The 277,913-nt window shown below is 36.9% G+C and overlaps 1 protein-coding gene and 1 long non-coding RNA gene across 7 annotated transcripts; both read right to left on the minus strand.

Moving 5' to 3' along the window:
• Positions 1-101,128: 101,128 nt before the first annotated feature.
• Positions 101,129-225,690, minus strand: CSNK2A2IP (casein kinase 2 subunit alpha' interacting protein). 6 transcript variants are annotated; one of them, XM_081550797.1, is made up of 5 exons: positions 225,455-225,690; positions 154,302-154,386; positions 145,669-145,836; positions 138,544-138,705; positions 101,129-103,682 (listed from the first exon to the last, which is right to left on the minus strand). In XM_081550797.1, exon 5 carries the CDS (start codon positions 103,396-103,398, stop codon positions 101,224-101,226), a length of 2,175 nt encoding a protein of 724 aa, XP_081406923.1. In that variant the 5' UTR covers positions 103,399-103,682; positions 138,544-138,705; positions 145,669-145,836; positions 154,302-154,386; positions 225,455-225,690; the 3' UTR covers positions 101,129-101,223. The 6 variants fall into 6 exon arrangements, with proteins under 6 accessions (XP_081406923.1, XP_081406933.1, XP_081406915.1 ...); XM_081550807.1 differs by lacking the exons at positions 145,669-145,836; positions 225,455-225,690 and adding exons at positions 158,630-158,948; positions 161,028-161,155; XM_081550789.1 differs by lacking the exon at positions 145,669-145,836.
• Positions 225,691-226,120: 430 nt separating this feature from the next.
• LOC145530030 (uncharacterized) lies at positions 226,121-229,998 on the minus strand. Its single transcript, XR_014071426.1, has 2 exons — positions 229,588-229,998; positions 226,121-227,004 (listed from the first exon to the last, which is right to left on the minus strand). It is a non-coding gene; the product is annotated as an uncharacterized LOC145530030 (long non-coding RNA).
• Between the last annotated feature and the right edge of the window lie 47,915 nt (positions 229,999-277,913).

Genomic DNA, 277,913 nt, shown 5'->3' on the forward strand with positions numbered 1-277,913 from the left:
CATGATTCTCTCTCCTCTTCAGAGTTTCCCTTACCAGGGTCTTTCATATCACAGCCAATTCTGTCTGCACTGCCCTTTAGTCATAACTCCCGCAGGTCTGTAGTTCCCTTTGATTTTTTAGGATTCTTTATCCTTTTTTTCCTAAAAATTGTGTTTTTCTTAGCCTACTTAGCACTAACTTACTCAAGCAACTGTTTTGGTACTGCTTTTTCCTGAATTCTTTTCTAAATAGAAGTGTCTAGGAAGTGAATGCTCAGTTATATTTAACTCTTTGTGACCCTTTGGACTGTAGCCCACCAGGCCCCTTTGTCCATGGAATTTTCCAGGCAAGAAATACTGGGGTGGGTTGCTATTTCCTTTTCCAGGGGATCTTTCTAACCCAGGAGTTGAATCCGAGTCTCTTGAGTCTCCAGCATCGGCAGGTGGATTCTTTACCACTTGAACTGCTTGGGAAGCCCTCGAAGTAGAAGACAAAAAGTTATTTCATTTTGATCTGATCACTTTTACAGTTGGATTTACTCTGTCCTTCAAATTTTATTGTTTTTTATTTTTAATTTTATTTATACACACACATCATTTCACACACATTTTTATAGATAACTGTAATCTTATTGAAAATAAGATAAGATTGTATCTGTATAAATCTTCATAGGAAAAGTGAAACCTCATGTCCAGACAGAAATTTTGGTCTTGATTTAATAACTGTAAAGATGTTTATAATAAACACTAGAACTAAAATGTATGGGAAATTTGATAGTCAGGCTGACACTTCCTAAATTACATAATAATAAACTATATTTTTAAAAACCTGAATAATTACAACTCACATAACACTATTTAAGTAACTCTAATAAACTACTGAGAATTAGCATTATAAAAGCATGTTCAATATTAACTGCCATCAAAATATTAACATAAAGAAAAATAGGATGGCTAAAAATGTATAAGTAAAATAAAGGGAAATATCAAGCCAAGTGTTTGTCAAATATAAATGTGTGAGCAAAATTTGATTTATTCTGTTTCTTAATATTAATAGCTCTCCAAAATTAATGACCTGGGTCATACACAAAATTGATAGTTTGGAATTTTATCAATAAAAATTAAGTTCATTATTAAGTGGTAGAAAATCTAAAATAATAGTAACTTAAACAAGATAGAAGTTCATATCTCTTTATACAATCCAAATCAGTCTCACAGGAAACTCTCATAGTTATCAGGTTTTCTGATTTCTTTGATAACATTGTCCTGTGCTCCTCCACACATGGCTAAACTTCATAGTCAAATGAGGCTGCTTAAATTCAGCCATCACATGTGTTTTTCAGCCTAAAGGAAGGAAATGAAGACACTCATTCCTGTTAGGAATATTTTCTAGAAGTCACAGCGTCCCATTGCTAGAATTAAGCACCTGTACTCACCTAGCTGCAAGGGTCTCTGGGAAATATGGTGTTTATTGTGTCTAATAAAAATCAAACTCTCATTATTAAGAAGATGAAAGTTGATATCCGAGGACAATAGCAGTCTCTCCCACAAGGTCATAACAATAAATTTTATACTTGAACACAAAATCAGTCTTCTACTTTCCTCCACAAAGAATGTAAATGACCCAATTCAAGCCAATGTCAGAGCTTATGAGGGACCTAGCAGATGAGAACTCACATCTATTACACTAGCAGCCATGCTCTGAGTCTGAAGTCAATGGGGCCACTGATTAGAACCTAAGAACAGGGCCAACCAAAAGCCAAGCTATAGACCTGGTGTATTATTTGAACTTTCAACCAAACTGTGCCTAGAACTAGTCTTACCTACATGTGTCAGTAAATTTGTTTACATAATGATAAGTCAATTTTTGTCAAGATTTTCAAGCTTCTAGATCCAGTATACAGAAGATAGTAGTCTGTATTCACAAAGGCAGTATACATCGCTTTTTTTTTTTAATTCTTATCAGGGTTTATATATTAAGGTGATGTGTACATTTATGAAATCATAATCAACATTAATATAAAGAAAAATGTCCTTTGTATCTCACTAAAGTTAAATTTTTTCCTTTTTGTATACTCTAGGCAAACACTGTCCAGTATAAACTTAATGAAAACCACAAGTGTGAACCACATTAAATTTTCTTAGTAGTCATACTTAAAAGGTAAAAAGAAATAAGTAAAATTAATTCAATATATTTTGTTCAATCCAACATGTCAAATACTAACATTTCAACATGCATTCAATATACAAATTATTAAAAATATACTACATTCCTTTTTGTCATACTATGTCTGCAAAATTCAGCAGGTATTTTATACTTAGAGTCAATCTCAATTCAGACTAGACATATTTCAAGAGTTCAACAGCCACATGTGGCCAGGAGTTGCCATATTCAATGGCATTGCTGAAGTCCAAATTAATTTATAGGAATGATCCATTCCTTAAAGAATGGAAAGAAAAAAACTATAAACCAGTTGTGTCTGATAAGTTTGATGGAAAAAGTTGAACATGTGGAAAATTTGATTATCTTTTAAAACTTCTTGTTTCCTTAAATCTATTTTGATCATTTATGTTTTCAACTCTATAAAAATAGAGTTGGCATGAGCTTGCTTATAAGCGAAAAGATCATCAAAGCTGCTTTGTTACTTTGAAAGGAACCGGAAACACAGTTTCAGTTGTCTTAAGGCTAAAAGAAGGAATGCGTCGTGTTTGTAAAGTCCATGAGTAGGGTTAGATGCCTAAAACTTCAGAACCAGGGGCTCAGCTCTATTATGTATGTTGGTTTCACTTTCAGTACAGTAGAAAATTCTAAATTTATGTCCACTTGGTTCAAATTCAGCAGAAAAGAGCACTATTTTCTATGTCCATAAAAACCTCAGACCATTGGCCTAAACTGATTCACGTGTCTAATTCTTAGAGCAATTTTGGAGGCTTGGGGGGCAGTGGACTAGATTAAAGTGTTTTATTGCCTTAGATCACATGTCAAGAGCTGGAACTGGTGATGGAAACTGTCCTTTCCTAAATGCAATATGGACAATGAATATTTTGTCAAAGAAAAACTGGAAAAATAGAGGTGACACTGAAGAAAAGCAGCAGATGCCTACTCCGCCTCATTTAACCATTTGTAATGTCCTCTATGGTTATACTTGTGTTATCAATCACAGTATTATGCAGTTGAAATTTTCTCCTTTACTTCCTGCCGAAGTTGTTACATTCTAAGTAATTTATCTCACTTTTGAAAGAAATAAGACTATTGGCTTTATTTCTGCTTTCCTCTGTATTTAGAATATTCAGCTTCTATTTATGATGTTAATCATTTCCTTGGTTTTCTTCAGCTACTTGTGTAGTTGTCTGAAATTGTACTAGGAATCAGGTAACAATTTGTCAGCATTCACCCCTGTGCTGAGTCATGTAATTATTTTCTACATGGTTACCATGTCATCCTAAAGTTGTGTGTAGCCTTCTGCCTTACTGCCTTACACTTCTGAACAATTCACAATATTAATTTCAGGAGACTTTCACTGCAAATCCTGGTTTTAGTTGTAAATTATTCCAATCCTAAAGAAAGGCAATGCCAAAGAATGTTAAAACTACCATACAATTACACTCATCTCACATGCTACCAAAATAATGCTCAAGATTCTCCAGGTGAGGCTTCAATAGAATGTGAAACAAAAACTTCCAGATGTTCAACTTGATTTAGAAAAGGCAGAGGAACCAGAGATCAAATTGTCAACATCCACTGAATCATTGAAAAAGCATAGAAAAGGCAGAGGAACCAGAGATGAAATTGCCAACATCCACTGGATCATCCAGAAAAACATCTACTTCTGCTTTATTGATTATGCCAAAGCCTTTGACTGTGTGGATCACAACAAACTGTGGAAAATTCTTAAAGAGATGGGAATACCAGACCACCTGACCTGCCTCCTGAGAAATCTTATGCAGATCAAGATGCAACAGTTAGAACTGGACATGGAACAACAGACTGGTTCCAAATTGGGAAAGGAGTATGTCAAGGCTGTATATCGTCACCTCACTTATTTAACTTATATGAAGAGTACATCATGTGAAAAGCCAGGCTGATGAAGGACAAGCTGGAAACAAGATTACCAGGAGAAATATCAATAACCTCAGATATGCAGATGAAATCACCCTTATGGCAGAAAGTAAAGAGGAACTGAAAAGTCTTTTGATGAAAGTGAAAAAGGAGAGTGAAAAAGCTGGCTTAAAACTCAACATTCAGAAAACTAAGATCATGGTATCTGGTCCCATCACTTCATGGCGAATAGATGGAGAAACAATGGAAACAATGACAGACTTTATTTTCTTAGGCTCTAAAATCACTGCAGATGGTAAATGCAGCCATGAATTAAAAGATGCTTGCTCCTTGGAAGAAAAGCTATGACCAACCTAGATAGCATATTAAAAAGCAGAGACATTACTTTGCCGACAAAGGTCCATCTAGTCAAAGCTATGGTTTTTTCAATAGTCACGTATGGATGTGAGAGTTGGAGTATAAAGAAAATTGAGCACCGGAGAATTGATGCTTTTTAACTGTGGTGTTGGAGAAGACTCTTGAGAGTCCCTTCAACTGCAAGGAGATCCAACAGTCCATCCTAAAGGAAATCAGTCCTGAATATTCATTGGAAGGACTGATGCTGAAGCTGAAGCTCCAATACTTTGGCCACCTGATGCAAAGAACTGACTCATTAGAAACGACCCTGATGCAGGAAAGATCGAAGGCAGGGGGAGAAAGGGATGATAGAAGATGAGATGGTTGGATGGCATCGCCAACTCACTGGACATGAGTTTGAGCAAGTTCCGGGAGTTTGTGATGGACAAAGAAGCCTGGCATATTTCAGTCCATGGGGTCACAAACAGTCAGACATGACTGAGCTACTGGACTAAACTGAAAGTGGAGTTAAATTATGACTGTGGTTTTTATTTCCTTCTTAGTTCACTTGACTTTATAGCTTTTATAGTAACTGTATATGAGGCTGTAACCAGAAAATAATAAATTTTATTTTAGAAAAAGTATTTAAGTTTTTCCTAAAATATTTTTAATCATTCAATAATATAGTCTTCTTACTTTGGATATAGCCTCTTCCACTAAGTCTAGGATAAGTGGTTATAAAATTGACCTGTTTTCTGAGACTTCCTTCTTAAAAAAATAAATAAAAACAAAATCCCCAACTTTTTCCTACCCTTTTGTATCTGCTTACGTACAGAGGAAGGGGAATTTTCTGAGAATTCTTCTCATTTTTATCTGTAGTTCTTTACCCAATGTTGGGAATCGATGGATTCAGCCACTTAAAGTCCCAGCCAGATTTTAGTTTCCTGAATTCTTATGTTTCCTTATTTTTGCTGTGAAACTGTAGCTTTTACATGTTGTGTGTATTTCTGATATTGGGGGAAAAAATCTCCTCTCTGTTGAAACTAATTTTCTAGAATACAAGCTTCCTGTAGTGTTTACTCCTTTAGTAAGGCAAACAAGCCCTTTCCAAATTTATTTTCATTTTTTCTAGTGCTTTTTAGTTGAAAGAAATACAACCATACACTCTGTCAGTTAATGGGCTTTATTAAAATAACTCTGATATATACAAGCATAACATTTTACAGACTTTTTTCTTTATGTGACTTTCTTCTCATATTTAGATACCTTACAAGAACTGCTTCCCTTGTTGAATTTATCAAGGAGAAGCTATTTATGACACGTATTTAACTTCATTTTAAACAATAGTTTTCTCTCTTCTGTTGAGAACTAGAGGTCTTTGTAATGGACTATAAAATGCTCTTCAACCCACTACATCTTGGAAAGGACCACTGTTTCAACAGAGTTTGAGAAAACTCTGTTGCTGTGAGGTTGTGCTGACGCATATTCCTTCCATTATATGATATGCAAGCACAAACCGTAGTTTCACAGAGAAGTTTAATACATTATTCCATACAGTGAAAATGGGAATTCTAGTGTCCTATCAAATAGTAAATTAGCTTAATTGGAGGGGGGGAACACTGTTTAATCTGAAATAATTTTTCATTTTTCAATCTTTTCTTATTTAATAAAATTTTTGTATAGTAATAGGCAATTCAAAATGGATTTATATGAGGTTTTCATGGTGGTAAGTTTTCATAATTACATATTGTAAGACACTTGGCATTTTTGTGCTGATCCAGTAAATCAGCCATTCAAAGCACCTGATTTGTGCAAGGGACTCTCCCAAGTTCTAGAACTTTGGTAGTGGAAAAAAAAAAATCCTTCCTGTTTCCTGCTGTTTTAGAGCTTAGAGAAAAATAAATGAAAAGGATGTTGAGTGTATGACTAAGGCAAATAATGACTGAGTGTTCTGTAGAGAAAAAGTAAACACACAGTACTCTGAGAGAAAGTAAAATGAAAGTGAAGTCGCTTAGTCGTGTCCGACTCTTTGTAACCCCGTGGACTGTAGCCCACTAGGCTCCTCCATCCACTGAATTTTCTAGGCAAGAGTACTGAAGGGGTTTGCCATCTCCTTCTCCAGGGGATCTTTCTGGCCCAGGGATCGAACCCTGCGGGCAGACGCTTTACCGTCTGAGCCACGAGGGAGAGTAAGAGGGAAACTAACTTGAAAGTGCCATTTTAGCTGAGATAATGCTGTTGTCCAAAATAATGAGAAGCAAAAGTGTTTTTGCCTAAGGGAATAGTGTGTGCAAAGGACCTGGGGCAAGAAGAAATGGCTTGAGTGACAAACTGAAAGAAAGACCATGTTACTGATATGTATGAGCTATAGTAAGATTATACCTTCTAAATTTAAATGCTTTTTCTCCCAAGATCATTTTCCATAGTTGTATTTTTAGTGTCTCCTGATGTCCCAGCCTCTAAGAAATCATCAGCCAGTACACATGCGCACATACATACACACACATATATACTGAAGCTCATCTTACCAGCACAGCTACTATTATTTACTCGTTATTATTGCCATGGCCTCACCTCTGACCCTGAGTGCTGCCCATCTCCTAAAGAGCAAAATCCTCCACAAAATTCAGGCCAGACTCAGAGAAGAGCACAGAAGTCCTCTGAGGTTTTACCCCTCTCCTTAGTCCTTCTGTTACTTTACTGCTCTCTCAATATTTCATCCTACATAAGTTTTTTTTTTTTTTTTTAATTCAAGATGGCTCACTCCTTATCTACAGAAAAATGCAGTTCATAACAGGAAAGATAATTAAAACATTTATCAGAAATAATTGATTGTCAGAGGACACGAATCAATCCAGAAAATTTCTCACATCCAGGCATCAGGATGTCACTGAAAAGCATAAGCAGCTATGTGCTATGTAATGTAAGTTCATGCCTCAAAACTCTCCTCTTTCCCAAATCCCTGACTTCCACCAGACTAGTTCTTTGGCAGGCGTTACAGATTACTTAACCCTCCAGGCCTCCTATCTCTAGACCCTGTATTCACTCTTCACTGAAGTCCTCCCCAGTCATCTGTTCTCAGCTCGTCCTCACCTTCTGCTCTTTCCTTTGAACTGAACACACCATCTGATCTCACTCCACCTCTTCTAAATCTTTCCATTCTCTGGTTAACACACGACCCATTTCCTCACACTCTTCTCAGAACATTCCATCTACCAACTGGCCCCAAACAAAACATGGCTCTTCACTGAGGATACAACTTCACGTTCTCAAATACAGACCGCTTGTTCTCTAGATGCCTCATCCCTTGGGGTGAAAATGACATCAGCACATGCCTCTGTTTGTACTAAGTTGGAGAGCTCCATATCCCTCTACCTTTTGTATATAGGCCCTTTACTTCCTTTTAGCAGACTCTCGTCAGGCCCCCTTAGGCATCAACTTCTCTGCACTTTGCTCCCAGATATCTTCACCCCAAATCCTGCAGTCATCATGAATTATTTACAGTCCAGGAAGGTGATCCATTTGACATCCCAGCCTCTAACTTGCTCTCCTGGCTTTTACCACCTCCGTCCATGTATTCATCCCTTTTGTGAGCCCCTTCTTTCTTCATTTAGCTTGAATCCCCATGATTCACAACTTCAGCTATTCTTTCTTCAATGTCCATGACTTCCTTCATCCATTGTCTTTCTGTCAACCTGTCTACAAAATCTCAACCCTTGATGAATTCAACCTCACGAAGCTTGCTGGATAGAGATGAGGAGGAACTTTTTATAGTTGTTCTGAATTAAGGTCATGATAAGCTTCATGGTATCCAAACTCAACAGTGCCTAGCTATTCTATGATCTTTCTCTGATGAGTATACGATCTTATTTTCCAGTGTGAATAACCCAACTTCCCCTGTTGTCTTGAAACTCCAACTTCATCAGCATCTCTCTTTCCACATATAACTTTTTTTTTCTGCTTCAAAACAAAGATAAAGACATCAGAAAAGAACTCTCAAATCTAAAACCTTACTTACATCTGTGCCTGTGATTTTGTGTTTTGTTCCAGTTGTAATGAAGCCTCTACAGCTCATTCTCCCTTCTTTTAGGTGCTCCATGATCTTGTCCCCTCAACTATCCTTTCTCCTGCATCTTCAAACCTCACTGCTAAAACATGAAAACGCTTGCTTTTCCTCAGGTTTCCACTAGAGCCCCTGTCACTCTCCCTTCCCCTTTTCAGCAAAAAGTATTGAATACTCTATCTTACTGTTTTTAATTCTTGACATATTATTTATTCTCAAGTTACAGCATCCTTATTCTTACCTGCAACACTCCAAATTCCCTAAGGAAGTTCATTGGTGGTCCAGGGGTTAGGACTGCTTCCATTGCAGGGGGCATGGGTTTGATCCCTGGTGGTGTTATTAAACTTCCTCATGCCATGTGATGCTGTCAAAAAAAAAGAAAGGAAATTTCCTAAAATTGTTGTCTTAAAATCCACCTGATTTTCTTGTCTCACAATCAAGCAGAAACTCCTTAAGCTTTAATTTACTTCTATCTGGGAAGCACTCAACTATTTTTTCTTAAAGAAAGTGAAAGTCACTCAGTTGTGTCCGACACTTTGCAACCCCATGGACTATACAGTCCTTGGAATTCTCCAGGCCAGAATACTGGAAGTGGGTAGCCTTTCCCTTCTCCAGGGGATCTTCCCAACCCAAGGATCGAACCCAGGTCTCCCACAATACAGGTGGATTCTTTACCAGCTGAGTCACAAGGGAAGCCCAAGAATACTGAGTGGGTAGTCTATCCCTTCTACAATGGATCTTCCTGACCCAGGAATCTAACCGGGGTCTCCTGCATTGCAGGCGGATTATTTACCAACTGACACAGTCACTTTCCTTGACTTCTAGGATATGATATTGTCCTGGGTACTTTTATTTTATTTATTTATTTTTTAACTGAAGGATAATTGCTTTACAGAAATTTGTTGTTTTTGTCAGACCTCAACATGAATCAGCCATAGGAGGGAGGTTCAAAAAGGAGGGGATATTTGTATACCTGGGTACTTTTATTTTCTTCTTTTTAAGTAAATGATTAACCTGGCAGTTTTTTCTTCATATATTATGTCTTGTAAATCAAATTAATATCTACATGTGTGTACATGCTCAGTCACTTCACTCTGTACATGCTCAGTCACTTCAGGATAGTTGCCTGCCAGGCTCCTCTTTCCGTGGGATTCTCTAGGCAAGAATACCAGAGTGGGTTACCATGCCCTCTTCCAGGGGATTTTCTCCACCCATGGATTGCATCCACGTCTCTTAAGTCTCCTGCATTGGCATGTGGGTTCTTTACCACTAGCGCCACCTGGGAAGCCCTAATATCTACATATCATTACTTAATATATTAATATTTAGTGGGAATACCTATAAATAAGTTCCTTTTAATATCTATTTCATCCTTAACTTTACTTCTTTTTCCTTTAAGTTTAATTTGTTATACTTATTTCTAGGCTCTTGCATTTAACCCTTAGAATATGTATTTTCAGTCATCTTTTTGCACTTTAAAGCTGTATGTTATCCCACAGGCTGTGACAACTGGTATATTCACTGACATTTTGTAGGAAATGTACATTATCTTCCATCTTATTTTTTCTTTACCTCAAAGTTTAGCTAAGAGGATACATTTTAAGTTTCCCAAACATATGGGAAGGGTAACTATTTTTGTTTTTTTGGCTGAAATATAATTTAATTTCCAAAGGTTTGTTCCTTTGTTTTTGTTCTATTTCTCTATTTGCTTCTTTTCAAATTCATCTGTAGCCACTTCTTCATCTCTCTACTTTCATCTATCTATAGACTTTCCCTGAGCAATATACTCATTTCTATAGCTCCAATAAATATTTTCAAATGAATAGGCTTTTAAAATATACAACTTTGAGAAGACAAAAAACTTCAGTTATAGACAGGTTGATCAAATAATGTTTTAGTTGAGCTATTATTTATTCCAGTTCAAATATTGAAATATAACATTAACTTTAATCCTTTCTTTGATGTCACACTTTTTAAAAAACAGCTTAATAGTTTTCTTTAATATTCAAAATAAAATGGCTAAGTTAATGTCTATATTTAGCAACCAGCTATTTCTAAACATTGAAAACTATTTGGCTATAACTTTTTGAAATAGTATTTTATAATTACTCCTAGTCACATAAGTGGTGACTTTGATATTTTTATGAACAGGCAAGTGAAAACTTTCAAGACCCAGTGGTATTTTTCCTAACTATTTTCCCACCATTTTTTTTGCCTGAAATACAAAATGCAAAATTGTGGTACCTTTGGACTATGCCACATAGCTCTGGAATGAAAAGAACACAGTGGGATATAAGTTAGGCCCTAGATCATTATTCTCAAAATGTTCTCAGAAAATCCCACATCACCTGGGATAATTTAAAAAATACAGATTCCTTGATGTCAATCTGGACTAATATAACAGAAATATCTGAGCATGGGGATCAAGACTATATATTTTATACTCCACAGTTTTTCTTTTATATCTTCAATTTGAGAGCCACTACAGTAAATAATGGAATTCCAGAAGCACTATTCAAAATCCTGAAGGACGATGCTATCAGGGTGTTACATTCAATATGTCTGCAAATCTGGAAGACCCAGCAGTGGTCACAAGACTGGAAAAGATCAATCTCATCTTAATTCCCAAGAAGGGTAGTACCAAAGAATGTGCTAACCATTGGACAATTGCACTCAATGGATATGAGTTTGAGCAAGTTCCAGGAGATGGCGAAGGACAGGGAAGCCTGGTATACTGCAGTCCATGGGGTCACAAAGAGTTGGACAAGATTGAGCAACTGAACAACAATAACAACCCATGCTAGTCAGGTCAAGCTTAAAATCTTGCATGCTAGGCTTCAGCATTATGTGAACCAAGAACTTCCAGATGTCCAAGCTGAGTTTAGAAAAGGAAGAAGAACCAGAGATCAAAATGCCAACATTCAGTGGATCAAAGAGAAAGCTAGAGAATTCCAGAAAAACATCTACCTCTGTTTTATCAACTATGCTAAAACCTCTGAATGTGTGGAGCATAACAAACTGTGGAAAGCTCTGAAAGAGATGGGAATACCAGACTATCTTAACTGTCTCCTGAGAAACCTGTATGTGGGTCAAGAAGCAACAGTTAGAACACTGTATGGAACAACTGATTGGTTCAAGATTGAGAAAGGAGCATGACAGGGCTGTCTGCCATCACCCTGTTTGTTTAACCTATCCGCTGAGCACATCATAAGGACTGCCAGGCTGGATGAGTTACAAGATGGATAGGTGGGAGAAATATCAACAAACTTAGATATGTGGATGATACCACTCTAAAGATAGAGAACAAAGAGGAACTAAAGAGCCTCTTGATGAGGGTGAAGGAGGAATGTGAAAGAGCTAGCTTAAAATTAAATATTAAAAAAACTAAGATCATAGCATCCAGCTCCATTCAGTTCAGTTCAGTTGCTCAGTCGTGTCTGACTCTTTGCAACCCCATGAATCGCAGCACGCCAGGCCTCCCTGTCCATCACCAACTCCCGGAGTCCACCCAAACCCATGTCCATCGAGTCAGTGATGCCATCCAACCATATCATCCTCTGTCGTCCCCTTCTCCTCCTGCCCTCAATCCTTCCCAGCATTAGGGTCTTTTCCAATGAGTCAAACTCCTCGCATGAGGTGGCCAAAATATTGGAGGTTCAGCTTCAACATCAGTCCTTCCAATGAACACCCAGGACTGATCTCCTTTAGGATGGACAGGTTGATTCTCCTTGCAGTCCAAGGGACTCTCAAGAGTCCAACTCCATTACTTCATGGCAAATAGAAGGGGAAAATGTGGAAGTAGTGACAGATTTCCTCTTCTTGGGCTCTAAAATCACTGTGGATGGTGACTGCAGCCATGCGATCAGAAGAAGATTGGCAGGCAAACTATGACAAATCTAGACAGTGTGTTGAAAACTAGAGACATTACTCTGCCAACAAAGGTCCGTATAGTCAAGGCTGTGGTCTTCCCAGTGGTCACATATGGTTGTGAGAGCTGGACCATGAAGAAGGCAGAATGCCAGAGGATGAGATGGCTGGATGGCATCACCAATGCAATGGACATGAACTTGGGCAAACTCTGGGAGATAGTGAAGGACAGGCAGTCCTGGCGTGCCGTAGTCCATAGGGTCACAAAGAGTCAGACATGACTGGGCGACTGAACAGCAACAAGAACAACAATAGTAAATAAATTATTGCCTAGTGGGACAACTGTGCCTGTTTACAATGTTTTCCAAATATGCTCTGTTTAAAGCCTCAAATGCTTCATAGAAGGCCTTTCTATGTAGTAAGGAGAAAATGCATACACTTATCGGCAAAAGTAGATTTCTGTGTCTTAAGAAATCATGACAAATTTCCATATAAAATGGAATATATAGGAAAATCCTGGCATCAAAAGTGGCTTAATTCTGACTACTTACAGTTAGTTTCAATCTTATAGAGAAATGTTTATCAGACTCTGGGCTTCCCAGGTGATTCAGTGGTAAAAGAATCCACCTGCTAATGCAGGAGATGTGGGAGACATGATTCAATCCCTGGTTGGGAAGATCCACTGGAGGAAGGCAAGCCCACTCCAGTATTCTCGCCTGTAGAATCCCACGGACAGAGGAGCCTGGCAGGCTACAGTCCGTAGGGTGGCAAAGAATCAGACACGACTGAACACACACGCACACTATCAAACTCTATGTGCATAAAAATCAGCTATGGAATTTGTTAATCTGGTTGTTTAAAAGGAGACAGACAGGAATGAGATTCTGCACTTCTCACAACTTCCAGGAGAGGCCACTCTGAGTAACAAAGTTACAGAGAAGAGCTGGCTCATGGGAATAAAAATAACATGTGCGTGCTTAGTCACTCAGTCCTGTCCAACTCTTTGAGACCCCATGGACTATAGCCCACCAGGCTCCTCTGTCCACGGGGATTCTCCAGGAAAGAATACTGGAGTGGATTGCCATGCTTCCTCCAGGGGATCGTCCCAACCCAGGGACCGAACCCATGTCTCATACATTGCAGGTGGGTTCTTGATCATCTGAGCTACCAGAAAAGCCCAATAAAAATAACCTTTTCTAATGTTATTGGCCTTTCTTTTAAAGCACATTTTTAAATAAATACAGATTAAAAAAATAGATCTTTAATTAAATCAAAAAATGTAGGTGCTTTTGAAGTTATTGTTGATTTTGAAAATCTTGTATACAACATTACCTTACTTCTACAAAAATATGTCTTTTCTCTATTTGTTAGATAAAGCCCTACAGTAATATAATTGAGGACTCAACAATGAATATCATATAATAACACCAGAAGCAAATACTTCAGGGATGAGAACACAGAGTTGTTTTTGATAATTTTGCCTGGCTGGAATAATACTTCTATTAGAATAATGCAATTAGAGAAAACACATTGAAAAGTTAATATGTTTTAAGATTCAAATGAAGATTAATATTTTTAAATGAATTCCTAAAAGTTAGTTCAATGTCTAATGAGTACTACACTTTCAATATAAAAATATAAGGTAGAAACATAAATATTAAACAGCTTGGAAATTTTAATTTTGGCCCAGTGTACAAAAGAGAGTAACATATGGGAGCATTCAGATCTGAGGATAGTTCAGGCTATTTTAAGAGCTGAAATCCAAAAGTTTCCAACTCCAGTAGCTGGGGCTTGGTTTGGAGTCAGCTAAGGGATTGGCTATTATTCAGACTAATGACACTTTTAAAGGGTAAAGACCCAGAAAACCTAGTAATGCTGACTCATAAGCACACATTTGTTCTGGGCTTCTAAGGGAATTAGGCATGCAACTCCCATTAACATTAACAGGAGACAGAAGTTCTATATCTAATTTCCTTCTCAGCAGGCTGGAAACCAACCCCATAATTTGGAGGATTTGCAGCTTTAAAGCAAACTACCTTGTGATGAAGAATTTCATATGATGACATGGAAATGATGGAAAAAATGCCTTTTCCTTAATTTTAAATGACCTTGTGTTTTACAAAGCATTTCAGGCAAGAATTAGGGAACAATTGTACTGCAGAGTAGCCTTTATCCTTAAACATAAGAGTTATGGCCCCCAGTGCCCTGATCTATTAAACGCGGTGAGTTCAGCTTTCTTGAAATGCCACTTTGAAAATCTGTTTTGCCTGATTTGTACAATTTTGTCAGTGAAACAGCTCAACCTGGGTTTAATGTATAGAGCGGAACATAATGTTTAAGAGAATTGCAATGCCTCTCCTTGAAAGGGAAAAGCCACATGTGTATAAACATACTACAGACTCACTTCTAGTGTCATTATTTTAGCTGACATCTGTGGGCCTATTTTTGTAGAGTTGCATCGTGATAGAGAAGAGCTTTTTCCTTCCTCTTTGGCACAGATGACAATCATTAGAGATGCTGCAAAAGAGTCAATGAAAAGTAATGCTAAGGTAAAAGGTTAGTACTCCACACAATTATCCAAGAGACAAACAAAAATGGTTACTGCAAAAAAATTTAAGATATCGGTTCCCTTCACTCTCTTGTTTGATAACAAACAGAAGATAACTCAGTAGTTTGAAGAATGATGTGTCTGAAAATTGAAGTTCAGTGCCAAGTATTTAAGGTTGAGGGGCGAAGTGGCATAACTTACATGTGTAACTTCACTAAAGTAATCCCAACATAAAATATGAAAAGGGGGTATTTCAGGAAGGGAGTCTTATCATATGTTGACCGCTGAGATTTTGCTAAATTCAGGAGCTTTTTCTCACTCAACATTTTCACTAATTTCTCATCTCCCTTTTACACTCATCCATCACTCACCCAACAGGTAGACATTCTTTTTGTCTCTGCATGGAACTCCTCATCCCATTTTTCTCGTGTTGCTTTTTCTCCTTGAAGAAGTGATGCAAGTGCTGTGCTTTGTTGCTCAGTTGTTCAACTCTTTGCAACTCCGTGGATTGTATGTAGCCTGCCAGGTCACTCTGTCCATAAGATTCTCCAGGCAGGGATACTGAGCGGGTTGCTATGCCCTCCTCCAGGAGATCTTCCCAACCCCAGAGTCAAACCCAAGTTTCCTTCATTGCAGGCAGATTCTTTACTATCTGAGCCACCTAGGAAGCCCAAGGATACTGGAGTGGGTAGCTTATCCCTTCTCCAGGGGATGTTCCCAGCCCAGAAATCAAACTGGGGTCTTCTGCATTGCAGGTGGATTCTTTCCCAGCTGAGCTTCCAGGTAAGCCGGAAGAGATGAATGTAGCCTTCCAAACAGAGTCATACAGGATGTGGCTACTTATTATCAGGAGCAGATGAGGGGTACTGCCCAAGAGGACTTCACTCCTCCCACAATCCAATTGCATTTCTCTGGAAGCTTCTGTTACTGGCCATTTGCTAACAACATACCATCTACTAATTAACCTGGCTCTTCTGTCATCTCTTCATGGGACCCTCTCTACATATCCTGTGCTTCAGACAAAGTAGATTACTCCTGTAAAAAGTAATTTTCCTCATGGTTTGCCTCATTCCAAGCCTTTATCAGGTTCTTCCTTCTGTCTTCATTGTCCGAAGCCTTCCATGTTATGAATTTGAGGCTCACATGACCTCTCAAAAATCTCCTAGCACCAATTGTTATTTTCATTGCAAAACATATTTTCCCTTGTATTATGAGTATCGGTTAACTGTTTTATTCTTCCTGTTGGATTCTCTGATTCTAGTATATACTAAGTATCATCACTTTCTGAAATTTCTAGTCCAAAGCCTAGGATATAGTAGCCACTCAATAAAGATATATGGCAAGGTTGTGTTAAAAAAAAACTTGCTTGTGGGAGTAAACATAGATGAATGTAAACATAAATGAAATTCTCACATTGTACACTTTACACATACTATAATTTTATCTGTCAATCATACCTTCATAAAGCTGAAAAGGTATGTAATGTCTTTCAAATGTACTTTAAAATTTTTGAATAAGTTTAAGTATTTAAAAGTCATTTATTAGAAAGTTTTAGGTAAAAATCTAAATGATTCATTTAGAAAATCATCACTGCACTCTCAGAGCCTAGAAGAGTGCCTAACTATAGTAGACACACAATTACAATGGATTAAATGAATGAATATATGATTAAATCCACTTAGCTCCCAGTATCCCTTTTCTATCTTACAGTTTGTACCTCTGATTTCTAAATATAAAATTTTGGCCAGTCTGACTGGAAATCAAAGCATATTTTTCCAGATAAGTAAAATGTAAATAGTATAAAAAAAGCAAGGGATGAGAAAGTTTAGTTGAAAACATGTTTTCATTATTATAGGGACCATTTGTTAGTAATAATATTGATGATGATTTTGATAGTTATGTGATTGCATGCATGCTAAGTCGCTTCAGTTGTGTCCAACTTTTTGTGACCCTATGGATTATAGCCCATGAGGCTCTGCTGTCCATGGGATTCTCCAGGCAAGAAAACCAGAGTTTATTGCCATGCCCTCCTCCAAGGGATCTTCCTGACCCAGGGATCGAACCTGCCTCTCTTAAGTCTCCTGCATTGGCAGGCAGATTCTTCACCATTGAGCCACAGTTATGTGATTACCATTTCTAGATTTTTAAACTATTTTGCCAGCGTTCAGTAAAGAATGTTAATTTTAAGGAGCACGTGAAGAAGGGTGATTTTCTTTACATCTTCTTCGGTGCTATAAGACTCCCAAATTATAAGATATACAATTTTATATGGAAATGCACCTATTGTGTAAAATGTTTTATATACTACCTCTGGAGGTAGATATCAACTAGATGAGGTGAAATTCCCTATAGCTTCCAGCAGTGAACACAAGCCGACACCTTGCCATGTCTGGTAGCCTGCAGACATTCTTAAGAAGACCCCATTGCTAGAAGCAGTCAGGACAGAAACGTTTTGTTATCACCCCTTTCATGCTTTGAAATGCGGTAGATTTCTCAAAACCCTTAGATAGAGCTATAAAAGAACTTCGTGTTATTTTACTAGAGTCACAGAAAAGAAACCTAAAAATAAAATGTCCTCGCTGATCCGAGGGTGTGAGCACTTCATGTGGCTTTGTGATGTGACATCACAAGAAATTCCAGGGGAGGCCGCGGACGCAGGGAGGAAGCCGAGGTCAAGGAGCCGCGGGTCTGGACCTGTGCTTGACTTTCTTTGATGAGCTTATTTGTTATATCAAATGGAGCAGAAAAAAGGCTCTCCAATGAGCATAAGAGGCTACTCTTGGTTTTAATTCACTCTCTTTCATTTCCCTCGGCAGCACAGATTAAAGATGGGTTTTTCTTTTCCCCTGGTGTGTCTCACTATGATTACTCAGTAGGAGAAAGAAAGAGCCAGCTTTAAAGGATTCTTTGTCCAACACGGTCTCTTGAACTACCAAAACATCTTCCAGGATGAAGTGCTGAGGTGTTTGATGGAAGCTGAACTAGAAATCACTTTCTGTCAATCAAATGCAAACCCAGTACCTGGCAGCCGCCTTATGAAAACTGGACCAAATGATACAGAAGGGGAAAAAAAAAGTTCCACTTTAAAAAATCAATTTTGAATTACCTTACTTCATTCATTTACATAAATATGAAGTGCCAAATGGAAGAAACCATGAAAACAGATCAACTGAAATGAACAGGATCAGGACTGCTATAAGAGGATGGTACCCAACTCCCTGGGCACACATCTCAGATAAGGGCTCCCGGGGGTGAAGTCACAGCCCTTCCCCCTATCAGTTGATAATGGCAAGGCTGATGTTTCAGAATCAGTAGCCATTGCCAGCTCACAAGAGCAGACATGTTTTAAACATGTGTTTTACACGGTACAATCAATCCATGTACTAGTGATGCACCTAACACTATGTATATGGCACTAAAGGACCCCAAGAGCTGTGCTACGGAGAGATAACACATTTCCCAGATCATTGGAGGCTCGAATTCGCCCCTTATGCCTCACAGCACTTTCCAAGAAGTGTGTTATCTTGAAGTAACACACCCTTGGCTTGTGCCTTATTGCTTAATTATAATCGCAAAAATGTCAGATGAGAATAATTGCCATCCCAATTTGCCATTACCCATTGTAGGCTTTCTGACTTAACCTAAGTGAGCCTTTAAAAAATATGTTCTAGTTTTATTGACCTTGGAGGTAGAGATTCCTTTACTCCTTCCTATAATTATATTGTGAGCAGAGAATGCCTGGGGAGAAAAGCAGAGAATCAAGGAGATGACTATTTCTGCACTTTTTGTGTTTAACACAGTCCAGTTTCATCACTTTACCTGCCCTTAAGAGAGCACACTTTCCACTACGTTACCATGAAGTCATGAATGCATACCGTTGGCACTGTATTTGGAAAAAGCAGAATTTATTTGCCTTTCACTGGCAGATTATAAGACTCTCTAGTCAACTCTATACCTTGAATCTCTGAGATGTACTTTATCCTCCTCAGTCCTCTATGCATACTATTTGTACTAAATGAGTTCAATCCACCTTACAGTAAATTTGAGTTTTCCCTGCCAGCACCTCAAATGATTAAAACATCTCTTAATGCTTTGTGTGTCTGTATGTGCGCCCAGTTGTGTCTGACTCTTTGAGACCCGACAGACTGTAGCTCACCAGGTTCCCCTGACCATGGAATTCTCAAGGCAAGAATACTGGAGTGGGTTGCCATTTCCTTCTCCAGGGGGATTTCCTGACCCAGGAATCAAACCTGCGTCTCCTGCACTATCAGTCAGATTCTTTACCACTGAGCCACCTGGGAAGGTCGCTTCAACAGTATTAATACTTCATTTTCCCAACCAGATTCCCTAGTACAGGGAGTCATCTCTGCAGTCCATCCTAGCCATCACCACCAGAGGAATTTTAGAAGCCCAGCTCTGTGTCATTAATGTTCTAAAAAAAACCTTAGGCTGCCTATTTGTTTGAAAATAAATATCTAGGTTCCCAATCAAGAGCTAAAAGTTCCAAACAATAGGATCTCAATATGTTTCTTCAAATGGCTTTCAGTTCATCACTCTCACTCACCTTATGATTAAACTAAACTCAAAAATCCTGCTTCACTGAGCTTGTGCTTTTCCACGTCCATGGTTTCCTTACACTGTTTCCACTTGGAGAATCCCTTCTCCCCATTGCTCTCAACCCGCATTCTTTTTCTTTTTCCTTCTTAAATTCAGCTTCACCTATTCCTAAGTCTCCTATCTGAGTCAATCTCTACCTCCACTCTGTCAGACACTGTAGCAGATGTTCCTGTGAGAAAATGAGCTCAAATCATCTAACCTGAAGGAGGTGGTCTTTGAGTAACAATTGTAGGAAGAGTATGAGCTTGGTCAGTGGGGGAAAGGGGAAGGGCTTTCCAGATGGAGGGAATGGTGAGCATTGTGGACCCAAATCCTCTCCGTATGTAGTGCCTTTGGTCCTGCTCAGGACCTGTCTCTTACCTGACCTCCTTCAAGAGTCTCCTGCTTCCACTGCAGTCACCACATTACTACCAGAAAGACTTTCATCAAAAGCCCAGTTACTTCCTGCTCATGGATCATGAGATCATGTTTCATGGATCTTTTCGGTTTTCCCTTGCCCCATTGGACACCTTCACACCTCAATGACATACATGTTATGCCATCTGAATGGCATGCCTTTGCCATCATTTTTCATCAGGTTAATTCAGTGCAGTTCCTTCCTTCCTTGTACTTTTACAAAGCACATTTCATCACTTCCTCCTCTGTGATCTTACGTGAATTATATGTCCTTTTATCATAACTGTTGCTATTTTTGGAGCCCATGGGATTATATTCTTTACGTATCTCCAGTGTATATCAGTTTGTCCTTTTATTTGCTGCCTGGCTCAGAAAACTCTAACAGCCACATCTTCATTCTCTCAGAAGAAAAATTAAGTCAATGATTTGTATTTTTTCATTTATTTTATTTGTATTGTGGCATAATATCTGAATATATATTTAGGCACCATTTAAACTCTTTATGAGGTTAAGGGGGAAACTACCTGACCTGTATTGAAGGCAACTACATTCCTGGCACTGTGTAAATACATGACCATGATATCTCCCAATCCTCCATCTCCTGGTCTCTCTCTCTCTCTCACACACACACACCACCAGCCACCACCACCACCACCAAAAATAACAAAAACAAAGGAAAAGAGTGCATTACTCCACAGAGAAGGTGCAGCGATTAAGAACCTCATCCAAGAATGCATGGCTTGTGAGAGCTAAAACCAATTTACAAGTTCGTGTCCATTGGTTCCAAGGACTTTTCCCTTTCCTTGTAGCATACAACATACTGAAAGATTTTTTTTTCTTTCTTTTTTATTTTTCAGTGCTGTATTTGACCATGTCTTTGCGGTTCTTATGTGTATCTTATTTCTTACTGTGTCTTATTTTATATTAAAAATATCCAATCTCCTTGCTATAGGCAATAATTCTTCTGTGTTGTCCATATTATGAAGAGAAAGAAGACGATCCTTCTGGGTTTTGCAGCTGTATCATAAAACTGATCATCTTACAATGAAGAAACAACTTTATTTCTTATGAAATTTCTGAATACTTGAGTTTCAAGTACAATATAGGATAAGCCTAGCTTATAAAATTTAATACACCGTAATTTTGGGTGGCAATTTTGGCCCCAACTAAAGCAGTCATGGCCTTTTTTAGTTCATTATACACTAGCTACTATAAGAAATAAACTCTCTATTTCAAAGACTTAAAAGTACAGGAGTTCACTTCTTGCTCAAGGAGTAGTTCAACATGGGTGTTCCTGCCGTCAGGGGAAGTGGTGAATCTCTACACCATAGAATCACTCAGGGTGATGGATGCCCTGGGCATCAGTATCCATCAGGCAGAAGGGAGAAACACAGCAGGGAGAAACACAACTCCCTTCTTCAAATCCCAGCTCAAAATTGCAAAACCGCCTTCATACTTCATCTTCTGATGAGAATTAATCATGTGCCATGTATCACGCTGCCAAATCCAGATATGAGAGGAGGCTGCAATCTCCAAATACTGTGGATACTGAACCTTATACAATGCTGTTGTTGTTCAGTCACTCAGTTGTGTCTGACTCTTTGCGACCCCATGGACTGCAGCACACCAGTCTTCCCTGTCCATCACCAACTCCCTGAGTTGCTCAGATTCATGTCCACTGAGACAGTGATGCCATCCAATCATCTCATCCTCTGCCGCCCCCTTCTCCTCTTGCCCTAAATTTATCCCAGCATCAGGGTTTTTTCCAAAACAATGCTAGAGTTCCTTTTTAACAATGAAGAAATTACTGATACAAAATATGATATGAAGCTTTGAAGAGACCTTTGAAAGTGAGGAATATTAAAGCATAAGCTTCTTTAGTGTCACAGCAAGTCAGCCTCAGAGGCCAACAACCTAGTACCTGAACTGGCAGCTACCCAATGGTGCCCACTCTCCTCTAAGATAGGACAGGCACATGCTAGGTGGACAGCTATCTCTTTCTGCCATATAAACCATATAAAAGTGCTCTGGAAAGGTAAAAAATACAGTCAAACAATATCTATTATGATCTCTTATTTATTAAGTGCTCTGATAAAGTAAGCATTTCCAAACAACTGTACAAAAAAGATCTTAATGACCCAGATGATTATGATGATGTGATCACTCATCTAGAGCCAGACATCCTGGAAGGTGAAGTCAAGTGAGCCTTAGGAAACATCACAACAAACAAAGCTAGTGGAGGTGATGGAATTCCAGTTATTTCAAATCCTAAAACATGATGCTGTGAAAGTACTGCACCCAATATGCCAGCAAAGTTGGAAAACTCAGCAGTGGTCACAGGCCTGGAAAAAGTTTTTATTCCAATCCCAAAGAAAGCAATGCCAAAGAATGCTCAAACTACTGCACAATTGCACTCATCTCACACAAGAGCAAAGTAATGCTCAAAATTCTCCAAGCCAGGCTTCAACAATACGTGAACCATGAAGTTCCAGATGTTCAAGCTGGTTTTAGAAAAGGCAGAGGAACCAGAAATCAAATTGCCAACATCCACTAGATCATTGAAAAAGCAAAAGAGTTCCAGAAAAGCATCTATTTCTGCTTTGTTGACTAGGACAATACCTTTGACTGTGTGGATCACAATAAACTGTGGAAAATTCTGAAAGAGATGGGAATACCAGACCACCTGACCTGCCTCTTGAGAAACCTGTATGCAGGTCAGGATGCAACAGTTAGAACTGGACATGGAACAACAGACTGGTTCCAAATAGGAAAAGGAGTACGTCAAGGCTATATATTCTCACCATGCTTACTTAACTTATATGCAGAGTACATCATGAGACACGCTGGGCTGGAAGAAGCGCAAGCTGGAATGAAGATTGGCGGGAGAAATATCAATAACCTCAGATATGCAGATGACACCACCCTTATGGCAGAAAGCAAAGAGGAACTGAAGAGCCTTTTGATGAAATTGAAAGAGGAGAGTGAAAAAGCTGGCTTAAAACCCCAAATTCAAAAAACAAAGATCGTGGCATCTGGTCCCAGCATTTCATGGCAAATACTGGGGAAACAATGGAAACAGTGAGAGACTTTATTTTCTTGGGCTCCAAAATCATTATGTATAGTGAGTGCAAACGTGAAATTAAAAGATGCTTGCTCCTTGGAAGAAAAGCTATGACCAACCTAGACAGCGTATTAAAAAGCAGCGACATCACTTTGTCAACAAAGGTTGGTATAATCAAAGTTACGGTTTTTCTAGTAGTCATGCACAGATGTGAGAGTTGGAACCCAGAGAAGGCTGAGCACTGAAGAACTGATGATTTTGTACTGTGATGTTGGAGAAGACTCTTGAGAGTCCCTTGAATTGCAAGGAGATCAAACCTCAATCCTAAAGGGAGTCAACCCTGAATATTCACTGGAAGAACTGATGCTGAAGCTGAAGCTGCAATACCTCGATCACCCAATGTGAAGAGCCAACTAATTGGAAAAGACCCCGATGCAGGGAAGATTGATGGCAGGAGAAGGGGATGACAGAGGATGAGATGGTTGGATGACATCACTGACTCAATGGACATGAGTCTGAGCAAACTCTGGGAGATTGTGGGGGACTGGAAGCCTAGAGTGCTGTGGTCTATGGGGTCACAAAGAGTCAGACAAGACTGAGAGACTAAGCACTGCACAGCACATGATAGTAATGACAATAAGGTAGAGTAATAACCTTATTAGGCAATTGCTTATAGAGTGCACTGTGTAATATTCATGTCACAGGGCCCCACTCATGAGTTTTAGGATTTTGAACAAGATACATAATTATCTGTATCTCATATTATTCCTGTTTAACATGAGGGTCATTATATACTACCTACCTGCAGAGTTGCCATGAGGATTAAAGGAACATATATAAAGGACTGAAAATAACACCTGGCTCATAACACACACACATTCATCAGATCAAACAATTGCTTTAAATGCAATCTCGTTTCTCTTCGAAATGATCTCAGTTTTTTAAAACAGCTCAGATATAGATTCTATGTTCTTAATTATAACTACATATCTACTTTAAAACATTTCTTCAATATACATTTTTTGTTGTTCAGTAGTTTCTAGACTCACCTGTAGCTATACTTCCTGTAAGGATGAATACAATTTGGAATCCATTCAGTTCTGAAGAGTGTAGATTCTGTGGTCAAAGTCTCTTTATCATTAGTTCCATGTAAATATATTTATATCTATATTCCATTTCTTCTGATTTCTGAACCACTGATTTCCTAAAACAATGCTTTTCCTATCAGACCTCACCAAGTGTTTTTAGACAGTATTATAAATTTCATAATTTTTCTGGAGTGATGTTGATAATAACCAAGGCAATTGTTCTATCTTTGTTCAAAGTCTCTTACTGGAAAATGATTTCCTCTTTGTTGATTTATGCCTGCCCTTCATAATTTCATGTTTTAGAATTTCTGATATCCTCATTATTCTCTGAATCCTTTCAGCAGATTTCTATTAGTGAGACAGTAGAACTTGCCTATTATTATTTTGATTTATTAATTCATAGTCTTCATAGTACACTTGTGACAGAGCAGGGGAACTATACTATCATTCTGTTCCCATATTTATAACATTAACTAGTAACAGCTGATAAAAAAAGCAGTACTTAAATTTAGCTTATGCTTCCAGGAAAAGTTGTACCCCATTTTGTTTTTATTTTTATATTTGATACTGACCTTTTTTATTAAATATTTAAAAATAAGTTGTAGTTCTGAAATGCATTGCAAATGTAGAGTTCAAACCACTGAGTATTTCATCTTCTTGTCTTTAAAATTACTTTCTAAAAGATAAGTTATATTGTTAGTCATGGGGTAGGAGAGTGGGAAATGGCAACCCACTCCAGTACTTTTGCCTGGAGAATCCCTTGGACAGAGGAGCCTGGTGGGCTACAGTCCATGGGGTCGCAGAGTCGGACACGACTGAAGCGACTTAGCAGCAGCAGCAGCAGAGCGACTGACACACATCAGTAGAGTGGGTAATGAGAGGAACAATGTTAAGCCGTTTTCCCATATGTTTGATCTATAAAAATTTTACACCCCACAAATAGAAATAATAAAAAGGGTAACTTTATTATATGAAATCATTTATTTATAATGACCTAAATAGCTGCTCATAAGATATTCATTTGACAGAAAATCTTATTGTATATATACAAATGTATATAGTCATGCATTTGTGTGTGTATAATTTAGTTTCTAATGTTTCACATTTTATTTTTATTACAACCAATTTCTTATTAACAAAAATATGTGTTATAACCAAATTAAGAAGGTCACATTTACATATTGTTTATTTACAATGCTAAATAGTATATTATATGCAAGTATTTCTTTTATTTTTATGTTTCCTGACGGTGTTATTTATTAGATTTGAAATTTGGGACAAGTGCATGGGTCTATCTGAACATCTGTTTCATTGTCTGTAAAACTCCAAAGACAGTGTCTTCTTTTCAGTGTTGTGATGCACAAACACAGGCACAGACTGTGTTACTTGACACAGCACAGTGTAGGGGCTGGAAAAGTCAATGTTCTGTCAATACAACTGCTATTTTTATTTTCATAATTATCAATAGCGTTTTAATTTTAAACCTCATGTTTAGGCAAGTATTATAGGAATATTTTTCATCAGAGTCTAAGAACCAATGAAAAGGTGTAGTTGCAACAAACCTAAATCATTGAGACTTTTTTCTATGTTCTTTCTATTAATATAAGTACTAAACCTTGATATTTAGGTATTTCAAGGTGGTGCAGTGGTAAAGAATCTGCCTGCCTGTGTAGGGGATGCAAGAGACATGAGTTTGATACCTGGGTTGGAAAGATCCCCTGGAGTAGAAAATGGCTACCCAATCCAGTATTCTAGCCTGGAGAATTCCATGGAGAGAGGCATCTGGTGGACTACAGTCCATGGGGTTGCAATCAGACATGACTGAACACACAGGCACACACATAATCCTTGATAATTACCAGGAGTTCTGGTCAACATATTCCTCCCTTAGTTCATTTAACCCTTTGTGAGTATTATGAGGAGGTATTAGGCTCACTGTATAGATCTAAGTACCGAGCTGCAGACTAATTTGGAATAATTAGCAATAATTCTTAGTAGAAATAACCAAATTATGAGAACTAGATAGATGCTTATCAAATGGTAAATCATAAATTTACAATCATGAATTCCTGATTTTAATGTTCATACTTCCTCCTATTTGACCATACTGTAATTATATGTATTTCTCTTCTTTTTTTTTTTTCTGTTTGGCAAATTGTGCAGCATATATCTTAGTTCCCCAGCCAGGGATCTAACCCACACCCCCTGTAGTAGAAGTGCAGAATCCTAACCACTGAACTACCAGGGAATTCCCTATACCTATTCCTTATTTTATCTTTATGTATAGTTTTATATTTAGAAATATCAGCTAACAAAAATTTCTTCATAAGAATTTTTTATATTTATGATATTCATAAATTATAACATCCTGGCACATTCTGTTTCATACATTTCCATATGTTGTGAAGAATTTAATAAAGTGACTCATATATTTACAGAATTAATACATAAATGAACATTGAATGAATGAAAATATTCTATAAATTAGTTATGAGGTAAGAGGTAGAAATAAAACTTAACAGTTTTGTTCCTCAGGCTTATTTATTGTCCAAATAATTATGGCTGATAGGGAAAAGTTCTTTATAGCCTGATTTAAATAGAAACTACACACATGATTAAACCTTTGCTGAGATACAAATATTTAAACAGTAATCTATGTTTACATTAACCTTCTTTAGGACCCAGAGAAATGATTGTGGATCCACGTAGCCTAAATTTCTATGTATGACAACATCTGAAGGAGGATTTTTACTTAGGATGCTATCAAATTTCCTGAGTAAGGAACATATATACCCCTACTTAAATGAGAAAATACACAACTGCAAATACTAGATGTCTGACATCAACTTCTGGTTCCTCCTAAAGATATTGTAACAACACTTGTTATTTTAAGGTTCACTTTGGCTTTTTCTCTCCAGTTTGGGCAGATTTTCCATTCCATCCCATGTTGTTCCTCTTTACATCTGCTAAAGTCAATCAATTAATCAATTTTTAAAATCAGAGGTCTTCTTAGTCCTTGGAGATTTGGTTTTGTCTCAGATTTGGCTAATCTAGTTGGCCAAGTTTTGCTTCAAGCATCAAGCTTTTAGCAATGTTTTTGGGGGAGTTTGCTTCTGTTGATAAATTGCAAAATGCCTGTTGCTAACAACCCCGGGATGCACTCGTCTCTCTAATCTGGATACTCCTTGTAAAATCTGTGTGCTTTCCTGCCCTGCTGTGTTTGCATCCTGTCCTGTTATGCTGTTGTTCAGTCATTTAGTCATGTCTGACTCTTTGAGATCCCTTGGACGGCAGCATGCCAGGCTTCCCTGTCCTTCATCATCTCCTGGAGCTTGCTCAAAGGCATGTCCATTGCATCAGTGATGCCATCCAACCATTTCATCCTCTGTCATCCTCTTCTCCTCCTGCCTTCAATCTTTCCCAGCATCAGGGTTTTTTCTAATGAGTTGGCCCTTTGCATCAGGTGCCCAAAGTATTGGAGCTTTAACTTCAGCATCAGTCCCTCCAACGTATTTCTTTGGAAGAAATGTCACTCTCTAATTCAATTAAAACAGCAAATGAACTTCCACTCATTGGGTAGTAATATGGGTCTTCATCAACACACTTCTTCCCTTCTAATGGAGAGGTACGGAGTGCATATAATGTAATACTTAGTCTTATGTCGGCTAGCCCTTGAACACTTTATTTAACAGTGTTTAACAGATGTATTTTTTTTACTTCACATAAAACATCCTTGACTGGATCTTTTCAGACCTCATGAGGGTTAAGGATTTGCTCTGCTATTCAGCTTGGTCAGTTGTTAATAATCTACGAAGAGTATTAGCCTACTACTAAGAAGTTTACAGAGTTTTCCCCGGTGGCTCAGTGGTAAAGAATCTGGCTGCCAATGCATGTTCAATCCCTGGGTCAGGAAGATGCCCTGGAAAAGGCAATGGCAACCCACTCCAGTATTCTCGACTGGGAAATCCCATGGACAGACGAGCCTGGCAGGATACAGTCCATGAGGTCGCAAAGAGTCAAACATGATTTAGTGACTAAACAACAACAAAGAAGAAGCATACAGGAACAATTCATCAATAAATAGTAGTGACCTTCATTGAAAGGTACTGGACTTTACCCAAACTGAAAATGCTTCCTTAAAAATTAAATATTTTTGGTAACACATAAATATGAGCCATTAGATTTTGGGAAAACAGAAGTTCAAAGACAAATCAAACTCTAACATTTTAAAATTTTGCTACTAATCTGGGGAATATGTAACAAATACCACCAGTAAATGTCTATTAATTCGACTCAGTTTGTGGATATGTTGAAATTCCTCCTTGCTAAAGCATGCATTCTCTTAAATCTAGCTGTGTTCAGAATCTTAACTGCACAGTGACCTCTTGCTTTCTCATTTTTTTGTACATAGAAAAGCTAGTGAACTTTCCAGGTGCATTGTTTCACAGTACCCATGCTTTAGAGTGGGCATGGGCTGACGAAGATTCAAAATAATGACAGGTTTATACATTTTTCTTATTCTTTAAAAGGAAGTAAAAATTAAACAAAGGTATAATATTTTGCCCTTATTCAAATTTATTCATTATATTTTCCTACTTGAAAGCATTTCTACCATTATATTTCTTTCCTTATAAACTTTTTAAATAAGACCATCATGCACAGGCTTAATTGAAATAGAACTGAAGTGCTGAGAGTATGAAATTATATGACTATGGGTTACATAACACTAAATAATTTATATTCAAGTATAGCAAAAATTAAATTAAAAATGTATCCCCATGCTGTAACACAAAGTTCTACCTCATTTTTAGAACTGTTAAAAAACTATTATTTTATGGGAAAACAGAAGCTTCCTTTTTCTTAAAAGCCACATATTTCAATTGTTCTTACTGCATCATGCTGCTTCTTGCAGAAACCTATGCAAACTAACCATTACACCACAGATTCTAGACATTATATAACAGTATATTTTCATTTGACAAGAAAACTGACAAAAGTGGTTGGTTACTCCTGTCCCAGGGCCTTGGCACTTACTGTTCTCTCTGCCTGGAATGTGCTTCCCTTATTTCCAAATAAACTTTACCATGTTTAGATCATGATTCAGGTGTCATCATTAACAATGTCTGCCCTGACCACAGTACTTAACATTACCATTCCTTATCCATCCTCTCAGTCTCTATTTTGTTACCTTACTTTTCAATTTTGTTTGCAGGTAATCTCATTTGATATGTATATACATTTTTATTCATTTATCTTCTGTCTCCATCTACTAACACGTTGTCAAAATACAACATATTTTTCACTGCTGCATCAACAGTGCCTAAAACACAACCTACCCAAGGGTAAGACCTCAATGGATATTTGTTAAAAAAAAAACTGAATGAATAAATGAACATATTTGAAACTTATAATTATGTATACCATGTTTAATAAAGGCTCTCAGAGAATATGTTATTGTTTCTATTTTATTTACTAACTCTACTGCATGGTCACTTCCCTCCTTACTTCACACACACACACACACACACACAGAGCCATGAATTACCTCTAATTAGTTCAGCTGGTAAAGAATCCACCTGCAACGCAGGAGACCCCAGTTCAATTCCTGGATTGGGAAGTTCCCCTGGAGAAGGGACAGGCTACCTGTTCCAGTATTCTTGGGCTTTCCTGGTGGCTCAGACAGTAAAGAATCTCCCTGCAACACAAGAGACCTGGGTACAATCCCTGGGTCAGGAAGATCCCCTGGAGGAGGTCATGGCAATCCACTCCACTGTTCTAGTCTGAAGAATCTCCATGGACAAAGGAGCTTGATGGGCTACAGTCCATGGGGTCCCAAAGAGTTAGATATGACTGAGCAACTAAGCACACACACATATAGTTTTTATAGTTTTCTAACTTACCAGGTATGTTTAACTTCATACCAGTTTCTCAATATGAAATACTTTTCTTACCAACCCCCCACCCCAATTCCAGTTACAGTCATTCTGACCATCTTTTGAAGCTCAAATTAAAAGAAATTTCCTTCACAAAGCTCTCTATTTTTCCAAGCGTAATTAATCAATTGTTTGCTCACCACTGGGTTTCCCTGATGGCCCAGAGAGTAAAGAATCTGCCTGCAAAGCAGGAGACCTGAGTTTGATCCCTGGGTGGAGAATATCCCCTGGGGAAGAGAACAGCAACCCACTCCAGTATTCTTGTCTGGAGAATTCCATGGACAGAGGAGCCTGGAAGGCCACAGTCCATGGGTCACAAAGAGTTGGACACGACTGAGCGACTGACAGTTTCACTTTTTCACTTGCTTTCCACTGCTACCGTTAAGTGTTACTCAATCGGTCCTTTTTTAATTTCTACTTTAGTTTTTGTGTTCCTCTGTCCCCAGCTAGATACTAGAATTTTAACTCAGTTAGTTTAACTTATCTCTCAATACTGTGAGGTACCCAGTGTTTTTAAGATATTTAAAATATTTTGTGATAGAAAAGAAAGAATAAATGAATATAAGTTCATGCTTTCAGTAAACATTCATAATAACACTGAGGCACAGACAGATTGATGCTAAAATCATCTCAACTTGTATTTCATCAATTTGACCTACCTTTTAAAAGCATGAGACCAACTAAGTTGACACCTTGTGTAGAATATGAAGCAAACCTTAAAAATTGTCTATTTTGTCCAAAAACTTCTATCCATACATGAATTGGAGGGAAACACATCCACAGACTGACTAGTGCCTCCTTTACAAAGGATAATCCATATAGTTTGCAGAAACTGAAAGCCTGATGTTTCTGTCTCTGTAATAATTCATAGGCTATAAAATGTGGAAACTATCATATGCAGCCCTTAGACTGTCATTGCAGTCACTCAATAGTATAGACACTCAAGATCTAGGCCAACGAACACATTTTGAATGTATGTCTAATCTCTCTCTCTCTCTTTCTCTCTCATGTATGTGTGTGTGTGTGTGTGTGTGTGTGTGTGTGTGTGTGTGTGTGTATAAAACCTGGTGATAATGAGAAAACTTCAAGAAAGAAGATGAAATGGTGTTCTTTTCATCCCAGGCTTCTCACTTTCTAAAGACATTTCCTGTTGGGTGGGAAGCCAATAAGAATCTGCTCTGCCAACATCCTGACACGGAATCAGATCCTTCTCTTTGTGGCCATTTCTTAACATTAGTGGGAAGCAGCACATATTGACACTGAAATCTATTTAAAAGCAAGGTTCCTGACAACTAAACTTCAAGAAGGCAGCGCCTTAAAAAATGCACATAGGCACATTGTGTTGACAGCGTGTTCTATTGACTTTTCCCGCTGAACAATCCCATGCCACAGGCTCTGTAAAGGCATGAGGAGCCTCAGAAAGAAAAGCAGCTGGTTTTTCCTTAGAAACTACCTGCTGTCAGTCAGTTTGGCATCATTTGGGGCAGCAGGTGCTCCACAGATAAAAAGAAAGATCGTTAGAGAATCTCTTTCTTTCTCTTGCAGTTTTTTGACAAATCACTGATGGTGGGACCTAGTTGTGATGAAAGTTCAGTTTATTTTGACAAGATAGCCTTTTCTTTTCAGGCTATTAACCCGATCATTGGCCTGTGACAGATTAGGGAAAGGGAAAACATAAAAATTTGTCTTTCCTTGTCTTGACTCCTCTTTTTTTTTTTTTCCTACACACACAAGCTATAGCTGGATAGAGAAGGACTTTGCTTGCATTTCAATCACAACTTCCCCAAACCAATTGCTATGTAAGTTTTTCACTTTTGTGTGTCTGTAATTTTTTTAAAAATTTGTTCCTTTTGACAGCTGTGATCTATGGGAAGATTATACTATGCCTGATGTTATTGTGTTGTATTGCCTGAGGTGGATGAACTGATTGTAAGGTCAGTAGATTAAATGTATGTAACTCTGTGTTATGGTATTAGTCATAGCTTACCATTAGAAACAAGTGACAGTGTACAATGTCACGCTTTCACAATTTGATTTCCTATTCTGTAGTGATGGTACAAGGATATTTTGTGTCTGAATTAGGAGCCAAAGTTGTGTCTAGATTAGTAGCTAAAATGTTTACCTGTCTGCAGAAAGGTCACAGAAAAATTCACAGAAGATGCCAAAGGTTATAAAACATCAAAAGTTACTATTAGTAGGAAACAGTGAAAAGTGAAGTGAAAGTGAAAGTCACTCAGTCATGTCCAACTCTTTATGTGTGACCCCATGGACTGTAGCCTGCCAGGCTTCTTTGTCCATGGAATTCTCCAGGCCAGAATAACAGAGTGGGTTCAGTTCAGTTCAGTCTCTAAGTCATGTCTGACTCTTTGCGACCCCATGAATTGCAGCATGCCAGGCCTCCCTGTCCATCATCAACTTCCGGAGTATACCCAAACTCATGTCCATCGAGCCAGTGAAGCCATCCAGCCATCTCATCCTCTGTCGTCCCCTTCTTCTCCTGCCCCCAATCCTTCCCAGCATTAGGGTCTTTTCCAATGAGTCAACTCTTCACATGAGGTGGCCAAAGTATTGGGAGTTTCAGCCTCAACATCAGTCCTTCCAATGAACACCCAGGACTGATCTCCTTTAGGATGGACCGGTTGGCTCTCCCTGCAGTCCAAGGGACTCTCAAGAGTCTTCTCCAACACCACAGTTCAAAGGCATCAACTCTTCGGCACTCAGATTTCTTCACAGTCCAACTCTCGCATCCATACATGACTACTGGAAAAACTATAGCCTTGACTATATGGACATTTGTTGGCAAAGTAATGTCTCTGCTTTTTAATATGCTATCTAGTTTGGTCATAACGTTCCTTCCAAGGAGTAAGTATCCTTTAATTTCATGGCTGCAATCACCATCTGCAGTGATTTTGGAGCCCCAAAAAAATAAAGTCTTACATGGTTTCCACTGTTTCCCCATCCATTTCCCATGAAGTTATGAGACCAGATGCCATGATCTTAGTTTTCTGAATGCTGAGCTTTAAGCCAACTTTTTTACTGTCCTCTCTCACTTTCATCAAGAGGCTTTTTAGTTCTTCTTCACTTTCTGCCATAAGGGTGGTGTCATCTGCATATCTGAGGTTATTGAATTTCTCCCGACAATCTTGATTTCAGCTTGTGCTTCTTCCAGTCCAGCGTTTCTCATGATGTACTCTGCATATAAGTTAAATAAGCAGGGTGACAATATACAGCCTTGATGTACTCCTTTTCCTATTTGGAAACAGTCTGTTGTTCCATGTCCAGTTCTAACTGTTGCTTCCTGACCTGCATACAGGTTTCTCAAGAGGCAGGTCAGATGGTCTGGTATTCCCATCTCTTTCAGAATTTTCCACAGTTTATTGTGATCCACACAGTCAAAGGCTTTGGCATAGTCAATAAAGCAGAAATAGATGTTTTTCTGGAACTCTCTTGCTTTTTTGATGATCCAGCAGATATTGGCAATTTGATCTCTGGTTCCTCTGCCTTTTCTAAAACCACATTGAACATCGGGAAGTTCACGGTTCACATATTGCTGAAGCCTGGCTTGGAGAATTTTGAGCATTACTTTACTAGCATGTGAGATGAGTGCAATTGTGCGGTAGTTTAAGCATTCTTTGGCATTGCCTTTCTTTGGGATTGGAACGAAACCTGACCTTTTCCAGTCTTGTGGCCACTGCTGAGTTTTCCAAATTTCCTGGCATATCGAGTGCAGCACTTTCACAGCATCATCTTTCAGGATTTGAAATAGCTCAACTGGAATTCCATCACCTCCACTAGCTTTGTTCATAGTGATGCTTTCTAAGGCCTACCTGACTTCACATTCCAGGATATCTGGCTCTAGGTGAGTGATCCCACCATCGTGATTATCTGGGTCATGAAGATCTTTTTTGTACAGTTCTTCTATGTATTCTTGCCACCTCTTCTATCCTTTCTCCAGGGGATCTTCTCAATCCAGGAATCAAATCAGGGTCTCCTACATTGCAGGCAGATTCTTTACCAGCCGAGCTCCAGGGAAGCTCAGGAAACAATAACAAATCAAGGGTGCAATTGGAAAATGCATGTGAATATTACATGTAACAGGGCTTCCCTGATAGCTTAGTTGGTAAAGAACCTGCTTGCAGAGTCATGCTGGTGTATGGTAGAGGATAACACAATATTGTAAAGCATTTATCCTCCAATTACAAAATAAGTTAAAAAAATAACAGCTGATGGAGACATTTGGTTTAAACAATGAATTCATTTTAAGTCAAAGCTGTGACTATTACGGGAGAAGGCAATGGCACCCCACTCCAGTACTCTTGCCTGGAAAATCCCATGGACAGGAGAGCCTGGTAGGCTGCAGTCCGTGGAGTCGCGAAGAGTCGGACACGACTGAGCAACTTCACTTTCACTTTTCACTTTCATGCATTGGAGAAGGAAATGGCAACCCACTCCAGTGTTCTTGCCTGGAGAATCCCAGGGACAGCAGAGCCTGGTGGGCTTCCTTCTATGGGGTCGCACATAATCGGACACGACTGAAGCGACGCAGCAGCAGCAGCAGTCACTATTACAACTGAAGGAAAGAGAGAAAGATTTTTAAATGTTCTTGTTAAAAGTGAAGTAACATGGAGAAAAGAAGGCAAGGAGACATACATAACAAGCAAAATCAAAAAAGATTAGATTTGAGACCAAATCTATATTCCTCTAACTATAATATAAAGTATATAATTGTGAACGTTTACCTACAATAAAATTTCACCACAAACTGCTAAATTTAAAATGATTATAAACACTACTAAGAACATAAAATCAAACATACCAAACCGTTATGAACAATTCATTTCCTAATAATTTTTTCTACATTATTAGGCTCCATAATCTTTGGTTACCTCTTCATATTTTTGTAATGTCTATTTCTATAGATGGTAGAAAAAATAGATGAGTCTTTTCCCCTAACAGAGCTGATCAAAATTTGTTCTTTAGAATCAACTTTCGAACAGATTGATCCTCTCCGGTTTCACTACCCAAACTTGATCTGGCCTGGCAAGGTACTTAAAACATGGAGCTTCGCACACAGGCATCCTCAGCTGGTCAAACCGCTCAAGGGTTATTCCCTAAACACAGGGGCCTTGAATAATTCCTATCCGAAAGGAAGGCAAATGTCTGGTGTATTGCTAATTATTTATACTGCATTATCAAAAGTATTCCTTACAGGAAGTTAACCTCTGTCCAGCAGCCACAAGTACCAAATTCTTCCCGAAATTGTCTAATGATTGGAAGAATTTTTAACAGATCACTTTCAGCTTCTGCATCTGAGCTGGGAATGCTGATGAAGTGTCAGACTGTTTGGTTGCCTGGGGCTCTGGACTAGGAAACCAAAAGGTCAGGCTAAGGAGTTGGGTTTATTATGGTGGCAGAAGACTTGCCAAAAGTTGTTTTGTATTTTAGAAACAGCTTTATTGAAATACAATTCTCATACCATACAGCATGCCTGTTTAAAGTGTACATTTCATGTCTTTGTATATTCAGCATAGTGAGTTATCTTCCATCACCCCCCCAAAAAACCCCATACCATTTAGCACTCACTCCCATCCTCTCTACTTCCAGCCTATGGCTGTCACTAATCTACTTTCTGTCTCTATAGATTTACTTATGCTGAACACTTCAAATATACGGAATTACTGATTTGTTCTTTTGAATCTTTTTTCAATTAGCATAATGTTGTCAAGGAGTATCCATGTTGTAGTATGTATTAATAGTTTGTTCCTTTTTATTTCTGAATAATATTTCATTATATAGATAATACTACATTTGATGAAGCCCACAAAGAAGTGGTCATGTGAGCACACAGCAAGATGATGGCAATCAGCAAGCCAGGAAGAGTTCTCACCAGAACTCTACCATGGCACCCTGGTGATGGCCTTTTATCCCCCAGAACTGTGAGAAAACAAATTTCTGTTGTTTAAACCACCAAATCTATGGTGTGTTGTTATGGAAGCCCAAGCTGACTAAAACAAATGGATATGGACTTCTCAGGCCTAAGTTACATGGGTATCATCCTTAGAGACGTTCATCATTTGATCAGTGGCAGTGTTGTGAGATTTGTGGTCCATGCTCCATAGCTTTGATCTGAATTACATAATATGAAACCTCTGATCATTTTCAACCATGGTAAGCACCTAAGATGTTTAAACCAAATCTGCTGAACCCTAAGATCTAGATGAAATTAAATCAAATTCCTATCTTATACCCCCATGTGTATATATTTATTCCAAATTTCTAGAAATGTCTTTGAGGCTATATTTTCTAACCACTTTTACTTCTACTGTTTTCACTAGGCTTATAGATTATCTTTCATTTTCCCTGTTTTGTGACACAAGGAGTCAATTGCAATCCTCAGTCCATTCATCTTACTCACATAAGCATACAAATGCATATACACACTTTTAAATGTGTCAGTGATATGTGTTTAACTTTATTAAGAATATAAGGAGAAGTGGAATCTTTACTTTGTGGTAATCCTGGCCCTTGGGCTTCCCTTGTAGCTCAGTTGGTAAAGAACCTGCCTGCAAAGCAGGAGACCCAGGTTCGATTTCCTGGGTCGGGAAGATTCCCCTGGAGCAGGAAATAGCAACCAATTCCAGTATTCTTGCCTGGAGAATCCCCTCGACAGAGGAGTCTGGCAGGCTACAGTCCATGGGTTCACAAGAGTTGGACACAACTTAGAGACTAAACTACCACCACCAATTCTGGCCCTTACTAGTTAAATATTAGATATTCGGAAGTGAGAGTTTAACACTAACATTCATCATTGTAATTAAGAACCACTAGTTCTGGCAATAAAAACCCATTTTAGCTATTTGGTAAGATATTAATGAAACATCAGCCCTAGTTGTGAATTTCCTGATGGATGCTAGCTGACTCAGAGCTTTCTTGTTTATAACCTGAATGTTGTATTACAAGCAATGCATAATCTTACTCTATATAAGTGTGGTGGAAGAACAATGCCTCCCCAAAGATGTTCAAGTCTTAACCCAGAAACTATGGATGAATATATTACCATTCATGGCCAAAGCGATTTTGTGGAGATGATGCAGTTTAGGAAATTTCAGATGTGAAAGAGTAGCCTGGATTATCCAGGTGGACGCAGTTTAATTCCATGGGTCCTTAAAATTGGAAAACCTGTGTTTAATGTGGTCAGAGAGAGGGAAATATGACTATAGAAGAATGGTCAGAGAGAGGCAGAGAGATGCAATGCTGCTGACTTTAAAGAGTAAGGAAGGATGCCACAAGCCAGGGAATGTTGGTGGCCTCTAGAAGCCATAAAAATCAAGAAAATATTTTTTCCCCTAGAGCCACCAAAAGGGAGGTACATCCCTGCCCATTGAGTCTCTTGTTGAAGCTATAACCTACAAAACTGTAAGCTAATAAATTTGTTTTAAGTCATTGAAGTGATAATTTTTTACATCAGCAAGAGGAAATAAACACAATAAGAAAGTATTTTAAAGTAAATTATAGGTACTGTAAAAACAAGGTTTATGTATAGCAGAATTGCTTCTCTAGCTGAAAAATCAGACATCAAAATGGTCAACAACGGGGCATTGTTTAATATAACATCCAACTAATTGAATAATCAAACATTATGTTGGTCTTTTTTTCCTCCCAATACCCTTTGTATGATTTTATGACTATTGTTTCCCTGATAATTACAGAGATAATACTGAAATTAAAGTGAAAGATGAGGAAGTGGTATAGTCAATAATTATTAAAGAAAAATTAATAAATAGAACCCAGATTTTTCTACCACATTCTAATCTAATTATCACATATTAATCAATTAAATTGTTCTAATAGTTTTATGCTCATGGATAGATGGATTAGATTATTCCTTAATTCAATTATGTTCTAATGCAATCCATGAAGTCTGGGATAGTTAATAGATACTTGCTTGAAGTGGATGCTAGTTTGAAGGATGACGGGATTTAGATATATAGGATGATCACTGTCAGGATTTTCTTTCATTTTATTTCTGCTATCAGAGCCTTTTGCTATATTCCTAAATAAATTTGGTATACACGTTGGAGACCAATGCATAACTTGCAATATGTTTATCTGACAGTGTGTGAAAGGATCAAACTTAAACTACATGCTTGGAAAGTGTCAAATATCAGAATGTCTACAGCTTTCTTTACGATAATGGATTGGTTGTTAGAAGGACAAAAGTAAGCCAAATAATGAGAAAAATGACTCAGAGTTTTTCTAGCACATAACTTAAAATGCATATTAAACAAACAAACAAACAAACAAAAGGTTCTTGAGAGTGGGAATTATGAAGTTTTATGGCACTTTCCACACTAACTCAATTTGGCTTCAAAACAGACTGAAATAGATTTGTGGCCAAGGGAAATGTTTCATGTTTCCTTTTACTACTGATATTACACAATTGCATAATAAGCAAAAGAATTAAGTACATGCTTAACCAGCATTTCTTTAATGTTTGACTTAGCTCTTTCACGTTCAGTTCAGTTCAATTCAGTTCAGTCGCTCAGTCACGTCTGACTCTTTGCGACCCCATGAATCGCAGCACGCCAGTCCTCCCTGTCCATCACCAAATCTCGGAGTTTACCCAAACTCATGTCCATTGAGCCAGTGATGCCATCCAGCCATTTCATCCTCTGTCGTTCCTTTCTCCTCCTGCCCCAATCCTTCCCAGCATCAGAGTCTATTCCAATGAGTCAGCTCTTCACATCAGGTGGCCAAAGTATTGGAGTTTCAGCTTCAACATCAGTCCTTCCAGTGAACACCCAGGACTGATCTCCTTTAGGATGGACTGGTTGGATCACCTTGTAGTCCAAGGGACTCTAAAGAATCTTCTCCAACACCACAGTTCAAAAGCATCACTTCTTCAGCGCTCAGCTTTCTTCACAGTCCAACTCTCACATCCATACATGACTACTGGAAAAACCATAGCCTTGACTAGACAGACCTTTGTTGGCAAAGTAATGTCTCTGCTTTTTAATATGCTATCTAGGTTGGTCATAACTTTCCTTCCAAGGAGTAAGTGTCTTTTAATTTCATGGCTGCAATCACCATCTGCAGTGATTTTGGAGCCCAAAAAAATAAAGTCTGACACGGTTTCCACTGTTTCCCCATCCATTTCCCATGAAGAGATGGGACCAGATGCCATGATTTTAGTGTTCTGAATGTTGAGCTTTAAGCCAACTTTTTCACTCTCCTCTCTCACTTTCATCAGGAGGCTTTTTAGTTCTTCTTCACTTTCTGCCATAAGGGTGGTGTCATCTGCATATCTGAGGTTATTGATATTTTCCCGGCAATCTTGATTCCAGCTTGTGCTTCTTTCAGCCCAGCATTTCTCATGATGTACTCTGTATACAACCACGTTATTCTCCAATAAACCAGCACAAAAGAGCTATCTTACATAGACACAATTCTGATCATTTTATTGTTATATTGTGGATTTTAGCACATACTATACCTATTCTCAGATACTATTTGGAATCTAAGTCTTTTTAAAGTGTGAAAGTGTTAGTCGCTCAGTCGTGACTGACTGTGACTCCATGGACTGTAGCCCATCAGGTTTTCATCCATGGAATTTTCCAGGCAAGAATACCGGAGTGGGCTGCCCTTCCCTTTTCCAGGGAATCTTTCTGACCCAGGGATGGAACCTGGGAGATTCTTTACCATCTGATTTTTATTGTCATTGTTATTAGAACTGACAATAGTCTAAGTCATGTGTCAGCAAACCATGATCTGCATGTCAAGTCCAGGCATAAATAAACCTTTATTGAAATTCAGCCATCCTTATCCATTTACATGTTGTCTAAGGCTGTCGGCTTAAAAGTCAACAATCAGAAAACTAAGATCATGGCATTCAGTCCCATCACTTCATGGCAATTAGATGGGGAAACAATGGAAACAGTGAGAGACTTTATTTAGGGGGACTCCAAAATCACTGAGGATGGTGACTGCAGCCATGAAATTAAAAGACGCTTACTCCGTGGAAGAAAAGTTATGACTAACCTAGACAGCATGTTAAAAAGCAGGGACATTACTTTGCCAATAAATATCCATCTAGTCACAGCTATATAGTCAAAGTTTTTCCAGCAGTCATGTATGGATGTGAGAGTTGGACCATAAAGAAAGCTGAGCGCCAAAAAATTGATGCTTTGAACTATGGTGCTGGAGAAAACTCTTTAGGGTGCCTTGGACTGCAAGGAGATCTAGCCAGTCAATCCAAAAAGAAATGAGTCCTGAATATTCATTGGAAGAACTGATGTTGAAGCTGAAACTCCAATACTTTGGCCACCTGATGTGAAGAACTGACTCATTTGAAAAGACCCTGATACTGGGAAGGATTGAAGGCGGGAGGAGAAGGGGACAACAGAGGATGAGATGGTTGGATGGCATCACCAACTCGATGGACATGAGTTTGAGTAAGCTCCGGGAGTTGGTGATGGACAGGGAAGCCTGGTGTGCTGCATTCCATGGGATCGCAAAGAATCAGACAGGACTGAGTGACTGAACTGAACTGAACTAAAGCTGTTTTTGCCCTAGGCTGATAAAGTTGAGTAGCTGGGACAGAGACAATAGGACTTGGGGCTAATTCTTCAAAATATCTACCATCTGGCTTTATAGAAAATGTTTGCTGATGCCTGGCTTAGATGCAAAATAAACATAAATATAAAAGAAACTTTACAGTAGACTTAGATCAGATTTAACAAATGAAGAGAGCTAAGTGAATAATGAGTGGAAAGTTTTCATTAGGAAAAGTCATTAAGTAGTTCGATAGTAGATTGTACTGTAATTTAAGAAATCATTGGATTATTGACTATTAATAGATTTTGCTGGAATAACATTTTCAAAATACTGAAATAATATATCTAAGAAGTAAGAATTAAACAGTGTAACATCAATCAAAATCAAGTCTCAATGAGAATTAAAATCCATCACTCAGGTTATTATTTAGTATTAATATCATGATTATCATTCTCTGTTGATACAGTTATTTTCAAAAGCAAGTGCTTCTATTTTCTGCGAAGTAAACTCTAACTAAATAAGTGTGTGGTTAGCTTAATGCATATTGACTTTAAGAAGTAAACAAATGGCCAAAGCCACTTCAATACGTAAATGGATTGTTTTAGTTATCTCTTTTTTGGACTATATCTTTTTTGTTCCTCAGTATAACAAAATATGTTTTCAGGTTTAGTCTCACAATAATAAAAACACAATAAATCCACCACAATTAATAGGTGTCTATTTACACACATTAAGCATGCAGATGTACTGAAAATAGTCTTATTTGTAGTAAACTTGTTATACCAAATCTGGTTTGTTTCTACCATACTTTACAAACATATATTTATGTTGCTTTACATTTGAAAACTTCTATAGACTATTCCACTAAATATTTGTTTGGCCTTTATTTCATTTTATTTTTCAAATATACTAATGTATATTCAGTTATAGGTAGAATTTCATTTTACTGTTTCCTTAAATTCCTATCTATCTATATTTCTTTAGGACTTGAGTAGATTTAGCACCATCTTCAGTTGAGAAATACTGATTATGTTAGTTTTCTTAATTATGAAGGTATTAAGAAAGGTTAGACTAAACTTTAATCCCAATGAAAATCTGCCAGATAATTAATAATATACATCCACCTGTTATTACAATTCAGCTAATTCTTCATCCATTTAGCAGCTTCTGTGCAATTAATTTGAAACACCAGTGAAACAGTGTAATACACTGTTAAATCGTATTTTATACTTGACAGGTTTTTAGAAACAAAATTTGACCACATTAAAATAAAAATCAGATGAATTTATATATTTTAATTCTAGATTTAATGCTTTTTACCTTTGCTTATTTTAAAAGTACAAGGATTCACATATTTTCAGCTGTGTTATTAATATATTTAATAAACTATTTTTCTTTACTTTTAAATATCTTTTTCTATTTTCTTATATATGATTCTGAGTCTCTTGTATAAAATTTAGAAAGTTATACTTAACTCAATGTTGTTTAAAATATTGAACTATAATGTATATAAAAGCATTTTATCACCTACAAGAGAAAAAAATTATTTGACATCCTTATGATTATCACACTGTTCCTTTCTTTGCATCTAGTACCTTTGCTGTTTAGTCACTCTGTTGTGTGTGGCTCTTTGAAACCCCATGGACTGCAGCATGGTAGGCTCCTCTGTCCTCCACATCTCCTGGAGTTTGCTCAAACTCATGTCCATTGAGTCAGTGATGCTATCTAACCATCTCATGACTCTTACCACTGAGCTACACGGGAAGTCTGATATTTACAACACAGCAGTTATTAAATTCTAATACTATAAATTACCATTATTAAACATTATTTAGTATAATTATTTTTAATTGAAGGTTTTTACTCTTAATTATATTAGAAGGATAAACTATCAACATTAAGAATAAACAAGTTTAATAAATACTTCTATGCTAGGCATTATGGGTGGTACATTATACAAGAAATACAAATAACTTCATTTCTTTCTAACTTTTGACCTACAATTAATGCCATGGTAAGTATTAAATCTAATCCCACAAGTTTCTGGTCACACAGAACTAAAGCCCCATGAAAAGTAGCACTTTAAGCTTCCAACAGATATTTTGGCAATATCCAAGTGGTGCTGTGTTTATAAATTAGCCCCAATTCTAACATGGGAAAGTCATCACCATCTCTATAGAGCTAAAATTTTGCTGAGCAGAAGTTCTGCACACCTGGAAATCCACAACCATGACTGTAATTCAAGCCAGGTTTGCCTGTGCCAATGGGCTGGAAGTCCTGTCCTTAGCCCTCCTTGACCATTAATATCCTTGATCCTTGTTGCAAGAAGTCTTGGGCCTGGGAAATTTCTGGTTTACACAGTCCCTGTCAAATCAGATGACATATAGTGACACCAGGATGGGTCAGAGCAGATCCAAATGTGAGCCTTTTAAACTGCAACTGGAACCTTTACATTCTTCTGACCTTCTGGCCTTCTGGCTGAGTCTAGCTCATTATGAGAGAATTATTTCTTGTGATTGGAAGGTTGGGAGTGTTTTGTATCATATGAAAACTTACTTCTTTGACAACTTCTTAGTCCTGCAACAGTTCACCAAACGTGTATGCATATCTTAATCAATGCTAGATGAGAACACCGTTTTTGTTCCCTGACAAGCGTGAAGGTATTCTGAGCCACCATAAAATCATGAGAAAAAAGAGTCTTGGTCTGTGCTAAAGAGGTTTGGGCTTTAGAAAAAAAGAGGATCACTGAAGCAAATGCATTTGTGTCTCATATCTCATTTAACAGTGCGTTATCCAATTTTATCATTATTTAGACTCATGAAATGTTTAGTAGATCTAGTAGAATTTCTATTTTAGAGATAATAAAATTGAAGCTTAGAAAACTGTAAATCATGTATTCATAGTTATATCCTGTAAGGGTTAAAATTCAAACTCAGGCTTATGCGAGTTCAATGCCTTTTCTTATTTTTTTTACATTAGAAAATTATAACGTTATACAGTACACATACACGTAACATACACACATACATATAACATTAGACATATCTCATTATTATTATTACAAGATAATTTAGGGGCACAGAGACTGTCTGCTCCCTCTCCCCTGATTTTCCTGAGTGTGTTGTGTGTGTGTGTGAGTCAGTGTATCTTCTTGGCTGCTTGTGCTCGTTTGCAGCAAGAAGAGATGGGAAAGGGTGACTAGGAATAGACATGAACTCTTCGGGGAGGTAGAGTGAGTACAGAGTGACACGGAGTAGCTCCTGGCTAGTCTTTTCCTCAGAACCTCTGAGCCTTCGCCCACAACCTCTCTATGTTACGCAAGTGTTCACGTTGATACCTGAAAGCTTCTTTTCTGAAAGCTTTAACCCAAAAGCACATTACCATGCTGCAACCATCTACCAGTAACAATTGATTATTTTGTAGGTGCCTGGCCTGTTTTTAAATGTACAAAGTGTACTAGAACAAAATTTCTCCTGAAGTATGAATTTCCCCTAAAATCAAATTCTTAAAAGAACAAGTGAAAACACAAAGTATCAGAGATCTCTTCAAATTGCTGGCAGGTTATCAGCAAGACTTGTGACAAATGTCTTCATCGAACCCTCCGCAGCAGCACAACACAGAATTGCAAAGGACTTGCATTACAATGCCTGCTAGGCAGTATAGGTTACATGTGTGCACGTGGGTGGTATTTGTCATAATATTAGGCCACAGGTTTTTGAATCATCAAGTGCTAGACTGACTCCTCAAATCTAGTCTTTGACAGGCTCAGAATCCAAGAATTTCGGTGGATAATGTGATTCCTATGGACGAATAACATAAACTCTTCTTCGTTTCAAATCTCAAACAAGAGACTCCATCATTCTGAGGACTAGCGACCTCTGGGTTAATGTTGTCAAGGGTGCTGTCAACCCTATTAACATATCGCCGTCATTTTTTCGTTTCCAGAAGCTCTGTTGTAAAGAATACTCACTCACCTTTGGACAGCTCTTTTTCCCAGTGATCTTCAATCTTACAGTTCCTACAATTATACATGACCTCATAAACATGAAAGTAAGTTTATGCATTGCAAAGATGTTTTCCCTAAGCTTCTTATTTAAAGGGAAATAGAACACAAAACAATCCCAAGAAAAACAACTTTAAAATGGTTACTAGTCATAATAAAGATACTGATTTTTGTTACACTAACAAGAGGAAAAAACAAAAAAAACTGAAAAAAATAATGTTTTTGTCAAAAGAAATTACTTATATTATAAGATTTTTATTCATGTATGCTTTATCTGTTTAAACAGAAATGTTCTTCCAAATGAAAATATATGCCACTCTCAAATGAGTTCTAATCTTGTATTCTTTCATTTTTTTTTTACAGGTGTGGACTATTGGTGATGTGGTATAATTTAAAGCAATATATTCAAAACACCTGACAACCTGTTGAAATGTAAATTCCTATTCAGTTTTGCTGAGGTGGTGGCCTGATCATTTGCATAATATCAGTTCTGTTGATCCAAGGATCATACTTTAAATAATGAGGTTCTAGTGAGAGTTGGACTATAAAGAAAGCTGAGCGCCGAAGAATTGATGCTTTTGAACTGTGGTGTTGGAGAAGACTCTTGAGAGTCTTCTCTCAAGGAAATCCAACCAGTCCATCCTAAAGGAGATCACTCCTGGGTGTTCATTGGAAGGACTGATGTTGAAGCTGAAACTCCAATACTTTGGCCACCTCATGCGAAGAGCATACTCATTGGAAAAGACCCTGATGCTGGGAAAGATTGAGGGCAGGAGGAGAAGGGGACGACAGAGGATGAGATGGCTGGATGGCATCATCAACTCGATGGACATGGGTTTGGGTAGACTCCGGGAGTTGGTGATGGACAGGGAGGCCTGGCGTGCTGCAGTTCATGGGGCCGCAGAGTCGGAGATGACTGAGCGACTGAACTGGATATAGAAATAGCACCTGCTCCAGATAAACAGTACCCATCCGATCATAAATGTATGTATTGAGATGTGTGTTTCACGGAGTAGTTTTTAATGGAGAAACACAAAACCTTTCATTGATGAACAGTTTCATTATAATTATAGATTTATTTCAGTTTCATTATAAATTTATTAAGAGTGCCATAACCTCTACCCTATTTAATTCATTCATTTATTAAACAAATCCTTTTTGTTATGTATGTATAGTTACATAACCCTGTGTAACTATACAATGCTTATATATATTATAATACCTCTATAAACCTTATAACTATACAATGCATATGTTAGGCCCTGTTCCATATATTTTATGGTTAGAAACCTCCTGTCTTCCTTATAACCTACGAGGTAGGCACTGGCTTTTTTCCCCTCACTGTATATTATAGTGAGAATACTAAGATATAGAGTGGTTATATGACTTATTTAATGTCATGTTCTATTAACTCTAGCATCTCAGTGGCTAAAAGGTTTCTAGATTTTCTTATAGGAGTGAAAATTCCACTTAGCTAAAATTTTCTCACTTCCTCTGCTAAATAATAATTTAAAAAGTCATATTCAACTTCTTAAAAAATTTAGTATCTAATATTGCCTAGAGCTATGCTAGAGAGTTCTCCCCTCTTACTTCATTTTCTTAATAACACCTTGAGACATATACCTTTATCAACAGTTTACAGGTAAAGCTGCAAAGACCAAAATGAGTAAAGTGACTTGACTTCAGTTGGAAATCATTGGCAGCACCACATTCATAGCTACAGAATTCAAGGATTCTTTTTTAATGTGTTATGTGGACTCCCAAGTAAAAATCACCCCCAAATTATGCAAATTATGTAAAAAGTAATAGAGTTCACCTATGAAAACTAGATATTTCTTTAAATATGCGTAATATCTGAGTTAGCATTTTATATCTCAACACAATTTAAATAAGTTTTTATACTAAATAGTACATAGCTCAATAATTAATTTATTCCTTTTTTCAAGGTCAAAAAAGATTTGCTGTTACTTGTAAAAGTTTTAAAAAATAATTTGAAGATAAAGACATTATTTCAAGTTACTGATAGAGTGATTTGTAAATACCTAAATTAGTTACAAATTTAGTGAAAACTGGGCCATGAAGAGTTAAATGAATGTTTTCTCTTTTAGGTCACTATCTGAATGCTCTTGATATTTAATTAATCAAATCTAGTAATTATACAGCTGTATTCCTTACTATGAATTTAATTAGCAAAGCTTTCTGTGAATTTTCAGGAGGAAGAGACACTAGGAAAAAGCAACTAAAGGAACATGACCAGTTGGTTTTAAAACTGTAGTAGAAGAAATAAAATTGTATCCATAAATATACAAGGTAAGAGGTTATAAAACCCTGGGGAGGCCAATGACACTAATGGAACAGCCAGAGTGGGGGAGGGACAGCTGCTAGCTGTCTTTTACTCAGAGATGGTATTACTGTAGACAAACCAATCTGCAGCTGTCACTCAAAGACATAACCTTCACACTCACCTTTTGCAAATTATCAGGACCATATCCTTCCAATAACAGGCATGCATGCCCATGGATATGTATTGAGAGTGACACCTGACTTAAAAGGTTAATCCACATTTTAAAATAAATGTCTCCTACTGACATAAACAATGAATTTCTTTGGCTCTTACTTTTCCCTTTTTTATACATTTTCTCAACACATATGTTGGACTTTTGATCTCATTCATACATTTTCTTTCTTTCCTTCCTCTCCCTGTCCTTGCTTCTTTCTCTTTTTCTTTTCTTCTCTTACCTTCCCCCAGGGCCCCAGGACCAGTAGCAAGAGTAGAGGTAGCAAGAGCAGACCAAGCCAAAGGAACACCCAAGCAAACTTAAAATTTTAGAACATCTGCAAACAGAGGAACTGTATATATTTTCCCAACATTTCTGGGTGGGACTTGGGAGCAATTAGTTTTCTGTTTATTAAAATTAAAAGTCTTTTATTTGGTGTAACCTATACATAGGCTGTGTCCTTATGTTCTGGCTCCTCTCAAACAAAGCTTTACTTTGTAAGAACCATCACAATTGATAGTTACCTCACAGTCTATAAGGGAGCTGGAAAAGGGAATTTACTAACAAAATATACAATTTTTCTTTTTTTAAAAAAACCATTCGTCTCTGTTTTCAGCCTCCAGACAACAGGCCTCTGCTTCTTTTTGTCCTTCATCACACAGCCTTCTGGGCTCCCCATTCCCACCTTTTAGATCTCACCTGCTCTGGGGCTTCTCAAGCCTTTTGTTTTTTTACATCACCTTAATATCTGACGGAGAAGGCAATGGCACCCCACTCCAGTACTCTTGCCTGGAGAATCCCATGGACGGAGGAGCCTGGTAGGCTACAGTCCATGGGGTCGCTAAGAGTCGGACACGACTGAGCGACTTCACTTTCACTTTTCCCTTTCATGCACTGGAGAAGGAAATGGCAACCCACTCCAGTATTCTTGCCTGGAGAATCCCAGGGACGGCGGAGCCTGGTGGGCTGCCGTCTATGGGGTCGCACAGAGTCGGACACGACTGAAGCGACTTAGCAGCAGCAGCAGCAATATCTGAACCCACTATTTAATATTGTTTTTAAGAATGTGAAAGATAGTAGAGGAGAGTGAAACTATTTGACAATAAATGCTGACATATAAATTCTATCAAATTCTTGTAAATGGCATCTACCACAGAGGAGGTTTTGGGTAGTCATATAGAAAAATGACAAGCTTTTTGTATCATCATGAATGACTGCAAGCCTCTGTCCCCAGCCATCCCAGCATTTGCTCAGTTAACACATGAAGAAAAGTGGCTATGGGGCCATGGGCTCAAAACAGGGACTACCCTTCCAAAAATTAACCTGGCTGGCACTAAGATCAGTGCCTAATCTCTATCAGCAGTAACCAACTAAGCCTAATATGGTACCAGTTAGGTAATGAGATATTTCTTTTCAGTTACCAAATTATTAGATATTTAAAGCTGTGAGTATAAGCAGATTGGCAAATCTAAGGTTTCTGATACCCTCGGCCAGTGGGTGGGTACTCTCATCTTTGGGTGCCCAGTTAGAAAAAGGGTTTCCTTTACTAATGATCTGAGAATCTCTAACAACACACAGGCACAAGTTTGCTGAGAAGCTAAAGACTCTGAAGGCTTCCCTGTTGGCTCAGTGGTAATGAATCTGCCTGCCAAGCAGGGGACACAGGTTCAATCTCTGGGTCAAGAAGACCCACTAGAGAAGGCAATGGCAACCTACTTCAAGTATTCTTGCCTGGGAAATCCCATGGACAGAGATGCCTGGTGGGCTACAGTCCACAGGGTCGCCCATGGGGTTGCAAGAGTTGGATACGACTTACTGACTAAATAACAACAAAGATGGTGAAACTTCACAGCCTCACATGTCCTAGCAAGGTATTCACACACCTGGGTCTGGAAATCTGCAAAAGATATATTTCATATTACTACCCTGTAATAATGCCCACCCCACAAAACTGTGTCAGCTTAGGCCTCACAAAACTGAATCTGACCTGAAAGTACATTCTTATTTAAAACAAAAAGAAAGAAGATAGGACAAAAGAAAGAAAAAATGAGATTCAGTCAGAAATTCCTCAATGCAGTTATATTTAGTAGATAATTTTAAAGTACATTTGGGAAGCTTGTAGTATCCCTTTGGAGATAGTAAAATGTAGTTTTGCTTTTACTTAGCTTAGTTTTTTTTATATTACTTTTACTATATGTGCATTCATATTTTGATTCACATGACCCCTTTCTTACAATGCACTAAGACTGTTCCTAAGTTAAAGTTAAAAAAATCAATGTGTAAGGAATAACCAGATATCTTGAATTTATACAAAGATTCTTCCTTTTCTGTGAAGAAATAGAGGGTTTCCCCAAAGATCCAGAATGCTAACAACATCAGTATTCACGGAAGTACATTTGATTAAAGCAAGAGGATGTTTTGACTTCTGTTGAAGAATGACATTAGCTACATCCATAAAAGCAGAATTAATTTACCACAAATGACTTTATGGAAAATCAATCTTGCTATTTTAAATTCCTATAGAATCTGAAAGTCTTACAGAATCTCAGGCACTTCAATAATTTCGCAAAATGATTTTTAAACTTGACATATAATTTTATAGAATGTTCGATCCTATTGTCTAATAAAATTCTCTCATAGGCTTACCAAAATATCAGTGGCTTCTTATAATTTACAGCAGATAACAGGAAGGTAAGCTGGAAGTGCCAAGACAATTGGAACTACTCTTAGGGGATAGCAAGTAAAAAGAGTCACCTTTGGAGGAGGATTCCTCCGCATTGCAGGGCTCAGAAAACAGAGGAGTCCTGATTCCCACCATCTTTCTTGCTGTCCCTTCAGATGGCAACCTGGCTTGATGAAAACTTTTTCCTTGAAGACTGCTTTGCATTTTAAAAAGGTATTTTATCAGTATTATAATAATAATAAGGATCAAGGGAAAGAGTGTAACTTATTCTAGAACCTATACATTTTCAGAAATGGCTTTAATTATAGTTACAATATCATACAAATAGAAGGCAATCCTCCCATTCTTTTAAAAGTGTGGATTGTATCCCTTTCTCCCAAATACAGGCAGATAGAAAAATCTTAAAAGGCTGAGAGGAAATTTCATGAAATTTAGTATTTTTAAACAAACTCTTATTTTTATGTATTTTATGTATTAAATGTATTTTTATCTGTGTATTCCAGTTACATAGAGATTCCAGAAATCCAGTAGACTTTGATTTCTATTATTTGAAGTAGTCAGGTAGATTTTTTCAACTACTTCAAAAGTATTATTTATATATTTTAAATCTATAAATTAATGATATGAAGAGATTGTCCATAGAACAAAAAATTAATATATTTTCTTTTATATAACCTATGTGGTGGTAATTTAATTGCTGAGTCATGTCTGACTCTTGCAATCCCATGGACTGTAGCCAGCCAGGCTCCTCTGTCCATGGGATTTTCCAGGCAAGAATACTGGAGTGGGTTGCCATTGCCTTCTCCAGGGGATCTTCCTGACCCAGGGATTGAACTCAGGTCTCCTGCACTGCAGGCAGATTCTTTACTGAATTCCCAGTACTGATTCTTTCCAGAGAATTCCCATGTAACCTATACACACAACAAATTATCATGAAAGGACATATTTTTCAAAATAAAAAGCTCTATAAATATTTCTAAAACTGTAAGTGTTCAGTTCTTACAAATCCTATTTGGTCAATAAAGTTTCTTTTGAGTAGAAAAACTTAAGAGCATAAAGAATGAGTGAGTTACATATTAAGTCTGTGCCTTTGCTAGGTAGGAAACCTGAAGTTTTGGGAATCTTCTCAGACTACAGCCTAGTAACAACTTGTATTAAATTACCACAAAGTAAATAATAGACAAGCATAGCATATTATAGGGTAAGGACAGTTATATTGAAAAGGATCAGATGAAAATATAATTATCTTCTCAGTGAACACACACATACTCAAAAAAAAATGTAAATCCACATCACCTGCCAGGTCATTTTTCCTTTTTATAAAACAGGAAATTTAAAACACACAATTTATTCTACCTGTTGAAGTAATGTAAATGAAGGTTGGTTTAGCCCAATAACTGCATTTCTCTTTAGATTTACCAAATGAAAACTAGGCAATTGTTGGGCATATATACTATCAAATAAGGCTGACATTCAATCAGTCTTGTAAAATATCATATGTTACAGGAAGAAAAACTGCAACAGTTTAGCTTTATGTAATAGCTATATAATGAATTATGAGAATTTGTTTTAGTTTTTCTGAAATAGGAAGGAAATAGAAATGTAGTTTTGCTATTCACAAAAGGTAAGTGGCTTAATTACTCAGTTTCTACATCTCCAAAATGAATTTAATAATATCACCTACCTCATATTGTTATTGTAAAAGATACAGATAAAAATTGTAAAGAGCTTAGTTACTGGAACTCAACACACATTTACAAATATTGTTATTGTTTGGTAACTTAACTTGATCAGAAACAAAGCCAGGTCTTCCTGTCCCCACATCCATAATCTCTCCATTGCTGCTATTGGTCAGAATAAAATGGAATAAAGTCATCCTTGATTTTGCTTTCTTTAAATTCAGATAATAAAAAGTAAGCCTGGGTCTATTCAGTGTATTTCCATTATCAGGATTGAAATAAACTGTCTTCCCCATTAATTCATATTTTGTTGTTATCTTTACTCCCTGTGTACTCTTCACTTTTTGAAATATATAGAAGATACTTAAAGTTAATCATCCAATAGGAGATTGTCGTGTCTAAAGCAAATCTTAACAGGTTTATCTGTCAATTTAGTCCAAAAAATGCTACTAAGCAGCTACAATCAATGAAATGTTCTGCCTTTCCCTAAGGATTGGGACATCCAAAAAAGATTGTATATATGATATACATACAGATATTATATCTAATGTATTATATATAATATATATTCTGCACTGGAAATGATAAAATTAAGGAAAACTAGAAGAAAAGAGTAGGAAATCTTTATGTAGTTTCATTCTGAAAATACATTCTCCATGACAGAATACAAATCTGGATTTGAGATTTTCAGCAACCAGTACAGGGAAAAAATACATTATTGGCAGTGCTCAGAGAATAAAAACAAATGAACTGCTATAGAAAAAATATTAAGAAGGAAGGAAAGAAAAAAGGAAAGGAGGAAAAGCAAAACAAAATTTTTTTCCCAAACTGAGTTATTTAGATAATTCTCCATTGAGCCTTCATATTAATAAATATCACCAATATCATCCCCACCACTGATGCAATAAAATATTTGGATGAGTTTGGTTCTTAAAATATCTCTCAATGTAGATAGACTAAAATACAATTTTTTAAATTGAATTATGTAAAGAGGCAAAATGATATATCAAATATGTCAAAATAAGATGGCATATTTATTTTTTTTTCTTAAATAAGACCATGGACTGGAAATATTTTAGACATTCAACAGAAAATATTTGTTGGAATCACACTTTTATAAACTTTTGGCATATCAAATCTTTTGAAAGTGCCTGAAATTATTTATCTGCAGATTAAGGACAGATTTGTCATTTTTTTTTAATAAATTTATTTATTTTAGTTGGGGGCTAATTACTTTACAATATTGTAATAGTTTTTGCCATACATTGGCATGAATCAGCCATGGGTTTACATGTGTTCCCCTTCCTGGACCCCCCACCCACCTCCCTCCCCATCCCATCCCTCTGGGTCATCCCATTGCCCCGGCCCTGAGCCCTTGTCTCATGCATCGAACATGGAATGGTGTTCTGTTTCACATATGATAATATACATGTTTCAATGCTATTCTCCCAGAACGTCCCACCCTCACCTTCTCCCTTAGAGTCCATAAAATTGTTCTATGCATCTGTGTCTCTTATTCTGTCTCGCATATAGGGTTATCATTACCATCTTTCAAATTCCATATATATATGCATTAGTATACTGTATTGTTGTTTTTCTTTCTGGCTTACTTCACTCTGCATAATGGGCTCCAGTTTCATCCATCTCAGCAGAACCGATTCAAATGTATTTTTTTAACGGCTGAGTAATATTCCATTGTGTATATGTACCACAGCTTCCTTATCCATTCGCCTGCTGATGGACATCTAGGTTGCTTCCATGTCCTGGCTATTGTAAACAGTGCTGCGATGAACATTGGGGTACACGCGTCTCTTTCAATTCTGGTTTCCTCGGTGTATATGCCCAGCAGTGGGATTGCTGGGTCATATGGCAGTTCTATTCCCAGTTTTTTAAGGAATCTCCACACTGTTCTCCATAGTGGCTGTACTAGTTTGCATTCCCACCAACAGTGTAAGAGGGTTCCCTTTTCTCCACACCCTCTCCAGCATTTATTGCTTGTAGACTTTTGGATAGCAGCCATTCTGACTGGTGTGAAATGATACCTCATTGTGGTTTTGATTTGCATTTCTCTAATAATGAGTGATGTTGAGCATCTTTTCATGTGTTTGTTAGCCATCTGTATGTCTTCTTTGGAGAAATGTCTGTTTAGTTCTTTGGCCCATTTTTTGATTGGGTCGTTTATTTTTCTGGAATTCAGCTGCAGAAGTTGCTTATATATTTTTGAGATTAATTGTTTGTCTGTTGCTTCATTTGCTATTATTTTCTCCCATTCTGAAGGCTGTCTTTTCACCTTGCTTATAGTTTCCTTTGTTGTGCAAAAGCTTTTAATTTTAATTAGGTCCCATTTGTTTATTTTTGCTTTTATTTCCAATATTCTGGGAGGTGGGTCATGGAGGATCCTGCTGTGATTTATGTCGGAGAGTGTTTTGCCTATGTTTTCCTCTAGGAGTTTTATAGTTTCTGGTCTTACGTTTAGATCTTTAATCCATTTTGAGTTTATTTTTGTGTACGGTGTTAGGAAGTGTTCTAGTTTCATTCTTTTACAAGTGGTTGACCAGTTTTCCCAGCACCACTTGTTAAAGAGATTGTCTTTTCTCCATTGTATATTCTTGCCTCCTTTGTCGAAGATAAGGTGTCCATATGTGCGTGGGTTTATCTCTGGGCTTTCTATTTTGTCATTTTTAAAAGGCACCAGTGCTAGGTGAAAATTAAGTGCTAGAGATAGGCAAGAAATCATAAAAGTATCAAAGTCCATGCCACTCCTTCAGGAAGATGACTGGGTAAAACAATCTGGGTGTGCTTCAATTTGCTGAAAACTGGTACGTAACTGAGGTTCCCAATTTCCACCTGATAACAGCAGCATTACTCAAAGTGTTGTGACAATACAATGCATTACTGTTACTTTCAAGGTATGATGTAAGTAATTTGTTAAAATACTAAGTGTAAAAGCTTGTGAATGGTTGATGAAAGAATAATATTTTACATAACTTACTTTTCTATAAATTTAAGTTAACACTTAAAAATAGGCTCAAGCTTTCGAATCAATGATATTTCCAGTTCCCCATACTGTACTATCCACCAGCCCTATTGTCTCACTTGGAGGTCAAGGTCAGTTGACCTTGACCTTTTATCCTAATGCTTACATTATTGTTTCTCCTAAAAGAAAGAAATCTTATCTATACCTAGGTCTCTAACAAAGACAGAAAACAAAATGGAAGTAGAGGGACACATATTTATAGAAAAATGGAATAAGCATATTTTTCAGTTTAATATGCATGTACTGAGCAGCTTCACTCATTGACATTGACTACCTGATTCGCACAGGTATTTGAATTTGTCCACAAAGTTTATCAGGCAAGTGAGAGGATAAGGTAAGAGAATACTATGTGGCTGGATATCAGTGGAGAGAGGCGTCAAGAAGGCAAGAAGGAAATGCATATCTCTAGCTTTTAAACCATCATCTTAGCCAAAATAAGCACAACAAATCACCTGTGACCTAAGATTACACAGAGCTTTCAAGGATGGCTCCACAAGAAGGATGCCCTGAAAGCGCCCTCTTAGAATATCTAATGCATTTGGAACATCCTCAAAATGACCTCCTGGGGATGAAGACTTCAAGTGGCCAGTTTGCAGCTTATATTTGTCACGGTTCTTCAGAGAAACAGACCCTGTAGGATGCATATTTTTGATAGAGATTTATTTTAAGGAATTCGCTCAGAGGATTATGGAACCTAGCAAATCTCCAAGGAGGACCAGCAAGGTAGGAGACCCTGGATGAGCTGATGTTGCAGGTCAAATCTGAAGGCTGTCTACTAGAAGAATTCCCTCTTGCTCAGGGTAAGTCAATCTTAGTTATATTTAAGCCTTCACTTGTTTGGACACGATCTATTCAAATTATGGAGAAGAATCTGTTTTACTCAAAGTCTACCAACTTGAATGCTGATCTAACCTGAAAACATTCTCACAGAAACATCCAGAATGCTTGACTACATACCTGGCCTCTGTGACCCAGCCAAGCAGACACATAAATTTAATCATCACGCAGCTCATCTCAGCCAGTAGTTCTCTATCAGCCAACAGTTAAACTCCAATAAAATTTCACACATTCTCCTTCATGTAGAATTTCTTTCTTTCATTTTCTCTTGTTACAGGACAATATGAAGAAAAACATTTATCATAGAAAACTGCCAAGCATCTAGAAAGAGTTAATCTGGACCTTCTCTAGAAAGCTTGAATAAATATAGGCATTTATTCATTTATTTAGCTGATTTCAATTTACAGCTTTAAGTGAGCTATAATTCAAAATGACATCGATTTTTGAATTTATTATTGCCATCAATATTTACCTTTGTGAGAATGTCAAAGTGATTAATTCTGAATTGTACCTAAATGTCTAATTATATCAATAGTTACAACATGTTTTCCTAACATGAAAGAGTTTTCAGGTGGTATATAATGAACATTTGTACAAACCAAATGAATTTTAACATGTGTGTTAGAGATGTTAGCACTTCTAAAACTATTAAGCATTGTTGTGCCTTAAAGCTAATCATACCTCTTATAAAGTTATGCCATGTGATAAACATTAGTTGTGTTAATTTTAGACAATGTCACTTGAGTAGAACTGCTACTTTTTTATTCAGAAACCTGGGAACTAGTGGACCATGTATGCTGTTTCTTCAGTCATGTCTGACTCTTTGCAACCCTATGGAATGTAGCCGGCCAGGCTCCTCTGTCCATGGGATTCTCCAGGCAAAGATACTGGAGTGGGTCGCCATTCCCTTCTCCAGGGGATCTTCCCTGTATCTCCTGCATTGCAGACAGACTCTTTACCCACTTAGCCACCTGGAAAGCCCATCTAGTGGACCACTTGCTTCTAATTTTCAAAGACTAGAGATGTACTAGTAAGAGTGATTTTGTATCCAATTATTTTTGGATAGAGTATGAAATGTGTCAAAACACCAATATTATTCAGAACAGCAATATTATTGAGGAGTGATGCAGTCATTCTTTTTATTTTTAGAGATGGTCAGGACTTCTTAAAGGTTATCATGCATGAGATCTTATGGCAGATATAGTTAGCTTTGTGGATAAAAAAAAACCATATGTGTTTTTATTTTTAAACCATTAGTAATGAAAGGATATTGCATAAGTAAATTTTATAGCAGGCTAATACAAAGGGGATCTCCAAAAGTACTTTAAATGGTTTACTTAACTTGCCCATCAGATGTAACGTACAACTATTAGCAGTAGACCACAAATTTTTTAAAACTGAAACTGCTATTGCCAGTTGCTACTTTTGTATGGCTGTATTCACCTAAGAGGATTTTAAGAAAGTAAATCACTCAACTACTTTCCTATATATTTTCCCATATGTTTACCTTCTAAGGTTTCCTTGTTGTGAGCATTTTTACAGAATATTACAGATTAATAAGTAGCACATAAAATCCTTGCGAGCATGCTGATGTAAGATTGGAGTCTCCAAAGTACAATCTTTTAAAGAAGAATTGGTCTCTTTAATTTTAATTTTATTTTTTAAAATTTTTATTGGAGTATAGGTGATTTACAATGTTGTGTTAGGTTCAGGTATACAGCAAGGAGAATCTATTATATCATATGATATCACTTGTACATGGAATCTAAAAAAATAGAGTAAAAATGAAATTCTTTACAAAACACAGTAGAGCCACAAATGTAGAAAACAAACAAGGTTTGAGGAGATAAAGTGGGGAGATGGATAAATTAGAAGATTGGAATTGACATATATAATACTATATATAAAATAAATAACTAAGAAGAACTGCTGCATATAACAGGGAACTCTATTCAATAATCTGTAATAGCATATTGGGAAAAGAATCTAAAGGAAAAAAAGAGTTCACTTTTTTAATATAATAAACTTTCCCTTGAGTTTTTTACTTTAAAAATTAAATTTCAATTATAACCGAATCTCCTGATGGGTCTATTTAGTCTCCTATGTTAGAATATTTATGGAAATCTATGAGCCAAATTATCAGCTCAGATCTTTGCCATTATATCAAAATTTTGTGGTCTGAGGAGATAAGTTAAACACCTACTTATCCAACTTAGCTGGCTCAACTGTATCCAAAAGAAATAAAAATTATACTTCACTTGAGAAACCTTATTTCTTCTCCTGGTATCTGACTAATGTTTCTTTTTTAAATTTATTTACTTTTGGTCAAACAATAATCATAATTCACTCAATCAGTTTTCAAAAGCTGAATATGCAAAAATAAGAGAAGAGCCTAGATAGGTGAAAACATCTTAACTCTTTTCAAAGCCAAAGAAAACTCACTGCTATCTGTGAAGCAATATTAAAATGGTTTCTTGCAAAAATAACAATAGTACTAATCAAAATGATCTTTCAATGAAGGAGAAGCCAATTTCATATTTATTGGTCAATCCAGTGAGTATTTTAAACTGATTTTCAAATATAAGTATTTGCATACTTGTTTCCTGCTATTATATATTCCTTTTTAGGTAAGTATTCAAGTGGGCCCTAGGAAGCATCACTACAAACAAAGCTAGTGGAGGTGAAGTGATGGAATTCCAGTTGAGCTATTTTCAAATCCTAAAAGATGATGCTGTGAAAGTACTGCACGCAATATGCCAGCAAATTTGAAAAACTCAACAGTGGCCACAGGAGTGGAAAAGGTTAGTTTTTCATTCCAATGCCAGAGAAAGGCAAGGCCAAAGAATGGTCAAACTGCTGCACAATTGCACTCATCTCACAGGCTAGCAAAGTAATGCTCAAAATTCTCCAAGCCAGGCTCCAATGGTACATGAACTGTGAAATTCCAGATACTCAAACTAGATTTAGAAAAGGCAGAGGAACAAGAGATCGAACTTCCAACATCCATTGGATCAAAGAAAAGCAAGAGAATTCCAGAGAAACATCTACTTCTGTTTTATTGATTATGCCAAAGCCTTTGACTGTGTAGAACACAGTAAACTGTGGAAAATTCTTCAAGAGATGGGAATACCAGACCACCTTACCTGCCTCCTGAGAAATCTGTGTGCAGATCAAGAAGCAACAGCTAGAAATGGACATGGAACAACAGACTGTTTCCAAATAAGGAAAGGAGTACTTATGAACTGTAGTGTTGGAGAAGACTCTTGAGAGTACCTTGGACTGCAAGGACATCAAACCAGTCAGTCCTAAAGGAAATCAGTCTTGAATATTCTTTGGAAGGACTGATGCTGACACTGAAACTCTAAATCTTTGGCCACATGATGTGAAGAACTGACTCCTTGGAAAAGACCCTGATGCTGGGAAAGATTGAAAGCCGGAGGAAAAACAGATGACAGAGGGTAAGATGGTTGGAGGGCATCACCAACTCAATGGAGATGAGTTTGAGTAAGCTCCCAGAGTTGGTGACAGACAGGGAAATGTGGCATGCTGCAGTCCATGGGGATGAAAAGAGTCAGAGATAACTGAGAGACTGAACTGAACTGAACTGAAAGAAACATTTAAAGGTACTGAAGTGCTAAATAATATATGCCTAGATCATACTCACTCCTTGACAAAAAAAATAAGAACAAGACAATTTTAGAAGAAAGCTTTATCAATAAACTTTCAGAAAAAAAAAATACTTTATATATATATATATGCAAAATAATTTTTTGCATAAAACAGAGCTTAGTCATGAGAAACTAGTATAGTTTTGATACCAAAGTTTCATAAAAATATTTAAATAAATGAAAAGTATTTTTTCATATAAATAAACTTGCAAAAATTACAAAAAAACAGCCTCACAGATATCAGGAACGAACTAGTGGTTTCAGGTGGAAAGAGGAAAACAGGAAAGGGCAAGGTAGGATTAAGATATTAAGAAATACAAACTATTTTGTATGAAATAAAGAAGTTACAAGGGTATATTGTACAATATAGAAAATATAACCAATATTTATAATAACAAAAATGGAATATAACCTCTAAAAATTGTGATTCAGTGTATTGCATACCTGATTAATATAATTAACTAACTAAATCTTTCAATTTAATATTAAAATTAATCTCATCAAATATAGCTTATTAAATATTTTCTCACAGTCTGCCTTTTATCCACAAATTATTTATACTTCCTGCACACATAAACTATACTTCTCCCTTTTAAGGACTCCAAGTTCTAAGCTCAAGAAATCATCATTTGAATCAGGTTCAGCCTCCTTAGGCATACTTATCTTCAAACTACAAGTCTTAGAATTAAGGGACAAGTTTTTATCCCTACATTCCCTGGGTTTGATCTCAGGGTGGGCATGGCAACCCACTCCAGTATTCTTGCTTGGAGAATCCCAATGGACAGAGGAGCCTGGTGGGCTATAGTGCATGAAGTCGAAAAGAGTTGGGCATGATTGAGGGACTAATCATGCACATCCCACATACCCACTACATAATGATGAGATAAGACAACCTAAACATAAACTTCCATTCAAAAACGTGGGACAGAAAAGGCACATACCAGTCACTTGTTGTTCAGTCACTCAGTCGTGTCCAACTCTTTGTGAGCCCATGGACTGCAGCACACCAGGCTTCCCTGTCCTTCACAGTCTCTCTGAGGTTGCTCAAACTCATCACCGTCGAGTCAGTGATGCCATTCAACCCCATCTTGTAGTCTGTCACTACCTTCTCCTCCTGCCCTCAATCTTTCCCATCATCAAGGTCTTTTCCAAAGAGTTGGCTCTCTGCATCAGGTGGTCAAAGTATTGGAGCTTCAGCAATAGTTTTTCCAATGAATTATCAGAATTGATTTCCTTTTGGATTGACTGGTTTGATCTCCTTGCTGTCCAAGGGATTCTCAAGAGTCTTCTCCAACACCACAGTTCAAAAGCATCAATTCTTCCACAGTCTTCTTTATGGTCCAACTCCCACATCCATACATGACTACTAGAAAAACCATAGCTTTGATTATATGGACCTTTGTCAGCAAAGTGATATCTCTGCTTTGTAATATGCTGTCTAGGTTTGTCATATTTTTACTTCCAAGAGGCCAGTGTCTTTTAATTTCATGGTTGCAGTCACTGTCCACAGTGATTTTGGAGCCCAAGAAAATAAAGTCTGCCACTGTTTCCATTGTTTCCCCATCTATTTGCCATGAAGTGATGAGACCAGATGCCATGACCGTAGTTTTGGGAATGTTGAGTTTTAAGCCAGTTTTTTCACTGTCCTCTTTCACTTTCATCGAGAGGTTTTTAGTTTCTCTTCACTTTCTGCAATTAGGGTATCATCTGCATATCTGATAGATGGGGAAACAGTGGACACAGTGGCTGACTTTAATTTTTTGGGCTCCAAAATCACTTCAGATGGTGATTGCAGCCATGAAATTCAAAGATGTTTACTCCTTGGAAGGAAAGTTATGACCAACCTAGATAGCATATTAAAAAGCAGAGACATTACTTTGTCAACAAAGGTCCATCTAGCCAAGGCTATGGTTTTTCCAGTAGTCATGTATGGATGTGAGAGGTGGACTATAAAGAAACCTGAGCACAGAAGAATTGATGCTTTTGAACTGTGGTGTTGGAGAAGACTCTTGAGAGTCCCTTGGACTGCAAGGAGATCCAACCAGTCAATCCTAGAGGAGATCAGTCCTGGGTGTTCACTGGAAGGACTGATGTTGAAGCTGAAACTCCAATACTTTGGTCACCTGATATGAAGAGCTGACTCATTTGAAAAGACCCTGATGTTGGGAAAGATTGAAGGCAGGAGGAGGAGGGGATGACAGAGAATGAGATGGTTAGATGGCATCACCGATTCAATGGACATGAGTTTGGGTAAACTTCAGGAGTTGATGATATAAGGGAGGCCTGCCGTGCTGCAGCTCATGGGGTCGCAAAGAGTCAGACACGACTGAGCTACTGAACTGAACTGCCTATCTGAGGTTATTGATATTTCTCCCTGCAATCTTGATTCCATCTTGAGCTTCAGCCAGTCCAGTATTTCACATGATATACTCTGCATATAAGTTAAATAAGCAGGATGACACAATACATACACTTGACATACCCCTTTCCCAATTTTGAACCAGTCTGTTTTTTCATGTCCGGTTTAACTGTCACTTCTTGAACCTGCATACAGATTTCTCAGGAGGCAGGTAAGCTAATCTAGCATTCCCATCTCTAAGAATTTTCCACAGTTTGTTGTAATCCTCACAGTCAAAGTCTTTAGCATAGTCAGTGAAGCAGAAGTAGATATTTTTCTAGAATTCCCTTGCTTTTTATATGATCCAACAGATATTGGCAATATGATCTCTGGTTCCTCTACCTTTTCTAAATCCAGCTTGTACATATGGAAGTTCTTGGTTCACAAGTGCTGAAGCTTATATTGAAGGATTTTGAACATTACCTTGCTAGCATGTGAAATGAAAACAATTGTACAATAGTTTGAACATTCTTTGGCATTGCCTTTCTTTGGGATTGGAATAAAAACCTTTTCCCGCCTTGTGGCCACTGATGAGTTTTCCAAATTTGCTGGCATATTGAGTGCAGCTCTTTAACAGCATCATCTTTTACGATTTTAAATAGCTTAGCTGAAATTCTATCACCTCTACTAGCTTTGTTCACAATAAAGCTTCCTAAGGCTCACCTGACTTCAGAGTACTTCAGAGTATGTTATTATAACTCCCTTAAAAGGTTTCCCTGTTAAGATCATCCCCTCTCTGTCTTGGACTGAGAATCTAAGGACTATGGAACAACACCCCTAAGAGTCTTAGAACCTTACAGTCTAGTGAAAGAGTCAAAAAGGCAACATCTTATACTACTCTGATGTTTTAAGAGAGTCTTGTAGCTATAAGCTACAAGTAAGACACTGAAGAGATAATCGATAGATTCAGGTGATAGATTTTTTTTTCAGTGCCATGGATTTGATCTTTATCTTGAGATTATTTCTAACTTTGAAAGTCTTTTTTGCCTAGGAAATTAGAGAATCTGGGGATAAGAAATAGCTTTATTTTCCAAACAGTAAACATTATATTCTGGGTATTTCTCCTGGGTTCTGTTTTTACTTTATCATACCCAGATAAACAAAATAAATTGTCATTATTGATATTATGTATGGAAATTTCCTTATCCATGTACACAAATATTTATGTTATATAACTCAATTCTCATTACTTGTGATAGCTACATTCAATAAAATACACATAAACATGAATAAGCAAATATTGAATCATTGCTCACAGGGGAAATCAGGGTCAGGTTCCTCTGATTCTCTGGTGACAATATGTTCATTAGCCACTCAGTATGTAACTTTGTCTTATGTATGTTTCTGTTTAAAAACACTTTAATATATATTGTTGCTGCATTAACATTGAATTCACAGGGAATACAGTCCTATAACTTATGCCCGAACTATACATATTGCAGACTTGCTGACACTAGACAGTATATCAGTACTTTACTTGGGACAATTTTAAACAGTGAAATTACTAACATTGTGGTACTAAATAGAATGAAAAAGACATTTGTTTATGGTAGGAGAGCTGAATCAAGAAGGTAAAATGTTGCCTTGTTTAATCTCAATGGGAACCATACTTACTGGGTGACTGAAATTTCTCATTGCTCTGGGCAGGTTTACGTGACTACAAAAATGCCATGCAGCTTATATGTTATATAAAAATGTATGTCTACTTATTCACATTATCTTGAGTGATCCCAGTGCCAAACTTATCAGGAGTCAGCACAGAGTCCCTTTTTCCAATCTCAAATGACAACAGTTTCTCTGTCTCTCCAGCCTTTAATGACCATCTTGAGACTCTTTTGACTTCTGGCCGCAACCAAGTCCCAAAATCAATAAGACATGTATTTGTTAAAATCCACTGGTGCTATTTTAGTGAAAAATGACTGAAAAGAATGGCTACTTAGATGTTACTCCCGTGATAAAAACTAATACATGTTTTATTTACATAAATCTATTTTAAATCTTAGAGGCTTCAAACAAGGATCATTTTCTGTATCTTACAGGTCTGTGGATTGCCTTGGATCAAACTGGGCAGTTCATTTGCTGGTCTTGCTTATTGTCTCTCCTGCAATGATAGTTGGATGGCAAGAGTGGGCCTGGAATCACGTGGAGGCTGGATCGGACTGGGATGTTGGGACGTTTGTTTCACACAGTCTCAAAAGCCTCTCCTCCAAGTTTCTCCCCTTGATTTCCTCATGTGGTTTCTTCAGCAAGGCGGTCTTATTTTTCATGTGACTGCACTCTGCATCCCAGGAAGTACAGAGCAGAAGGTGTCAGGTCTTTTTAAGACTTATACTGGAACTAACACAGTGTCACTCTACTGTCTTCTATTGACTAGTCACAGGCCAGCCCAGGAAAAAGAAATAATGTTTACCTCTTAAAGATGGAATGAAACAATCTGTGGTTATCTTTAACCCAATAAAGAGCATATCCTTGCTTTATGTCTCAGCAATTTTCACTTCAGTAAAAATTTGCATATTTTAGCATTAAGCAGTTTGGATTTTTTGTTTGTTCAGGGTTAAAGAAATGTTTTCCCTTAATCATTCTATGGAAAACTCTTATTATTCTCACTATGTTAAGAGTTATTAGAAAACAGTATCACAGTATTCAAGTGATCTTCAGTTTCTATTAAGATTATATGTATTCTCCTTAGACGTATTAATATGGTAAATTTATAAATGGATATTGTTTTACTGAACCATCCTTGCATTTCTGGAGTAAAATTCTTATGATTCAGGAATGATATTTTTGGTGTATTATGGGTCTTTTTGATTGTTCATTTAAGATTTCCACATCAGTAATTAAACATGAGATCACTTTAGTTGTGTGGTAGATGTGTGTGATCTTTCTCAAGTTTTGGTAGCACTTTTATTCTAGCTGTGTGCAAAGTATTTTGGAAGAGCTCCCTTCTTTCCCTCTGATCTGAAAGGATTTAAATTTTATTCTGATTATTCTTTGGAATTGTGAAAGAGATCATCTGTGAACCCATCTGGGCCTGCCTAGTATTTTTTCACATATTTAACTATCTGAAAAATTTATCTTGATTTTCTAATTATTTCTCTGTTAATTTTTTTAATATGTGTGCTGGATTAATTTGCTTATTTTTTTAATGTATAAATATTAAAAAGCTTATTCAACATGTTTACCAGATTGAGTAAAATTCTTCAAATCCCACTGTCTTGATCAATTTACCCATTCCAAACTATAATTTGGTACATTTTGGCTTTCTCCCATTTTTGATTAGATTAGGAAGCAGTTTATCTATAAGAGAATCTCATGATTTGTGACCTATGAGTTAAAAATACAGAGTAGGAAAATTTATCCTGGAAAAATCCTTTGGGAATAATTCATTTGAAGCCCAATACACAATTTCTCAGTTAATCCAAGACAGTCAATTTTTCCTCAAGCATTGGAAGAGATTTCTGTGCCTTTGGATACCAGATGAAGTACTGGCTTACATTTAGAGACCAAGTTGTATGAAAAAGAAGTACATTTGCATACTAGAATCATAATTGCATGAAGCGGACCAAGATGCTCATACTATGGAAGGCAGAAGGGTAGTAAGATTGAGTTAACAGAGAATTCTTCTAACTCATCACAGGCTCTTTCAGGGCATATTCATGAAGAAGAGTGGAAAAATAGAATGTGGAATTACTTCAGGACTATCATACTTACAGAAAAAGATTCAGCCAAAGATCCAAAGAGAAATCTGTTCATTTGGGGTATGTTTTCTCTTTGGCCCCATTTTTATGTGTTTGGCACATATTCTTCATAATTTAGAATCTGCAGTTATGTGTATTTCTTTGTTTCATTGGAGACCATATTTTTCCCTCTGTTACTTTTGTTTGTTTTCTGTTGGTTCTTATGAGCTTTCAAAGACAAAAATTGAATTAAAATGGTTACTCCTACACATTTAAAATCAAGCCTATTGTTTCATTTTATTATTTTTACTTTAGGAGTATCTAACATCTTGCTTTATCAGAAATCATTACATATTAATAAACCTTGCATTTTGAATTATAATAGTCTTATCATCTTGATTATTAATTTCCTATTTGCTTTTAACATTTGACTTTTAAAGTTCAAGTTATATCAACTTTAGAATATCTATAATTTAATAAAATGTTGGCTTTTATAAATGTTGGGATATCAAAGTAATGAACAAGGTAACTTTCAGCCTCACTATTTTATTTCAAAATGTTAACAATACTTAAAGTATTTAATTGAATATTCACTAAAACAAGCATGATGATTTAACTACAGTAATTAAATAAGAAAAATATGAGAAACCCAGAGTTCAAATACGTACATCTGTTCTCAAGATTATAATCATGCCAAAATCTATTGCTGGTTTTATTTAAATTACTATGTTACAAACTCTTCCTTCTGTCATTTGCATTCACCCTAACTTAGTTTCCCAATTAATTTCTATATTTACTCATGTTTATATTAAGGACAAGGATTTGAGTATAAAAGTGAATTTTTAAAAAATATTCCCTAAAAAGTACATTTATTTTTTATTTAACATTTTCTATTATTCTCTTAGGATATTTCTCTATTTATTTCTTTATTCATTCAGCTATTTATGTGTAAATGAAAATCTAGTATGTGCCAAAACCTGTGCTCATTTGCTGTGATATGCTGTAAATATAATGTTGAGCAAAATGAATACAGTCTGTCCCTGCATGGGAAATTGAAATATAATTTAAAAAATTAAAATAAATTAACATTGTAATACAGTTTGATAACTGCTACAGTAGAGAAAGCACAATTTCTAGGAGAGAATACAGAAAGAGCTTCTCACTGAGAGTTAGGGGGTCAAAGAAAATGAAGAATAAGGAATAGTTTATCAATAATGTGTCATCCTTGCAAAGGAGTTGTTAATTTTTTCAATATGTCTAACTTTAGTGAAATTTCTGGCCTGCCAGGAGAGTTCATGCTTTAATTCTGAAGTCTGATGAGCTATGAATTTAATATGTAAAAAACTGTTTCTATTTTTTCCATTATTTTTGTACATTAAATGAGATTAATGTAAAGAGAAAGTATTGGAATTAGCCAATGTTAAATCAAAAAACCAAAACATTATCTAAATGATAAAATAACTGTTTCTCCAAACGGGATGCCGGTTTTAAGGTCCATGCCTTTACTCATTGAAGTCTACCATCTTTTTTCAATCATATATTTTACAAAACCAGTTCTATTTTCCAATAATATTGCTTTACAGACTAACTTCAACATCAAATTCCTGGCTGAACAGAAAATCTGAACATTTCTGAACATTTTAAAAACCTGGTTTTCATGTTTTAATTGATATAGGAGAAAGTCAACTAATTCAAAAAAAAGTTTTAATGTAAGGAGAGTTAATTTAAAAATATAAGTCCAGTGGTAAACTAATAAAATGGAGTCATATATAATTTTTGAAAGTTCTTAATCTATATTAGAATTCAGTTTAACTATCAAATTAACATTCTTAGAATTGTTTTGATTAAAAAATGACTAACAATTTTTCTACACATTGATATTAAAAATATAATATCTTATATAAGGAGGTGACTAAGGTTAAATGAAGTCATGAGTAGAGCCCTAATCTGACAGAATCAGTGGCATTACAAAAAGAGGAAGACAACTAAATCAATCTCTCTCTACACACACGCACATATATATATATATATGCTCATCATAAGCATACACTGTGGAAAGGACATGTGAGTACACAGAAAGATAGTAGCTGCGTACAAGCCAAAATAAACCAGCCTCAGAATGAAACCTACCATGCTGACATCTTGATCTTGGACTTCCCAGCCTCCAGAAATGTGAGGAATTAATTTCGGCTGTTTAAGCTAGCTAGTCTATGGTATTATAGCAGCCTGAGCTTACTAACACAGGAAGTGATCATGAGTTTGATTTAACATATTTAAGTTTCAGATGGCTTTAAACTATTTAAGAGAAGTCTGCTGGGAAGTTGGAGGCAAAACTCTAAAACTCAAAAGACATCAATGTCTAGAAATCTATTTAAAACTACATATATTTGTGAGTTTGCTTTGACAATGTGGTAATTGAAGAGATAGATTTAAAGATTACTAGGGAAAGAGTATAAATTAAGAAATGTCTTAAGAAACAAGCCTCAAAAAATATTAACATTTAAAATTGGATAGAGGTGAAGACTAGAAAAGAATAAGAAACTACCAGAAAGTTACATAGACTACAAAGTGTTTTGGGGATTAAAAAAGAGAAGACATGTGTGATCTGCATGTGCATTCTCAGTCCTTTCCAACTCTTTGCAATCCCATAGACTGCAGTCCACCAGGCTCCTCTGTCCGTGGAATTCTCCAGGCAAGACTACTGGAGTGGGTTGCCATTTCCTTCTCCAGGAGATGTTCCTGACCCAGAGATCAAACAAGTGTCTCCTTCATCGTGGGTGGATTCTTTATAGCTGAGCCACCAGGAAGACCCACATGTGATCTAATCATGAATAAGGCACCAGGTTAGAGTAGATCAAGGAATGGTTTGGAAGTGAAGGAATGGATCCAGAGACAAATCTTTTTAGAAGTTTAAATATTTAGGAAGTTAGTGAGAAAAGGCAGAAGTGAAAAGTTCAATGAGAATATTTGTTAACTTGTTGGTGTGTTTGCTTGCTTTTTTGGGGTGGGGGGTGGGTAGAGTCCTAAATGAAAACCAGGGAAACATTCATTAGAATGAAAGTTTAATATATAAAGGAAAGAAAGTGTAATTTTTTCTGTGAATTTCCTTCCATGAAGTTGAGATGCTAAACACCAGTGGTAGCGTCACTTTTAGATAAAAAGAGGATATTATCTCTTCAGTTGAAGGAAGACGCTTAAGTTGTTGACAGATTTAAGTCAGTTTTATATTATGAGGCTGAGGGAGGTCCCCTATGGTGGATTTTCTTTTTCAGCACATCATAAAGGGAATCGTTACTAAAACTATGAAGGGAAGATGGCAAGATGGGAAATTTTGACAGAGTGGAAAAGGTTTGAAAAGGGTATTGTTTAAATAGAAGTATGGATAGTCTTTCAAAATCATAAGCAAGACTTCTAAGCAAGGAGCCCATTTAAGGTCAGTGGCCAGTAATCTATAGTAAAAAATAGGAAACCCAACTGGGTAATTTCTTGCTGTATTGCTTGACTACTTGGGTTCAGGTGCAGGGAAAGTGAGTGACTGCTTTCTTCCAGGGACTGAGATTTTGCCAAATGAATGTGACTAAAAGAGAGAAAGTCAAGGATGCACATAGTGTTGGGAAGAGAATAGTAATTAATTAATCTAAGCTGAATAACAAGGAAATGAAAAAAAGGAGAAGGTTCTGGTGTTAAGATGAAAGGTCAATGGACTAAAGTTTGATTGCAATACAAAATTATCATAGTAGGAGTATTCAAATAAAATATGAGAGAAGTTAGTGGCCAATTGAGATGTTGAAGGTACTAGAAAGAATAAATTGAAAGGGAATAAATATGGATGACTCTAGAGATAAGAAGGTCATGAATTACATGTGCTTAGTCACCCAGTCATGTCTGACTCTTTGAGACCCCATAGACTGTAGCTCTCCAGGCTCCTCTGTCCATGGGGATTCTCCAGGCAAGAATACCAGAGTGAATTGCCATGTCCTCCTCCAAAGAACTACATATGAAGATAGAAAAACCATTTAAGTGTTGAAGTGACCCAGAGAGATGGCAGCACTTCTGTACTTAAGAACGTCTGTGAGATATATGTCAAAATCTTTGTAAGATTAGAGAAAACTTTCTGGAAGATATCACAAGACAGCAGCAAAAAAGGATTAAGTAATATATATGATGAAAGTCACTCAGTCATGTCTGACTCTTTGTGACCCCATGGACTGTAGCCTGGTAGGTTCCTGTCCATGTAATTCTTCAGGCAGAAACAGTGGAGTGGGTAGACATTTCCTTCTCCAAGGGATCTTCCCACTCCAGGGATCAAACACAGGTCTCCAGCATTGCAGGTAGATTCTTTACCATCTGAGCCACCAGGGAAGCTCTAGGTTTTTGTTTTTAGTTTTACACAAGACTGAATGATAATGCTCTGGATGGATGGAGCAATAAGAAGCAGGAATAACACCAATATCACCTCATGTCCTTGAGGCTTGATAAAAGTGACTTCTTGAAAATACTCTGTAAAATAAATTTTTTCAATGAGAGAGTTTCACTTAATGTTAAGGACAATAGGAAAACACTCATAGCAGGGTGTGAAAATTAACAGGACTTTGCTAGTTATGAAGCTGTGATTTCTAATGGGAATGGTAAAAGGATTCATTAGTGTGGCATTAGGTCTGGGTGGGAGCTGGGTTGGGTACAATAAAGGCGATGTTGTTTTAGAATATCCATGATGAGAAGCTAACACATTTTTGCTAACTGGTGAAAACAAAAATGGGGAAAATATATGTTTCATCTAAAAAGTTGCTTAAAGGAGACTGGACACTAAGCCTACAAATTGGTCAATATGTCTGTTCCAGCTGAAGTGATGTTGAACACGGGTGCCATATTTTCCTCCTGCTAATATGTTCACTATCAGACCTAGAATTCAGAGTCATGTTCTGAGGATTCACATTCTGACTTGCATTGTTTTGGGGGCGTCTACAGTGGTTCAGATTGTAAAGAATCTCCCTGCAATGTGGGAGACCCGGGTGTGATCCTTGGGTCAGGAAGATCCCTTGGAAAAGGGAATGGCAACCCACTCTAGTATTCTTGCCTGGAGAATTCTATGGACAGAGGAGCCTTGCGTGCTACAGTTCATAGGGTCGCAAAGAGTTGGACTGACTGAGCAACTAATACTTTCACTTTCAAACACTATCAGCAGCATCAGTATCAATAATAGAGCATGTACTATGTGCCATGGCAATGTTCTAAATGTGTCATAAATAGTAACTTATTTAAACCCTCTCAAAACCCCCAGTGGACTCCTGAAACCATGGATAGCACTGAACCCTAACTATACTATATTTTTTCCTATATGTACAGATCTATGATAAAATCTAACTTATAAATACAGATTAACAATAGTAGGAAATCAACTGCAACTGATAATAAAAAAGAACAATTATAACAATATATTGTAACAAAAGTTATGTGAATGTGGAATTTCTTTTTCCTTCCTCACAGTTTCACAGATTTATTTTTACCATAGATCTCAGCAACCTCAGCAAATTTTGTTTTTCTTTTCTAAGGGTTAACTAAAGACAAGCACTGCAATATCACAACAGTTGATCTGATAACCTAGAGGCTGCTAAGTGGTGAAGGGACTGGATATGTTGGGGAAAGGATGATCCAAGTTCTAGGTGGGATGGAGCAAGAGAAGGGAGATTTCATCACGGTACTCAGAAAAGCACATAATTGAAACAGTATGAATCGTTTATTTCTGGAATTTTTCATTCAATATGTACAGACCAAAGTTGACTGTAGCTAACTGAAACTGAGGAAAGGGAACCTGTGGATGGGGGTGGCAGGAGGGGAGACTACCATATAATGTATTAGAAGCTTCTCTCTAAAAGGAAATATAAAGATAAGGTGGCAGTTGGAGAGAGCAGAGGGTCTGAAAAGGTCAGTGTTCTTTGGTTTTGCTTTGTATTAGTGGGGAAGTAAGTTGGAACATGTCTGAACCTGTTCCACAGTCAAATCCTGTGTATTTTCTTTTTGGCAAGGGGAAAATGGAAAGAGTGAGAGGAGAAGAGGCATTTATTAAATGGCGTGAATTTTTTATTTATGTGTGGTGCTATAAGTGAAATTTCTAAATAAAATCAATTTAGCATAACATAATAAAGAAAGACAAGTGCCACACCTTAAAAAACAGAATACAAAATGTTTGTATCTGAATAACTTTAATTTATAAGCTCTTTCTGGTGGTGGCTTAGTGGCTAAGTCGTGTCTGACTCTTGCGAGTCCATAGACAGTAGCCTGACAGGCTCCTCTGTCCTTGGGATTCTCCAGGCAAGAATACTTGAGTGGGTTGCCATTTCCTTCTTCAGGGGATCTTCCCAACCCAGGGATCGAACCCAGGTCTCCTGCATTGCAGGCAGACTCTTTACCAACTGAGCTACAAGGGAAGTCTGATTGCTAATTAAATCAGAATATTTTTTTTACTTATAAAGTAAGTTTTGTCTTATTACCAGATTCATTTTAAAGTTTCACTTGCACTTTCAACTTCTAAATAAGTTATCCTAAGAGAATATTTTCATAGTGAAATATCTGAAACTGAAATTGGGAACTTTATGGTGAATTTGAGAAGGAAGATCTCAGGAAGATTTCTATGGCGAATTGTTTATGTGCCAATAAATTCTCTAGTAGACATTTTCACCAGTCTGCTAAAGTTTCATCCAAGAAAAATAATAAAAGGAATGAATTTAGCTCATTTTCTGTTCCTCTCAAAACTGTAATTATATTTTTAAAAACCTAAATTTATACCATGTGCTTTTCTGTATATCTCAGACCCTAGAAAAGTTTAAAATTTTACTGAGAAGAAATAAAAAATCTACACATTAAGCAATTTGCAGAACTAAGCTTATACATTTGTATTTTCAAATTATGTGGAAAATAAAGTAAGCATTATATCAGTTCAGTTCACTTCAGTTCAGTCGCTCAGTTGTGTCCAACTCTTTGCGACCCCATGAACCGCAGCATGCCAGGCCTCCCTGTCCATCAACAACTCCCTGAGTCCACCCAAACCCATGTCCATCGAGTCAGTGATGTCATCCAGCCATCTCATCCTCTGTCATCCCCTTCTCCTCCTGCCCTCAATCTTTCCCAGCATTAGAGTCTTTTCAAATGAGTCAGCTCTTCCCCTCAGGTGGCCAAAGTATTGGAGGTTCAGCTTCAACATCAGTCCTTCCAATGAACACCCAGGACTGATCTCTTCTAGGAGGAACTGGTTGGATCTCCTTGCAGTCCAAGGGACTCTCAAGAGTCTTCTCCAACACCACAGTTCAAAAGCATCAATTCTTCGGCACTCAGCTTTCTTTATAGTCCACCTCTCACATCCATACATGACCACTGGAAAAACCATAGCCTTGACTAGATGGACTTTCGTTGGCAAAGTAATGTCTCTGCTTTTTAACATGCTGTCTAGGTTGGTCATAACTTTCCTCCCAAGGAGTAAGCATCTTTAACTTTCATGGCTGCAATCACCATCTGCAGTGATCTTGGAGCCCAGAAAAATTAAGGCAACCACTGTTTCCACTGTTTTTCCATCTATCTGCCATGAAGTGACGGGACCGGATGCCATGATCTTAGTTTTCTGAATGTTGAGCTTTAAGCCAACTTTGTCACTCTCCTCTTTCACTTTCATCAAGAGGCTCTTTAGTTCTTCACTTTCTGCCATAAGGGTGGTGTCATCTGCATATCTGAGGTTATTGATATTTCTCCCAGCAATCTCAATTCCAGCTTGTGCTTCCATCAGCCCAGCGTTTCTTATGATGTACTCTGCATAGAAGTTAAATAAGCAGGGTGTCAATATACAGCCTTGACGTACTCCTTTTCCTATTTGGAACCAGTCTGTTGTTCCATGTCCAGGTATAACTGTTGCTTCCTGACCTGCATACTGGTTTCTCAAGAGGCAGGTCAGGTGGTCTGGTATTCCCATCTCTTGAAGAATACTGCAGGCCTAATTGGTGCATTCTAAGTGTGATAAGCAACATGATTTTCTATGCATAAAGATTATGACTGAAATGCTTTAAAGTATGACACAGTTTTGGAGGAAAGAAAAATCACTGTTATTTATCACTGGTTCTATTAACTTTCCATCAACAGCTGCTTCAACAGAGCTCCTAGAGGCTTCTGTAACAATGTGGTATCACTAGTACACATAAAGGGGTATATGTGAAGCATCAGGCCCACTCTCTGTTATGGCCTTGTTAGTGCTCCTTTATCTACCTCATTAATATCACTAAATAGGACTTCCCTGGTGGAACAGTGGATAAGATTTCGCCTGCCCATGCAGGGGACACAGGTTTGATCCTGGTCTGGGAAGATTCCACATGCCACAACTAAGCCAATGTGCCATGACAACTGAGCCTCTAGAGCCTGCAAGTCACAACTACCAAACCAATGTGCTGCAACTACTCAACCCCATGTGCCTAGAGCCTATGGTCTGCAACAACAGAAGCCAGAAGTCAGAATCCCCTGCACCACAACAAAGAGTAGCCCCTGCTCTCCGCAACTAGAGAAAGCCCACAGACCTAGGACAACAATTAAACAAACAAACAATAAAAAACAAACCTCACTAAATAAATCAAAAAGGAACAAAAGAATATGTATCCAGTGATTTCCAAATTTAGCTATAAATTCAATTTTTTTGCTGTCCACATACATTCCATGTCCAAATAAGACTGTGTTATGTGCTCAGTTGTATCCGACTCTCCAACTCCATGGACTGTAGACCGCCAGGGTCCTCTGTCCATGGGATTTTCCTGGTAAGAACACTGGAGTGGGTTGCCATTTCCTTCTCTAGGGGATCTTCCCCAACCAGGGACCAAATCAGCTCCTCTAGCATCTCCAGTATTGGCAGATGGATTCTTTACCGTTGTGTCACCTGGGAAGCTCCCCAAAAGATTGCTCTCAAAATAAGGGTTTAGTTAAATATTTTTTGTGAACTACTGCATCTATCGAATTTTTAGAAAGGCATTTTCACCTATACACGAAAAATATTACATGAAAGTAGAGATATTTCTGTCTTTCACCATGTTAAAACTAACAATATCTTAAAATTTTATTCGACTATCACCAAAATGTAAGACCTGAGGTCACATAGGATTTTAGATAAATATATATTTATATATTTATTTCAATAGATACTATTTTCCATGTGATTTCCAAAAAAATACAAGTGGGACTATGAGGAAAAATTTGTCACATAGCAGTTATTTTCCCCCAAACAACCACTGTTACCAGTTGATTATCCTTCCATAGATAAGTTGTGAAAACATATGAATCAATATGAATATAGAATCTAATTTTTAATAAATGCAAGCAGCAGCATATTTCTATGCAAATTTGTATAAAAATATGTCTAATAGGCATTGTGTTGTCCTTAAGGTGACCAAACGTTACTCCAAAATCTTAGATAAAATATCTCTCCTTGACACCCCATCCCACCCCTGTCAAAACAGCATACACAGCATACACAGCTATACACACTGTTTCTGGTCACTTCTTATCTCATTACTCTGTTTCATCTTTTCTACAGAAATTCTCAGGTTTGAGATGACCTTCTTTTAAGAGTAATTGATTCATGTATATTCTTATTGCCTGTCTTCCACTATTAGAATAAAAGCTACTTGACCGCAGAAGACTCTATTCTTATCATCATTTAAATCCCAGTACCTAGAGCAGTGCCAACTAGAAAATAACTCAAGTATCATTCAGTCTAATAAAAAATATTTTTACCTGACTACATGTCATTCATTGTATGAATGTAGCATAGTTTATTTTCCTAGCTACCTAATAATGGACACTTAGGCTGTTTATATTATTTTGATGAGACAAACAATGCTGCAGAATATACTGACATATATATATATATATATATATACACACACACATATATATACATACATATATGTATATACTGACATATATATACACATATATACACATGCATATATGTATATGCATACATATATGTATATACATACATATATATACATATATATACATATATGTATATACATACATACATACATATATGTATATACATACATATGTGTATATACATACATATATATTCTTTTTAGAATATAACTGTTGGATAAATTCCTAGAGTAAAATTGCTGAATCAAAGGTATATATATATATATATATATATATATATATATATAGTTATGTTAATATACTCTGCCAAATTATTATCTCAAGAGATTTATCCAATTTAAACTATCTACAGCATTGTACGAGAATGAGTGTTTTCAAAAACTCTCATCAATACAGTATAGGTAAAATAGTGTTTTAATTTTTACTTTTCTTATCAAGACTGTGAACATATTTTTAAACGTTTAAAAGTCAGTGTATTTTCTGCTGAATTATCCTTGACACATAATTTTTCTGGGACCTTGTTGATTTATGGACACTCATTATTATGAAAGTGAATAAAATAGACCATGTGTTTTCTTTTGACTAGATTCTAGTCTTTTTCTATACAATTTTAATTTTTGCACACTCAGAATGATCACTTTTTTCATTTATGACTCTTCAATTTGCTTTTGTGTCTAGAGAGGCTATTCCATTTCAAGACCATAAAAAAAGTATAGTATGCTTTTTACAGTTTCATTGATATAATAATTGTGAGCCATCTGAAACTTATCTCCCTTAGGAAATAACGTTAGAATACAAGGATTTCCCCCTCCCCCCATATGGCTAGCCAGTAATCCCTGCTATACTTACTAAATAATACTTCTAACCAATGTGCAGTTATGAAATAAACAATTAGTTTCAATATCTGGACTCTCTATTTGATTTTATATATACCATGATTACCATGCTGCTGCTGCTAAGTCGCTTCAGTCGTGTCCGACTCTGTGCGACCCTATAGACGGCAGCCCACCAGGCTCCGCCATCCCTAGGATTCTCCAGGCAAGAATACTGGAGTGGGTTGCCATTTCCTTCTCCAGTGCATGAAAGGGAAAAGTGAAAGTGAAGTCACTCAGTCGTGTCCGACTCTTAGCGACGCCATGGACTATAGCCTACCAGGCTCCTCCATCCATGGGATTTTCCAGGCAAGAGTACTGGAGTGGGGTGCCATTGCCTTCTCCGTTGATTACCATAGTTATATAGAATTTTTTAAATTTTTCATGGAGTTGGTTCACTCCCATTATACTTATTTTTACAGCTTTTCCAACTATATTTGCAATTTTGAATTTAAATAACTTGTCTATGTCCAAAAATATCTTGTTATTTAATTTGGATATATTAAATGTGTTAATTAAAATTGCATGCTCAATCAGTTCAATCGTGTCCAACTCTTTGTGATGCCATGAACTGTTGCTTGCCAGGCTTCTCTGTCCATGGGATTTTCCCAGCAAGAATACTGGAGTGGGTTGCCATTCCCTCCTGTAGGGGATCTTCCCAACCCACGGTTCAAACCTGCATCTCCTGTGTCTCCTCCATAGAAGGTGGATTCTTTACCCCTGAGCCACCAGAGAAGCCCTGATTAAAATTAAGTATAATTAATATCATTATAACTTTAAAACATATTATACAAGAATAAAAATATCCATAAAATTTCCACCTGTCTATATTAACCTTTTTTGTTTTCACTTTTCTTGAGTTTATTTTTACTTTTTATTACTTTTTTTTGCCGTTGTGAGACCATTTATTCTATTATATTTTAAATGCTTCTCATTTGTATATAAGATTATTGATTTGTATAAATTAATTTTGTATTCAAATACATGATAGTCTCTTATCAGTTTTTCAGTTGATTCATTTAGTTTCCTTTTACCTTCTTTTCAAATACTTTAAAGAGAGACTTTTAAAATACATTTTAGAAGATGAGTTGAATTTCATTACCAAAATCACACGGACGGTGACTGGAGGCATGAAATTAAGACACTTGCTCCTTGGAAGAAAAGCTATGACAAACCTACCTAGACAGCCAATTAAGAAGCAGAGACATCACTTTGCCAACAAAGATCTGTATAGTCAAAGCTGTGGTTTTTCCAGTAGTCATGTACAGATGTGATAGTTGGACCAAAAAAGAAGACTGAGTGTTGAAGAAGTGATGCCTTCAAATTGTGGTGCTGGAGAAAACTCTTGAGAGTCCCTTGGACTGAAATGAGAGCAAAGCAGTCAATCCTAAAGGAAATAAACCTTGAATATCCATTGGAAGGACTGATGCTGAAGCTGAAGCTCCAATACTTCAGCCACCTGATGAAAAGAGCCAACTAATTGGAAACGACCATGATTCTGGGCAAGAATGAAGACAGAAGTGGGTGACAGAGGATTAGATTGTTGGATGGTATTACTACCTAGATGAACATGCTGCCAAGTAGCGTCAGTCGTGTCCGACTCTGTGTGACACCACAGACGGCAGCCCACCAGGCTCCTCCGTCCCTGGGATTCTCCAGGCAAGAATACTGGAGTGGGTTGCCATTTCCTTCTCCAGATGAACATGAGTTTGAGCAAACTCCAGAAGACAATGGAGGACAGGGAAGCCTCGGGTACTGCAGTCCATGGGGTCACAAAGAGTCAGACATGACACAGCGACTGAAGAAAAATAACAACCTTTATGGTATACATACAGACATTTTAATTGTAGTATAGTCAACTATATAAACTGAGAAGGCAATGGCAACCGACTCCAGTACTCTTGCCTGGACAATCCCATGGACGGAGGAGCCTCCTAGGCTGCAGTCCGTGGGGTCGCGAAGAGTCGGACACGACTGAGCGACTTCACTTTCACTTTTCACTTTCATGCGCTGGAGAAGGAAATGGCAACCCACTCCAGTGTTCTTGCCTGGAGAATCCCAGGGACAGCGGTGCCTGGTGGGCGGCCGTCTATGGGGTCGCACAGAGTCGGACACGACTGAAGCGACTTAGCAGCAGCAGCAGCAGCAACTATATAAATCTCTTTTTGACAATTCTTTCCATGTCCATTTGCTATTGATGCATATTAATTTTCAAAAAACACTTCTCAAAATATTACACAAGATGACTCAATAGATCACAAATTAATAAATTAAGGTAATTATTTAACTCCAAACATTTGAACATTGCTTACACTCCTTATAAGCCTAATATGGGCTTCCCTGGTGGCTCAGTGGTAAAGAATCTGGTTGCCAATGCAGGAGACGCAGATTCAATCCATAGCTCGGGAAGATCCCAAGGAGACTGAAAGGGCAACTCACTACAGTATTCTTGCCTGGAAAATTCCATGGACAGAGGAACTTGGTGGCATGCGTCCATGGGATTGCAAAGAGTCAGACACAACTTAAGAGACTAAACAACAATAAGTAAGTCTAATGTATATATACATATATACTTTACTTAAATGCTTTTAAAAGCAGATAAAATCATCATATGTTATAACAATGATTATAAACAAATAGTTATAAAATTGCTAATACCATGAATTAAGTTAATTTCATTTTCTCTGTTTTTATTCTTCTTCTTATTTTTCTTACAGTTCTACTTACCCAACCTAAAGAACTGATGTTACCTTTGCATAGTAGCTGAGTTAGCACATAAAAAGTGGTGGATGGTACATGATGAGGTACACAGACTTACCTGTGCCTTCCATGGTGATACCCTAGTCTGGTATCTAGTTCAACAGTCCTTTCTGATAACCTAAGTAAGAACTGTCTAACTATTTGAATTTATTAACCGAACATATACTCATTTTTGTGACCATAATCTTATTATTTCTGCTTGGATTTGATTTGTAGCAATTAAATGTAGACTTCTGTCATTTATTTTTACCAAAGTTAGACATTTTTCTTCTGATCAATCAGTAAGACCCATGATATTGACACATTTATGGTTTGATAATTGACACATCTACAATGAAATACTTCTAATATTGTATCACTTAATGTGATGTTTCTGTAGGCTTTTCTTAGATACCTTTTATGAAATTAAGAAAATATCCTCTATTCTTACTTTGCTAAGGATTTATATTAATATAATCAAGCTTCTCCATGATATCAAATTTTTTTTAATCTACTGTTTTTTGTTTTAGTTATGTGTTTTTATTTCATGGATTTTTGTTCTATTATTTTATAGATGTTATTTCTTCAGTTACCACTTTGAATTCTAAACATATTTATACTGAGGATATTTTCAGATGCTCAATTTTTTCACCCCTTCTAGAATGAATGCATGGTTTTATTACTGGTTTTTATTTGTTCTTCCACAAGATTTACTCATGTTTTAGAATTATGTTGGCATATCATCTCATGAAGCATAATGTTAGTTTTTCTCTGACCTAATTAAAATCGCATTTTGCTGAGTAAAAAAGAAAACAGTCATTCAAATGAAGAGTTGTCTTTCTCACATAACAAGATGTACAGAATCAAGAAGTCAAGGCTGTTACAAAGCCCAAGATGACATCAAGGAAGCTGATTCTATCTGTCTTCATGCTCTGTGATCCATAATGTGTGGTTTCATTCTTACGGTTTCAATACAACAGCTGCAACTCCAGATACCACGTTACTTTTTCAGGCAGAAATAAATAGGAATAACTCAAGGATTTCCTTCTAATAAGATTATATTTGGGCCAAGAAGCCCTCAAAACTAACATTTTCATTTCAATGACTAGAAGGTGTCCTAATCTAAAGAAGTTTGAGAATTCAAATATGTTTGTATACGTAACTTGTAGTAAAGAAAACTAAGGAGCAAAGTATAAGAGAGCTGTTTAAGAATCCAGTTTGTATTCTCTTCTCGTTATCTCTCTTCTTTCTGATTCCTCATTTCACTAAGTCTGGATTCATCACCTTACTGCACCTGAAGCATTGTTCTTTCCCACTGCTCTATTTTAGCCATCTATAACCTGTTTATAGACCCAGAACTCAGTAGGCCTGTGACTTCAGCTCTCTTCACCACTGATCTCTTCACCACTGCTTTTGATTTGTGCTACTGCTGCTGCTGCTAAGTCGCTTCAGTCGTGTCCGACTCTGTGCGACCCCATAGACGACAGCTCACCAGGCTCCACCGTCCCTAGGATTCTCCAGGCAAGAATACTGATTTGTGAGGAGACTTTTATACTGGGGGGCTTCCCTGGTAGCTCAGACTGTAAAGAATCTTCCTGCAATGAAGGAGCCCTGGGTTCAATACCTGGGCATGGAACATTCCCTGGAGAGGGGCATGACTACCTACTCCAGTATTCCTGCCTGGAGAATTCCATGGACTGAGGAGCCTGGTGGGCTACAGTCCATGGGGTCGCAAAGAGTCGGACACAACTGAGTGACTAACACTTTCACTTTCATTTTTTATATTGGGAGGACTTGGCACTAGCATTTATAATTTACATTTTACCTATTATTTTAATGGATTTGGAGTGATGAGAAGGATTGTTGAAACATGTCCTATAGTACTATCCTGATTAGAAGCACATGTCACTTTTACTTTGAGATAATTTCATCCTACATGACACTTTTAAAAACAGTATACTCTTTATCCAGCTTTCTCTTATGCTACTATCATACATAACCATAGAACAATTATCATAAATAAGAAATTAGACTTGAAGTAATGATTAGACTACAGTTTGCTTGGAGTTCATCCTCTTCCCATGAATGTCTTTTTCTCTGTTCCGGAACACACTTCAGGATCCCACATCGCATTGTCACGTCTCCTTAGTCTCCTCCATACTTTAACAATGCTTCTGTCTTTCCTTGCCTTTGACAAGGATACTTGTCAGTTGTTTTGTAAAGTGGCTCTCAAATTGGGCTTGTCTGGTGTTCTCTCACTTCTTTATTGAATCCATATGCTATTGGGAAGACAACTGCAGAAGCAATGTTCTCTCCTTTGTGCATCATTTCAAGACACACAGTGTCCATGAGTATTACTACTGGTCATGCTAATCTGAATCCCATGGTTAAAGCGGTGTCGGCCAGGATTCTACACTGTAAAGTAACTACCTTCCTCTTAGCAATTACTGATTATTTGGGGAGGGATACTTTGAAATTATGCAAATATCCTGTTTCTCTTTAACTCTTGTTCCCTTATTTTAACATCTATCAGTAGATCTTGCCTGCAGCAATGATTACTATGGTCGCGGTGATTTCCTATTTTCCTTAACTACCTGAAGACTCTTGAGAGTTCCTTGGACTGCAAGGAGATCCAACCAGTCCATCCTAGAGGAGATCAGTCCTGGGTGTTCATCGGAAGGACTGATGTTGAAGCTGAAACTCCAATACTTTGGCCACCTGATGCGAAGAGCTGACTCATTTGAAAAGACCCTGATGCTGGGAAAGATTGAGGGCAGGAGGAGAAGGGGATGACAGAGGATGAGATGGTTGGATGGCATCACCAACTCGATGGACATGGGTTTGGGTAAACTCCGGGAGTTGGTGATGGACAGGGATGCCTGGCATGCTGCAGTCCATGGGGTCGCAGAGTCCTACACAACTGAGCAACTGAATTGAACTGAACTGACCTGTATTTATTAACAAGATGTCTTCTGTCACGAAGAGCTGTCCCTACTCCCTAGTTGTTTATTTAGTTACTTACACCTGTATTGACTCTTTTTAATTTGAAGTATAACCTAAGACCATATTATTTCTTCTGTCGCGCAAGTTGTTTCAAACGTAGCTACATATGAGATCCTGTGGCCCTATCTTCTTTTTCTTTTCTTTTTTTTTTTTTTTAGCACTTTCTTACTTTCTGGAATTACAAAATGCTCCAGTTTTGTTTTGTACTTACCCTGCCTCAGTTAGGGAGTCCTTTAAGTTTCCAAAAAACCTTGTGTACTTTCATTGAAGAAAGATTAAAAACCAGGTTCTGAGTGTTCAGTATTTGATTGTCACTTATGTAGGTATTACTGCTTTTATTATCTCTTAGTGATTAAAGCTAGGAAAATACATGTCTGTACTCAGGTACACACACACACACACACACACACACACACACAGACACACACACATTGATAGCTATGTCCAAATCTATCTGGATATATAACTTTTCAAAAGAGTCAGTTTTAATAGGTCTTATACCCACCCAGCACTATGAAATTTATTCTAGCCTTCTTCCTTTCCTGTTTGTAACTTCCATCTCAGACCTTGAAAAACCTGGCTATCATTACTTACTTGTTGGTTTAATCTTAGTCATTTCAGAATTGCCCACACATATCACTGTAAGAAGTAAATTTATCAGAATACATTTTCATGCAGGGTCCAGTATGCTTGGCATATTCATTCAAAATCCACAGGTACTTACAACACAGCAAAACTAAAGCCTGCAATATTAATTACAGTTTAGGAAGTGAAGCACCCAAACCTTCCATACAATACTAGAGGGAAAGCTAATAGTATAGCTATTTTGCAAAAACACCTTGGCAGTTCCTTATGTCTTAAACATATCTTTATCACACAAAAAATTACATAATTTACTTGTCAGTTCCCTATTCCCCACGCCCTTCAGTGTGATTACATGATTCACTTGTTATATAGTTAGATTCATTTGTCACAATCAGTATTTCACCAACAAACCCATATCACTGTGGTTTGTTTGTTTCTTCTGAAATTTATTCAGTACAATTCATTCTTTATGATGTGAAGTGCTATAGAGTCTTGACAAAGGCATAGAATTAAATGTCCAAAGCAACAGTTTCATACAGAACAGTTCCAATGCCTCTACAATTCTTTCCCTTTGTAGGAAACCACTGCTCCAGTTCCTATCCCCTGGCAACCTGTGGTTTACTTTCCATTTCTATAGTTTTGCCTTTTCCAGAGTATCAGCTAATGAAATCATAAATAGTAGCCCTTTGGGTTGGAAAAACACATTTAAAATTTATCCATATCGTTGCATGAATCAAAGGTTTATTCCTCTATATTCTGAATAATATTTCAGTATGGTGTCTGAGCTGTTCCCAGTTGGAGGATGTAAGTAAAGATACTATAAATATTCATCTGTGGACTTCTATGTAAACCTTACTTTTCATCTCTCTTATGCAGATGCCAAAGAGTAGGATTACTAGATGTGTGATAAAGGTAGGTTTAAAGATGTAAGAAACTGAAACTGCCAAAGATGTTTTTTCAAAATAACTATACCATTAGCTTACCTTCTAGTATTGTGTGGAAGGCTCAGGTGCTTCACTTCCTAACCCGAAATTAGTATTGCCAGCTTCTGTTTTGCCATTGTTTTTAGTTTTAGCAATAACAATACATGTGTAGTGATGTATCATTAAGCTTGGATTTTGGTCTGCTATTCACTGGCTTTATGCCTTTGAGCAAGTTATATAACCTCTTTGCTTCAGTCTCCTGAACTGTCAAGAAGGGTAAATGACAGTACCTACCTCATAGACTTTTGAGAGTTAAATGAGATAATGAACCAAACGCCCTTAATACATAATAAAAACTTTGTCTGATACATAATCCTTAAGAAAAAAATTAAATATTCATGCTCTTTTCTCCATCTAATGTCTTTAAATTTACTCCCTAACTCATCAAGTTTACTAAATACTTAGGATGAAAATATATTTCCAGGTAAATCAGATGATTTGTGCCTAAAGGGTGCATTGCCTAGCCGTGCAGTTGTTGAAAGTGAGAATATTCAAGGTGGTCTTGAAATTGTGAGGAGAGAAAATGATGTGAAGTAGTTAACTAGGAGAGTGGACAAGATGATGCTCAGATTTAGGACAGCATTAAAGGCTCATTTGAGGTTTGAGGTGAGACTGTCAGCAGGGAGTTTTTCTCTAGCCATATCTGCCTACAGGGATGAAGATTGAAGTGGAAGATAATAGAATTTAACTAGGTTTAGGGTGCTTGCCAGAAAATTGCAAAATGGGATACGAAAGGACAGTTGAGGGTGTATCTAACAGTTTTTAACCTAATGAACTTGAATTTTAAGCTAGCTTAAGACCTGGTAGGGTCAAAATACTGTGGGAGTGAGAGCACTAGAAGAATGAATGGAATACTTGAAATTTTAGAATATTTGATAATGGAAAGATCAAGGTCTTAACCATGGATATGAGAGGGAGAGGGTCAGTAGGATGAACAAATTCAGGAACTGATTACTCAGAGTAGGTAGTTTATATAAGTTTTAACAGGAGTAATATTGAAGAGAAGGAAAGTAAGCCAGGATCTGAATAAGACTGACTGACACATTACTTATAAGACAGACACATTACTTTCAGACACTAGTTCAGAGAGTAATGACCAGAGGATAAAAAAGTGAAATAGTCGAGGAAATATCTAATGACATGACATTGAAACCTCAGGTAAGGAGTTAGGAATTAGAGAGAGAAATGGTTTGGAAACACTGATGAGAATTAATGAGTGAACCCCTCCCCCCACCATTTCAAAAAGAGTGGTATAAGTCATTTAGAAAAAACCTAAGAGATGCAGCATCCTCAGAAGACTCAGATGTCAGTCAACTAGCTCACTATGAGGGAATGATCAGGAAAGAGCTGAGCCTGTGACACAGGAAATTCTGCTGAAGACTTGTTATACCACAAGGTGCAGTGGAAGGGATTTTGGTATTTGGGCAGGGGAAAGGAGGGCAAAAAGCAGCTACGCCATAATGGGATGAGAGTGCTGGCCAAAAGCGCTGATGACTAGAGCAACGGATTGTCCTCAGTGACTGACTGAAAGGACAAATGAGATTAATCCTTCCAGTATCAAGGCAGGTAACAGCAAAGAGATACACCCATTATATGTGTGTAGTATGATTCCACTTGTTTTTAAAAACAAATACAACACATTTGTATTTGCATAAACAAAGTATGGGACAATGTATTAAATCTAAAAATTACTTTTTAAGAGGGAAATACAGTGTTGGATTTCTATAGAATATACTTGGTTATTGTCTGAATTTTTACAAGAATGCATTACTTATACAATCAAATTTGTAAAGCTGTAATGGTGGTGGTTTAGTTGCTAAGTCATGTCCAACTCTTGCAACCCCATAATATGAACAGCTAAATCAAAGTGTGTATATAATGATGCCAGTTATACTTTTTAAATGTAGGGGAACAGAATGATAGCTGCAACCCATTCAAAATGACATACCAAATAATTTCTCCAGAGTTTCATCCCAAGACAGATATTAAATCTTCCACCTTTTGAAGTTTTCACAAAACCACATTTAGTGAGAAAAAAGTAGAGACCGAGTCAGGGAGAAAGAGGAAAAAGATAGTTGTGCTTACTCATCCTGTAAAATTTCTATCAGAGATAAACACACTGTAGACTTTTTTTCCCACCCAAACTTATTTGTTAACTACCAACCATATGCCAAGGATATTTCTTTTAGGCTCGGGAAAATGGCATTTTTCAAGATATTCAACAACCTAACCTTATTTATGTTCCAGACCAGCACTGTTCAGTAGAGATATAAGCGAGCCACACATGTAATTTTAAATTTTCTAGTAGCCATAGCAAAATGAAACTGGTAAAATTAACATTAGCAATATGTTTTACTTAAACTCATATTTCAAAAATATTATTGTGCTAACATGCAATCAACTTAAATATTATGAATGAGATAATTTACACTTAAATATTATGAATGAGATAATTGCCATCTTGTTTAACATCTAGTGTGCATGTTAGGCTTATAACACATTTCAGTTTGGACACTAAATTTTCATCAGATATATTCAATTTGCATTTAGAGTTGATGAATGTACAGTTTTTAAAAGTGCACTTGGAGGATATTTCCTCTAAATATTGTGCTGGTTTCTGCCATATGTCAACATGAATCAGCCACAGGTACACATATGTCCCAGAAATAGGCACGCAAATACTTCAAGAGTATCATTACTTTTTTTAATATTAAATAAATATAGCAAAATGTTAAGATTTAGAAAATCTAGATTCTGGGTGAGTGAGTATTCATCAGATGTTGTCTATGTTCAACTGGATGATTAAACTGTTGATAATAAAACTTTGAAGAGAAAAAAAGTACACTTACACACACTAGTTGGCCTAAACATAGTTCAAGGTTTCAAATAACTAAATCCATTACCAAAATAATTTTGATTTAATATTTGTATTCAAATTAAGAAAACTACTTTTATAGAAGAATACTTTTTTTTTTTCATTTTGTAACAAAAGCATTTTGGTTTCAAAACTTGTCTGTCCAATTTAAGTACATTATTGTGGCAACTCAGTACTAGCGTTCTTCAAACTTTTTTTTTTACATTTGGAGGATGATTTACATAATCCTGTCAATTACAATTAGATTCTGCATATTGATTCATTTGAAAACTGTGTAGATATTATCATTGATTTCTACTATGAAGAATTGCCACTTGAACATAAATTCTTGTACCTGTCTTGCTAGATCACAAATAAGCTTTTTCTTTCTTTGGTGCTACAAATTCCACTTCTTCAAATGCAGTGTCATATTGATAAATTATGTAAATTACACGGCCATTTTTTCTTAGATTATTGAACATTTGGTAAGCATGCTTTTTGTTCAAGAAAATTTTCAATTATCAGTACAGTAAATCTTTAGAGCATTTGTCCATAACACAACCAACAAAAATTGGCAAAGAACACAAGATAATTAAATTCATTTTCTATTTCAGCAGTTTCTATAAACTGGTGTGATTCATAGCTCTTGCATACACATACTGAAAAATTTTGACAACTGTATACATTTTACTTTTTATATAATTGCTTCAGAAAACTGAACACAGATATTCTTAGTATATATTATACAGTGGAATGAAACAATAAAGGAAACAACAGTTTTAATTCCAATGAATCTAGAATTTTGACCTAGCATAATAACTAGCTGAAGGATCATACATAAGGATAGAAATTAATTTTTCCATAATCCAAATCAAATTCATCTTTAGCAGATGGAAAAAATTCAGAAATATCTAAGAAACAAGCTTTATTTTTATGCTTCTAAATGACATGTCTTTGTTAACTTAAATGCCCTCTGAGGAAAAATGCTCCCAGAATACTGATTGGACTGTGTCTTATATGATACATGACTTCTCTACAACTAAAGAAAAAGGTTTGCAAACTTTCCAATTTTAAATTAAATTTGACTTTTTTATTTATAGAAAGGGATTGTCTTCAGAAAGTCATTGAGTGTTGGCCTAATTGAAAATACTTTAGTAATATATCATTTTAGTCTTTCCTTATAATTTTGTAACAAAGTTTCCATAACTGAAATAATTTTTCCATTCTTTCATATAAAAATTGTTTTATTTATTGTGCAAAAATCAAAGTTATTTTAGAGTCGGCCAAAATTACAAATTTAAATCATATTTAAAAACTAAATTAATAAATACAAATTCTAAAATACTGATTCTGTCACATTAGTTTTGTTGCCTTTACTTTTTCAGCAGATTACTGGAAAACAGCAGTTAGATAGATAGTTAAATTCTAATCTGAATATATATGGAACTGGAAAACTTATTTATTCAATGTACCTTGTTTTTCAATGACTGATTTGTTTAGTTTAGATCCACCATCCTATTTTATATTTTCTCACTAATCTATTTTTTGAAAACTACTTTAAATAATCCTACTCATACTACTTTTAATTGGACAAATTTTTGTCATTCTAATTTTTCCTTTTCAATTATTTGGAAAGAAATAACCTCAATTCTATCCTTAAAATAGTTTTCCATAAAACTTTAATGTCATACATAATATACTAGAGGATATAGCACAATATCTTTGCTTTGCTTTTTTTTAAATTACGAGAATATTACAATGCTTTAAAATTTATTAATTCCAATTTCTTATTTAGATATTTTTAACGGCCAATAGCTTAAAACCACATTATATTTATACCTCCCAAAGTAATCACTAGACTGTCTTTTTTTATTAATGTCAATACTTTTTAGAAAAAATTCTGTTAAAATTAATTGTAAAATATTTTGTTAGACATATAATTCTGATTTCAGTCAACTAACACTGTTGGCACCCTAACTGTTGATAGAAAACTCATTTGCTAGACTTGTTTTCTAATATTGTCCACTATATTATCTTAATTTTTAACATAGTGAATAATGTACTTTTATATTGCTCTGATGCAGCATATTGAAATTGGCATTCATAATAAATTTTTGATAAACTTTCTCCCACTCTTTTTTCTATTCCTTTAGTCATAGTACCAGTTCTTCTATCTCCATATAATTCTGCACAGTTGTATATTTTCATTCTAAATTTATGGTGTGTCCATACTTATTTGTAAACTAAAATTTTAAATTGTATTATAAGTAAAATTCTCATATTATTTTCATTTCATTACCAATTACAAGTTACATAAATGTTACTGTAACGTGTGCCATTCACATATAATACTCAAATAAACACATTGTAATATTATACACTGTGTAAAAATAAAGTCATTTGAGTTGAACCAATACACTATCATCTAGATTTGTGATGCACACGATTATGTCCAATATTAGAAATGAGGCATGTGTCCAACAAGTACACTAAAATAAAACAATAATATCTTAAAATGATGCAATAGGGAAAGAAAGTATAATCTTACCAAAACTCTAATATTGTATTTACTGGAAAAACACTTTACATTCCTTTAGTTTTTAAATTTTAAACTGTGTCACTAACCACATTCTAAGTGCTCCATAGCCACATGTAGCTAATGGCCACTGCATTGGAACATGCAGTTCTAGACATTTAAAAAATAGTTCCTTGAGGGCTTCCCTGGTGGTCCAGGGGTTAAGAATCTACCCTGCAATGCAAGAAACACTGGTTCTATCGCTGGTCTGGGAAGAACCGCATGTTGCAGAGCAACTAAACCCATGCATCACAACTACTGAAGCCCACATGCCTAGAGCTGGTGCCCGGCAACAAGAGAGGCCACTGCAATGAGAAGCCAATGCACTGTAATGAAGAGTAACCCCTGCTCAATGCAACTAGAGAAAAACCTGCACAGCAATAAAGATCCAGCACAGCCAAGGAATAAATAAATAAATCTTAAAAAAACAAAACAAAACCCAAAATAGTTCCTTGACCATGTAAACCATGGTATTAGACTACTAAGCCTGCTCTGGGTCTCCATTTCTTCAGTGTATTTGTAAGATTACTATGCAGCTCTAGAGGAGATGGAACATTGGAGGTGTTACTCAGTAATAATGTTGTTTATCTTTTAAAATCTCTAAAAAATATATTTTAGAAACTCTGGATAATTTTCTATACTCAAGATAGTGCTATAAGTCACTCAGAATTACAGATTTATAGTAAATGTATTCAAGTATTTGAAATGGGATCAATTTTGAATGCACAAAATGTAATTCCCAGTGAAGATTTTTTTTTCCTAAAAGAAAAAAAAAATTTGTACTTAGTATTATTGAAAATGAAGGATAAATAAATTTGTTTTCCTGTAATGGATGAACAAGATAATTATAGCATGTTCACAGAGATGAAGGATAATTTAGAGTTTTGTCATGGATAAGATCAAATACAATATACCTCCTGAATCTCAGTAACTAATATGAATAATATGGTGTGGTCTCAACCTTTAAAATAATCATTTCCAATTTAGTATATATATATTACATCTTATACTTTTTGGTTGACTGAGCAGTATGTGGTTATATTTCAGCTCATTTTCATAGTCTAAAGCACTGCAATTAACACTTCTTTAGTAAAAGGGTCCTAACATTTCAGTATTTCCTTTTAGAACACTTCTCACTTTATAGTGTAGGCCTGGCACGAAACCCAGAATGTGATTCTGACACATCATTCTCCTCACTGTAAGAATTAATACATGCTTTAGAAGTCATTTTCTATAAGCAACAAAAATCACTCTCAGCACATCCCCCAGGCTTTCTATCTAGAACCATATATTCAAATAAACATTTATTAGTAAGTCATTTTCTGATGGCTAGACACTAAACGGTACAGTGTTAAGAGTAAAATATGCTGAAAAGGTTTGGACTTAAGGGCATTTACAGTCTCATCGGTGAATAAATAAATTGAAGGAATTTATTATGTAAATATAATTTATGTATATTTTATGATATTTATGATTATGTAAATATAATCAAAGAAACCCAAGTCAGATGCAAGGTCTGGTCTTAAACCCAGGTCTAAGGTGCAAGCAGGGGTGTGGATAGATTATTAACAGAGCTGAACTCAGTAATGGATAAGATACTGATGCTATTGGGTGTAGATGCTGTGTGTTCTAAATGGTGCCAAGTAGCATGAACAAGGTCTGAGAAGCAGAAAAATACTGGGCACACTTTATAAATTGCTAGAGATGAAGATTACATGGAGTCAAAGTACATTATAGACATACAATGTTGTGAAAATTATAGACAGTGAAAGAGTTTTGATATGGACAAAATTATGAAGGACCTTATACGGCTGGCTGAAGAGTCACTTTGTTCAATGAGCAATAAGGAGCCTTGACCCGTTGGTCATGGTCAAAATATAATTCAGATTCAACACACAGAAGAGAGACTGCTATCGAGTATTGTCACTGAAGCTTGAATGTGGATCTCAGGTCATTATTATCCTAAAAAACCATCAAAAAATGTTTAAGTTATGTTGCTAAACTGTAACTGTTAAAGCATAAAATGGATCTGTAATGTAAAAGAAAAAAAGAATTTCAACAAAGTAATCATAAGTGTGCTGCTAAGTCGCTTCAGTCGTGTCCGACTCTGTGTGACCCCACAGACGGCAACCCACCAGGCTCCGCCGTCCCTGGGATTCTCCAGGCAAGAATACTGGAGTGGGTTGTCATTTCCTTCTCCAGTGCATGAAAGGGAAAAGTGAAAGTGAAGTCGCTCAGTCGTGTCCGACTCTTAGCGGCCCCATGGACTGTAGCCTACCAGGCTCCTCTGTCCATGGGATTTTCCAGGCAAAAGTACTGGAGTGGGGTGCCATTGCCTTCTCCGATCATAAGTGTAGCTATGGTGCTATTTTTCAGGGTTTTTGTGTGCTGGATGCTCACTTATATTGTATCATCCTTCTTAGTCAAGTGAACAGATTTTCACATTGATTAAATGATTTGCAAAACTGCAGTTAGTGACAGAGCCTAAGTCAGAGTTTCTGAGCCCAAGCGTGCAGAACACTTGATCACTATCCCTAAACATTAGTGACTTTTTATTTGTCCACCTGGAAGAAAAACAAATATTTAGTCCTAAGAGATATATAATCCACTTCCTTTTTTCCTGGAGAGAGTTTTAAGAACGGGAAGTTTAGATGATGTTCCAGAAATTGACGTTTTCTTGGGAAGTGACTTGGATAAAGTGTACACATGATGTATTAAATGAATGAATCAAGAAGTGACTCTGTGGGGGCAATGGGAGGAAGGTTCAAGAAGGAGGAGATATATGTATGCATTCAGATGACTCCTTTTGTTATTCAGCAGGAACTAAGACAACGTTGTAAAGCAATTATACTCCAATTTAAAAAAAAAAAAGAAATGACTCTGGTTCCATCTTCATTTTTTTTTTTTTGGAGCACTTCACATTTTTAATGACTTTATGTGATACAAAAAATAAATGGTTTACGTGGCCCTCTTTAAATGTACACAGATCAATTAATATGATGTTAGTAACTGCATAATTATTACAAATATTTAGAATATATTGGAACAAAAGCATGAAGAAAAGAAGTCACAGCTCATGTGATGAAGCAGATAGCCAGATTTAGCTCCAATTTATGATTTAACGACATTATCTCCAAAAATATACAAGAAATCTAGGAAATGTACGCTTTAACTCTTTTGCTGTAGAGATGTATGGTTGGTTGTTGTTTAGTCGATAAGTTGTGTCCAACTCTTCTTCAACCCCGTGGACTGTAGCCCACGAGGCTCCTTCTGTCCATGGGATTTACCAGGCAAAAATACTGGAGTGGGTTGCTATTTTTTTCCCTGGGGGGATCTTACTGACCCAGGGATCCAACCCATGACTCCTGCATCTCCTGCATTGGCAGGTGGGTTGTTTACCTTTGAGATATTGGAGAGACCCTTAAAGATACGTAAACTGAGATTATATGATGTGTGCTCAGTCATGTCTGATTCTTTGCGACCCCAGGGACTATAGCCCACCAGGCTCTTCTGTCCATGGGATTCTCCAGACAAGAATACTGGAATGACTTGCCATTTCCTTCTCCATGGCATTGTCCTGACCCAGGGATCAAACCCAGGTCCCCTGCATTGGCAGTCTGATTCTTTAGCACTAGCACCAACTTCTTGTCAAGTTTGTTAGTGTAAAGCCATATCTAGTGTCTTTTTTAGGAAGTTGACCAATTCACTGATATTGTGTGTATTGGGGAGAGGGAAGGGGAAGAGGCCATGGTTGTGGTGCAAGAACTGAAAGAGTAAACGCGACTTTACACTTAATGAGAAGTCAAGTGGATGAGTTTTCCAAGAAAAAGGAAGAAGCCAATGAATGAGTTTTGAAGCTGAGGGTTTGTTTTGTTTTGTTTTTCTTAAGTTTCTATTCCTCAGTGATCAATGCAAAGAAATAGAGGAACACAATAGAATGGGAAAGACTAGAGATCTCTTCAAGAAAAATAGAGATACCAAGGGGATATTTTGTGCAAAGATGGGCACAATAAAGGACAGAAATTGTATGGACCTAACAGAAGCAGAAAATATTAAGAAGAGGTGGCAAGAATACACCTCAGAAGAACTGTACAAAAAAGATCTTCACGACCCAATTAATCATGATGATGTGATCACTCAAACTCACCTAGAGCCAGACATCCTGGAATGTGAAGTCAAGTGGGCCTTAGGAAGCATCACTATGAACAAAGCTAGTGGAGGTGATGGAATTCCAGTTGAGCTATTTCAAATCCTAAAAGATGATGCTGTGAAAGTTCTACACTGTATATGTCAGCAAATTTGGAAAACTCAGCAGTGGCCACGGGACTGGAAAAGGTCCGTTTTCATTCCATCTCAAAAAAAGGCAATGCCAAACAATGGTCAAATTACTGCACAACTGCACTCATCTCACACGCTAGTAAAGTAATGCTTAAAATTGTCCAAGCCAGGCTTCAGCAATATGTGAACCGTGAACTTCCAGATGTTCAAGCTGGTTTTAGAAAAGGCAGAGGAACCAGAGATCAAATTGCCAACATTCACTGGATCTTTGAAAAAGCAAGAGTTACAGAAAAACATCTACCTCTGCTTTATTGACTATGTCAAAGCCTTTGACTGTGTGGATCACCATAAACTGTGGAAAATTCTGAAAGAGATGGGACTATCAGACCACCTGACCTGCCTCTTGAGAAACCTGTATGCAGGTCAGGAAGCAACAGTTATACCTACATGGAAAAACAGACTGGTTCCAAATAGGAAAAGGAGTACGTCAAGGCTGTATATTGTCACCCTGCTTATTTAACTTATATGCAGAGTACATCATGAGAAACACTGGGCTGGAGGAAGCAAAAGCTGGAATCAAGATTGCCGGGAGAAATACCAATAACCTCAGATATGCAGATGACACCACCCTTATGGCAGAAAGTGAAGAAGAACTAAAGAGTCTCTTAATGAAAGTGAAAGAGGAGAGGGAAAAAGTTGGCTTAAAGCTCAACATTCAGGAAACTAAGATCATGGCATTTGGTCCCATCACTTCATGGGAAATAGATGGAGAAACAGCAGAAACAGTGGCTGACTTTATTTTTCTGGGCTCCAAAATCACTGCAGATGGTGATTGCAGCCATGAATTAAAAGACACTTACTCCTTGGAAAGAAAATATGACCAACCTAGAGAGCATATTAAAAAGCAGAGAAATCACTTTGCCAGCAAGGTCCATCTAGTCAAGGCTATGGTTTTTCCAGCAGTTATCTATGGATGTGAGAGTTGGACTATGAAGAAAGCTGAGCACTGAAGAATTGATCCTTTTGAACTGTGGTGCTGGAGAAGACTCTTGAGAGTCTCTTGGACTACAAGGAGATCCAACCAGTCCATCCTAAACGAGATTAGTCACGGGTCTTCATTGGAAGGACTGATGTTGAAGCTGAAACTCCAATACTTTGGCCACCTGATGGGAAGAGCTGACTCATTTGAAAAGACCCTGATATTGGGAAAGATTGAGGGCAGGATCAGAAGGGGACGACAGAGGATGAGATGGTTGGGTGGCATCACCGACTCAATCAATATGAGTTTGGGTAGACTCCTGCAGTTGGTAATGGACAGGGAGGCCTGGCGTGCTGTGGTTCATGGGATTGCAGAGTCGAACACGACTGAGTGACTGAACTGACTGAAAGTTTCTATTTGACAATTTATATAAATTGTTTCAGATAAGGAGAAAAAGAGAAAGAGGAGGAAGAAAATACAAGAGGTGAAGGAAAAAAGAAGAAAAGGGGGGAAAATATCACTTTATTGCAATAAAATTCAGTAACCTGAAAATTGGTTTTGAAGTAAAATAGCCAATCTCACTGGTACAGAAGCAAAATTTAATCGAGAGTGCTAAAGAAGGAGAAACAGAGAATCTCGTCTACTAGCCCATCTCAATTTCCACTCTCATGAAATGCTCCCCCAGGTTTCTTTCCTGAACCTCCAGGCACCCAACTTCCATCTTTTCCCTTATTGATTCATTTTCTTCATCTGCGTGTGTTAGTTGCTTAGTTGTGTCTGACTCTTTTTGACCTCATGGACTGTAGCCTGTCAGGCTCCTCTTGTCCATGGAATTCTCCAGGCAAGAATACTGGAGTAGGTTGCCATTCCCCTCTCCAGGGGATCTTGCTGCCCCAGGGTTTGAGCCCCGGTCTCCTGCATTGCAGGTAGATTCTTTACTGTCAGAGCCACCAGGGAAGCTCATTTATCAGTAAGCTTAAAATCTACACTTCATCTATAGTGAGCTTAAAATAGGCAAAATATTATATTAAAAGTTAATGAAATGCATTTTAAAACCATTTATAAGCTTAATAAAAAGCACAATTAAGAAAGCAAAATACATATCTGTTTAATCTCCATTAATTCATCCTTCAAATTTACTTTAAAGCTACTAGGCAACACACACAACTAAGGTTAAACAACTATTACTACTGCTCCTGTTGTAAATGGAGGGGGAAATCTATCAATGATTTTATGATACATTCTGTCTTTACTTCAGAGACAAATGGAGTCTTAATAATGTCATTAGTGTTGGTGTGTTCAACCAAACCAGAGAATTCAGGGTGGTATGCACAGGGAAAATGCTATAAAATCAGTCAACGGCACAACGTTGTTAAAGTATCTGACAAATAAAATAGGTTCCTTGATGATTATGAAGTTTGAGGAGAGTTCCTCAAGCAGAGATAATCTTTTCCAAAAGGACTTTAACCACAGGAGAGGGAGTAGACTGGCTGCAAGGGAAGGCTTCAGTCCAATGTTGAAAACATGCATACCACGACTGAAATATATTTATATCCTCCATGAGACGGAGGAAGTTGTATGAAATCTATTTGCCAGAACTTGAATGGTCCATTAGGCAGTTTAAAATGTCTGGAAGCAATACAAACAGACTTTCCTGGGTTGTATTTCAGACAAGTGGGACAGTGAGGTAGGCACTTTTTGTGGCCTTATTAATGTTCCCTGCCAATATTGATTTATGAAGGCTATCATTTTGTCAGTAAACCAATGGTTTAATGTGTGTACAGTGAAGAGAAGTGGGAATTTTAAAGTCTCCAGTAGAATTGGGTTGTTATTTGGTCCAAACCAGAGCTTTTTCTTTTTATCAAACCAATAATTGTTGAATTTCCAATCTTGTTTTTCCTTTTCTGAGGCTAATCGTTGGGCTTCTCTAACCAGGTTTTGTAAGATATCATTTTGGGAAATATCCCTTTAGACTATGAAGGAGTTTTGGCTGTTGTTGGTTCCCCTAGGAACAACATGCCTTGTGGAAATGTCAGAAAGTGAGTCCCCTTAGCTTCCAGAGAGCCGAGTTGGAATGCCCCAGAATCTTAATAATAGCTAACACAGCAAGTATTGCAACTAGTAACTCCTGAACATAGGAACATTTTTAATTCTATTTTCACTGGAAGTAAGGAAGTTACATTGCTGCCACAATATTCGGAAGTCATTAGCTAATCTGAAAGCATGTCTACTATCAGCATAAATACTGGCAGTTTGCACTTGGCTAAAGCACAAGCCTGTATAAGAGTATGTAATTCAGTGTGTTGGGCAGAAGTAGCCACAAGTAAAGATGCTGCCTTTTGATGCTGACATCAAAAGGAGTTGCAATAGCAGATACAGCACAGTATTTGCCATTATTACTTTGTAAATAAAAGCCATCAGTGAACCACGAGAAGTCAGAGTATGAAATTTCCTGCAGGTCATTATGAGGAGTCATGAAGTTATCCATCGGAGTTAAGCAGTTGTGAAGGACTTCATTGGTGAACGAGGGGAGAAGAGTAACAGAGTCAAGCTTAGTGTAAAAGAGTTATGTGAGGAGCAGTTAACAAAAGAACTTTACAGGAGAAGGGGGCTGACTAAGAAATGTTGAGTGTGATGAGCATTCAGGAGAGTTTCAACTGCACGAGTTACCAAAATGGCTAAAGAGGATCCCAAAACAATTTAGGCAGTGACCATAATGGCTTAAGGCAAGGTGAATACTCTCATGTCACTGGGTCCAGTTAACATCTCTAATACCCCCAGGGTTAGTGGTGGTCCTATGTTTTTGGGTGAGTCTCCAAAGGGCATTCCTTTCCTTTTCATATACAGAATGGAAAATGGGAATCTAATAATTGAAAGGACCAAGGGCAGGTAGGTTCATCAAACACTCCTTGAAAGAGAGTTGAAAGGCTTTGAATGCTATGTCATCCAGATCTTCCTATAAAAAACGGATCAGGGGTGTTATTGGTTAGTAAAATATACCAAAGTTTGCCATAAAAAGAGAAATTTGGAATCCAATTTCAATGATAACCAGCTAGTGAGAAAACCTTGCAGGTGACGCTTAATTTGGGGTTTTGGAAAATTTATGATGCTATGAATTTTATCTGGACCTAGGTGTAGTCCTCGTTCTAATAGCAGATGATCTAAATATCAAAACTGGGTTTGGACAAATTGTAATTTTTCCTTGGGGACCTTTTGTCCCTTTAAGGCTAACAGTTTTAGCAAGTGGATGCTGTCTTCCTGTGAGGAGGCTTGAGAAGGTGAGTGAAGAAGCAAATCACCCATATGGTGTAACCAAGTAGAACCCCTAGGGAGCTTTGTATCATTCAAATAAGCATTCAGGATTTGTGAAAAATAAGAAGACTCTCAGTAAAGCACTGATATATTACTGTCCAGGTGAATTATTCTTCCTAAGTGAAGGCAAAAGATATTGGCTAGCTTCACCCACCTACTGGAATACTAAACAATGCACTGCATAAATAACTATAGTAAAGCATTTACTTCCAGTTAGAATGGATGTTAGTGACATATGAGGCTTAGCAGAAAGAGGGTGTCAAGGGATAACCATGTTTATGGCTTGAAGGTCCTGGACAAACCTTCATCCTCAGCCGTTGGGTTTTTCCCCACTAGCAAAATAGGTGTATTACAGAGACCAGTATAAAGGATAATGAGTCCTTGAACTTATAATCTTCTATTATGGGTTTTGGAAAACTTATGACACCATGACTATCATCTGTTATACCTTGTGTTTTTTATGTACAGGGTGTTAATTTGGGGGAGAGATTTTGAGGGATCTATTTGAATCTTGACAGGACGTGCACGGTGCATTTTGTTAACATCAGTTGGAGATTTTGCCTATAAGAAAAGTAGTAGCTGATTCAATAGGAACAAAGCAAATATGCTTTGAATATAAAAATTTGCTTTTTGAATAGAAAAAGAGACAACAGCCAGACTACATATAAACTCTGGCTTATTACCTGAAACAACCAGCCCAGGAAAGCAAACCTTTATCTCTAGTAACTGGCCCAGGAAGCAAGCCTACTATTACTACTCTCTTTGGTAATAATCTAGGACACCAAATAATAACCCAAAATAGCTAGGACATGATTAATAACTGATAGCTTCCCTAATTTTTGTCTCCATTTCCAACTTAGGACCAATCAGAAAGACACAAATATGTGCTCCTAACCAATCACAGTGGATGCCCTTCTTCTAGTTAGCTTGCCTACAGCTTCCCCATGCCAACAGCTTCCAATTAGGGCATACTTGTCCTCCAATTAAAAAAAAACAAAAAGAGTGTTAAATTATCATCCAGATATGTGACAACTCAGAGAACTCACCTTCTATTTCCCAACAGCTATGTAGCCTGTTCGCATGTCCAGGCCTTTCCGTTTAAAGAAAAAGACACTAATGAGATGCAATTAATATCTTTTAAAAATTATTTTCAGATGATCTCTTTATTTAAATCTAGTAAATTTTGAGTCCCTCTTTCCATTCTAAAATCTGAACTCATCTGTACAAGACCTGACAAAAATTTCTTGACCTTTCTGACACAACATATGTTGTTCTGTATTTTGAAATCTCTTGGTATGTCAATAGAAGCCGGGAGAGACGGGTGGATACTTGCTATTGTCATGCATTTTCCTATTCAGTTGCATGTGATTTTATTTCCAAATTTAAAAACTAGGAAATATATGGTTAAAGAATTCTCTTAAAAATATTCAAAGTAGACACTGTTCTGATTAAGAACGAAATAAATAACTGCCAATACAGTAAGTGAAGTGAACTGAAAGTCGCTCAGTCGTGTTCGACTCTTTGCGATCTCATGGACTTCTCTAGGAAGTCCATGGAATTCTCTAGGCCAAAATACTGGAGTGGGTAGCCATTCCCTTCTCCAGGGGATCGTCCCAACCCAGGAATCAAACCCAGGTCTCCCACATTGCAGGCAGATTCTTTACTAGCTGAGCCACAAGGGAAGCTCACCAATACAGTAAAGAAGTTAAAAACAAATAAATAAATCATAGTTCAAAAATAAAGAAAAATAAAAAATTACAATGAGGCATAAAGCTTAGAGAATAAGCTAAACAATGGAAACAAACATGTAAATTACATCATCAAATAAAAATCAGTTGAACTCCTTGATTTAATTCCAGAAATATTTATTGAAATCTTAGTATATACCAGGTTTTGTTAGATCCAAAGAGGTTAGTAGTAAACATGATAGACACAGGACCTCCACACATGAAATTCAGTTTAGTACGGAGAAGGCCATGGCACCCCACTCCAGTACTCTTGCCTGGGAAACCCCATGGACGGAGGAGCCTGGTAGGCTGTAGCCCATGGGGTCACACAGAGTCAGACACGACTGACGCGACTTAGCAGCAGCAGCAGAGAACATATTAAACAAGTAATTATACAAGTGATGTATGTCATCAAAAGAGATGCTCAGGGTGAATTAAGTACATGCCAAGGATTTTCTAAAGAGGTTGGAGAAATCCTTGAACACATTATCACACACCTAAGTGTTTCCTCATCATCACTGGTCAGCTATGCAACATCATATTTAATACTGAAATACTAGAAAGGACCACTTTTAATATAAGAAATAAGACAAGGATAACTACTGTAATGTTTTTATATATGTTCTCACCAAGACAAAAGTAACAAAAAGCAATTCAATACTAGTATGGGAAAAAGCAAACAGATGCAGAATTACTTATTTCAAAGAATTTTAAAAAGATGAAGAGCTTCACTAGCATTAACTCAATCTTAATACATTATTTTAGGAAATATACTGTATTTCAAGGACTACATAAAAAATAGACATAAAATGGTGAACAATAAGTTTTCATTCTCGTGAGTGAAGACAGACAAGAAACAATTGGTTTATATTATGGTGAAGACCAGGATAAAGAGTAAAAATAAAGTTTCATGGTAGTAAGAAAGCCAACTAAACCCTTCAGTTGTAAGTGGATCAGGAAAAGGCTTCCCAGAAGATGTTAGAGCCCTATAGGGCAAAAATGTATAAATGGAAAGATCATTCTGGACACCACAATTGTTGATTTAGAAACGTAGGAGGCTTGTTTCCCACTGTAAAGAAATTAATGTGGCTGAGACTAGAAAAGAGAAAGAAACCAGTCTTGAAAATTATCACAACTCAATCATAGAAGGAATTTAGACATTCCTAAGGGAACAATGGGCAATGATTAAAGAGTTATAAATGGTGAAATGGCATCATCAACTTCGATCTCAGAAATACGCTCAAAAGTTAAAATGCATGTTCAGGAGTTATTTCAGGAATCCAGTTGACAAATCTGTGACCACAACTAGAATAGTGGCAATAGGGTTGGAGAAAAAAGCTAGATTCTATAGATAATAAGGTCATAGAACTCATGGACTTGGAGGGGGACAGGCAATGAGAAAACAGACTCCATGACAGATGGTAGTACATCCACTGAAACAGGGAACACAGAGGACAAAGGATTGTAATGTGAAGATGCAAATTGTAAAGGTAAAGATGGTAAATTCTGGCATGGCTATGTTGAGTTTAAGATGCCTGTACAATGTTTCAACTAGAATGTATGATATGCAATCTAGTGATTAGAAAGAAGTAGAGTGGAGAGGCAGAATTGTGAGTCATAGGTGTATGCAAGAGAAACTAACTCTAGCTCTTTCAGATAGATATGATTATTTAAGGTAGTAGGTAAGACAATTCTCTTCTCTTCCCACTACTAGTAGACCCAGTGGAACAGAAACATTTTTTAAACATTTTTATTAACTCATTTATGCTGTATAAGTAGAAGTGATGAACAGGTGACTTTACAGCTTATAGTTTAAATATTGGCACAGTTAGCATGAGGTAGGGTTATCTGTACCAGTTGGTTATTCTCCTCTGAGATTTGCTGCGGTTGAATAAATTGTTGCATTTAAGAGTGTGGGATCTTACCATAGAAGAATTTTCTCTAGGAACACATGACTGAAAAGATTCCTTCCTATATCTATTAACTGTTAGACATGATCTGAATTTTCTTTAGAGATAGGGAACCAGATTAGCATAAATTGTTACAAGGATATCGTCACTATTATGTCTTATGAGGAAGGAGGATAACAGTGAGTTGGATACTGTTTAAGGCAAGACAAATGAGATATTTATGGTATGTGGCCAATTGTTATCAATTCATTTAACAATTATTTTCTAGTGGCTACTGTAAGCCAGGCACATGGTTAAAAACATAAGATTCCATTTTGGGCTTCTAGAAGCTCATAGTCTATTATTTAAGTAGAAAATGGACTTAAGAGTAATAGTTCCCCTTAACTAGTTGCTTCATCAGCTGAAATATAGAGGCACACTTAGTTAATACTAAGAATTTTAATAAGCATGATAAGAAATCAAACTCTAATGTCAAAGAACTAAGAGGTCAACTGCCTTCAAAGAAACAAAAAGTTAATTTAATTAAGATTTCTCTCGTTTTGAACCTTTGTCTGGAAAAATTTGAACACTGTCGTGGGCCCATTTCTCCTTTTAACTGTGGTGCTATTCCTCATAGGCCTTGCTTTGGGAGATGGTGATTGACTTGGACATGGTTTTCCAGGAAGTGGCTGGTGATTTTTACTACATATAAACTCAAGCCAGGAGACCCCTGGAGGCAACCGGTGGTAATTAACTAACTTAGTGAACACACAGTCTGAGATGGTAGACTCTTTTGGAGGAGGAGGAGAGGGTAAGGGGGCTGTAGTGGAAGAGGAAGAGGAGGAGGAAGATGAAGAGGATGAGGAGGACAAAGACATGGAGGAGGAAGAGGATGGGAGTACGAACTGCAACTGAGGGTTACTGTTTTTCTTCACATAGAGCAGCCAGTCTATAGTCTGGGGCTGTTGGCTTACAGCTTGGTTTTCGGGGGCTACTGTCAGCCAGGTCTTCTTCACTTCAGCTCCCTGAGTGATATCAGACTCCGATGTAGGGAAAAATTGTGATATCTTCTCCATTCCTCCAAGATTGTCTTCAGGGGCTTCATCAAGCTGATTTTCTTTCACAGGGAGTAAAAAAGTAGTCTCTGGTAGGGAAAGGATAAAAACTAGTTTCACCATTATCTCTTTCTCAGGAGCGAGTTCAGGTGTCGGGATGACAAACAGTGTGGCAGCATGGGGGTCTTTCCTTCCTGTAAGATGGCTACAGTGAGATTTTATGCAGGAAGCACAGGCTAAACAAACCATGTAACTTGATGAAAGGCGGGGTCCAGGACGAGGATTTGGTCTTCCCCTCATCCTTCGAAAGAGAATCTGCCTACAGAGATCCCTCTGGATTCTGGTCTTGGAGAGAGAATTGACAATTTTATTTACAACATCAGTGGGGACAGTTCCACCTTTAACAATGCAGGGTTGAGTGTAATCTAAAGTCCATAGAATTTCTTTACTGGGTCCTGTCTCTTCATAATGACCAAAACTGCTTTTACGCTGGAGTCTGGAGCCCAGTGTTAAAGCAGCTTTGTTCCTCATGGAGTGCCTGGAGCTTAATAATGATTGACCTGAGACATTTGGTTTGGGAAGAGGTGAGGAAAGATCTGTGGCTTTGGGTTTGTCACTTGGTGAAATGGTGTTCTGCAATCTGGAGTGACACATTTCTGAGCTCGGGGTCCTGAAGTCATGATCAAGTGTTTTGGGCTGGAACAATGGCAAACTCTTTGACTGGTGGACAGAGTGTGGTACAGGTGACTTTCTTGGTTTTGAATTGGACAATGGTAATCTCAGAACACTGGAATCGGACCTCAATACAGGTGGTGTCTGAAGTCTGGAGTCAGGTAACGATGAGCCCAGAGTCATTTGACTGGGCTCCAAATGATGGGCTTCAGGTGATGTCTGAAACAAGTCATTTATTTGAGATGTAGAGTTGAGTGATGGTGAGCTCAAACATCTTTGATTGCACTCTAACAAAGATGACCATAGGCTGTCCAATGAAAAGGCTTTCTGAGGCTTGGACTGGGGTAATTCTGAGCTAAAAGCTCTTTGATTAGGTCCCAAAGATGAGGATGTCAATAGGTAGTCTGGGGAAGGAGTTTCTTGATGTTTGACAGTATATAGTGATGAACTTGACACTCTTCGAACAGACTTCAGTGAAGGTGATGTCCAGAAAAGATCTAGGGAAGATGTATTCTGAAGTTTAGGAAAGGATAACTGTGAGCTCCAGTCTGTTTGACTGGGCTCTGGTGACAATGTCTTAATGGGGTCAAATGAAGGTGTGTTCTGAGGTTTAGGGTGGGACAAAGACGAGCTCAGGTCTTTCTTATTAGGCCACAAAGGAGTTCTTCGCTGGAGGTGTAGTGAAGGTGTGGCCTGATGTTTGGAGTGAGATAATGGTGATTTTAGAACCCTGTTATAGCAGTCCCCTGAAATTGTGTCCTGAGACTTGACAGAGGGCAATTCTGAGCATCTCTGTACCTTCTGGCTAGAGTTCAGTGGAGGCACTACAAGGTTATTACTATGGGATTGCACTCTGACCACAGCTTGGTTATTGGGTTGATTTAACTTTTCATCTGTGTATTGATGTGTTAATGAGCTGGTTGCAGCCAGTTGAGAAGAGTGTTCTAATGGCACGAAGTGTTGATCATAATATGCTCGTGGCACCATCTTGTACTAGTCATAGAGGTCTTTCTGAAAGCAGTTGGCTTGCAGGGATGTTTCGGTAACTGATACAGTCTTCTAGCTGGATTCCATGGACAACAAATACTTCTAAACAAATAACTTAAGAAGTGTCAAACATCTGTCTTGTAACCTTTCTGTTAATTCCTAAATATTATAGGTGTCTCAAAATTGAGGTGTAAATGAGGTTGAAAAAAAAGTGTCACCAATTGAGATTCTTCTCTGCCTTCTCTTTAGCTTCCTAGAGTTTTTTCCTCTTGAGGAAATGACACCTGTTAACAAAACAGTGAAGAGGTTTCAGAAGAGGGCCTGATGGGGATGTTAACTTTCTCAAACAATGTGTAGTGACAAGAGAACTACTCTGTGTGTAACTTTTGAGCAAGGTTTTCTAAATATTCACCTGCTCATATGTAAAATAGGTAAATATAATGTTTAATTTATTACACTAAAGACTAAATAATATACCTAAAATGTATAGCAGTGCCAAAGGTACAGGGGATGCTCAGTAATAGGTAATAGCTATTTTGGGTATTCTTTCAATGATTGCTTTAGTTAAAAAAATTTTTGAGATAAATTTATTGCATGAAATAATAGACTCTTAAAGTGAAATGGAAGTTCTTTTTATATATGAGCATGAATGCTTAGTCACTCAGTCATGTCCCACTCTACCCCAGAATCTCCAAAACAATTCAACCACAAAACATATAAGAATCAATAAAGTTATTTCTCCTCATAAAGAAATCATCTTTTCTGCATCTTCTATCTTAGTCCCTAAAATCTAGTCGTCTAATTCAAAATCTTTGAAATCATCCTGGACAGATTCACCTTCCAAAACCATCTAGATACCAGTACCTGTTGATTTTATCTCTTTCATTTATTAATTCGCCTTTTTTTTCTATTCAATTCCACTATTTCTTATACTCTTTTTTTTATTCAATTCCACTTATACTCTAGGCATATCTTATCTAAACTAATATATTTATGTTTATATAGCTTTCCCCCATAACATTTGTCACTCTCTTCCCTCTCCTCTGCCACAAATCCAAAAGCAAACTCTTGCTGGTGAGAGACAGTTACTCCTCACCCAAAGAACTTCTTCATTTTGCTTCTGCCTGCAGGAATAATAGGGCTTCCTGGTGGCTCAGCAGTCAAGAATCCACCTGCCAACGCAGGAGATATGAGTTTGATGCCTGGGTGTAGAAGATCCCCTGAAGAAGGACATGGCAACCCAATCCAATATTTTTGCCTGGAAAACCCTACTGACAGAGGAGCCTGGTGGGCTATAGTCCATGGGGTCCCAAAAAAGTTGAACACCACTGAGCATGCAACATGCGTGAACAGTAACAACTAAAGTTATTTGTGATTGCTTGATTTTGTGTGTTGTGCCTTAACATCAATAGTTTAAAGAGGGGAGAGAACAGCACACCCTACTGTATATATATCACATTCTAACAAACTTCTGTATAGTAATATAGAGTAACACCATGATCTTGATGTATTGAAAGATTTCTTAAAACATAGAAAGCTATAACCATTAAAAATTGATAAACTAAAATAAAAAACTTCTTAGTCATCAAGAAATTCCACAAAAGAATGGGAAAAATAAATATTTGTAGTGCATATATCTGAAAAAGAGACTCATATTCATTATAACTTCTGAAAGTTACTAAGATAAGCAGTGCAGTTAGAATGACAGGCAAAACACGGAATGAGCACTTCACAAAAGTGGATATTCAAATACTAATGCAATATGAAAAGATGTTCAGGATTGTTAGAAACCAGTCAAATGCATATTTAAACTACAGAGAAATACTACCACACATTATCAGAATGTGACTAAAATAATATGAAAACTTATAAAACTTATAACTGGTGATTATGTAGCTTAACTAGTATATTATATACATATGCATACATACATATGTATATATTATATACCATTCTTAGGTACATCTCAAGAGGCATGCAATGCATAAATATTGGCACCAAAATACTAGGATATTTATTGGAGCATTATTCCTGATATCTTCAAACTAGAATTAACTGTTAATCAATAATAGAATATATAAGTAAATTGTGATATATTCATTCAATAAAATACCAAACAACAATGAAAATTAACAGAAAATCTAGCATCATAGAACTACATGAATGAATATCACCTAAAAAATACTGATTGAAAAGTATATGCACAAAAACTCATTTGTAATTTTATGTATAAAAGTACAAAATCAGTTCATACTATGGTGTTAATAGTCAAGATAATAATACATCTGAGTGAAGTGGAGATTACGAGGGAACACAAAGCTTCTGGGGTGGCGATAATGTTCTGTTTCTTGGCCTGGATGTTGACAGCGTAGGTGAATTCACTTTGTGATAATTGGGCTCTAACATTTACACTATGTGTATTTTTCCATGTTTCCTAACTTCAATACAAGGTTTAAGAATACATATTGCTATTGCTATTGCTAAGTCGCTTCAGTCGTGTCCGACTCTGTGCGACCCCATAGACGGCAGCCCACCGGGCTCCCCCGTCCCTGGGATTCTCCAGGCAAGAATACTGGAGTGGGTTGCCATTTCCTTCTCCAATGCATGAAAGTGAAAAGTGAAAGTGAAGTCGCTCAGTTGCGTCGGACTCCTAGCGACCCCATAGACTGCAGCCTACTAGGCTCCTCCGTCCATGGGATTTTCCAGGCAAGAGTACTGGAGTGGGTTGCCATTGCCTTCTCCGAAGAATACATAACATGATGCTAATTTGAAAAGACACATCTGACACAAAATTTCACTGAAAAGTGAAACATTAAAGGATGAACCAAGTTCTGGCACCCAGATGCAATGAAAACTTTTTTGAAAAGTGGGGAGAAGAATGCAGTGTGGAAATCCTGCTATCATATGGAAAAGAATAAAGAAATTCAAAACAAATGGAACTAACAGGAATTTAAGACAAAGAAAAAATTAAGACAGAGAAAAATGACATTTCTGAATTTTTTCCACTTTCAAACCTACTAAGCAAATAAAATTCCTGTTTCAAAGAACATGCTTTACTAAAGCATATAAACACTAAATACAATGCAAGACATTGTGGAGATCTGAATGAAGCTATAAAGATGGGAAAAAATGATTATGACTTATGAAAGAATTAATTCTCAAATAATTCTTGCTCAAATTCTTCTTGCAGTTGAGTCCTTTACAACTTTCAATGAAGATATGTTTATAATATTATAAAAACTTTGTCAGAGTATAATGAACATAGAAATATTATAAATTTGTTCTGTGAAACTGCTGTATGTAAATATGATATTAAAACATAACAAAAATAGTTCAAAACTAAAATAAAATAATAACACATACCACATGCAAAATTCTGAAATAAAATAAAACATTTAACATTTCAATAACATAGTAATCTGCTAGCACCAACTTGATCTCATTCAAACAATGTAATGATTTATTATTAGGAAACATTTAATTTGTCATGTTCATAATTCACTAAAAAACTCAATATGTGTTCAAAAGTAATTTTATATAATTCAATGTCCATTTCTCATAAAATTTAGTAAACTACTAAGAAAAAACTAATTAATGAAAAAAACATCAAACTGAAATCAAAATCAAATCATTTGGTTGGCACTGAAATATGAGCTATTCCCATTATAGATTGATAACAGACAAGCATATCCACTATCACTAAAAGTGAATATCCGCTGTCACTGAAAGTTAAAGTGTTAGCTGCTCAGTTGTGTCTGACTCTTTGTGACTCCATGGATTGTAGCCCTCCAGCCTCCTCTCTACATGGAATTCTCCAGGCAAAAATACTGGAGTGGGTAGCCATTTCCTTTTTCAGGGAATCTTCTTATTTAACTAAGTAGAAGAAAGAAAATTATAGAGATTGGAAACTAAATAAGATAGAAACAAGAAAAGCAATAATATAAAAAGCTGATTCTGTGAGATCAATGAAATAGAAAATATCTCACCAGATATATCAGGGGAAGAAAATGACATAAATCACAAATATCAGGAATGAGAGAGCTGGCATTACTATGGACTCTGTGCTGTGCTATGCTTAATCGAGTCTGACTCTTTGTGACCCCATGGACTGTAGGCCACCAGGTTCCTCTGTTCACGCGGATTCTCCAGGCAAGAATACTGGAATGGGTTGCTGTGCTCTCCTTCAGGGGATCTTCCCAACCAAGGGATCAAACCCAGGTCTCCTGCATTGCAGGTGGATTCTTTACCCTATGAGCCACCAGGAAAGCCCATTATGGACTCTGCAGATATCTAAGAAGATAAGAAGATATTTCTGTGAATAATATTATGCCAATATACTAGATAACTCAGAGGAAAGGGGCATATTTCTTGAAAGATGAAAACTGCCAAAGCTCATTCAAGAATAAATGGAAAACCTGAAGATCCCTGTATCTACTAAATAAATTGAATTGGGTCTTAAAACTGTCCCATGAACAAAACACAAGACCCTAGTGGCTTCACTGGTGCATTCCACAAAACATTTAAGAAAAAGAATACCAATTCTGCAAACACTCTTCCAGAAAATTGAAAGCAAACAATTTTTTCCCAACTCATTTTGCACGATAACTATTACCTGATACCAAATTCAAACAAAAACATTATTAGATTTTTAAAAACTACAGACCACTATTCATATAGATGCAAGACTTCCAAACAAAATTTTATCAGGTCAAATCTAAAAATATGTCAAAAAGATAATACACTTTTCAAAATCCATGAACTCAATCTTATCATGAAAAGACATTTGATAAGCCCAAATTGAGGAAAATTCTACAAAATATTTCACCAACAGTCTTCAAATGTGCCAAAGTCAAGAAAAACAAGGAAAGACAGAGGAATTATCACACACTGGAGAAATCTGAATATAATGATTAAAGGAAACTTGGTATCCTGGCCTGGATCCTGGGTCAGCAAGAAGATATTAAAGAAAAAACGGGTGCAATTCTGTTATATTAAAACCTGTAGTTCAGTTAATAGTATTGTACCAATGTTAATTTCTTTGTTTTGATAAATATACCATGGTTATGTAAGATGTTAACACTACCAAAACCTAGGTAAAGAGTTGAAATGCAAAGAAGCTAGAATACACAAAATAACTTTGAAAAAGAAGAAAGTTGGAAGGACAACATTAACCGATTTCAAGACATTAAAAAAGCAACAATAGTCAAAACTATCCGGTATTGGCATAAAGGTAGACAAATGGATCAAGGGAAGAGAATAGAAAGTTCAGAAATAGACCCACACATGTATAGATAGCTGATTTTTGAAAAAAGTGTAAAGGTAATTCAGTGGAGAATAACACTTTCAAGTGACATTGTAATAATTAGGTATATACAACTGCAAACAATAAACTTTGGTTCATACCTCACACTACACACAAAAATCAATTCATAATGGGATCATAGATCTAACATAAAACCTAAAACTACAAAAGCGCTGGAAAAAAAAGTCACAGGAGAAAGTCTTTGTGATTTTGGCATAGATTTTTTAATGTGTCATCAAAAGTAAAATTAATAAAAGAACAAGTGAATAAATAAAATTTCACCAAATTAAAAATTTCTGCTATGTATAAGACACTGTTAAGAAAATAAAAAGACAAATCATAAACCCGGGGAAAACATTTGCATTTATTGTTATTAAGAGTTTATAGAGAGAGCTTAAGAAAGCAAACAATCCAATAAAAACTGAGCAAACTATTTGGACAGCTTTCCAAAGATGATATGTGAATGGGAAATAAGCACACGAAAAGATATTCAACATTATTATTCATTAGGAAATGCAAACTGAAACTACAGGAGAGACAATTAAATACCTATTAGAACAGCTAATATTTTAAAAGATGGCCATACTAGGCCAACTCTACTAAGGAGATAGAGAAAATGGAACTCTCATACTGCTGGCTAAAATATATAATAAATCAAGAAGTTTGGGAAAAGACTGACATTTTTTTAAAAAAAAGCAAAATATCCATGTATCATATAATCCAGCCAGTCTACCTCTAGGATTTACCCAAAAAGCAAGCATACTCCATGAAAAGGCTTACAGAAATATGCTCACTGAAGCTTTAGTTTAATAGTCCAAACTGGAAATAACCTAACAATCATTAGCAGGTGAATGGATTAACAAATTGTGGTAAATCCTTTTATCAATACACTACTACCACCAATCTCAGCAAGTTTATCTGCAGATAAGTGTTTAGGAACAAGATGTTCACAAACTGATAGACAAAAAAATTGATATAAAACAAAGATAGATCCATGAGCCATTCTCTCAAATGTAAGCCTGTCCAAAACGAAAAGAGTACAATGAGGCAAATGCTTTGTGTTCTCAGTAAACCATCAAAGAGAAATAAATTCTCTCTCCAGGAAACTCATATAATAAAAACATATTGCATAGATGCCTTAAAAATTGGTGAAGATGTGTTTAACATTAAAAATATTTAGTATTCTTGCTGTGTGTATAGATTAATTTTCTAAAAATTTCTACTTGAGTTAATACTTAGAATATGTAATATCTAATCTTTATTTTTGTTTTTGGCCTGAAGTAACCTAGCATTGTTTTTTAATCTATTCAATTGTTTGGTCTGTTTAAACCAAATTGACTCCTGCCTGCCAAACTCTCAAGGCCTGAGTTAAAATTTTTACAATCCAAGAGATTTGAATTTAGAGAATTTTGTGGAAGTCAGGTATTAATGCACCAAATTCTGAGTGAGGATTGATCAGTCAAAAAGGATAATCCTCTTCTGGGAACCAACTGCATGTAGGGAAGGCTCAGATGTACAGAAGACTTCAAAAGAAACCTCTGTAATCCGAGGCTTATCACTAGCCTGCCTTGAGTACATGGCATTTCCACCTTGTTGAGCTCAGACATTCAGCTTTCATCTTCTCCCATACATAAACCCACGAGAAAATCTCTCAGATTTATACCTCAAGGCTACCTTCTCTGAACTCTTTTATCATTCATGGTCAGCAATCTACATGTTTTTGGTTTTGAAAGTGCCTCTTACCAAGAAAGTTTCATGAACACTAAAAATCTGGCTATTTCAATGATTCTTAGAGCAACTCTCTCGCCAGGCAATTTTGTAGGATATATGCCTCCTTCATTCCCTATGAATAAAAGTAATCCAGAGGAGACTATGTTCTAGTACACAGAACATAGTGCACTAGAATAAATAAATAAGTATATTTATTTATTAAAAATAAATATAATTAAGTATAGTTGCTACTATTTCTGTAGTTCTCTATTCCATAAAAACTGTGACCAAATTCTGCCATTTTTCATCTTCAATCAAGTTGTCACTCAAACTTAGGGACCTGTTAGTGGAGTCTACCCATGAGCTCTACAGGAATTCATCCAGAAGCCAAATATCACTGCCACACAGCTGCATGCAACACTATCTATCCTCTGTCTTCATCTCTCAGACAAGTTCAAGAACCATCGGTCTGGTGTGCCAGTGTGTAACTAAGTCAGCCTAGATAGGCCACATGAGATACATTAGATATGTTCAAGAGGCTACAGAATACTAAGCTCCGTAAAAATCCATTAATTTTCATGCTTCTATATGTTTTGTTGTTGTTGTTATAATTTCAGAAAAATTTCCTCAGGAACAATATTAAAACATCAACCTTCCATATTTTAACAGAATAGAGGTGTCCTACCTACCCTCTCCCCCCATGACAAGAGCATAGGGTGCAGCAAATCTAAACCTGGTATGAAAACGGGAGAGACTGAAGAGTAGAGGCAGAGAGTGGATTACTGCGTACTGTGTGAATCAAGACAATTTGCTAGGATTCATCCATTCCCACCCACAGTATTCAAACTGTCATCACATTCTAGAATATATCTCTGTGCAGTCCATTCAGAAAAGCACCATGGGGACACACACACAAATAGCTTTCCTGAAATGTTAATGGTATAGAAGAAAGAAGAGGCAATTTAATTCAATGAACTACTTTAAAGCCAGTATGATAGGTATAAAAATATAAAGATTACTAAGGCTTTAGTAAAGGGGCTTCCAAGGTCGCGCTAGTGGTAAAGAACACACCTTCTTCAGGAAACTCAAACAGAGGCTCTGTCTCAACCTAGAGGGGTGTGATGGGGAGGGAGATGGGAGGGAGTTTCAAAAGGGAGAGGATATATGTTTACCTATGGCTGATTCACTTTGAGGTTTGACAGAAAACAGCAAAATTCTATAAAGCAATTATCCTTCAATAAAAAATAAATAAATTTTAAAAAAAAGAACCCTCCTTCTAGTGCAGGAGACATAAGAGACTTGAGTTTGGTCACTGGGTTGGGAAGATCCCTTGGAGGAGGGCATGGCAACCCACTCCAGTATTCTTGCCTAGGGAATCCCATGGACAGAGGAGCCTGGCAGGCTATAGTCCATGGGATCATACAGAGTCGGACACAACTAAAGCTTCTTAGCATGCATGCATACGTGGAGCCTAAGAGAAGAGGGAGTAAGTCAGGTGCAGATATAAGACAAAACTGACAACACATGGCAAAATGAAGAAAGTATTCTGGAAAATGAAGAATAAAGATAATGTTAGGAATTAAAGTGGTAAAGAAGGAAAGATTGCAGAGCTTAATATATAAGAACATCTGAATGACTTACATTTGGCAGGACGAGGGAGAAGGTTGAGGAAGAGAAGAGGAGGAGATGAAAACAGGAGTGAAAAGAAAAGCAAATGTGAAAGGAAATTTATTTATATGTCCAAAAAAAAATATTGAGTGACATTGAATAGAATTAAATTATAAAAGGATTTCAAGAGTTTTGACTGAGAACAAATTCTTGAGTTCACTGAAGACTTGTTTGAGAACTCAGCTCTAAAAGAGTAATACGTGTGAAAAGGAACCATTACCATTAGCCTGACTTTAAGGAACTTGACTGTGAAGAGTTAAGTACAGTTGAAAAAGGTCATCTTTACGGGAAGTCTGGTTGATGTTAAAATAGAGAAAAACTCAACTCTGTTAGTATATAGAAGAAAAAGAATCACAGAGGTAAAGTCATGGCATGTCACATAGACTGGAGACAGGAGGATTAGTTGGACAATGGAAAACTTTCAAGGACTGATGCTGAAGCTGAAGCTGCAATACTTTGGCCACATGATGCAAAAAGCTGACTCATTGGAAGAGACTCTGAGGCTGGAAGAGAATGAAGGCAGGAGGAGAAAGGGGTGACAGAGGATGAGATGGTTGGATGGCAACACCAACTCAATGGACATGAGTTGGAGCAAACTCTGGGACATAGTGAAGGACAAGGAAGCCTGGTATGCTGCAGTCCATGGGATTGCAGAGTTAGACACCAGTGACTAAATAGCAACGAACAAATTCAGGAGTTTAAAAAAAAAATAAAGATGCTCTCTAAATAAAATTGAAAATGCTTCCTTTTTTTCTGATCTATCACATATACTAAAAAGGATGAAGGAAGGAAGGCAGAGGCTAAGTCCAAAAGAAAATTCCCTTTGTAGGGTACTTTTAGGAAATATATAGTTTGTCAATGTCTGAACACCACCCACCAGTCAAAGGAGCAGAGAGGGCACTGTACTAGAAACATGCATAAGCAAAATTACATACACCTTTGTCAAAATCATAAACAAAATCATTTATAGTCATACATCCAGCTTGATCCCCCCTGACTTACAAAGTGTTGTTGTTGTTTTTCAGTTGCTCAGTCATGTTCTACTCTTTGAGACCCCATGGACTGCAACACTCCAGGCCTCCCTGTCCCTCACCATCTCCCAGAGTTTGACCAAGTTCATGTTCATTACATCCATGATGCTGTCCAGCCATCTAATGCCATGATGCTCTCTTCTCCTTCGGCCCTCAATCTTTCCCAGTATCAAGGACTTTTCCAATGAGTTGTCTGTGCTCATCAGATGACCAAAATACTGAAGCTTTGGTTTCAGCATCAATCCTTCCAGAGAATATTCAGGGTTGATCTCCCTTAAAATTGACTGGTTTGATCTCCTTGATGTCCAAGGCACTTTCAGGAGTCTTCTCCAGCATCACAGTTCGAAGGCATCAATTCTTTGGCGTTCTGCCTTCTTTATGGTACAGCTCTCACAACCATACGTGACCACTGGGAAGACCAGAGCCTTGACTATACAGACCTTTGTCAGCAGAGTAAAGTCTCTGCTTTTCAACATACTGTCTAGGTTTGTCATTGCTTTCCTGCCAAGAGGCAATCGTCTTCTGATTTCATGGCTGCAGTCAACATCTGCAGTGATTTTAGAGTCCAAGAAGAGGAAATCTGTCACTACTTTTGTTTTTTCCTCTTTTCTTTGCCATGAAGTAATGGGGGCAGATGCCATGACCTTAGATTTTTTAAAATTTAGTCCTAAACTGGCTCTTTCACTCCCCCTCTTCACCCTCATCATGAGGCTCTTTAGTTCCTCTTGGTTTTCTGCCCTTAGAGTGGTATCATCTGCATATCTGAGGTTGTTGATGTTTCTCCCACCTATTTTGATTCCAGCGTGGCATTTCTCATGATGTGCTCAGCGTATAGGTTAAACAAACAAGGTGACAGCAGACAGCCCTGTAGTATTCCTTTCCCAATCTTGAACCAATCAGTTGTTCTATACAGGGTTCTATCTGTTGCCCCTTGACCTGCATACAGATTTCTCAGAAGACAGGTAAGATGGTCTGGTATTCCCATTTTTCTAGGAGCTTTCCACAGTTTGTCATTATCCACACAAAGGCTTTAGTGTAGTCGATGAAACAGAGGTAGATGTTTTTCTGAATTTCCCTTGCTTTCTCTATAATCCAGCAAATATTGACAATTTGATCTCTAGCTCCTCTTCCTTTTCTAAATCCAGCTTGGATATCTGGAAGTTCTTAGTTTGCATAATGCTGAAGCCTAGAATGCAAGATTTTAAGCATGACCTTACTAGCATGAGCAATGAGTGCGATTGTCTCATGGTTAGCACATTCTTTGGTACTACCCTTCTTGGGAATTGGGATGAGGACTGACCTTTTTCAGTTCTGTGGCCACTTCTGGGTCTTCCAGATTTGCTGACATAATGAATGAAAAACCTTGATGGCATCCTCCTTTAGGGATCTGAATAGTTCTGCTGGAATTTCATCGCATCCACTAGCTTTATTAACATCAGTACTTCTTAAGGCCCACTTCGAACTCCAGAATGTCTGGCTCTGGATGACTAACCACACCATCAAAGTAATCTGGTTCATTAAGATCTATTTTTTATACAGTTCTTCTGTGTATTCTTTCCATTTCTTCTGATCTCTTCAGCGTCTATTGGGTCTCTACCATTTATATCCTTTATTGTGGCCATCTTTGGATGGAATGCTCCCTTGATGTTTCCAGTTTGCCTGAAGAGATCTCTAGTCTTTCCCCTTTTGTTCTTTTCTTCTACTATTAAGCGCTGTTCATTAAGAAGCACTGTTCTTCTTGTCTCTCCTAGGTATTCTTTGAAACTCTGTGTTTAGTTGGATGTATCTTTCCCTCTCCCTTGCTTTTTGCTTCTCTTCATTCTTCTGCTGTTTGTAAAGCTTCCTCAAATAATCACTTTGTCTTCTTGCTTTTCTTTTTCTTTGGGATGGTTTTGTTGGCCACCTCCTGTACAATAGTACAGTAGACCTACAAAGTCGTGAGTGTCCGTTTATACAGCAGAAACTATTTCACATCATTTGGTTTGCCAAGCAAGTCCCAAGCCTGCTGAAAGCTTCCAAGTTTATGTATAAGACTGCAGGTTCCCTGTGCATAGAAGAGCACTTCATGTTCACAAAAGCTGGAGTTCAATGTGTCTTTGTATGAAGGGAGTCTGGAGATGAGAGAACCTTAGTATTGTTATACAAAAACAGTAAATCCAAAGGGCATCACTTTTCAGTTCCATCCCGCAATTCTGTACATATCAAAACCTAATGTCATAAACAGAAGGGATCCTCCATATACTTTGAGAGAAACTAGGAGATTTAAATCTTTCAGTTTTGTTTCTTAATTGAGCAGCACAAGGTCAACTAGAATCTAGGGACTGTCTGCAATAAGCAATAATTGGCTTAGATATAAATAATGATGTAAAGATATAGATATAGACAACCCCAGGTGGCTCAGTGGTAAAGAAACCGCCTGCCCAGCTGGAGATGCGGGTTTGATCCCTGGGTCAGGAAGATTCTCTAGAGAAATAGAAATCCACTCCAGTATTCTTGCCTGGGAAATCCCATGGTCAGAGGAGCCTGGCAGGGGTTGCAAAAGAGTTGGACACGAATGAGTGGCTAAAAAATCTGTTGCAAGGGGCTTCCTGGTGGCCCTAGTGGTAAAGAACCTGCCTGCCAATGCAGGAGACGTAAGAGATGTGGGTTTGGTTCCTGGGCTGGGAAGATCCCCTGGAGGAGGACATGGCAACCCATTCTAGTATTCTTGCCTGGAGAATCCCGTGGGCAGAGGAACCTGGTGGTCTACAGTCCATAGGGTCACAAAGAGTCATACATGCTCACACAATCTGTTGTGAGAGTATCTTCAAACAAAACCTCTTTGTTCTGTTTTGTGTAGGAATCCAGGGTTTCTTGAGGTATATGTATTACCCAGGATCTCAAGATCACAAACATGAAAGAATGTTCAAATTCTGGGATACTTAAGAGGACAGTTCTATCCTATCAAACTAATATCCTTCCTAATAAATCCCAACAATCTCCCAATCCCCTTCACCATACATTTTCCAGCAGTGGTGGTTTAGTTGCTAAGTAGTGTCCAACTCTTGAGACCCCCATAGACTGTTTCCTGCCAGGCTCCTCTGTCCATGGGACTTCTCCAGGCAAGAATACTGGAATGGGTTGCCATTTCCTTCTCCAGGGGATTTTCCTAACCCAGGAATCAAACCCGAGTCTCCTGCATTGCACGCAGATTCTTTACCGACTGAGCAGAGAGGGAAGCACAGAGAATACATTTTCCAGAGACACTAGCAAATACTGAAAATGCAGAAAATGTGTAAATTGACCAGATGATATTTCAGTTTCAGAGATTACTTCAAACATCATTCTTCTGTACATTAGAAATTAAATTTAATTTTTAGAAAGCAACTGGATTATGCACTATTTGGGATCATCTACTTAGTCAAGAAAATAACTTCTGGGCAGTTAATCTATGACAAAAGCAGCAAAAAATATACAATGGAGAAAAGACAATCTCTTCAGTAAATGGTGCTAGGAAAATGGACAGCTACATATTAAAAAATGAAATTAGAATATTCTGTAACACCATATAAAAATTCAATATGAATTAAAAACCTAAATGTAAGATTGAATACTATAAAACTTTTAGAGGAAAATACAGGTGAAACACTCTTTGACATAACTCATGACAATATTTTTTTAATCCATCTCCTAGAGTAACGGAAATAAAAATTTTAAATGAACAAATGGGACCTTATTAAATTTATTTAGATTTTGCACAGCAAAGTAAACTGTAAACAAAATGAAAAGACAACCCTCAGAATGGGAGAAAATATTTGTAAATGATGCTACTGACAAGGGCTTAATTTCCAAAACACATGAACAAGTCATACAGTTTAACATAAAAAAAAAAAAAAAAAAACACCAAACAACCCAATCAAAAAATGGGCAGAAGACCTAAGTAGACATTTCAAAGAAGACATAAAAATGGCCAACTAGCGCATGAAAAGATGCTCAATACTTCTAATTATTAAATAAATGCCAATCAAAACTACCATGAGGTATCACCTCATACCAGTCAGAATGGCCATCGTTAAAAGCCTACAATTAACAGATGTTGGAGATGGCATGGAGAAAACAGAACCCTCCTACACTGTTGGTGGGAATGTAAGTTGGTGCAGCCACTATGGAAAACAGTACAGAGGTTCCTTAAAAAACTAAAAATAGAGGAACCATATGATCCTGCAATCACATTCCTGGGCACATATCTGGAGAAAACTGTACTTTGAAAAGATAGGTGCACCTCAATGTCCATAGCAGCACTATTTACAATAATCAAGACATGTCAGCACCTAAGTGCCCACTGACAGATGAATGGATAAAGAAGATGCAGTATATACACACAGTTCAATTCAGTTCAGTCGCTCAGTCGTGTCCGACTCTTTGTGAGCCCATGAACTGCAGCACACCAGGCCTCCCTGTCCATCACCAACTCCCGGAGTTTACCCAAACTCATGTCCATTGAGTTAGTGATGCCATCGAACCATCTCATCCTCTGTCGCCCCTTTCTCCTCCTGCCCTCAATCTTTCCCAACAGCAGGGTCTTTTCAAATGAGTCAGCTCTTTGCATCAGGCGGCCAAAATATTGGAGTTTCAGCTTCAACATCAGTCCTTCCAATGAACACTCAGGACTGATTTCCTCCAGGATGTACTGATTGAATCTCCTTGCAGTGCAAGGGACTCTCAAGAGTCTTCTCCAACACCACAGTTCAAAAGCATCAATTCTTCTGCACTCAGTCCTCCTTATAATCCAACTCTCACAACCATACATGACTACTGGAAAAACCATAGCCTTGACTAGATGGACCTTTGTTGACAAAGTAATGTCTCTGCTTTTCAATATGCTATCTAGGTTGGTCATAACTTTCCTTCCAAGGAGTAAGTGTCTTAATCTCATGGCTGCAATCACCATCTGAAGTGATTTTGGAGCCCCCAAAAATAAAGTCAGCCACTGTTTCCACTGTTTCCCCATCTATTTCCCATGAAGTGATGGAACTGGATGCCATGATCTTAGTTTTCTGAATGTTGAGCTTCAAGCTAACTTTTTCACTCTCCTCTTTCACTTTCATCAAGAGGCTCTTTAGTTCTTCTCCACTTTCTGCCATTAAGGGTGGTGTCATCTGCATATCTGAGGTTATTGATATATACACAATGGATTATTTATTACTCATCTATAAAATGAATAAAATAATGTCATTTTCAGCAACATGGATGGACCTAGTGATTACCATATTAAGTGAAATAAGTCAGACAAAAATAAATATCATATGATATCACTTACATGTGAAATCCAAAAAAATGATGTAAATGAATTATTTACAAAACAGAAACAGACTCACAGACATAGAAAACAAATTTATGGTTACCAAAGTGAATTGTGGGGCATGAGGATAGAGAGGAGATTTATTAGGAGTTTGGGGTTAACATACACTACTGCTATGTATAAAATAGACAAACAATAAGGACCTGCTCTATGGCAAAGAGAACTATATTCAATATATCACAGTAATCTTTAATGGAAAAGAATCTGAAAAATATACATATATAACTGAATCATTTTGCTGTACACCTGAAACTAATTCAACATTCTAAATTAACTATACTTCAATTAAAAAAAAAAGTGGGTGTGATATACTTGGAATTTGGGATTGACATGAACATGCTGCTATATTTAAAATAGATAACCAAGAAGAACCTACTGTATAAATAAATCAATAAAATCTTCTCTCCACCAAAAAAGTAGTCTGTGTACTCAAAAATCAATCATGTAATTCAAATTAAGATCACATCACTATTGGCCTATCAGTTTTATTTTGGAGCCAAATATTAGTTTGAGTTGAGATATGAGCTATTTCTTCAAAGTCAGTAAATCTATTTATGTATCAATTGCCCAATAACAATATTTCTAGTGACTGAATGAAACACAGTTGCATTATGTTTTATATTTATATATATATATATATATACACACATATACTATTTTGTATGGCTAAAATTTGCATAAACATTTCTCCCTTTTTAATGAAGTCACAGTTTAAAAGTATATGGAACAACCTAAACATCTTGACTTTACAAAAATTGAAGCTATCAATGATAATGAAACAGTGGATCAAGTTTTCATAAGATCAAACATTTGTGCAAGCAACTTTCTTCCTGGAAATGGTCACTAGGTTTAAAACAGCAATGACAATAATGTAAGGGAAATGTGATATACAGGTCTCTAGAAAGCAGCTGTGCAAACAAAGGGAAGAACCTTATGGAAAACCGTGACACATTAAGAGACCTGTTGATTACATTTCATGTCTAATTCAAGAAATTTTGCTTATACAAAATCAAGAACATAACCTCAAATGGATAATTTAGTAGGTTACACTCTGCCTTCATATTGCTTGATTCATGTTTTTCACTTGACAAAACACCCTTTGCAGTCTGTATCTAAAATGATTAGATTTCAGTAATGCAGATTTTGTACCAAATGCATTAAACTAGCTGACACATACACATAACATTCCTGTATATTTGTGTATTTGAAAATAGGATAATGTTTACCATTTTAAGAATGAAATAGGATATTTTAAAATATCATATTTGGCAAGTGGCTAGCAATATTAATCTTCTTTTCCAAATCCAAGAGAATAGTTTTCTCATCATGGCAACATACTGAAATATTGCCATGATGACAGGTAATATTTTAGTATTCTGTAACTTACCACATTTGAGTAATGCTTAACCTTTTGCTTATTGGAAAATGAGCTTATAGAACTTCTTCAAATAAACTACTATTAATGCCTTCAGCTAAATTTTTCTCACTAGTTTAGATCATTTCTTAAAAGGTCTTCTATAAAAGATAATTTTAAATCTCCTATGCCCTTGATTTTATAATTAAAAGATATTTATCTGAGTTCTAGTATTTTTTCTGATATCCCTTCGAATAATCTTCAGAAAAACTATTATAAACAAAGATAAATCAATTTTTGGTTATCTTATTTATTTAATTAATGCTATCATTTTAAATGTATAAATTTAAAAATCTTTCTATAAGAGACAATTTTCAATATTTCCCTTGAAGACATTGTCTGATACTACAAAAGGAATTTTGCTATCCGTTTTTACTAAAACACTACACTGAAAGTATAAACAAAAGTGAAAAATCTATTTAAACTTTTGTATCACAAATAGATCAGGATGATTCCATTAACCCTTAACTATTTCCTAATCCTCTACTTTTCAAATATTTCTAGTCATACAAAAAGGGGGAATGGCAAATGAAGTAATATTGAAATATGAATAATAAATAATAATAATAATAACTGAGAGCATTTACATTCTTTGTCTTTCCTTTTTACAGTAACTTTTTAGTGCTCTACAATCTTTTCAGTAGATATTAATAATAACTGCATTTTTTCAAGAACAATGATCCTGCCCTCTGGGACACACACTGGGTTTGCCTTCATGATTTTTCTCTTCAAAGGTGGATAAGAAATATCCTTTTCAGTCTTTCCCTTGGATATAGAAGGCCATTCTGTTTCTCTTTCTTTAAAGGATAAATAATCTTCTGAATCATCATCTCCTCTAGGCTGACTGCTGCCAGCATCTGTTTTCAGTCATCCACTACATACCTTCCAAGACTTTTCTCTTCATCTTTCTGACCTTCTCTCTCTGACCCAAATCTCTGCACCTCTTTTCTCAATTTGCACTCATTTTTCCTAACTCCTACACCCTTCTTATAGTTTACATCAAGCTCGTTGTTTTTATATGTTCCTCACTTATAATACTATCAAAAATTGCTATGTCAACAATTTTAAGTATTTGAGGTAAAATCCAGATGTTTGTATTGAACAGCAGTGCCAAATACCAGACACTAAAGTATAGAAAGAGGGGGAAAAAAAAAGACACTTAATATAAACAATATGTTTACAAATCTTTACATACTGGGTGAAATATTTTTTAACTCATATAACTAGACAGAATACTGAATGTGTGTAAGAAATAAAAAGCATTAAAATTATTAAGTTTGAAAAATCATGTTTCTATATTGTTTCCACAACTTCAGCTGGATTTACCTGAGTGTAGAATTGTATTTTAGTTTTATTATTAAAAAGCAGACATAATATTACTTCTATTTTTTAAACCAACAAGGATTGGTTATGAAAGCAATTAAACTAGAACATAGCTTATTTATATTGTGAAAAAAATCTCAGTTTTCTAATTAATTAATCATAATATATGATCATTGATTGCACACAGGTTTCTTTATACTAAGAAACATAACAGGACTTTAAAAGAACTCATTATGATCAGGAAGAAAATTAAGCATCAGGAATAAAATTTTTTATACTTTTCATGTAGTAAGTTAAAAAAAATCTAGGTTAGATAAACCAATATTACAGCCTCAACTTTTATGTTTTCTAGCTCTATGATCTTAGGCTAATTATTTAAATTCTCTACAATTTCTTCATATGTAAAATGAAGACAACAGTAGTGTGTATCTCATATCTTTTCTATGAAGAATAAATGTAAAATGCAGTTAAAAGTACTTTGTATAATGTCTAATTAAAGCATATATAGTCAATAAAATGTCATTTTATTATTGTAAAATAATTACCACTGCCCCATTATATAGTTGAAACTCAAATTATGTAAATATCTCTCTCAGAACACTTTACAGTTGGTTTGTATTTGGATGTGTTTGTCTATGGGAACCTCTGATGGCTTCCTTTAATTATTTAAGTGTATAAGGAATGGTATATTGAGATATATGTGTGAATACTCAGTAAGTATTTCAGAGACCAAACAGAAATTAACAGGACCTAATTAATGGATATGTGTATGCATGTATGTATCCTATATGTAAGAATGTGTGTGTGTGTGTGTGTGCATGCTCAGTCATGTCTGACCGTTTGCAAACCCATGCACTGTACCCCACCAGGCTCCTCTGTCCGTATGATTTTCCAGACAATAATACTGGAGTGGGTTGCCATATCCTTCTCTAGAGGATCTTCCCAACCCAGTAATCAAACCTGCCTCTCCTGCATCTCTGCATTGGCAGGTGGACTTATTTTTTTTTACCACTGAGCCACTAGGGAACCCCAAACATCAATAACGTATCTTAATCCAGCATGGTACGTGTACAAAAGATATGTGGATCTTTGCCTTCCAAATGTGTTGTTGACTTTACTGCATAGCTATTGAATTTTTAGATTTTCCCAAGAACTGATAATTATTTAAAATCTCACAAATTACTATACATTTTTTTAACTTGCCTTAGCCTTGTTTCTGTTTTAAGCAAGACGGTCTTTTTTTTTTTTTTAACTAAGATTTCTACTACATTTTATTAAGATGATAACAAAGTGCTAAACTTTGGATGCAGAAAACTCCTGTAAAAACAGAGCCACGCACTGATATTTCATTCTAATTGTACTTGAAGCATGGATTGGGATAGAAAAAAGCCCAGGTACAGAGAATTGGTTCACAATGAATGAAAAAGGAAGACCTTACATTCAAATCAGAACTATTGTATCTAGATGTAGCAAGATAATTTCACAATAAGTTTAAGGCAGTTCTTTTTAACTAAAGAGAAAAATGGTGTTCTCCATCTAAAAGATTATATTCCAATACACTCAGATTTTTAAAATGTAGAGGAATGTTCAGCAAAATATCAGGATTTTGAAACTGAAGAATCTGACCAAAAAAGAAAAACCTCTACCCTTTATATCCCAGCATATATAATCAATTATGACAATGCACTTTTATATTGCTTTTTTTCTTCATACAACAGCTGAAGGAAGAAATAGCCTCAAAATCAGTTAATGTAGGAAACCAAGAAACATTCCATTTAATCCTTGTGTTTCTTCATTTTTCTTCCCACAGTAATAAAATATCCCTCTCTGCAGAAGCTAAATTATTTGAATAAAAATGTGAAGTAGGCAAGTTTCAGACACCCTTATATCTTCCAAACCCAGAACATGAATAACAACAAACTTTAATCATTTTCTTGGCAAGAGATATAAAACTAAGCCAGGGTATATATCTTAAAAAACAAAACAAAACAGGTTTACTCTTTTCTGATGTCGTGTGATTAGCTAATAGAAGTTCCTTTTGCTATATAATGCACTGTTCTTTCCCTGAAGGACTCATAAACTTCTCTAGGCAACACCTAGTTAAATCGGGCATTTATTAAATTTCACTATCCTTTTAATTCACCTTTGAACTCTCGGAACAGATTATTAAATGAGGCACCCAGAGTTCCCTTTTGCACCTGCAAACAACAATTGACTCTACAATTAAGGAACGTTTCATCTCTTTTGAAATTCAAATAATGGCATTAAAACAGAGTGTAATATTTTTATCTGCATCTGGTCAGGCTATTTCCTGGCATTTGGGATGAGGTAACAGAATGACTGCATAAAAATGCTACATAAAGATGCCGAGATAATCTCTAGGTGACTTCAGAAATGCAGACAACTCCTGGACATTAAGAGTATACAGTATCAAAACAGACCACACATCTCTAAAGCCACCTTAAGGGGCAGGGCATGGAGGGAGGAAGAAGAGAAAACGATATACTTTTTTATTTCTACATGGAAACAAAAAAAAATTAAAACTAAATCAATATTAATATTTAATTTGGATGAAAAATATTAAGGAAAATAGATTTCTAGCAGCCTTAGAGATCATTATTCAAAAAGACTTAAAACATTTAATACAATTTACCCTTCCCCAAACAGTCATATACCCTTTTCTCATATCCACTTTCACAAGCATATTCTCTGGAGCAGTTTTCATTTCTTAGCTACCAGAGCTCATGTAGACATTTCCAAAGCCTCTCCCACACAACTCCTCTTTGAAACCTGAAGACTATATTCAATATCTGTATTACATTCACTATCTGTATTCATCTCTAACAGGGTATTGTGTGTTACTAACTACTCAATTTTTACTACTATTGAGCTCTTTCCCAGTTAATCTAAAAAGGATATTAAAATCCTTAACTCCAACTAAGAGTTTTCTAAATTTCATCATTTTTTGAAAGAGTTCTTTGCCACTATCATTTCCTGCATTCACATATTCCTGAATTCAAAGTCCAAAATATGAAATAGACAATAAAGTATTAACAAAGAACCAAAATGAATTTACAATACCCTTGTAATTTTATAAATTTTAGAGTTGCAAGAAATATCAAATATTTAGCTCAATCTTACCATCTGTGGATGAGGAAACTGAGTCCCACAGAGATTAAAAAACTTGATGATCATCCATCTCATGACTAGCAGCAAGCCTCTGCCAAAATGTGTGCTTGACTGCACGTATGCCCCTTCACCAAAATCACATGTATCCTGACTCACCTCACTCTAGGCTCTTCAGAGCAGTTCCTCAGAGCTATCTGAGTTGCTTAATGGAATCAGCATTTCCCAAGACTGTCCTGGTGGAAATACTCCCTGTTATCTCTCAAAACTGTCCCAGTTTAAAAAGTAAATCATAAGGTCTAAAGAAACTGTAGTATATGTATATATACAATGGAATGTTATTTAGCCATGAAAAGGAATGTATTTGAGTCAGTTCTAGTGAGGAGGATGAACCTAGAACCTATTATACAGAATAAAATAAGTCAGAAAGAGAAAAACAAATATCATATATTAACACATATATATGGAATCTAGAAAGATGCTACAGATGAACCTATTTGCAGGGCAGCAACAGAGATACAGACATAGAGAACAGACTTATGGACAAGAGGAGTGGAGGAGGAGAGGTTGGGATGAAGGGAGAAAGTAACATGGAAACACATACACTACCATATGTAAAATAGATAGCCAATGGGGAATTGGCTGTATGACTCAGGGAACTCAAACCAGGGCTCTGTGACAACCTAGAGAGGGGGGATGGTGTGGGACGTGGGAGGGAGGTTCAAGAGGAAGAGCACATATGTATACCAATGTCTAATTCATGTTAATGTATGGCAGAAACCAACACAATATTGTAAATCAATTAAAAATACATTTAAAACAAAAACAAACGAACAAAAAATAAATCATAATGTCGCCCTGGTTAATAAACTACTCAAGTCTAAACTGGAGGCTGGGTATCTCTCTCAAAACAAATTTTTTAAAGCACTGAATCCTAGTCTCTACGTATATTGATAGTGCCAACCTTTCCCTGATTTTTAAAAGCAACTAAACTAAAATCAAAGCAACCTACAAAAAAATGTAGTAACTATTATATAGGACTGTCTCTTATCAGTTATTTGTTTCCTTCTGTTAGACTCAGCATTACTTTATACAGACCTCAAAATAAGTTCTATAAAAAAAAAAGAAAGCAGCATAGAAACTGCCAAAGAAAATTTGTCACTTGCCATCTACTTCTACAAAGATTAAATCATGTGCTGCTGTTGGTGCTGACCTACAACACAGCCTGAAAGGAGTTCACAGTGGAGATCAGGAATGAGGCGCTGTGTGCTCTGGGAAAACCTGGAAGAACATGTCTTCACAGACACATTTTCAGAAGATTTTATGAGCCCAAATTCTTGCATCTTCTCATATCTAGAAAAACACTAAAATCATTAGTGGACACAACTGCTCCTCATGACTAGCAGCAACCTTCTCAGGACTAGCAGCAAGTCTCTGCCAAAATGTGTCTTTGACTGTGTGTATCCCCCTTCACCAAAATCACAGGTATCCTGACCATGCCCTCCGCCCCTAGCTCTTCAGAACATTTCCTCAGACCTATCTGAGATGCTATTTCGCAGACTATAGTCTTCATTTTGCCCCAAATAAAACTTAACTCATAGCTCTTACGCTGTGCAATTTTTTTTCAGTCAACAAAACATGCAGCACATTGTGTATTCAACATATCAATAAGACATCACATTATTCAAACAACTCATGTGCAGTAATGCTGGTATCAACAAGGCAGTAAATGGCAAAGAGGTGCGGGACATGTGAGTTATAGAAGTTGGAGAAGGTCAAAAGGTAGAAGGTAGAAAAACGTTAGAAGAGATTTAATGAGAAAGATGCCATCTTGGGGAAAGATCTTTAACAAGACCCAATTTCAAAAGCCAGAATGCTGGAGAGTGAAGCAGAAAAGAGAGAAAATTATGACCATATTCAGGGAATTTGAAGTAATTGAAGCAGGTTGAAGAAGAGATGATACTGTGGGAGTGGTGAGACAGGAATTTGGAGCAACAGTATGTGTGTGTGTGTGTGTGTGTGTGTGTGTGTGTGTGTGTGTGCGTGTGCGCGCGCGCGCGCGCGCGCACGCTTAGCCGCTGAGTCGTGTCCAACTCTTTGTGATCCCATGAACTATAGCCCGCCAGGCTCCTCTGTCTATGGGATTTTCCCAGCAAAATACTGAGGTGGCTTGCCATTTCCTTCTCCAGGGGATCTTCCTTACCTAAGGATCTATCCCTAGTCTCCAATGTCTCCTGCACTGACAGCCAGATTCTTTACCCCTGAGCCACCTAGGGAGCCCAGCACAATAGAGAGAGGAATGTGAATGTACAGATGATCAGTTTATGTTACCCATTAGCCAGTGGGAAGCTAGCAAAAGTTTCAAAGAAGTTGACAACAAACACACTTTTGGGATAATCTGATAGCAGTTTGTAGATTTTCAGTAGAATTCATTTAAAAAGTTGTTGCAAACATCTAGCTATGAAGTAGAGAAAAATACTAGGTCAGAATTAATAAGAACATGGATTAGGAAATTAGTCGCATCTGGTTTCTACAATTTACTGTGTGTTTTGAACAATTTTCTTAGCGTTTGTAATTTTTTTTTCCAGATTCCACCTTTGTAATCTAAGAAGGATTAATAGGAAACTCGGTGTTGCTTGCAGGAGAAGTGAAATGGAACAACATATTTATCTTAGGACATAGAAAATAGAAAGGATTCAGTAAGTGTTAAACATTACTGAGATTGACATTATTAAAGAAGTAATAGTGATAGCCCATTTTTAATACTAATCTGAGATAGATGAATAATAAAGCAGTCCTTGATAACAGTGATTGGACTTGATTTTGTTTTTATGCCAAAATTCTTGCAATATTTTCATATTTCTGATATTAGGAAATTATTTTGAGTTATAAAAATTGCTAATTCACACATTTTATGTAATATAATATATAGCATGTATATATTATGAGATCAGATTGAAAGTGTTTAAGAATAGCTTTGTAATAATATTATGATTTTATGATTAAAGTGTCCCTTTATGGCCCATAATCATGAAGGCCTTGCACAATTTTCTAGTTCCTGCTAAACTCCGGTCGAACTTGAAATATAGTTTCTTCCATTTAACTGAGAGCAGTATGCCATGAATTCTGAAACATATGCCACTAATTGAGCAAGACCATTAATGGGATTTGAATTTGTTCTCTGTTAATGGCCCTCCAATAAGATAAATTCCTAAGTTTCCTCAAAGCAGGCCATGATCTTGGAAGAGATAGATAGAAAGCAGGGGGAGACTCCAGTACTATTAGCATTAAATTACTTAGATACCAAATGGAAAGATGGAAAATGAAATGTGTATGAAAATAACTAAACATGGCATTTACTTGAAATTTTGAAAAAGGATATTTAGGGCCTGAGAATGAAAAGGCACTGATCATTTTTTTGCTCTAATGAATAGTACATTTACTGAATTAAGCAGTAGATTTCAAGTAAATAAAGACTAGCTCAAATTTTACTTTCAAGTATATGGGACTTCATTCCAACCCAGAGTAAATTTTTCCTGATCATGAACACTAAGAATTTTGACTGGAAGACAGTGTTACTCACACTTTTCTGTTAAAAATGCTGTAAACACACACACACACACACACACATTCACACAATTACAAACAGATTTGTCCCCAAATTTGAAGTACTGACCATTCTATGAAGTTAATCTTTCCAGTATAACAATAGTATACCATGAAGTCTAGTGGTTTTTCTTTTTTGTTGTTGTTGCAATGCAACAGGTACCTATCCAGAAAACTAACTGACTCACCAAAATTCCACGTGCTATCAGTACATGTGAGGATTTTCCTTCCTCCTGAATAATCAGATAGCATTCTCAGGATAGCTCATCAGCTTCAAACACCCAATGTTGTTTTAATTATTTTAATTATGAACTTATGTAGAATTTCTTTTCTTTTAAAAGTTTGTACACTTTTGTATTTTATAATTAAATTTAGAGTTGGTTTAAATTTCATGAAAGGATTGTGTTTAATGAGAAAGCCATCCTGTTAGCATGATATAATTCAACCATCAGTTTGACAATGAACTGTGGCCTGAAGTGCTTTTTAGGATCAAAGATGTTTTTTAAGAAAAAAAAAAGCTCATTTATATCTTTTTTCAATTTGTGTCAGCTTCTCTGAATCCTAAAGTTATTTTGGTAGTATGTCACTAGATCTATTTTGGAATCTCCCTTAATGGGCTTGATTTTTAAAATTTTATTTAATCCAGTGTTTCAGTGCAGAAAACCTGATTAACCTTTCATCTTTTCAAATGTTACCACTTAAAAATTCACAAAATATCTGGCATCTGGTAATGAATATTACATCAAGTGTTTATAAGTTTTAAATATAATACGTTCCACCTTGCTAATTTGGATGAAGTAATCCAGATTTTAAGGAATATTTTGCAGTAAATATGACTGCCTTATTTTGCATTTCCTTCCTTTCTCTTCTGTTTTTCCATTTTTTTCCTCTTTCACATTTTCCCTGATATATACATAATTGCACATTAAAACTTGACTCAAGACATTCATTAATTATAAGTTTCAAGATGTCCTGTGGATTTGGACCTACAATTTATATGAACCGGATTTTTTAGTGCAGCCATTTGGTGAAGAGAATATCCACATTAAGTTACTACAAATCCTAACATGTGATAATACAGTTTAGGCTATCTATACAGTACCATATGTGCCTTGAGAATGTTCAATTAGAATGGTTTTAAGGGTTGTAAGTAAGTGAAAACCCAACTTGCCTGGTTAGCAATGAGAAAATATTTCATATGGGTAGTGGATAGGGTAGTGGATTCCAAGTGAAGGTAACCACTGAACCCTCTCTGAAATTCTCTGATATGACTTTGCCTTCCTCCCAGTATTAGTTTACCCTCAGTCTAGTAGTCGGATGATTTCATACTATAATTATTAGCATCTCACCCAAATACACTTGGAAACATTCAGAGACAGTTAAAAGACTATTTTCCTTTTATTTCTCTTTCCATAAAAATCATTAAATTCTTCCCAGAAGCTCATCAATGAACTTCATCTCACATCCTACTGGCCAGAATCAGATTACTTGCCCACTCTTACATATAAATTTTTGTCCAGAGAGCTAGGATTACCAAACGAGGGTTATCTATTCAACTTCTAGGCCCTGATGTAGAGGATAAAATCAGTTGTGTTACTTGGTTGGACACACAAGGGATGGATACTTCAATGATATTGGGAATATTCAACAATATTCAACAATAGTCATTTAGGAAGGGTGAAATAGGATGGAATGAATATTTTAGGCAAAAAGTAGAACCCACTTGCAATTCTGATTTTTGAGGTGAAAATTCTTACTCATTAACCTCCAGGATCTGATCTGTAAGATCACATCTGAGATAGAACACAAGAATCCTAAGAGCACTTTTCCTTGTAGGTGGAGTTGATGACATAGAATTTACCTTAAGCATTGAACTTCTGAGGCTATTATCAGTCAGATTTGAGATTTCTTTGGAAACACAGAAAACTTTAGCAGGTTTTTAGTCTTCCAATAACTCTTGGAACTGCCATTATAATTTTTAGGAGCATTGTCTTGACAAAAGAGACATATATGTATATATATATATATACATACACACACATACACACACATACATATGGCAGTTTTTCTTGTTCTGTAGAAACAATATCCTCTCAAATTTCTCATGAGAATAGCTAATACTAGTTAGAAGTGCAGTGCTGAGCAGTTGAATCCCTCTGTCTTTCATTGAAAAGTGAAGCATAAGAATGACTTCATGATCACATTCCAACACTGATTCTGATTCAGTAAGTCTGAAGCTGGACCAGAGCATCTGTCTTTTTATCTAGCTCTTAGCTTTTCTTGATGCTGTTGGTCCCTGGATCACATGTTAAGTAGAAAAGCTATAAAGTAGTCAATCTTCCTAGTACTTACACGGACACTTAACATAGACACTTAAAAAGTTCTTTTAACTCTGGCTACTAGGGTAACTTTTACGACTTTTCTGGTTGTTGTTCAGTCACCCAGTCATGTCCAACTCTGCAATCCCATGTACTGCAGCACGCCAGGCCTCCCTGTCCCTCGGAATCTCCTAAAGTTTGCCCAAGTTCATGTCCATTGCATCAGTGATGCCATCCAGCCATCTCATCCTCTGATGCCCTCTTCTCCTTCTGCCCTCAACCTTTCCCAGCATTAGGGTCTTTTCCCAATGAGTCAACTGTTCACATCAGGTGGCCAAAGCATTGGAGCTTCAGCTTCAGCAGCAGTCCTTCCAAAGAGTATTCAGGGTTGATTTCCTTTACGATTAACTGGTTGGATCTCCTTACTTTCCAAGGGACTCTCAAGAGTCTTCCCCAGCACCACAATTAGAAACTATCAATTCTGTATTCTGCCTTCTTTATTGTCCAATTCTCACATCCAAACATGAATACCAGAAAGACCACAGCCTTGACTACACAGACCTTTGTTGGCAAAGTGATGGCTTTGCTTTCTAACACACTGTCTAGATTTGTCATAGCCTTCCTGTCAAGAAGCAACTGTCTTCTAATTTCATGGTTGCGATCACCATCTGCAGTGATTTTAGAGCCCAAGAAGAGGAAATCTGTCACTGCTTCCACCCTGTCTCCTATTTGCCATGAAGTGATGGGGCTGGATGCCATGATCTTAGTTTTTTTAATTTAGTTTTAAGCCAGCTTTTTCATTCTCCTCCTTCACCCTCATCAAGAGGCTCTTTAGTTCCTCTTCGCTTTCTGCCATTAGAGTGGTATCATTCACATATCCTGCATTGTAGGTGGATTTTTTACTATCTGAACTACCAGAGAAGCCCCTAACAAATATACAGTGATCTTAATTCAAAAAAGCATAAGCAAGATTTTAAATATTCATAGTTTTCAGAATTTTCATAAATATTAAGAAACAACACCTCAGAAATTCTTTTGCAGTTTTTTTTTTTTTTGAGACAAAGACTATTTTCACTTAAAAGAAGGTGTCTGTTATGTGAAAATATTTGGAGTGTTTATTACAAAACTTTAGTACATGTATTCTTTGTTCTTTTGCAACAGCTAGCAAATTTCCCGCAAGCATGTATGTAGAATAAATGAATGATAATTGCTTAACTTCTCAAAATTGCAGCTTCTTCAATGAGTAAAATCAAGATAGTTAAATCTTGCCTATCATCTTATACCAACATGTAACATAACAAAAAGAATCCAAGTCTGGAGGTCAGAAGCTTGGAGTTCTACCAAGTAATCTTGGTGGAAAAGCAAACTCTCTCCAGACATCTGTGAAATACAGATAATAATGTTCTTAATATTCAATTAGATGAGGAATATGTCAATATGTTGAAAAACTGAAAGTATTATACAAATGCTTGTTACATTACTACTACTACTCCCACTAGTAGTACCACTACTGTACTTGTATTAGTGACATTTTGGAGCAATTAAACAATTTTAGGGGCTTCCCTGGTGGCTCAGACGGTAAAGAATCTGCCTGCAATGTGGAAGAGCCAGGTTTGATCCCTGGGTCAGGAAGATCCCCTGGAGAAGAAAATGGCAACCGACTCCAGTATTCTTGCCTGGAGAATTCCATAGACAGAGGAGCCCTGCGGGCTACAGTCCATGGGGTCACAAAGGGTTGGATATGACTGAGGAACTAACACACATACAAACATACAAACAAGTTTAGTTATGTTTGGTCACCTAGACCACTCAACATAGGTACAACACTGTAGAGAAAAGATATTTTCTACTGTCAAGTTTGCATATTATTATAGGATGATCAGAAAAATAGTTCACTGAATAAAATTAATCTCAATTTATATAATTGGATATAATACTGCTGCTACTGCTAAGTCGCTTCAGTCGTGTCCAACTCTTCAGTCGCGACCCCATAGATGGCAGCCCACCATGCTCTGCTGTCCCTGGGATTCTCCAGGCAAGAACACTGGAGCGGGTTGCCATTTCCTTCTCCAATGCGTGAAAGTGAAAGTGAAGTCGGATATAATATGGGCGACATAAATATCTAAGAGTAGAATTTAAAGAACCAAATTATAACATTTTAATTAACTACAACTATTTTCGTTACTTATTTCAGTTTGGCAGACTTAACATTTAGAAAGAAAAGATCATATCTTACTTTTCTTTTAAGCCATCTTGATGCAAAAAAGAGAAAAAAGATGATTACTGAGAATATTAAATGTCATGGACACCCACTTACATCTGATTTAAACAGCATTTATAAGTATTCTCAAGTATAAATCACTCTATCATGTATGTTTTAATCTCCAGAAAATGAGAATTTTCTTAATTAATTATACAATATGTAAAATTATTTAGGAGAATAATTTTGGAACTAACTAGTGTAGCCTCTCTGAAATGAATAGTGATGAGCCTCTGTGTATACAAATTTTCATAAGAAGATTTTATCTTTAGATTAATTATAAGAGAAAATTAAAAACATAACATGCATTTGACTTTCCCAAATCTTCACTGTTTACCTCTTTGAGCTCATTTCTCAAGTTGAAAACATTTTTCAGTTTTTTATGTAATCTTCTCTTTAAAATGTTATATCACTATCCTTCCTTAAGTTTATGTGACAGGATTTTCACATGCAGCAAAAGTTTTGTTAAAGGTTGTGGTTGGAAGTAAATAATTCATAAAGGCATAACCAATAAACACTAAATATTACTTTTTCATACATTAAGTCAGGGAAGCCATGTTTTAATAAACACATGTTCCTGAATTCACCTTCTTTCATTGATAAGACTTAAAATAAAAATATTAAAACTTAATCAACACTTATTTTGTATGTAGTGATCTGTCCATGAACAAACCAATGATAGAATTTTGCATATTTTCAGAAAATGACATTAAGGGAGTGATGGAAGTTCTCCTAGTGATGTTGTGACATATTATATTTTTATTCTCTAAAACATGTATCACTAACTAATATTGAAGTTTTAGTAAATTTTAAAAACTGTCTCCCTCAAGTATAACTTCCTTTTGAGTTGCCCTCAGATACTTTGAGGAGAAGTAAAATATTAAGTTAGTACAAGGTCTTATTAAACTCAACAGTGAAGTCACCTCCATCTTACAACTGATCTGACTCAAGCTCATCAACACTGTACACAAAGCTCGTCAGAGTTATTTCTATGGAATTCCGTCATGTGAACATGTCCGCCATGTGAACATGTAGTCCAACTAATGCTATGACAATTTAACAAAGAGACAAATATTTCAGAGCACAGTCTTTTTCAAGGATTATAAACTCAGCAAACAGACATTTACTCAATTAAACAATGTGAAGTTCACTTAACAGGAAAATTTAGGTCTGGAACTAAGTTTGGAAGAAGGGACAGGTAAGGCTGAAATTATCTGCATAATGGATGAGTATGAATTTAAAGGATGAGTTAGATGAATATACTAGAGTTGAAATGGGGAGAAAAGGACCATCAAGATGATAACAGTAGCCAGGCTGCCTATATTATTAAAGTCAATGAGAAGTCCCTTATAATAAGGAGCAAAAAGATGTTAACAATGAAGATTCTAGCATGTGATTTTAAGTTTTTTGCTTGTTTCTTGCTAGAAATTATGTGTATAATCCTTTTCCCTAAGAAGAAATACAAGTTCTATATAATAGATGTGAAGATTCATTTTTACCCACTCCAGTATTCTTGCCTGGAAAATCCCAAGAACAGAGGAGCCTGGGAGGCTACAGTGCATGGGGACAGAAATTCTCCCAGCATTATTGCTGCCTAGCCAGTTACCTCGGTTCTCTGTGCCTTGGTTTCCTCATATGTACAAGTGATAATAAGAGCAATTGTTTCAGAGTTGTGAGGTGCAATGAGTTACATTAATATTCCCTGGAGAAGGGAATGGCTACCCACTCCAGTATTCTTGTCTAGAGAATTCCATGGACAGAGGAGCCTGGTGGGCCCCCATCCATGGGATTGTAAAGAGTCGGACATGACTGAGTGACAAGATTCATTTTTATAGTGATTAGATCAAAGGAAGAGAAGATAGGTAGAATATAAGCCACAAAGTAAAATTTACAAGATACTAGCAAAAAACAAGAATTTGGAGGAGGTGGGAAATAAAAATTAGAAGTGACTATGACAAAAACCCCTTTAAAAGTTCCTGGGATGTTTCACAGGGAAATGAGAGTTTATGGGAAGTTTATATGGAACATAAGTAGTGTGATTACTCAACTGAATTTTCAGTCCAAATCCAACATCATATTTTGAGAATATGAAATACCTTCCAGAATTAATTCAATTCTTTATTGTGACAGAGAAACAAGAATCAACAAAAATAAATCTTTAACATTGTCTGGAGGCTCAAGACAGTGCTATAAATAAACAAAGAATTCAGAAATCCAAGAGAAGGAAAACTGTCTCTATTTGCCAAACACATAATTCTTTATACAGAAAATCTCAAGCAATCCACAAAAAACTACTAGAAACTAATAAACAAGTATAAAAAGGACAAAGGATGGAGAATCAATAAAAAATCAATTTTACTTTTATATTCCAGTGATGAATAATCAGGAAATGAAATTAAGAAACAATTTCATCAGCAATAGCATCAAAAGGAATAAAATATGTAGGAATCAATCAGACAGGAAATGGGTAAGAACTGTACACTGAGAAGTACAAAACATTAATAGGAAAGTTAAAGATCAAAATGAATAGAGACATATTTCATGTTCATGGATTTAAAGGCTCCATATTCATTTTCAAGATGGCTGTTCCCTCCAATTGATCTACAAGACCAATGCAATTCCTATTACCTCTTCCTTATTTCCTACTGAAACATTGAGTTCAAAATTTGTTAAAAGAGTTTTCTCCCCTGTGTGTGTTATTCTCAGTTCTGCTGAGAGGGCCTCTCTCATTGCCTGGTGAAGTCTTGGCTCTTCTTTTAGCAGCTACAGCTGATATACTGCATCATCATCTCAAAGATGCATTATTCTAAGGAAAATTCTTCTCATTTGACATGTCCAGAGTATAAGGGGTCAGATGGACAGGTAAAATTATTTTAGCCCTAGCTTCAAGAATACAAAACTAAAACAACATAAGTACTTAACAATAATAATACAATTTTACTATACCAGCTCATGTATCCCTTACAAACTATGATTTCCCAAGGCAAGACAGGATTTCCAGCTCTAGTTATCCATTAAAATCCACAAGTACAGCACCCTAACCAGTCAGATAATAGTAAGAGCAGTTTAAAGTTTTCCAGGAGAAAGAATGAGGGGCAGGACTAAGGAGGGGGAAACAACAGAGCAAAAATTTAAAAATAATTTCAATTGCAGCTTCACCAAAATGCTGGTAAGGTTAAAACTCACTTGAAAGAAATATCCCAGTGGGAGGTTACTTGTGACATGATCTTTCTAGATGCTGAGGGGAAAAAACTTTAAACATTTTCCACTTTCAAAGAGTGACATGAAAAACATACCATATTTATGGGAGAGAAAACAAGGAGTGTAAGGTATAAAAGTACATGGAGACCTTGTTAGATTTTTGTATCATAAGTGCCTCAGATTCTTATATATAAAATGGGATTCTCATCTATAAAATGGGATTCTCCTGTGCTGAAAGAATCTGTTTCGCTGCAGGGGTTCTTTTTCATCTACTCCGTGCTGCCAAACTTAGTCCCCTGATCTGCTACACAGCCCCTCAGATCTGTGCAATGAGGCAAAGTGAACCTCTAATGTCTTGTACTATGATTGCAACTTGCAAGAAAGAGGCCAAAGCAACAGGGAGTAGACAAAAGGGTACCTACTCATCAGTCTCTGTTCCTCCTGCTCCTTAACGTAGAGAAACCCTTTCTACATTTTTCTGGATAAACATAAATTGTGTTTATATTTTCTGTGACTATTACAATAGCTACTACATAGGGACAAAGAATGAAAAAGATACATGAATAAAGGTGTTCATCTATGAATCACTGTAACAATAGTTTTCTAAGGATTGCTCAATTTGAGGCTGGGATCCAAAACTCTAGGCATACTACACAACAAGAAAACTCTAAAAAGTGGATTGAGTTGTACACCTACATGTATCAACCCCTAGAGAATATCACAGATATGCATCAAAGCTCTTCACGAGCTGGAAGGATGAGGAGTTAAGTGGACTATCTCAAAATACATATTCTCTTGTTTAATATTCATTTTCTTCAGAAAAGCAAAACAATAACCATTAGTGTGGAATCTCATTCTTATTTCTAGCACAAAAGAAATCAAGAAAGAAAATATGATCATAAGATGAAAATATTATATGAAAAAGGTAAATGTTTTTAAAAGCAACAGAGTTTCTTTTTGTAGAAGAAATCTGAGTGGGTGAATCAAAGAATGACTGCTCACCAGGATATCTTATACTTTATTAAAGCAGTTTGTTTTCCTATTAGGAGAATGAAAATAAATATATTTCAGAATTTTTCAAATTAATGATGAGACCATTCTGTGAGAAAAGGTGATGCTATGGATAGTTACATGTGTTTCTTCCTATCCATTCTAATTTTTGTAGTAAAATATATAAAGTCCTCAAATAGAAAACTAAATACTGCCAACAATTATTTTGGACCACAAGTATTAGACCTGTTACTCCATTTCAAGATTCTTCTACAAGTGATATCTTGAAGATTAACAAGAAAACTGCTTTTCAAATGTTTGAATTTGTTCAACAAATAATTATTGAACACCTACTCAACTGAGTTGAAGATAATAAGTGTTACATATCAGAAAATAAGCAGAACCAGGCAGACACAATCCCCTGCTCTCAAGGTGTTTACTGCCTAAACTAATCATCCACCTCTATCTAAAACTAAATCCAAAAATTTGCATTTCTGTGATACAGGTTCAAAGATAAATGAAACTTTAGTTGTATTTTTTCCTACTGTTTTATTATTTGTTTTAAATTTACTTTCAAATGGATATAATTTCTTATAAATGTTATTTGTGAAAAATATGCCTAATAAACTTTGTTTGTTGCAGCCTGTACTTTGAAAGGAACATAGGTCAGAATTGCTAACTTTTCAGACCTGTGACCTAAAACACACTCCAGGGGCTGTTAGCCTGTAGGATAACTTTCTTGCCTCCATTCATTCAGTAACAGAAGAAGAAAATAAGGGAGGTACAATGGGCCAAATATTTGTTGCTTCTTATATATGTAAATGAAGACAATCTGAAATTCACCTATATCAGATTAACAACTGTTTTTTCTGGAAATATATTTACTTTGTTTTTTCTAACATATCAGTTAATCTAGTAATTTAAATGTTTAATTCCAAGGCTATATTTGTGTTTTTGTTTTGGCTTGCTATATTTTCATAGGACGGTTTCTAGGTCATGGATGTTAGAAAATATTTATTTTCTCTCTCTGCGAAAAAAAATCCTACTGATGGTTCAGTGAGAGTCCATAAAGAATTCTCCTACCAATGCAGAAGTGGGTTCAATTCCTGAGTCAGGAAGATCCCTGGGGAAGGACATGGCAACCCACTCTAGTATTCTTGCCTGGGAAATCCCACGGACAGAGGAACCTGGTGGGCTACAGTCCATGGGGTCACAAAAGAGTCAGACACAACTTAGCAACTAAAACAACAACAAAAACAAAGCCACAAAAGAAAAGGGTCACTAAATGTACATTGTCTTTTAGGAGAGGAGTAAAGAATTGGTTGGATGTTTGTTACTTCGTTTGTTTCTAAGAGAAAGATAATTAACCAAAATATCCTTGTTCTTATTTAAGAATAGAAATCAAAACATTTTTCATTTAGACAAAAAAAGATACACAGGAAGAAAGAAAAATGATAATGACATGAAAAAAAGGGTAATGAAGCAATGTCCAACAGATGAATATATAGAAAGTTAGAGAGAAATGAGAGCTCTGTCCACTGCAGGACCCAGCAGGTCAAAGATACAGATACAAATAGATGGACATAAAGATCCTTATAAATATTTCAAAAGTTAACCCATAGAGAGCCATGCAGAGAAAAGAAACATACATACTAAGACATATGCTCAAGTATAGAAAGAAATAGAAAGAAAAACTCTAAAACCTAATACAGAGACACATATGCTATCAGATAACATTTTACTAACTGATACATTAAATAGCAGATGGATTCTTAGCATTGCTACACTATTACATTTATGTCTTAAATATTGTTGAAATAATATTTACATTTTTTTCCAAGAAAAATATACAGACCCTTTGAATGAAATTGTTTCTAGGATGATTTATGTTAAAAGTTGTCCTTATATCCTTCTAAAGCTTTACAACACCATTAAGGGCAAATCCAGATGGTTTTGGGGAGTCCTGATATGTTGGTAGAGTTCAATTTCTTGATAGAAGGCGAGAAGTGCTGTCTTTCTGTAAAATAAAAAGAATGTTGAAGTACTGAAAATATGAAATAAAGTCAGACAAACTAAACAGAAACTGATTGTAGCAAGAAAACTATTGCTGTATTGGGAGCCAGTGCTGCCTTGTGAAATTACCATGCTCTTTGATAATAGAGAGTTTCCCTACATACACAAAGAAACTGCCTGTGAGAGACCCAGGTTCAGTTCCTTGACCTGGAAGATCCCCTGGAGAAGGGAATGGCTACACTCTCCATTACTCTTGCCTGGAGAATTCCATGGACAGGGAGCCTGGTGGGCTACAAGTCCATGGGGTTGCAAAGAGTCAGACACAACTGAGTGCTAACACTTTCACTTTCACTATATTCACAGGTATCATTAATGTTGGAAGAAGGAACCACGACATGGACACAATGACCTTGGGTATAATTATAAGAAGAGCTTTCCTCATTGATTAAGGATATAAATTTTGGAGATATAAAGAACAGAGTGCAAACAAAGTGAATCTGATGTACACTAAGGAAGAAAGTGAAAAACAATAAAAGCTAAGACACCTTTCTTCTGAGACAAGAGGAAGAAAAAAGCATGATAAATAAATTCTAAATGTATGCTGCACAAATTTCTTCTGCATGTGTTGTCTTTAAATATATTTCCCAGTATTTAAATGCAGGAGTTTTAATAATAATTTTATTTAAAGTATTTTAATCTTTATGTCAGATGTTTTGCATATAACTTTTGTGCCCAACTCCTATTACACAGGTTGGACACTATATAAATCAACAAGAGATCACTTCAGATTGGACCAAACAAACATTTGTTTCATTCATCCCTACAAAGTCACGTAATATTCTTAATTCATCCTTTTTTATCTGTCATATCTATTTGTGTATCATAATTTACATAACATACATTCCCAAGAACATAGTCCTTCATCTGAACTGAATATAACTAAAATACTGTTCTTGCTTTTCCAGAATTCTGTATTTCACTCTCACTCTAAATTATCCGATGTCACCCACATGAAAAAATATCTATTTTCAATTGAACTTTTTTGCTGTAGAATTTTATGAATATTTATTCTCATTCACTTTATAAAAAATAATGAAAAAGCCTAGCTTATTATTATATATACTGTAATCAGTGAATACATAAATCTCATTTCAAATGTCTGAAGAAATGCCTAGAGCTTTCACTTTGGGGCAGATTATAAAGATTACAAATCACATGGCAACTCTAACCCTTTAGTCATGGCTGCTTTGAATGCTGTATTTAGAAAGATCACAATGCTTTATTTAGGCTAATTGGCAATAGACTATTAAGAATGCCTGCCTTGGGTGTGGGATGGGTAGAGTAGCAGTTTCGGCAAGACAGACTAGCCACTTTGTCTTGCAGATAAGTGGTAGCCAGGCATAAGATAAATGGCTATAGTATTAAGCAAACCATTTATTAACCAACAACCATATTTTTGTTACTGAATAAAGCATGACATCTAGTTAGAGACAGGGAGATGAATCTCCATGGTGAAAATGCCTAATTCGAGCTTGGAATCTGCCAAGTAACAGTTTTACATCTATGATGTTCTAAAGTAGACTAGTTACTCCAATCCTTGACTACAAGGTTAGCATCGCCTAAGGAGATATTAAAAAATACCAGTGCCCAAGCTCCATCTCAAGACTAATAATATCAGAACCTCTTTGGGCATGATCAGTATTTTTAAAATATCTTCCAGGTGATTCTAGTGCAGTGGGGGTGGGAGTGGGAGGGCCTTGGTTTTTCCCTCTGCCTTGATCCTTCATAACCACTGTAGAGCCTTCTGGAAAGAGCCTTAGAACATGCTTTCAACCTCTCTAAATGGAATCTTAAACAAGACCATAAGCAGAGCTACCCAGCCTCTGGGATCTGGTACTTGGTGATCTGATGTAGAGCTGATGTAATAACAGAAACAAAGTGCACAATAAATGCAATGGGCTTGAATCATCCCCAAACCATCCCCCACTCCTCACCCCCATCCATAGAAAAACTTCTTCCACAAAACCAGTCTCTGGTGCCAAAAAGAGACAGACACTTTGGGACAGATACTTTAAAGGGTCTGAACTGACACTTAAAGCAAAAGATTTTTTGTTGGTATTTATCTTATTATAGTGATTTATAAAATTATCTTTGCCATTGTTTGCTCCATACTCAAGAGAAAAAAAATTTAAAGCATAAAGAAACAATAAAAATGAACTAAATGAGTAATTTCAAATAACATTAATCTTAGAATTTTACTTCCTTTTCTCATCACTTGCCCTCATGGATTAAGGCTAATCATAACTAGTGAAGTCTGATTTTATGCCAGACTGAATGCTGCTGAAGAGCAGAGGATAAAGGTACCCAAGTGGATGTACACATGTACACACACCCACATACACACACACACTGACCTTGGGTTCCCTATAGACAGTTGGAAGTTGTCAGCGGTAGCATAATGACAGTCCTAATTATTAAAATTACTCTTGTGTGGAGAGTGCTTTAAGAGTAAAATGCCGACAGGCATGCAATATGTTAACTGCATTATGGTCTTTTTCTTTTCTTTTAAAATGAAATTCTTTAGGAAATATTCCACTGGCTTTCATCAAAACATCTCTCACCACCCCAGTGGCACGTACCCTCTCTCTCACACATTCCAAAGGAATTACTGATAAATTCTGATTTCATAACAATTCTAATGCCCTAAAGATATACTTTATATTCAGTTAGCTCAAGATATTTCTTTATAACCACAACTACAGAATCTATTACAATCTCAATTTCTCGTATTTCTTTAATATGTAATCACATATTCACTAATTCCCTAATATTTTACAATGACACAAAATGCTGTGATTTAAATATTGCTAATTTGAAAATATTTTACATGTTAAATTTTATATCTCAAGAAGAATTAGCTTTGATATTTAAGAAATAATTTTATACCCTCTACTAAAATGTAGGGGCTTCCTTTGTGGCTCAGACGGTAAAGAATCTGCCTGCAGTGCAGGAGATCAGAGTTCAATCCCTGGGTTGGGAAATCCCCTGAAGAAATCAATGGCAACCCACTCCACTATTCTTGACTGGGAAATCCCATGGCCAGAGACCAGCGGACTATAGTCCATGGGGTTGCAAAACATCAGAGACGACTCAGCGACTAATACTAACACTATAATATAAATGTGTAAACACACAATGATTTCAGAAAAAAACACATCAAAATATTGCACAGCCTGCCGTGAATTTCAAGGATTATAGAAAATGTTAAGTAGAACTGTGGTGTTGGAGAAGTTTCTTGAGAGTCCCTTGGACTGCAAGGAGATCAAACCAGTCAATCCTAAAGGAAATCAACCCTGAATATTCATTGGAGGGACTGATGCTGAGGCTGAAGCTCCAATACTTTGGCCACCTGATGTGAAGAACTGACTCAGTGGAAAAGACTCTGATGCTGGGCAAGATTGAAGGCAGGAGGAGAAGGGGACAACAGAGGATGAGATGGTCGGATAGCATCACTGACTCAATGGACATGAGTTTGAGCAAACTCTGGGAGATGGTGAAGGACAGGGAAGTCTGGCATGCTGCAGTCCATGGGCTTGGAAAAGAGTTGAACATGACCAAGAGACTGAACAACAAACAACAATGGTATAGACAAGAAAAAAGGTTATTCTATTTTGCTTCAGGAAGAATCAAAACCAATGGCTGGCAGTTCAATTCAGTTCAGTTGCTCAGTCATGTTTGACTCTTTGCGACCCCATGAATCGCAGCATGCCAGGCCTCCCTGTCCATCAACAACTCCTGGAGTCCACCCAAACCAATGTCCATTGAGTTGGTGATGCCATCCAACCATTTCATCCTCTGTCATCCCCTTCTCCTCCTGCTCTCAATCTTCCCCAGCATCAGGGTCTTTTCCAATGGGTCAGCTCTTCGCATCAGGTGGCCAAAGTATTGGAGTTTCAGCTTCAACATCAATGCTTCCAATGAACACCCAGGGCCGATATCCTTTAGGATGGACTGGTTGGATCTCCTTGCAGTCCAAGGGACTCTCAAGAGTCTTCTCCAACACCACAGTTCAAAAGCATCAATTCTTTGGTGCTCAGCTTTCTTCACAGTCCAACTCTCACATCCATACATAACCACTGGAAAAACCATAGCCTTGACTAGACGGACTTTTGTTGACCAAGTAATGTCTCTGCTTTTTAATATGCTATCTAGGTCGGTCATAACTTTCCTTCCAAGGATTAAGCGTCTTTTACTTTCATGGCTGCAATCACCATCTGCAGTGATTTTGGAGCCCAAAGAAATAAAGTCCGCCACTGTTTCCACTGTTTCCCCATCTATTTGCCATGAAGAGATGGGACCAGATGCCATGATCTTAGTTTTCTGAATGTTGAGTGTTAAGCCAACTTTTTCACTCTTCTCTTTCACTTTCATCAAAAGGCTCTTTAGTTCTTCTTCACTTTCTGCCATAAGGGTGGCTGGCAGTTACATGGATGCAAATTTGAGATCAATATGAGTATAATGAATAATGAGATCTGAAAAAAACTGCGTAACTTATTTAGCATACCTATTACTTGTAATTGATTGTATGTCCAATTTGAGAATTCACCATCTCTGAAAATATCAGAGCTACAAATAGGAAGTAGAATAAAGCTGATATGATCTCAGCCTTCCCTCATCCCATGGACATGTTACCAATAGGTGGGGGTCCAGCTGCTTGCCAGACAAAATAAACAGGTCAGGTTGGTGAAAAGGAAAGTTTGCTTTATTTCACATGCTGGCAACTGGCGGGGTGGGCAGACAGAGCTCACAGCATATGGCTCAGAAAATTATCTATAGCCCTTGAGAAGGAACTAAGTGTCCTTGACTTTACTTAATGGGTGAAAAGTGAAAGTGGAATGTTACTCACTGAGTTGTGTCTGGCTCTTTGTGACCCCATGGACTGTAGCCCGCCAGGCTCCTCTGTCTATGAGATTCTCTAGGCAGGAATACTGGAGTGGATAACCATCTCCTTTTCCAGGGGATGTTCCCAATCCAGGGATTAAATCCTGGGACTCCTGCATTGCAGGCAGATTCTTTACCACTGAGCTACCATGGAATCTTAATGGGTAAATTATTATTATTTGGTCTCCTCTGACTGTTTTGCTTTGTTTCTGCATATTCTCACTTCTGTGATACAACTTATTCTCAGACAAAGGGCAGGCTGAAGACATGAGGGAGCAAGGGCCATAGGGCCCTGCTCCATTTCAGAAGGAGTATCAAACATTCATTCTCAGACACAACCAAGCACCAGCCCAAGCTGAAGAACTCTTGTTTCTCTAAAGGACATTCTCTGCCTTCTTAACCAGGCCAAAGACATAATTAAATATTTGGGTTTTTAAATGTCTACCCTTCCAGCTCCAAGGAAACCTTCTGTTGGGACCAGATAACCAAGAAGAAAGTACATGCTCAAATCTTTATCTCAGGGCACAGAGGCAGTTGAAAAACCAAACATTAAATACCAACAAATGTGGCTATTCATTGCGTAAATAAACTAAATTGCCTCCCTATTTTTCTGTCATCTCATTTTCCCCTGTGCTTCAATCAGTGAAATACATAAATGAGAGGCAAGCCTTTTTTTATTTGAAAAAAAAAGATATTATATTATCGATGCCTAGTAATCCTAAGTAATGCCACTTAGTTTTGATCCTTTTTGCATGGAAAAATATATGTTTGATATAAAGGACACTGAATAATTTATGTAATGTTTAATAATGCATTAAACTGGGGAGAATTCAGAATGGCACTCATAGTGATCTAAATTATTTTCATGCTGTATTATTCCATATGTGCCCATACACTTGAAATTGTTAGCACAGGCAATTAAAAAGGAGAAATACTATTTGGAAATTAAGCAAACAAGAAAAGCTACTTTTATTTTGAATGATAAGACAACAGCTTTTTAATCAAGCAACCTGAATTGCAAGAACTGATCATGATAAAATGTAAATTAATGGATTAGGATTTACAGTTATGTTGTCTTAAACTGAGCTTCGTTTTCCCCATGCCCAGAAGCTGCTGACAAGGAGTAAATGTATTAAGGGTGATAAATGTCTATGATTCAGTGATACGGAATAGCAAGTGTCTCAGGAGCAAAGATGCTGCAGAAGTACAATAATTTCCACCCAAACTCAAAGCTATAACAATTTATTACTGATTTCTCTGTCTCTTAAATTTAATGCTGTTTTGATCTGCTTATCTGAAGTTTGAAAATGCTACCAGAGTCTCCTTATCTCAGCTATGTGCTGAACTCAGGCCTGTGTGTCTTTAGGGAACAATCTGGTTCACTAGAAAGATGCAAAAGTTACAAACAAGATGCAAACACAAACACCATTTTCTTTATCCCTCTGATTTCCATTCCTCTGTGACTGGCTGAAGCCTCTATCATCCTATTTCATCCAAGCCTTCTAGAGGGCAATGAGGTTCACCTTGGTTTCCTTGTTTCTGAATTCTGGCATACATGGGAAGACACCTCAGCGGAACTTAAAGTCTAAAGGGAAAATGTTACACTCTCCGCTGGTCACACCTCCTGAAGTGGTTCGCTTCGTGTTGTAGGGACAAAGGAAATATACCTCCAGGGTCAGGCTTTAGGTCTTGTAAAGCAGGCTCTGTATATTAATGTGACTCTCAAAAGCAGGTGAATCTTGCAACTCTAGCAGAGGCAGGCATTTTAAATGTTTTCTATGCCAAATATGAGGAAACAAAATCTGTAATACTCTGCCTTTTAAAAATTTCCTTTAAAAAGATCTTCATAGGTACATTTTTACTGATCTTCCTAATTTTCTTAGGATATGTTACTCAACACAAATTTACATATAGTTTCCGCAAGATGTTACACTTTGGCCAACAGTTTGAGAGGATCTTTTTCCTTTGACTGTCGTATTCTATAAAATTTCAAAACGTTTTACTCAAGGAGAGGCAAAATTACTACCTTGGTATTTGAGAGATAATAGAACATACACGCACAGGTCTCTGCCCCTGGTCCCTGATACAGAGCTCCTAAAACCGTTGTAATTTCCTGAATGATGAGAACACTAGGCGCATCAGACTGAGGTGACTCTGATTCTGGGTGGACTCCTGGATGGCTCCTGGATGGGGGCTGGTGACCAGAAAGACCAAACAATGATTAGAAGCTTGCAATTTTGAGCCTTACCCCTCATCCTTCAGACAGGAAACAGTGGTTAGAAATGGAGTTAATAATTGATCATGCCTACATGATTAAGCCTCAGGAAAATCTGAAGAGTAGAGGATTCAGAGAATTTCCATGTTGGGAACACATTCACATGCTAACAGGGTGATGCACCCCAACTCCACAGGGACATAAGCTCCTGCACTCTGATCCTCTCAACCCTCGCTCTATGGATCTCTTCATCTGGTTGTTCATCTGTATCCTTTATCATACTTTTTAATAAACTGGTAAATGTTAGTGTTTTCTCTGAGTTCTGTGAACTTATACAATGTTATGTTAATTATATCTTAATTAAATTTTTTGAAAAGAATACAACTTGGCCCAAAAGCCAAAACAAGGATATCTACTTCTGCCCATTGAAATGTACAAATTTAATCCATCAGTGGCTGAACACTTGACAAACCATGTAACCCTCTCCTCACTCATATTCATACAGATTACATAAATTTACAATTGAAAAAGTAGATTTGTATATGCAAGTTGTTCAAGCATACTTAAATATTTTCTAATAACTGCAATTTTTCAAAAAACAGAAATGAAGAAACACAATGTGTTATTCCAAGCAAAGAAAAAGAACAATTCATAAGAGGAGAAATGATCTTTGATGCAATTAGAATGAAGTGAGTCATTCCTTCTATAGGAGAAGGGTTCAAAAGGATGATCCAGTGTAATTCACTTCTGCCAAATGAGCAGGAGACCTCTCCCTAACATAGTAAACTGTTAGTTTTTAACTTATTCATGATCTATTCTTAGAGTACAAAACACAGAAACAGACAAGTCATTAATTTCATATAGTCAAAGCAATCAATATATTATGTATAATTTCTTCTTTTTCCTTAATTGTGATAAAACCACTGTGTACTCAGTCACTCAGTCATATCTGACTCTTTGTGACACCCTGGACTGTAGCCCACCAGGCTCCTCTATCCAAGGAATTTTTCAGGCAAGAATACTGGAGTGGGTTGCCATTTTCTTCTCCAGGGGATCCCCCCAACCCAGGGATCAAATCCGTGTCTCTTGCATCTTCTGCATTGGCAGGTGGATTCTTTACCACTGTACCACCTAGGAAGCCAATAAAACTGTATCACCCATCCAAAAATAAGATGAATATTTATCATCTAGTTGTTTATTACTTATCTGTTCACACCACTTTTTAATTCATTTCAAATTTATTTTTATATACAGGGCATTTAATATTAGCTTTTCTCTTGGGGTATTCCCCTAGCAGTGCTATCTAACAGAAATATATGCAAATTAAGTACATAAGTTCAAACCCTCTAGTCACGATATTAAAAAATTTAAACAAAGGTGAAATTGATTTTAATAACATATTATATTTTACTTAACCCAACCTTTCCAAATATTGTCATTACAACATTTACGCATTATCTGATAAATTATTAATGAAATATTATACATTCATTCTTCATACTGTTAAAGTGTTCAGACTAGAATCAACATAGAGTCTTCATGCTTACCCCACATCAGCAAACCAAAACTTAACTGTTTCTGTGCCCAGCTCTCCCAGAAATGGAAGGTCTAGGTCAATCAACCACTGCTTAACCAGCTTCAAGCTATATAGGACTAGCTTCAAGACTTCCTTTTGAGCCACACAAATAAAGTAATTTTGCCTTAGTTCAGTTCAGTTAAGTTCAGTCGCTCAGTCATGTCTGACTCTTTGCAACCCCATGAATCACAGCATACCAGGCCTCCTTGTCCATCATCACCTCCCGGAGTTTACCCAAACTCATGTCCATCAAGTCGGGGATGCCATCCAGCCATCTCATCCTCTGTCGTCCCCTTCTCTTCCTGTCCCCTATCCTTCCCAGCATTAGGGTCTTTTCCAATGAGTCAACTCTTTGCATGAGGTGGCCATAGTATTGGAGTTTCAGCTTCAACATCAGTCCTTCCAATGAACACCCAGGACTGATCTCCTTTAGGATGGACCGGTTGGCTCTCCCTGCAGTCCAAGGGACTCTCAAGAGTCTTCTCCAACACCACAGTTCAAAAGCATCAATTCTTTGTTGCTCAGCTTTCTTCACAGTCCAACTCTCACATCCATACATGACCACTGGAAAAACCATAGCCTTGACTAGACAGATTTTGTTGGCAAAGTAATGTCTCTGCTTTTTAATAAGCTGTCTAGGTTGTTCATAACTTTCCTAACTAGGAGTAAGCCTCTTTTACTTTCATGGCTGCAATCACCATCAGCAGTGATTCTGGAGCCCCAAAAAATAAAGTCTGACACTGTTTCTCCATCTGTTTGCCATGAAGTGATGGGACCAGATGCCATGATCTTAGTTTTCTGAATGTTGAGCTTTAAGTCAACTTTTTCACTCTCCTCTTTCACTTTCATCAAGAGGCTTTTTAGTTCTTCACTTTCTGCCATAAGGGTGGTGTCATCTGCATATCTGAGGTTATTGATATTTCTCCCAGCAATCTTGATTCCAGCTTGTGCTTCTTCCAGCCCAGCGTTTCTCATGATGTACTCTGCATAGAAGTTAAATAAGCAGGGTGACAATATACAGCCTTGACAGACTCCTTTTCCTATTTGGAACCAGTCTGTTGTTCCATATCGAGTTCTAACTGTTGTTTCCTGACCTGCATACAGGTTTCTCAAGAGGCAGGTCAGGTGGTCTGGTATTGCCATCTCTTTCAGAATTTTCCACAGTTTATTGTGATCCACACAGTCAAAGGCTTTGGCATAGTCAATAAAGCAGAAATAGATGTTTTTCTGGAACTCTCTTGCTTTTTCGATGATCCAGCAGATATTGGCAATTCGATCTCTGGTTCCTCTGCCTTTTCTAAAACCAGCTTGAACATCTGGAAGTTCATGGTTCACGTATTGCTGAAGCCTGGCTTGGAGAATTTTGAGCATTACTTTACTAGCATGTGAGATGAGTGGAATTGTGCAGTAATTTGAGCATTATTTGGCATTGCCTTTCTTTGGGATTGGAATGAAAACTAACCTTTTCCAGTCCTGTGGCCACTGCTGAGTTTTCCAAATTTGCAGCAGTGACGGCGCACAAGTGTGGGTGGCTGCGAAGGCGCGCAAGCGCGGCCAAGAGGAGCTACTCCATGTCCGAGGACAGGGGCGGCGGACGAGAGGAGCTGCCCCACATCCAAGGTCAGGAGAGGCAGCTACATTTTGCCGGAGCAACCGTGAAGAGATACTCCACATCCAAGGTAAGAGAAAACCAAGTAAGATGGTAGGCACTGAGAGAGGGCATCAGAGGGCAGACAAACTGAAACCACAATCACAGACAACTAGACAATCTGATTACATGGACCACAGCCTTGTCTAACTCAGTGAAACTAAGCCATGCCGTGTGGGGCCACCCAAGATGGACGGGTCATGGTGGAGAGGTCTGACAGAATGTGTTCACTGAAGAAGGGAATGGGAAACCACTTCAGTATTCTCGCCTTGAGAACCCCATGAACAGTATGAACAGAAGAGTATTTTGCCTTAACCAATCATCAAATCCCTAGTGTAACTTTCTGGTTCCTGTTCACTTTGGTCTATAAAACCCTCTTACTTTGTAGGACTCTTTGAAGCACCTGTCTATTTTCTTGACTGGATAATTTCTGATTCATAAATCACTAAACAAAAGCCAACTTTTGTTGGCTTCCTTCCAATAATACTAAATCTTTGAAATCTGGAGTGTATGTTACATTTACAAAACTTCTCATTTCAGACACTAAATATTTATAAGCACTATTTTCTATGTATTGAGATTTAATAAATCTATAATTAAAAAAATAGATTCACACAGTCGTTTTTCAAACCAAAAATTTTCCAATAAAGTATCAGTTTTAAAATTAAAAAATAAATAAATAAATAAATAAAATTAATAAAAATTAAATAAAATTTAAAATTCAGTTCTTCAGTCACACAATCCATATTTCAATTTCTCAACATTACATGAGATTCATTGCTATAATATTAGGACAGTCTAGAGAGCCCATATCTGCTTAGTGGCTGATCAGAGATTCAATTTGGAATCTCGTTATTTTTTTAGCACTTTAGTATGTAGTTATAGAAACTTATAGTCCAGTCTTATTAGGACTTAATCATTTAGAGGAAACAAGGCAGAAATGATGATGATAGATGATATATTCTATCACAGATACAAAGTGTATCATTTTAGAGAGATATAAACTAAAATGTGTGGTAAATTTCATGTCACTTGTATGTAGACCTTATGGATATCTGAAATTAAAAAACCAACATGGCTTACGTTTGCTTCAAAACTAGGAGAAAACAGATTTGTTATGAGCCCCACAGAAATCTATACCTTTAAAATGTATTTTTAATCTTACCTCAACCTTTGATGCTCTCATTAGTCTCAATAAAGAGAAAACTCTCATTCTAATTATGATTAAAAGTTTTCTTATTATTTATTTAAAAATTAGTAATAATAAATAAATAAATTCAATTGACTGTATAAGAAAATTTACAGCAAATAATTTTAGGTAATAAAACTTATTTTGTAATACTATACCACAAATATATGCAATTTTAAATATTAAACATGTATTGCCAAATCAGCAGTTGGATTGCAAAACAGCTTTATTTTTAAAAACAACAGAAGCATTTTATTCTATTGCCATTTCTGTGAGCATAACAAAAGTATTTTACAGATGAGTAATCATAGGCACTAAAGTCAAGTGTTTATCACCAAAATTCATACAACAAGCCACCACTGTCCTGAATACTCATTGTGAAGTTGACTTCTCATTATTAAGGCCAGGAAGTAGTGAAATGGCAGCATTTTTCAATAATTAAATTCATATTCCGATTTAACATCTTACAATAACAGGGATTGGAGACTAGAAATAAGATATAATAACTAAACTAAATATAAATTATTATTTGACTTGAGCAAGTTTCAGAGGTACTAACCAATGTCTGTAATCTCATGAACAAATCATTTTGAAAATTTGCTGAACAGTTGTCTATCTCATAGCCACAAAAAGGAAGTTCCTTTTAAGGACTTTAGTGGTAAGTGAGCTTCCTGAATGGACTGGCGGTTCACACTGAAACAAATCACCGGAGGAAAGCATGAGATTTTGCAGGTAGAGATTTTTGTAAATGTCAGCCTCCCAATGATCTCAAGTATGGATCTGATTTTCACATGCTGCCATTGATTTCCTTATGTGCTACCAAGGGACAGACTCTTTCCATTAACAGTTATATGCATAAATTTTTACATAAAAGAAGACCTTCCCAGTTGTGGAAATACATGGGAGTGGATCATCTTCAGTTCAGTTCAGTTCAGTTCAGTCACTCAGTCGTGTCCAACTCTTTGCGACCCCATGAATCACAGCACACCAGGCCTCCCTGTCCATCACTAACTCCCGGAGCCTGTTCAAACTCATGTCCATTGAGTAGGTGATGCCAACCAACCACCTCATCCTCTGTCGTCCCCTTCTCCTCCAGCCCTCAATCTTGCCCAGCATCAGGGTCTTTTCCAATGAGTCAGTTCTTCACATCAGGTGGCCAAAGCATTGGAGTTTCAGCTTCAGTCTTTCTAATGAATATTCAGGATTGATTTCCTTTAGGATTGACTGGTTGGCTCTCCTTGCAGTCCAAGGGACTGTCAAGAGTCTTCTCCAACAGTTCAAAAGCATCAATTCTTTGGTGCTCAGCTTTCTTGATGGTCAAGCTCTCATATCAACACATGACTACTGGCAAAACCATAGCCTTGACTAGATGGACCTTTGTTGGCAAAATAATGTCTCTAATTCTTAATATGCTATCTAAGTCATCTTCAGGATATTCTAAACTTTGGAATTTGATTAAAGTTATTGCCCCAGTGCAGTTTTCATGATTTTATTCATGGAGCTTTCTTTTTTATGTCAGTGAGCCACATTTGTCTGTGAAATAAAATGGATGCCCAAATGTTTTTAGTCATTTTGTGATGAAATTTGGACTTTTTCTTTTGAAGACTTTAGAGTTTGATTTATTGACTTAGTCCAGATAGGATTTCTCAACTACTGTTCAGTAAAAAGACCTCTTGTGACACAGAATTGTCCCAATTCAAGTTCAAATAATGACCCTAGGGCAGCTAAAAATACTTCACCCTGATGCATTTGTTAGGGAAGTTAGATATTATCATCGATTTTAAAACTGTTCCTGTAGTAAAGGATGATTTGAGTTTTTACTGTTTCATTTTATTAGTGACCAATAAAATGAACAATATACATCCATATATACAGTTAAAGACATGATTGCAGTCTTTACTAGGAAATAAAACAAAAATAGAAATATGAAAAAAGAATCTGAAGGAAAAAAATAAAACAAAATGATCCTCTAATCAACTACTCCTTATTTGTATTCAGCTTGTGTATAATATTGATCATGTGTGCTACAATTTGTTTTAAAATAATTTTTTGTCACTTCACAGTCTGTTAAATAAGCTAATTTTTTTTCTATTTGCTTCACTGTAGTGTGTCTGAAAATTAACTTTTTTGAATGTGATGTAAGTGTCTGACATTAAGCTTTTGATTGCCAGGGCATCTACTTCAAAGACATCCATCTTAAATAAACATACTGCCAGCTACACAAGGAGATAAGTAGTCAGGCTTCCCCACCCAGAAAGCTCCCCTCAGGTGACCCAGAAAATTGGCCATTTGAGTGACCTTGTTTTTCTCTTTCAGCACTTTAATTCCAGCTCTTACGTCTTAAATTTATCAAAGAGTAAACTGAAGAAATCTGAGGAGCCCTACCCTTGGTCCCAAAAAAGGCAGAGCTCCAGATCTGTAAGCTCTCTATCTCTGTGTGGACCCAGGTGTGCCACGTACCCTCCAGGACACATGTGTGAATTAAGAAAACCTTTCAAAGTTTCTTGATGTTTGTTGCTGAGAAGTGTCTATTACAAGGCCCAGACCAGCCACAGCACCAACTTTAGACAGAGAACTGTCTGTGGGGGACTCACCACAAATAGTGCCAGCTCAGGTGAGTACCCCAGGCATTCCTAGCTTAGAGCACCACCACTGATAGGCTGAGATGAAAACAAAACACTCACTTTCCATAATTTGGTTCAGAGAGAATTTTAAAATACATTCCAATAATTAGTTTTCATTATGTTTTCAAATGAAAAGTTTTCATTTGTACCTGGCCACTGAGGCCACCCCACTGCCACCCTAGTCTCAGAAGTGATAGAAATAAATCATTTTCATGTGTATTAGAGGCAGCTATTTGGCAGAGAACACCACCTTGTCTTAGCCAATCTTGATTCTAGACAGTTAACTGGAATAGCTAGTTAATTTCTGCAAGCAGCCTCTTCCATTTTCTCAGAAAATGAGGGGAAGCCTACAGTGGAAGCAAAGGAGGAACAGAGGAGGGAAAGACAGGCAAATATGGAAATAAAGTGGATAACTGCTGAGGCATGGTTAATCAGAAAGGACACTCCATGCATATTATGGACCCATTGTGATAATAAAATTGGAATAAAATTGCCTACCCGAACCACTTGAGACGCTCTGCATCTTTAATTTTTAAAGTTATGAAGACACTTGACACAGAAGGGGATCAATTATCATGAGTTTGCGTGCAAATACTTACTTAAGCAAGGCAGTGGGTCAGAGTCAGTAGGAAAATTGCAGGCTTGCAGCCACGTAATGGCAACTAATTACACTATTTCAGGGCCCTTTTCCAATGGTCTCAGTTGGCAGTAATGGTCATGGCTGATTTACTCTGAATCACTTTCAGGGGTCTGAAGTTATGATAAATTTATATGTTTGCTAAAGAAAACTGGTTCTGATAATGAATCCACCAAAACATTAAAACAAAAGGGAGTCCCTACAGTTAACTTGTTATGTGCTCTGATCTTTGAGACAAACAGTTTGGCCTGATTTCAAAACAGAATAGAGGTGTCTGGTATGGGAAGGGAGCAGTTCTCAGATCACAGTAGCCCCGCTCACAATGGTCAACCTTGAACATAAACATTTTAGAAGAGAATTTTAACTGTCTCCCCTGTATGTGACAGTTAATAGAGTGCTTTGTGGCTCAGATGGTAAAGAATCTGCCAGCAATGCGGGAGACCTGGCTTCAGTCCATGGGCTGGGAAGATCCCCTAGAGAAGGAAATGATTACCCGCTCCAGTATTCTTGCCTGGAGAATTCAGTGAACAGAGGAGCCTAGTGGGCTACAGTCCATGTGGTCACAAAGAATTGGACACGACTGTGTGACTAACACTTTCACTTTATTTCATTTGAAATAAAGTAACAGGTGCTTTTCTTTAAGTGAATAACAGTTTTGAGGGCATGTTCAGGCACTGGCTTGGTTTTGAATTATCAAGGCAAATTTAAATTTTATTTGATTATACTATTCACCTAAGATTATTCAGCTGATGTAGTAGGGAAGTCTTTACCTTTCTTTTTTTCTCTATCTTCACAAAGTCTTGAGAGATTTATATTTCCACAAGGTCAAGTTGGAGGGGAAAAAAACGAGCTGGCCTGATAGACAAGGAAACTGAACTTCATTACTGAGTTCAAGAAAACAAACCATTAGAAGCTAAATGAGTACTGTCAGATTTGTGGTGAACAATAAAAATAAGCAAACCTCCATTTATTGACTACATTTCATTAAGGAAAAATTCACATCTCTCTCACCTTATTGCCTATGTGAAAGCTATAGAAGTAGACACGACATTGGAAGACTGACTATTCCCTTTTTTCTATTTCTTATCTGTGAGCAACTTGCCCATTAAGAAGTGACTTTAGTATTGGGAATGAATTGCTTTCTCGTTCTGTCCTACTAAATGTACTGCTTTAATGTATATGTGAAAATTAATCCATTACATATAAAAATAAATCCATTCCATGGTATTTCCCTGAATCTCTTTCAAAGGATGTCACCTTAACAGTAAATAAAGCTTTGCTTATGAAAGAAGCCCTAAGCCATAAACCTAAAGTACAAGTTCTCATCTGGCAGGGCCACCTGCATGGCCACCTATACTATGGGTGGACATGACACACTGACTGCCATCAGATGCAGTGACTGAGAGGCCACAAATGGGAAGACACTATTGTCAACACGATATATGCCACCAAGCAGCTGATTAAATATCAACATCAGTTCCTCGTTTTGTTGGCTTGAATCTACGAGCACAATCTTGTTTGGTATCAACCCTTAAAATGTAAAATATGCATGTTCACACATTCAGCGTACTAAATGTTTCAAGAAATACATATTTATGTGTTCAGAATCTCTCCCTTCCTTTTCCTACCTTTTCTGAAGTTTTCACTTTATTTCTTTCTGAAACTTACAATCTATCTGAACTAGGAAAAGAATGCTGGCACAGTGCTGAGGAATACCTGGCTCAACATTGAGTAAATGATTCCATGCTGGCGCCTCAAATCCATACAGAGTCTGAAGAGGCAGGATTGGAAAGCTACTGCTCTCTATTGATACCTGGGCCAATATGGTCAGTAGAAGTAGTAGTTTTCCTTTCTCCCATCTGCTCTGTGGTCTACTTGGGGGTGGGAGGCTGTTAGCACTGGGATAGGAACTAACAGCATTACATGCTACAAAGAGCAATTGCCTGAGCAATTTTCCTAAGCCAGAGCCAAAGCAAAGTAAATGCAATACTCCCCCTCGCCTCGCTGTCAGCCACAGGAGAGTGGAGCTGCTCAGTGATCTCCACAGGGCGAATTCCGTGACGGAAACTGAATTCTGTAGCCAATTGCATGGCGGCATGGGTCTGCCTCCAGTATAGAATTTAAATATTAAACACTACATAAATTTTTTTCTTTCTGGGGCTCTCAAAAATAAAGAATTTTAATAGCACAGGTGTATTTGTTTGACTTCTTTGAAAGAAAACATCTTCCAGCTAAGGCAAAATGCACAGCATTATTTGGAAATATTAGTATCACATTATGGTTTGGTATTTTAATATCAAGTCCAGTGAAACAATGGTCAAAAAAACTCATCTTAAAATTACTCAATGTTATAGCCTTCAGCTAAAATACAGACAAAATATTCCCTGAGATTTGAGCATTCAATGTAGAATGCCTCTTTCCCCCATTTAGAATGTTATATGTTTCAAAGAATTACCTCTTCACTTCTAAAGAGATAAGAGGAAAATGAAATAGAAAAGTTCAATTGACAGTGAAACCTTTTATAGATAACACTGAAAGCAACTGCTCTTTCCATATCCCATGCCTGAAAATACAAGTAAATTGTATTCACTGAATGTAAACCTTCAAAGTATATATAATCAATGGGCGTTAAATAACTATCAGCACTTAACTTTCTTCTTCTGCTTCTAGTTTTGAATAGAATTTTACTGTTTATATTTCAAATTCAAAGCTACATAATAATGATAGCCATTTATTTTGTGTTTTTATATGTATATTAGCATTTTTGTATCAAACTCATTTGGGTTTATTTTCTTATATTTTAAGTTTTTACATATAAAAGTTACTGATTTTTTCGAAAAAGACAGAATACATACAAAGGCAGAATAAAGCATAGACTATGTTGAACAATCAGTGGGATAAAAATATTATACATTGCTTATTCATGAAACTGCAGAATCTTAAATCCAGAAGATAATCTTAGAAATCAACTAATATAACCCTCCTCATTTTACAAATGAAAAAGAAAAACATGAGGTTCAGGGGAAAATAAGTGATCTGCTTACCATCACATGGCTAGTAGATGACAAAGCTGACACCAGACTTTAGACTGTCAGTCTTGAAATATTTCTTACTCTGTGCGTGCATGCAAAGTCACATCATGCCCAACTCTTTGCAACTCTATGGACTGTAGCCTGCCAGGCTCCTCTGTCCATGGGATTCTCCAGGCAAGAATACTGGAGTGGGTTGCCATTTTCTTCTCCAAGGGATCTTCTTATTCTCAGTTCAGTTCAGTTCAGTCACTCAGTCGTGTCTGACTCTTTGCGACCCCATGAATTGCAGCACACCAGGCCTCCCTGTCCATCACCAACTCCTGGAGTCCACCCAAACCCATGTCCATCGAGTCAGTGATGCCATCCAGCCATCTCATCCTCTGTCATCCCCTTCTCTTCCTGCCCCCAATCCTACCCAGCATTAGGGTCTTTTCCAATGAGTCAACTCTTCGCATGAGGTAGCCAAAGTATCGGGAGTTTCAGCTTCAACATCAGTCCTTCCAATGAACACCCAGGATTGACCTCCTTTAGGATGGATTGATTGGATCTCCTTGCAGTCCAAGGGACTCTCAAGAGTCTTCTCCAACACCACAGTTCAAAAGCATCAATTCTGCGGCACTCAGCTTTCTTCACCATCCAACTCTCACATCCATACATGACCACTGGAAAAACCATAGCCTTGACTAGATGGACTTTTGTTGGCAAAGTAATGTCTCTTCTTTTAAATATGCTATCTAGGTTGGCCACAACCTTCCTTCTAAAGAGTAAGCGTCTTTTAATTTCAGGGCTGAAATCACCATCAGCAGTGATTTTGAAGCCCCAAAAAATAAAGTCTGACACTGTTTCCCCATCTATTTCCCATGAAGTGATGGGACCAGATGCCATGATCTTAGTTTTCTGAACGTTGAGCTTTAAGCCAACTTTTTCACTCTCCTCTTTCACTTTCATCAAGATGCTTCTTATTCTACAAGCTTCCTAATGGAATATAGGGCTTCCCTCATAGCTCAGTCAGTAAAGAATATGGCTCCAATGCAGCAGATCCAGGTTCGATTCCTGGGTCAGGAAGATCTCCTGGAGAAGGAAATGGCAACCCACTTCAGTACTCTTCCTTGGAGAATCCCATGGACAGAGGAGCCTCGCAGGCTACAGTCTATGGGGGTCACAAGAATCGGACACAACTTAGCGACTAAACCACCACCATTGTCCTAATGGAACATAGATTAAAATATACGAGATACATAAATGAGTGCCTAGGACCAATTAAATGAGGATAGTATAAAATATAAAGCTTCAACAAGAAATAGATGACACACTTAAAAAATAAATCTAATAAATGAATTGCTTGTCAAGGTGTGGGCAGGGAATAAAGAAATCATGGGAGATATTACCAGAGTCTGGGCTAGAAAAAAAACTTAAGCTATTACTATTCTTAAGATTAACCTGAGAAAGAACGTGTGGCTCCTGAAAGCCAAAGAGAAGATCCTGAAGGATGAGCTACTTCAACAGTAGCTCTGACCTGTGGTTGAGAGGCAGAGTCAACAGGAGGTGATGGTTAGAGGGTAAGGAGACCTCTTGATATTCTGCCCACATAGATCTGTCTTCTGGGACAGGAAGCAGAGTGGGAAGGGCACGATGCAGGTCAAAAAGAGGAGATGAAAGCAAGCAGGTGAAGAGTGAACAAAGAAAGCAAACAGGGAATGAGCTAAATGTGGAAAAGACATCAATTTTAAAGTTACGAGCAAAAAGTACTAACTCAGTACAAGGGGAAGAACAGACAGAATGACAAAGTTGTGTTGGATAACAGATTGTAAACAAAGTCAAATTTCTGGAAAGAAAGAAAAAGAAGAATAAATGGAAAGCGGAGGGAAATCTGAGACGAAGAAAGAGAAGGTTAATGGAAGACGGGTATAAACGAATCAAAGCTTAACAAAAAAAGTTACTTTTTCATGTAAACCTGTTCCAACTGGCCTAAGCAAGAGGTGAAGTTCCACTGAACTATACTGCTCTAATATTTATGCAAATTAAACACTTAAGCTTCGTGTGAATGTTGAGACTTTCCAAGTTACCTCAGTCTTTGAAATACGCTCTCTTCACTCAAAATCCTTTCCCATTCCTTGCCTGGCACAGAAGACTCTTGCAGCATTTTTCTTGGTGTTTAGTTATCTAACTTTCCTAGGATTCCGCTGTGTGCCTATGCTGCCTCCACCCACTACCAATCCTACCCGCTTCTTGAACAGCGTCCATTCGAATCTTTCTCAAGACAACGACCTGTTACCGAGGCCATGAACATCCTAAACCTCTCCCTGGTTCACCATTTTCCTTCTGTAATTGCTCTGTCTTGCTTCTGGCTGTTTAGTATTTGATTTCTTCCACAGGAACCCTCAGCTATATAGAAAACAAAGAAAAGAAATAAATCAAGTTTGTGGGGCTTGTCTCCCAGTATTACGGGAAGCATAGAACCTGCTTTTTGCTTTTTTCTGGATGTCTGCATGTGTTTCTCTGCTTCTCCCACATATCCTTTTTCTTTTACCAGCAAAGCATCATTCTCACTTTCTTTCCAGATTTTTGTTTTGCCAATCAAAATATAGACTTTCTCTGCTAAGACATTTACCAAACTCAGAAAGAAATACATTTTGCTTACAATTTAGGACTATGGTGTCATTTGCCTAGTTTTTATTTTCTTTGAGATTTCATTGGCCCAAGCATCAGTTCCTGCATCTATAAAAGGTAGGTAATAATAGCTTCTTCCTCACAGATTTAAAATGATGTGAGATAATCCATGTAAAGTGCTGATTACAGTGCTACAAATAATAAAAGCTCTTTAAATGTTAACTATTATTATTATTGCTTTCTAAATGGCTGTCCATGGTGGACTGATGATTTATTGTGAAAGACAGTAATTAAATAAGCTAAGGGTCAAGGCTGTTCTCCAAAGGGTGAAGATGAGGGAACAATGTGACCTCCATTATAATCTCTTGGTATCAATAAGCAAAATATTGCTAATGATAAGCAAGTCTTTTTCTCAGAAATGATATATATTTATCTCCATCAATTATATTAGCCAGTTCAGAATAAAGTTGTATTTTTCAACAGTGACCTTATTTTTTCAGAGTTTGTGCTTAATGAATCATACTTAGGGCATTCAACTTAATCTTAAAAAAATTAATAGAAATAATGCAGAATACAACTCTGTAGATATTTTGAACATTTTCAAGAAATAACTTTGCAAGTGGATCATCAAAGGCCTGAAAAACCTCTGTGCTATAAACACACAATCTAGGGAGGAATACAGGCCAGCTGACTGAAGTGAAAACTATGTGATCTGAGGCTGAAATAGGATTAACAGAACCACAGAAAACAACTCAAATTAGAACCATACCAGATTATACATGAGATAATTAGCATATATAGTAAAATAATTAAATGTGGTCTTTTAAAAAATGGGTTTATATTAGAAAATACAGAAAAGTACAGAACAGTAATCTCACAAATACACTGTACCCACCTCCCAGATTTAATAAACATATTATCACATTTTCCTTGGAATTGTGAAAAGAAACAAAACAGCAAAATCTTGATCAAAGTCCTTTTTGGGCAGCCTAATTGATTCCTTATGCCATCCATCCCCCTTGCATCCTGGATGTAATCACCATTCAAATTGAGATGTATCCTTTCTATCCATGTTTTCATATCTTTTACATACAAATATATAACATACATGTATATGTCCACACACAACATATATTATTTTTATGTTTCAAATTTTTAAATAACAGATATAATAGAATTCTTAAGAGTTTGTTTTTTTCTTTCAACATTTTTCTATTCATTTTTGTTGCTCATTGTGACTGCTGTATATAATTTTATCCACTTATAATAATGGCTATTTAAGTTGTTTTTAGCTTTTTTCTATAAACAACAATCTTGCATTGAATATCTTATGCATATTTTCTTGTGCACATATGCAAGAGTTTTTCTGAAGTAAATACAGCACTTAGCAGTGGAATGTTGGATGCTGATCAACCTAAGGATACTGCCAAATTGTTCTCAAAACTAGGTGTATCAATTTATGCAACCACTACCAACATAAAAGGGTTCCCTTTATTCCTTATCCTTACCAGCACATGATATTATCAAAATGTTTTTAATGTTTATTGGTCTGGTGAATGTGAGATTGAATAACACTGTTTAGTTTTTTTTAAGTCAAATTAAAACAAATTTTCAAATGCATGTCTTTTAAGCAGTAAATCACTGGATTATGGGTTTGAAGCAGCTTACTAAATTTCCATTTATCCCATTTTGTATCAATTTGTAATGGGATCATGTATGATATTAGGAATTTCCCAAAGAATGATTGGTGAAACACAGCAGATTCCCTTTCTTTCCAAAGCAGAGGAAGACAGTTGCTCTCAAGCATTTTCTCAAGCCCAAAATTACCTCAACCCTTAACAAGAGCTTGCTTACCTATGAATTAGAACTTCTTAGGTTGATTTTATACTTTTAAAAATAATAGCATCCTTAGAAACTCTGTTTTCACCCCATTCTTCTCTTCTCTGTCCCCCAGCTCCTCTTCTTTCTTTTCTCCCTGTTGACTTTTTTTCATAACAAAAATCCATTTAAATATACTGTTCTGTTGTGACGCTCGACTGGTTAGCTCCTTCTTAAAAGTGACATAGGCTACAACTTTCCACATAGACTTTGCATTTGAGTATTTTCATTAATACAGCAGCAGGATTTGAGCATTTCATTAACTCTTCATTTGGACTTTGACAATCCTAATAAACCTATCTTTCTCCCAAAAAGACTGTATCCAATCATTTATTCCCATTACAGCAATGTCAAAACTTGTTCTAAATAAAATTTTCTGCAAACAGTATCTTTGTTTCTAAAGTTAGTCCCTAAAAAGCAGTTTTTTAAAAATTAAATGAAAATATCTATAAGTTGCCATACACCAGCAAACTAAGGACTATTAATTAATGGGTTTCCGTTTCACTGTACTGTTGATATTCAAGGAACAATGTAGGTTATGTATACATTCAGTCATAATTTTATTTAAATAATGACACTTTACTAGTGTCGATTGTATTTTAAAAATCATAAAGAGGATTTAAGCTCTTGTGAAATAATCAGAATATAGTTCTTGAAATATGCATACTATGAGTTTTACAACGATATTTGATTTTTATGATTTATATGTTATTGATTTCTTGACAAGCGAAGAGCAGCAATATTAATAACTACTTTGCCTTTTTTCTCCTAAATCAACTTACATATAGCTCAACAACTTTTGATAACTTATTATTTTATATCATATAAAAAATAATAAAACTTTTTTGCCTAAATTTCAAGGCCCTCAATAACCCAAACTAACCCATGTGTATTGAGTCATCTTCTATTATTTCTCTATAGATACTCTACACCTCAGCCAAATTTCTTACAATTTCTTACCTCTATTCATTAATAACGCTTCTTATTTTTCTCCCTCTGCATCACAGACCTACTGTGACCTTTACATGAACACTTTTACATCGGTTTCCTATTGCTAATACAACAAATTACCACAAATTTAGTGGCTTACAAAACAGAGATCTCTCATCTTATAGTTCTGTAAGTTAGAAATGCAACATAAGTCTCACAGGGTTAAAATCAAGGTGTCATCAGGGTTGTGTCCTCTTGAATTTTCTGGAGGCCACCCATGTTTCTTGGCTTGTGGCATTCTATTGTCTCCAAAGCCAGCCGTGTTACAATTTTCTAACTATCCTTCTGTAGTCTTATCTCGTTCTCACAACACTAAGGTGGCTTCTTCAATTTGAAGGACCTAGTAATCAGATTGGGGCTTCCCAGGTAGCACTAGTGGTAAAGAACCTGCCTGTCAATGCAGGAGACATAAACAGGCATAGGTTCAATCCCTGGGTCGGGAAGATCTCTTGGAAAAGAAATGGCAAACCACTCCAGTATTCTTGCCTGAAGAATCCCATGGTCAGAGAATCCTGGCAGGCTATAGTCCATGGGATCAAGAATTAGACATGAGTGAAGTGACCTACCATGCACACTCGTAATCAGATTGAGTTCACCTGCATAATCCAGCTCATTTCCACATCTCAAAATCTTAACTTAATCACATCTGCAAATCCATGAATTAGCTCATGGATATCTTGGGGGATCCATTATTCTGCCTCCCAGCGCTTTCTTCTATTCCTGCTACCTAACAAAGCTTACCTCTTCACCTGCAGAAATAGAGCATGTGGTGAGTGGTTCAGATGAAAAAAGAAATGTCATTCAATCCAACTTCCCATTTACAAGTGTATCCAAGAGTATTACTGCTGCCAGATACTAGATTTTTAGAAAATATTTGTTAAATTCTGAATAAAACAACTAGCTTTTCTAGGCCCAGCTCAGATAAAAATATTGCTTTGATGCCTCAATTATTCCAATTTAAGTAGATTTCTCAACCCACATTTCTTATCTGACCACTAAATCATAATCTATTATTTTATATGAGGACAAATATTACCTTTCTACTCTCAGATATTATATTCATTATGTTTTATTTTATGATGTGTTTATTACATGGTAATAGTTTATACTTTTTCCATTTATTTCCCTTTTCAATCATTCATTTCACTGTGCATTTTCCGTATTTTTATGTACTATATTTTACTAATCCGGGGCAATTCTAAGCCTAAAGGCAAGAGCAGCTGCCCCCAGTTCATTTCCCTTTTGAGCTCACCTCTATTAATTCCCCTCACCAGAAAGCATACTGGAGCAGGGGTCCTTGTAGAGAAAAGATTTTTCCACTCCCTGCCTTCTTTTCCAACATTTCTGCAATTGAGGTGGCAACACAGACTGGATTAGTACGCTGGACCCTGCTGTCTTTAATTTAAGAAGAAATAGGAAGTCCCATTTCTGTCTCAGAACTCTGTTTCTGTCATATTATTTTTTGTAACAGAAGAATCAGGTTTATTTAGCACAGCCAAGTTTATGGTCAGTGCATTACCTTCATATACACATGCTCAGTTTCTCTTCAGTTGTGTCCAACACTTTGGGAACACAAGAACTTCCAGGCTCCTCTCTCCAAGGGATTTTCCCAGCAAGAATACTGGAGGGGATTGTCAAGCCTTCTATCAGGGGATCCTCACAACCCAGGAATTGAACCTGTGTCTCCTGCATTGAAGGTAGATTCTTAAGCTGCTGAGCCATTGGGGAAGCCCTCACTTTCATATCTTCAGTTCAGTTCAGTTCAGTCTCTCAGTCGTGTCCGACTCTTTGCGACCCCATGAATTGCAGCACGCCAGGCCTCTCTGTCCATCACCAACTCCCAGAGTCCAATCAAACCCATGTCCATCGAGTCAGTTATGCCATCCAACCACCTCATCCTGTGTCATCCCCTTCTCCTTCTGCCCCCAGTCCTCCCCAGTATTAGGGTCTTTTCCAATGAGTGAACTCTTCGCATGAGGTAGCCAAAGTATTGGAGTTTCAGCTTCAACATCAGTCCTTCCAATGAACACCCAGGACTGATCTCCTTTAGGATGGATTCATTGGATCTCCTTGCAGTCCAAGGGACTCTCAAGAGTCTTCTCCAACACCACAGTTCAAAAGCATCAATTCTGCGGCACTCAGCTTTCTTCACCGTCCAACTCTCACATCCATACATGACCACTGGAAAAACCATAGCCTTGACTAGATGGACTTTTGTTGGCAAAGTAATGTCTCTTCTTTTAAATATGCTATCTAAGTTGGCCATAACCTTCCTTCCAAGGAGTAAGCGTCTTTTAATTTCATGGCTGCAATCACCATCAGCAGTGATTTTGGAGCCCAAAAAAATAAAGTCTGACACTGTTTCCACTGTTTCCCCATCTATTTCCCACGAAGTGATGGGACCAGATGCCATGATCTTAGTTTTCTGAACATTGAGCTTTAAGCCAACTTTTTCACTCTCCTCTTTCACCTTCATCAAGAGGCTCTTTAGTTCTTCTTCACTTTCTGCCATAAGGGTGGTGTCATCTGCATATCTGAGGTTATTGATATTTCTCCCAGCAATCTTGATTCCAGCTTGTGTTTCTTCCAGCCCAGCGTTTCTCATGATGTACTCTGCATATAAGTTAAATAAGCAGGGTGACAATATACAGCCTTGACGGACTCCTTTTCCTATTTGGAACCAGTCTGTTGTTCCATGTCCAGTTCTAACTGTTGCTTCCTGACCTGCATATAGGTTTCTCAAGAGACAGGTCAGATGGTCTGGTATTCCCATCTCTTTCAGAATTTTCCACAGTTTATTGTGATCCACCCTGGCCTGGCCTAGCTCCTCTGGCCGCCGCCCCCGGCACTCGGCCTGGCCTAGCTCCTCTCGGTTAGGCTTCTGCGCAGACCCGTCGCAGCCGCCTCACTTCTGCGTGGACCCATCGCAGCTGCTTTGCAAAGCCCCTTCACAACTCCAAGGAAATAAAATAGAACCTGGGTGATGAAATAAGGGTCTAACCTTGTTTCCCCTGTGCTGAGTCTAGTCGGCCGGCTACCCAGGCACCCCTTGCAGAGGCCTCGTGCTGCTCACCTCTGACCAGGAAGCCTGGTGCAAAATGGCCTTTCATATCTTAGGCATTTAAAAAATGTTGGATCATAGAAAAAGCAAAAGAGTTCCAGAGAAACATCTACTTCTGCTTCATTGAATATGCTAAAGCCTTTGTGTGGATCACAACAAACTGGAAAATTCTTAAAGACATGGGAATACCAGGCCACCTTACCTGCCTCCTGAGAAACCTGTGTGCAGGTCAAGAAGCAACAGTTAGAACCAGACATGGAACAACAGACTTGTTCAAAATTGAGAAAGAGTACATCAAGGCTGTACATTGTCACCCTACTTATTTAACTTATATGCAGAGTACATCATGAGAAATGTAGGGCTGGATGAAGCACAAGCTGGAATCAAGATTGCCAGGAGAAATATCAGTAACCTCAGATATGCAGATGACACCGCCCTAATGGTAGAAAACAAAGAGGAACTAGAGAGCCTCTTGATGAAGGTAAAAGAGGAGAGTGAAAAAGCTGGCTTAAACTCAACATTCAAAAGAAAGATCATGGCATCCAGTCCCATCACTTCATTGCAAATAGATAGGGAAACAATGGAAACAGTGACAGACTTTATTTTCTTGGGCTCCAAAAATCACTACAGACAGTGACTGCAGCCATGAAATTAAAAATGCTTGTTCCTTGGAAGAAAAGCTATGATAAATCTAGACAGTGTATCAAAAAGCAGAGATATCACTTTGCCACCAAAGGTTTGTAAAGTCAAAGCTGTGGCTTTTCCAGCAGTCATGTATGAATGTGAGACTTGGACCATAAAGAAGGCTGAGCACCAAAGAACTGATGCTTTTGAACTGTGGTGTTGAAGAAGACTCTTGAGAGTCCCTTGGACTGCAAGGAGATCAAACCAGTCAATCCTAAAGGAAATCAACTCTGAATATTCAGTGGAAGGACTGGGGCTGAAGCTGAAGTTCCAATACTTTGGCCACCTGATGCAGAGGCCGACTCATCGGAAAAAACCCTGATACTGGGAAAGATTGAAGGTGGGAGGAGAAGGGGGCAACAGAGGACGAGAAGGTTGGATGGCATCACCGACTCAATGAAAGTGAGTTTGAGCAAGCTCTCAGAGATGGTGAAGAATAGGGAAACTTGGCGTGCTGCAGTCCATGGAACTGCAAAGAATCAGACATAACTGAGTGACTCAACAACAACAACAAACATTTATCAGGGTGTCCCTGGTGGGCTAGTGGCTAAGAATCCACCTGCCAATTCAGGAATGATGTGTCTGTTCCTTGTTCCAGGAAGATCCCACATGCCACGGGGTAACTAAGCCCATTCACTACAGCTACTGAGCCAGTACGCTCCAGGGTAGTTGCAAACTGCAACTGCTGAAGCCCACGCACCTAAAGCCTGTGCTCTGCAACAAGAGAACCACCGCAATGAGAAGCCCACACACGGCAGTGAAGAGTGGTGACCACTCTGGGTAACTAGAGAAAGCCCATGCACAGAGACCCAGCACAGAAACAAAATAAATAAATAAGTAAGCTTAAAAAAATAGACATTTATCAGATGAACAAAAAGATGCATGAAATAGATAAAAATAGACTCCTGGTCTAAGTTAGTGTGTCCAAATTTTGGATGCAGGAGCTGAGTGGTTAAGTCTACTCCACTTTTCTCAACCCAATTTGGATACTCATTCTTGAAATCCTTTGCATTGGTGATAATATTTTTTTCAGATGTATATGTGATTGTTTTCAAGCGTAAAAGTCAGTAAATTGTCTTCTAAAAACATTAATGAAAAAGCTCAACAAACATTTTGGCCCAGGAATGATGCTGTAAAATCTTCTGTAAGAGAATATATACTAACAAAATTATTCCAAAAGTATTTCAAAATATTTTTTAGTCTTACAGTACTTTTAGATCCCTCTAAAATGACTTTATTCAAAAATATCACATATATCAACATTAATGTCCCATCTAGTTAGTATATCATTATACTTTTTCGTATGTCCTTCTTCTTTAACAGATCTTGAACTCCTTGGTGTGGATAATACAACTTTATATACCATAGAACCTAAGACAGTTTCTTTTTTTTTTTTTAAACTACTAAACGAATAAGTGCCTATGGAATCAGTGAACTAAGATGGACTGGAATTGGTGAATTTAACTCAGATGACCATTATATCTACTACTATGGGCAGGAATCCCTTAGAAGAAATGGAGTAGCCATCATAGTCAACAAAAGAGTCTGAAATGCAGTACTTAGATGCAATATCAAAAACGAAAGAATGATCTCTGTTCATTTCCAAGGCAAACCATTCAATATCACGGTAATCCAAGTGTATACCCCGATCAGTAACGCTGAAGAAGCTGAAGCTGAACAGTTCTGTGAAGATCTACCAGACATTCTAGAACTAACACCCAAAAAAGATGTCCTTTTCATTACAGGGGACTGGAATTCAAAAGTAGGAAGTCAAGAAACACCTAGAGTAACAGGCAAATTTGGCCTTGGAGTACAGAATGAAGCAGGGCAAAGGCTAATAGAGTTCTGCCAAGAGAACACACTGGTCATAGCAAACACCCTCTTCCAACAACACAAGAGAAGACTCTACACATGGACAGATGGTCTACACCGAAATCAGACTGATGATATTCTTTGCAGCCAAAGATGGAGAAGCTCTATACAGTCAGCAAAAACAAGACTGGGAGCTGACTGTGGCTCAGATCATGAACTCCTTATTTCCAAATTCAGTCTGAAATTGAATAAAGTAGAAAAAACCACTAGACCATTCAAGTATGACCTAAATCAAATCCCTTTTGACTATACAGTGGAAGTGAGAAATAGTTTTAAGGGACTAGATTTGGTAGACAGAGTGCCTGAAGAACTATGGATGGAGGTTCATGACATTGTACAGGAGACAGGAATCGAGACCATCCCCAAGAAAAAGAAATGCAAAAAAGCAAAATGGCTGCCTGAGGAGGCCTTAAAAATAGCTGTGAAATGAAGGGAAGCGAAAAGCAAAGGAGCAAAGGAAAGATATACCTATTTGAATGCAGAGTTCCACAGAATAGCAAGGAGAGATAAGAAAGCCTTTGTCAGCGATCAATACAAAAAAATAGTGGAAAACAATAGAATGCGAAAGACTAGAGCTCTCTTCAAGAAAATTAGAGATACCAAGGGAATATTTCATGCAAAGATGGGCTCAAGAAAGGACAGAAATGGTAGAGACCTAACAGAAGCAGAAGATATTAAGAAGAGGTGGCAAGAATACACAGAAGAACTGTACAAAAAAGATCTTCATGACCCAGATAATCACGATGGTGTGATCACTCACCTAGAGCCAGACATCCTGGAATGCGAAGTCAAGTGGGCCTTAGAAAGCATCACTACAAACAAAGCTAGCGGAGGTGAAGGAATTCCAGTTGAGCTATTTCAAATCCTGAAAAATGATGCTGTGAAACTGCTGCACTCAATATGCCAGCAAATCTGGAAAACTCAGCGGTGGCCACAGGACTGGAAAAGGTCAGTTTTCATTCCAATCTCAAAGAAAGGCAATGCCAAAGAATGCTCTCACTACTGCACAATTGCACTCATCTCACACGTTAGTAAAGTAATGCTCAAAATTCTCCAAGCCAGGCTTCAGCAATATGTGAACTATGAATTTCCAGATGTTCAAGCTGGTTTTAGAAAAGGCAGAGGAACCAGAGATCAAATTGCCAACATCTGCTGGATTATCGAAAAAGCAAGAGAGTTCCAGAAAAACATCTATTTCTGCTTTATTGACTATGCCAAAGCCTTTGACTGTGTGGATCACAATCAACTGTGGAAAATTCTCAAAGAGATGGCAATAGCAGACCACCTGACCTGCCTCTTGAGAAACGTACATGCAGGTCAGGAAGCAACAGTTAGAACTGGACATGGAACAACAGACTGGTTCCAAATAGGAAAAGGAGTCTGTCAAGGCTGTATATTGTCACCCTGCTTATTTAACTTCTGTGCAGAGTACATCATGAGAAATGCTGGGCTGGATGAAGCACAAGCTGGAATCAAGATTGCTGGGAGACCTATCAATAACCTCAGATATGCAGATGACACTACCCTTATGGCAGAAAGTAAAGAAGAACTAAAGAGCCTCTTGATGAAGGTGAAAGAGGAGAGTGAAAAAGTTGGCTTAAAGCTCAACATTCAGAAAACTAAGATCATGGCATCTGGTCTCATCACTTCATGGGAAATGGATGGGGAAACAGCAGAAACAGTGGCTGACTTTATTTTTCTGGGCTCCAAAATCACTGCAGATTGTGACTGCGGCCATGAAATTAAAAGACACTTACTCCTTGGAAGGAAAGTTATGACCAACCTAGACAGCATATTAAAAAACAGAGACATTACTTTGCCAACAAAAGTCTGTCTTGTCAAGGCTATGGTTTTTCCAGTGGTCATGTATGAATGTGAGAGCTGGACTATAAAGAAAGCTAAGCACCAAAGAATTGATGCTTTTGAACTGTGGTGTTGGAGAAGACTCTTGAGAGTCCCTTGGACTGCAAGGAGATCCAACCAGTCCATTCTAATGGAGATCAGCCCTGGGTTTTCATTGGAAGGACTGATGTTGAAGCTGAAACTCCAATACTTTGGCCACGTCATGCGAAGAGCTGACTCATTGGAAAAGACCCTGATGCTGGGAAAGATTGAGGACAGGAGGAGAAGGAGATGACAGAGGATGAGATTGTTAGATGGCATCACCCACTCAATGGACATGGGTTTGTGTGGACTCTGGGAGTTGGTGATGGACAGGGATGCCTGGTGTGGTGCGGTTCATGGGGTCTCAAAGAGTCAGACACGACTGAGAGACTGAACTGAACTGATGTCTATCTTCACATTTGAAATGCTGTCCTCCTCTAAAAGATTACTTGGGTGTAAAATGTTGCATTGGGAATGATGGAACATATATTTTGGTACAGATACAGCATTTAAAAATATTTAAGTCCTATCTACTCCTAATTTATTTTAGGATTAATATACTTAACTGGTGCTTGTTTTTGCATCAGTTAAATAATTTTTAAATAAAGACATTTTTGCATTTATATTAGTAGGATACTCTAGTATTATTACTCTTTACAATTTCAAGAGTTCAAGGACAAAGAGAAAGTATATTTTTCTTCCTAGTAGTTCACTGATGATGAAATAGTAGCATAAAATTTTTTAGTATCTTATTCTAAGTCATATAATGAGTCCTGATTAAAATCACTGCTGGAAATCAAAGCTTTTTGTTCAATGGGTTCAACAATGGGCTATTCATCTTCCTCGGACACTTTGCATAAGTAATAGCAGCTCACATTTAAGAACAATTCCAGTGGCTATAATATCTATATTCATTTTACATTAGAGGATTTAATTTTCTGTTTATGAATTCAGCATATTTCTCTGAATTGGATGTAGTTCAGTGTTTTATTATAGGAAATCGTATTTTTTTTCTCTAGGTTGTCAGGAAACAGTTACCCAATTTTACTAAGTTATAACAATGGTTCTTATCCAAAAACTGTTATAAGTCATGAAAATGAAATAAATTTACTGGCTCAGCTCCCAGATTAAGAATTGCTTTATGAATAAATAAAATAATAGGTGGCTTCTAAAAGGGGAATAGATAATTTATATATTTTCAGCTTACTTCTTATATTTCACTTTTAGTAATAAAATATTTCCAAAATATTTGGAATTGAGACGTCTCAGATTGTGCTAGTATTTTGCAAAAAAGGAAATAGGTAAAAAATAACTAGATATCACAATAATAATAATAATAAAAGCTGATTTTCCACAATACGCATTCATTGATAATTTTAATGTTTTATGAATTTAGATACTTTGACTTATGTCTTCTACTTCATTCTCAATTTTCCTTCCCTAGCCTATTCACATTTTATCTTTCCAGTGATCACCTGCAAAGTAAATATGCCCACCTGAAGGTTTGTTCAGAAAATGCTCATTATTTGTCAGTTTTGTGTATCACATGAGGAATTCACATTTTGACAAGTTACCCTTTATCAGTCTTATTATTTTATAGAATTTGATAGAACTAACAAAAGATGAATAACAGTTTAACATCATAAGTAAACCATTACAAATATAAGACAAAACATAAGAAACCAAAGGAGAAAAATTGACAACTTGGAAATTTCAAGGGAAAAAAGAACAAGATAACAGGATAACCTTAACATACTTAAAGCTAAAATGTATTTGAATTAGAAAGAGGGAGATTGAACATGGTTCTCTTCTTTTTTCATTCTATAATCTTTACCTAGATAAATTATCTTAATCCAATTGACAGCTACAATTGTTTGGGTAATATATGTTTTTCTACTACCGAAAAAGCAAGAGAGTTCCAGAAAACATCTATTTCTGCTTTATTGACTATGCCAAAGCCTTTGACTATGTGGATCACAATAAACTGTGGAAAATTCTGAAAGAGATGGCAATACCAGACCATCTGATCTGTCTCTTGAGAAACCTGTATGCAGGTCAGGAAGCAACAGTTAGAACTGGACATGGAACAACAGACTGGTTCCAAATAGGAAAAGGAGTCCGTCAAGGCTGTATATTGTCACCCTGCTTATTTAACTTATATGCAGAGTACATCATGAGAAACGCTGGGCTGGAAGAAACACAAGCTAGAATCAAGATTGCCAGGAGAAATAACAATAACCTCAGATATGCGGATGACACCACCCTTATGGCAGAAAGTGAAGAAGAACTAAAGAGCCTCTTGATGAAGGTGAAAGAGGAGAGTGAAAAAGTTGGCTTAAAGCTCAATGTTCAGAAAACTAAGATCATGGCATCTGGTCCCATCACTTCGTGGGAAATAGATGGGGAAACAGTGAAAACAGTGTCAGACTTTATTTTTTTGGGCTCCAGAATCACTGCTGATGGTGACTGCAGCCATGAAATTAAAAGACGCTTACTCCTTGGAAGGAAGGTTATGGCCAACGAAGATAGCATATTTAAAAGCAGAGACATTACTTTGCCAACAAAAGTCCGTCTAGTCAAGGCTATGGTTTTTCCAGTGGTCATGTATGGATGTGAGAGTTGGACGGTGAAGAAAGCTGAGCGCCGAAGAATTGATGCTTTTAAACTGTGGTGTTGGAGAAGACTCTTGAGAGTCCATTGGACTGCAAGGAGATCCAATGAATCCATCCTAAAAGAGATCAATCCTGGGTGTTCATTGGAAGGTCTGATGTTGAAGCTGAAACTCCAATAGTTTGGTCACCTCATGCGAAGGGTTGACTCATTGGAAAAGACCCTAATGCTGGGTAGGATTGGGGGCGGGAGGAGAAGGGGACGACAGAGGATGAGATGGTTGGATGGCATCACCGACTCGATGGACATGGGTTTGGGTGGACTCCAGGAGTTGGTGATGGACAGGGAGGCCTGGCGTGCTGCAATTCATGGGGTCGCAAAGAGTCGGACACGACTGAGCAGTTGAACTGAACTGAACTGGGACCTCTTTCCAGAGCTCTGAACACAGTTATCAAATAGCTATTTTATATCTTCTCTTGCTTGTCTTAAATATGCTGTGTGAGTGTTTGTGTGTGTGGTGTACGTGTGTGTGTGCTTGTTAGTGCCATATCTTGGGAAAATTGATACCATCCTTCACCCCTCCCTTCTCCATTATCAGTCATATCTAATCCAATCCATCACTAATTCATGATAGCTGTTTCCTCTGAATTATCTCCTGAATATATATTTGTTTCTCTCCATTTCTAATTCACCACCCTATTCCAAGCCACCATCTTGGACTGTTGTAATAATCACTTAACTGTTCTAATTCTATCACTTCCCTCCAAACTGTCATCCACATGGTAGCCACATTGACCTTTCAAAAATACAACCATAATGTTTTATTCCTGCCAGTAATCATTCAGGACAAAGACAAATATGGCAAGACTTTGATCTAGTCATTTAAGACATCTCTCGATCCAAATCTAACATCAAACTTCTTCTTGCTCTCTCCTAACTACCACCATCGTTCAACAACACATTTCCACTGGGCTTTCTCCCACTACAGGTTTTTGTTCACATTCCTTCTTTTGCTTAGTATGTTCTCTCCTCCCTTCTTCACCTAGTCAGTTCTTACTCATCCTTTAGATTCCAACTCCTTTGCACTTTCACTGGTAAAGATTCTCTTGGCAAGGACAAATTACCTCATTCTATACCCTAAATAATAAGGTCTTCCTCTTTTATTGCACTTACTTGTGCAAACTTTTTAATCAATTCTGTTACCTCCTCTAGACTGTAAACTATAAAACAGTAGAGAGGGCTTACAATTTTACTTATCATGATAACTTGAAGATTAAGCAAGTGAATGCAGATAGTAGATAACTAAAAAAAAAAAGTTTAATATGAACACCAATTATAGGTAGTTGATTGCAATAAACCATTATAAATAGTGGAGGAGGGATAAATTGGGAGATTGGTATTGACATATATACACAACTTTATACAAAATAGATAATAAGGACCTACTGCATAGCACAGGAAACTCTACTTAATAGTTTGTAATGGCCTACATGGAAAAAGAATCTAAAAAAGAGTGGATATATGTATCACTCCTCACAACCAGTCCCTCGTATCAGGAAGCTTCCATAAGCCTCTTATCCTTATCCATCAGGGGCAGAAAGAATGGCAACCACAGTCACAGAAAACTAACCAAACTGATCACTTGGATCACAGCCTAGACTAACTCAGTGAAGCTATGAGCTATGTCGTGTAGGGCCACCCAAGACAGACGGTCATGGTGGAGAGTTCTGACAAAACGTGGTCCACGGGAGAAGGGAATGGCAAACCAATTCAGTATTCTTGCCTTGAGAACCCCATGAACAGTATGAACAGACAAAAAGATATGACACTGAAAGATGAAGTCCCCAGGTCAGTAGGAGCCCTGGTGATAGACAGGGAAGCCTGGCTTGCTGGTCCATGTGGTTGCAAAGAGTCAGACACGACTGAGCCACTGAGCTGAACTGATGTATAACTATTTCACTTTGCTATACACCTGAAATTAACACATTATAAATCAACTATACTCCAATAAAAGTTTTTTAAAAAATTATAAAATAAAATTTTAAAATAATATTATTTAAATAACATAAAAATATGAAATATTTAAGGATATACTTAGCAAAATAATAAGTTAAGGACTTCTATACTAAAAACTTGAAAAAATTTCTGAGACAGGGTAGAAAAGAAACAAAAAGGATAAACCATAAATACCTGATAAAGTAGAATTCACAAAATGTAAAACTTCTATACTTCAGAAAACAACATTAAGAAAATTAAAAGACAGCTAGGAGAAGATTTTGTGTGTGTGTGTGTGTATGTGTGTGCATGAATACATGTGTATATATAGCAAAGGACTTGTATCTTAAATATATAAAGATAAGAAGAAGAATTACAACTCAATTAGAAAACACCTTTATTCAGAATGATTTTAAACGAAACACAACCCAAATTTGCATCAATGGGTAAATACGTAAACAAATTTGGGTATATCCATACTGCTGCTGCTGCTGCTAAGTCGCTGCAGTCGTGTCCGACTCTGGGCGACCCCATAGACAGCAGCCCACCAGGCTCCCTCGTCCCTGGGATTCTCAGGCAAGAACACTGGAGTGGGTTGCCATTTCCTTCTCCAATGCATGAAAGTGAAAAGTGAAAGTGAAGTCGCTCAGTGGTGTCCGACTCTTAGTGACCCCATGGACTGCAGCCTACTAGGCTCCTCCATCCATGGGATTTTCCAGGCAAGAGTACTGGAGTGGGGTGCCATCGCCTTCTCCATATCCATACTACTCATCCATAAAAAAGGAATGAAATAAGACATGAAAGTACATAGATAAACCTCAAAAATGTTATACTGAGCAAAAGAATCCAGATAAAAACAGAGTACATATTCTAGGATTCTATTTATTTGGAATTCTAGAAAAGGCAAAAGTTATCTATAGTAAAAAAAAAACTTGATTAGTTGTTGATTAGGACTTAGGAAGAGAGTCAGTATACTGATGGCATAGGCACATGGGGAGTTTTCCTGGGTGATGAACATGTTCAATAACTTGATTGTAGTGGTGGGTTACAATGGTGGATACACTCTTGAACTCATCAAACTGTACATAAAGGTGAGTGAATTTTATTATATGTGAATTACATTTCAATGAAATTAAGTAAATGAAAAAACCAATTGAATATTTAAATACTACGGGTTGAAAAATAAGTAACAAATTACAAGAAAATAAAAAGTCTTAGCCAATACAACTGATACCGCTTCTTATTTCAAAGTGAGGCAGTAATAGTCACAGCTTCCTCAAAGAACTGGGAGAATTTTCTGTAATCATCTTATGTCCCTATTTTCTTTGGGAAATACCAAAAATTGCACCCCCTAAACAGTACATTAAAAAGCAGAAACATCACTTTGCCGACCAAGGTCTGTAGAGTCACAGCTATAGTTTTTTCAGTAGTCATGTATGGATGTGAGAGTTAGACTATAAAGAAGGCTGAGCGCCAAAGAATTGATGTTTTCAAACTATGGTGCTAGAGAAGACTTTTGAGAGTCCCTTGGACTGCAAGGAAATCTAGCCAGTCAATTCTAAAGGAAATCAAATCTGAATATTCATTGAAAACACTGGTGAAGCTGAAGCTGAAACTCTAATACTTTGGCCACCTGATACTAACTGACTCATTGGAAAAGACCCTGATGCTGGGAAAGATTGAAGGCAGGAAGAGAAGGGGATGACAAAGGATGAGATGGTTGGATTGGCATCACCAACCTAAAGGATATGAGTTTGAGTAATCTCCGGGAGTTGGTGATGGACAGGGAAGCCTGGTGTGCTGCAGTCCATGGGGTCACAAAGAGTAGGACATGACTGAGCGACTGAACTGAACTGAACTGAACTGATACCCATGTTGTCATAAAATGACAAAATTTTATTCTTTTTTATGGCTAAGAAATATTCCATTGTGTGATATATATGTGTGTATACACACTCACACACACACACACACACATATCTATTCATTTATCTACTGATGATCACTTAGATTACTTCCATACTTTGACTATCATAAATAATGCTGCAATAAATATAGGGGTGCATATATCTCTTTCAATGAGTGCTGTGTGTGTGTGTATGTGCTTAGTTGCTTCAGTTGTGTCTAACTCTTTGTGACTCTATAAACTGTAGCCTGCCAGGCTCCTCTGTCCATGGGATTCTCCAGGCAAGAATACTGGAGTGGGTTGCCATGTCCTCCTCCAGGGGATATTGCCAACCCAGGGATCAAACCCATAACTCCTGCATCTCCTGCATTGCAAGCAGATTCTTTACCCACTGAGCCACCTGGGAAGTCCTTGAATTAGTGTTTTCTTCAGATAAATATCTAGGAGTAGAATTGCTAGATTTTATGGTAGTTCTATTTTAATGTTTTGAGGAATTTCCCTTTTGTTTTTCATAGTGGCTACACCAATTCACATTGTGCAACAGTGCACAAGTATTCCCTTTTCTCTACAACCTTGCCAACACTTGTTATTTGGTTTTGTTCTCTTTGTTTTTTGATGACAACCATTCTGACAGATGTGAGGTGATATCTCATTATGGTTTTGACTTGCATTTCCCTGATGATTAGTGATGTTGAGCATTTAGTCACGTGTCTGCTGATCATCTGTATGTCTTCTTTGGAAAAATGTCTAGTTAGATCCTCTGCCCATTTGTTAATCAGGCTGTTTGGTTTGTTGGTGCTGAGTTGTAAGAGTTTTTCTTATATTTGGGATATTAACCCCTTATTGGATAGATCGTTTGCAAACATCTTCTCCCATTCAGTAGACAGCCTTTTGGTTTTGTTGATGGTTTCCTTCACTGCACAAAAGCTTTTCAGTTTGATGTAGTCCCATTTGTTTATTTTTTCTTTTGTTTCCCTTGCCTGAAGAGACATATCTCTTCCCTCCAAATATTACCAAGACTAATATCAAAAAGTTTCAGGTCTTTCATTTAAGCCTTTAATCTGTTTTGAATTTATTTTTGGAAATTTTAGAATAACTTATTCTAGTCTTATAAAAAAATCATTGGTATTTTGATGAGAATTACACTGAATCTGCATATATTGCCTTATCTTTCTTATCTTAAATACAATTTTAAGAACAACAGCAAAAAATTATTAGAGCTTAGATTTGACCTGTCAACCCATTCCAGAATTCTTGCCTGGAGAATCCCATGGACAGAGAGGATTGGCAGGCTACAATGCATATGGTTGCAAAGAGTAGGACACAACTAAAGCAACTGATTATGCACACATAAACTTTTAAAACCTGTTAATTTCATTTTTCAGGTTTGCATTTGCTTTTTCAGTATATTTTTTTATAAATTTATTTATTTTAGTTGGGGGCTAATTACTTTACAATATTGTAATAGTTTTTGCCATACATTGACAGGAATCAGCCATGGGTTTACATGTGTTCCCCTTCCTGGACCCCCCACCCACCTCCCTCCCCATCCCATCCCTTTGGGTCATCCCATTGCCCCGGCCCTGAGCCCTTGTCTCATGCATCGAACATGGAATGGTGTTCTGTTTCACATATGATAATATACATGTTTCAAAGCTATTCTCCCAGAACGTCCTTTTTCAGTATTTTAAATATATCATGTCTTATATTGTATCAGTTCAGTTCAGTTGAGTCGCTCAGTCGTGTCCAACTCTTTGAGACCCCATGAACTGCAGCATGCCAGGCCTCCCTGTCCATCAGCAACTCCCGGCTCAAACTCATGTCCACTGAGTCAGTGATGCCATCCAACCACCTCATCCTCTGTCATCACCTTCTCCTCCTGCCTTCAATCTTTCCCAGCATCAGGGTCTTTTCAGTTCTTCATATCGGGTAGCCAAAGTATTGGAGTTACAGCTTCAGCATCAGTCCTTTCAATGTACACCAAGGACTGATTTCCTTTAGGATGGACTGGATGGATCTCCTTGCAGTCCAAGGGACTCTCAAGAGTCTTCTCCAACACCACAGTTCAAAAGCATCAGTTCCTCGGCACTCAGCTTTCTTTATGGTCCAACTCTCACATCCACCCATGACTACTGGAAAAACCATAGCTTTGACTAGACAGACCTTTGATGGCAAAATAACATCTCTGCTTTTTACTATTTTATCTAGGTTGGTCATAACTTTTCTTCCAAGAAGTAAGCATCTTTTAATTTCATGGCTGCAGTCACCATCTGCAGTGATTTTGCAGCCCCGAAAAATAAAGTCTGACACTGTTTCCATTGTTTCCCCTTCTATTTGCCATGAAGTGATGGGACGAGGTGCCATAATTTTAGTTTTCTGAATGTAGAGCTTTAAGCTAACTTTTCAGTCTCCTCTTTCACTTTCATCAAGAGGCTCTTTTGTTCTTCTTTGCTATCTGCCATAAAGGTGGTGTCATCTGCATGTCTGAGGTTATTGATATTTCTCCCGGCAATCTTGATTCCAGCTTGTGCCTCATACAGCCCAGCATTTCTCATGATGTACTCTGCATAGAAGTTAAATCAGCAGGGTGACAATATACAGCCTCGATGTACTCCTTTTCCTATTTGGAAAGAGTCTGTTGTTCCATGTTCAGTTCTAATTGTTGCTTCCTTACCTCCACACAGATTTCTCAAGAGGCAGATCGGGTGGTCTGGTATTCCCATCTCTTTAAGAATGTTCCACAGTTTGTTGTGATCCCACAGTCAAAGGCTTTGGCATAGTCAATAAAGAAGAAACAGATGTTTTTCTGGAACTCTCTTGCTTTTTCGATGATCCAGCAGATGTTGGCAATTTGATCTCTGGTTCCTCTGCCTTTTCTAAAACCAGCTTGAACATCTGGAAGTTCACAGTTCACATATTGTTGAAGCCTGGCTTGTATAAGCCTATATTGTGTAAGGGAGGAAATTTTTTCCTCTACCATTCAAGCTTCTTTCGGCTTGCATAATAATTTAATTGACAGATGATCAGTAGAAAAATTTAATTTTGTACATATGGGAGCCTCACTTAATCATAAAAGACTTCAAGTGAGTCACAACATTGAGGCTTAAATGCTACACTAAGCTGAGAAGAAGGGGTCAGGGTTTGGTGGCTTCAAAGGGAAGGAAGACATTTCACAAGATGGAAGAGCAAAGGTTTGCTAAGCTAAAATTTGTCATGCCATGCAGAGACAATGGGACACAGAGAGGAATTTAAATAAACAGAGTGTGCTGAGCTCCCCACAGCTTACCACACCTAGCCCACAGTGTTTGTTGTTATCCCTGGTGATGGTTCTCTTCCTGGGACCAGACTTTCTATCTAAATTCTTTAAGGCAGCTTGAAAAGTAAAAAGTTCTTCCTGGGATTTTTGGACCTTACGAACAAAAGAATCCACATGTGAAAGCGTGTTTTTTGGACCTTGTGGATACATCTTAGGGTGGCCTGTTCTGCACCCTGTCAACTGTAAGATCTATAAGTGCAAGTGTTATGTTCCTGTGGATCACAGCTATAGCTCCAGGGCCTAGAACATGATATGGCACATCGTAGGTCCTCAATATTTGTTGCATGCATAAATGAGTAAATAGTATAATTCGAAGGTGCCAAAATCTCAAGATTTTAATGGAAAAATTATTCCAAAGGATAATAACTAAGTTGTTTTAGTTTTTATCATGCAGTAGGCACTACCCAGGATGGTTATATATCTTTATCTTATCTCTATATCTACAGATAGATCTAGATAGACATAAATGTAGATTGGTCCTTGCAGATGCCTATTAAGTTTACCATTTTTATTTTGCTTATGAAGAAACTGGGCATACAAAATTTAAGTAATCTGCCCCAACCACAAAGCTAGAAAATGACAGCTGGGAATGAATACAGAGCCGTCTGATTCCAGGACTCAAATTCTTAATCACCATATAAGACTTTGTCTTAAATAAACACTCATCCACTTTTCTTTAAGCCTAACATTTTAGTAAGAGGCAATAAAATAACAAACTAATTTAATTAATGGTATTTGTAATGTATTAAGTCAGACTTTCCCAGTATACTATTATGTAAAAATCCATCAAAATACAGATGCAGAAACTGAGATTTTCCTAGACCTTAACTAATCTAAGCCCCCAAAAATATGAATTAGATCTATATTGTTGCACTAATTATTTCAGATTTCTCACGAATGCCTCAGTAAACATACACATTATTCATATAAAATGGGCTTCCCTGGTGGCTCAGATGATAAAGAATCTGTTTGCAATGCAGGAGACCCAGGTTCAAATCCTGGGTCAGGAAGATCCCCTGGAGAAGGAAATGGTTACCCATCCATGGACAGAGGAGCCTAGCAGGCTACAGTCCATGAGGTCTCAAAGAATCGGACACAACTGAGAGAATAACATATATATAAATAGATAACCAATAAGACCTATTGTATAGCACTGAAAACTCTACTCAGTACTCTGTAATGGTATAAATGGGAAAAGAATCTAAAAAAGAATGGATATATGTGTATGGATAAATTATTCACTTTGCTATATACCTGAAACTAATACAACATTGTAAATCAACTATGCGCCAATAAAAAAATGTTTTTAAAGCTTCATAAAATAAGTAACACCTCCATATCCTAATAGGGCTCCCCTAGTGCCTCAGATGGTAAAGAATCTGCCTGCAATTCAGGCAACCCAGATTCGATTCCTGGGTCAGGAAGAGTCCCTGGAGAAGGGAATGGCAACCCACTCTAGTATTCTTGCCTGGAAAATTCCATGGACAGAGAAACCTGGCGGACTACAGTTCATGGGACTGCAAAAAGAGTTGGACATGACTGAGCAACTAACTCAATAAACATGAGTATGAGCAAGCTCCGGGAGTTAGTAATGGACAGGGAAGCCTGGCATGCTGCAGTCCATGGGGTCACAAAGAGTCAGGCGTGACTGAGTGACTAAACTGAACTGCGTGACTAACACCACATCCTAATAGAATATACCTTTAAAATATGCAAATTTTAACCAGAGGAGTAAAGTGACATTATAAAATGTCTGCTTATTTTAGTTATTAATTCTTTGTTATATTTTTATTTCCTCAAATATTTGTAGCTGGTACGTCCCTCTGAGAAGATCACTCATTGGATATGACATCCGGTGAACAGCTTAATGAAGTGTACACTGCTGCATGTCTAACTCTTTTAATCCTTGTTCGTGACAGCACACACCATGCTACCATGTTAATGCCATTGAACCAGGGAATGTTCTAGCACTAGTCACTTCTCAGGCTTGGATAAAATCTTTACCTTCAGAATCTCATGTCCTGATATTTACTTCCTCATGATTGGTCCAAATATGCTACATGTAACATGCTGTGTAAGAACCTTTTTTTTCTTCATTCCTGTTTGCCAGCCTCATCTGGCACCAATCAAGTACATCAGATCTCTTGAAAATATCTGAGGTTATCCTGACCCAAATGGACAGCCCCATTCTTTACATCCACACAGATTTCTCCCCCCAGGTTTAAGCTCTTTTTGCTTCTTATATCTATGAGGGGAGGGAGAGACTTTAAAATCCTATCCACCCTCAAAGATGAGCCTGTTCTCTGATTCAGACAGATTGCTTTTACACTTTTTCCCAGAACTTTGAGGGATTACTTGCTTTATTTTTTAATTAATTTCTATTGGAGTATAGTTGATTTATAATGTTGTGTTAGTTTTAGCTGTGTAGCAAAGTGAGTCAGTTATGCATATACATATATCCACTCTTTTTAAGATTCTATTCCCATATAAGACATTACAGAGCATTGAGTAGAGTTTCCTGTGCTATATAGTAGGTCTTTACTAGTTATTTATGTTATATATAGCAGTTCCCTTGGACTGCAAGGAGATCCAACCACTCCATCCTAAAGGAGATCAGTCCTGAGTGTTCATTGGAAGGACTGATGTTGAAGCTGAAACTGCAGTACTTTGGCCACCTCATGTGAAGAGTTGACTCATTGGAAAAGACCCTAATGCTGGGAAGGACTGGGGGCAGGAGGAGAAGGGGATGACAGAGGATGAGACGGTTGGATGGCATCACTAACTCGATGGACATGGGTTTGGGTAAACTCCGAGGGTTGGTGATGGACAGGGAGGCCTGGCGTGCTGTGATTCATGGGGTCGCAAAGAGTCGGACACGACTGAGCAACTGAACTGAACTGATAGCAGTTTATGTGTATTGATCCCAATCTCCAAATTCATCCCTCTTGGTAGCCATAAACAGATTACATATGCAGAAAAGAAACTTATGGATACTTGTTTTATGTTGAATATCTATTTATTGACACAAGCTATACTGGTGATTTTCTCAAAAGAAAGGAATTACTACACAAGCATGGTTTCTTTCCAATGAACAGAAACCAGTGAGTACTGTTATAGAAGAGCTTAGAAAAAATATTTTTTCAGTTTAATAAAAGAAAAAAAAGAACACAGGTTTTTCAGTCTCCTTTCCTTGTCATGCATTCCAATGCATACTTTTGCCATAGATTTCTACAGTTCGTCTTGTCTCTAAAATGCAGCCAGAATGCAGCTGCTCCTCAACATCTTTGCCCCCAACAACCTGTTATAAACCACTGTGATTTCAACCTATGCTGTTCTCCCTGCTTTTACCCATGTTCTTTGTACAGTTTATGCCCAACACAGACTGACTGTTTTAAAACTCATTTCAGATGATTTCATTTCTCTGTTCACTAACTTCCAGAACTAATGGAAGGAAAAATCAAAGTTCTCCATGATCTGGCATTTCCTACCACTCTCATTCTCTCCTACACCCTCCAGCCACACTGGCTTTCATGCTGTTCAACAACCACACAGGTGCCAACCCAAGGCCTTTACACTTCCTGTTCCTGATAAACATAACCTTCATTTACTCACATCCATGTAGTTTTTAATCAAAGGTTTTTCCTTCTCAGGGAGGTCTTCCTGAGTACCTGATTTTAAACTTTACCGAGAAAAGGAAAGATATACCCATTTGAATGCAGAGTTCAAAGAATAGCAAGGAGAGACAAAAAAGCCTTCTTCAGTGGTCAGTGCAAAGAGATAGAGGAAAACAATAGAATGGGGAAGACTAGAGATCTCTTAAGAAAATTAGAGATACCAAGGGAACATTTCATGCAAAGATGGGCACAAAAAGAAAAGAAATGGTATGGACCTAACAGAAGCAGAAGATATTAAGAAGAGATGGCAAAACTACACAGAAGAACTATACAAAAAAGATCTTCATGACCCAATAATCATGATGGTATATCACTCACCTAGAGCCAGACATCCTGGAATGTGAAGTCAAGTGGGCCTTAGGAAGCATCATTACAAACAAAGCTAGTCGAGGTGATGGTATTCCAGTTGCTGCTGCTGCTGCTGCTAAGTCGCTTCAGTCGTGTCCGACTCTGTGCGACCCCATAGACGGCAGCCCACCAGGCTCCACCGTCCCTGGGATGCTCCAGGCAAGAGTCCTGGAGTGGGGTGCCATTGCCTTCTCTGGAATTCCAGTTGAGCTATTTCAAATCCTAAAAGATTACACTGTGAAAGTGCTGCACTCATTATACCAGGAAATTTAGAAAACTCAGCAGTGGCCACAGGACTGGAAGGGTCAGTTTTCATTCCAATCTCAAAGAAAGGCAATGCCAAAGAATGCTCAAACTACCACACAATTCCACTCATCTCACACGCTAGTAAAGTAATGCTCAAAATTCTCCAAGTTGGGCTTCAACAATACGTGAACCATGAAATTCCAGATGTTCAAGCTGGGTTTAGAAAAGGCAGAGGAACCATAGATCAAATTGCCAACATCTGCTGGATCATTGAAAAAGCAAGAGAGTTCCAGAAAAACATCTATTTCTGCTTTATTGACTATGCCAAAGCCATTGACTGTGTGGATCACAATAAATTGTGGAAAATTCTGAAAGAGATGGGCATAATAGACCACCTGACCTGCCTCTTAGAAATCTGTGTGCAGGTCAGGAAGCAACAGTTAGAACTGGACATGGAACAACAGACTGGTTCCAAGCAGGAAAAGGGATATGTCAAGGCTGTATATTGTCACCCTGCTTATTTAACTTCTATGCAGAGTACATCATGAGAAACGGTGGGCTGGATGAAGCACAAGCTGGAATCAAGATTGCTGGGAGAAATATCAATAACCTCAGATATGCAGATGACACCACCCTTATGGCAGATAGCAAAGAAGAACTAAAGAGCCTCTTGATGAAAGTGAAAGAGGAGAGTGAAAATGTTGGCTTAAAGCTCAACATTCAGGAAACTAAGATCATGGCATCTGGTCCCATCAATTCATGGCAAATAGATGGGGAAACAGAGGAAACAGTGACAGACTTTATTTTGGGGGGCTCCAAAATCACGGTACATGGTGACTGCAGCCATGAAATTAAAAAGACATTCCTTGGAAGAAAAGTTATGACCAACCTAGGCAGCATATTAAAAAGCAGAGGCATTATTTTGCCAACAAAGTTCCGTCTAGTTAAAGCTATGGTTTTTCCAGTATCATGTATGGATGTGAAAGTAGGACTGTAAAGAAAACTGAATGCCAAAGAATTGATGCTTTTGAACTGTGTTGTTGGAGAAGACTCTTGAGAGTCCCTTGGACTGCAAGGAGATCCAACCAGTCCATCCTAAAGGAAATCAGTCCTGAATATTCATTGGAAGGACTAATGCTGAAGCTGAAACTCCAATACTTTGGCCACCTGATGGGAAGAACTGAGTCATTTGAAAAGATTCTGATGCTAGGAAAGATTGAAGGTAGGAGGAGAAGGGGACGACAGAAGGTTAGATGGTTGGATGGCATCACCGACTCAATGGACATGAGTTTGAGTAAACTCCAGGAGTTGGTGATGGACAGGGAGGCCTGGCGTGCTGCTGTCTATGGTGTCACAAAGAGTTGGACACGACTGAGCAACTGAACTGAACCTAACTGAGTATTCCCGATTCCAATTTGATGTTTTCCTTTTTCCCCACTGTGGAACACTGATTGACACTAATATACTCATATAACCTAAACAATTTTATTATCTATCACCCCCCACCCACATGTAAGCTGATGAGGGCAAAATATTTTAGTTTGCTCTTTGTTTATTTGGTTCACTGGTATTTGCTCATTTCCTAGAAAACTGTAAAGGAGACTAGGTAATTCATTCATATTTGTTAAACAGTTTTATCAACCAATACTATGATTTTTTTTTAACTGAGTATAGGGAAGAAACAAACAAGATATCTTAACACAGCAGATATTTAACCAACCAAAAATTAGTGATGAAGACAACTTGGATAACTAGGAAATGTTTATGTCTATATAGGAACAAGAAGGTTTTTCAGAACAACAAAGGAAAATAAAGAAAATGGCAATGAACTAGACAGCCAATCTTATATTTGATTGTATTAAAACTCAACATTTTCCACTTCCTGATTTGGATGCATTTATATTCTCTGTCCTAATACTGAATTACAGACTTGCATTTAATTAGATAATAAATTCTATACATTTACAGTTCCTGTAAAATAAGAGACCATTATCTTGACCTTTTTAATTGACTTAATCTGCCAAGATTCTGACCAAAGCTTGTAACATTTTGACACCACATTTTGCAAAAAGCTTTTATATATTGAAGCTTCATCAAACTGAATAATATATGTGCAGAGACTGGAAATATGTACTTTGCTCAGTATACTCTAATTAACATAATTGGCCTAGCACCAAAAATGAAGGGAAGAGTTACATTTTAAAACACAAAGATATTAAAAAGACCACTCTTCATCTAAGTCACTAATAGTTTATATGTGTTTTTGTGTATGTAATTCAATCAAGAATTTATATGGGAAAAAATAATCGGTAAAGAAGTAATGGGAATTATTGGAGCCTAAAATAGGATTGATGAAAGAAGTCTAATAATGTAGTGGCCTTCAGAAAAAACAAAAACAAAAGAACAAATGCTATGCTAAAATAAATAGGAGTTAATTAAGAAGACAAACTTGGAAAACTACTATGGGAAATGAAGATTATGATAAAGTTTATCTCAAGGCAGTACTACTGGTAAGAGAAAATAAAAAGAAAGAAAATTCACATACTAATATCATCCTATAGATTTGGGTAGCAATGATGGCCTACACAAATTGCAATGCACTCCCAGGAAAAAATTAACTTAAAATATAATGGGAATTATGGTGGCTACATGTAGTCGCTACAGTGGGATACAAATATATAAGCACATAAGTGTAATGGGGACAGTTTAGTAAATCCTGTGTTTGAAGCCTGTTATATTTAAGGTGGCTATTGTAAAGATGAAATCAAAAACAGAATTATCAAATGACTAGATAGAGAATACAGTTTACAGGTTTCTTGCTCACTTTCACTTCCAGGTGTCTGCTAACCCTCTGTTCACTGGCTGAAGATTTTTCACTTGTTTCATTGCATTTTTATCCCACATCTTATTTCCATCATGATGCCTGGCTTTATTCTGGGTGACATCATTATCCACATAGATGATCTGCCTCACAACTCAAGTCTCAGTTCCTTGACTTCCTCATCCTTAACTATCATTTTCTTTCCTCCACCTCAGCCACCTACTCATATGGTCACACCCTGGACTTTTCAATGTCAATAACTACTCTACATTAAAAATCTCCACTTTAGCATTCCATTTGCTGACCACTTTATACTTTTTCTTCCTTTTCATTACCAATTTTACTGCTGAAGCCTAGCTTGAAGGATTTTGAGTATGGGAAATGAGCACAATTGTACAACAGTTTGAACATCCTTTGGCATTGCCCTTCTTTGGGATTGGAGTGAAAACTTTTCCAGTCCTGTGGCCACTGCAGACTTTTCCAGTACAGTCCTGTGGCCACTGCAGAGTTTTCCAAATTTGCTGACATACTGAGTACATATATATTATATATATAATATATATATTAATAGCATCATGGTTATCCAGGTCATTAAGACCTTTTTTGTATAGTTCGTCTGTATATTCTTGCCACCTCTTCTTAATCTCTTCTGCTTCAGTTAGGTCCTTTGGGTTTCTGTCCTTCATCATGCCCATTCTTGCATGAAATGTCCCCTTGATATTTCCAATTTTCTTGATGATGAGAGTCAATTCCTAGGCGGGTTGATAAGAAGTCCGGGGGTCCCCGAGGAGAGATGGGTCTGGGGCTCTCGAAGAGGAGACAGGGGTCTGGAATTCTCAAGGAGGAGGAAAGGACAATCTTTTTCTTTTTTTCTTTTCCTCTACATTCCTTAGTCCACACAACAAACAACTCAGTTTAAACTCTGTACTAGGCATTACATAACAACATTGTATCCTGCTTGAGGAAAGTTTCTCCTTCCTGAAAACCTTCTGACTAATCCTGATATCTTAGAATGTAAATTATGGGAGTGGGTCTGGTAGGATCTTTCTATTGTCAAATTCTAATCCTGTTATCCTAAAATGTAAATTGTGGGAGTGGATCTGGTAAAATTTTCACAAGCTTGAGACATTCTTTTGATTCATTGTAATAACAAATTAAAAAGTATATAATTCCCTTGCTAAAGACTAGTAAGTGGGGCACTCTCCACCCCCTTCTGATGTCTGTGTCAGAAGCTTTCTCTGTCACTTTTCACTGTAATAAAACTTGTGCCACACAAGAGCCCTGAGTGGTCAAGCCTGGTCTCTGGTCCCAAAGCTAAATCTTCAGAGATCAGGAATCCAACACCTTTTCACGATAAGCTATCAACAAAATCTCTAATTTTTCCCATTCTATTGTTTTTCTCTATTTATTTGCATTGTTATCTATCATTGCTATTCTCTGGAACTCTGAATTCAGTTGGGTATATCTTTCCCTTTCTTCCTTGACTGCCAGGCTCCTCTGTCCATGGGATTTCCCTGGCAAGAACACTGGAGTGGGTTGTCATTTCCTTCCCCAAAGGATCTTCCTGACCCAAGGATCAAACCCCAGGCTCCTGTCACATCTCCTGCATTGCAGGTGGGTTCTTTACAATTGAGCCCCCTGGGAAGCTTTCTAGCTAACCAAAAAGATTGATATTTTGCCTTCAAGGTCACCCTGGAGCTATACATTCCTCAAATCCAACTGAATCTCTCCATTATATTCTTACATGATGGCTCAGTGACATTCAAGATAGTTTTTCACCCCTCCTTCTTGAACACCTCTCTTCTCTTGGCGTCTACATCACTACACATTTCAGGGTTTCCTCCTGCCTCACCAGTCCCTTTTTTGGCCTTGGGCTAGCCATTCCTTCTGTGATCATGTGCAATTATGAATGGCCTCAGGAAACTATCTGGAATCACCTTTTCTCTTTGTCTTATGCTTTCTTCCCCCAGAAAGGAAATTTTGTTCCCTCTTTCCCCAATACTCTTTTCTCTATTCTTTAGCATCTCTGTAAGTGACATACCATCTTTTAACATATTCTTCCAGTGTCCTCACTCCTTTTATCCAAGTTATCACCCTATTATTTCAAATTTACCTCCCAATTATCTCAACCTGCTGATTTCGATGGTCCTCCATCCTAGTTAAAGCATCATCAGCATTTCTAACCTGGACAACTGCAAGTCTCGCTCTCAACTCCCTGCTTCCATTTTTATCTAACTATTGGCCATTTTCCATAGCTACAAAAATGATTCACTTTTAAAACATAAGTTGAATCACGTCATTTTTGTATGAAATGGTTCCAAGCTTTCTTACTGCTCTTTGGCAGAAAAAATGCCTCCTGTCAAATTATTTTTATCTCATAATATATCATTCTATCTCTTGATCACATCTCACCATGCCACAGCCGCACTGGTTTCCTTTACTCTCCTCATTCCTGCCAAGTTCTATCTGTCCTCAGAGCTTTTCACTTGCTATTCCCATGGCTAGCAATTTTCATCCCCTTAACATGGCTAGGTTTAAAAAACAAAAGAAAACAAACAAACAAACAAAAAACAACTGTAAGTCTCAGAGGAAGAAAGAAGGAAAGAAGAAAGGAAAGAAAGAAACAGAAAGGAAGAAAGAGAAAAAAAAGAAAGGAAGAAAGTTTCCCAACCACCCAATCAAAAATGGATGCTTTCTGCTTCTATTTCCTTTAACTGAATATGCTATTATTTCCTTATCATTTTTCACAGTCTATAATCATTTATGTATTTGCTTCATGGTTTCTTGTCCATCTCATGCTACTAGAATGCAATTTTCATTAGAGCAGGGACTTTGTCTAAGTCACCATGGGAGTGTGACACAAAATAATCATTCTGGTAAATATTTTGAGCAGAATAAAATAATAATCAAATATGAACTACTGCATAAAAGCTAATTTGGGAAAGCTATTATTTTCTATTTCTGCACAATTATCTTTAGTGTCAAAAGCAAAGCTATAGTATGAGAAGAAACAGGCTTCCATGGGCTGTTCAAAATGATAAATAACTCCCAGAATCTAGCTTATGACTAGCCAAGCACAAGAAATACCACTTAAGCCATGTGCTGATGAGTAAACGGTAAAATGGTTCCCTGAGTGTCTATCTGAAAAGAGACCTAAAAATAATGGAGAACTGACTGTGCACCAAGCATCATGCTGGGTATTTATCTAAATTATCTCTAGTATCAAACAACACTCTGAAGTATGCATTGTCATCATCATTTCACCCATAAAAATTCTGACCTCAGGAAGATAAGAACTTGCCTAAGATTTCATAAATAGTGAACAATGAATATTCCATTAAAGATTATATCTTCCCAGCTCCAAAGTATATATACTTTCTACAATATTACGTATCCTCTCATCTTTTGCTTCCTATTTCAGGAAATTTAAGTTGGTACCTTTTGAATTTGAATTAAATCTGAATTAAAGTGTAGGCCCAGGAGAAATCTACAAGATTTCTAATTTTCATCTCCCAAGGGATCTCCCAAAAAGAAGGAGAAGGTGGGAGAAGGGAGAAACACTTAAGACTAATTGGGGTACACTGCAAAGGTACACTATCAATGGGTTAATATAATAAGTGTGAGAGGAGAAACTGGCTTCTAGACACAAACTAGTCCTCTCATCCAAACGACTCCCTAAAAAGGAGATCAGTCCTGGGTGTTCATAGGAAGGACTGATGTTGAAGCTGAAACTCCAATACTTTGGCCACTTCATGCGAAGAGTTGACTCATTGGAAAAGACCCTAATGCTGGGAAGGATTGGGGGCAGGAGGAGAAGGGGACGACAGAGGATGAGATGGCTGGATGGCATCACCAACTTGATGGACATGGGTTTGGGTAGACTCCAGGAGTTGGTGATGGACAGGGAGTCCTGGCGTGCTGCCATTCATGGGGTCACAAAGAGTCGGACACGACTGAGCGACTGAACTGAACTGAACTGAACTGTGAGAGGAGAAACTGGCTTCTAGACCCAAACTAGTCCTCTCATCCAAATGACTCCCTAAAATATACCAGAATCATATAGCTAAATAAAAATTCAAAAATGAAAGGTTAGGTTTGCATGGACACAGGCAAACTATTAGTGAGCCATTAGTGAACCATTCACTAACAGAATCCATTATTTTTTAAAAAAAAAATAAGCCTATAAGGAGATCCAACCTGTCAATCCTAAAGGAAATCAGTCCTGAATATTCATTGGAAGGACTGATGCTAAAGTTGAAACTCCAATACTTTGGGCACCTGATGCGAAGAACTGACTCATTGGAAAAGACCCTGATGCTGGGAAAGATTGAAAGCAGGAGGAGAAGGGGACAACAGAGGATGAGGTGGTTGGATGGCACCATTGACTCAACTGACATGAATTTGAGCAAGCTCCGGGATCTAGTGATGGACAGAGAAGTCTGATGTGATGCAGTCCATGGGGTCATAAATAGTTGGACACGACTGAGTGACTAAACTGAACTGAAGACTCGTATCAGGCCTCTGGGATACGAACTTTCAAAGACCAGAGCTACTTTAATAACAAGGACAAAGTTGCTTAGAGCATTGATGAGTCCATGATCTACTTCTGAATTCTCCATCTTCAGGTCTCCACAGCTGAACCCAGTGCCCCTCTCCTACTCAACTACAGGCTCAGATTTGCTCAGAAGTATTTTATCAGTGAACAAAGAAGCTGCTAAGTGTTCCTGCAAGTTGAAGTCACAGCAGCAAAAATGACAGGAGAAAAAAATTAGGGGAAAAAACTTGATGGAGAAATTGCAACTGTTGTGGACCCCTGTGTGTGTGTGTATATATATATATATATATATATATATATATATATATATATATATGTTGCACAGATGAATATATTTTGATTAAACCATCAGAAGTATCATAATATTCTCAATAATCAGGGTTTCTATAAGTTAAGCCCCATCTATTAGCAGCTTCTGCCCCGGCTAGTAAGGCTATAATGTCATCTTTCTGAATCTCTCAATCACAATTTCATGAGGACCAAGTTACCCTTTAATTTCTCAATACTGATATCCTGACTACAGAGGATTGTAGCAAGGATCAGTTCCTATCTCCAAAGCAGCCATCTTTCATGTAAGAAGCTAGCTCTGAGATGGCTCAGTCCAAGAACCATCTTCTATAGAAAAGTTCTATACTATGTACTGATTGACTTGACAAGGTAGAGCCTCTCTCATGAAATATCTGACTGAGAGGTATACAGAGAAAGTCCTTGTTTGGTTAAAAAAAAAAATTAAAAATGGGTAAAGAAGCAGGTGAGGAGAGGAAGAGGAGGACCAAAGTAGACGAACTGCCTGTGTCCACTTTCCTCAGAACGGATGAAGCCAGCATTCACAGCAGAATATTGACCAGTGCAGGCTATCTTTAAGTGTAATTAATTGAATAACAGTTGCTTCTATCATTATATCTGAACTTCTATGAAGTATCATGTATAATTATTTCTCTCTTTACTTTTCTAACTCATTATTTGAGTCCCTGTATAACTTATCAGAAGGAAGTCTGTTTCTTCCAACTACAACCCACGTTTTCCTCAATTTCTTGGGAAAGATGCTAAGGGCTTAACTCTAGGAATAAAAGTTAACCCTCTTCTGAAATTAGGTTTACAAGGACCTCATATTTACTCCTTACACTACTGCCTTTTTTCTCACTATTAAAAATTGTGTTGCTGGGGGATGTTTACGTTTGCCCAATCTTGTAGGTATTTATTTTATCTGCCAAGATAGCCCCAGAGGGTCTCCATGATAGGGTCTGAAGACACAACTTTCCTAAAAACTGTTCACCTGTTGACTGTCCCCCACATAACATCTACAAAGCTATGTGTGTAAGGGCTTTCCTGTTCCAGCCCCACGCCATGTTGGTCCTTTGTATACTATCTAAAGAACCACCCAAACTATTACTTTCATATAGGAAATTTTATTTCAGGGATCTCATTGCCTCTGTCTGCCACTAGATCCTGGCATGGGCCATCCAGGGTTAGTTATTCTACTTGGTCTCCTGTACTAAGACTTCCAAGGAGATGTAGTTAGGCTATTTATTGACCTCTTCCCTTTGAGATAGCCCCAGATTTTCATTTACAGATACACTTTCTCTCAAGGAACATATTACCTGACCAGTGACATTTGAGAGTGGTAATCTGAATGAACAAAGCTTCTGTCACACTCTCATCTCAGGACAATGACTGGATCTTAACCCTATCTTGGCACATGTGCAAGGCCACTGAGTTGTCTTTTGAGTGATTTGAGGTTGGGAGGTGGGGGGGTTGTCTCCACCAAAAACCAGCAAGGGACTGGCATTTTAAGTAACTTCTTCCATGGGAAACCCATTTAATCTCTACTTTCACTGATAGTCTGTTTTCACATTTATAAAAAGAAGATAGTTTAAGCCCAAACTTTCTACTATCTAAGCTCCTTGGCAGGAATAAATTAAACACTGGCAGGAAGTCATTAATTCTTAATAGCTCAACATGTGAAAGGAATAAAAATAAATCTCTGAATCCTTTGCCTCCCCAAAACTTAAATAGTGAATCTATACCACTCATTTTCTTTCCCTGGCATAAAACTCTTACTTATTTTTCTTCTATTTCTTATGGTTATTATGTTGCTTTCTTACCTTAATTCTGAAAATATTTTAGAAGTATTAATCTACTCTACTCTTTTTTATATGGGCATTGCCAGTCAACAAAAATATAACTTGATAGCCTTATTTCTTAAGTAGTACTATTTAGAAATAATTAATAATTTTCTAAAATAGTTTTATTTATTTATTTTTTTTTCTTTGTAGCTGTGTGGCCTTACCCAGCAATAATTGCAATGGCTAACCTTTGTTGGGTGCTAAACAGTGTATAGGGAAAAGGGTTCTATACACTGTTTTATGGTTTTTAATAGTGCTATTAAATCGTTTTCTAAGTGGTGATATTGTCTTTAATGAATTTAATAAGTGATATAAAAGTTAAATGTAACACTTAAGAAAGTATCACTTCAGTTTCTAGTCCTTGTTACCAGATCCTTTTTGTAAGCCTCTACTATTTTTTTTACAAAATCTAATATTCTTTTTGGCTAAGTCTTTTGTCTCATACATTGCAAACATTTTTTTTTAACATTACTACTTTAATTTCCTTTGCCTACTCTCTGTGCTCAAAGTTTAGCCCAAATAGAATAGTTTATTTTTCTAAGTTGAAAATTGTTTTTGCTTTCCTTTCTAAATACATTTTCTAATATTCCACTTATTTGTATTAATAACTCAATAAATATTAACATAACCGATCATGTTTATAACAATGAAGTATCTCACTAGCAGTTTAAAAAGTATTTATGATTTCATAATCCCTTTCACAATTTGATACACAAAAATATACTAATACATATTTTGAAGTTTTTAAAAAATGTTTTACAGGTTGAAATGAAATGCTACAAACATAATATAACATTTAATAGAATAGCTATAATAAATAAATACTTAACAGTAAATTGGATGATGAGACTCAAGACTGAAAGGAAAATGAAGTCGCTCAGTCATGTCCGACTCTTTGCAACTCCATGGACTGTAGCCTACCAGGCTCCTCCGTCCATGGGATTCTCCAGACAAGAATACTGGATTGGGTTGCCATTTCCTTCTCCAGGGGATCTTCCCGACCCAGGGATCGAACCCGGGTCTCCCGCGTTGGAGGCAGATGCTTTAACCTCTGAGCCAAGACTGAAGACATTGCTAAATATCTACATGAGATAACCATGGCATGATAAAAAAAATTTAAAATAAACAAGTATATAAAATGTTTAAAGATGAAAGTTTGTACTTCTGTTAACAACAAATACAACAAAATCCTAAGGGAATTTTAATATGCACCAAAAAAACTTTCAAATGCTATTTCTGTCAGCCTACCAATGCCAGGGACTACTCTCACAAACTGAGGGACAATAATGAAGGTTTTCTCAACTACAACCCTCTTTCCCTATTTTCTTTGAAGCAAGTGGGTTTGCACGCTAGCTTTTGTATTTTTCAACTATTATTAATGTATAGGATTGGGGGGTGGGTGGGAGGCTCAAGAAGGAGGGGATATATGTATACCTATAGCTGATTCACGTTGTTGTACAACAGAAACTAACACAACGTTGTAAAGAAGTTATATTTTTAAAAAAAATTACAGGACTGAAAGGGGGAAGACCTAGAGAGTGAATTTGAAGAAGATGGAATATCTCAAACACTATAAAAATAAAAGTTTATCTGTCCATTAGAAGGAAAAACTTTAAAGACATAATGATACGAAGCAGAATTATCACTACTATTAATTGCACAGACATATTAAAAGGACCCCAGCAAGTGACCTCCTCTAAAACGGAGAATGCATGGAAAAAATATGTCTTAATCTTCTATTCTGAACTTAGATAAATGTCAAGTATATCTATCACCTCAATTAACCATAGGAAAAAAGCTGTCAAAATCTAATTCTTTTTTTGACAAGGCGTTTATTCTGAAACCAGCAAAGGGAGAAGCAGGCAGTTGCGTTAGAAAGAGATGAGTGTCACCGGGGTCTGAGCCAACGAGGAGCTTCCCACGTGCAAAATGCTGATTAGAACCATGGTGAATTTGGGCAAGCACGTCCCAGGTTTGTTGACTTAGCTATTACAAATCTGCAACTTTGCCGTTTGGTTGACCTGGGAACTGAAATTGTTAACAAAATAGATGTTTTCATTTTTAGCAATGCCATGCAAAATAAAGATGGATTGATGAAATGAAAGCACTCTACCTTAAAGAATCACATAGGCAATTGCAAAAATGGAAGTAAGTTGTTTATTATAAACGTTTCTTCTACCTTTGTTATCTTGAAAAAATTAAATTATAGAGTAGCTTTTTATATCACTAATACTGACACAGTTAGTCAAAGTTAACAGATGGTCATCCATTCATTTAGTAACATAAAAAATATTTATTGTGTACTTTTGGCACACACAAAAAATGTGCTAGATGCGTTAGAATACATACAAAGATTACAAAATGCAAGTCCTTCCTTTCAGGGCACTATAAACAATAAGACAACATCATTGTATGCTACTATAATATAAACTTTTAAAATATATTGGTCAATCAGCAACATTAATGTTATGAATCAACAGTTTAGAGATGTACTGTCCACCACATAAACCATTACCCTATGCAGCTAATTAAATCTAAATTAATAAAAAGTAAATAAAACTAAAAATCTAATTCCTCAGTCTCACTACCCATATCTCAAGTACTCACTGCTGCTGCTGCTGCTAAATCGCTTCAGTCGTGTCTGACTCTGTGCGACCCCATAGACAGCAGCCCACCAGGCTCCCCCGTCCCTGGGATTCTACAGGCAAGAACAGTGGAGTGGGTTGCCATTTCCTTCTCCAACGTATGAAAGTGAAAAGTGAAAGTGAAGTCACAGTCCTGTCGACTCTTCGCGACCCCATGGACTGCAGCCTACCAGGCTCCTCCGTCCAAGGGATTTTCCAGGCAAGAGTACTGGATGGGGTGCCATGGCCTTCTCCACAAGTACTCACTATCCACATGTGATTAATGCTTCCTGTGTTGGACAGCAGTGCATTTCCATCACTCTGAAGAGGCTCACTGAAAAGTACTGGCTTTGAATATAGAAACATCCCATCAATCTGTAGGAATTTAATAAACTCACTGAGTTGAGTCTTCACGAGTGGAAAAAACACATAAAATTTTGACATATTCAAAAGTTCACTAAACAGAATAGTAAATATAAGGAAATATCATGAACAAAAGTCAAGAAACCAAAAAGAAACCAGTACATGGGGTATATACAGGAAGGGCAGGCAGAGTCTATTTATTCATTTTTACTGATAGGATAATAAAGAGTAGAAGTGGGGAATACAGTTATATATTTAATTTGGACTTGTATCACTAATAAATATGAATTACAAAAATCTCCATTATACCATAATAATTTTAAGTTTGTTTTGGAGACATGTCCTGAAGTATGGTAATGCAGTATGATTTTAAGTGGTACACTGATGGGATTTTTTTAAAGTTTTAACAGCTTCATATGTATTTTATGAGTATGTACAAAAATATAAGCACACAAAATCTGTTATATCACTGAGTAAAACAAGATTATTTTTTCCATTAAAATAGAGTCAATTGAATCAAATTCACAGATGATCATTGTGCAGACAGTGACGAGCCCCCAGGTTTTATAGCTAAGGCAGTATAGTGTGTTGTCTAAAACCATTAAATACCAGCTTTAACACTTTCCAACTATTTGAACATGGAAATACTACTTTTTTCTGTCTTTTGTTTCTCTTCTGGAGAAAGATTAAGAATAGAGATGTTAAGAGCAACTATCTTACTGTATTTGTTTAAGGGCTAATGGTAAAGCACTTTAAAAAGTCAAAGATAGTACCCATGTCTGAACAGAGTAGCAGCTGTAGGAAAGTTGAGAAAGGGACAAATATATAGATATAATACAGCTAGAATTGATAGGACTTGATAAATAATTTAATAGAAAGATGAAAGAAAGAGAGAAGTCGAAAGAAATAAAGTTCCTAAGTCTAGGTAAAGAGGAACCAATACACAGTGTAAAGCAGATATTTGGGAAGAATGATGATGGGTTTCATGTTAGAAATACTGACTTTGAGGTTCTGACAGGAACTTTAGGTTGAGGAATCCCCACACCCCAAAAAATGGTGGAAATAAGGATCTGGAGCTCTCCAAAAAATAAAGTCAAACTATAGGATTGTCATCAGCATGTGTGTGTGTGCTTAGTTGCTCAGTTGTGTCTGACTCTTTGTGACCCCATGGACTGTAGCCTGCCAGGCTCCTCTGTCCATGGGGATTCTCCAGGCAAGATTACTGGAGTGGGTTGCCATGCCCTCCTCCAGGGGATCTTCCCAACCTGGGGATCAAACCCAGGTCTCCCACATTGCAGGTGGACTCCTTACTGTCTGATCCACCAGGGAAGCCCAAGAAAACTGGAGTGGGTAGCCGTTCCCTTCTCCAGAGGATCATTCTGACCTAGCAATCAAACCGGGGTCTCCTGCATTGCAGGCAGATTCTTTACAAGTTGAGCTACCTACTGTTAATTATTAAAAGCCTGATACCAAATGTGGCTGACATTGGAAAGAGAGTGAAGAAAAGAATTCCTAAAGAACATCTTCTCTTTTAAGTAGCCTGAGACAACAATTGAGACTGAGATGGAAAATTCAGAGATGTGGATGAAAACCAAAGTACAGAAGAGTTACAGAAAGGAAGAGATAAGATTAGTGCTTAAGTGCTACAGAGTGTTTGAGGATGATGGGAATTGAAAGAAATCACTGGTTTAATAACTAGAAATTACTGGTAACTTTAGAATAGAAAGTTTGAGATAGGTCAAAGCCAATGTTCAAGCTTGACTTGAAGATCAGACGTTGGTACTCTTTCTATAAATTTAGCCACAAATGGAAAGAGGCAAGTATGTCTGCTTGAGGAAATGACAGGAGTAAGGGGAAGTTCTTGCTTGTTTTTATTTTGAGTATATCTGTAGACTGAAAAAATAGTGAACATAAAAGGTGACTGAAAACTGAAACAGAGAATATAACTCAAAGAGCTAGATCCTGAAGCTAGTGAAACAGGAGCGAATTAAGAAAACATCAAGAACTCAATCTTGGAGAGGGAGGCGAAATTTCTTTGTGAAAAAAAAAATGAAGGAGGTAGGTGAAGATGTATAGAAAGGTAGACTGAAATTAATGATTTTAAATAACTAAGATCAAAAGTCCTCAACATTCATTCACTTATTCAAAAAATATTTGCTGAGCACCCACAGTGTGCAAGAGATTTTCTGTTTGAGAAACTGGTGATACAGAAATGAACAAGGCAGGCAGGAACCTGAACATACCCAGTCAATATATTCTTGAGTAGGGAGAAATATGGGTGCAGATAAAGGAAGGCTGTAGGGCATGGTGGAGAACACCAATATTCAGAAATAAGGGAAAAGAGAAACGAGGAAGTAGGAAATAATAATCAAAATAATTAGAAATTATGGACATGGTTTTGGAGAAAATTAACTCAGATGATGAGATAGAGTAACTGAATAGGTAGTTTTTGGTCAGCAAGGGAAGGCAGGGAGGCCTCTCAGAGTTTGGAAAATATGAGCTTAAATCTGAATGTGGCCAGGTCTACTATGGGTAGACCAGAGGGAAGATTTTTAAGAACAAGTTTAAAAATCCAAAACAGGAGTGATTTTAGCCTGGAGGGATTGGGGAAAGGAAAGAATGGCCATTGCATAGTCAAATGAAGAAGAAAGTCAGATGTCTTGAGTGAATACGGGTGTCAGAAGTGAGTTTTGATTGTGAAATAGAAGAACTTTGGAAGAGATATAGGGAAATTTATAGTATTCAATAGCTATAGAGTCACATCATTTTCTGTTTTCTCTTGCTCATGTATGCTTCTCAAAAAACTAGTGGACCTCAGCAATCTGTCCATAACATCTTTACTCCATCATCTATACTCACAGCCTAGCATGATTTCATCTAGTTTCTTAGTAACAGTTTTCTATATGCTTGTTGTTGTTGTTGTTGTTCAGTAGCCCTGTTGTGTCCAATTCTTTGCGACCCCATGGACCGCAACATGCCAGGCCTCCCTGTACCTCACCATTTCCCAAAGTTTGCCCAAGTTAATTCTTCATTGAATTGGTGATGCTGTCCAGTATCTCATCCACTGACGCCCTCTTTGCCTTCAGCCCTCGATTTTTCTCAGTATCAGGGACTTTTCCAATGAGTCATCTGTTCACATCAGATGACCAAAATGCTGGAGTTTCAGCTTCAGCATCAGTCCTTCCAGTGAATATTCAGGGTTGACCTCCCTTAAAATTGAAACTGGTTTGATCTCCCTGCTGTCCAGGGGACTTTCAGGAGTCCTCTCCAGCACCACAGTTCTATATGCCAATGACTCCCAAATCCATGTTTTCATCCAGGACCTCTCTGCTGAACACAATACCATTCCATCAGTTACCCACTTGGCAGATGGCAGCTCCATTTGGATATCTCAGAAGCTTATCTAAGTCAGCACATACAAACCAGAATTCTTCATTACTCTCTCACCCTCAAATACACTGCTCTTGAACCCCTTTTTGTAGTTAATAGCTCTCATCCACTTAACTTCTTAGGGCAAAGACTAAGCAGGCATACTGACTGTTCTACTTTCATGTCCCACATCTGTCAAATTGTCTTCTTTATGTACAAAATACATCCCAATTAAACCACTTTCACCAAATCCACTGTTACAACTCTCATTTATTTCTTCAATTTAATTTGCGCTGTTCTAACAAACTCCTAACCAGTTGCCCTGCTTCAACTCTTGTTGTGCTACAATTCATTCTCCTTAAAGCAGCCAAAATAATCCTTTCCTAAAAATATCTACATATAATTCACATTAAGTACTTCCCTCATGGCTCACATGGTTAAAAAATCTGCCTGCAATGCAGGAGACCCAGGTTCTATCCCTGGGTTGGAAGATCTCCTGGAGAAGGAAATGGCAATCCATTCCAGTATTCTTGCCTGGAGAATTTCCATGCACAGAGGACCCTGGTGGGCTACAGTCCACAGGGTCACAAAGAGTAAGACAACTGAGCGACTAACACACTTATTTCTTAAATATTTGATAGATTTTGCCAGAGAAGCCATATGGGTCTAGACTTCCTTGGTGGAAATATTTTAAATTACAAATTTCAATCATATATTTTTTATTGACAGAGAGCTATTCAGGCTTTTTGTTTTGTCTTGAATCATTTTTGTAATTTTTGTCTTCAAGAAATTTATTCATTAAATTTCTGAAGTTTATTAACACAAAGTTGTTTATAACTGTCTCCTCCTTTAAATACAGTACCTCTGTGTGTGTGTGTGTGTGTGTGTGTGTGTTTGTATTGAAGTCTAACTTTTCACTCTTGATACGGCAATCTGTGTTTTCTAATTTTTGCTGTATTAGCTGAGCTAGACCTTTATCAATTTTTTTATCTTTTCAAATAATTAACTTTTGGTTTCATTAAGTTTCTCTGTTTTGCTCATTTTTTTTCTATTTTAATTTTAGTAATTCCCACTCATATTCATTACTTTACTTGCATTAATTTAATTTGCTCTTTTTTGAGCTTCTTAAATTGAAAGACTTTAAGGTAATTGACTCTCATTCTTTTTTTTTCGTAGGAATTTACTATAACATTTTCCTCTGAATACCACTTAGGTACATCCCACAAATTTTGATACATTGTGTTTTAACTTTTATTCAGTTCAAAATATTTTTCATTTCCTTTTATTTCTTATCTAATTCATGAGTTAAAGAGTATTATTTAATTTTCAAATATATGGGATTTTCCAGATATCTTTGATGTTGATTTCAAATTGAGTGCATTACTATCAGAGGAGAGACTTTCAATGACTTTTAAGTATTCTTTTAAATGTCTTTTTGCACTGCAAACAGGTTCATCAGTACCATCCTTCTAGATTCCATATATATGTGTTAATATATGGTATTTGTTTTTCAGACTTAGTCCACTCTGTATATAACAGGCTCTAGGTTCATCCACCTCATTAGAACTGACTCAAATGTGTTCTTTTTATGGCTGTGTGGTACTCCATTGTATATCTGTACCGCAGCTGCTTTACCCATTCATCTGTTCACGGACATGTAGGCTGCTTCTATGTGTTAGTTATTGTAAACTGTGCTGCAATGAACATTGGGTACATTTGTCTTTTTCAGTTTTGGTTTCTTCAGGGTATACGCTATGGCCATTCTGTCCAATGTGAGGTGACACCTCATTTTAGTGTGATTTGCATTTTCTCTAATAATGAGTGATGTTAAGCATCTCTTCATGTTTTTATTAGCCCTCCGTATGTCTTCTTTGGAGAAATATCTGTTTAGGTCTTTTGCCCACTTTTTGATCCAGTTGTTTGTTTTTCTGATATTGAGTTGTATGAGTTGCTTGTATATTTTGGAAATTAATCCTTTGTCAGTTGTTTCAACTGCATTATTTTCTCCCATTCTGAGGGTTGTCTTTTCACCTTGTTTATAGTTTCCTTTGCTGTGCCAAAGCTTTTAGGTTTAATTAGGTCCCATTTATTTATTTTTATTTTACTACCATTATGGTAGGAGGTGGATCATAAAGGATCTTGCTATGATTTATGTCATACAGTGTTCTGCCCATGTTTTCTTCTAAGAGTTTTATAGTTTCTGGTCTTACATTTAGGTCTTTAATCCATTTCGAGTTTATCTTCGTGTATGGTGTTAGGAAGTGCTCCAATTTCAGTCTTTTGCATGTAGTTGTCCAGTTTGCCAGCACCACTTATTGAAGAGACTATCTTTTGAATGATACTGTGCCTTATTTACCAGAATATGGTATATATTGCTAAATGTTTCATATAATATTGAAAATAAATATATTCTTCTGTGGTTGGGTAGAGTATTTTATAAATAACAATTAGGTCAAATCAGCTAAGAGTATTATTCTTCTATATCTTTACTGAATTTCTATTAACTTGTTCTACGAATTACTGAGTGGTAATAACTATAATTGTTAATTTACCTATTATTTCTTTCAATTTTATGAAGTTTTTCTTCAAGTATTCTGAAGTTTTGCTATTAGATGCATTCACATTTATAACTGTTATATCTTTATGTTATACTGATACTTTTATCATTATGAAATTTTTACCTTAGTGTCCAGTAGTGACTGACACAGTAGTGATGCTTGTGTCAGGTCTTATTTAATCTTAATATAAACACTTCAAGTTTCATATGCTTACTGTTTGTACACTATACTTTTTCTATTATTCTAGTTTTAAGATATTTATATTTAAATTCCATCTTTTATAGTCAAAATATGTGAGAGTCTTGCTTTGTTTAATCTAGTGTGACAATATCTATTGATTTAAGTCTGTTTACATTTAATATAATTATCAATATGGTTGGATCTATTTCTGACATTTTCCTATTCATCTTTTGTTTGCCTCACTTGCATTCTAGTCCTCTGTTCCCCCTTCTCAACTCCTTTTTTGTTAAACAAATAATTTTTATTATAAAGTTTATTTTCTCTTTTATCACTAAGCAACACTTTAGTTTCTGATGAGAATTCTCTTTCTGGCTTGCAGACAACTGTCTTCTCACTGGGTCCTCACATAAGTTTTTCTCAGAATATATGTAGAGAGAAATAATGGTTCTCTGGTATTTCTTTTTATAAGGACACTAATTCTGTTGGATGATGGCCCCACCATTACATCTTCATTTGACCTTAATTACTTCTCAAAGGCACCATCTCCAAATACAGCTACATTGGGAGACAGAGCTTCAACATATGAGTTGGGGGGAGGGGGGGAATTCAGGCCATAATAAGACAATATGTTAAAGTGACTCTGAAATCTCTTTTCTTCTTCTTAGGATTATTGATTTTAGGTTTCCATAAGCCACACATGGACTTGCTTGGACTCAAACTAAAATTTGTTTGCCCCACAGTGTGGAAAAAATGACAACTCTGCTAAGTTTTCTTGGCCTCTAGTTGCTGCTTTTGTAGCCTAGCTTCCATGTTGGTCTCTTCTGTACCTGTTTAGTTTGAATGTCTGCCAAGGAATTTAGCTGAGTTGATGCTCAGATTTTTAGGCTCATCCTTTTAATGGTTTCTTGCCTCCAGGGCCCAACTAGTAAATTTCCAGTTGCTTTTCTTTTCTTTTTTCTAACCAATCAATCTAATAGGGCTACTGTTTTCTGCCACCCAAGCTCTCTGTGAACTAGAGACACACTCAATCAAAGGCATAACAAATTCCAGGCTTTCAACAGAATTAATTCTATCTTTCAAGAGACCCATCTCTACTTTCTTCCTGCTTTTGCACCAGAATCCCTGGGGTCATCAGAATACATGCTTACTCTACTGGTCATCCAAAGCATTTGGACAAAGTATATACGAAGTATATTTAAAAAATTAGATTTTTGAATTTCACCCCTTTTGTTGTACTCCTGCTTATAAAAGTTTCTCCTAAATATCCAGTGATTTTTTCCTGCTTCGGAATTGAGGCATTTAGGCTGAGGTTTTTTATTTTTTTAAAAGCCACAAAACTGTACTTTCTACCTAGTAGAAAAGTACCTAGTAGACATAGTAGCAATCACTCAGTAGTAAACTCTTCTCAAGTCTCTGCCTGCCTTTGGTCATTTTCCAGCATCTTCAAATTTCTGCTTTTGTTTTTTTTCCAGTTTCTGTAATTCTTTTCTGTAGGAGGAATTGCTTGAACTTGTCACACCACCTATCATCAGTGATCAATTTTACGCACAAATCAGATCAAATCGCATAAAAGACACACACACACACATATACTGGCTTAAAAAATCCAAAACTTTATTTTCTCTCCAACTAGTGTAAGATACAATACAACCTCAATATGCTATAGGACGTTGTATAATCTATTCACTGTCTAAATATCTAGCCTCATTTCATTCGATTTTCCTCCTTATTGACTATACTATAGCCATAATAGCTATATCAGGTAATCAATAGGTTGCCTAATCAACAGTTTGCCCCATCCTATTCTTCTAAAAACAATTACACTTTTTTTCATGTTCTTGTTATTTTATACAGCTAAGTACCTCAGTAATGTAGGAATTATAGGTTTCCTGCCTCCCCAGACATATTTACAGGTGTATGGGCTTCCCTGGTGGCTCAGATGGTAAAGCGTTTGTTTGCAATGCAGGAGACCCAGGTTCGATCCCTGGGTCAGGAAGATCCCCTAGAGAAGGAAATGGCACCCCACTCCAGTACTCTTGCCTGGAAAATCCCATGGACAGAGGAGCCTGGTAGGCTACAGTCCATGGGGTCGCAAAGAGTCGGACACGACTGAGCAATTGTCACTTTCACTTTTTCACTTTCACCTGACATACCTAAGAATAATTGCATTCCCTTCACCAGTGATGAGTTCAGGATTGATATTTGAAAGATCTGGGTAGCCTATGAGAAGAGGTCGACAGAGATTCTGAGAAAGTTCTTCTCGTTCTTCTAAAAGACATTTAGGGATTAATTTCCTTGTCCCCTGAAATTGGATAAGGAAACTCTGATAAGATACCTTATAGCCACAAAGTGAACTGAACTTCAAGGGGTACAAATCAAAGGTTAATGTGAATATACTGTGGAAGAAAATGGAAAGAAGGAAAAAAAAATTTGAGTTCTTGAGATGGAATCTGTTGGGAAAGGCAGTTTTATGCTGGCAGTCTCTCCAGCCAACCTTGGCTGCTTAAGAACAGGCCTTTGGCCTGAAACACATCCTCACCAAGAGATCAAGAGTCCCCATGGCCTGTGTTGGGTTTATCACCTTGCATGGAATATCTTCCCCTGTTTCAGATTCCATGTGTTCTCCACCGTTCTGCTTAAGCGGGTACAGTATATGGTACCTGGCCAATACCACTGCAATAGCTGCTCCTGCGGAGATAGGAGAGGCTCCTTCTGCTACAGCACAAGGCATGTGCATGCAAGTCAGTTGCTCTGCATTGGCTGTCAGACGGACTGGCTGGCCCTGGAGAACCCCTGCCCACTACAGAACTGATCTTGCTGTATCCCTTCCCTACATCCAATCCAGTGCTCTCCTTGATGACTCCAATTAAGATGCAGTGGGCAAAAGTGTCTTTGAACTTCTACTCCTGATAAAACAGGCAACAGATGCCACTGGCTCAACAGGATCGAACAACACTGAAAACTATCGGACCTTTGTAATTCTAGTTATGTGAGCAGAAACGTGTCCTATCACTTTAAACTGTGGGATTTTTTTTCCTCTTTCTTGTGAAAGAAAGCAGAGTCTTCCCCAACCAGCCTAGCTGAAGTAATATATTTTCTTTTTTCTACGTATTACTCTTTAAAGTTTTATTCAATAAAAGTTTTATTTTTCTTTTTGTTATTTATCTATCCTTCTCAGTAACAATTTCAACCCTTTGAAGGCAAGCACTGTCATTCATTCTTGTATCCTCACTGCCTGGAAGAGTATCCGGCAGCTAACAGATCCTTAACAAATGGTTATTAACTTTAGAAATTGCATAAATGTATCAGTGTGGATAGAAACAGTTTTAATGATAAACCTTAGTCTTCATTAGGATAAAAATCTTCCAAATTTATGTTGTAAAATGAGCTTACTTATAGGAGAAAAATGTCAGTAATATCACCTGAAATCCATATTGTTTAGTTCAGAGCTGTTTGTTCCCTGCTAATTCCTTGGAGATTTTTACTCTCCAAAATATTTGTATATGAATTTTTACAACAGAATAGTCTCTTCAATTTGAAAAATAGGTTTAAAGGTCATTTTTCCATCACTCAGATTCCTGGAAACAAATCTGTTTACTTGGGAGAAAAACCAAATACTATCATCTTACCATTAGTCAAAAGACTTGCATTTTTATTCAATGCTATCCAAATGAGGTGTTTTCTTTCATCCAGACTTTGCAAATTAGCACTAGCTCATATGCTCAGAGAATGAAACAAATAATTTAGATAACACAGAAATTATTCATTATTTTAATATTCAATAGCATCAGAAAAACTATTCCTGAGTGATGAAAAAAAATACATATTTTTGTTGGTGTGAAGGGCTTTCATTGACCTTTTCAGACTCAGGGATCTGTTTCCCCAGAGCACTGCCAGAAACAAAGTGAAAGACGAGTTTTGAAAATACAGATTTCTAAATCCTAAGGAAATGTAAGTATAAAATACGGAGTTCTCTTAAAACTTCTTGTTTTTATCAAACCAGTCAATCCTAAAGGAAATCAACCCTGAATAATCATTGAGAGGACTTATGCTGAAACTGAAGCTCCAATACTTTGGCCAACTGATGCGAAGAGCTGACTCACTGGAAAAGACCCTGATGCTGAGAAAGACTGAGGGCAGGAAGAGAAGGGGCAACAGAGGATGAGATGGTTGGATGGCAGCACTGACTCAATGGACATGAGTTTGAGCAAGTTCCAGGAGATTGTGAAGGACAGGGAAACCTGGTGTGTTGCAGTCCATGGGGTAGCAAAGAGTCAGACACTACTTAGTGACTGAACAACGACAACTAAGAGTTTTGGAACTCTTCTTTTTTAGTCTTAGTTACAAATAATACAGAGTGGTAATGATGCATGAAAAAGAAAACTCAGCTTGTGCTTAGCAACTATGTTCAAGTAGTGTCTTCAATACAGCCTTTCTCCATTCCCTGCTGCTGACTCTATATGACACGTTCCCCAACTCAGCCTTAAACATCTAGTTTCCAATCCACAATTAATGCTCACTCTGAGCATGATTTGCACAAATGAAGCCTCAACCATACACAGCAACTATATGATTCTTCTGTTTCACCTTAATTTCCTTTTCTACTCCCTCTTGTGAATTAGAAAGCTTCTCTTGAGAATAATAAAGAGACAGGCTGAGGCACAAGATAATTTTCTTTTCTTTTTTTTTTTTTTAAAAAAAGCACTTTAACTCACAGTATTAATTATGTTCCTATTTCTAAAACATTTCCTTGTTTCTTGCACTGGCTCCTATTACATGTTTCACGCTTACTTTGCCCCTTATTCTCCTCCTTCAATAAAACCACGATTTATTACAAAAAAATAAAAGACTCTAGAAAATAGTGATCACTCTAATATACCACTTAAAGTTACCCTGTATGTACCCATTCTCTATTAAAAATAAATGTGGTGGGGGACCCAGAAATACTGTTTGAGGAAATGAAGTATTTTGTTATCAACTTTAAGACTCATTTACAAACCAAACTTCAAGACTTGCTGACACAAAAACTTCAAATCTCTTTTAGAAAAACAAATTTCTCTTTCCTAATTTGCCTTATAGGTTGATTTTATGCCTTCCCTGCCTCATTTGGTTTCTGGTCAACTCACTCTAGAACATGATGACAACATGATACCCACATACAGCTGTGGCTTAACCATTACACAAACTGACTGCCTTGGAATGCCGACTCGGCTTTGTCACGGACATGCTCTGAAGCTTTTTAATCATAGAACTGCCCACAGTTGGAAACACAGGACCTGGCATAGGCCTGTGGGTCTGTAGGACTTCAAAGTGCTGGAGTTTAAAATCCTCTGCTTGAGAACCAAACGCTACAGGGCAGGAAACCCACACTAAATAAAATCAGAGGAAAGAGAATATTGCCAACCTTAGGACTGATTTTCACCTTATAATCCCATCAGGTATAGTATAGAATCCATGATAATCTCCTTTCATAGGCTGAAATAGGCACCACTTTTTTCTTTAATCCCCATGGTAGTATTTATATAAAATACAAGCCTTTTAAAGGAGTTTGTTGTTAAAATAACAATACTATGTGATATTAATATAATATTATGAGTTAAGATGACATTGGAGAGTTGATAATCTGTGAGATTACATGACAAACATTAAATCAACAACCAAGAAACACAAGGGTTTCATATATTCGACCCTTTAACATACACTTATTCTGGTGAATTCCCTTACTACAGTAGGAAACTTCAGATGACCCTTTTGGGTGTGGGGGTTCCTCTCTGACACTGATGGAGTGCCTGACCAAAGGGGCCCAAAGGACCCTGCATAGATAGTATGTTGCAAACAATAACATCAAGTCCCCTCCGTGGGGAAGGGATACATGACTGAGACTCTCATTACTTCAGGAGTGATGATAAGTAGTGGACACTGGAATAGCAAGTATATCCATTTATTAGATTGTCTGCTGGAAGGTGGAGGACCTGGGGACTTTCCCTGACTAATTAAATATGGTAAACAATGTTAAGGTTCCTCAAGTTCTTGAACTTTTCTAAAGGCTTGAGAGAAATTCAGCCAGTAGGAGAAAACAGAAAACTTAAACTTCATTAGTCTTATTCTCCACCTCAAATTCAGCCAGAATCATGAGTGATTTTAATATTCATGAACAAGAATTACACAAAGCCCAGTCTAAGGATTCTTAAATTGTCTTAACTTAATTATATTAACTTCAGGTCTATTTCAGCCACCCACCTGAGATCAGATGTCATTCAAAGCAGCTCTCTCTGACATCTTTAACATTAGTATCCTGCTTTCTGACCACAACCCTCAACTCTTCCAGCTTCCTTGTGTATTTTAATCCATTTCCATTTTAACCTCATTGGCAACAGAGTCCGTGGTTAAGTGTGTGGGCTCTTAAATCAATCTGCTTGGATCCACATCCTGGATCAGTTGCCTCCTAGCTGTGTAAACTTAGATAGGCCTCCACTTCCTCATCTAAAGAAAACGGAAGTATTATAATCTAGCAGATACACATGCCCATCTAACATAATTGTTACAAAGATAAAACGGGGCAATGTGGAATATTCAGCATAGTAAAAGATATGGAACATATTACGTCTAAATAAATATTAGCTATTTATTTATTATTAAATAGCTATTTATTTATGCCCATTTATTTATTCCTTTTTAAAATATCTATTTATTTGGCTGCATCAGGTCATAGTTGTGGCACATAGGGTCTTCAATCTTCACTGCAGAGTGAGAACTCTTAGTTGCAGTTTGTGGGATCAGTTGCCCAACTAGGGATCAAGCCCAGGGATCAGTGGCTTCCTTAGCCACTGGACCACCAGAGAAGGCTCTATTTATTCTTAAATTTGTTCATTTTCTCCTAATTTCTTCTATATCCAGCCTAAAATCTGGACTCCATTAATTTTCTTTTCCCTACATGAGACAGAAACAAATTTATCCTATTAGCTGCTCTGTTTTCACATCAACACTGGTAAAAACCAATGGGAAAATATATCACTGGGCAGTAACTATCAAAAATGTAAGGCCTTCCAAAGTATTTGTTCTATTTCTATGGTTCAGTAAGCTTTCTACATGTCAACAACCAACATATCTCTAAATACTGGACAGCATGTAATACAAGCCATATTCCTCAAATATTCTTTATTATCTCCTTTCTGTAAAAATTTTCAGAATTTTCCCTTTGAGACTATATTGAGACTTTTTTTTCCATTTTCATAGTTCTGACTTTTTCCTAGGTTTGCTTGCTGAGTCCAGAGCAACAGTACAAATGGAGGCATGCATACATTGTTTTAAATATTTAAAAGTTATATATCAAACTAACAGAACATTCCAATTCTATCCAAGATGGAGTAAAAGCAACCAATTTACTTCCCCACTTGAAACAAACCCATGCCTTGAAAAACACAGAGAAAACATGTAAAAAAAAATTTTTTTTTTTTAAGAGTTCGGACAACAGTTAACAGATGACAGTGATCCCTGTGAAATGGGGAACAAATGAGGTAAGCCCTATAACTTCTCTAGTTTACTCTTTGAGAGAGTTTTCAGGCCACAACATGGGAGAAAGAATCTGGGAGGACCCAAGAGACTCTGAATTGAGAAGACAGAGCTGAGCATCCAGGGAGAATAAGGCTGCTAGAACTCACTTCACAGAGAACCAGACAGGAGAGACTCACATGGAAACACAACTTGGGATATCTGTAGAGGCTCAGCTTAAGTATTTGGCAAAGAAATTATAGTGTATGCATATGTGGACACTACCCCAAGCCCAGAGAAAATCGACAGAAACAATGCTTGACATGAACACAGGATTAGGAAGTGCCTCTTCCCATCATCGAGACCGAGAAAACTTCTCATTCACAAGTAATGAGGTGGACCACACACAAAGGTCTTGCCATAGGGGGAGGAAAAAATTAACCCCAGGATAAGCACAAAACTAGACCCAGTGAAAAAGTCATAATGGAAAAACCAAAAAGGATCAAATTTTCCTTTTTTGGAAATCAAAACTTTTCCTTTTGGAAATTAAAGTTTCCAAATAACTATCTTGGAATAAAGTTCAAGCATATTTATAGGAATACAAAAGATCCAGTACTCAAAAAGGTAAAATTCACAGCATACAGTCAAAGATGAACAAACTTGTAAAGTAAACAGGAAAATATGACCCATAATGAGGAGAATAATCAATAAAATGAAATTGATTCAGAACTAACACGTGCTAGATTTAGTAAAGGCCAACAAAATGGGTATAATAACAATATTGTGTTACAAAATTAAAAAGAGACATGAAGTATAAAAAAGACACATATTACTTCTAAAGATAAAAAACTACAGTAACTAGGATAAAAAATATGCTGAACAGGATTAGATGTAGATTGTTGTTATTGTTTAGTCGCTAAATCGTGTCTGACTCTTTTGTGATCCCATGGACTGTATCCTTCCAGGATCCTCTGTACATGGGATTGCCCAGGCAGGAATATTGGAGTGGGCTGCTGTTTTCTTCTCCAGGGGATCTTCCCAACCCAGAGATCCAACCTGCATCTCCTAGTGGAGTCTTTACCACTGAGGCACCAGAGAAGTCCTAGAAGTAGATTAGGCGTTACAAAAGATTGGTAAAGTTGAAAATGTAACAGAAATTATTAAAAATGAAACACATAGGGAAAGAAATAATATTTGAAAAATTAAAGGACCTCCCTGGTGGTCCAATGGTTAAGAATCTGCCAGACAATACAGGGGACACAGATTTGATCCCTGGTTTGGGAGGATTCCACATGCTGTAGAGCAACTAAGCTTGTGCACCACAAGTACTGAGCCCACACTCCAAAACTACTGAAACCCATGTACACTTAAGGACCATCAGTTAGCTGTGGAATAACTTCAAGCAACTTAATATACAAACAAGCACATGAAAAGATGTTCAATACCACTATTTATTAAATAAATCACAACTACAACACGGTATAAGCTTGCACCAGTCAGAATGGCCATCATCAATAAGTCTACAAATAATAAATATTGCAGAGGATGTAGAGAAAAGGAAATCCACCTACGTTGTTGGTGGGAATATACACTGGTATAGTCACTATGGAGAACAGTAGGAAGGTTTCTTTAAAAACTAAAAACAGAGCTACTGCACAATCCAGCAATGTCACTCCTGGTCACATATCCAGAGAAAATCATAATTCAAAAAGATACATGCAATCCAGTGTTCACTGCAGCACTATTTACAATAGCCAGGATCTGGAAGCAACCTAAATGTCCATCGACAGAAGAACAGATAAAAAAGGAGTGGTACATATATACAATGGAATATTACTCAACCATGAAAAGGAACAAAATAATGTCACTTGTAGCAACATGGACAGACCTAGAGATTGTCATACTAAGTGAAGTAAGTCAAACAGAAAAAGACAAACGTTGCTTATATGTAAACAAAAAAATATATAATATTAGATATGTGTGGAATCTACAAAATGGTACAAATGAACTTAGTTACAAAACATAAATAGAGTCACAGAGGTAGAAAACAAACTTATGTTTACTGACGGGGAGTGGAGGAATAAATTGGGATATTGGGATTGACATATGCACCCTATTACATAAAATAGATAACTAATAAAAATCTACTGTGTAGCACGGGAAACTCTAGTCTGTACTCTTATAATGGCCTATGTGGGAAAAGAATCTAAAAAAGACTGGATATATGTAAATGTATAACTGGTTCATTTTGCTATACAGCAGAAATAAACACAACATTGTGAATCAACCATACTCCAATTTAAAAAAATATACAAGCTTAAAGAATATTCAAGAAACACTACACCCAACATCAAAATACACATTGTTTTCAAGAGAAAACAGACTATTTGCCAAGATAGACCACAATTTAGGCCATAAAATAAGTCTCAATAAATTCAAAATTATTCAAGTCATAAAAATGTTCTCTGACTACAATGGAATTAAAATAGAAATCAACAACAGAACAATCTCTGGAAATCATCAAATATTTAAAAAATATTAACACAGTTCCAAATAACTGATGAATCAAAGAGAAAATAAGGAAAATTAGAAAACATTTTAAACTGAATAAACACTAAATATCAGAAAGCAATATTAATGGGGAAATTATAGCACTAAGTATCTATATTAAAAGAGGTCAACCTCAGTTTTCACCTTAATAAAAGCAATTAGAAAAAGAAAAGCAAATAAACCTCCCCCAAAGCAAAATATGAACATAAGTGCAAAAATTATAAACCAAATTTTAGTAAGTAGAATTTAACTCTCAATCTCAGTCTCTTATAGGCAGATATAAATATGATGGAGACTGCTAAAAAAAAAAATGGTATTAGAAAAAATTAACACATATATAATAGCTGTTCCTAAAGTCTGACCACACAATTTCTACTGATGAGTTTGTGGTAAATAAGATCACTTTTAAAATCTAGATGATAAATGGTTATATTGTGGCAATTAAAATAATACTAAAAGTCTTAATGTGATGTAAATGATTACGTATATCTTGGGATAAGATTTCCAGTAACAGCACCATAAAGAGATACACAAGAATAGATGATAGACTCTAAAAAAGGGGTGACTCAAAATAATGTTTCGAGTGATGAAAAATTAATGATATCTTATGAAATGTGACTTTTTAAATTAGCATTTAAAAACAAATTTAGTATTTGCTAAATATGTGATTTTAAATAAGTTTTTGTAACTAAATTGACCTACTAATGAGGAAAATGGGAGAAATTCTGCATTTAGTGTTTCTTGATATTGGGCATAAAAGGTTTAGCATATTACATTATTGATGTGGGAAATGACTACATGTTGTTAAGTAAAAAGTTTTTATTAAGTAAAATATAATGTGATATTTTTGTAAAAGGAGAATGTCTATTTTGGCAAAACTACCTCTTGGAAAGATGATGACCAATATATTGACTGAGATTATTACTAAACAGTAGAATGAGATTAAAGGTAACTTTTTTGTTTCAATTATTCCCTCTGTCCAAATTTTCTACAATTAACATAATTTTTGTATTAGAAAAATGAAAGATGAGAAATGAACATCTTTGAAGCAATGTCCACTTTACACCTAATTGTTTGATTTACAATAACAGATCTATGTATTTAATAAGGTGTCACTAATTTGTAGCATTTCACTCTAGTTATACTTTTAATTTCCATCGCTACATTTTTTAATATTAATGAGATTTTTTTGTTACTTTAAATTGGTTACTAAAGAATAAGAAAAATCCTATTTGTAGTATATGTTCAAGTTATAAAAATACACTTAGTGAATCAAGAGAACCCAACAATCAACCTTTTCTTCATTTTTTAAAATTAGATAAGTAATTTAATTACAGTTCTTATTTTATAGTTCTGACAAAACATGGTCCACTGGAGAAGGGAACTCCAAACCACTTCAGTATTCTTGCCTTGAGAACCCCATGAGCAGTATGAAAAGGCAAAAAGACAGGACACTGAAAGATGAACTCCCCATGTCAGCAGCTGCCCAATATGCTACTGGAGATCAGTGGAGAAATAACTCCAGAAAGAATGAAGAGATGGAGACAAAGCAAAAATAACAGCCAATTGTAGATGTGACTGGTGATGGAAGTAAAGTCCAATGCTGTATAGAGCAATATTGCATAGGAACCTGGAATGTTAGGTTCATGAATTAAAGCAAATTGTAAATGATCAAACAGGAGATGGCAAGAGTCAACATTGACATTTTAGGAAGCAGAAAATTAAAATGAACTGGAATGGGTGAATTTAACTCAGATGACTATTATATCGACTACTGTGGGCAAGAATCCCTTAGAAGAAATGGAGTAGGCATTATAGTCAACAAGAGAGTCCAAAAGGTAGTACTTGGACAGAATCTCAAAAATGACAGAATGATCTCTGTTCATTTCCAAGGCAAACCATTCAATATCACAGTAATCCATGTCTATGTCCCACCAGTAATGCTGAAGAAGCTGAAGTTAAATGTTTCTATGAAGACCTACAAGACCTTCTAGAACTAACACCCAAATAAGATGTCCTTTTTATTATAGGAGACTGGAATACAAAAGTAGGAAGTCAAGAGATACCTGGCATGACAGGCAAATTTGGGCTTGGAGTACAGAATGAAGTAGGGCAAAGGATAATAGAGTTTTGCCAAGAGAACGCACTGGTCATAGCAAACACCCTCTTCCAACAACACAAGAGAAGACTTTACACATGGACAACACCAGATGGTCAATACCAAAATCAGATTGCAGATTTGCAGAGAAAGATGGAGAAGCTCTAAACAGTCAGCAAAAACAAGACCGGGAGCTGACTGTGGCTCAGATCATGAAATCTTTATTGCCAAATTCAGACTTAAATTGAAGAAAGTGGGGAAAACCTCTAGACCATTCAGGTATGACCTAAATCAAATCCCTTACAATTATACAGTGGAGGTGAGAAATAGATTTAAGGGACTAGATCTGATAGACAGAGTGCCTGAAGAACTATGGATGGAGGTTCGTGACATTGTACAGGAGGCAAGGATCAAGACCATCCCCAAGAAAAATAAATGCAAAAAGGCAAAATGGTTGTCTGAAGAGGCCTTACAAATAACTGTGAAAAGAAGAGAAGCAAAAGGCAAAGGAGAAAAGGAAACATATACCCATTTGAATGCAGAGTTCCAAAGACTAGCAAGAAGAGATAAGAAAGCCTTCCTCAGTGATCAGTGCAAAGAAATAGAGGAAAACAATAGGATGGGAAAGACTAGAGATCTCTTCAAGAAAATTAGAGATACCAAGGGAACATTTCATGCAAAAATGTGCACAATAAAGGACAGAAAGGGTATGGATCTAACAAAAGCAGAAGATATTAAAAAGAGGTGGCAAGAATGCACAGAAGAACTATACAAAAAAGATTTTCATGACCTAGATAATCATGATGGTGTGATCACTCACCTAGAGCCAGACATCCTGGAAGCAAAGTCAAGTGGGCCTTAGAAAGCATGACTACAAACAAAGCTAGTGGAGGTAACAGAATTCCAGTTGAGCTATTTCATATCATAAAAGATGATGCTGTGAAAGTGCTGCACTCAATATGTCAGCAAATTTGGAAAACTCAGCAGTGGTCACAGGACTAGAAAAGGTCACTTTTCGTTCCAATCCCAAAGAAAGGCAATGCCAAAGAATGCTGAAACTACTGCACAATTGCACTCATCTCACATACTAGGAAAGTAATACTCAAAATTCTCCAAGCCAGGCTTCAACAGTAAGTGAATCGTGAACTTCCAAATATTCAAGCTGGATTTAGAAAAGGCAGAGGAACCGGAGATCAAATTGCCAACGTCTGTTAGATCATTGAAAAAGCAAGAGTGTCCCAGAAAAACATCTACTTCTGCTTTATTGACTATGCCAAAGCCTTTGACTGTATAGATCACCACAAACTGTGGAACATTCTTAAAGAGATGGGATACCAGAGCATCTGACCTGCCTCCTGAGAAAAATGTATGCAGGTCAAGAAGCAACAGTTAGAACTGGACATGGAACAACAGATTATTTCCAAATCAGGAAAGGAGTACATCAAGGCTGTATATTGTCACCCTGCTTTTTTAACTTCTATGCAGAGTACATCATGAGAAACCCTGGACTGGATGAAGCACAGCTGGAATCAAGATTGCTGGGAGAAATATCAATAACCTCAGATATGCAGATGACACCACCCTTATGGCAGAAAGCGAAGAAGAAATAAAAATCCTCTCGATAAAAGCAAAAGAGGAGAGTGAAAAAGTTGGCTTAAAGCTCAACATTCAGAAAACTAAGATCATGGCATCTGGTTCCATCACTTCATGGCAAATAGAAGGGGAAACAGTGACAGACCTATTTTGGGGGGCTCCAAAATCACTGCAGATGGTGACTACAGCCATGAAATTAAAAGACGCTTCCTCCTTGGAAGAAAAGATGCTTGCTCCTTGGTAGAAAAGTTATGACCTACTTAGACAGCTTATTAAGAAGTAGAGATATTACTTTGCCAACAAAAGTCTCTCTAGTCAAGACTATGTTTTTTCCAGTAGTCATGTATGGATGTGAGAGTTGGACTATAAAGAAAGCTGAGCACTGAAGAATTGATGCTTTTGAACTGTGGTGTTGGAGAAGACTCTTGAGAGTCCCTTGGACTGCAAGGAGATCCAACCACTCCATCCTAAGGGAGATCAGTCCTTAGTGTTCATTGGAAGGACTGATGTTGAAGCTGAAACTCCAATACTTTGGCCACCTCATGCGAAGAGTTGACTCATTAGAAAAGACCCTGATGCTGGGAAGGATTGGGGGCAGGAGGAGAAGCAGACGACAGAGGATGAGATAGCTAGATGGCATCACCCACTCAATGGACATGAGTTTGGGTAAACTCCCGGAGTTGGTGATGGACAGGGAGGCCTGGCCTGCTGTGATTCATGGGGTCGCAAAGAGTCGGACATGACCGAGCAACTGAACTGAACTGATATAGGGTTTTTTTAGACATAATGCCATTATACATTTAGTAGTCTACAGTGTATTTCAAATATAACTTTTATATGCACTGAGAGATCAAAAAATTTGTGTGACTCCCTTTATTGCAATATTCACTTTCTTGTGGTGATCCGAAACAGAACCCACAATATCTTTGAGGTTTGTCTGCATCCATCACAATAGTTTAAGAAATAGTGTGGTGTAGCAGAATTATTATTTTTACACTGAACTGGTAATGAATTAAAGAATGAAAAGGTCAGATAAGATTCAAGAAAATTCATTAGAAAGACGTTGCAAGAACCTGGCTATGGGGTAATGGACCCTGAATTAGGGTGATGCTGAAAATGGAGCAGAGAGCATGTCAAGAAGAAAAATTCAGGAAATAAAAATAATAATGGGGTAACAGATAGGGTTATGGGAAGGCAAAAATATGAGGAGTTGAAGACATGTCAAAGCATAAAGGAATTTTGGTACAAATGACAGAAATGAAAACATTGAGGTGGGACTCACATCACAGGATTTGTGCCAATTCATATATATCATCCTTGCTAATATCAATTTGGTTCTTTAAGTAGCTTTCCTGGTGGCTTAGCTGGTAAAGAATACACCTGCAAGACTGCCATCAGTGCAGGAGACACAGGTTTGATCCCTGAGTCAGGAAGACCCCCTAGAGGAAAATCCCAAGGACAGAGGAGCCTTGAGGGCTACAGTCCATGGGGTTGGAAGAGTCAGACACAACTGAACAACTCAACCACCAAGCAGCTAAAAGGATTTTGTTGTACTAACTTAGAAGTAATGACAATAAAAACCCTTTCCTGGCCACTCATTTAAAAGACAGTGTTTACATAAAGAAATACAAAAGGGTTTTCAGGAAATCCTAAAATGGTATTTTCCAATACAGAGTTGTATATTTCCACTACTCAGCAGACAGACCTGTCAAAACAAATATTACATTTTAGTCTTATTTAGATGACATTAAAATTCATCATATATTTCTAACGATTGTTTTCACTTAACTTCGAATAAAAAAAACCAAATATGTGTATGTGTATGTATTTTCCATAGTTTCTTCTGGCTCTACATACATAACCTCTGAGTTTTAACAGTCCTTTTGAAGTCTAATTGGAATAGGCAATGCACTGTGTTCACTGATATCATTTTGAAACTGTCTGACCTATTATTACATAAAGATGAGCGTTTCACTTAATAAAGACTTAGAGTAACACAATTTGTTACACCATAATTAAAGATGGACACATCTGTTCCATTTTAATTCAAACCCTTTGAACATAATTACATAAAGCAGCAAGAACAGAAATTTTCGGTCTTAAAAATTTGCTATCAAAAAAAAATCATTCTGTCTACAGAAACTACATGGGCAAAGGACAGTTTGTAAAATGAAGTCAAATCAATGCCTCTCCCTCTGTATCAAAGCATGACATACACTAAGATCCCAGATTAAAGTACTGTCCCCATATGAAAACCATAATTAGTTAAGGAAACCCAGGTGAAGGCCAATTATTACGGAAAGTACTAACATTCCATCACCATGGAGAAGTACTATCTTTATATGTTCTTTTAGTCCACAGATACATAAAAAAGGAGGAGACAAATACTAAGAATAGTTGAAAGGAAAACAAACAGAAAACATCCAACATTTATGTGTTACCTTTAAACTTCCTACTACATTCTAAATTTTCAATCATAATAATTTCATAGACCTTGCTTAAAAGTAGTGTATCCTCTTGATAAGGACCAAGCTATTTTATCAAAAATAGTTTTTAGGTTAACAGTTATCAGATGTGTAAATAAAGAAAGCAGAAGTAAAGGAAACATATGATTTCAGAATAAATTCTCAGTATTTAATAAAATGAGTTAAATGGCAAACCATTCAAACAAATATCCCTGAAATGTAGGCTGTTAGTCTGTTTTATTTATGTTTCCATATCCTAAAGATGGCTTAATGAGGAGACGCAATCAGAATTAGCTAAGCAGTGAGAAGTTGGAGGGAACAGGGTGGCAGTAAGATTTATATAAATATTTGCAGAGACTGGGAAGAGCAGATGCTCCTATAATCCAGACAATGTGTGTGCACTTCATTTTAAAATAAAATAAAACAGTTGAAAGCCAAAATATAATTAATCAGAGGAAATGCTTTAATCAACATCTTCCAAATCCTTAAGCTCTGCTGAAAAGATTAAAGAAACATAAAAGAAATTAAAATATGATATTCAAAAGGAAACTAGAATTGGTCTATTCCTGATGCTCTCCTTTTATTTCAGATGTAGGATTGAGCATGCAATTAATACATGTTTCTGACTGTCACCAACTAGTGAAATTTCCTAGGTGTTTAAGATACTAAATAAATCACCTACGACTTACTGTATAATTTACAATATAGTAATGATAGTTTCCTCTCTTCGTTATTAATTTATCATCAGAAATGTGTATGCATGCCCTTATTTCCTGTAATTCTACACAGAGACCTTTCCAATGGAATAGGAGAAGGCAGTTTAAATGAGTGTCAATTTTATATTCACAAGTTACCTACAAAGATGAAAAAGAAGTTGCACATCAAGAAAGAAGTATATCAATCTATGTAGATATCCAACATGAATCATATAGACCCAAAACAAGTATTATTAACTTTAAATCAGCTTTGGGCTCTGTTTTTCTAAATTCAGGGTCTCTTTTGTATTATTTCTGGTGTTTTCTGCTCCAGATTTGATGAACTACTCATTATGAACCTGTAATTATTACTAAAGCTCAGAGAAGAACAATTTAAACAGAGGGTTTCAAAACAATGTCTCAAGGAAATAAAAAGCACATGTATTCATGGCAAAGTCAAAATACACCAATATTTAAAGCTCAAAGCACTTGTTTTTTCCACAAACAAAATTTTGTTGGTGACAGGAGTCACTTCACATATTCATATACAACACCAGAATATTATAAGCAGTTTTTAAACATAAGATTAGCTCCTATAGACAGTTAACAGCTTAGCACTATTAATTGCAAGAGCACATTTGAAACAGAACTTGAGCCTGATCATAATTTCTGGTAGAAAAATTTTACAAGTTTCTACTAAAATTTTACTGCAAAACATAGTCTCTAGCATTCTGAATTAGAAGTCATGAAATCTTAAAAAATTTGATCTTGCAAAAACACTGCCTAAATTATTATTACTGAAGTGCCATGGATCAGAATTTCTTATATTTTCCCTCCTAAAAATAAATGTTAATGGTAAAAAGACTAGTATATCTGAGAGATCCATTGTGAAATCTAGACTGGGAAAGTGAAAGCAGCTATGTGGCAGTTTTTTTCTGTGTTCTATCACTGTTATAATAACTTTGAAGGGCATATACATTGCACTTATTTGCTTCTTATATACTACTTGCTTGATATTCTGTTCTAACAAAAGAACAAAATATCAAACAGCTAGTATATAACTGAAAAGAAGATATAAAGATTCTTGACTCAGTCTCTAGATGGCTTTTGGCATTTGTTTCATAATTTATGTGCAATGGCCCTTTAATTCTCAAATTACTGACCCTGTGTGGTGAGTTTACTATTATTAAAATAGTCCATATTTTACTATCAGAAAATAATTCTGAAAAGTTACCCTGTTGGATTTACATATCAATGCTAATCTTTATCAAATAAGCTTGTGTTACTCAAATTAATGATTTCACACAGCAAACTCAACTGAAGATTTGTAACCAAGCCCAATAATAATGTTTATTAAGAATATGGTCATTTCTGTCAGCACACTCACTGGAGAGATAAGAAGCAGAGAGTAGTCACAAGAATGTTCCCTTTATTCTGTCTCCTATTTTCTCCATTCTTATCTGTACACCACAGAGAGGGACACAGAGTTTAATTATTGTGGTTTTTGAATATCATTATCACCATCTACCAAGTTTATCACTTGGCATAAGGAAATCAGAAATTAATTTCTGTTGGGGATGCTGAGGCTGGGACCCAATATCTGGAAATTCATTCTCATCTCTGCGATTATGTTGCATTGTAATCATCTACATGAGTTGTTAAGATGAGGAGACTGGTATAAGCACATGTCACCCCAAGGCAATTGTACCCTGGGCATTGTCTGCAGCAAGTCAAGATATGTAACTATGTATGAAAATCATTCTTAAATCTGTAACTGTGCTGTCTGACAAGAGATCTCCTAACCAAATATAACTATTAAAATATAAAGAAATCAACAGTAAATAAAATTTAAAATTTCATTTCTCAGTCATTGAAGCCAAATTTCAAGTGTTCATAGCCCCACATAGCTAGTGGATTCCCATAAGAAAGAAAATTCTTCATAAATGATTGTGCTATATCCATTAGTTTTTGTAACTTGGGAAAATACACATCAAAATGATCAATGTACAAAATTATCACTCTGCTTCCAATAACAAATGGATGTAGCAGAGTCATTTACAAAATTGTGGTTCTTTCTGTGGGTCTAACACTTTTGTTTTCTCTGACAATGGAGCAAAACAGGCAAATGACTCTGCTTCCTTTTTAATAAGAAGTTCTGAGTATATATGTGAACCGTGAACTTCCAGATGTTCAAGCTGGTTTTAGAAAAGGCAGAGGATCCAGAGATCATATTGCCAACATCTGCTGGATCATCGAAAAAGCAAGAGAGTACCAGAAAAACATCTATTTCTGCTAAAGCCTTTGACTGTGTGGATCACAATAAACTGGAGAATTCTGCAAGAGATAGGAATACCAGACCACCTGACCTGCCTCTTGAGAAATCTGTATGCAGGTCAGGAAGCAACAGTTAGAACTGGACATGGCACAACTGGTTCTAAATAAGAAAAGGAGTCTGTCAAGGCTGTATATTGTCACCCTGCTTATTTAACTTCTATGTAGAGGACATCATGAGAAATGCTGGGCTGGAGGAAGTACAAGCTGGAATCAAGATTGCTGGGAGAAATATCAATAACCTCAGATATGCAGATGATACCACCCTTATGGCAGAAAGTGAATAAGAACTAAAGAGCCTCTTGATGAAAGTGAAAGAGGAAAGTGAAAAAGTTGGCTTAAAGCGCAACATTCAGAAAACAAAGATCATGGCATCTGGTCCCATCACTTCATGGCAAATAGATGGGGAAACAGTGGCAGACTTTAATTTTGGGGGCTCCAAAATTACTGTAGATGGTGACTGCAGCCATGAAATTAAAAGATGCTTACTCCTTGGAAGGAAAGTATGACCAACTTAGACAGCATATTAAAAAGCAGAGACATTACTTTGCCAACAAAGGTCCATCTCGTCAAGGCTATAGTTTTTCCAGTAGTCCTGTATGGATGTGAGAGTTGGACTATAAAGAAAGCTGAGCACCGAAGAATTGATCCTTTTGAACTGTGGTGTTAGAGAAGACTCTTGAGAGCTCCTTGTACTGCAAGGAGATCCAACCAGTCCATCCTAAAGGAAATCAGTCCTGAATATTCATTGGAAGGACTGATGCTCAAGCTGAAACTCCAATACTTTGGCCACCTGATGCGAAGAGCTGATTCATTTGAAAAGATCCTTTGCTGGGAAAGATTAAAGGCAGGATGAGAAGGGGATGACAGAGGATGAGATGGTTGTATGGCATTACTGACTCAATGGACATGAGTTTGAGTAAAGTCTGGGAGTTGGTGATGGACAGGGAGGCCTGGGGTGCTGCAGTCCATGGGTCGCAAAGAGTCAGACACAACTGAGCAACTGAACTGAACTGAACAGTACTAAAGCATGTCTTAGTGGTCATGCAAACCTCACAAAACATATACCCATATAATATTGTAGCAAAGATTTATTTCAAAGATTGTTTACTATGGCATATTAGTTCTGATACTAAAAAAAGAAACATACATACACAAATACACCACAAACCTCTTTTCAAATAAAGACTATCAAACAAAAACTAACTCCAAAATTAGTATATTCATACTAGTATATAGGCAAGCAATCTAAGAATGATCTAAAAGTCTAGTGACTTAGATTTAACAACACTTAATGACATGATTTTATATAATTATTAGGAAAGAATAAAATAAATTCACATATGAGTAATTACAGAGTATCAGCATTATTTTCAAGCATATGAAAATGTATACATTCAGATATATGTTACTCAAGGAGTTACTTTTCAGAAAAATGAATTGCCCTTTACAGTCTCTGAAATATTCTTATTGATAACAGTAGTGGTGTCTATCATAGTATACTGAATAACTGTTTTGCTTTTTAAAATAATTTAATGTCATCTAAAGCCAAATTTGGGTTGTAATTTCTGATTATAATCAAGGTGAAACTATAAAATAATATTGTGGGAGTAATAATAATAAAGAGGTAGTGTTTACTGGATATCCATGAAATATTAAGAGGTGTTGAGTATTTAACATAATTATTCTAGTCTTTGTAATTATTGCCCCATCTCACAGATGAGGAAACAACTGTTCGTAGAAGTTTCATAACTTGCTTAATGTTAACATGGCAGACATGTTCCTTGTTCCAGATTAAGGATTCAGACTCTAAATCTAGCTAGAGCAAATCTGTGATGCTAAGGTTAATTCTCAATGAGAAATTCTAAAAATTGGGTTTTTATTTATAATTATTATAACTTCCACAACTTCAGTTATAACAACTTGTAACATGATCCAGATCAATATCTACTATACATTTTATGATGTGATTTTTTAAAGGAAAATAAACTATGAACCCAATTATTCCTCTAAGTACATATTATTTTTGATGTAGAAAATCAATTAAACTCTTCAGTAAAAGCCTTCAAATATTAGTTTTAATTATTTACAATTAAATATTAAATCATTTGGTATAGTTTTCATAAATTAACATGAATACTTTAATTTTAATTGAAAAGTAAATATGTGCCCATATAAATTTACAATATGAAAACATAGAGAAAATCATTTGATTATAAATTTTAGTGTGTTTATAAAAGACTAAAAAATTTGATATAAAATATTAAATTGACAAACATTGATTCCAATGTTTTAGTTTTTGAAGTTTATGAAATAGCATATTTCTTTCAAATATAACTTAGAATATGTCCTATATACAGTTCAATAAGACAAAGGTTCATATGAATATCATGTACCATTGAATACTATCAGTCAAGTACATAAAACTAAGATAAAGCTGTCAGGTAGCATACTAGACAAAGTGGAATCATTAGAGAGTTTGTATCAATTAAGAAAGTTCAACTAGTTATTTAAATACTTGAGTCTATCCATTAGCCTGATTCAGAAAGCTGAAAGAAATCACCAAACTGTAATTATACCCAGCTTGGTGCTTGACACTTCGAAAGCCCCACAGGTCATGACTGAACAAATAGCTCCTGATCACCAAAACCAGTGATATCTTAGAAGAATATAGAGGAGAGATCTTGGTATTTAAGATGCTGCAATTTTTAAAAAGTAAAAAGATTTGAAATGGCAACTATTAATTGAGAAACAATGCCCACGAATCAGCATAAAATATATGTGAACTATTTAGTTTCCAAAAACATGTACATTAAACCACATGCAACTTTCCAAAAAAATTTGTGGATGCTATAAATCTTAAATTCAGTCTCAAAAGCAATGTTAACAAGTACATTCCCCCTTACTTAGAGGTTTCCTTTCTATAGATGTCTTAACCCATTTAATCATGCTCCTAAATACTACCACATGGCAGACAATTAAGACTCTAAGTATTCAGAATATACATCTGTGGACCCATTTCTTTTGAGACAAGAAAAGAAAATTACTTAGCTGTAATTCTTACTCTCGATGAATTGTAATTACAATGACTCTAAACCTTTTGAACTCAAGCGCTTCTCTAGTGCATTTGAGATAAAAAAAAAAAAATTCCATCTCGTGAATTTTAAATCATTCGATGTCCTCACAAATAGGTGAATGCAACCTCTAATTCTTAAAGTCCAGCGTATATCTAAATATACAAGCTATACATCTGACAATAGGTAGAATGGAGACAGTTATAATGATGACCCAGAAGATCAAGAAGAAAAGTTCAAAAAAAATTTACTGCAGTAGGTCTAAATAAAGTGTCTCTCCACTTAAGGAAACAACCATAAGTTCTCACCCCCATAATTGGGAGCTGTTCTGGTTAGCATTCCTTTTTCCCCCAAATTATATGGTTCACCAATGTTCAAAGATTTATAAAGAGTACTGAATTTAGGCTGAAAATGATTTAACTATGGATGATTCAGAACTTCCTTCAGCAGTTTTTCCCTGTCCCAAGCATCACCATTAAATACACACATCATTATTATTATGCAATCTTATAGGTGCAGAGTGTGTGTGTGCTTAGTTTCTCAGTAGTGTCCAACCCTTTGTGACCTCATGGACTGTAGCCCTCCAGGCTCCTCTGTCCATGGTATTCTCCAGGCAAGAGTACTGGAGTGGGTGGTCATTTCCTACTCCTGGGTGTAGGTGCACAGTACATAGGAAACAGGGTTTTCCTACATATATTTTAAAATATATGTAAGAATAAAGTTGCTTTTAGCTTACTTAATGGACATTTATCTCTCAATCATGAAATAAGAAATCCGAAACGAAATGTATCCATTGACACTTTTTAGCTGTTGGATTCACAGATCAACAAATCTTCAGTATAGACAGAAATAATAACCTGCGTGTGCACACGGAAACACACATAAAATCTTGTACAGCACAAAACTATGTAGCCAAGAACTCACCAACACACTGCTGAAACCAACACACTGCTGAAACTTCCTTCTCATTACTATAGTTGGGGTGACTCATGAGTCTTCATTTAATTTTCACCAGTGTGGAAATAAATGTCCAGGATCTCCATTACCCCATTGCTTGAATCCTTGGTGTCATGAAAATGTTCTACCCTCACTGCTGGAAGGTGAGGGTGGGGAGTGTGACTAGAGGGCTGTGTTTCCACTCCCACCTTCAGGCCCACTTCATAATGGGAGATGTGTTCCAGAATCTTGGGTTGGAAATTAGAATTAAGTTCTCCTATAGAAATAAAAGTCTGAATATCTAAAACTTCCCAGATAACTAGTATTATAATTCAGCTACTTATTATGATTTTGTGGTCTGGCCAGGATAAACTACCTCATATAACATCAATATTATTAGAAAAAGACATTTGGAGCTTTAGAATAACTGAAAAATCAATTTTTTGAAATATATACTGTCCATAATAAGGATAATGTCAATAAATTAAGAGCACAAAGGAATAAATCAAGGTTAACACTCTGTAAAATCATAGATTTTTACATAATTTTTGGAGGACATACTTTGTGTTAACAAACGAACAAATTAAGAATAGTTAAGTTTAGGGAGTCGAGAACTTTGCCCAGGGTAAAGGAGACAAGAGAATTCAAGTGATATATTCATGTGGTGATTTTTTTTATTATAATTCAAGTGGCTGGATTTTGTTTTGCTTGTTTTTATTTTCTACAGACCTGGTAATACTGGACAAATATCTTCCTTTTTATCCAAAATAATCACATTTATTTTGGTTTTTACTAGATTATGCTAATTACCATATCTGAACAACAAAACAAACTTTCTCTTGACCCCACTCTTCACATTAACCACTATTCATTTCTTTCTCCCCTATACAGCAAAACTATGTGAAAGAGTTCCTTTTACTTATAATTTCTAATTCTTTTCCTTTCATTCTCTCTTAAGCTCACTCCAATCAAACCTAAAGCTCACCTTTCTACCAAACCTTTTCCTGTCAAGACTATTACTGATGTCCTTGTTCAATCCAATGGTTAGTTTCCTGTCCTTACTTGATAGGATAGCAACATTTGACACAGATGATCATTCCCTCCTTATTGATTCATTTTCCAGTTTTTGTTTTATCTCTCTTACTTCATCTAGTTTCTTAGCTACTCTTCCCAATCTACTTCCTTAGAGACATTAGATGCTATAGTTCCAAGACTTTATGTTAATACTTTGAAGACTTTATTCCACCACCGTCTTGTGGTGTCTATGATTTCTAATTAGAAGTTCATGATTTTATGACTCATCAATCCCCTGTAGATAAGAACTCGTTTCTTTCTTGCTACTTTCAAGATATTCTCTTTACCATTGATTTTCAGAAGTTTGACAGTGATGTGACCAGATATCTTATCAGTTATATTTACCTTGGTCTGAGTTTGCTTAGCTCCCTGAATCTATAGTATATCTTTCATTAGATTGGAGATATTTTCAATCATTTCTTTTTCTTCAAATACTTCTTTTGGGTTATTCTCTTTCTTCACACCTGGACTCCAAAAACAGTTATGTTAGACATTTTTGTATTGCCCACAGATTCTAAATATCTATTCAACTTTCTGAATTTTTATTTTTTGCTTTTTCAGATTGAATAATTTCTACAGATCTTTCTTCAAATTCACTGACTCTTTTCTTTGCCATCTCTATTCTGCTGTTAACCTCACCCAGGGAATTCTTTAATACAGATACTGTGGTTTTTAGTTCTAGAATTTTCACCGGATTCTTTTTTTTATGTTTTCTATTTTTCTGATAAGAAATATATTTTCATTTATTATAACCATCTTTACCTTACGAAGCATAGTTAAAATAGCAAGTTTAAAATCCTTGTCTGCTAATTTCAACATCTGCATTATTTCAGATTGGTCTCATTACTGTTATTTTTCTTTAGAGTGGTCACATTTTCCTGATTCTTCATATGTTAAGCAATTTCAGATTATAATCAGAACACTGTAAATGACATGTTGCAGAGAAGGATCTCTACTTCATATATAAAATATTCTATCTTACTCTTCCAAAGAGTGGAATATTTGTTTAATCAGATGCTTAATTTAATTGAACTCAAACTACAAACTATCTCACCAGAGATAGCTTAAATATCAGTTCCTTATTTTGTTCTTTAAAGAAATCTTTCTCAGTCTTGTATGGTTCAAGTATCAGCAAGAGCTTTGATAGAGTTTATATGTAGAGAGTAGGGCTCCCCCCTCTGGCTCTCTGTTTCCCCATTACTTTGTACTCTCTGGGGTTGCCCAAACTCTTATCTACTGATTCTTCAGACCAGAGAAATTTATTTTCTATTGTAGTTTAAAATATTCCTTGCACGAACTACTGAAGATGGCACTCAAGCTAAAAGTTGTAGAAAATGAGGATCTCACTCAATGTCAATTATTTCTTACAAGTTTCTATTTTCTTCCATAATCTGCCTGTTTTGGTAACTTCCCAGTGCCTTTGAGTAGTCGTTTTCAATATTTTTCTTAGAATATACTGTCCATATTTGTAAGATGAAGACCTGCTTGACTACTAAAGCATTAAAATGGAGAACTGTTGGAGGAAGGGGGACCCCTTCCAGGGCCCAAAACTGGGTTCTTGTTTAACACTCAGAACTGAATTGTCTGAGGAGACATATGTGCCAACAAAGCAAGAGACTTTATTGGGAAAGGGTACCCGGGTAGAGAGCAGTAGGGTAAGGGAACCCAGGAGAACAGCTTTGCCAGTCTCTGGCAGTCTCAGGTTTTATGGTGATGGGATTATTTCTGGGTTGTCTTTAGCCAATCATTCTGACTCAGAGTCCTTCCTGGTGGTGCACGCCTTGTTCGGCCAAGATGGATGCCAGAGAGAAGGATTCTGGGAGGTGGTTGGACATGTGATGTCTCCTTTTGACTTTTTCTGAACTATTTCAGTTGGTGGTGGCTTATTAGTTGCCTGTTCCTTACCAGGACCTCCTGTCATAAAACACTCATGCAAATTGTTACTATGGTGCCTGGCCAGGGTGGGTGGTTTCAGTCAGTGTGTTTCCCCTAACAGAACTAGCCCTCAATTCAGCCTCTTAATTTTAAATATTATCTGTATGCCTAAAATTTCTTAATAAATATCTCTAATTAAGATCTTCCAGGCTCATAAATCTAACAGCAGACTCAACATTACCAGTGGCTGTGAGATAGATATCTTAAACTTAATATATTCAAGATCAATCTCAATTTCCTCCAAACCAAAATTGTTTATCAGGCAGCCTTCCCCATCTCAACTGCATCCTTCCAGTAACTCAGGACAGAAAACTTTGTAGTTCTCTTGACTACTTCCTTTCTTTCATATCCTTCATCTGATACAGTAGGAAATCCTAGTAGAGCTGTGCTCTGTCGTTAAGTCATGTCTGACTCTTTTGTGACCCGATGGACTGTAACCCTCCAGGCTCCTCTGTCCACAGAATTTTCCAGGCAAGAATACTGAGGTGGGTTGCCATTTCCTTCTCCAGGGGATCTTTCTGACCGGGGATCGAACTCACATATCTTGTGTCTCCTGCATCAGCAGGCGATTCTTACCCACTGAGCCAGCCGGGAAGCCCCAATCTTATTTAAAGCCACCTTTAAAATATGTGCATAATTGAATCACTTGTGCTCACCCTCACAATGGCCACTGTCATCCCTTGCCTGTATTGTAGCAATAACCTTCTAACTGCTCTTGTTTTAACTCTCCTGGTCCCTTTGGTCTATATTAACCACACTAGGCAGAAAGAGCCTTTAAAAAGGCAAATCAGATTATGTTACTCCTCACTTGAACACTGTAATGGTAATGTAAATGTAATTTTACTCAAAGCAAAAGACAAATTCTGTCAAATGAGCTGTGGGTCCTGAAAATTTGCCCTCCACTACATCTCTACCCTCTTCTCCTACTACTGTCCTATGCTTTTGCTTTTTCTAGGACTTTTGCTCATGTTGTTGCCTTTTCCTGGAAGACTCTTCCCCAAAATATCAGGTTAGCTAACCTCCTCACCTCTATCAAGTGCCTGTGTAAATCTGACCTTCAAAATGAGGCCATCTTTGACCATTCTATTTAATACTGCAAGTATCTCACCCACCTCACTCTTCCAATCATTCTTCTCTGTGTTGGCCTCTAAGGATGATGCTTATTGAGGGCACAGATCTCTGCCCCAGTGATATCTCAAGTATCTAGAACGCTGGTTGGTACATAGTAATTATTCAATAAATATATGTTGAATATATAAATGTTAAGCCCAATCTTGCCAAATGGCAGAAAACAAAATCTTAGTCATTTCCTGCTATCCTTGGTCATTTCAGGTTTAAGTGTAAGTCATTCAAAATTTCCTTTCTTCTTTCTCTTCAACCTGGTACATAATTTTCAGGGCACTTATACGGAGGAGAGAGGCCAGGAGATCATATCTGGCCTGTGGCTGCCCTCTGTTCTACACCATGATCTGTCAAAATGGCTTCTGCCTCTCCTGTCCTTTGGTCCTGCATCCATCTCCACTGCTGTTTTCTGAGAATCAATTGTTACTCCATGGTCTACACTAACATCAAACAATCAAAACTGAGAAGTGACTTTTGATGGTTAGTTCTTTCAGTTATTTTTTTCACCTTCTTTGAAGGCAGCTGGAAAAATTAAGTATTTTCACATGCTTCTCTGGAGTCACCAGAACCCAAAATCTTTATCAAGACTTAATTGTCTTAAATACCACAAAAAGCCATAAGAACTCACACCTTATCAACATAAGAAATATTTTTAAGAGGAGAGACTGCTAACATGCCAGAATCAGTGTCCTCTATCTTTTGGATATCCAAACTTATCTTACGGGTCTATCAGTATCCCTCATCCTATTTTGAAATAACTGCAGGTAGGGAATAGAAACACAGCATGGCCCAACCCTGCTGCTGTTGCTGCTGCTGCTAAGTCGCTTCAGTCGTGTCTGACTCTGTGCGACCCCATAGACAGCAGCCCACCAGGCTCCCCTGTCCCTGGGATTCTCCAGGCAAGAACACTGGAGTGGGTTGCCATTGCCTTCTCCATGGCCCAACCCAAGCAAGTTTAATTATCTTCCTTCCTCCCCTTTTCTACTCCCTGCTACAGTTTCAAGGCAAGAGTCAGGGGAATTCTGAATTGGATAATAAATATTCTTCCTAAATACTTCCTTCTTGCATAGGAAATAAAGCTTTTGAGTTTAAAAGCCAAGTGTTTGCTGTCTTTTTTATCCTTCCAGTCCTCCAATGATAACATCCGATGACTAATTTCTGGATGCCTACAAAGGTATAAAAGGTCTCAAAGTCCAAGTAAAGCAAATCAAAGAAGTTTAAGTGTGGGGAATAAGGTCAGGCAGAACAGGGAGGAAGTGATGGCAAGGAGGGTATTTCAGTCAACACTTCAAAATAGTCACAAATATTAGCTCTAATCTTTATCACTTGAAGAACTTATTATACCTGAGTTAGCCTTTTGCTTAAAAAAAAATCATGTAGTAAAAAGAATAAAGATGAGAAAATGCAATTAATCTTTTCTCACAAGACAGATTTGCATAGGAATGTTGAACTTACTCAGTATTTTCATGAAACTAAAGAACATACACTAGCTCTGAGGTCTGATGAATTAAGAAAAAATCAGATTGGATAAAAGTGTGAATGTCTTCCTGTCTGAGCCTAAGTATGATTTAGAGATTCAGGCACACAAAGTGAAGAAAAGGAATTATCCTCCTTTGACACAAAGTATTGAGAAACAACCTGACTTAACGTATTAGCATCAAATAAAGCCAGAATTTAAATGAAGAAATTCTTTGCCTTAATGAAGGTCATATGTAAACATACGGAGAATTCCACATTAGCTTTAAAAGGAACCTTGGGAAATTAATTTCCACACACGATTAACTTTGAGGTTTTTAGAGGAAAGTAACTGCCTATATTCTGAGTAATATTATTTAAAATTTAGTTTCTTGTATAATTAATGAAGCAATTGAAAGTGATTACCTTTTTATTGCAAGTGAGTAAGTTTTTTAAAAATTTAAATCCTCAGGATATTTATATAGGTTTTTCCCTTTACCAGGCACAATCTCCCCAGCCCTGGTTCTGCCTCAGTTGAAATAGCAGAGAGACCTTCCTGGATGACCTGCTGAGAAGGTCAATTCAAACTCATTTCTATTACTCACTAACTCTAAAATAGTGTATAGAATTTTGTAAATTACATGTTTGTTTATGTAGTTACTCCTTTGTCATCTGCAGTCTACATCAGATTACAAACTCTGCAAAACAAGCTATGTCTTAATTCTTTCAAGTATATTCGTCATTTAGCATGATGCTCAGTATAGAGCAGGTAATCAATTAAATCTCTGCTAAATGAGTAAAAGACAAGAGAAATAAAATACATAGTTAATTGCTCTGAGAATTTTCTTAACTGACTCATGTTTTCTGAGTCACAAATATATTAATACTTATTAAAAGTAACAATCTTTTCTTCTTTTTAATCTTCTTCCAAGACTCTGTTGCTTCTAAAACTGCTGTAGAGTGCTGGGCCAATAAATGATGGACAACCTGCTCTCTTAATAAAAAGTAATGCGTGTATACATGTCCAAAAGTTTATTCTGAATTTTACTGATATATAATTTACAAATAGTAATAAAATATACCATATTTTTATTGAAAACACCATATAGCAAGTTAATTCTCATAGAACGCATTTGGCCAAACTTGTGTCCATAGCCAATCTACCTTTGAAATCCACAAATGCATGCAATTCCAATATGGATATTAGTTGACATTTTTGTCTGTTTGAATACAATAAAAATGACAAAAAAGAGACATATGTCAGAACTTCACACACTTGTCAACAGTGTGAGCAACTTTCTTGCTGAGTCAGACAATAGTTTTCAAACACTAGAAAAAAATTTTTTTTGAATTTCTGTGGTCCTCACCATGTCACACCTGTATGCACAACATGTTTTTAAGTTTAATTTGCATCACTCATATGTTCCCCATCCCTTTCTTATGAGTAGACCAGGAGCAGAAAAACTTTCTCTGTAAAGGGCTGGTTGATAAATATTTCAGACTATAAGGGCCATATAGCTTATATTATAATTATTCTTCCTTGACATCATAATGCACAAGGAGCCATAGACATTTTAGTTAGAGAAGAATGTGTTGGTGTTTCAATAAAAGTTGAACTATGTACAACACTACAACTATGAACAAATAGTACAGCTGTGCACAAAAGCAAGCAATGGGCTAGATTTGGCCCAAAAGATGCAGTCTGCCAATCCTAACAGAACCATGAACCAAGCCTGAATTTTAGCACATGCCATTTTTGTGGTGTAAATACTTCCACATTGCCCATTTCAAGCTACCAATGTGACATCACCACAGGCTGAGTTAGGAAAAGATGAACAATAGAACAGAAATCAATATATAGTATTTCTAGTATATTTTATATATACATATATATATAAAGAATATGGATAATAGCAAAAGCAATTAAAATAATTAGAAAGTGATGAGTTGGTTTATTAACTTTGTTTTAACACACTTTATTTAGAGCTTACATAATTTAATTTGTAAAGGCTGTGTCCAAAAACTGACTCATAAAATTCCTGAAAATTTGCACACCACAGCTATACCTGCTTCCTTGAAACTCTCTCTAGCCTCTGCATCTCCTATTTTAATTGGGTTCTCCTCTTTCTTTGACTTTCCATTGTTTGTTCTCAGGTAGCTCCTCCTATTCTCATTTTAAATTTATAGCATTCAATGTGACTTTGTTCTTCTGTCTCTACGTAAGCCCACAGCACACACTCTTAGCTTAACTTCAGCTTCTCCTTCATTGCTGATTGTGCTCAAAAAAAAAAAAAATATATATATATATATATGTATATTAATATATACCCATTTGGATGGTTTCAACTCCCTACTGTCATTTCAAATTTAATGAGTCTAAAATCAGTCATCAAATTTTCCAGTCCCCTCTCCTTCATGCCTTACTTGTTCAAAGTATTTAAAATCTTTAATTCAACTTCTCTTTGGCCTATATCCCCTCTTATCAATATTTCCTGCCAAATAGCTTCCATCACACCCCTCTCTAGTCACATTTCCACCACACAACACACACTTCAATCACAGCCATAGTGTCTCAGCTCATCTGCTTGTCTTCAACTTTTATCATTCTTTTAGGGTTTCTTGTAATGAGCTTATTTATTCTAAATCCTAAGTTTATCATACTTAAACCCTTGATTAAGACCTAAAATGGATTTTATTGCCTACCTTACTAAGCCTAGGTTTCACACCTCAGTTTCAGTCTGTAATTCAGGCCAGTGTATCTTTAATAAGCAATGTATCTTCACTAAGCAATGTATCTTCACTAATTGAGTATCTCCTCTAGTAAACAAAATTTTTAGATACTGTAACTTGTACTTCATTTTCACATGGGTGCTCAGGGAATAATTTATTGATTTATCTCTTATTTGTTAATGTATTTTAAATAATTGGAGTTACATCAAGAAACTCAAAAGATATGCTTTCATTGAATAAAAATATAATATGTTAAAGAAGATGTAGATATCCTAAAGCTGATATATGAAAAACTTATTTATTCACTCATTCAATAGATTGAATAAATAAGCCATGTCCTAAGAATTCTGCTACATGCTAAATAAGGACAGTAGGGTGAATAAGACACATTTTCTGACTTCAGAAAGCTGCAGTCTACTAGAATAACATTATAATCAACATATTTTAAAAATAACACTGCCTCAGAAGCTTGGCATATTTTGGTGAAAAAAGCATTAAAAGCTAAAAATACACATGTTGTGTCAGGAGCATATAAAGGGTTTACTGAAGAATATTCCCTTCATTAGAAAAATTAGATAAACCATTTAACAGAATATTTTTAAAATTAACTTTAAAAATATATGTTGAATTCCAGGCAATATTATAAGAATATTTTAAAGTATTTTATCTCATTTCAAATTTTAATAGGAATTCTGATGGTCTAAATATTTGACTTAATCTGTACTTTTATAAGAGAAGTATATTTACATTTTTTTAAATTTTTGGTTGTTTCAGACAACACAAATGGTTTTGGGTTATAATGCGTTCTACCCGGTAAATCAATAGTGCTGCTCCCACAACAGCATACACACATGTGGCAAAAAATAAAAAACTTGAGTTTTAATGATCACATACTATAAAGAAAGCTGAGCGCTGAAGAATTGATGCTTTTGAACTGTGGTGTTGGAGAAGACTCTTGAGAGTCCCTTGGTCTGCAAGGAAATCCAACCAGTCCATCCTAAAGGAGATTAGTCCTGGGTGTTCATTGGAACGACTGATGTTGAAGCTGAAACTCCAATACTTTGGCCACCTGATGGGAAGAGCTGACTCATTTGAAAAGACCCTGATGTTGGGAAAGATTGAGGGCAGGAGGAGAAGGGGACGACAGAGGATGAGATGGTTGGATGGCAACACCAACTCAATGGACATGGGTTTGGGTGGATTCCGGGAGTTGGTGATGGACAGGGAGGCCTGGCGTGCTGCGGTTCATGGGGTCTCAAAGAGTCAGACACGACTGAGCGACTGAACTGAACTGAACTGAACTCCAAGAAAGGAAATTGAACATGCTTAAATGCCCTTTTTAAGCATATTTTCAAAAATTCTAACCTTAGACCATATCTAATCTCTTGAGCAATTATTACTATTACATGGAAACTTACAGATACAAAAATATTGTAGCAACATTTAAAAATTATTACTTAGTTGGATTCTCTAAATAAAAGTACATGGTGCTTGCTTTCACATTAATAAAATACAACAAGTGTTTGTATTGAGATTTTTTTTTCCTAATGTAAATTCAGTACAAAGTCCTCAGTTGTAAGAAACTTGAAATTTCACTAAGAACTCTCAGAATTTAGAAGTGACTGTCCAGGGAATCCTGGTGTGCTTCAGTCCATGGGATCAAAAAGAGTCGGACATGACTGAATGACTGAACAACAACAATAAGGCTCTAAGATGAGAAAATATGTCCATGATTCAGGTGTCAATGGTGTTCCAAAGAAGTTTAGCATAAAATAGTAGTTACTGCATGTACAGAAATAATTATAATACACTCTGGGGATGCAGAGAAGGTGGAAGGCTCATGGAAGAGGCATCATTTGAACAGGATCTTAAAGGATGGGAAAGATTTGGACATGAGATTAAAGGAAAAGAATCCAAGTCAGGAAGAATTGTCAGTGATAAGACAGTTACCCTTCCTAACTACAGCTCCCAGTCCTTAGGGATAGGAACCAAATGTCTTAGTTTTGTATCCCTCACAATGCTTTACGTGGGTCCATATAAAAAAGAGTTCAATAGACACTGAATGAACAATGTTATTAAATATAATGTGAAATGTTTCCCCACAGGGAAAAAAAAAAAGAAGTGACTGTCCATTGTAAAACTATTAAACAGTACAAGTATATGCTTAACTCAGCCATTAGGAAAAAATACATGCAATATTTCTGTATCATCATCATAATAATAATGAATAATGATTAAAATTCAGACTATTCTATAGTGAAATTAAAACACATTTAAGAAAAGGTATATATTTTAAAGGCATATATTTTAAAAGACACCTGGATTTCATGAAATTCTTAATCTTCATTGTTATATGAAGCCTTAAAAATTAGCTTTCTTTGGTTCAGGAAGATTAAGTAGAAATCTGTCCTCATTATTCCATCAGCTCTAGTGGTAGATATTAAATCTCCTTGGAATCAAATGTCTTAATAATGTGTAAAGATGAAAAATGAATCTTTCTGATGGATATTTTCTTGCATAACTTAGTGTTTCTAACATGATAATCTGAATGTTATCTTTAAACCACTTATAAGTAACTTAGAGCTGAGTAAGAAAGTTGAGCAAAGATCTATTTCAGTCCTAAAATGCTATGATCTCACACAATAAGCCTTTTTTAAACTGTCTCAAGACCTCATGACACATTTTTTTCTAAAGTCAATGTAGATGTTATATCTTTCATCCAATAAGATTTTTTAAAGTTATCCACTAGTTGTCCAGTACCAAGCCTCACAATAATTGTCAGTGACCAATCCAGTGTCAATTTTAGACATGCATGATTGACGAGACATAAATACAACTGTTTTTCTCGCATGGCTCATAAGTTGACTTTGAAGGCAAATTCAGAAAGGCTTTCTAAATTTGTTTTATAAAAAGCAATACTATCAGAATATTTATACAAAGTTCCTAGTTTTGAGACAAAAGATACTAACTTGACTCTATAAACTATGTACATTTACAAAAATAAATATCACAACTGTGAAAAGAAAATAGAAACACTAGTGGAAAGAAGGGCAGAAGAAAAAGAGGAGAGAGATGGGGAGAAAAAGTGTAATCAAAACCACTCTGCGGTCTACTAGTTACTTAACCTCAGAAAATTACTTAACTTTCGAGCATCATTTTTCTCACATGATTGCTGTGAGATGACATGAAGGTATACATAAAACATTTGTTGCACACAGGGTTCTTTTACCTTACAACTGAAATAAGAAGTAACTTATTACTGACACCTTTTTTTCTTTTATTGACAGTTAATATATACATGGGGGCTTCCCAGGTGTCTCAGCAGTAAAGAACCTGCCTGCTAATGCAGGACACGCCAAGAGACATGGGTTCAGTCCCCAGGTTGGGAAGATCCCCTGGAGTAGGAAAAGGCAATTCGCCTCCAGTATTCTTGCCTGGAAAATTCCACGGACAGAGAAGCCTGGCAGGCTACAGTCCATAGGGTCACAAAGAGTTGGGACACGACTGAGAGACTGAGCACATATACGTGGATTCCTAGTTTTAAAATTCTTGATAAAGAAGCTACATGATTTGTTCGTCCAACAGCAGGAACCTAGAAACCTGGACATAAACCTAGAATGTGAGGTTAATTTCTCTGCTAGTGAAATATAAATCTATATTAAGGTGAGTCCTAAGTGAAAACTTCAGTATGAATATGTTGGTTAAAATGTGGGGGAGAGCAGCACTTATAAGGTTTTGATTCTTTACTTCTTTGTGTCTCTCTGTTGGGCTTGCCCTGCTTGTCCTTCAAAATTTCACTAAATAAAGAATATATGTCCTTTCTGGAACATGAAGATCATGCTATGCTGAATTCGTCTAGTGATTTTGAAATAGATCAATACCAAGGCCCCTGAAGCAGTTTGGGCCTCTTCGGGCTTCAGCCGTCACCGATTTATGCTCAGCTACCTTCTGCTCCTGCTGCAAAGCCCAGCCATCCCTCAAGGCTCTGCTGCTTCTAAGTCAAACTTAGGGGCCACAGGGCACGATGTTGGAGCTGCCAAAGATCCCTGCCAAGGCACCAACAAGCTGTCTTCCCCTCAGACCTGCAGCCTCACCAGGGCTGTGGGATACAGAGCTCAGCATTTGTCCAGAACTTGTAAAGCACAGAGAAATCTTCCCAGTCTGGAGCAGAAACCAGACTCTAAAATGACATGCTTATCATTTTGTCTGTATCCATGAATTCTCTTCCTTTTGACTCCTCCATCATCCTTCCAAATTTCTCTAAAGAATCAGGCTTTCAGAAAACAAGATCCAGACAGATTTGTGGTCTCCTTTCCAATCTACGCATGCCTGGTTTGATGTCCACGATTGATAAATACCTCCTTAAACAGACAAAAGGAACAGGAAAATAGAATACAGGAGGAAAACTATAGGTTCACATTCTTAAATGTTATCAGTCCATAAGGGTATCATTTTACTTTTTTTTCATTGAAGTCATTTGAAATATATGAAAGCTCTTCAGAAAACCCCTTTTCTCTAATTCAGATACATTGCTTTCCTTTAAAAAAAAAAAAACTACTTTTAGTTCACTTATGATAGATTTTACAGGGGACACAAAGGATGGTAGAGTCTATGACCAAAAAAAAATGGCCCTTTTTCCAGTGATTTTTACCTCTCCACATTTCACATTATGGAAATCTGGTTAGAGAACTAAGGAGATTAGTGGGAAAGGCCTACCTTCTGACTCAAAACTAGTCTTACTTAAAAATAGAATCCCAAAGGATGCTCAATCTAGTCTCTGCTTCAGAAATGGTACAGAATCCCTACCCTTAATAGCGCATGACTTATATTGTATTCACACACATAAGTAAGTAATTGTACACTGACTGCCTTTCCAGTATCTTTAGCTCTCCCTCTCCTCTGATTCCCTCTAGTTAGCATCTGAACACACTTAATTCTCTTCAATATTGAAACACAAAAGTTTTTCCTCTGCTTGTAAACCCTCATTTAACTATCACCCCTCCTTCTTCAACCTTTAGAACCAAACTTGATGAAAGTGTCTACAGTCGGTCTCCAACTTCTCCATGCATCTTTCTTCAAACCACACAATGATTAAAGCAGCTCTGATCAAGGCTACCTGCTCACTGCTATATCCAATGGAACTTCTCAGTTCTTAACTCATTTCTAGTTTACTGTTTCTAGCCTGTGCCCTTCATTCAACTGTTAACTCTATAAGGGCACCTATGTATAGTGACCAGCACATAGAAGTCATCCAAAACCCACTGTCTAATGAATGCAAAATAGAAAAGCGCAGAAAGCAATAGCTCTACCTAACTCACAATTTTCAGCAAGGAAGATTCATTATTTCAAAACATAAAGAGTCAGTCTTCAATCTGAAACTAATTCAGCTATGTCTAGGATTTTAGTTTTATTTTTGTTTTCTTTGTTGCTTTGATATTGCCACTTGATTTTACAATGTATTTCTTCACTGGATCTTACAGAGGATTTTTTAATATTCTCTTAAAACTTATTTTCTACACACACTATTCTTGGGAATCAATTCCAAACTAGGGAAAACAGAAACCCTATTAAATAATTCAAAATATTTAGCTGAAACTAATCTTTCTCAGACTTGTCCTGAAACAAATCCTCATATTATAAAATTTCAAGCTATTTTTACATTGGTTATTATATTACTTTTATAGTAGAGAATTGTCATGGTAGGGGAACTGTTATCTCTTATGTTCCATCTTATAATATAAATATCTTATTTTGCAATAATTCAATAAATAGCATGCAGTTAATGGAACCAAACTAGCTTGTCTAAAGATATATTTAAGTAATCAAAGGAGATAAACCAAAATTTTTCCAGTATCTATGAAATACTATTCTTATATTCCTTTTGTGGTTATCCTTTCCATAAATCAAACTTTGACTATATTGCAGTTTATTTGATAGCATTTCAAAAACAACTGAAAATAAAAATAATAATGCAGAAGGAGCAGGGAAGATAGATAATAGAATAAAAAGAGGGAGAATTGCAAATTGAAGAAAAAAAATTTTTAATGCATTTTTTACTTACTCTGGTTTGAAAATATAGAAACCCTAAAGATCAGTTTTGTCTCCCAGATAAAATGCTCTTCAAAAGTGATTTTTTAAAAAAAAATCACAGTAGTCTTAACTTTTTACATACAAATCAACTAGTTTATTTAACCTTTTTACCTCCTATTCAACCATAATTCTCTCTATCTCCCCAGGTGAGTGGAAGGGTAGACAGGGATTGAGGTGGAGTGGGAATTACCTCCATCTGAGTAATCACAGCTGACCTTAAAAAAAATGAGGAAATAGAGACAGAAAAGAGTAGAGGGAGAAGATCATATAAGTCATGGAATTATTACCACTTATAGTTGAACAGACAGTAAAGAATCTGTCTGCAATGCAGGAGACCCAGGTTTGATCTCTGGGTCAGGAAGATCCCCTGGAGAAGGGAATGGCTACCGACCGCAGTCTTCTTGCCTGGAGAATTTCATGGACAGAGGAGACTAGTAGGTTACAGCCCGTGGGTTCACAAAGATTCCAACACAACTGAGTGACTAACACATGGTTGAACAATCTTTTTTATGGTAGACAACTACAAAAAACAGAAATTTGATCATCTCACTTCTATCACTAGTGCCTCCACTGACTACAAAGATACAGTTAGGCACACTGGGCTCAGATGGGTTTTGCCTTCTACTTGCCCCTTGTGACATATCTCAAGCTCTTCTTCCATCCATATCCAGGACTTGAGCAGTACCAAAATATATGCCTGTTTGCTTCATGCTCTCTCACAGTCCCTTGCTTCTCCATGAGCTAGAACCTATTCAAGATTGTTTAATTTGTTAAAATAACCAGATCAGGACCAAGATGGAGTTGCTCCTGCTAAATCCCACTACGGTCTCCATCAGTAAGAAAAAAATTAACTAATTTTCTGAACTGAGCAATCCCAGAAAAGGAATCCCTAAGTCAACCAATCAACATTTGCCTGCTTATATAACTAGGCTCCAACACCACCCTTTGCTTCAGATGAGAAAAGTAACCCTGCTTTAACCAATCAGCAAATGTCCAGTGTAACTTCATTGTTCCTGCTCACTTTCTTCTATAAAAACCTCCCGCCATGTATGGCTCTTCAGATCTCCATTCTATTTGCTAGATGTGATGCTGTTCAATTCATAAATTGATGGAAGAAGACAAATAATGTCTTTAAAACTTAGTTGAATTTTGTTCTTTAACATACATTTATCTTTCCCAACAAGGTTTCTCTCATGTGACAAGCACTCCTTCTCTGCCCTTTCTATACTCTCTACCCTTCTGGTCACACTACAAGGCAAGTGTTTATTTCCTTCCATTTTTTTTTCAGGCTGTGGAAGGAAAAATCATTTATTTTATTCATCTGCATGTCCTTGTGATCACCTGAAGTCTCCTATACACACCTAATAAAATAAATGAATGAAGACAGCAAATTTATGACCCATCTCACTTCACAATTATACTGATATGGTCTAAATCAAACATTTATTAATAATCAAAATGTCAGTATTTGATGATATAAATAACACCCAAGTGTGAAGTACAAATGATAAAACAGTCAGGCCATTGGTAGGGAAAGCAAAATACTTCCCTCACCCTTTAGTCCTGATATCCACTGTGATCCCCATTTAGCTTTTTTCTTCTCTGCTACCCTTCATAACAGTGTAACACTTTGCCCTGCTCTGTCAGTGAGCCCTCTGTTAGAAGGGCTCATTCCGTCACCACACAGCTCTGAATGCACCAGAGACAATGCTCAGCCCAGAAGACCCAGAAAAGTTAGTCATAATAAAACCTTTCAATTGTATTAAGTCCTCTTCACGCTTTATTCAGATGTTGAAGAAACAAACAAAAAAAAACACCTTAGAATTGAAGAAAGTGACACCAGGAGTTGGAGACTTTGATCTCTAGACTCAGAGAGGTACATCTCATCCTTGAGCTTGCCTAGTGTGCCATCTGACCAGGCAGATTCATCCTCTGGTTGTCCAGGCAAGGAAAGGATAGGGCGAAGGGTCTCCATCTGACAGCCTGATCCTCTGCTGTTACCTTTGTCCTCCAAATCTTACTCACAGGTAAAGGCAGAGCCCCTACTGTACTCAGACATATAGGTATCCACATGTGTTCTGACTGCATATATTCTTTTGCTCTGGCCCCAAATCCTCACCACCCACTCTGTACAGATTCAGCTTTATGTGAAGTGCCATGACAGGTCCCACTCATGTAAGCTACTCTGAGAATGTGGTCCAGAGGAATTTGAAAAGTTTGAATAACCTGTGAACTTCCATACCCCCAACGCATCAGTGACTACCAAGGCTTGGCCACATTTCCCAAACACCATGCTTCTATTAATAGACAGTAGCTCTCTATTAACATGTCCCATCTGATCTCTACAATTTCTACACTGGCTTAGAAGCTCTGCTATCTGTGCTTTCTATCTATTTACTGTGTTGTTCTAGTGAATGTGATTTCATCATTTTCTTGTGCATTCAAGCAACACTCACCCTTCTTGATGGTCAAAAAGTATGGCCAGTGTCTCTCAGCAAACCACCGAGAGTATTCACATTACAGCTGGACAACCCTTGTAACATACCCTTGTTGAAATCTACTCAAACTGTTATCCACAATTGTCTGAGCTTAGTGAAAGTGTGGGCGTTACATTAGCCTTTTCTTTTCCCATTTCTTTTTGTTTGTTTCCTTCATTATTGCTTTTGTTGTACTAGGTTAAATATATATATATGTTTATATATAACAGGTAACAGCGCCTGTTACAAAGGCAAACAGCAGAGCATCAGGCTGTCAGATGGAAACCCTTTGCCTTATCCTTTTCCTGCCTGGAGAACCGGAGGATGAATCTGCCTGGTCAGATGGCACACTAGGCAAGCTCAAGGATGGGATGTACCTCTCTGAGTCTAGGGATCAGTCTCCAACTCATGTTGTCACTTTCTTTGATTCCAAGTTTCTTTTCTTCAACATCTGAATAAAGTGTAAAGGTATATTAGTTATCTATCTATATAAAACATAAAATTACCATTTTAATCATTTTTAAGTGTACAGTTACGTGGCATTAAGCACATTAACACTGCTGTGCAATCACCCCTGTTATCTATTTTCAGAATTCTTTTCATCTTCTCAAACTGAAATGCTGTATCCATTAAACAATTACTCCCATTCCTCCTTGTCCCTAGTTCCTGACAGTCATCATTCTACTTTCTGCTTCTATGAACTTGACTACTTCAGAAATCTCATTTAAGTAAAGTTATACCATGTTTGTATGGTTATTTCCTTTAGCACAATGTCTTCAAGCTTTATCTATATTGCAATATAGGTCAGCATTTTCTTCCTTTTTAAGGCTGAATTAAATAGTCCATTGTATGTATATACCACATTTTATTTATTCATTCTTCTGTCAATGGGCATTTGGGTTGTTTCTACCTCTGGCTATTGTCAATAACGCTGCTACAAAGATCAGCATACAAATAACTGAGTCCTTATTTTCAATTCTTTTGGGCATATATTCAAAAGGAAATTGTTGGGTCATTTGGTAATTCTATGTTTAGCTTTTCGAGGAACCACCATACTGTTCACATTAGTTGCTATACCTACCATGCCTTAAAATGTTTTCCCCTTAGGTCAGCTATATATTAATACATTTGAGTACAAACAATGAGATCAGGTATATTAGTTATATACCGCTGTTTCTATTAATATTATGATTGCCCCCCAAACTGAGCAGTTCAAAGCAACATTTTTATCTCAGTTTCTGTGAGTTAGGAATATGGGCACAGATTAGCCCTTGAATCAAGGTGTCTTACAAACTGCAATCAAAGTATTGGCAAGAGCTATATAGTCAACTGAAGGCTCAAGCGGGGAAGGATCCCCTTCAACCTAATTGGGAAGTCTCAGAAGTGTACACAGGTTGTACACTTCCAAGTGTACTTCCAAGTGTACACAGGTTGGCATGCCTCAGGTCCTCACTAGTTGTTGGCCAGATATATCAGTTCCTTGCCTTGTGGGCCTCTCCACAGAGTGGCTTACAACATGGCAGACTGTTTTTCCCAGAGTGGGAGCTCTTGGAGAGAGAGAGAGGAGGAGAGCAGGAGAGAGTCCAAGCAAGGCAGAAATCATAGTCTTTTCGTAACCTAATCTCAGAATGACATCCCATTACTTTTGCCATATTATATCCATTAGAATTCAATCATTATGTCCAGCAAACACTGAGGGAAGGGGGTTAAAGACTGTACCTGTTAGGAGACTGCGATAACTGTGAGCCATTTTAAAGACTGACTACCAGAGCAAGAGTTGGCTTTGTTTTGGCTTTCATTGATGTAACCTAGAACAACTAGCATCTAGAAGGCACTCAGATTATTTGTCCAATGAATGAATGAATATTAGGACAAATGCAAAATCTGTCTTTTCACATGTTTATATGGTGTTTGAAATCAGAGCAAATTTAACACACTGTATTCTAACATGATCATCTGAACAACAAAAATATATTTTTTCCTCTCCTATTTTACTAGGTTACATTAAAGCATCAGAATCAAATTTAGCATCTCTCCCAGAAGACATTAGGGAAATAATGCCACTTACTGACAACTTTTGTATATTTCCTGGTATTCTGGTGGAAACTTCATCATTTTATGACATATGGGAATAGATAATATGGTTGAAGATAATGTAGTCTATTTTAAGAATTTAACATCGGTTTACTGAAAGGCTTTTATGATTCAAGAGAAGAAAAGCAAAGAATATTACGATGAAGATATGCATGCTATTTATCCTCTGTGTTTTTTTAGCCACATATTGATTTTTCAGAGACTTTTAAATTATATCATTTAAAATAAGGAAAAAATATCTTTATTAAGCATGAATGGGCTACTACATCAGGTATCAAAGATATACCTAAATGTGTCCTATTCTTTTAATATTTTTAAATAATGTTATCCAGTGTTGATTCCTAAACAAATTGACCAAGAATTTTAGGATAGATGATAATTTATTAGGATTTCTGAAAATTATTAGACATTTTATACCATCTATTCCTTACAAATGTGAAAGGTGTATGCTTGGAATTGTTCAAAAGACATTGGCCAGTTTAAGGAGAAGGTTGGAATATTCAACCGCAGACTTGAACAATCCTGGAGAAAATGTTATGTGATATCCTGTCAAGGCTTTCCAACAACAACAACAACAAAAGAGACATAATTCTTACCCAGACAAGATCATATGTTCTTTGAAGGCTGTTGTATTATGAGGTAGTGGTGGTTATTCTTTAGTCACTAAGTCATGTCCAACACTTTTGTGACCCCATGAACTGTAAGCTGCCCGACTCCTCTGTCCACGAGATTTCCCAGGCAAGAATACCGGAGTGGGTTGCCATTTTCTTTTCCAGAGGATCTTCCGAACCCAGGGTTCAAACCTGCACATCCTGTTTGGCAGGTGGATTCTTTAATATTTAGTCACCTGTGAAGCCCCATACTTTGAGGAGAGAATAATAAACAAGTTATCTATTACCCAGCTCAGATAAACAGGGAGCAACTATTTCAAGGAATGTGTTGTAAAGCATTTTGAGGCCACTCCCAGGTCTTAGCAAAGATATGCAGTTATCAGCTAGTACTGGCTGCTAGTGGTGGGGGAGAAGAGAATAGTGTAAAAATATTTATTGTGCTGCTTATTGTGAGATAAGGATAACAACAAAATGGTGTCTGACGTGTGTTTCTTTCACACTTCAGAGCAGCTAGCACATTTAATGATGAAAAGCATTTTTGAATTTTTTTATCTCAATACTGAGTACTCCTAAAAATTTATTATTGCACTTAATTAAAATGAAATAAATTCTAAAGACCCTTATATCACCAAAAGCTTATGATTCTATGATAGCAATTTATACTAATGTTATTTTGAGTAAGTAAACATATTTCTTTCATTTTTAACAATAAGATGATATTGTATTCTGTTTAAAATTTTATATAATCTCAAATTCTGACTGTTGTTCATATTTCAAAATGGTTTTACAAACATGATTTTTAGCTTCTTAAAAATCCCTAACTCACTAGAACTTTAAAGAATCTATTAGTTTCTTAGTCATAAACTCTTCTAAAACTTAGAATCCCAAGAATGATTGTTATAGTTCAAAGAGCTAATTATTACCAAAATTTCTTTGGAACTTTGCAACTTTGCTATAAGAACACATGAGTACACCTACAGAGTCTAAATTTCATTTGTTCGGTTCATAGAAGGAAATTTTACTCCTACCATCTCACAGGGTTAATAGCCAATATTTCAACTGAGATATTTCAATTACTGCTATAAGTTTGGGAGCATTAATTTAAGTGTTGAATTTCTCATTTATAAGTGATTAATGATTAAAGGCTTAAAATAAAATCAATTTTGTTAGAAATAAAAATATTATGAAAAGAACAGAAAAAAGGTATAACCAATTTAGAAATATGCGCTTTATTATTGTTTAAAACTTAAAATGATAAGCAAAATTCTAGGGAAAGAGAAAGACTGTCATAATTTTAAGGTCAAGAGCTTCTTAGAATTTCAGGCAGGGATATTTCACTCTAAACAAAGTCTGTATGACAACCCTGCAATTTCTAATTGTATAATGAAACATTCCTTGATTGCTACTGATTAACTTACAAAAGAATAAGGTTCCCAGTGACTTTTCAGAAGAAATTCAACTCTCTTGCTTGCACACATGGTAGGTGGCAGTCTTTTCCTATTGCAATTTCTAATTAATGTTTAAAGCCATCTGAGCCAGAGGAACCCTATTCTTTGGTCATACTGTGAATATCTAAGTTCTCTAGAATCTATTCAGGCAGATTTGAAGTCTTTTATTTGATCCTTAAGCCCCTTCTTGATGTAGTTCCTGCATAAGTCTTTCTTACTCCAGATACTTGAAGAGAAATGGGAGGTACCAATTAAGATATTATTTTCTATTGATTAACACAACCGATTATTAAAGTATCATGTATTTATTTGGAAAATGAATCATATTTTGTATCATTTTGTATCATTTTCTAATAAAAACTTTCATTTGAAAGCATAATGTGATTGCAAACTGGAAAGGGGTATTGATTGGACAGAGGTTCTTAAAGTCTACAAAGTTCCGGGCTTCAGAGCAGTTGTGAACCTTCTGAAATTGTAAGACGCTAAGAGTCGGATGACTGAGCGACTTCACTTTCACTTTTCCCTTTCATGCACTGGAGAAGGAAATGGCAACCCACTCCAGTGTTCTTGCCTGGAGAATCCCAGGGACGGCGGAGCCTGGTGGGCTGCCGTCTATGGGGTCGCACAGAGTCGGACACGACTGAAGCGACTTAGCAGCAGCAGCAGCAGCAGCTATGTTGATGAACATGTTCTTAACTAGAGGATTCAGAGAGAAAAGACAAGATGGAACGATGACTTGAGAGTTTGTGGTCCAAGCAACAGAGTGGAATATTCTATTGACTGGGAAAGTAGGATTTCAGGTGATTCTGAGACTTTCAAGTGGAGCTAGGAGGTGTAGATCAAGTGTTTAGTTTTGTGTGGATTAACTTTGAAATGTCTGTTAGATAGGTTAAGTCAGTCAGAACTCACTGGACCCAGGAAGGTAAGAAAAGCGAGCAAACAAACAAAAAAGCAAATTCAGTGTTCAGGTAAGTAACTATGCTAAGAGGAAATGCCACAGAAATCCTGGGACATGGTTCTCCTGAGGGTTTGTCTCCAGTTCTGTGCACAGGCTAATCTAATCTTTCTCTCAGGAACATTTAAAGGCAAAAATATCAGTTTTACCTTTGAGAAAGAAACCATTTTATTTCCATATATATTTTTTGTTGTTGCATCAGTGATATATAGCTATTAAAGATGGTCATAAATATTTAAACTATTAATGGTTGAGTTACACATTATAAATAGCTCTATGAGCTCACCAAGCCCTGTAAGTGATATACTCTGGTTCCCCAAGGAACCGTGGATAAAGTCACTGCCATGGTGGAAGACATAATGTGCATTCATCAGTGACAAATGAGTGCTGTGTCATAACAGATCCTACACGGAGTTTATTTTAGTCAGTAAAATTGGTGGCAAAGAGCAGATATTATGTAGACTGATATCATCTAACTGACAGTACACTAGGATTAAGAAAAGAGTTTCTCATGAAATTTACACCAGAGTAACAAAATAGTGGAGTTTTCTAAATCCTGTAATTAAAGTAAAATAATGTATCAATGGCATCACTTACTCCAGAACCTTACATTATGAGTTTTTTTCTAATCTCATCTATTTCTTTCTCTTTTTTTCTGCCCTCATTTTTTCATACTCTCTCTTAGGGGATTTCTCCTGCTTATATTTAGAATCAGGGCTACAGGGTAAAAGTAATAACTTATCTAGGTAGGCACCTATAGCATAAGGTTCGGAAGGGAAGATGGGCTGACTTGACAAAGGTCCAGCTCGCTGGGCACAAGCTGTGTGGCCTTTCTTGGGCTGGTTACTTGATTTCCATGAGTCTTATGTTACACATATCCATTACTCTCTCTATGTCTCAACTTCCTCATTTGTAAAATGTGAGGCATAAAATAAAACACAACCTAAAAGCTGTTTTGAAATTAAGTGAGTAAATGTAGAGAGTTGTTGGGTATAAGATACTACATTATGTAAGATATTATTTTAATATCAATTCAGTTCAATTCAGTCGCTCAGTCGTGTCCAACTCTTTGCAACCCCATGGACTGCAGCACGCCAGGCCTCCCTGTCCATCACCAACTCCTGGAGTTTCCTCAAACTCATGTTCATCAAGTTGGTGATGCCACCCAACCATCTCAGCTTCTGTCATCCCGTTCTCCTCCTGCCTTCAATCTTTCCTGGCATCAGGGTCTTTTCAAATGAATCAGCTCTTTGCATCAGGTGGCCAAAATATTGGAGTTTAGCTTTAGCATCAGTCTTTCCAATGAATATTCAAGACTGATTTACTTTAGGATGGACTGGTTGGATCTCCTTGCTGCCCAGGGACTCTCAAGAGTCTTCTCCAACACCACAGTTCAAAAGCATCAGTTCTTCAGCGCTCAGCTTTCTTTATAGTCCAACTCTCACATCCATACATGACCACTGGAAAAACCATAGCCTTGACTATACGGACCTTTGTTGGCAAAGTAATGTCTCTGCTTTTTAATATGCTGTCTAGGTTGGTCGTAACTTTTCTTCCAAGGAGCAAGTGTCTTTTAATTTCATGCAGTCACCATCTACAGTGATTTTGGAGCCCCCCAAAATAAAGTCTGTCACTGTTTCCACTATTTCCCAATCTATTTGCCATAAAGTGATGGGGCCAGATGCCATGATCTTAGTTTTCTGAATGTTGAGTTTTAAGCCAACTTTTCCACTCTCCTCTTTCAGTTTCATCAAGAAGATCTTTATTAATTTATTTTAATATAATTATCATAATAATCAAGAATTTCTAAAGGAGATAATATGTGTAAAGGGACTGTGTTGTGTGCTCACTCAGCTGTGTTTGACTATTTGCAACCCTTTGTAGCCTGCCAGGTTCCTCTGTCCATGGGATTCTCCAGGCAAGAATACTGGAGCGTGTTGCCATTTTCTCCTCCAAAGGATGTTCTCAACTCAGGGATCAAACCTATGTCTCTTATATTAGCAGGATGATTCTTTACTACTGCATCACCTGGGAAGCCTGTAAAGTAAGCTAGTTGTATTATCTGGTCCTCAATTATTGAGCTCCTGACTACATGATCAGGCTCCTCATTGGGTACCTATGGTACATTATTCATAATCTTCACAGCAACCCTAAAGCAGCATCACTTCTCTATTTTATAAGGTACTCAGAGAAGTGATGTTCTCAAAGTCACACACAGAAAGTGACAAAGCCAGATGGTGACTTCAGGCCAAGTCTGCCTGATTCTAAAATCTGTGCCCAGTCCCTCACCCACAAAGACAGTGTCCAGATGGTCAGAGTGAAGGCCCTTGACTGAACAGTCCTGTGCCACAGGCAAGTCCAGGGAATATGTTTAAGCTGAGTGTTTTCACCCATAAGATTACAGATTACACTAGATGCTCTTTAGGAATTCAGAATAATTTCCCAGCATGAGTGAAGATTCTGAGATGTGTATGTTTTTCAAAGTGTGGTTTGTTTTTGCAAAGTTGGTTATCTGCTTAAATCCTTTAGTGTGCTCAGATTAGTCTCACGTAAGTACTGACGTCAACAAAGGAAAGGAATTTCCTTAGGTCCACAAAAGCAAGGGAAAGCTGCCTAGACTACATAATCTTTGTGTTTGCTCTTTCATTTTGTTATATGCATTAAACCTTCCCCTCAAAAGAATGAGATTATATGTTACAATAGAGAGTGCAATATATTTTCATGTACTTACATAGTCTTTTTTAGGTATTAAGAATAGTTTATTAACTATTTTTAATAGTAAGGAATTATTTTCATGCTATTTGCTCATTTCTATTTAAATAAGGACTGATAAACTTGATTTTAACTCTTCATTCTTACTTGAAGAATATGAATGTCCTCTGGAATTGAAAGAAATGAAAAAGAATTTATGTTTCCTACTTTTATTATTCTGTACATCTGGTTTTAGAGTCAATATATCTGGTCTATGTCAAGCGTTTTCAGTCACTCTTAGACTACCCCCATTAGGTAGAAAAATTGTCTTGTATTACCTAAAAGCCATATTACAAAATTCTTGCCATTTTTAATAACAGAATGCCATTTATTATATTTTATGAAGAAAAAAAGACACATATTCAGAATTGAGGATGGCTAAGGAGACTCCAGCATAGATTATTTTATAAGTATTTTAATATAAAAATTTAAGACGGAAAGTTGAAATGAGAAATTTTACTTCGTTTTGATTAAAAATGAAAATTAATAATGGGTATAAATTAAAACACTAAATAAATAAATCAGCATAATTCTCGGATCACTGCTGCATCTTTATAATTCATAAAATTTCTGTTGATTTTGTGATGCAGTCCTAATTTCATAAGAACTCTCACATTAACTAAATTATTGTACTGCATTTGAAGTAACACATGAGATTCTATGCAATAAAACATTATGTTGATTGATTGTGATACTTAACAGTGCTTAACACTTATTTAGCACTTTACATCCTCAAAGCACTTTACAAACATTAACTAATTAATCATCATGTCACTGTGATGTCAGAAAGGTGGTAGAATCCCCATTTCTGAGATGAAGGAATTAAATAAAGTGGCTTATGGCAGTGAAAGACTTCAGACAGTCTAAATATTAATACCTCAGGGAAGTTTCAACTCAGTGACTAGAGCAGGGAATTGACTGTGTTTATGAAATAGAGAAAGCAGTACAAGTTAATATCATATTACAATCCCAGCCACATTTCAACAATGGCACTTAGAAGAATAAATGACCACTGTCAACAACCCATGTTTCCTTTCTAACCTTTGTTATTCTCAAAGAGCTATTATATAATTGATTTTGCCTAGTATTTTCCATTTTTAAACTCCAATTTTTTCATAATTAAAAACTCCCTGTGAATTTAAAAAGAAAATTGTTCAGGAATTTTCCATTTTATATCATTAATCATGTTTGAGAAAAAACCATCAACTACCGGAAATGCTCAAAAAATTATTTTAAAGGAACAATATTAACTAAGAAGTTTAAGTTATTTCCAGTCAGAATAATTGTTTTTCAAATACTAATTCCCCCAAATAATATCAATAACAGTTCTTCAGATTGTTAAGGAATCGCTATTCAGGAAGTGTCACTATTTAAATTTTACTGAAGACCTTTATTTGACCTATCATACAGTACCATTGATCTGACTGACACCGAAATTCATACTCCACAGACTCCAAAAGTATACAAATATTTGGTGGAAGTATAACATAGATACAGAGAGGACAGCAAATCATACAGGTTAACAAATTTTACAAAGCACAACTGGGTAACCACCCGAGAGATCAAGGAATAGAACTTAGACAACCTTCATGTCCCTTGTTCTGGTCACTGCTTTCTAAAGGTAATCTCTCCTAGGTAATCTACACTAACACTTTGCCTGTTTTTGAACTGTACAAAAAGGTAAGTATGTACTATGTACTACGTTTTACTATTTTGGGACTGTTGTCTCTCAGTATTTTTTACAAAAATCATCCATGGCATCAGAGGCAGCAGTATTTATTCATTTTCATTGCTGTATAGCATTACATTAATAATGTAATTATTAATTATGTACATTAATAATGCATCAGTTAATAACATGTATGTATGTGTGACTGTATGTCCATATGCATGTCAGTTTATTTACTTGACTGAGCCCACTGTTGAAGGACTTTTGTTCCAGTTTAGAACTGTAAAATAAGTGCTACTATGAGCATTTTTGTATGTTTTGGTTCATGTGTGTGTACATTTCTATTTAAATCTAGGAGCAGAACTTTTGGTTTATAGATAGTGGCAAACAATTTTTCAAAATTCTTCTTCCAATTCATATTCCCACCAGTAGTGTATGAGCATTCCGTTGCTCCACAGACTCTCCAAATTTTTGTAAATAAAATTTTTCTGTAACAGGCATACACATTAGTTTAATATTATCCATGGCTTATTTCATGCTACCATCACAGAGATGAATAGTTAGGACAGAAATCATATGGCCCATGTATTAAGTTTCCTTGAGCTGCCATGACAAACTATCACAAACTGGTTGCCTTAGAACAAGAAAATGTATTCTCCCATAGCTCTGGAAGCCAGGCTCTGAAATCAAGGTGTTGACAGAACAGCAGTTCCTCTGGAGGCTCTAAGGTGAAGGTGGGGATCTTTGCTTCTCCCTTGTTAGCATTCCTTACCTCCCTTGGCTTGCGTCTATAGCACTTCAATCTCTGTCTCAACTTCACATGAACTTCTCCTCTGTGTGTGTGTGTTCTCTTCAGTGTGTCTCTTATAAGGATATTTATTATGTTTTGGCCCACCTGAATAATCCAGAGTGATCTCATCTTAAGATCCTTAACTTAGTTAAGCTAATATTTTCTCCACATAAGCTAATATTCACAGGTTCCATAAATTTTACATGGATATCTTCTAGGGGGGCATTTTTCAGCTTATCATAGCCCACAATATGTACTATTTGGTTGATCCTTTACAGCAGTAATAGTTCAATCCCTGCATTAAAATATATTTTATTATGTTTAATGGCCATTTGGATTGTCTCTTTTCTGAAGCACATTTTTCTACACACACACAAATATAAGAAAATTTTTCTCTCATTTTGCTGCCCAAGGCTTGCCTTTTTAAACTCTAATTTGGGTATTTTGATAAACTGAGGTGCTTAATTTTAATGTATTAATAGTCTGCTTTACCCCCATTTATTTTATGTTTTGTGTGGGTGTGTATGTTAGTATTCTGTATATCCTGTTTGCCTACCTCAAGTCAAGAAGATATTATTTTTTCCTAAAAGCTTTATTGGTTTACCTTTCATATTTAATTATAAAATCAAGAATTAATTTTGTGTGTGTGGCATGATTTAAGAATTATGGAGGGGCACTAGATGGTGAGTAGGAAGATGTCGGACTTGCCTCTTTCCACAGACACATCAAAACCACATATAAAGCAACATCTCTGAGAAGTACCTGAAAATGAGCAGAAAAGATTTTGCTCAACTAAGGATAAAAAGAAAAAGCCACATGGAGGTGGGTTAAAAAACCAGAGACACGATCTGGACAGCACCCATACTCCCAGCATGGCAACCCACAGGCAGGAAGAACATCACAGTTACAGAGGTCCTCCCTGAGAAATGAGGGCTCCAAACCATGACTTGGGCTACCAACCCAGGGGACCTGCACCAGGAAGACAATCCACTATAATGTCTGGCCTTGAAAAATAATAGGGCTTAAATATCAGAAAAATGGAGGACTACAGGACACCGAGGCTGTTAAAGAGCATGCACTAACTCACATACTCTAAGTCCCAGCACAGAGGCAGCAGTTTGAAAAGTGCCTGGGTCATACGTGGAGGAGATCCACTGACTGATTTGAGTGTATGTACCCAAAGGACAGGAATCTGTTGGAACACTGGGTATATGAAGGATGTCAGGTCCCAGGTTGTTCTTACCTTCTACTGAGTTGGCCTGGAACTGGAAGGTGCCATTCTGACTCTCCCCATCTAACTCCCTAGCACTGCTTGCCCCACCCCAGGTTTAAAACAGACCAATGCAGGCAAATGCTCCTCCAGAGTGACATACCAACACTCTATATTTGGAATTTGCCCTTAACTGGGATTTCCATACTTTAGCATTCCAGTACCCTATAATGAAAAGGACATCTATTTCGGGTGTTAATTCTACAAGGTCTTATAGGTCTTCATAGAATCGTTCAACTTCAGCTTCTGCAGCATTACTGGTCGGGGCATAGACTTGGATTACTGTGATATTGAATGGTTTGCCTTGGAAACGAACAGAGATCATTCTGTCATTTTTGAGACTGCATCCAAGTACTGCATTTCAGACTCTTTTGTTGACTATTATGGCTACTACATTTCTTCTAAGGGATTCCTGCCCACAGTAGTAGATATAATGGTCATCTGAATTAAATTCACCAATTCCAGCCCATTTTAGTTCACTGATTCCTAAAATGTCGATGTTCACTCTTGCCCTCTCCTGTTTGATCACTTCCAATTTGCCTTGATTCATGGACCTAACTTTCTAGGCTCCTATGCGATATTGCTCTTTACAGCATTGGACTTTGCTTCCATCACCAGTCACATCCACAACTGGGTGTTGTTTTGCTTTAGCACCGTCTCTTCATTATTTCTGGAGTTATTTCTCCACTGATCTCCAGTAGCATATTGGGCAGCTACCAACCTGGGGAGTTCATCATTCAGTGTCCTATCTTTTTGCCTTTTCATACTGCTCATGGGGTTCTAAAGGCAGGAATACTGAAGTGGTTTGCCATTCCCTTCTCCAGTGGACCACATTTTGTCAGATGTCCAAAAAAGATGTCCTTTTCATTATAGGGGACTGGATTGCAAAAGTAGGAAGTCAAGAAACACCTGAGTAACAGGCAAATTTGGCCTTGGAGTACAGAATGAAGCAGGGCAAAGGCTAATAGAGTTCTGCCAAGAGAATGCACTGGTCATAGCAAACACCCTCTTCCAACAACACAAGAGAAGACTCTACACATGGACATCACCAGATGGTAAACACTGAATTCAGATTGATTATATTCTTTGCAGGCAAAGATGGAGAAGCTCTATACAGTCAGCAAAAACAAGACTGGGAGCTGACTATGGATCAGATCATGAACTCTTTATTGCCAAATTCAGACTTGAAGAAAGTAGGGAAAACCACTAGACCATTCAGGTATAACTTAAATCAAAACCCTAACGATTATAGAGTGAAAGTGAGAGATAGATTTCAGGGACTAGATCTGACAGACAGAGTGCCTGATGAACTATGGACGGAGGTTCATGACATTGTACAGGAGACAGGGAGCAAGACCATCCCCAAGAAAAAGAAATGCAAAAAAGCAAAAGGGCTGCCTGAATAGGCCTTACAAATAGCTGTGAAAAGAAGAGAGGCAAAGAGCAAAGGAGAAAAGGAAAGATATACCCATTTGAATGCAGAGTTCCAAAAATAGCAAGGAGAGATAAGAAAGCCTACCTCAGTGATCAGTGCAAAGAAACAGAGGAAAACAATAGAATGGGAAAGACTAGAGATCTCTTCAAGAAAATTAGAGATACCAAGGGAAAATTTCATGCAAAGATGGGCACAATAAAGGACAGAAATGGTATGGACCTAACAGAAGCAGAAGATATTAAGAAAAAGTGGCAAGAATAAATGGAAGAATCATACAAAAAAGATCTTCATGACCCAGATAATCACGATGGTGTGATCACTCACCTAGAGCCAGACATCCTGGAATGTGAAGTCCAGTAGGCCATAGGAAGCATCACTATGAACAAAGCTAGTGGAGGTAATGGAATTCCAGTTGAGCTATTTCAAATCCTCAAAGATGATGCTGTGAAAGTGCTGCGCTCAATCTGCCAGCAAATTTGGAAAACTCAGCAGTGGCCACAGGACTGGAAAAGGTCACTTTTCATTCCAATCCCTAAGAAAGGCAATGCCAAAGAACGCTCAAACTACTGCACAATTGTACTCATCTCACACGCTAGTAAAGTAATGCTCAAAATTCTCCATGCCAGGCTTCAACTATACATGAACTGTGAACTTCCAGATGTTCAAGCTGGTTTTAGAAAAGGCAGAGGAACCAGAGATCAAATTGCCAACATCTGCTGGAACTATGGAATATTCTGCAAGAGATGGGAATACCAGACCACCTAACCTGCCTCTTGAGAAACTTGTATGCAGGTCAGGAAGCAAAAGTTAGAACTGGACATGGAACAACAGACTGGTTCCAAATAGGAAAAGGAGTCCATCAAGGCTGTATATTGTCACCCTGCTTATTTAACTTCTATGCAGAGTACATCATGAAAAATGCTGGGCTGGAGGAAGCACAAGCTGGAATCAAGATTGTTGGGAGAAATATCAATAACCTCAGATATGCAGATGACACCACCCTTATGGCAGAAAGTGAAGAAGAACTAAAGAGCCTCTTGATGAAAGTGAAAGAGGAGAGTAAAAAAGTTGGCTTAAAGCTCAACATTCAGAAAACTAAGATCATGGCATCCAGTCCCATCAATTCATGGCAAATAGATGGAGAAACAGGAGAAACAGTGACAGATTTTATTTTGGGGGGCTCCAAAATCACTGCAGATGGTGATTGCAGCCAAGTAATTAAAAGATGCTTACTCCTTGGAAGAAAAGTTACGACCAACCTAGACAGCATATTAAAAAGCAGAGACATTACTTTCCCAACAAAGGTCCGTCTAGTCCAGGCTATGGTTTTTCCAGTGGTCATGTATGGATGTGAGAGTTCGACTACAAAGAAAGCTGAACACCAAAGAATTGATGCTTTTGAACTGTGGTGTTGGAAGACTCTTGAGAGTCCCTTGGACTGCAAGGAGATCCAACCAGTCCATCCTAAAGGAGATCAATCCTGGGTGTTCATTGGAAGGACTGATGTTGAAGCTGAAACTCCAATACTTTGGCCACCTGATGGGAAGAGCTGACTCATTTGAAAAGACCCTGATGCTGGGAAAGATTGAGGGCAGGAGGAGAAGGGGACGACAGAGGAAGATGGTTTGATGTCATCACTGACTCAATGGACATAGTTTGAGCAAGCTGCAGGAGCTGGTGATGGAAAGGGAGGCCTTGTGTGCTGCAGTTCATAGGGTCGCAAAGAGTCGGACATGACTGAGCGAGTGAACTGAACTGAACTGGTTTTTCCATTCCCCTGAAGCAGCCTCTGTACCAAGATCAATGCCACATACCAGAGCACCTGCAACAGTCACAGTCAGGCCTTACAGACAACCACAGCAGAAGCTGCTGCTGCTGCTAAGTCGCTTCAGTCATGTCCGACTCTGTACGACCCCATAGATGGCAGCCCACCAGGCTCCGCCGTCCCTAGGATTCTCCAGGCAAGAATACTGGAGTGGGTTGCCATTTCCTTCTCCAGTGCATGAAAGGGAAAAGTGAAAGTGAAGTCGCTCAGTCGTGTCCGACTCTTAGCGACCCCATGGACTGTAGCTTACCAGGCTCCTCTGTCCATGGGATTTTCCAGGCAAGAGTACTGGAGTGGGGTGCCATTGTCCTCTTCACAGCAGAAGCTAGCCACACACTAGCATACCCACAGAAATCACATCCCAGCCACAACAGGAGGGCACATGCAGCCCACATGGAGAGACTCTTGGAGCATCTGGCTCCGGCAACCAGGGGGATCACACTCTGGGTTCCACAGGTCACCTTCTACATATAGTCACTCCTTCAAGACAAAGAGATATAGCTAATCTCCCTAATACCTAGAAATAAACACAGAGAGTTTGGCAAAATAAGCAGACAAAGGACTATGTTCCAAATGAAAGAACAAGACAAAACATTAAAAAAAAAAAAAAAAAAAAACCCAAGGAAGTAACAAAATGGAGACAAGAAACTACCAGACAAAGAGTTCAATGCAGTGGTCATAAACAAGCTCACCAAACTCAGGAGAAGAATGCGGATGAGAACTTCAACAAAGAGATAGGAAATATTAAACAGAACCAATCATAGCTTTAGAACGCAATATCCAATATGGAAAATACACTAGAGAGAACTAACAGCAAATTAGAAAATTCAGAAGAACAAGTCATGAATTTGAATGACAGGGTAGTAGAAATAGCCCAATCAGAACAGAAAGAAGAAAAAAGTGAAGATAGTTTAAGGGAATTCTGAGATAACATCAAGCATATTAAGATTCACACTGTAAGGATCCCAGAAAAAAAAGAGAGAAAGGGACAGAAAACCCATTTGAAGAAATGATCGATGAAAACTTCCCTAACCTAGGAAAGAAAAGTGAAAGTGAAAGTTGCTCAATTGTGTCTGACTCTTTGCAACACCATGGACTATAACAGTCCATGGAATTCTCTAGGCCAGAATACTGGACTGGGTAGCCTTTCCTTTCTCTAGAGGATCTTCCTAACCCAGGGACTCAACCCAAGTCTCCCACATTGCAGGCATATTTTTTACCAACTGAGCCACAAGAGACAGACATCCAAATTCAGGGAGCACAGAAAGTACCAAACAAGATGAGCCCAACAAGACCCACACCATGACACATTACAATTAAAATGTCAAAAATTAAAGATAAAAGATAATCTTAAAAGCAGCAAGAAGAAGACAAATAGTTACATATGGGGGAGCCCCCATAAGACTATCAGCTGACTTTTCAGTAGAAACTTTATAGGATGGAAGAGAGTGGCATGACATATTCAAAGTACTGAAAAGAAGAAACTTGGAATCATGAATTAGTTCTCTATCTGGCAAAGTTAGTATTCAGAATTGAAAAAAAGATAGAGAATTTCCCAGACAATCAAAAACTGACCTTCCAAGAAAGGTTAACGGCCCTTCTTTAAACAGAAAAGATCATAACCAGAAATACAAAAATTATGACAGAAAACACCTCACTGGTAAAGGCAAACATATAGCAGAGGTAATGGATCAAACAACTTTATAGATAGTATCCAGATGGAAAGAAAAAAGTAGTCAAATCATCTATATTACAGTAATTACGTATGTGATGCACAAAATACAAAAGATTAAAAATATAACAAAAACAAAAAATAGTATGTAGGTATTTTTATATAAAATCAAGAAAAATCTTTAAAGATAAGCACCATAATGTTACTGTAGTTATCTCTGGATAGTGGAATTTTAAGAACCAGAGTTGGAGGCTATTTTCTTACTACATTAATTAGGTGTAAGTCAGGACTGTGGGAAACTCTTGTTCTTTTTTTTTATTAAATAGAAAAAAGGAAAATAAGCAATCATATTCCTGTAGTCTACATCATGATCTTTATGTGTGTCATTTGGTCAAAGTTTTTCTAGATAATAGCATTGATTAATATTGCCTTTTATAAACAGTAGAGAAAAACAATATGATTGTTAATCAAGCAAGTATAATTTGGAAATCTGTAGGCTGATACTTAGAAGCACCTAACAGTAAAATTTGCAAAATGTTTAAAAAAACAGAGCACTACTAGTATTTTCCTATTCTGACCGTATTTCAAAGACCTATTTGGTTTTATTTTAATTTCTCTCAGTAATAATTTTCTAATTGAATTTTAGGGGCATGTCAATATGATGATACAGTTCCAGGTTGTCATGCAGCAAATATACCCCAAAGGAGTAACTCTAAAAAGGCAGATAATGTTGACATATTCTGGCTTCTGTGCATTTCATGCCTATGTCAGCCTGAATTGTGCAAAACTGAGCTCTAAAGCTAAGAGTTCTGTAAAAACATTTTTCATGGTTTATTTATTTAACAGTCACACTGAATCTACGTCCCTTTGATTTTTCAAATATCAGATACCTTTTTAAAATCAGACTCATTTAATTGATTTTTTAAACTCCAATATTTAAATGTAAGTATTTTAAATATGTATGCTATACATACATACTTAAGCATACTACATATCTAGTAGGGTGAGAGAGAGAGAGAGGAACAGCAAGAAGAATAAATTCATTAAAGCATAGTTCATCCAAAAATTTTTCAGCTTCTTCTTACTTTGTGCCCCTCCATCTTAAAATATCAAATTAAGTTTGAGATTTGAAAAATTTTAATAAAAGTAATAACGTATGTTCTAAATTCTGCTCAATCACTATTTTTTATTACTAGGTTCTAAGAGAAATTTTGAAATTTCTATAAATGTGTTAGGATGCACAGATTTCATAACCATAGAAAAATAAATCAATAGCTATTTTGAAAAAGAAAAATGAAAAGGGGAAGATTTTTGTTTCTCATGAAATGTCAGGAGGTTGTGTTTGTGTTAATGAGAAACATTATCTTACCAAAGAATCCTGGTATCCTCATTTCCATTTATATAGGAAATTGATTAATACTTAACTAATTGGCATGTGCAAATGGGGATTAACTGAATTCACTTTTCTTCACAACTCAATGACTGTAATTTAGATCCTTACTTAGATTTAAATCTTTTATTATTTTTGAAGGTAATCATCTTCCTGTTGTTAGAAATAAAATATCAAAGCACCATGCTAATTATAGCTTATTTGTGTCTCACAAATTACCTAATTAACATTACTGAAAAGTAAATGTACAGTGAGCAAAGTTTAAACTCCTGAACTGGAGTCAAGCCTTTTACACAATATAGTGAGGAGATATATTCGCTATTGAATGCCATTGGGTCAGATAAGACTTTGGAGCTAATAACTATAGTTAGATATTCAAGTTTTACTTCAAAAGAAAAGCTTATTCTGATGTTTCAATGCAATTGCATCTCTGAACTTTCTCAATTAGCTCTCCTAGATAGGTAAGAGACATGAGTCAGTGGGAAAACAGAAAGATGCGCATGGCTGGGAAAGTAAAATTAAGTAAAATCTCAAAAGGTTTATGGCATGCATGATTTGCTTGGGGAAACTCTATAAAATCAATGTAGTCATGGCTTTGGAATAGCTGACTAGTGTATTTCAAAACGTAAGATTCTGGCAATGATAATTCCTTAGGTTCAGGGCAAAAATCTTGTTAAGCAGTTTATATAGAGGGAAATAGCTAGAAGGGTAACACTTTCTGAGACATCTAAGCCCAATTCATTCACATGCAAATTTAATATATGGCGGGATAGTTATGTAGAATTGTAGGCACATTTTTAGGAGCAGCTCTGAGTTAGCTGTGAGGTAGACTTTTTCAGAAATATTGGGACCAGGACTTCCCTTGGCCATATACATATTAAATATTTATTGAGTAGTTACTATATGTATGAGGGACTACACTACAATCTCTAAGGTTTCCCTGGTGGCCAGATGGTAAAGAAGCTGCCTGCAGTGCAGGAGACCGGGGTTCAATCCCTGGATTGGGTAGATCCCCTGGAGAATGGCAACCAACCTGAGTATTCTTGCCTTAAGAATTCCATGGACAGAGAAGTACGGTGGGCTACAGTCCATGGGGTCGTGAAGAGTCAGACATGACCAAGCCTCTAACACTTAACACTACGGTCTCAATATGTAAGAGTGAATAAGACTGGCGAGATTATTGTTACTGAACAAAGGGCTCACTGCCTGATGCACATGGAAGTCAGTACTATGACTCAGGCTTTTGAGAAAACAAAAAGCTTTATTGCAAGGTCAACCATCAAGGAGACAGGAGACACAGCTCAAATTGGTCTTCCTGATCCAGGGTTCAGTCAGACATTTATGAGTTGGGAGAGGATGAGGTGATAGTCTAAAGCAGCAGAAAATACAGGGCAAAGAATGCAGGAAATCAGAAGTTTAGGAATATCACATGGCTCTAGTATACCCCATCCTGAAGAACAAGGTGCCAAAGTCTTGATATTTACTTATGTACCATAAGCCAGGCTGTATCCAAAAGGCCCACACTTCAAAGATCCGGTCATCTGAAATTTTGAAGGGTATTCCAGATTTCTAATATGGAAATATTACAGTCTTGAATCATTTAGGTTACTCCAACTTTGCATGATGTAGCCCTAATGCTGTATTTGAACTCTCAGAATCCCTGGAGTAGCTTTCTTATAGACCAAATGTCTTGATGAGTCAGACATGGCCTCACTCTAGCTACACAAATCCCAGATAGGTTCTCACTCTAATCAGAGAAAGCCTAAAATTTGTTAACTGAGCAGTTTGTTTTGGGGGTGAGGTCCTCATCTTTTAGCATCCTTCTTTTCTCACATTCAGTCTTTGTCTTCATAAGGCATCTTTTCAGTTGTCTCCAATAAATAGCCTATTTTCCATCATTCACCTGGATAATGCACCAAACACCTGATTTGCCCTTTCTCTCTCCCCTATAAAAATGCATTAATCCGCTGTCCATCCCCTCCCAGTCTTTCTAAAGAGTCTAATAAACTAACCTGTGTTCAGGCTGATAATGTCTTAATTCAGAGAAAGTATCAGTAGAAGCATTCTGGAGAAACCTGACCTGCCGAAAATGTTGAGGGCAAATGCTGGCAACAGCCATTCCTGGAGTGGAAATCAAGCCCTCTACACTCTTAAAATTAGACCAAATGGAAGACTGCTTCATAGTGCTTTATACATTTCAGACCTTGAGAGTCGGTTTCCCAAGTGATGCAATGCTTGTTCTAAGAAAGAAGGTTTGCCTCAAATAAAGAGAAGGGTTTTAAATCATGATGTGACTACAGAAGGAAAGAAATTACTGGAAAGGGAACAAAACCTTTCATCTTTGACCCAGTGTCCCACAGAGTGGAAAACATTTACTCTGAGATTCCATACACAGGTCAATGTACCACAGAAGCCAAGAGTGGTTTTTAAAAACAATAACACTAACCATAAGCCACCCAAGAATCAGAGACTATACAGACCAGTTTCTTCCTTCACATGCTCATTTTCAAGGCCACATGAGTTGGGGGAAAATCGTGCATCCTGCTAAATTGGTTTTCAGTGTGTATGTGAATGTGTTTTAGTCCTGACATATTTTCCTATTGGTAAGGGTGAAAAAAAAAAAAAGAAAAAACGGCAAGGGAAAGAAAAAGTTATAACTACTGCAAATTTCAATGTATAAACAAAGTTTCCCAGTAGATTCAAAACTATGGATAGACTGTTTAAAAACAACCTTTGTTTTGGCTATTTGCACTTTAAATTCTTTGTTATTCAGTAGTTAAGTCATGTCCAACTCTTTATAACCCCATGGATCTAGCAAGCCAGGCTCCTCTGTCCTCAGCCATCTACCAGAGTTTGCTCAAATTCATGTCCACAGAGTTGGTCATGCTACCTAACCATCTCATCCTCTGTGACTCCCTTTACCTTTTGCCTTTCCCAGCATTAAGGTCTTTTCCAATGAGTTAGCTCTTTGCATCTGATGGCCAAAGTACTGGAGCTTCAGCTTCAGCAACAGTCCTTCCAATAAAGATTCAGGGTTGATTTTCTTTAGGATTGACTGGTTTGATCTTGCTGTCCAAGGGACTCTCAAGAGTCTTCTCCAGCACCACAGATCGAAAGCATCAATTCTTCAGTGTTCAGCCTTCTTTATGGTCCAGCATGACTACTGCAAAAAGCATAGCTTTGACAATATGGACCTTTGTTGGCAAAGTGATGTCTCTGCTTTTTAATATGCTGTCTAGATTTGTCACAGCTTTCCTTGCTATTTCCTATTTAAAGAGTGTTTTGTTCAAAAATGTCATAAAATAGCCTTACTACAAAACATCCCCATATGAAAGATTATGTGCCCTTCCTTTAAGACCAGACTACTTCTTAGCCAGTGTTGTGGTTAGCCAGCAGTGTTCCTTTCTTTCCAACTTTGACTCCAAGAAGATGTCCCTGGCCACCACCAGTCATTGATTCCTGTGACACTGCACCGATATCACAGCCTTATTCTCTAGGTGTTCAATTCATTACATCTCCCCAAATCAATTTCTCTTCAATCTTACTCTTGTAGATTTTAATATAGTAACATGAAAAAAATAAGATGACTGAATGAGCAATGTATGAGTAAAAGAATAAGTGAGCCAAGTTCATTTACTTCCATAAATTCAGATAAATAGTTGTTTAGATAAATGTTAACCTTTAACTCAACTACCTAATATGAAAATAAAAATAAAACATCAGCAGAGTGAATGACAGAGTCAGTTTTTTGTCAAATGACTGTTTCCTCTTGGTATATGTTAGGCCATTTGGAAAGTTTTTTCAGACTAATAAAGGGCTTCCCAGCCTGCCAATGCAGGAGAAGTAAGAGACACGGGTTCAATCCCTGGTTGGGGAAGATCTCCTGGAGGAGGATGCGGCAACCCACTCCAGTATTTTTGCCTAGAGGATCCCATGGACAGAGGAGCCTGGTGGGCTAGGGTCCATAGGGTCTCAAAGAGTTGGACATGGCTGAAGCGACTTAGCACCCAGGCACAAAGTATCATTTGATATATTTAAGCAGTCATTTACTACCTAATTCCTTGTTTATGTGAAAAATTCATGGAACTCTTAACTCTTATAGAGAGCAGTTAAGGCTCTAGAGGGTTAAAACTGCCTCTTAGAACCATGGCAGTAATCAGCAAGGAGCTGCTTTTCCAATTTTGTAGATTCAGAAGAGAAAAGGATTATCTTTTGTAAAACTTTTAATATTGCCAAATGAACTTCTATGGTTGGTACACTCAGTGAAGTTTCCCTAGCCATTCTCATTTTAATAAAATGCTATTTTTAAAAGAGATGGTATCAATAATACTCTAATATTTTAAGAACATAAACTGAACTTAATAAATTTGAGATTATTAGTAGTATTCTCCTCTTCAAAAGCATTATCTTCTTTAATTCCCACAATAAATCTAAAATGAAGGTATCATAATTATCCCTAACTTACACATGGGGAAACTAGAGGAAAAGTAATTGACCCAAGCTAATTGAAGTTAGAGCTGAAATTTGAGCCCAATTATGTCCAACTTCTGAGCTCAAACTTTTAATCACTAAAATATAGTCTCCTTCATCATGTATAAGCACAAGAACATTAGCTCCAAAAGGCAGATTTACTTATCTGTTTGGTATATCACAATGACTATTGAACTATTAGTCACTGAACTAATGACTAATAGTTCAATGACTATCTTACATAATGGGTACTCGGTAAAGATTTGTTGAATGAAGAATGATAAATAATGAGGATTATCTTATATCAACATTAGGCCAAGCCTCTCAAATCAGTTCTTGACTCCATAAAGTTAGAAGGAAAATATTAACCTGAAACAAAAAAGTGGATAAGATGTACAAAGTTAGCATAATTCCTCACGTCTATTACACGTTTTGACAGCTACCTCATCATGTGCATAAAGTGAAACTTTCTGGAACTGATGGTAGACTGTGTCACTTATAATATCTCTTCACTATTTTTGATAAAATAAAGACTAAGGTCTTTTTGTTCCTGTTAAACATATAACTCTTCAGTTCAGTTCACTTCAGTTCAGTCGCTCAGTCATGTCTGACTCTTTGCAACCGCATGAACTGCAGCATGCCAGGCCTCCCTGTCCATCACCAACTCCCAGAGTCCACCCAAACCCATGTCCATTGAGTCGGTGATGCCATCCAACCATCTCGTCCTCTGTCATCCCCTTCTCCTTCCACCCTCAATCTTTCCCAGCATCAGGGTCTTCTTCAATGAGTCAGCTCTTCACATCAGGTGGCCAAGTATTGGAGTTTTAGCTTCAACATCAGTCCTTTCAAGGAACACCAAGGACTGATTTCCTTTAGGATGGACTGGATGGATCTCCTTGCAGTACAAGGGACTCTCAAGAGTCTTCTCCAACACCACAGTTCAAAAGCATCAATTCTTCGGTGCTCAGCTTTCTTTACAGTCCAACTCTCACATCCATACATGACTACTGGAAAAACCATAGCCTTTACTAGATGGACCTTTGTTGGCAAAGTAATGTCTCTGCTTTGTAATATGCTGTCTAGGTTGGTCATAACTTTCCTTCCAAGGAGTAAGTGTCTTTTTATTTCATGGCTGCAATCACCATCTGCAGTGATTTTGGAGCCCAGAACAATAAAGTCAGCCACTGTTTCCACTGTTTCCCCATCTATTTACCATGAAGTGATGGGACCGGATGCCATGATCTTAGTTTTCTGAATGTTGAGCTTTAAGCCAACTTTTTCACTCTCCTCTTTCACTTTCATCAAGAGGCTCTTTAGTTCTTCTTCACTTTCTGCCATAAGGGTGGTGTCATCTGCATATCCAAGGTTATTAATATTTCTTCTGGCAATCTTGATTCCAGCTTGTGCTTCATACAGCCCAGCATTTCCCATGATGTACTATGCATAGAAGTTAAAAAAGCAGGGTGACAATATACAGCCTTGATGTACTCTTTTCCTATTTGGAACCAGTCTGTTGTTTCATGTCCAGTTCTAACTGTTGCTTCCTGAACTGCATACAGGTTTCTCAAGAGCAGGCCATGTGGTCTGGTATTCCCATCTCTTTCAGAATCTTCCACAGTTTATTGTGATCCACACAGTCAAAGGCTTTGGCATAGTCAGTATAAGCAGAAATAGATGTTTTTCTGGAACTCTCTTGCTTTTTTGATGATCCAGCAGATGTTGGCAATTTGATCTCTGGTTCCTCTGTGTTTTCTAAAACCAGCTTGAACATCTGGAGGTTCATGGTTCACGTATTGTTGAAGCCCAGCTTGGAGAATTTTGAGTATTACTTTACTAGCGTGTGAAATGAGTGGAATTGTGTGGTAGTTTGAGCATGCTTTGGCATAGCTTTTCTTAGGGATTGGAATGAAAAGTGGCCTTTTCCATTCCTGTTGCACTGCTGAGTTTTCCAAATTTGCTGACATACTGAGTGCAGCACTTTCACAGCATCATCTTTCAGGATTTGAAATAGCTTAGGGTAAGCTTAAAGTATATATATATATAATTAAATAATCTATTAAGCACAGACAGTAAAATATGTAAATAACTGCTCAACACAAAAGAAATTTAATACACTGAACCAGAAGATTCATGGACACATTCAGGTTCTTTGAGCCAAAATAATCTGTTTGGTCACATTTTCCAAATTAGTTTTGGTCTATGTATCCTACTATTCCAGTAGTCATGTATGGATGTGAGAGTTGGACTATAAAGAAAGCTGAGTGCCAAAGAATTGATGCTTTTGAACTGTGGTGTTGGAGAAGACTCTTGAGGGTCCCTTGGACTGCAAGGAGATCAAACCAGTCAATCCTAAAGGAGATCAGCCCTGGGTGTTCATTGGAAGCACTGATGTTGAAGCTGAAACTCCAATACTTTGGCCACCTGATGCAAAGAACTGACTATTTGAAATACCCTGATATTGGGAAAGATTGAAGGCAGGAGGAGAAGGCAACGACAGAGGATGAGATGGCTAGATGGCATCACCAATGCAATGGACATGAGTTTGAGTAGGCTCTGGGAGTTGGTGGTGAACAGGGAAGCCTGGCATGTTGCAATCCATGAGTTCGCAAAGAGACAGGACTGAGTGGCTGAACTACTACTATTATACTATGCATATTATCTCTGCTCTATTTTGATTATTTTATAGAACCAAAGCACTTAAATGAAGGATGCACACATAGAATAAAAGGGCTGTAATGTACCAACAGGCCATATGGCTTTCAATTTTGTAGATTATATTCAATCTGCCATTGTTTGTGCAAATACACCTCATTCTTTCTTGTCTCCAGAATTTTTTTCATACTATTCCCTTACTTAAAATGCTTTACCTTTTCTTCAGGTAGATATCCAATGGAACTTCCACTCAGCTAGCTCAAACCTCAGTTATGGGAAGAATTCCCCAAGAGAAATATTGAATTTAAAGTTTAGGAGCTATCTAAGAAATGAAATAAGCCATCTCCTCAACTTGAATTTGTGTATAAATTTACCACTAACTGGCATTACAACCTAGGCTTGTACATTCAGTTCAGTTCAGTCACTCAGTCGTATCCGACTCTTTGCGACCCCATGAATCACAGCACGCCAGGCCTCTCTGTCCATCACCAACTCCCAGAGTCTACCCAAACTCATGTCCATCGAGTCAGTGATGCCATCCAACCATCTTATCCTCTGTTATCCCCTTCTCCTCCTGCCCCCAATCCTACCCAGCATTAGGATCTTTTCCAATGAGTCAACTCTTTGCATGAGGTGGCCAAAGTATTGGAGTTTCAGCTTCAACATCAGTCCTTCCAATGAACACCCAGGACTGATCTCCCTTAGGATGGATTGATTGGATCTCCTTGCAGTCCCAGGGACTCTCAAGAGTCTTCTCCAACACCACAGTTCAAAAGCATCAATTCTTCAGTGCTCAGCTTTCTTCACCGTCCAACTCTCACATCCGTACATGACCACTGGAAAAACCATAGCCTTGACTAGACGGACTTTTGTTGGCAAAGTAATGTCTCTGCTTTTAAATATGCTATCTAGGTTGGCCATAACCTTCCTTCCAAGGAGGCAGACAAAACTTTAAGATTCTAATCTGGACCCATAAACCCCAATATTTATCTCCAAGCTAGATATTATATATGGTATATATATATATATATATCATATATATAGATAAATGATTGACAGATGATAGATAGACAGACACATACATAGAGATAGACAGATAGATATGTAAATACACAATCACATATACATGATTAAAACCAATTTAAAGTAACAGAGATGCACAAAGAATGTACTTGGCCAAAGTTTATCTGTGAAAGATTCATCCAAAACATCTGGTTCAGAAAGGCCTTGAAGAATATGTGAGATCTGAATGGGCAGAAAGCAGAAGAAAAGAACTTCTAGATAGGAGGAAAATCATGTGAAAATATTCAGAAGGGGAAGCAGATAATATTGGATAAGGATTGGTAGGAGATAGATTACTGACAGCAGATGAAAAATAAAATTAGGGTCATAAAATAAAATTAGAGCCATTGATGAAAGAACTCTAACGTCAACTAAATAACTTAGTACTTTTTTAGATAAACTTTGAGACACAGTATGATGAAAGTGATATTCATTTGTCAGCAGTATTCACTTCTCATCTCTCCTCTCCAACTAGATACCTTTTTCCAGTGCAAAAACAAGACGACTCAGAGGTTATTTGCTGGGATCATTTTGAAGGCAAAAATTTCCGAGAAACCAACTCTTGCCTATAAAATTCTGAATGTAATTAAATGAGGAAAAATCAAAACTTGTGTAAAACAAAAATAAATGTTACAACTGGCACACAGTAATATAGAAAAGCTCACTAATGAAAAAACACATTTTTTTTTCAGGCAATAAACCTGACCAATACTTATGTGGTGGGAAATCTCAATCTACATCTACTTTGCTAGTATTAGGGGGTAGTTTTAATTATCAAGACTCCAGAGACTTCTCTCATGTAAGAAAAATATTACTTACAGAATTAGGATATCAACTTTCACCTTATATGTTATAATACATAGAAGTTATTTTCATGGGTTTTCACCATGGCAGAAAATCCTTTCAAACAGATTACTTTCCAGTTTAGAATATTTTCTGTATACCAGTGGCCAACTCAATAATTCTGAACACTTTGAGAATTGAAGCACAGGAAATTTTTTCATCGTTGAGTTGGCATGTTTCCTCTTCTGCACCATAATATTGCACTTAGTATCGGCTGGGCAAGCCGAGCTGGCTGTCCCACTGCCCTCCACAAACCACAACCATGAGTATATTTATCTTATTTGGGAGACCAAGTTCAAGTAAATGATTCTCAGATCCGGGTCAAAGGCATTAGCAGGTTGGCAAAATTGATTGTGGTAAAACAGAAATGCCCTTTGTAAAATAACATAAAAGCAAAAAATGTCCAATTACTTTGTGTTTTGGTTTAAAAATAATTTCCTTTGGGATATCAGTCCCTCACTAAATGCCAATAGCACACTGGAACTAAATTCACCAAATCAAACATTATCTGAATCCTTTGATTGCTTTCCCACATTCTTTTTCTTTACAAAGTCAATAACCATTGATTTATTACATAGTCTCAGAATTTAAAATTTATGTATTTGAAATGTCTTTATGGATCTGAGGATGATTCTTGTTATCAACTAATACTGAGATGGAATTATTCCTAGAGAGAATACTTCTGTGCTACCAAGTAGTAAAATATTAAAATCTATTTAGAGTTGGCAAGAGAGTCCACACTAGCCTGTACAAATAGAAAATTTAGTAACTGAAGCACCAAAATGGCATAGTTAAAAGACAGTTTTACACTAAATCTTAAGGAACTTCCCCCTGTACCTTGTAGGATACAACTATTTCACAACATGATAAATGTAGCATGCACTCAATAAATACTTATTCATAGATATATTGTCTGATAATGTGCAAAGAGTACAGAGTCAGGAATCAATCAAAGTCAGATCGATATTATTTATTTTCAGGAATACTTATATTTATTTCAGGAATTTGTTGTTATTGTTCAGTTGCTCAGTCATGTCTGACTCTGTGCAATCCCGTGGACTGCAGCACTCCAGACCTTCCTGTCCTTCACCATCTCTGAGTCTGCTCAAACTCACGTCCATCAAGTTGATGATGCCATCCAACCATCTCATCCTCTGTCATCCCCCTCTCCTCCTGCCTTCAATCTTTCCCAGCATCAGGGTCTTTTCCAATGAGTCAGCTCTTTGCATCAGGTGGCCAAAGTATTGGAGCTTCAGCTTGAGAATCAGTCCTTCCAATGAATATTCAAGACTGCTTTCCTTTAGGATTGACTAGTTTGATCTCCTTGCAGTCCAAGGGACTCTCAAGAATATTCTCCAACACCACAACTCAAAAGCATCAGTTCTTCAGTGCTCAGCTTTCTTTATAGTCCAACTCTCACATCCATACATGACTACTGGAAAAACCATTGCTTTGACTAGATGGACATTTGTCAGCAAAGTAATGTCTCTGCTTTTTAATATGCTGTCTAAGTTCATCATAGCTTTTCTTCCAAGAAGCATATTTCAGGAATATGAATGAAAATAGAAATCTCACTGTTTATGCGAAATGGATATGCTACAAGTTCAGGATGTATTAGAAATAAAAATATTACACATAAATAAACAATTTTAGCCTATAATCATTTGAGCATTTGTTTGTTTGTTTGTTTTTCTGAATCTGGTGGAAATTTATCATAACCAATTAAAGACTACTTGGAACATATTCTAAAAATAGACTCCCCAATTCAATAATTTGGAAATAGTCAGAAGTCCTCTTCACTTTATTCTGACAAAAGTAATGACACACATATTCTTATTTCACTTTCAATTTAGCTACCCATTTTATTTTAAAGACCAACAAGTCTCTCTAGTGTTCCTTTGGAGAATCATTAAATGAAGCTCAGGTGTAGCTGCTAAGTCACCTTGACCACATTAGAGTTCCCTATCTGAGAAGCAGTTCATTTGAAAATGAGTATCTGCAATTCAGAGTATCTGTCCTTAAGATATGAGGCTCCATTTGCTTTCCATGTTTCTGATGTCTCAACCCAAGCATCTACTATGGTCAGTCCCTTGAGATTTTTGTGGTACTTCAGTTTTAGCTGTCCCCATTGATTATAAGTACCATTCAAACTTCACAGAAGTATGCACATGAATCTTCCATTATTACATGCCCTTGGAAAAACCCTGGGAAAATTCTAGTGGAAACCACTGCTTTAGCATCTTCAATCAAAACCATTTGAAATAACAATATGCTGAAAGCTCTGAAAGGATATTATTTTTACAAAAGGACTTCTAAACAGAACAATTATTGGCAAAGGAAACAGAAACATAATTTGTAGTTTTTAAGAACTACCTAATACATTTAAAAAATAAATAGAGGACAAAGTTTTCCAGTGGATGGGAGTTTATAAAATATTTCAACTGACAGGAAAGGTTGAATTGGATAGAGATAAGTGAGGGGAGAGTTAAATTTGCCAACTAGGGTAGCATTAGCAACTTGAAACAGGGACATTAATAAAGACCTTTTAAAGGTAAAAATCATCAAAAAATGTTTGTTGATAGGATCAAAAGATCGTCACCTGGCATTCCCCTTGGAACCATCAGATACCCAGTTTATTAAAGCCAGATCCTTAGAATTCATCCTAGACTCTTTCTGTTTCTCATCCCCTACATTTATAAATCATCAAATTGTTTTAAGTACCTTGATTCTCTCTGCCCTGTCCCTCATCCTTGTCTACATCATCAATATTTTTCTCTTACCTCATTTTCCTCACTGTCCCTCCTTATTTCTCTAAACTTAGTATTTTCAATATTTTTTATTTTTGAATAAGCTCAGGTCACTCTGATGTTTAGCATTCTTCAGAAGTCGATATTCTACAGGACAAGGTCTAATCTCTTTGCACTGGTGTCCAGCACAGGTGGACTGTGCCCTTGCCTAAGCCAATCTCATCCTTCATTGCTTTTTGGAAGGCACCTTCTCAACACGCTGACTGAGCTTATGATGATTTCCCAAAGACATCATGTTTTGTGTCTTGGAAAAAAAAATTCTGTCTTTCCCTTCTCATTGCCTAACAAAGTCCTACTAACAAAAATGCAGCTCAACAGGCACTTCCTCTTTGAAGCCTCCTGACACCACCTCATGCCAAACTTCTTGCTCTCTCCTCTGTCATAACACACCTTACCTCACTCTGTAATGACTTGTCATGTGTTCCCCCCCTCAGTAGACTCTGAGTGCCTCAAGAGCTGGAATTATTTCTCATGCAACTTTTTATGTGAATACACAATGTCTGTGGGAGACCTGGTGGCTCAGATAGTAAAGAATTCACCTGCAATGCAGGAGATCTGTGTCTGATCCCTGAGTTGGGAAGATCCTCTGGAGGAGGGCATGGCAACCCACTCCAGTATTCTTGCCTGAAGAATCCCCATGGACAGAGGAGCCTGGCGGGCTACAGTCCATGGGATCATAATGAGTCAGACGTGACTAGGCACAGTACAGACACAATGTCTGTAATAAGTGTCTATTAAATAGGATTTTAGATCTGAAGGAGTTAAGTCAATGTTGTCTCAAGTCCAGTTGCCTTGAAGTGGAACCTGGAATTGGATTTCTACACAAGAGATTGATTAAGAAGCACTTTTAGGAGAAACCCAGGGGGCAGCAAGGAAACAGAACATGACCAAGAAAGAAGCTAAGCAAAGAGGTGGTTTTCGTTGAGTTCTCAGTTCAGCCTCTGCCTGGAGGGAGCACCAGAGTGGCCTAGGGGTATGTCCCACTGAACCAAAGGGGCCAGGATTTTGGCCCCCTCTGTTAGCCAATGGGTGCACCTTGCCAAGGGTTAGAAGGCAGTGATGGGAGAAGTACAAATTACCTCTCCATCTCTGGGTCAGCAGCCAATGTCAGCTCAGGGAGGACAATTTCCTATAAAGGGAAATAACTGTGAGCCTGTATTGGCCAATGCTCACTGCAGCTGAATTGTAAGTGCTTGCACTTAGGAGGAATCTGGGTAAAATACCACCAGCTTCTACAGACACCACACACATCAGCATTTTCTTTCTCTAAAGTAGATTATCTAGAGAAACTTTTCAATTTCAGATTTGATTTCTCTCCTATTCCAGTGAATCCATAGCTTCACAGTTTGAGGGATTGACTTCTTAACTTGACATATTTGGGTGTCTTTTTTTACCCGACGTATACATAACTATTAACTGCGCAAAGCCACACCAAGGACTTTAGTGAGCTGCAGTACAGTTATACTGCAGTACTGCTGCAGTAGCTCTTCCCAGGGAAATTTCTGAACAAATTGAGCCCAAGTAGAGTCCTGTGAAAAACTGTGTCTCAACATCTAGTGCTAACTACACATTAATATAATTGGCAGGCACATCAAGTCTCCAGCAAATACTAAAAAATATTTCTTTGGAACATTTGTTCTTTACACATGCCATAAATTACACTCTTTTTATTGGTGTGGGAGAACCCTATGTGTTATATCTGATATTGGATCCTCATTAACTTCACCATACATGGGAGTCAATAAATGGTTGCTCATAGAAATGCTAAAGACCTTATAAGGCTAAAGTCTGTGTGAGGCTTTATAATCTTTCCTGGACACATGGAACTAAATAAATGGTGTATCATCATATTCTAGGCATTTATCTCAGGATAGAAGCATATTAAAGGTTTGCAGCCCATGGAAACAGTATTATGAATAAACGTTTATTAGTATTCATGCAACATTTATGCACACCCACCCACACACAGATCAACAAACAAAACAAATGGAAATAATCTTTCTCCCATATTTCAGTATCTTTTCAGAATTAGTGCATTATAGTAAACAACTACTGGAGAAGAAAATGGCATCCACTCCAGTATTCTTGCCTAGAGAATCCTGTGGACAGAGGAGCCTGGTGGGCTGCTGTCCATAGGGTCCCATAGAATCGGACACGACCGCAGCGACTTTGCATGCATGCATGCATGTATTGGAGAAGGAAACGGCAACCCACTCCGGTATTCTTGCCTGGAGAATCCCAGGGACAGAGGAGCCTGGTGGGCTGCCGTCTATGAGGTTGCACAGAGTCAGACACGACTGAAGTGACTTAGCAGCAGCAGTAAACAATTACACCAATTTTTTTTTTTTAATGAATAGTATAGGGTGTCAAAGAACAATGGAGACAAAATTAAGTTCCAAAAGCAAATTTCTCTTCTATGTTTTAAATAAAGAAATTAAAAAACAAGACAATTCCTGCTAATATGCATGCCAATTTCAATCACTAACAATGCAAAGATGTGTGTAGCAATAAGAAGCTGCCAATCTTTTTAAAATTCAATTTTCCCATTTTCTGTTTATTATATTCTGACCACACAATCCTATTAAGATCATCACGTGTTAATAAGAGAATCCTACCTGCATATAGCTAATTTGCAGAAGTGTTTGCAAAAGTACAGTGGCATCGTGTGGCACTTTAGCAATGGGTATAAAAAGGTACACAACAAATGTCAATGGCAGTCATGTGTGACTGAGGGCAGAGAAGAGTGTCTATTAATTCATGAAAACCTGGCCCCACTCCAAGGATTTTTACAATCCCTAGACTATTTTTAAGACGTTCTCAAAATTGAATCACACATTTAAAATGGAAAAAACAACTAACTGCATCTAATTCAGGTATGAAACTAAAGATAAGGAAATTCAAGCAGCTCTTGGCTGTGTGGTTTGAGTAGATAAAAATGGAAACTGTCCAAACCCTCTGACTGTAGAAAAGTCTCAACATTTGCATTTTGCTTCATTTTATTCTTCAGGCAGTATATTAACACACAGGGGATTACTATCATAATTTTCATTAACACTGAATGCTCTACAATCCAGTTGAACACATAATGTATCATTGAAACCTTGATTTCTAATTTTTAACGGTTGAGAAAGCAAGTGATTATATCCAGTAGAAAAGAAGTAATTTAGTAATAAGAACCAAAATCAGGCCATTTCTACCTAGATGAAATGAGGAGATGGGTGAAATGCAACAATAAAATTAGCTGGATAATTCAGACAAATAAGTTTTAATTTACTGATATTGAGACAAATACAATAGTGGAGTAGGCAGAGCTTAGAAAATGGTTATTTGGATAAATTAAGTTTCAGACAAATGATGATTTGATACTTCAAGTTCTGGAACTTTCACTTTATTCATTTTATGGACACATTATTAAAACATGTTAAAATAGTCCATATTATCATATTTAAAGAAATGGAACACACTGATTTTCCTTAATGAGTTAGGATTATTTTATGGACATTTTCATATATATCAAGAAAATTTTAAAATTTGTCCCTAGACTGATCAAATACCATTGTAGCATTTAAATGTGATAAAGAAACGTGCTGAGAATTGTTGAAGTAAATATGATTTTTCTCTTTTGCTGCACGTCCCCATATTTTTCTGGTCAGCGTTTTTTCTTTCTTTTACACACAGGCAGCTTTGTCATCCTTTGATGTTTTTCACAGTACCTATCATTGCTTCTAATTTCAGCTTCTCTTGTCAGTTTCCTCCCTTCTTCTACCACATTATTTTTTTTCTTTCTTATTTTCCTTTGTATTACTTAAAATTTCTCATATGTTCACTTTGAATTTTTAAAAACTGATTTTGAAAGCAAGCACCATATATGTGAATGCTGGTAATTGTTTCTCCTGTAACTTTTGCATTGCTAACTATTTGGTAATTTTTGTCAATGTTCATGCTCAGTAGCTTTATTTTCAAATTATTTCTGGTTTTTGATTATTTAAGACAGTTAAGGGTGCCAAACACCTGAGGGACTCTGTCTACAGTGACTAATGTCTTATTTTTTATAATACTATAAATGTGTGCTTTCCTTCGAGGGCTTTAAAGTATTTCCCAACTTTTTCCCTAGATAGTTGTTTCCTCTTTTGTTTTTTCGTAAATGTTTCCATCATAGTGGTGTTTCATATCAAAATATAAAAATACTTGTGGAAAATTCCTTTCCTTTAATTATATTGCTTGTATCAGAGAAAAGTTATTCTTTTCTAAAAGACTGGGGGTGGGGCATAAATAAGTCAGAAATATCTTTACGTTAATACGAATTTATTACATGTCAGTCACATTCTCAAATCTAAACTACACGTAGTTTAAAATCAGGAAGTGATCTAAAGCCATGTTAGAGACTTAAAGAAATGCCAAAATAAGATCATTTCCTTAGAGGCAGTTTTTGTTTTAAAGAAATTATGTTTCATTGATTGATGTTGGCTGATTTATTGGCTGAACTTTCAGAATGCCGTTAAAAAAACAAATTAGCACTACATTCATACAACTGAGACCAAAATGGCATTCTTACTTAAGAACTGTTAAGATAAACTGAGGCAGTGTCAAACTGAAAGAGGTTAGGCATGATCAGCCAACAGGAGCCTGGGGAAAGACTTATATAGACAGAGTGCAGAATTAAAGAAAGGAAATTATTGGATTGGCTATTAGCTTAAAGCCTTGCTGACAGTTTATGATTAGTTGTCCTCAGCATTTTGATTTCATAACCTCAGGGCCTTCAGAGGCTTAGATTTTGGTTTGCTTATGTAGACAATCCAGGGCACTGGAGCCCTCTCAATGTAGTGGTCTCCTTGTTTTTTGAGCAACACAAGGTATATCAATGGTTTGTGTTACTTTGATGGCTTCTGCCATAAAATCCAATCCTATTAGCTCATTTAAAAATCCCTTGGAAGCTACTTTCTGCTTATCTGTCTGGGCTGACATCTATCTCTATGTCCCAGCCTCACTGAATCACTTAGTTGTATCACCCTGACATACTTACTGTCACTTGATTTCTCTCTCCTAACCCCCATTCTCTTTGCCTAACTTTGGTTTCTTCTTGCTTTAGAGGCTGTTTCTCTAAGAAATCTTCCAGATGCCCCTCCCAAAGTTCAGGCCAGAGTACACAGCATCACTAGCGTTAGGATTGCATTACTATCTTGACTTTCTGTGCAGTTTCTTCATTTCATAGCCAACACAGTCAATAAAAATTAAGACCTCTTCTGAAATGTACATTAATGAAAATTTATTTAGAATTAGTTTTGGTTTTCTTAAAGAAAAAGCCAGGCTAACATTTATATTAAATTTTATTTATTTTATTGTAAAACAATGAAAAAAGAAGTTAAAGATACAATTCTAAGCACAGGGCAGAAGCTAACATTTATCAGTGAAGATCTTGCAAGAAGAGGGTATCAGAAAAAAAGGAGGACAGGGATGTCAAGTGGATAAAGATGAGAAAGATACATGGGAAATATCACTAAAAAGGTAGCTTTTACCACATTCTGAATAAATGTAGTGGGAATACATTCCATCTGCAACTGAGTCATTTATATGTTAATGAGGTATCTACAGCAGTGATGTGGCTACCAATGGAATTAATCATATGTTTTCTATTTAATCCAAAGACACTATGGGGTATGCAAATATTCAAATGTAATATTAATTGAAGCAAAATAATATGACCCCAGAAAAGTGGTCAACCAGAATTAATGTTTATATATCTTAAAACTCCATTGTTTGGAAATAAAATAACTATGAGGGAAAAGGCAGAGACTTGATTCTACCACATGTTTATGAATT

Source organism: Giraffa tippelskirchi, chromosome 2 (genome assembly GCF_054371585.1).
Source record: "Giraffa tippelskirchi isolate mGirTip1 chromosome 2, T2T-mGirTip1v1.2.pri, whole genome shotgun sequence".
In the NCBI taxonomy this organism is placed as follows: Eukaryota; Metazoa; Chordata; class Mammalia; order Artiodactyla; family Giraffidae; genus Giraffa; species Giraffa tippelskirchi.

Excerpts from the sequence above, each read along its gene's own strand:
- CSNK2A2IP (XM_081550827.1), bottom strand. The coding sequence starts at position 103,398 with ATGGTGCCACGAGCATATTATGATCAACACTTCGTGCCATTAGAACAC.